The sequence below is a fragment of the Ptychodera flava genome, chromosome 16, assembly GCF_041260155.1.
Source record: "Ptychodera flava strain L36383 chromosome 16, AS_Pfla_20210202, whole genome shotgun sequence".
In the NCBI taxonomy this organism is placed as follows: domain Eukaryota; kingdom Metazoa; phylum Hemichordata; class Enteropneusta; family Ptychoderidae; genus Ptychodera; species Ptychodera flava.
Genome location: NC_091943.1, coordinates 14,067,283 through 14,308,320, shown reverse-complemented (window position 1 = coordinate 14,308,320; position 241,038 = coordinate 14,067,283). Strand labels below are relative to the sequence as shown.

Here is a 241,038-nt window from a genome sequence, read left to right as displayed (position 1 = left end):
AATAGAATTATGTTTACTCAAGCTTTGTTATATGAGTAAAATGAAAACTTCAATAATGCTATAAGACAGTGACCATGAAAACAATACACTCAGTGCCGGGAAATGTCACGAGTTGGAACAAGACTATATAAAAAAGGATCATCATTTAGGAATACATGTGTTTCTAAAATGAGAGGGTAAATCAATAGTACACAGTAGATTTCCCATAATTCATAATGCTTTGTATCCTTGGAGATTCCTCAGAGAAGTCTACCAGGTCTCCTATGTGTAGACAAATTCATAGACTCAGCTGTAACAATTCTGAAAACGTGCTTTTATCATTTTAAATGATTTGAAAAATTATGCAAGATTGAGATTGAGAGAGGAGATGGCATTTTTGTAAAATTTTTCACTGATTGTGTCTTCAGCCATACAGAATAATGTGATGGAAAGAAAGGAGACTAAATTGCACCTGTTTTTGAACAAAAAGATATTGATTTCTTCCAATGGAAATAACACAAGAAATTTGCATTTTAAGTTTTCTCAGAGAATGACCCCTTCAGTTCATCACAACTTGCTGCCTAAAAAGTATGACATTTGTAGTACCTACAGAATGTGACTTTTGTGGTTGTTTAATGGTTATTTGGAAACTTTCACCTAAGTATCTAAACATACTGTTACTACGGGTAGATATAATTTAAAAATTATTATGATGCTGCACATTATTGCTTATATGCAGAACTGAAAAAGTTAGAAGAAAAATAACGTTCAAGGATACAAACCAAAGAGAATTGTGGGTAATTTATTGTACTGTGTAGTCCCTGATAACGCTATGTGTCATTAATAGAACATTGTGATTGTGCCTTTCAGACTGGTCATGACAATGGAGCAATGTCTATAAAAGAACTTGGTAAGCAGTTCTTATATCAGCCTTAACCCATTTAGCATCAATTGTAGTGTATTTGATATTGCATATAGAAGGCATTGATAGACCCTATGAGATCTTAGTTGATGATTATTACTATGTACTGTATGCAGAAGATTCAGAGTTTTCAAAAGCAGAAATGACAATGTGTTATGTATTTGTGATTTCTTATTGGAATCATGTTCCCCTTCATGAAACCTTACATGCTGAAGTTAGCTGTATTAATGCTTGCTATTTATTTTGCTATTTTTTTGTTTTGTATATCAACTGTCTTGTTCTACTTCACAAAGTATTGTTAAAACATCTAATGTGTAGTTTGCCAACACAGCATGGTCTACTTTTATTGTTTACATAAGAATTCTAATCCAGACCAGAATTTACTTGTCAACAATAACACTGCAGTCTACAGACTGATTTGACAGGTTGACAAGCTGAAAACAATATATCTTGCATGCTCTGGGGAGTAGAACAAGACAGTGCAGTTGACATTGAAAAAAAATATAGAAAAAATCTTCAAACTTGATATTACTGGTCTTTTTATGATCATTTACCTGGCATTCAAACTGATTTTGTTCCTCTGTCGCAAATGTGCCAATATCATACGTGCCGCCCAATGGGGTGGGTATTTCAGCAACTTGGTCTAAAATGGGGGTATCAATTCACAGTACACCAGGGTATAAAATTGGTTCGATTTTTGAGTGCCACACAAGAACAAATTCCAACTGTCAGTTCCCGTCTTCCTAGCAGGGTTTTGAGCTGCACTCAATAAGCATCGATATCTTTTTGTGTGGCAGGGGAACCATTAAAGAGACCCCCTGGCTTTAGCCAAAGTAAATATAGACTTTGTTTTAAAACACTGTCACTAATTGGTCAGAACTCCATATATGGAAGAATTTTACCTAATAGAAATATAGAAACAAAGTGGCTCTACTACTACTATCATAACAGGTCGACCATGGGAAAACTAGCAGTGCCTTATGGACGAACGGCGAGGCTTCTTGTAGTTTGGAATTTTAAAAATCACCAGTCAGACTGTAACTGCAGATAACTGATAATTTCAGAAGCTGGACAAAACTTTGGTGAGGGTGAAAGATAGTTTCTTTCACTCAATTTTTTTAGTATTTCCAAAAACGTTTTTCGGAAATCATGGCTTGGCCAGCAACAATTAACATAGCCGTAAATGCAGTATAGTGTTAGGCTCTGCCGATAACTCGGTCATGCAAATGCTCGCTTTTTGCTCGATTACGTTTTTGCAAATTTTGACACTATGACTTTTGACCTTGGTCAAAGGTCATAAGGTCTAAAATGGGGTCCTAAAATAACGAGATTTTAGGTCTAAAATGGGCCCCGGGTTTTTTACGTGCGGCCGCACACCCCTACCACTTCTCAGAGCAAGTACCCCCCCCCCCCTGGTAAATCGGGAGGTTTGTATCCGTAGAAATTGTTATTTTTTCAGTTTGTTAACTCACATACTTTACATGTGTAGATGGGCCTCGCGACACCTAAGCTTGCAGGTCTGGGGAGAACACTGCATAAATGTAGGGGAAGTTGAGCAGTACTGACTTTTGGTAGATTTTTAACATCTCTTTCGCCATTTTCAGTTTGGCCTTTTAATTTCATGTCATCGCAGCACACTCACTATCCTTTGGCATATGCTTTGCATAAAAGCATTTAACTTGTATGCATACGGCACTTTCCTACTACACTTGCTGTGCCAGAAATTTACAGATAAAAAAAAAACGGCACAAGGCACTGTAGTTTAGCTGTCAGGTGTATGCAGACAATATATTTTTATTATATTTGAAATTATATACCTATGTGTTACTGAGCTGTAATCATATTTCCATATTTTTATAGTTTTAGTTGCACAACAGGTAAATGATTTCATGAAAACAGACACAGTGCAAGTCGTGTTGGACATGGGTTACAGCGACAACATGGTAAAACTGGCTATCAGAAAACATTTGAAACAAACTGGCAGATGTTTCAGAAGTGCTGAAGATTTATTAGAGGCAGTCTTTGATCTGGAGGAAGGGCACAGTGATGATAAGGATGAAGAGTTGCTTGGTGCTGTTGGGGGAGGTGCATCAGTAGGTCTGTACAAAAGTTCGTCTTGCGAATTAAATATTAACTTCTCCCTTACTCAAAATGCGGATTTCTAATGACGTATACCTTCAGAAAATTCAATGCAGGATTTCTAGAGTGAATGAGATGTAGAACATACATGTAATTTATACTACATACATGTAGGTTGATTTTTGTACAGCAACTTTTCAACATCAAAAAAATCAGAAAATCAGAGTTCCTTCACCTTGTTCAGTAGCATGACCCAGTCCTTACCTCTAAAGAGTAAAAATAGCTGTCACCATGACTTAAAGCCTAGACTCCCTAGGCTGTAATTAATAAATGATACTATAGGACAGGTTTTTAGTCACTACAGACAAAGTCCGTGCGGATATCTCAGACATGCCTGAGCAAATTCCATTCAAACTTAGTACAAGGATAATATGCTATGGCATACATAAGCACATCCATTCTTTTTGGTGTGGCATGCATAATTAGTGCTAATGCACATAATTAGTGATTTTTGAAAAGTTCTGCTTCCAGAAAGACTGCATAAAATTTGATGAAACTTTGTACAGGTAATGGTCACATAGAAGTCTAATAGTGCACAAAGACATATGACTGTTTTGTGTCAACTGATTGCTAGTTTGCATATTTAAGGGGGCGCTGCACCTAACACAGCATATTTTGCTCAAAAATCACTTTTTTGCAAATATTTATTCAATTTTAATTAATTTGTTAACCCCAAATTAAAATATTGGTTGGGTTCACCTTTTAGCTTGTCAAGCAGTCGAAAGTTGCGTGATAAAGAAGTGTTAATTTATGCAAATGTATGCAAATCACCCGATTTCCTGGCTTCTTTTTCCTCCCAATTTTGAAATTTCCAAAGAATTTAACTCCACTCTAGCAGGGTCAAATTTTCTGTGGTCAAATTTTCTGAATTTTCACATTCTCACTGTTTTTTTAAATGCTGTGTAACATTCAACTATTTGTTTGGCAATAAAATTCTTACATTTTGAATAAGAGGCATTTTAATTTTGCTTATCATGATTTTAATCAATTTTTTTGAGTGTCAGTCTTTAAACCCTTGCCATTTTAGAATGAGGATAGATAATGCCAAATAAAATAGTCATTTTTTTTCTACATATACTCTTCTTTCAAGTGAAATATTACATTTCAGAAAATAGCATCAAGTTTTTGACTTAAATTATTTTTTATCATTAATACCAAAATTGAGGTTTTTTACCCCAAATATACACCCACTTCATCCTTTGAGTAAACTAATGCTACCATACTAAACTTTAGAGTCTCTGCTTTTTGAAAATATATATAGTATGAGGGGGTTTCCTTGTCATCTTTGATGAGAAATATTGCTTTGAAAAAAACTGTGTTGGCAACGTTAAGCTCCATCTTAATGACTGTTTATAATTCGAGTATTAAACAGTCAAGAAATACTAACTCAAATAAGTCTCTCCTGTAATGAACATTGAAGCATTTTGGTTCATATCTGATGTTCTGATTTTTTTCATGTCAAGAGCCACTATACTTAGATATACCTGCCGGACCAGTTTCGTGCAGTTGAATTTTGACATTTTGAGAGCCAGTACCGGGTCATGACATACGTAATTTGGTCCAACTTGGTAAAAGGACATAACCCAATTCCATTCGTACTAATGATGTATTGCTTGCCTAAACTTTGAATTTTATTTTATTTTAGAGCAATTAAGAAACTTGCAAGTTGAACTTCAGCAGTTGAAACAGAAGAAGATGTGTAAGGTTTGCTTGGACAGTGACGCCTGCATGCTGTTTCAACCATGTAGACACTTGGTGACTTGTGCTGTGTGTTCTTCCCAGCTAACACAGTGTCCTGTATGCCGTATGAGGATAAAGAGTGCTGTCGAGGTTTACCTGTCATGAGCACCAAGTGGAAGAAAAGAACTAGTCCCAGCCAGACATTGTTGTCTCAGTAATCTAATTTTTGCACAAGGAAGTGCTTATGAGAGGGAAAGATTGGACAATTATTGCTGCATGCACTCAGGATTATGGACAGATGCTTAGTCACAGATCTTGGCTCGTACTGTACAACTTTTTGGACACCTATGTTATTGACATATGCCATCAAACCAAATATTATTTCTCCATGGCTACAGTCCTGTCTGTTACTGATTTTTCTCATCCTGAAATGATTCCTAAGTAGCAGTCAGATTGACTTTGACATAGAGAATGCACTGACAACAAATACCATATGTTCGACAGCAAGGGGTTACATATTTTGCATTTGAACATTTGTAGTCTACTTGTACTAGGCAAGATAGACCAACTGCGAGTGATTGGGTTGAAATCCAAAGCGGCAGTGATTGGAATAACAGAAAGTGGCTCGATGGTTCGGTGCCAGAAATTGCTCTTTCTAATTACCAGGTTGCTCGGAAAGACAGAAATCGGAAAGGCGTTGGTGTTTGTATGTGTATTAGGAGTGACTTGACTCAATGAGAGATCAGATTTACTATAAACCACAAAGATATAGAAGCAATCTTGGTTGACATTCTATTGCCAAAATCAAAGCCAATCATTATCGGAACTTGTTATTGTCCACGTAAGCAATTGAATTTTTATGATTTACTACACCAGTGCTGTCACAATGTCAATTTATCCAGAATAAATCATTATAGGGGATTTCAACAGCAACGTTGCTAATGCTGGTAACTCTACTGGTCTACTCAGAGCTTTGAAAGACTTTTGTGGTATGTTAAATGTCTTTGAGTTAATGAAGGACTATACAAGCGCTACTGATAGTAGTAAATCAATAATAGATCTTATTTTTTCATCAGACCCTGACAAAATCAGCCAGTCTGGGGTGATCGATATTGGTATCAGTGATCATTGCCTTATCTATTGTACGAGAAAAATAAAAATCACTCACTTTAAATCATTTTGTCACAATACAGTCAAATTACAGTCCACAAGGAGTTATACAAAGCAGGATTTTTAAACTAAATTGCGGGATGTTGATTGGTCAAAAGTTGTTGACTGTGACGATGTTGATTGATCTTTTCATTGGGGTCCTTTGTACCTCTTTTGGAAAAAGTTCATCTGAAGCAAAATTCTCAGCCGTGGATAAATGCTGATATTTTAAATAGTATCAGGAAAACAGATAAGTTGTTTGCTAAGTTTAAAAAGTCCAGTGATTTGAGTGTTTTCAACAATTTCAAAAAAGCAAGAAATTCAACTCGTTAACTGATGGAAAAGACAAAAAATTTGTATTTCAGCTTGAAGTCTCTTGAGGAAAAGAATTGTCCTAGAAAACTCTGGAAAACAGTGAAAGACTTGGGTTCATCAATGAAGTAAAAAGCGGCTACCAACTTCATTGGACTTTATGATGGCGTTTCCATCATTTTCGATAAATCTAGAGCAGCTACAAAATTCAACAATTATTTCACGACAATTGCTTCAAGCCTTGTTTAGAAACTCCCCATTGGCATGGGTTGTTTTAATTTAGGTAGCATTTGCAGATTTTATTCCATCAAGGTGTTCTGATGGGTTCTTCTCAGTTTTCTGTTGTTGGTGTGGACTACATTTATAAAGTACTTCAAAACATTAATTCATCAAAGGTTACTGGTTTAGATGGTATCCCAGCTAAGTTTGTGAAAGATGTGGTTGATGTCCACTCTCGCATATTATTAATATTATTATTACTATTATCTATTATTATATAATCTGCCACTCAAATTTTGGAAATTTCCCAAAGATTGGAAGAAAGCAAGAGTAGTCCCATTACACAAGAATAAATGTAAAAACAGATGTCAGCAACTATCAACCAGTGTAACATTTTAACCTTTACCTGAGTTCTGTATTTTTCCCACCAAAATTTCAGTGTAACATTTTACCATTTTTTTATGAACTTTTCAGAGAGTTTTCTGATAATTTTGGACCAATAAACACAACATTTCATTGGCCACAGGTTTTTATCAAAATTTTGACAAAAATCTGACAAAAATTGACGGAGGTATATTTTATAAGGGTGGCAAAAATTGACTTTGGCGCTCAAAGGGTTGATTTGACAGCCAACTACCATACGTATAATACTAGATCAAGCTCATATTCTGTTTGTTTAACAGCCTTTGGTTCTCATAGTCAACATGATTACAGGGGCTAAATTATGGAATGACATTCCTTTTAGTATTCACAACTCCAGCCATTGTTCTCAAGTTTTTAGAAAGAAAGTCAAATACTATTTGTACTCAAAATTGGAGGGCTAGGGTATTTATGCCCTGCTCATGGACAGAGGATTTTAACTTTTTTGTGCAATCCTCAGCAAGTAATTTTCAGTTGTGTTTCTTTACTGTAACAGTGTTGTTGTGCTTGGTGTAATTTCATCTAGTATTCTGTATTTTAACATTTCCTGAATATTTGCCAAAGAAATCAAATCAAATCAAAACTAATCAGATTCTCAACAGTAATGTAGTGAAAAGAACGTCTGCAAGACACTCGAACTTGTCAGTGTACACCATACTTAGTCTGCAAGTCAGAATTTACATGACCAACTAGATTATAAGGCAGGTGGTGTGCCTAGTTTTAAATCCAAATTTTTACCGCAGCATAGGGTTACAGAATGTCAGTGAAACATGTGACAGAAGAGTATTATTTACAAAAGCTTCCTATAAAAATGATAAAAACTTTATTTGTGTACTATAAAAATGATCTTAACTTTATTTGTGTACTATAAAAATGATGATACCTTTATTTGCGTACGTGTGTCTTCTTAAAACAATAAAAACAATTTAAGACGGAACTCTTGTTGTTATGTTCATGAATTTCAAAGTAGACCTACTGACTATATGAAATATTTTATCAATGTCTTGCTGTCTTTCACTGAGAAGGAAAAAAACATCAAGGCGATCCATCAATTTGTTTTAGCTCATCCTTAGGCAAGAAGCATCCCAGGCTAGGGTGCCTAAACTCAGTGGATTGCATTGGTGACCTTTTACAACACTGTCTAAAGTTGAATGGATAGCATTTGCTGCCACTGTTCTCAGAAGAAGATAAATAAGAATCTGTGGATGAAAGATAGCAATTAAGTGGACAACAATGAATCAGGTACACGGTTAACCCTCACCATGATGGAAATTCATGCGATGAGATCTGCCTCGCTTTATGGTGTATGACAACACTTGTTTTGAATCATTCTCCCCACCCACAATGCATTGCAATACTCTATTAATTTTACTGCTTAAAAAGTCCACATTTGTGGGTCAACTTTTTATTTTATGCAATAACTTTTATTGCCGAGGAGATATGAAGTGAACTGGTCAAAATCGAGTGGTATACTATCGCTTGGTGTGATTTATTGCTATTATATCATAACAGTATATTGAAATTCTGCCGTGAAACGTCATATTATGACAAAACGGATTTTTGCTCAAGCTGATAGCTCACGTGCATGCCAGCCGTGGTATATCGCCAATATACCACGGTTTTTTCGCATCTCGACCAATCAGTTCGCTGTATTTTGGCCATCAGTATACTGGTATGATATAATAATAGATATATTATAGATTATAGATATATCACAATGCTGTGTCAGGAGTATCCCTTCACTCACTCTGGTATGGCTTTGTCCCTGACATGACCCTTACAGTTCTGTTTTCTTCCTCTTGCTCGTGATACCATAAGATATGATCCCCCCCCCTCAGGACCCCGGTTTTAGACACGATACATGAAACCATGGCGAAATGAATAATGGTCATGACCATTAATTCATTTTCGCCATGGTTTCATTTAATTTGTCTAAAATCGGGGTCGAATATATGCATGGTCACCCATTCATTCCGTATCTTTCAACATGTCAAACAATATAAGTAGTATCTCGTAGCAAACAAAATTCATGATTATAATGGGCGACTTTGTCACTTTAATACTAATATTCTGTACCAGTACATTTGAATTTCATGGAATTATTATTGATTTTATTTTATTTATTTATTTATTTCAGAAAGAGAACAAAATTCATATCAAACTCTGCTTTCATTTATGAGTCCTTACAGACTGTTTTTACAGTAAACGTTAGTCAACCAACACTACACGGTCGGGATCCCCCAGTTGACGTTGTTTATTCAGTATCTAAAATAGAATAAACTTCAGGCAAAACGGACACTGGCAGGGGTAGGATCAAAGTTTAAAAAAAGCACACTCGTATGCGGCGAAAGGGATTAGTTATGAGGGAGGGGGTTCAATGGAACGACGCTCAAACGAAGGTCATAGGGGACCCTAGCTGCAATAATTATAGCCTAGGTTGGCCGTGGGGATTGGGCTTCTGTCGTGCGGCTCGCGCCTTGCCCCAACTAAGGGCAAGGCGCGAGCCGCACGACAGAAGCCCAATCCCCACGGCCAACCAACGCTACAATTCTTGCAGTAAGATCAATGAAAACACTGTATCCAAGGTACATCGGTGATTGATGTTCATCGTTATGTAGATCATGAAATTTAAACGTTACAGCTATATTGACGTGATCATCTTGATATCGTGCCTGGAATACATCGTTTGCAAACAAGAAAGTCGCATGGGCGAAGCATGTGATGTGTTGAGGATTTCCAGAGCTTGAGGACAGGTTGGGTTTTATTTTGGGGACAATACTAATAGCTCCAGGTAAACTTTTCCCAGCAACAGTAACCATAAGGCATATGCATTGAAAACACACCACCAACACTTAAAATATTTAACAATATTCAATATTTATATCATTTAAGTTCGAATTGGCTGAAAAGCAGACCTTATAGAAAAACTCAAAGGTCTATTGATCAGGCCAACGGGTGCTTCATACTTGTCGGTGATTGCGCACGTACATGAGTTCATTGGGTTCTTGCAATACTTGTTCTGGCTCAGTTTTTTTCCTTCAGTGAGTTCAGAAGTTCTTGCATTTCCTCCCTGGTGAGAATGCCTAAGGCGTTGAGCTTCTTAAACTTGATAAGTTTGCCATCCAGAACACGATTGGAACTAATTTTGGAAAATTGGATGGTGAAGAAATGCCGATTTAATCTGTACAAATGTAATCTCATTTGCTTTTCTTTTTACATTACACACTTGTTTTATGAGTAATTTGTAATACAAATATAGCAAAATTCAGCTATACGGCACCTAACGCTTTTGAGAAATTTGAAAAATATGAAAATCCAATGATCCCAAATTAGTTCTAATCGTGTTCCAGGTCTTTTCCTTTATGCACCAATTTCTCCACTTTGACGTCCGTATACAAACTTTTCCTTCCCGATGGTACCAACTTTCTTCAGCGTGTTTTAACTCATATTTTACTTCGCAAAGGTCACGTGACATTTCGTTCCATTTCGATGTCAACACAGCTCGTATACGTGTAGAGTGCAGTGTTATTGTTGACAATCAGTCCAGACCAGAATTCACTTGTCACAAATACCCAATGCAGTTCACACATGTAACAGGCCGAGTTGTCAAGTTGAATTACGGTGTACCTCACCATGCTGTGAGGAGTAGAACAAGAAACCGTACAGAAATGATTAAAAGTTAAAAATGATTATAAAGTACCTTTAAGTAAAGTTCCTTGATTGCTCAGTTTCGATCTTGAATATTGACTAGGCGTAGTGAAATTGGAAGATATTGAGGGGAAATAGTGAATGATAGAGTCTGTGTATTGCGTGATCAAAGGACTGCGGAAAGTGAAATCCATCTTCTTTTACATTGCAATCTTTATGATGATATCAGGAATATGTATTTTACTTTAGAAGATAATATTCAAGACAATGATATGTTGGAAAACAGCAAGTTAAAATATCTACTCACAAATCGGGCAATTATTCGAGATGCGGCAAATAAAATGACTTTCCTTAAGAGAGAAATACATTTTTACAGAAACAATTAAATGTCTTTTGTGTCTCCAAGTATTCTTGAAATGTACGTGCAATGGACGCTTTTTGAGGTGACATATGACATTATGAGTCTGTTAGGCTGGGGGAGGGGGCAACTGTCCTCATATCACTATGATAAAACATTTTAACTATGGAAGAGAATAATTAAAGGTTCCTCCAGGAAATTTGAGAAGTTTGAATAAATCTAGCGAAAGAGCAAGCCTTTATTGCTGATATCCTAAACATGTACAGTACAAGTACGGCCCCTCTACAGAGTACAAGTTATCACAGATAATGGTAAATTCTAGCACGAATGCGAATTCAAAAGACAGACTTTCATGACAGACAGATTAGGACAACTACAACCTACCTTCAGAATACTGTACACTCTGTAACAATAGACGCAACTGCTGGTGGGTACTTGAAGAAGAATGGTCCTATTCTACATCAGCACTAACAAGACGGTTGAAATTACGTCAAACAAAGCTTGAATATAAGCTCTGTGATGTATCTCAAGACACTTAGGAGAAACAGGCGGGAGAATGTCTCAGTCTCGTCCCTTCTCGATTAGGTCTAAATCAAACACAGGCAAGACAAATACCATGATGATTAGTATCAAATTGTGGTCTCTGCATTAAAGAGGCAGCATTTTAGTCAAAATTCATCTGAAATGAAACTGTCCTTTCAGAAACTTAGAATAATGACGGAAGTACTGTTGTCAGGCAATGTACTCTGAAGATTGATCGATAATACGAGAGAGTCAACCGGTGGCACTGAAATGTCCGCTTTAATATACGTCTTTGTTTGTTTTTTCCCTGGCTGGCTGGTAGGTTTTTCAAATATCCAAGGACCGTAAACAAATAATTTTCTTAACTTGCCTTTTGAGGTTTTCATGCACAAAAATCGGCCGTATTTTATACATGCAGTTCCAGCCTATTGTTTGATCAATTTATTTACACATCCTCCAGTGAGCACATTTATTACCTTAACAATATTCAGTTTGAAATTAGAATCATAGAAATAGCGCTCAAGTTGCAGTAAATGGACGTTTAAAAACGGTGGCGAAGGACTTCCAGTGAATACGTAAGGCACTGCTCAACCAGCCTTTCAAAGAAAACAGGTGAAATCTTCAGAAAATTATTTTGTGTACAGCTTGAAAAATTGAGTCTACTTCATCAGACCAACCTCTTGGAACATTTTATTCTGTCTAACAGTGCATTGAAAACTGGTACCTATTCAACGCTCCAACCAATCTGATTAAAATCAGATGTAGAGTACGGCGACGTCTGTACCTGCGCGGTATTCTCTTGCTGTAGAGGCGACAGCAAAAGAATACCGCGTACGCGAAAGTAGACGTCGCCGTACTCTACATCTGATTTTAATCAGATTGCCCTCCAACATTCCTCCCGTCATCTCCACCCTTCTACATCCGTCATCTCACATCACTACAATGTCATGTCAATCGGGCCTCGAGTAATACGGCGTCTGAGGAAATATCGCTTCAAACGCGGGTTTTATTGCTTTACAGTAAACTTCTTGGAGAAATATTAGCCTGCTTTGTCGAAATTTATATACGACATAGGCTAATTATATTTTCATCGCTTCTATAAGAAGGCAATATAGCCTAAATATTTTTATTTTTATGCATATTTGACATGCGATATATTAGTATCAGGCATGATAGTATTAATTGTATGCACAATTTATCATTTTATCGTAGTCATTTTTTTGCGATTTCCGCTGTTACTATGCCAACGCTTGTTCATGGCCGATTGTATCACCTTGACATTTCTGTGCGTTACGTACATTTTTATATTTTTGATTTCAACTGCTTTTGTTTTATCTTGAGCAGGAAACAAGCATCATGTTTATGATATGGCCCTCAGCAAGACAGATGTTATAATGCTTCTAAAAATGTCATGATCATGAAACGACACGCTTGCGACTGAGCGAACAGTATGCTTTGAGAATGTATAATTTCCCCCAGTCCTTGGTGGAAAGCGTTTGTTTGGCGACACGTCACTTCCTCATCTGCGTTCTAATTTCCTTTTAATAGATTATTTAGAGCAAGCTAGCGGAAAAGTCAGCATGCATAAAGCGCTCGGGTGTAGTCAAACCACTGGGTTGTTGTGCAGTCCTACTTAAGTTCCAAGGGACTTGTGCACCTCGGTACAGTGAACCGCCTGGACGTCATATTTAACCTTTCACCTCAGGGTCATCAGGTCATAAAATACATCCAAAGGTCCGTAATCTGTTTGGCGTCAATCTGTCAAAGGGTTCGTTGTAGGAGTTCCCATGTACAATATTACTCATCGACGAGGATTTAATGAAAATATCGATTGTGGTGAATTATGATCACCGTTTGGTGAGAAAGGGAGAGAAAAGGACTTCATAGGATAGTTTGCACAGGAGAAAGAAGATCTCGGGGATACTTTCTGGAGGAGGAGAAGTCCGTATACCTCTTGGGAGGTGAGCAGGATACGCAGCTACTAGTTGAGACAGTTATCTCGGAATTGTCGTGTGTGTGAATTGAAGCTGTGGCTATCAACTGAAAAACCAGCACATCACTTACTTTCGTCAGCTCGACAAATCTCGTAAACTTTGCCACTAAATTTACCAGCGGCACCTGGGCTTCTGTTCAGGTGGAAGGATAGTACAGCTGTCGACGAGAGGAGAAAACTTTTCTTGTATCTTTGAGTTCAGGAGAGCAACCATGGGGACAGTTTTGGGAAAAAGCAGGGCGGAGAAAGTATCACGGGAGGTATCTTTAATGGCGAGGTAAGACGCTTTTCTGACTGTAGTTTGCTCTATCAAATGTCCCTTCAACTTGTGTAGTGACTTTCGTTTTAAAAATGTCTTCCCGATCGATATTGCGCTAGCACTTCTCAACATACCATGTTGTTGTTAGACATATTATGTTGTTGTCAGTATCGCCATTTCCATTTATGTTACTTTTGTTGTTTGCTGGTGTCATTACGTCTAATGTTGGTATGACAATATCGAAAATGTTTGGTACCCTCACACACTAATGTAACGTCGATCGTTGGGGAGGAATATACCTGCATTCAATCATGAACTCTTCGGTTGAATTGAAACTTCCGGAATACTCAAACACTTGGAGTGACATGTATGTGTCTTCTGAGCACTAATCTCCGGTACAATACTTCCCAATGACAAAGGCAACAAATCCTACTTCTTTATACTTTTAAATGGAATAGGTCCCAACTCAAAGTGTGTTTTAAGCTATAATGCTTGAACCCTTCCCAGATCACTACTTTTAATGGGGTAGCTGTTATAGTTCTTTGCACTTCCTCTTTACACTCGTCCACGTTTCCATTCACAGCGCCGCCAGTGCCTTCAAGAGTGCTCCACAGCAAAACAAGAACGGGGAAGGGAATACCGTACCAGGTAAGGGGAGAGACGCTGACATTATTTGAAGAATTTGAAGTCTTGTCAACTTTCATGTTATCAAACTGTTTTACCATGCATGACAAAACATCCGACGCACACACTGTGCTCAATCAAAATCGATGGCATGTAGCCGATCATCTATCACACATTACGTCACCTCGCGTCCACTGTTGTTGTCTTCCATTCACCATGCTTGCGGATGTGGTCATGGCAACTATTAATCAATTTTTGGGATTAGCAAATCTTCCTCCATTGAAATGTGATTCGTGTGACCGTCTCTTTTGTTGTGTAGGAGTGACATGAAAGCGAGGGACTTTAAGTTGACGTTTGTTCCGGAGAGGTTAAAGCTGGGCAATTGAACGATTGGATTACACCTGCAAAGGTCAAATTAATGGTATTAGTATCGTGTAACCACAACATGCCTCAAGCGCCCCACTTTTCTCAGTTTATCGTTTCTTGGAAAAAAAACACGAATTCAAGTGTATCCCTGTAACCGAGAGCTACTCGTTCTTGCCAACATAAAGATCGTGTTTATTCATGTATATATTGTGTGTTTATGTAAAATTTTTTGAATATGAAGAACTCATCCATCAGAGATCTTCAGGAGATCTTTACCCTCGTGATTTTTATCTACCGCTTTCAGCATGCAAACAAAAGCATGCATCCTATCCATTAGTATGGGTTTTTTTGCAATCGCCCTTATTTGAAAATAATAGCTAAATAGAACGAAGTCAAAGAATACGGTTTAAAAATAGAAACAGGTGAATTCAAGCGAATAGCTAGAATGAGAGCTTACTATTGTTTTTTCTGTCGTTTCAGTAAGAGTAGTAGGTTTAGGTGTTGTTCGATTTTCACATTGGCATCTTTTTTATTTCTTTTACACGCAGTAATCCACTAACTGATATTTCGTTTTTTCTGAAACGTAATGACTTGCGCAGATGTGTGTAAACAATAGTTTGAGAACAATGCGTATTTGGATCTCGTCATAATAAATACAGATCCGACTTTAAATCATTTGAAAGAACAACGCACTTACAAAAGAACAATGCTGAGTATATTATAGAGGTCGTTTAATGAAGTGGAAACTATGCTGAAGATGCGTTCGTGGGGATGGTGAACTATTTGTTGATACGCGATACATAAATCTACTGAAAAATCTTACAAAGATCTTAAGTTTGAGATCAGCTAGTGTGCCATTCTTAGAAATGCAATTTGGGACTTCGTTTGTTCGCAGATTACTGATACACATTAGGCCGATTGATGTACGGATGGCAGTATAAATATTCTTCTCATTTGTCTCATTTAAAGTCATAAAAAGTAAACTGTTAGACTTCATAGAACAACATCGCGAAGTTACAAGGTCTCCAGGAGATCTCTGATGTCACATAGTATGAGTCCTTCATATTCAAGCAGTTTTATCGAAACACACACGTTTTATAAATTTTTTTGCTCAGAGAGTGGACAAGGTGACGATGGAGCTGCTTCAAAGACCGAGAATAAGGAAAACGCCGCTCGATCTAATATTCAAAATGGTTCCACGACACCTCGAAAGTCACCTCGGAAATCCGTCACCAACGATACAGAGGTCAAAGCTGTAACTAAAATACAAAGGTAAGGGTCAACGATATTTAGAGACAGAATCTCTGCTTCCATTTCGTGTTCAAAACCGTGAATTCTCAGAGTTGCATCAATTTCAAAAATGATTACTATAGGATGATTGTGATGATGATGGTGATGAAGAAGAAGAAGATGTAGAAGAAGAAGATGATGATAATGATAATAATGAAGATGATGATGATGATGATGATGATGATGATGATGATGATATTGGATGATGATGATAATGATAATCGTAGATGATGGTGACGATGATGATGATGGTGATGATGATGATGATGATGATCATAGATGATGATGGTACATGATGATGAGGATGATGATGATGATGTCGACTACGACGACGGTGGTGGAGATGCTCCTTTGTAACCATCATACAAGGTAACTTGGTGAATTGGAACTGAAGTTCTATTCTCTCTCGATGACGTCATTTTGTTCCTTTTCAGTATGGTCAGAGGTCACCAGGCACGACAACAGCGACAGAAAGAAAATGAAATGGCGACGAAGATACAAAAGTACGGTTCACTATTAATATTCTTGGTATAGTATTTTTAGTTGCGAATTCTATAATGAAACTGGGCTTGTGTTGCCGATGTTTGCCAACAGACAAGCAGCAAAATTTTGCTAGTTGTCGGAGGTTGATTGATTCAATCTCTGCACTGTGCTTTAGCGTTTGTTGAACATCGCTTGAAAAGAGATAATATAATCTTGCTGTGAAATGAAAGTGAAAATTTTACAGCATCTTGTTAATACATAATATAGGCATATACACCACAAGGTTATAATGGCGGTAATTAAACAGGGCACTAAAATATTCAGAATCTACAGGATAAAGTCGTAAAATAAATCACGTGAATTTTATCTAAGTGCTAATGAGTTTATTAATTAACGCAAAATACCTCTTTTTACATCATTTCATCACAGACAGTTTCGCAAGAAGCAGCAGAAAGAAAAGATTGAGCCACAAAGAAGAAAAAGCATAAAACCGGAGGTCAAAGGTAAGTATGCCCTCTATCAATCAAATTCTTCGTGACTTTTGTTTTTAATAACGTGTTTCTATTGAAAGAAGTAGTCATCGCATTGTCCCTACCCCCTCTCTCCATCACAATTCATTTCACGTGATCGCAATACTTTATTTTTGTTTTGTTTTTCCACAGACTCTGATGAAGCTGAATCAGAAGGTAAGAATGTCATTTCAACATAATTATCATGTGAGGACGCATAATGAAGTTTTCTTGCTCGAGAGGAGCCAGAAATTTCTCTTACTTGCACATTTCAGATTAAATTACATAACAATCTGGAACGCAGACGGATTTATGTGTATAATGTGAAAAGACTGAGCATTTTGATATTGTCAGGTTAATTGGCCCTTTCTTCAAGATTCCCTCTCAAAGAAAGGCTAATCAAAAGAAATATAACTAGCACAGCACAGAAAATAACGGAAAATGATCCTGACTTTCAATTTCGTTTTTAAAATTCAAGAAATGAATATTATATTTGATCGAGAATTCGAACTTAAAAGATTTCTATACTTATTAACTTGAGGTGTCTACTTCAAAGTCGCCTAGCAATAATATCATTCAATTGTACGGAGCTGTGTCATACCACGTGTCATAAAATTACGTTCGATGGGATTGTTAAAGCACAGTCCCTTCGGTGGAAGGACTTGCAAATGTGCTTCTATTGGCGTAGGGTAAGATCCCACTCTTTATCGAGCTTGTCGCTAATTACAAGGAAAGACGAAGTTACCAATGAGGATGAGTGAACCTGACCTGTAGATTGGAGCTGGTTTCCCGGGCCTAAAGCAATGTATTATATCGCTTTAACTTTACCGACTCCCTAGGTTTCAAGTGACTGGTGCAAAACACATAAAATATGAATAATAAAGTAACTAGTGAAATAGATAAACATTACCGCCAAAACTTTTATATTGTTACGGGAAAAGATCTTGAATTGTTGTTTCCTTCTTTCAGATTTTTTTTATAATTCTTGATCCTGACACTGTCTCAAAGAAGCATGATATGTGAATACGGGAATTAAATATCCTTGACAATGGTTGTAACCACTCATTGCACAATATTTTGCACAAACGTAGGCCAGCCTTTCCTAAATCAGAGGAAGTGTGTTTCCGAGAGAGTAGGTTCACAGATCTTATGCAACCGTCTCATCTTTGTTGCATCTTCTTAACCTCACGTTTAGCTCTAAAGAAACGGCACGAGGAGCGAATTTTGCGACCAAGACCATGGAGAGAGGACATTCCAGGAATGGAAGAGAACTACGAACAGCTGAGTAAGCAAGACATTATACACAACTCTTCCCGACAAGCTTTGGTCAGGACAACCTGTCAAATAACTCCTGCAGTTTGGTCTTGTACTGAGTACATTATAATTAGCTGACAAATTTCGGAAAAATTAATGTTTATCTGATATACACAGTATCAGCTTATGAAGAGGTGATACACAACGCCTTACTTTAGAACAGTATGAATTCTAAGGCGGTTGTATTCACTGATTTTGATCATAGACTGTAGTTTCTCTAGTTTCCATGTTTTGATTTGACATTAATGATTTGAAATGCACAAGAGGCATAAGAACTTTTAATTTTCGGAGCGGTAAAGTCTGTAAAGATTGATGCATAAAATTGATGTATTTCTTACGTCGGCTTTGGTGATTTGTTGAATATGTTGGAGAATTCAATACTAAAACACTCAAGTGTACATACAACACACAAACAGCTCGATGGTTAATTGCCACTGAGGTGCATGCACATGAAAGATTATCTGAAGAATATCTGCTCTACCCTGACATTCAGACAGACGATTCCACTTTCTTGTTGAACTTGAAAGGTTTGTGTAATTTCTTCCGAGTTTCACACCAATAATTGATTTGGCAAACAGGCAAAGAGTTGCAAGAAAATTTCCATGCTTACCAAAACGAGATCGACATCGTCAAATGGCAGTCTGAGCAGTACATAGAGCAAGGTGTTATGAGCGGCACACCTCTGCCTCGAGTGCTGGTAAGTTATCTGAAATTTATTTATGCGACCGTAACAGAAGAGGCTCCACCATAGTTGAGAAATTCTAATTTCAAACGTGACAGCAATACCATCAAGCTTTCATGTAAATATGCTTTTCTAAATGATGTATTGTAAATATGCGTTTATATGTGTAAATATGCTATTCTAAAAAGATCCTCTAACGTTTATAAGACTTCCCCTCTCCCTTCTTCCGACGAGGAAATTTTCCTCTTCCTACTCGCCACTATACAACCTCCCCTACTGCGCTCTGCCCTCAACATTGTGTTGAATTTCTGTTTGTAATGAGTAACAAATTACATTGTTCATAACCCGTCCGCTGAAGCACAAAACTTTGACCGGGCCGGCAAAGGAATCCATCGCGAACAGCTTTATTTACCAACGTATCTATTGGCTGACACTGTTTTGGTCTAGAACTATCCAAAACGTTTCTGAATGCGATAAATTATCCGGTCACTTTCCAGCCCAGGGATGTTTCAGATAAGATTTTGTGATCCAGGCAGCAAGTTCTTTGATTCTCACCTCGTCTTTTTGTCTTTCAACAGTTAATATCATCGAACGTACCGAAGGGAAACTATTTACTTCAAGTAGCCAAAGAGAATCCAAATATAATAGTTATACAATACGTAAGTAAATGTGTATGTCGAATGAGATGTCTGTCTGTCTGTCTGTCTGTCTGTCTGTCTGTCTGTATGTATGTATGTATGTATGTATGTCCATGTACGTACAATTTTATATTATGGCCCAAATAAGGGACTATGTGCCCGAGGGTAGGTGACCAATTGCCCAATGTCAAGAGGACAAATGGTCTCCTGCCTTGAGGATGCATAGTCCCTTTTATGGGCTTCATTGTTTTTTATTACATGTCTTTTATACAGTTTTCACTCCAAATGTTTGGGTTTATTTGCAAATGGCATTAATATGCTTTTCATGTTAGACGAAAATCCTTCAAAAATGAAAGTTTTCATCATCAAATCGCGCATTGATATATTTAAATCACTACTATGCGGTTTATCCATTTTTCATGCATAATTTTCCAAAATCCCGGATTTCCTGTGTAAAACATGTATTTTGAACATTTTCATTTCCTAAAGCTGTCAAGTTGAAAATAGCTCCGATTCACTTTCAGTCAAATGATGATTATGCGGCCCGAGACGTCATCGGCGAGTTGCCATTGAATCCTATTGAGCTCGCGATGTTCGATAAACAAGACATGTAATAAAATAGTTATTTGTAATCATTATGTCCAATTGTTACGTACGGGCACAATGTGTTTTCCCCATAGTTTTAGTCTATCCTTGCTTCATGATGAGATTATCGTTATGCTTAGGCACAATCGTCAGAGACTATGTACCTCTGTTCGTGGGCATCACGTGATCAATTTATCAGCTTTATTTATGATGACACCATTCTGTAGGCTATGTTTTAAATTGCCCGGCCGCAAAGAAAACACCTCAAATTGCCTCGAAGCAGTTATCAACATTGAGATGCGGCCGCGCCTGCGGCCAAGCAACTTGTCTTCATCGATCATGGCTTTGTGGAGGTACTGTGCATTGAGGTACAAAATGTCAGCTGCTCGGTGATCGCCTAAAAAGATAGATAAACAGCTAAATCAGTCGAAGACTTTCAGACTGCGTCAAGTATACTCATATCGTTCATAATCAGTCTGAACGTAAGCATGTCGACACGCACAGTATCAAACAATCAATCGTCACTGAACCCGGGTGACCGATCCAGATAGTTTGTCAAAGGTGAGGAAATCTCAGCAGCTTAAATGGATATCCAAGCACAAACACGGAGTGTCACTAATATCAAACAATGAGCAAATTTGGGTCGCGTTGTGCTCATTGATGTAGCATTTGATTTACAAGCTTGTTTGCTTCTGTGTTTGTACAAAGTGCATAGCCGAGAAAAACAAATAAGATTATCATGAATATCTCCAATGATGTATGGTGACATTAATCTGAAGACACTTTTGTCATTACTTATCTTTTGCGAGGCTGTCATATCTTTTAAATGTGACAGTTCGTTTGAAAGGCAATAACTAACAAATCTAGGCAATTTATATCATGAACTTCAGACAGATTGTGTGACATACAAAATGTACCTTGATTTATACAATACCTGACACCTAGTAGAAATCTTCCGACTCAGCTCAGCGTCTCAGGGAGTTGAAATTAGAAAACCCAGAGAACGTAAGTTAGGGAAATGTCTGCTTCTTAACGTAACACGGCCCACCTTCCTGAAATTTTCCACTTCACTGATTTCAGACATTCATGACAGTTTTTTTTCCTTAAAGGATCAAATTGTTTTCTTTCTGCTTCAACCCTCTACCCCCCCATCAAATAGTTCTCCCCTATAGAACAGAAGCAAAACATGATACTTGTAGCATCTCTCCGTTCGAATCTAGCAGGCTAGTACTTACCTGGCCAATAGTGGTCTGTAATTGCACGTATACTATGTCAGTAATGGATATGTTAACACGTAACAATCGTTCAATCAACAGACATGGTGTGCAGCCATCTTTCTGACTTCACTGTCAGAAGTACCTCATGAGTTTCGTCCAATGATATGGCAGAACCCCCATGGAGAGGGAGCGCATCTACGAGCATCAACCTTGCATCCTTTCGCCCTGGGTTTCCGTAATAAATTCCTGGGGTTCCGTCGGTAAATTCTCGATCGGATTCGAACTCACTATGTACGGCACGCAGTCACCTAGCGAAGACATCACAGTCAAAACCACTCGGCCAAATACCTTTATTGCTGTCCTAGCAATGCCATAGTGCAGATAGATGGATAGATCAATCGATAAATACACAAGATAGATATACGCCTAACAATAACTCTAACAATTGTATTCGTTATGGTTAAATTCGTTTGTCTTCTGAGGATAGATTCTAATACTTTATTTTTTCTCTATGCTTATTTCATCTCTAAATATAGAATTTTCAGAATGGCAGCTATGATGACATCATCGGTAAGTTAATGTAATTGCCTTTAGTGTTAAATATTAAGTGCACAGCAAACAAACTCGGAACCAATACATTTACTTTTTTCTTAATACCTTACATACGCAAGCTTGAATATTATTTCGAAATCGAAATGTGTAAGCCCGTTTCTTACGAAATACGACTTACAACTAGTAAAGGAGGTAATAAGTCACCCTCCAAATTGCTGAGATAACTGATGTATGTATGTATGTATGTATGTATGTATGTATGTATGTATGTATGTATGTATGTATGTATGTATGTATGTATGTATGTATGTATGTATGTATGTATGTATGTATGTATGTATGTATGTATGTATGTATGTATGTATGTATGTATGTATGTATGTATGTATGTATGTATGTATGTATGTATGTATGTGAAAGGCTTGGAAGAAATAAATATATATCATATCAGGGTGTTCTGTAACATTATCGTTACTAATGAAACATAACGTCCATGACTTTCAGAAACAGTAAAGCAGAGACTAACAGAGTACAAACCAGAATGCAAAGCGAGGTCAATTTGTATATACTGCATGGTAAGTAAATGGTCATATGACGGGAGTAAATACGGTCATAACTGGCATTATTATCAGAGTATCGACAGCAGCAAATAAAGAAAAATGCGTACACATAGATAGAAACATAGATACATAGATACTTACATAGACACATAGATATAGATACATAGATACATAGATAGATACATAGATAGATAGATAGATAGATACATACATACATACATACATACATACATACATACATACATACATACATACATACATACATACATACATACATACATACATACATACATACATACATACATACATACATACATACATACATACATACATACATACATACATACATACTTCTCTTACGGTCAGTATAGCTGATACATATTATAAATGAATTGAAGCAACATTACCATGTCGCCCTGTTCCCATAATTGCTTGTTATAAATTCTTTCAGGGCACACCTGGTTGCCTGTACCTGCTATACAAGCGTTGCTGCTCGTCCGCCAAACTCAAGAAGGGTGACGAACAAGATATGGTCAAGTAAGCAACAAAGTTCTTGACGCACCCTTGAACGACTGGTCGACTAACCATTCTTTGAGTTCCGCTTCCATTTATGGAAAATGACGAATAGATAAAACGGTTACATAATTCATGTGTTTGGGTTAGGCCTATGTAGGTTATGAGCTGTCGGCTTGACGTTTTTTATATAAATGTGGACCTTAGCGCGATGTTTATGTGCTCAAAACTGATTCTACCATGTAGGGGCATTATTTGTGATACGTGTGTTCTAACATGCACCCAGAAGCATCGACTCTGTCCCTTTATAATAATGAATTGATTTCAAAACATTTATATGACGGGTAGTGTATACTTTCCTCTCCCTATTTCTTACCGTCAGACTCGTTTTCTGTCACCTTTCGAAGTCTGATCGAGCAGGAGGTATGCTGACAATGAGGAGCAAAGTGTATTGTTTGTTTATTTTAATAAGGCTTAATTTTGAAAAGGAAAGCCCTGCAATATGACAGAAATACAATACATTATATTCAATATTGAAAACAACTTATGCAATTGCAGAAAAACTTGAATAATTAGCTGCAAATGAGTATTTGTAATCAAAATTACTGAAGCCAAGCTGAATCATTACATATGCAGTTATGCATAAATATGCAAATTAGGGCTGACCTGACCCTAAAAACTTGATCAAATGAAAATTTAAGCGTCATAGTATAATATTATGATAAAAACTCAAAAAGTGATTCTTTAGCCAAGAGGGCCCTTTTCTCATTCCTGTTATGTTTTGCACTAGTACTGTTCTTTCTACTGGTTTTACAACCCTTTTCAGAATTAGAGCGCGAAGCCACTGCAGTGAACTGCAATAAAACAGCTTACACTAATTAGTTTCAGCTGTAGCCGTGGCCACTTTGGTGTTGAACAAGGCTACTTGATAAAGACCAAAAAGTCTGCTTGTACAAAGGCAAAACTAGCTCTGTCTGACGCTCGAGTTGTAAATGAGAGTTTACGATTGGCACCCTGTGTTCAAGATTAAGATACAATGTAACATTACCATGCACTGGTCCATGTACAAATCTTTTTTATTTCAACTTCCCCAGACAAACTGTCTGCATGGGACATACAATGTTGTCGACTTTGCCAGCTGGCTACAGCTGAAACTAATTAGTGTGAGCAGTTTTATTGCAGTTCACTGCAGTGGCTTCGCGCTCTAATTCTGAAAAGGGTTGTATTTCCCTCTGGTGGGTCATCACTCGGCGCGGTTATAGATATCTGCTTCTGTTGACTTTGAGAAACGTGTATTCGCACCTTCTGTACTTCGGACAGTGTTTCCGCAAACATGACGAATATTTAGACATGTCTTAGGTAGCTCTCGATAGCAATGATAAGTTGCTGTGAAAATGGACGGATGAGGATTTCAATCTGTCCAGACAGTGCCTTTCTCAGGAAAGGTATCCTTATCCTATCCTCTTGTTCTTCTCCCCATGGTCAATTTCTGTCGGTATATTTGTTTTGCAGATTTTGGAAAGATATGGGCACTCTGATGAGTAAAATCCCGCCGATATCGGAGACAATTATCCACGTAATGGGATGTAATATACTGGGACAACCAACAGGGGAAATGGTATGTTACAAATGAAGGAGTTTTGTCGATAAATTTTAAATATAAACAGAAAATACTTCAAATAGCATCTCCGAAAAGAACTTTTTGAGGACCACAATTAAAATAAGTTTTTAAATTTTTGCGTCATCCTCGTCAAGTGATTTTCAGTGATTGTTTTTTTAATTTCAGTGTTTTAATTTTTGTAATTTCACGTTTATTTTTGTTCTGAATAATTTGCTCAATAGATCAAATCAGAAAAATCAAAAACGCTAGATTTAAATGACAAATGACGATGTTCGCAATGCATTAAACTTGCTATGGTCTAATGATCACCTTAATGTATGAAACTTAGTCAAGGACTCTCCAGCTACATGAGTTTTTATGTTGTATCGCATCGTTGCATCGAGCACTTTGCTCGCCGTACAAGATATTTGCAAGTCTGGCTTGTGTACAGCAGTGAATCCTGTCTGTTGAATGTATGACGTCACCGATATTTTCATGCTGACCCTCTCTACCTTTGCGCAAATTGCAGCTTTTCCAGGAAATTGAAGAGCTCGTCAAACCAAATATTGTAAGACTCCAGGCACCTCTGGAACTTTCACCTTCAGGTAGGTTTGTGTATTCTATATCCGTGGTTTTTGCAAATATTGCAAATATATATTTGCAAAATATTAAACAGGTGTCATAATTTGTGTGCGTATATTATTTTTGCTTCATTTCATCTGATACGTGATTATACCATCATGATTTGTATCTTTTCCATACATAAGGACACTGTTGTGGAAAACCATGACTGACTTAAGTGGTCTAACATGTTATCTCTCTGATTTGTTTCCTTATGAACGACCTTAGCTGTGTAAAAAGATGGAAACGCTACACACCGGCATTACAAGAATCTCAGAATAAAAAATTAATCGACACAAACGCCTTGTCAGGCAATTCGTTGGATCGCAAAACTAGTATGCTAACCCATTGCCGTCTCGTTTCTTTTGTACAGGTAAAATAATGATAGAAACTTACTTTGATTTTAAGAAGTACAAGACTTGGAAGACGAAAAGGAACACGCTGACCAGTGTCATAGATTTAGAAAGCTGAACGATTCGTCAAGCCTTTTGTGCATACATTTTTCATTGACGTGTATTTCATCACGCGCATGGCTCACAGGAGTCTTTTTCCACTTGAAGCAAAAAATTCGTACACGCATGATAACCCTGATATTAATTATTAACTTGTATTTTTAATTGTTTACTTTAATGATACCAATAAATATTATTCACGAAATTCTGAAAATATCGTACGTAACTATTTATTTCTCTCGAACGTGCCAGTTTCATGACCCATACACGACCTTACATTCTGGTAATTTTTGTCAATATGAATCTAGAAATTCTGTACTCAATTATTCAAAAATATTGAACTTATCACGACATACATCGCCAAAAATGACATTGTAATGACAAATAAAGATAACGAACAAGAGAAGGGAAGTTAGAACAATGGTGTCCAGTATTACAGAAGCTCTGAGGCTAAAACAAATAAAAACGACATAAGCTTATCCATGACAACTGCGCATCTGAGCCCATCACCACTCGTTTTGCTATTCAAGAATTACTTTCACTCGGTGATTGTGCTTGTCTTAGCTATAATAAATGATGCAAGTATGTTGATATTGGTTTTGATTGAACCGCGGAAACATGCAGGTACATGTACCTGTTCATGAAAATAAAGATGGCTATGGCCCTATTTTTTACGTATGTAAGCTGCAGTGTATTGATCCGCTGCCAAACAATCATTTTAAATCCATCTTTTAAAACAGCACACGCATAGTTTATATACTGTGTGCATTGTTATCATCGGGCACGGCGGGCGATTTAAGGATGTAAAATCTTTTACAACAAAAAACGAGTCTGCGCAATAGTTCTATTTTTCTGCTATGACAGCAATTTATGATTCTGCAGAGTCGATACCATATAGAATATTTCATGAAACATTTTTTTCCTGTGAAGCCGAATGATTCACATGCTATCTGCCCATACACACGCTGCTGTTCCGAAAGGTACATCAAGCGACCTCGGAAGACGACACTCAGTATCGCACAAAATTCATTAAGTCAACGCGATTGCGATCCATTCATTTCCTCACGCATCGTCGATGTGATAGAGAACAATCTCATTAGATAATCGAGATCAGGTACTGCACAGGTTGGTATGTTAAAGGTACCTTCCGCATTTCTACCCGCCGTACTAGCTGGCACTGGTTGAATACTATAATTAGTTGAACAATGTAGTCTTCTGGCTGAGCGGTCGAATTAGGTCAATAAGGTCAACACGGGGGCTTTAGTGAAATACCGTAGTATCTATACGAATGCACAAATTGTGGGTTTTTCTGCGAAATTGTTCTTATTTTTCGAAGTTATTTAATCATACAGGTTTTTTGGCTAACCAAGTTGTTATGTTGTGAAAATTGTAACTTTAAAATGTGTGGCAAATAGTAATAGGTCTAATAATGGACGCGGTATACCAATACTTTAATACATTATGATTACGGTGAGAGAAACTTCGAATAGTTTGGTTTTCCAATCGGGAATAAAAACTTGTGTTCTCAATCCACACAAAACATTTACCAAAATGTTCAAATCCAAATCGGCAGTCTAGGTAGACATTTTCCCTCATTATAAGATGAGCATTCAGTATTTTGTAAACTGCTAAGTAAAATTCAAAAGCTTGGAAACATTGAAAAGGGTCTCAACGTTCAGGAAATTAACCCAATGTTATATTCTATTTTTGATTATTTTCATCATCGGTCAAAGAATTCGCTAGGGAAGTTGCAGTTAAATAGCTGGAACTAGGATAATGTGAAAACAACAAGTTCCGCAATCGTGCAATGCCATATTTGAAAGGTCACACTCAGATCTGTAACAGCAAAAAATCTTCCAGCAAAAGGTCATGATGTCTGGCAAAAATATGTATGTACCAAATGCACGATAACATAATGTCTTAGAAAATGTGGTTTCGCAAAACCACCGTCTTTCAATTTCGATAAAATGCAGAGTGAATTAAGGCTCGGAAGATTTCCGTGGAAATGTGTCGATTTTGCATTTTCCACATTTTGTAAGCTCTACTGAGTATATACATCTCTTTTCAGTCTTTTACCTTCGATTTGCAATTTCCGATTTTAAGGTAGAACGCGCCTCGAACGTGAAGACTTAAACTTTGTTCAAACTTTCTACAATGAAACTTTCAACCATACTCTAGCAAATTGAGAATGAATACCAGGGGTCGCCATGCAAAGTTTGGTTCTGGAGAAACAAACTAAATTTCATGAAAGATATTTTTTCTTTCAAACCGAATGAATCACATGCACTCTGCCCATACACACGCTGCAGTCCCGAAAGGCACATCAAGTGACCTCCGAAGTTGACATTTAGTATCGCACAAATTCATTAAGCCAACGCGATAGCGATCCATTCATTTCCCCTAACACCCTCGATGTGATAGAGAGCAATCTCATAAGATAATCGAGAAAGGGTACTGCACAGGTTTGTAGGTCAGAGGTACCTTCCGCATTTCTACCCGCCGTACTAGCTGGCACTGGTTGAATACTATAATTAGCTGAACAATGTAGTCTTCTGGCTGAGCGGTCGAATTAGGTCAATAAGGTCAACACGAGGGCGTTAGTTATCACTCGAATTTTAGTGAAATGCTGTAGTATCTATACGAATGCACAAAAATTGCTTTTTTTTTGCGAAATCGCTCTTCTGTTTCGATGTTATTTAATCATACAATTTGTTTTGCTACTCAAGCTGTGATGTTGTGAAAATTGTAACTTTAAAATGTGTGGCAAATAATAATAGGTCTAAAAGTGGTATACCAATACTTTACTTTCTAATGATAACGGTGAGAGAAACTTCGAATAGTTTGGTTTTCCAATTGAGAATAAAAAAACCGTGTAAACTACAAAGTACAACTCAAACGTTCTGGAAACATTAAAAAGGATCTCAACCTTCATGAAATTAACCCATTGTTATATTCTATTTTTGATTATTTTCATCATCGGTCAAAGAATTTACTAGGGAAGTTGCAGTTCAATCGCAGGAACTAGGATAATGTGAAAACAACAAGTTCCGCAATCATACAATGCTACATTGTTATTCCGTCCCCCGTAGTTGAGGATCGAGAAAAAACATTGTGCTGCCGTAGGTCAAAGCACTACGAGGTCAATGGCGACCTAACATGCAGAGTTAAGGAGAGTAAAACCATGACAAGACATGACATGACACATGCAATGTTGTATCCGTTATCATGTTATACATGTATATCTCTTTTACCTCCGATTTGTGCTTTCCGATTTTAAGGTAGAACGCGACTCGAAAGTGAAAGGCTTAAATTTTTGTTGAAATTTTCCTCAATGAAACTTTAAACCATACTCTTCCTGAATCCCGAATAAAGATCCGGGATCACCGTGTTTTTAATGGAGTTATCAAAAAGATTTTAATACATGTCTTATTAAATCTGAGAAAAAATTATTTTACATAAAAGAAGCCAATAAAGTATTGAAGTATTGAACATTCATCATACATTATCATTATCATGGTCTGGTGTGCGTGACCCTGGGTCTCGGTGGATATTAAAACTGTAAATTCCCCACCTCTTATTATGCGCAGACTTTTTCTCTTTTCTAAAGGCAATGTGAAACTCGTTTTTTTACAGAGTTAACAAATCTTTGATATTAAGTTGGGTAGTTCCTTTTTACTACGGCAAATATAAATGTACTTTTACCAATAAGAAGTAGGAATTTCACAGTAACAGAAAGTTTTGGGGTCACCTGTTATGACCTGCCATATTGTTGATCTTTTTCTCACTTTTAATTTTTGCCCCATAACATAAAAATGATTCCCCAAATAATTGAACATGTTGACATTCATGTAAAATATGAAGTACAGTTTCCTCCTTGTTTTTGCAGGAAGAACAGCATTATCAACCGTGGGCAGATTCATTTTACTCAGTCTACCATTTGTATAAAGGATATTGTACAATATTTCAAACTGAAACTCTCTGACTTTAGAGTCTATAGTTATTTTGAATGGAAGTTGATAAATTTGGTTCCAGTTGTCAATATTGATTTAAATTCATGTTCAAAGTACAGTTGTGATTTTGGTTGTATAAAATTAGTGTCATTAATTATCTGTGTAATTACTTTTTTATTTCAAAGTTCCACACTGATTGACCTGCTATTTTCCAATACATTTTTTTACTTCATCATCAGCTGTACTGTGCTGATTTACCTGTATATAGGCTGGGATAACACTTTTTAGTCCAAACCATATCAATATGGGTGATTGAGGGGTACCTTTACTATGTACAGAATCCCAGTCCAGTTTTTTACCATTTTCATTGTACAATTGTTCTAAATATAGAATTTCTGCTTCCACAAATTCCTGGTAAAACAAAGAACGTTTGCCAATCAAAATGTCCTTATTGTTCCATCGAAGAGTTTTTCTGAATTCAAATTATTTTCACTGTGTGGTATTTTCAAAATCAACTCTACCCATGCTTTCAACATGGTGTAAAGGAAATCTGTAATTTTTAACGGTAGTAAATTAACTTTAAAATAACATTTCAATACTAACTTTAAACCTCCAACTGGCTTCAGTAATCTAGTAAAAACCAGTTTCCATGGGTGGTTATTTTGTTCACTAAAATACCTTCTGATGCATTCAACCCTGGTAGCATTATATAGTGCAAAACTATTTGGCATACTCAACCCACCATTTTATATTTTTCTGCAATGTGTACCTGGCATCCTATCTGGACCTTTCAAAAGAAAATGAAATAGCATTTAGTCATTTTTTTCAGATTATTTTTAGGAATATCAGTTATAATATACTGAATTGTGGACAGTCCTAATGATTTAATTATCTGAATTTTACCAAGTAGGGGTGAGATCTCTAGTTTTCCACATATTTAAGGTAGCTTGTAATTTCTCTATGGGTCCAACAGTATTCAGATTGCCAGCCACTTCCCAGGTCATGTGATACATAAGTACCAACAATTTTTATAGGGCATTTAGGCCATTTTACCGGAGGGGATTCTTCTTCGTTTTTTTTTCAGAGTATCCGGGATCACCGTTGAAAGTTTGGTTCTAAAGAAACAAATTACTTACCATTTACCACTATTTGAAATTCAAAATGGCCGCCATCCCTGTGTTAACTCCATGGACAAAAAATTAAAATTACGATTTTTGAAAAACTAACCAGTGAAAATATTTCTGCCAAGAGCTTTAAAATGCCCCCCCACCTCCCCAACAAGTGGTAGATCAGAAAAGAACTTTACAAGTTTGAGAGTCAGAATATCTGTCTCCGATGCGCATTTATTTCAGTTTGAATCTTTACACTGTAACTTTGGTCTCTGGTTACATAGCAAGGGCGACAGACACGGGACCTCTGGAGAACCCAAGGGACCGCTGCCTCAGATTTGTCATTGCGTTCACAAAGCGATGAGTAACATATGACTCAAATGAAAGACTCTCCAGAAAATGAAATTACAGACCCGATACAATTTTTTTCTTTCGCAGATAGCAAGCCTCTTTTGATAGTTCATCAAAGTTTACAAGTTATGCATACTGCAGTCCATCACACAAAATTGTCCGTTTGCTGAAACTTTTGGCCATCGCCGCGCCTTGAAACCTTGACAACAGAGCAAGCATCTAAATATGCAGATATTCAATATTTAGAATGCACCTCATTTCGTCACTAGGTGTGGTGTGTGGAAATTTGATACCAATATTAACTTGCTCTACGTGCGTTTTTATGAACTACTGACCGGTTCGTTGATGTTGTCGCGACAAATTCTTTCAACAAATCCGATGAGCTAAAACGTAAAAGTAAAAATTCCAAGTTCCGATGAGGTGGAGGGGAGGGGGATTTGTGTATTGTATGGGAACGTCGCGCTGATCTATGATGGCACAACTGGTGCAAGTAAAACATACTGTCATCGTGTTAAAACATGCTTCAAAGGTCAGAATTGGTTCAGGCTAGTGGTGTCACCGTTCCAACATATTTAATCACATGTACAATGTTGGTACGGACCGCATCGGTGGCAGGCATTTCCCGTTTTTATAAACCATCACTTTATTTGCGCTTTGTTCATGGCGCACTGCTCAAGGTATGTGCAGTGAGTGGGCGTCATCAGCTTCTCAGAGGCTTGCCATTGAGACATCGAACTACACAGTGCGAACTAGGGGTGAGGGTTGAGATATCCGCAGCTATGTCCACAAGTCCTCGGCATAAGCAACGCCGAGAATTCTGAAATAGTTGGTCCTTATAAAAGTCGATGTCATAAAAAAACCTCTACAAAACAGTGCCTTCCTCTTCAACGGTGCCTTCCACTCTTTTTTCAACATCGGCCTAAGCTTCATCAAGTCAATATAGTGTATATTATCACGCGCAGGTCGAAAAGGTTATCCTAGCAGTGTCTGTATGGCCGTCACTTGGCATTTTTTCAAGCATATGTTGGCCATACACGCCGTGAAACGGAACAGATGTTCTGTGTATCATGCGCTCTGTTGTTGAGTGATTTTCGATGTTCGATAATGATGCATATGGAAGTTGTTAAACTTCGCTATTGTACAATTAAATTTTGCTGAAATCTGGCTTCGGGATATCACACGTGAATGTTGGAATGTATTTAAGGTACGTCACACTTCTGTCACTATAGATGAGCAAACACCTCGTGATATTAGTTGATAAACCGTTTTAAAAAGGACCGAGCATCCGGAGCAAGTTACTGTGATGTGAGTCATTTGCCATCCAGCTTGATACCGAGGTGATAAATGGTTGGGAGTAACCATCAATGTGCCTGGTCAAATAACTTGAAATACAATTAATCGATGACTCTCCCCTGCAAATGCTCCTGAAGAGGGTCAATTGATGAAGATATCGAAGTCAGTCATCAAAAAATGGCCGTTAATGAACAAATAGGACGTTTCTTATCATATCACTGTCTGATGGCGAGACGAAAGATGAGTCTCCAACAGCTGGCTGGGCCGTACTCTGCGTAGATTAACGAATACGATGATGACACTGTTAAAGATAAATCAAAATGAAATTTGTGGAATAATCAATAAGCCGATTTTAATTTCAAAGAATCTTCCTATAGGTGGTCCCTAATGATTACGTAAAGAACATGAATGTTAGGTCTTTGGAACATAAATGGGTCGAGAAATACATGTACATCATATGCGATTGCTCACATTTGGTCCTGAAGGTAGTAACGGGGCTATGTGCATTATTTGATTTACAATGCTCACCTTTCTCAAGATGACCTGTGAAAGGTCACTCGTTAAACATAAACAGCCGACTACACTTATTAAACCGATAATGGACAGTCCACGCGGGTATTTAAAGCTTGCCTGGGTGATATTCCTTCATTTGCACCTGGGCACGCAGCTGCACGCTGTCGACATCACCTCCAAGATGACTCGCATATGCCTGTTCTTCTTTCTACTTTGCAATTTCTCCTACTACCGGCCGGGGACAGCCGAGCTGGACTGGTGGCAGACGTCCGTGATTTACCAGATTTACCCGAGGTCGTTCAAAGATTCCGACGGGGATGGCGTTGGGGACTTGAAAGGTATTTTTATTCCTAACACATCAGCCCATGTGTGCGGTTCACAGTTAGCTGTCTTGCAATGCAAGTAGTCGAGGCCGCCAAGGTGCATACCGCCTAAATTCTGGTCAAAATATCGCCAATTGTGATGTCTTTATAGTCAGGGCAAGGTAATGCCTGACCTATGGACGTCAAATTGTACAAACATGATCCGACAGAGTTCAGAAGGCAAACCTTTTGCAGCGGTTTTTAAAAGTCACTACCAAGTGCACTGATGGAGGAATTGACTTCGTCTCATACCTTAGTGGTGCTCACAACTTGAGCTCCGCCAAAGTAGGCCAGCGAAGCCAATTTCTAACCCTGCTGTTAATCAATCTATGATATATATCGTTTAATTGATCAGTGACAAACCAACTGCTTACTTCGCCGGGCGTTGAGTGGTAAGAGTTGACAACCAAACCCTAACGGTACTGCGTTAACTTATGTAACTGTACGGCCAAACAACCCACTCGTAAATTGCTATGAAAAACCCGCCATGATGAAACATGAGCGACAGGCCTAATATCGAACACTGATAAAGGTCTGCAGGTACTAAGACATTGTTCTTGGTTTATGAAATTTGAAAAAAGTGAGGAGATTTTAATTTCATGTTTTCCTTTCTCATTCCTTTTTTCATCCGAACATGGACAAGACTTCCTTTAGGCCCCTCATACCTGGAAATCACTTTAATCACGGACTTTCCTTGGAAGAAGCACATCAAATACAACTTTTGGAGGGGTTTAGAATAAGTGTTAGGTTAGTTTTAGGATTAGCATACTAAAAAGTGTTATATATTCTACCTAAGAAAAAAAGAAGGCCATGAAGGGGCCTACGGAACTCTTTCCCGAACATGTTGGTTCGACAATATTGCCGCAACAATTAATGTTTGATTGCTTCTAGACTGACTGCAAGACGCTGCTTCTTGCTCGTCTTCAAAGAGGACATAGCTTCACAAATTCGGTCTTTTGATTGTCTCTATCCGCTATCGTGAATCGCTAAGGTTGAGTCAACCGTTGGTTTGATAACTCTACCGTGACAGGGGTTTGTCGCGAGGGAACTAGACGTGGCGCGCAGATCTTAAGCCCCATTAGCTTTATCTTTTCGCATTTTTATGATGTGACGGTTTGAAATCAAATGTAACTTATTTAAAAGTGCTTACCAAAGTGTGACCAAAGAACGGTCCCCAAACATTTTCGATGAACACACAAGTTAAATTTACTAAAGGAAGCGCACGATGTCTGATAACGCTTAAAAACTTGCCTGTTTTTCTCTACTTGCAACCCATAAACAGGAACAGACGTGTGCTCTTCGAATATTCAATCACATGGTAGCGGATGACGAGTCGAAAGACAGAGAGATCCCCAGCAGTTCGCAACTCAAAAATGAAAGACTTATTAACCTTTAGCCCAAACTTTTCTGAAGCAAAGTTTCAACCATTCTCTTTCTAGATCAAACATGAAAGTCAGGGGTCACTGTCCGGTGCAAATGTTGGTACTAGAGAAACAAATAACCAAACATTTAGGCCTACCGATATTTGAAATTCAAAATGGCCGCTGTCCTAGTGTTATCTCTTTTGGATAAAATATAATGGCCGACTTTCACGAAACTAAGCCGGTAAAAACTTAATTTACTCGATAAGCTTCAAATATATCCTCCACAAGTGAAAGATCAAAAGGATATGTGTGAGATTCCAAACATCTGTCCCGAGGGGTATTCTACCTTAAATAAATTGATAAAGTCTGAATAAGATAAGGATGACAAATACTAAGTAGAACGTGATGACCCAAGCGGACCACACCTTTTTTCTCGGCTGCATCCTAGGTTGGTCACTTGCGTCACAATCCTATAACAACCCAAGGACCAGACAGTAACGCAAGGCCAGGGAAGGCGTCGATTTTCCGAGTTAGATCTTGTACGATTTGCAAGAGCAAATAACCATAAAGATTTTTTGTGAGGCGCTGAACACACGAGATCAAGTGAAACGCGTGTCTGACTTCATTTGGAGGGGACACTTTAACTTGTGGGGAAAAAGAGTGTATAAGTGAAGAAACATGGTGATTTCTTAGCGTTAGAGGTTACGTTAGCTTAGGTGGAATGCGACTCGGGAACGGCTTTTAGCTTACCGATCTTTTTACCGATGCTTTGCTAGTCCGCTACTTTAACTCACTTGTTGGAAAAAAAACTAGGTTTTCCAATGTCTTTAGTTTTGTTAGAAATCAAAATTAGAATGAAAAAGATGGTGTAGTGGTCAATTTGAATTTCCAGTATCGGTAAATTTAAGGAAATCGTATGGTGTGACCTTTGATTTCTTATTCTTGATCCTGAAATAGAATGGTTTGATTTTTCCCTTATCATGAGGGATGGCCAGCTGGCAAAAGTTTTTAAATCTCGTGCCTTTAACGAAGGGTTATGGAGAGGTGGCGTGCCGAGTCTCTTTCCTAACTTTAAAAGTTGAAAACTAAACACAATTCTCGTTCATCCATGGGAGAATACATGTCACGGCTTGAAAATAAGAACCATTTGGAATTCCTGCGCGCTCGTTGCTCCGTAAGGCACGAGGAGATAAGGAACCCTTACCGAGATAATACTTTGGGTCGCGAAAAAAACATATTGCGCAATAATTTGGAGACAGTCCAAATTTACACAGACAACTCATTTTAAGGTAGAACGCGCTTCGGGGACAGCTAGTCAGACTTTCACATTTCTACAATTCTTTTCTGATCTACCACTTGTGGGGAGGGGGGCCTCATTTTAAAGCTCTTGGAGAAAGAAAAACTTTCACGGTCTTAGTTTTTCAAAAATCCAAGATGTACTTTCCCCCATAGAGTTAACACACAGGAATGGCGGCCATTTTGAATTTTAAATAAAATGTTGGTAAGTTGTTTCGCTAGTTCCAAATTTTGCACGGTGATCCCGATTTTTATTGTTGATTTGGTAAGAGAATGGTTGAAAGTTTCACTGAGGAAAGTTTGAGCAAAAGTTTAAGTCATTCACTTTCAAGGCGCATACTACCTTAACGTCAGTATAGATGCCAGTCTAGCATCATGCATGCTGCAGTTACCAAAGTTTGTGAAAGAATGCGTTAAAGCCGAGAATTGCAGGAATATTTCGATGTCCGGTGCACAGAAGTGCTTTGTTATCTGTTGATACTCATCTTAGTTCCCATAATATGCATGACTCATCTGTACACACTTTACAGGAAGCCCTGCCGGAATACCTACAAGTGTTTTGCCCAGTTCGTGAGTTCGGTCACCTTTGTCATTTATGTTTTAACTTCGCGTAGAGATAAACAGGTTAATATTAAATTCTACATTTGTCAACTCCTATCAACTGCAATGATCAGAAGTGCTGGCCCCTCAAGTGATGATGCTCTTAGTGTCGCCCGTTGCCATGCTACCAAGCAAGAGAGGAATGTTTTACTGGTAGAATAAAGGTCGTGGAGCGGTCAAACGTACTGCCAAGCTGCATCTGAATGGCGACACGAGGCTATCAATACTTGGTGTATGGAGTTATATGTATTTGATGGATGGAACACGTATATGCACGCAAACTCGACATGTCCTGCACAATACAATAGCTGCTTTACACGACCGGGGGGGGGGGGGGGGAGCGAGAGCGACTACTTAATAGATTACGTAAAGTATGCCTTTCATTATTACTAATGATTTGCCTATGCAATATCGATCATAGGGAGACGCCAATTACAGGATGTACAAAAATTCAACATCAAATAAGATGCAAAAATGTACGACGAACTGGTGCAAATGCTGCCAGATATTAAGAGTAGACACTGTTAAATGCAGATTTTTGAAAGAGAAATCGGCCTAAATTTACAGTCGTTTGCATTCGCTTTCATGCGTTGCATTTTGTGACATGGCACATATCGTCCGACGTCCCTGTACGTATTTATCTATCCTCCTTGGAAATAGGTAAAGAGGACGTGATGTGATGGCCTTCATTATCACTATCATTGAAACTCAACAACTTATAAACCACTGTCTGTCTGTGATAGACAATCATGAACAAGCGTGGTTTTCACAGCCAGTTGTACCAATAGCGTCTCTACAGTATCACTAGCCAATGAAGAAGCGCAATTCATTTCACTTCAAGCTTTCAACCAATCACATCGATGATTACTGACAAACATTGACCACTTCCATATCTCGCAAGATAATGAATTGCTGCCATAAACTTATGTCGTTTTGGCTCATCTGCACTTTTCCTCTAGGTCAACAGTCGGTACTGTCAAGACCTTGCCTACAAACTCACATGGCGTAGGCTTGCATGGAGACACTAGGCTTAGACGCAGTTTGATAAATGTGGGATAAAAATTGTCTACCCTAAATACAAAGCAAGTGGGATTAGGCAGCCATTATACTTGCCAAATTTAACAATTTATAGCATTTTTCAATATCAAAAAGTTACTTATAAACAAAACGTACATCATACATAGGCAAGATAAAAAGCTTGGCGTCTCCTAATGCTTAATGGGGTGCGGCATGTCAAGTTAATTGTGTAATGGCTAAAATATTATGGAATTTAATGACATATTTATTCAGCTAGGCACTGTTTGGAGAACTTTTTAAACCGGTTTGTAATGTAAAGTATGACCGTGTAGATATACTTACTCGCGGAAGCTTTGACCAATAAGTGTCTCGTTAAAGGGAAGGGGGTCGTCGGAACTCTGCTCAAAGGTTGCCAGGGACCCCTACGACCGATTTAAACTGTGTATCTAGGCTATGTTGGCGATTAAGGAAAGTTAAAACATGTTTCTAGAGTAACAATGAATATCGTAAAATTTAAATGTTGTAGCTCTGTTGACTTGACGCATCTAGATATCATGCATGAAATACATTGTTTGTAAACAAGAAAGTCGCACACGCGCTCTGCAGTTCCGACGACACCCTTTAGGGTGTCTTGCGAGACGAAAACGGAAGACTTAAACTGTTACTATTCTTAAGCAAACCTTCAACTATTCTCTCTTAAAATCAAGAATAAAATAGGAAGGTTACCGTGACAATTTTGGTACTAGAGAAACAAATTACCAGAATGATGTTTACCGATATTTGAAATCCAAAATGGTCGCCATCCGTGTGTCATCCCTATGGAGGAAAATGAATTTTTCCGAATTGTAAAAGCTATGATGGTGGAAATATTGAACACCTATTGCCTGGTCATGAGGGCTATAGCGCCCGTCTATTATCCCGAGGGGCCGTGTGTTACCAGAAACACATCGCTATTCCCCGAGGCCGTAGGCCGAGGGGTATAGCGATGTGTTTCTGGTAACACACGGCCACGAGGGGTAATAGACGAGCGCTATAGCCCGAATAAAGACCAGGCTATAGGTGTTTTATAACACACCACATGCTCATGTTGTATTGGTATAGTTTTTAATGTGTTTTGATATTTTGCACCGCAACAATCCATTGTGACAAGTTTACCGGGCGATGTTTCCACAGCGGTTTCAGTTGTACGTACATGGTACCACTATCTTTCAAAAATTATTCTAAGCATACCTAGCGACATCCTTAGTTGCACTTTAATCTTTTCCGTCGATGAGCTGTTCAAGTTCCTACGCTGTTGGAATGTTGGAAAATGTTGGAAAATCTGTTTCAGAGAATGTGTCGTCACCTATCCCGGACGCACATCACGTTCTAGTCACCCGCCATTGTTGCAAAGCTGCAGACGACACTACGGTCACGTGACCGGGCACTTTTCCAAATTTGGCCAGAACTATTTCCCTAGGGAAATAGCTTTTCAAAAAATACCCTCTGACGTCACTTTTGTCGATCCGATGGGGACTAGACGTATCTATTTTCTCGTCACGTGACGTATTCTGGCGAATCGCGACACGGAATGAGCATGTGGTGTGTTATAATTCTTGTTACACGAGCTTTAAAATGAGCACCCACGTGCCTCAAGCGGTGGCCAAAAGAACACTGTTAAAGTTAAAGAGTCCGAACATCTTCCCCCGAGGCGCACTTTACCTTAAAGTTCCACTATCTGTAATTGACGATGAAGTGTTGTGCTTGGAAAATATTTCTTCATGTTCTGCTCCCCAAATCATGGCTAAATAACAAGTGTGCAACCTGCAGACCGAGGGCGCGTGTGTATAGTGTTCAGTGTTATTGTTTACGACTGAAACGTTTGGTCCGGAATAGAATTCCTTTGTCAACATATTCGTCATACTGGACATCAGGCGGTGTTTTATTAGGGTTCACATTTTTCATTCAACATACCCCTCATATTCTGAGGAGAACATAAAAATAAAAAAAGAACAAAAAAAATCTAAAAAGGAAATGAATATTGCCCCATTAAACAGTGTATAGCTAGGACACAGTTCAACATTACTTTACGAAAAATTAACGACAAACATGTCTCCGCAGTCGCTTCTTCAGTTCAGATACGCTAAATAGAATGTCAAATCTTCGCAATCATTTCAATATTTTCAACCTCTTTTACCCGGCGTTTTCTACTTCAGGTATAACGTCCATGCTGGACCACTTTGCAGACATACACGTGCAGGCCATATGGTTGAGTCCCATCTACGAGTCGCCGATGGCAGACTTCGGATACGACATCTCAAATTTCACGGCCATAGACCCTATATTCGGGACCATGGAAGACTTCGATGAAATGATAGAAGCAATGCACGAAAGAGGTGAGAATTGAGAAGTCGATTTCGTAGACCGGGTGGATTGATCGGTAGGGCACGTGATCAGTCCAAAGAATGATGTGGTTGGTTACCTGCTGTGAATAACGGATACTTGGCACACGACATGTATGAGTACTTTTTGTCGTTCAGTCAGTCTAGTTATGTGATTGACATTTATATCCGATTCATGAATATTTCACGATTTTTAAGGGAGCTGTCATTATTTACGGTCTGGGAGGGGGCTGGGTGAATTTCGTCGAATGTCGAGTAACCCCCTTGCCAACCATTAGGAATTTTAGTAACCCCCCCCCTCTCTAACTCAGAAATTTTTACTGACCCAATGGGGAGAGCACGAGAGGGGGTTGTTCCCCTCTCGCATCGAAAAGTTTGAGAAATCTATGTGTGCAATTGTGCAATCTGAGAGGTGTTTAAATTTATTTTGCACCAAAAATACCCCCTTTCTCTCCACATTTTGAGCGCTCTGTCGCTTTCATATTTTTGGGTGACTCCCTCAGATTCCTCCGACCCCTAGGCCGTAAATAATGACGGCTTCCTAACAACTACAATAGTTGCTCTAGCAATTAAAACCCCACCCATTGGTGTGCAGTAGCTTTGCGTTTCAAGTGTGGAAAATCTCAATTTACATTGTCTTGATAGCAAATGGCTTCGAACAAGGGCGACCGCGCCACGGACAAATTCAAACTTGTGCCTGACTTCGGAAATTGGCAGTTTTGATATGCGAATATGATCAGCACTTTATAGTTTAAAAAGATGCAGATACGCTATTTTTCAACTGTGAAGTGTATAAAACATCATGGGCTTTTTTAGTCTACATGAGTGACTTACTATAGAAAGTGTAGCACTGCTCGGAAAAATGTGCTGACATCACATGGCGTTTCGTTCAATCAGGAATTCGCTTGATCATGGACTTTATTCCGAATCACTCCAGCGATCAACACGAATGGTTCCTAGAAAGTCGACAAAATAGAACGAATGATTACGCCAACTACTACATGTGGTACGATCCGAATCCAGAATGTGTAGACGAAGGAAACGAACCAGAGGAATGCCCGCCAAATAACTGGGTAAGATTTATCGTAAATATACATTGCACAAATTTTTAGCACTGTTATATATACATGAAAAAGCAATTAACGCTGTGGTTGTTCAGTTGCTGGACAACACCGGGCCAAAATAATGGCCACAATACAAATTTTTGTGACCGACCAATTTATAAATGTGAACTTATCCACAAACAAATTAACATTTCTGCCTTCAAAGTATACTCACGTAAATAGCTGAGGATAATGGAATCGCAAATGATATTAAGATCCGATCTCTACAGTGATCAAATTTGACGTATTGCTCACTACATCTTGAACCGCCAATATTAACACTCATCAAATAATCGTTGTTTCGCTGTTTTGGCCTGCAAGAAAGTGTTAACGAGAAATTCTGTGCATGTACAACCGGTGATTGAAACGCTGTAAAGCGGGTCGATGGCTTCGGTCAAAGATTGTCACAGGTAGACAAAATACACCTGCACTCAGCATCTGCCCAAGTGTACCACGCCCAGGATAAAATTAAAGTCTTCTGGACAAAGTGTTTTCACGGCATGTCTAATATCAATGAAAAACGGTGTTGATAAATGCGTACATTTCATCAATCCTGCACATCTTCTCTAATTTTCATAATATCCGTGATTTTTTACCGTTCCCTCAAGGTAAGCGTTTTCAGTGGCTCAGCGTGGGAATGGGAACCAATGCGAGAGCAGTTCTATCTCCACCAATTCTTGAAAGAACAACCTGACTTAAACTTCCGAAACCAAACCGTTTACCAAGAAATGGCCGTAAGTACACTCAATGTGCAAGGTCTGTTCCGTAAGGGGTCGACCATTTGATACCGACGGGGAGGGGAAAAATTTCGAAGATATATTGTAGTGAAGTATGTTTTCTCCCTACTTCAACCAGAATTAGTTTTTCAACTTCGCGAATTCTGGCAAGTCTTTTCCACTAACCAGAGCAGGGGACTTTTGTTCGCACTTGTAAGTACGTGCTCAAAAGTCATGATTCTCACTTCTTTTTGTCAAGATGTTTTTCTTTATATGACATGGCAAACCTGAATTTGGAAAAAAATGCTAGGCAACAAAAAAGTTGACAAGGAACTAAAGACATACAGTATTTGCACCAGGAAGTTTGAAAGTTTGAAAGAATACAAACTGTAAAACAGTAAGATTACAGACGGGAGAAAAAGAAGTCATTGTGGACTCAATCTGTAAAAAAACCCCCAATACCATTGTTAGTGATTGAGTTTGTCATAGGTGGTTTGCTGAATTCATTTGGCACAAACCCACTAAGGATTTAAAAGACAACACAATGCATGTAGGAAGTGGAATTAAATCTGAAGTGTACTCCAGTTACTCAGATGTGTTACACAGTACAGCCTCGATTCTGCAGAAAAAAGTAATATGAATAACCTTGTTGTTTAATTTTCAGGATGCCATGGAATTCTGGCTCAAGAAAGGTGTAGATGGTTTTCGCGTCGACGCCATCAAACACCTTTACGAAGTAGAGGATGTGTACCAAGACGAGGCTCCAAATCCAGATTATGAACCACGAGAGGGCGAACAGCAGGTGCGTGTGCGCTCGTTCGTATGTGTCGAAAAATGGCTGGTATTCTACCTGAAATAAATTGCTTCCCATTCGCAGTGTATTTTCTCGTGTTTAACGAGCTAATCCTTTCTTTCATCATGGCATATAAAATGTCACAGGTTGATACATTACTTTCTCAGTGCAGCCCAACGCACCTAAATTCTGCCACGAGCAGAGTGGCATATACAAGCATACTCCGCCGGAGTGATGTGACATTCATACCGACAAGAACCGCTCTGTTGCATTTTTCAAAATAGGATGATCGAGATTTCTGTTTTTGTTACCTAATCTATTATTTGCACAGTGTTGGGACTATCAGTATGCGAAAATAAACATTTCGGGGTATATGTAAATCAAAGGCGGTTATCATCAAATTACGTCGTTTATCTCGATGTCACAAACAGTGAACTTTACACAGGAAGAGCGATATAACTTTTGTTCAACATTATTGACCTTACTTAATAAAATACTTGCTCATCCAGGCCCAGTATGATAGTCTTTATCACAACTTGACGACCGATTTTGAGGAAATACACATAGTACTGAGGAAATTTAGACAAGAGTTATTGGACCCATATAGCCAGGATGGGCGATACAGGTTGGTGTAATATTTATTCCTTTCGATTCTAAATTCTCTGGACATCATCTTTTCGACGAGTACAAGAAGACCACATGCCTGTTACCACGGCGCTATTTTACATGTAGATGCGGCGTCGGCATACAGGCATTATACTTTGTGTTCACATACCTGAAAGTGTTTGTATGTTCTCAGTGGTTCTTTCACAAAATATAGATGACCCCAAAATGTGTTTGCTTCCTGTGAGCCGACCTACTCTATTTTAAACCCTTTGATCTTAAACTCTTCACACATTTTAAAAGTCACTATCTAACCAATTTAAATTTGCTGGCTTGGTCGGCCGCATCCCATATAAAATAAAAATAAAAGTTCCCGATTGACCTAGCCTATCCTTTAAGCATATTAACGGTACACACATACGTTTTTGGCCTAATTAAATCTTGTTTTCATGCGTAGAAGCTAAATCCGCTGGGGATGACAGAACGTTTTTAAAAGTTTGATAGACTTCTAAGCCTTTGCAATAAATGGTCATATGTTCAAACTCTTTAATGTTTTAAAAACAATTTTCAAATCGAGAGAATCTGCTTTCGACTGTCTTTGGAACTAATGAATTGTTATAAAGTCTCCTTTCTTTCAATTTTGTGTTATTTCAGCATTAGCATAACCTTACAACATATATCAGTATCAAAAATATCAACCCGAATTTGCATCATATTGGGATCTGTTACCACTTCTATTATAACCCTCTTTGTCGATGTACTGTTAATTTAATACAAATTTAAAAAGGCGTGCCTAGTCATTCCTTTTAAAAACCAACAAATGACAAAGACGACGTAATTCGAAAAGTTTTAACCCTACTGCTATGGTCGTATTAATTTCTTAGATTCATGGTCACTGAGGCGTACAGCGATATAGACATCCTTATCAGATACTACGGCACTGATGATGAACCCGAGGCTGATTTTCCTTACAACTTCGAACTCATACCTCTCAACGCGGAGATTTTATCGGGTACTCAGATACACGAGATGGTAGACCTTTGGTTACAGAGTGTGCCGGAGGGAAGATGGCCAAATTTTGTGGTAAGTAGCGCAGTTTATACACTGCAGCAAAGTTAGAGTTTGATTACAAATATGGTATTGCTGAGACCTGTGGATTTACGCTAGGATAAATGAACCACTGGCCGCTGTACATTTAAATAAGGTTTGTTGCACGGTTCGGATGAAAGTATGCTAATGACAAGCTCCAGGCACTTGGACAGGAAAAAATCGACACGTCGACATATCGGCATACACCTGCCTAACCAACTACCTACATAGTACAAATTATCTTACATACAAAAGAACGCATAGTAACTGACGGACAAAGGCACGGTATGAAAGAAACACACTGACGAAAGAATGGGAAAAAATGGGTAATATTTATAACATTCATTTCACACAATCACTATCTCATAGCTTGGAAACCATGACAACTCACGCATCGCCAGTCGAATCGGGGTTGAATATCTGCGTGCTATGAACGTGATGCTGTTGACTTTGCCGGGAACACCAACGACGTATTATGGAGAGGAGATTGGAATGGAAAACATCTGGGTCTCTTACAATGACACACAGGATCCATACGCCAAGAATAATCCAGTGAGTTCAGTGTACATGAATACGCCGATTTATCTATTTGTGAAGAAATAGCCACACGAACACAGATATAAGCTTATGGGCATATAAAGAATGCAACACATGCATAGATACTCAAGAGATACATCAGACACATTTATGTATGTATGTATGTATGTATGTATGTATTTATATATATATATATATATATATATATATATATATATATATATATATATATATATATATATAATATATATATATATATATATATATTCACCACTGTATTTCATATAAAAAAATCGTATGGTGAGTCATTTCAAATTTACCCTTCTCTGGCTTTGCATCATTCATAAGATTGATCCTCATTACCAATAACTGATTCCTAAGTTGGTGAATTGTGTGCGAGGCCCTGTAGAATCCCGCGGGATCCTTAGGTTGAAAGGTTAGGTGATGAGTTTAGCCGCCTTACTCACCATCAACGCACAACGAATGAAAAGCCCCATCTAAGGGTCAGGACCGCCCACATTGGACCGACTGATCCACTAGCTCAGTTGGTAGAGCATCCGTAATGTCTACGGGGGGTGTGGGTTCGAGTCCCGCATGGGTCACTTTTCATTCACCACTGTATTTTATATATATATATATATATATATATATATATATATATATATATATATATATATATATATATATATATATATATATATATATATATTTGTAACTTGTAACTTGACTTGCTTGAAACTCTGATATATATATATATATATATATATATATATATATATATATATATATATATTATATATATATATATATATCAGGGTTTCAAGAAAGTCAAGTTACAAATTTTATTATTTTGCACTTGAAGTATTTATTTGTTCGTATCTCTCTACTTTTGCATCGAGAACTTTAATGCCTTCGGAAGACGCCTGCAAACCCTCGTACTATGATAAATCAAAGTTTAACCTGTGGATATTAATAAACAGACATTCTCAACACCCTTAAAGTAGCCTTGTTCTTCTTTCTTCTCAGTGCTGTTGGGAGGAATACACTCGAGACCCTGAGCGTTCACCGATGCAATGGACTCCAGACCCTCCGAGTGCGGGCTTCAGCGAGACCAACGAAACATGGCTGCCTGTTAATGAAAACTACCAAGAAGGGATCAACGTCGAGGTAATATAATTATGCATTTGTGTTGAGGTAGTGTGCGCCTTTGAAAACCTCAACCTTTACTTAGCTTTCCTAAACTTTCAACCGTTTTATTTCACACAGACAAGAATAAAATCCGGGGTCATAGTGCAGATTTTGGTAGGCCTACAAGAGAAACAAATGACCATAAATTTACCGATACAAAAATTCGATAAAGCTGCTTTAATTCTATGGGGCAAAAGGAAATATTTCGATGTTCACCAAAATATGACGTTCAACTTTGCATCATTACGAGATCTTCATAATAATAATAAACCCACATAATTGGTCGGCCAGAAAAGTATTGCGAGTCCGAATATCTGTCCCCGAGGGGCATTCTACCTTTGGAAAACTACACAGGGACGAGCAAGGCCAGATCTGCTTTGGCCGGTGAATTACCATTCCGCTTGCGAATAAATGAGTATCAGTGCACTTGTGTGATAATAGACAGACTATTAGATCTTTTGAAGGGGTTTGAAATAATCGAAATAAATCGCAGAGTATGCCAATTCAAAAATCACATGAAGGTTAGCAAATAACAAAGTTAGAGTCAATACGTAGTCGGTCGAGGGTAGTGGAAACTATGGAAGTTTATGAAATTATTAGTACATTTGACCGGTAATTGGCTTGGTAATTGATCGACTGGTGATTGTACGTGTCTCTGAAGCTGACCAGCGTATCATTGCGACGAAAATGGTATTTTGACGAATGTCTGGCTGTTAATCCAACAGTGGGTGTAAGTAACTGGTTATTAAAGGTACTATTTGTTAGATCAAAATGAAACTTTGAAATTAAAATCAAATGACAATCCTTGTGAGATGTGTACGAGTCGACCGCACGCCCACAATACATGCTTATGATGTTCAGTAAAAGTTGATTTGACACGGGAGAAAACTTGACAAGCGATCCCGATTTCTGATTTTTCAGGATCAAAAGCCAGAGAGAGACCCAAGCTCGACCATGGCCCTGTACAAACTTTTGGCAGAAGAGCGTCAGAAACACAAGGCCATTCAACAAGGTACGAATCGTTACGGCATCGTTGACGAGTAGATCTTTTCATTCATACGGGAATATGAGGGTCACGATAGCTTCTTGATAACCATCAACGTCGGGAAAGACAGCTCTCTAGAAAACTATCACGAAAAAGTTACTGATCTGCCTGAAGAAGGTGAAATTCTGATCAGCAGCAGCATGGAGCACAATGGAAAGCGAGTAAGACTTGACGCCCTCAACGTTGCTGCCGGCGAAGCTTTCGTTATCAAACTTGATGACATACCGGAAGAAGTTATTAGTTATGCTCCAATAATGGCGCCAAAAGTTTGGCTTCTCTTCACTGCATTTTTAACTATCCTAAAAGTGACTTTGCTGTGAGCATAGAACATGAACTAAACAACTGTTTAAAATGTAATTCCAGTAATTCTTAACTTAACGGGATCTGTGATGTCCATCAATTTCCAATTTCCAAATATTCAAACCTCAAAAACCCTATGTTTAACCCGTGTGATGATAAGCAGAACAGATGCTCTTGGTATAGTTTCCTGTTGTCTTACATTTTCTACGTTGCAATGTTGACTGTTTATCCATTTATACATCGATTCTGAATAGTGGACCACTCTTCTCTAAGGCCGACGGAAACGTGCATATATAAACTATATATCAGTTGTGAATTAAAATGCCAAAGGTAACGCCAGACCCATTTGCTGGGAGATGACGGTGTTCGCTCTATGCTACGCCGCTTGAACATTTCTGCTTACAGTGGTGTGCTTGCCGTTATCCGCAGAAGAATCAATATGTTCGCTTCTGTGATGTTGTATTGCTGTGTTATTTTGAGGTTGGAAGTACCAACAATAACCATAAAGTCAGCGAAATTTCAACCTACCGTTTTCAGGTGGGCTTATCCACAGTAAAGTAATTGTACACCCACTGTACAAGAGCTCAACTTAGGGTGGGGGATTGCGCAGAGGTAAAACTATTGTCATTTTCTTTATTATTGTATATGTTTCGGATAACAAAAAGTAGGGGAGATGTAATGGATGCTCTCATTTCACTTTTTGAGATACACCTTGCAGAAGAAAGACATCGGGGTTTTGTGCAACGAACATCATGTTACTTTATGAAGCCTTCAAATTGTTCATAGTTGGTCGAAACTGAAGCATTGTCATTTCCAAGTGTAGATTAGTAATGCGTTCCTGTACAGGTGATTTTCGTTTGTAGAAAGAAACAACTGGGTTGCTGACCAAGCAATGAAGATATGTAACGATGTATTTATCAAAAGCAACCCAAAAAAATTCCGAGTCAAAATTTTTTCATAATTCTTCTGTACAGAAACAAAACAAATGAATTTTACGATCGTCCACAAATGGTACACTTTTCGCTATTTTTCGGTAACGAGTCTTTTGTAAATATTTCAAGAAAATGACAATATACGATGGTATGTTTGACGTGTATTTCTACATGCAAGTCAACAGTATTGGCGTACACTGCTCTACCCACTGGTAGTTATCTGTCTCAACATTTTTCGAAGGTGAAGTTACACTTGGTTTAGCGGTGGCGCTTCAAGAAAGCTTAACCCTTACACCACTACCACAACATTTTTTCATTTTCGTATATTAAAGACGGCTGGGAAGGTATTACAATTTAAAGGGAAGCGGTCGTCGGAACTGCGCAAGTGCAACTTTTTTGTTTACAAACAATTTATTTCATGCACTATATATAGATGCATCATGTCAACATAGCTGCAACATTTAAATTTTACGATGTGCATTATGTTTTAACTTTCATCAATCGCCAACGTACCTTGGATACAGTGTTTACATCGGTCGTAGGGGTCCCTAGCGACCTTTGAGCGCAGTTCCGACGACCGCCTCTCTTTAAAGCCATTTTATTCGAAAGAGTATGTTTGACAATGGGGGAATGAAGGTGGAAACCAACATGGTCAGGTTCAACCGTGTCATATTTCGGTAATGATGCTTGACCCATATGTACGGAAATGAAGGCATGTTATGCACTTTGATGATGTTGTGGTTCAGCATCCGTTGTGTTCAGTGATAATGCTCGATCCATGCAAACGGGAATGAAGGCACATTACCAGCTCCCAGAAGGCCATGAGCTGCAACTTTTTGCATTGTTTTCATTATTTTACTTTCAATCGAAACTCAATGAATTTGAATGTACTTATTGAAGCTGATGTATATAAGTATTACAAACCACGAAATGGAACTTAATGTACACGTTCGAAAAATATTAAAGGTAAAGGGAGGGCCCATTTCCAATAGGTCGCCTTCCTGCAAATGTGTAGAGAAAACGAGGGACACAATGTAGATGAGCATCCTAACAGACTAACAACATATCGTCATCTGTTGAAACACGTGGCATTGACTGAATGCCTTCCATATCTGCCTACATTTTGTATTTCTGGATTACTAGTACTTGTTATATGGCATGTTTTGGCAAATGTTGGCGATTTTAAAATAAAATGAAAAAATATTACAGTTCCTTCTCAGTCTATTTTGTCACGAATTGATGCTTTTGTCATGCCAGGAGATTTCATTGACATAGTAGCAGTCAGAGAACATCTTAGATGCTTTGGGAGGTATCATATACTGAACCTGCCAAAGTAGAAGCTGCGGCCTACGGGTGTGAGAGGTATACGCACAAACTAGAAAAAAAATGAAGCACAAGTTTAGGGAATCTCGGCGAAAATGGGGAGTTGTATCGATCGTATGCTGACCGGTTCCAAAGCCGTGGAATGCCTCCTAAAAAGACCTGGCTTGGCCCAATGTGGTCCAAACAGATTCCCGACGTCTTCAAGCGTCTCCCTCCCGACTCTTCCATAACTTAGCACCAAACACGTGCTTCTATTCATGATGACCTCGGGATATTCTGGGTTGAAAAGCTTGCCAAATGAGCCATTTACACAACAAACTGCTTCTCTTGTTTGCAAACACTGTATTTCATGCACGATATCTTGATGCATTACCTTAACATTGCTGCAACATTTAAATTTTAAGATGTACACTGTGACAAACATATTTTAACTTTCACCCATCGCCAGCAAACGTTAAAAGTACACGGTCACCGTAAATTTGCATATTCCATATATGGTACAGGGAGCTGGGCTTAGGGTACTACCCTGTAACACCTGTAGATGTGGGTCCTCGTGTTTGATACGTCAAAGAACATGCAGACGGCGCTGCTAAGTGTGCCATGGCTGGTCGTATGGAGGCGCCATTTTTAAAAAGCCGCCACCCGCGTAAAATCTGTAATTGGCTATTAAAAAACAGGTGACCGAATACCTTTAATGTACAGTGTTTAAGTTGTACGGGTCCAATGCAACCCGTGAGCGCAGTTCTGACGACCCCCATTGTCATTGTCTCTTAGTAAGAGTATTGCCATAAGTGTGCAAGTTCATTAGAATAGTTATGATCAACATGACGATCAATATTAATCGTGTACACCTTATAGTTTCACCACTATCATATAACTGTATCAACATAGGCACTTTCACTAACTATCTTAAAGTCATTCCAGTTAAATATCACTACTTTGGAAAGTTCATTTGAATATGCAAATTACTTAATAGCTTACAAAGAATGTCAGATTCACTACTGTTATATTTAAGCAATAAAGCACAACCAGCGACAGTATATTTTGACCAGTTCACGACATATATGCACGAGCAATAGCGAATGCATATATGAAGTTGTACTGGTCAAAATCGAGTGGTATACCGTTGCTGGGTGTGATTTATTGCTGTTATATCAAAACAGTATATTGAAATTCTGGCATGGAACGTCAAAAACGGGTTTTTACTGAAGCTGAGAGCTCGCGCGTATGCCACCTGTGGTATATCGCCAATATACCACTGTTATTTTCGCGTCTCGACCAATCAGATTCGCGCAATCAATATACTGGTATGATATAAATTGTACAATCAATGTACCTAGCAAGTATTATCAACTTTGGCCAAGTCCTTCCAGTATGGTGTCCGTAATTGGGGTTCATTAATATGTAAATCACAAATTTACTCACCGTAAAATGCAAAATGTCTTTAACCACTACTATATCATAGTCTCATCGTTGTCAATATGCGTGAAAACTTTCATCAACATTGGTTCGGTCCTTCCACTTAAATATGCCCAAAGTGGCGAAGTTCCTTAAATGTGCATATCAGTAACTGGCTGATGGGAAATGCTAAATTTGTTGAGCCAATCTCTCTCTCTCTCTCTCTCTCTCTCTCTCTCTCTCTCTTTCTCTCTCTCTCTCTGTCTCTCTCTGTCTCTCTCTCTCTCTCATTAGCAAAGTTCACATAATATGCAAATGAGTAGTGCCATTGTATTAAAATGTCGATTTGACCATGGAATCTGAATCCACCAGATGGTTATTATCACCAACATCACAGTGGAACACTGAAAGGGGAATCTAAGTTGGTCTTAATGTTATTGGAAGTTTTCACAAAGACAGGAACAATTTTCACATATTTACTCCTGTGAAAATAAGTGTTTGCCCCGAGCGGATGTAGCGTAAATAATGAGGTTACTCCAATTCCTGAAATGATTCGCTCGTTAATAGTGCGGTTCTACTCAGCGAACCTATTTCACTGGCTGTTTATTTTCTTCAAGTTGCTATTTTTGATTTTTGGATTTTTTTATATGCCTAACAATAAAAAGACACTACAGAGAACTGGGTGCATGAAACAGGAGTAAACTACCTAAACAAAGCCAGTCACTCGAAAGGATATGGAATATATATGAGTAAAAAAGAAAAAGTGACATTAAAATACATACATATAAGCAAAATTTTATTCCCTATGTACAATGTTTCATTTACCTGTGTTGGCAGAGATTGCGTTACCATGATATTTTCCCGAGACCTCACCCTACTATTTTTTGAAGGGAAGGATAGGGTTAGTTTTACCCGTTTGTCTATAATTTCAAAGGGAGATCATGTTCGAATTCACTGACTTCAAATTTAGGCGTCATATTATTCCTTCTTTTGCAGTGGACAAAAATTTCTACAGATTTTTCTTTCATGCGATGGACATCACTTGCATGGCTTTGTATTTCAAAGTGTGTAAAAATATTGCAAGAGTATCTCGTAAAAGGAATATAGAGGGCGCTGTCGTCGGGCCATTTAATCACAGTAACAGAAAAACCTGTTGAACCATAACCAATGATGAAGATAAAACTTGGTTTCAATTTCACCTTGTACATGGTTTACATTTTTAATCTCAGTGATCGCAGAGATGAACAGTTTGTATATTTCTTCATTTCCGTATGTCCATCCATCATCTTGCAAGTTTGACACTCGGATATTTCATGGGCAGTCAAAGTTGAATGTCAAATGTTACATATTTAATGAACATGCCTTAGAATTACTGAAAAAGACAACTTTAATACAAGCAGTAAACGAACCAAAGAATGGTTCGTCAGAGGATATGCAACATTCATCATCATCATCACAGTAGAAAAATGAAAGGGGAATCTTAGTAGGTCATTTAGAATTAATGTCGTCGTAAAATCTCAAAAAAGACAGCAACAACTTTCATAATTACTTCTGCATAGATAAGTGTTTGCCTTGTTCGGAATTAGCGTAAATAGCTCACTACAATTCCTGGAGCTTGAAATGAAGAGCCTCGAAGGCGAAAATGTCGAGAAAATCTTGTTGATAAGATAATAAAAACCTATTTCAATGTTTATCAGGAATGTTACCGCAAAGGAACTTAAGAACCAAGCATCTCCCATCTGTTTTAACTCCGTCTTTCCTGATAGGAACATAAAACTCTGTTGAGCCATGACCAATGATGAAGATGAAACTTGGCTTCCATTTTGTATTGTACATAGTTTACATTAGTTGCAGTGATCGCAGAGATGAATACTATGCATGTTCCTTGATTCCTGTATGTCTATACATCATCTGCCAGGTTTTGACACTTGGGTTTTTCATGCGCAGTCAAAGTTGAATGTTGAAAGTTACCTTTTTAAGGAACAAGTCTTTTAATTATTGAGAAAGACAACTTTAAGTATTCCGTCTTGCATCAGCACTGTTTTCTCTGAGGAACTTAAGAACCGGGCTTCTCCTATCTGTTTAAACTCGGTATTTTATTACAGTAACAGAAAAGTCTAATGCTGAAGATAAAACTTGGTTTCCATTTCGTCTTGTACACAGTTTACATTTTAATCGCAGTGATCGCAGGGATGAACAATTCACATGTTTCTTCATTCCTGTTTGTCTGTACATCATCTTGCAAGCTTGACACTCGGATATTTCATGGGCAGTCAAAGTTGAATGTCAAATGTTACATATTTAATGAACATGTCTTAAAATTATTGAAAAAGACAACTTTAATACAAGCAGTAAACGAACCAAAGAATGGTTCGTCAGAGGATATGCAATATTCATCATCATCATCACAGTAGAAAACTGAAAGAGGAATCTTAGTAGGTCATTTAGAATTAATGGCGTCGTAAAATCTCAAAAGACAGCAACAACTGTCACAATTACTTCTGCATAAATAAGTGTTTGCCTTGGGCGGATTTAGCGTAAATAGCACAGTCACTTTAATTGCTGAGATGATTCGTTCGTTCATAGCAAATAAATAAATAAATAAATAAATAAATAAATAAATAAATAAATAAATAAATAAATAAATAAATAAATTAATAAATTAATTAATTAATTAATTAATAAAATAAAAATGTTGGTTTCTTCAAGTTGAGTTTTACTCATATTTGTATTTTCAGTTGTATCCAAGAGTGATCAATAAAAGAGACTACAGAGAATTGGGTACCTGAATCAGGTGCAAGCTAACTATACCTATGAGGAGTCACTCTTTCACTAGGATATTGAATATATCATGAGTAAAAAAGAAAATATACATTAAAATTTATACATGTACTAAGCAAACTTTTATTCCTGTATGTTAAATGTACATTTATCTGTGTTGGCAGAGATTGCGTTACCTTGATATTTTTCCGAGACCTGCACTCCTCATGCTCCTTGTGTTTTGAAGGAAAGGATGAGGTTAGTTTAGTCCGATGTTGTTTTTCATCTATAGGGAGGTTCACCTTTGAATTCGCTGAGTTGAATTGTTGGTGTCAGATTCTTGCATCTTTTGCAGTGAACAGAAATTTCTGTGGATCTTCCTTTCATGCGAAGGTATTGAATGACTTGCATGACATTGTACTTCAAAGTGGTTTTAAAAAAGATTACCACAGTATCTCGTAGCAGGAATATAGAGGGCGTTGTGGTCGGGTCAGGTTCTGATCTCTTCTCTTTCAAATACATATACTTTGGAAATGGGGATTAATATCGGATCCGGGGATAATTTAGATCTTTTTTCAATAACACTTGATTAACGTCTTTCGATAAAACGTGAGTCCAGAGAAGAGTGAAGTAGGCGTTTGCAACCAGACCCATCTTCGTTGGAAAAATGGTGTATAATATTTGGGCAGAGCCTACATCACGCTTACCTTAGTCGTGTGAACTGTACGATGCGTAAGGTGCCTGTCTGACCTTTGCTAACTCAACCTAGAGCTCAAATAAAGAGGCTCGGAGGAGAAAATGTCGAGAAAATCTTGTTGATAACATAATAAAAACCTATTCCAATTGTTATCAGCACTGTTACATCTGAGCACAGATAAATATAGAAACAGACTAGCAACGGGTATTGTTCAAGGCGTGAAGCGGTAACGTAACCTACACTGTAAAAATAGCGGACGCTAGACGCGTCTTTACGCGTTCAAAATGTACATGTCGGTGTTCAAATTTGAACGGCTAGTGTTCATATTGTTAACACTAGTGTTCATAATATTAACAATGATGTTCTAAACCTGAACACTATGTGTTAACAACGATCTCCTTCAAGTGTTCAAAAACTCAGCATCACAGATATTTTACAATACTGTGAAACAATTAACAGTCTTTTGTGTTTTTTACTTTACAATGGCTATATTAAATTTACTATCGCTTCACTGTCGGGTAAACGTACACGGATTTTGGTGTAACGAATTTCACACTAAGTGAAAAATATTTCCGGCCTACAATTGCTGAAAGCATGTTTTTTCTTAAAAAGGAAGTATACAAAATAATTTTACACGTTTATTACGGGTTGAAAGTTTAAAGATTAGAAAAGAAAATCAGAAAACCACCATGAACGTTTTAATTTTAACATCGGCGTGCAAGAGGCGTTCTACTTCTAAACACTTGGTGTTCAATTTTGGTGCCTTTTCCTATCCCATGATGCATCTAAACGGAAGTTGCGACATTTTTCTTGTAAGCGCACCCTGAAGTCGTGATCGTGCGGAAGCAAGACCAGAAAGGGTAAGTTTCCTCTCCAATATAGTAAAAGGTATTAGATTTTTGAAGCATCTACATTATCGTCCTTTGAAATTAATTGTATTGTACCTTGGAATAGCTTAACTATGAAGAAACCTTTAATTCTGTCAGTAGCTGCTATACCAGCAACTAGCTGTGACTACGCAGTGGTACTTTTGGCCATAGCCTATCGATCGATCTCACTCGGGTCAAGGGTCATCGGAACACAACTGTAGCGATAACCCTTGACCTGACCGCGATCGATACGCCTTGCATAGTACCGCTGCGTAATCACAGCTAACACATGTCTTTTAGTAAACGCAATAGCATGTAAAACATCAGTTAAACATCGTGGAGTATACAATGTATTGTTTCAGCATATGAGAGTTTGGCTTTTTTATTTTAATCAGTTGATGACAATTAGAAGCAGAAAATATTTGTAAACAGTATTGAAGAGAGGCACTGTATATGAAAGTCTCCCCTTTTCCTTAACCTAATCAGCCCCTTGTCTTTCATTTAAAGTTTCATCTCGCCATATTACCTATTGTTGCATTTTTTTCAGGATGTAAAAAGTTGGATATAACTGAAAATCGAAGAGTTGTTACAGAAGCTGGTGGTACAGATAACGAAGAAGAGTCTACAGGTAGCTGTCTGGAAACAAGCTTGAGAACCTCAGTTCATCTCTAATGTAGATTTAAACTTCCAAGGGTCAGTAACTGAATTTTGATAAATTTCTGTATTTGTGTTCTGAATTAATCTAAGCTTTGGTAGCATGCTATGATCAACTACTACCCTTTCAGAATTAGAGCGCGAAGCCACTGCAGTGAACTGCAATAAAACTGCTCACACTAATTAGTTTCAGCTGTAGGCAGCTGGCAAAGTCGACAACATTGTATGTCCCATGCAGACAGTTTGTCTGGAGAAGTTGAAATAAAAAGATTTTTACATGGACCAGTGCATGGTAATGTTACATTGTATCTTAATCTTGAACACAGGGTGCCAATCGTAAACTCTCATTTACAACTCGAGCCTCAGACAGAGCTAGTTTTGCCTTTGTACAAGCAGACTTTTGGTCTTTACCAAGTAGCCTTGTTCAACACCAAAGTGGCCACGGTTACAGCTGAAACTAATTAGTGTACGCAGTTTTATTGCAGTTCACTGCAGTGGCTTCGCGCTCTAATTCTGAAAAGGGTTGTAAATGTTGCCGGAGAATAAGTTTTCACAGACGTGTAGTCTCCCTTATTTAAATTAAGCTGAAAGTGACAGACCATTCAGAGTAAAAATGTCCACTCTGAATTACTGATTTTTCTGAAATTTTCACTCTAAATTTTCTGTCACTTTCAGCTTCAATTTTTCAACCTCCCTTGCATCTGATGAAGGAGACTTCACGTCTTTGAAAGCTTATGCCCTTGTAATATTTAGTTGATCACACAGGTGCTACCAAACCGTAGATTATTTTGTATTGTACCTCAACACGTCTCTTGTACCTAGCAACTGGTTTTTAGCTTTGCTGTCAGCTAAATAGATGGATGTGTAGCATTGTCCTCAAATTTGTACATCCAAAGGTTTTTCTTCAAAACAGCCTGTACGAATCCTTTAATATTTGGATAATAGGTCCCAAGGGATTACCCTAATCAGATATGCTCAAATTATGATGAAATATGCAAATTTATATTTTCGAGGTTAATTTTGCTTTTTTTTGGCAAAAATCTTCTCTTCTTTTACAGCCGTCTTCAATATTTGCTAAACATGTCTCTAAAAATGACCTTAGTCAAATTTGTGCTAGTTGTGATGAAATATTCAAATTTTTATATTTCATGCCAATTTTTGTCATTTTTGGTCAAAAAGTCTTTAAAAATCTTGTTCAAAACTGCTTATCGAACTACTTTGATATTTAGGACATAGATCGCTACTGATAGTCTTTTTCAGATTGTTCAAATTATGCAGAAATTTGCAACTTTGTATTTTTAGGACATTAAAGACATTTCAGACATTTTTAAGACATTAGGGATTACCAGAATGTGATATATTCAAGTTAGGATGAAATGTACATTTTTTCATTTTAAGGGTGATTTTTACCATTTTGGTAAAAAAAATTGTATAAAAATTAATAGCAGGGTACACCAGAATTTGAAAGGTCTTTACAAATATGTTTTAAATTTCTGAGAAGTATATTTTGAAATGTCACCCATTTATTTCAGGGTTTTTATTTAAAGATATTACAAACAATTAAACAAACAAACCTTTTTGTTTATGAAGGATTTTGTTGGACAAGGAAATAGGTTTTACCCTGCCAAGGACCCAATTTCCCCACTTTCTGCATGTTGTGCCTTACTGTGACATTTTGACAACTTGACATGTTGTGTTTACTTTAGTGTGGACAACTATTTACCATGTGCACCAGAGAAGCCTTGACTAACTTCTTTTTTCTTCAAAATTTACAATTGTCTATACAAGAGGAAATGTCTTTAAGAAACCATCTTACAAAAATGGAGTATGCATTTCATACATATACGTCTTGTCAACACAATAAGTATGCCAAATTTTGAGCTTTTTCAGATGATTTTTGTACATTTTAAACAAGTATGGACATGAAACGTTATCCACAATATGGTGATTTTTATTGCTATGTTTTTGATAGGAAGGTGTTAACACTGTTGGTTTTTTCCTCTGACAAACTTTACATACAAAGTTGCAATGTTTATTTGCCCATTTTACAGTAAATTATTGTATTTTACTCTAGAAATGTTTCGTGTACTTTTAGAATAAAATAATTTTACTGGATATCAATGGTCTGTAATGTTATTTCAAGGCTTGAAACACCCAATGAACGCCCAAAATTAAAGGTGTTCAACAAGCGCGCATCGTGTGTTTCTGGCCTTTAACACACTTATCGTTGAACGGCGTCCATGCGTTCAAAAAGTGTTACAGCCCTTTGAACGCGTTAAAAGCGTTCAATTTTTTGAACACATTTCCTGTGCAACGTGTGTTCAGATATGGAACACCATGGTGTTCAATATAATGTCTGATGAACACGTAGCGTTCAAAATCTGCACACGTGTGTTCAAGAATTGAACGTTGGTTGAACACGTAGTGTTAAATTTCTGAACGTCTAGAGGCGTTCAAAAAGTGTTACAAAAAGGCGTTTAATTGGTGTTCTATCCTTGAACACTTAACTTTACAGTGTATCCATGTTCGCCTCGCCTCATCAGGTTGCTCTCGCCTCTCTTTTCCGAAGAGTGCCGACCATGCATCCTTCGGTAATTTTCGGACTTTCGCCATTGTTAAGCGAAAGTATGTTCGGTAAAGTTTGTGTTGTTGTTGTCGTGTGGTGCTGAGCGGAATTGGCGTGCTGGCGAAAACGGGAGTGTTTTGAGCTTCAGGAAAGTGAGTTTTACCGTTTTAAAAATTCCTTTCATATTTTTATGAATATATAATGAGTGTGTTTGAACCAATTTGAAAGTCTTTTATCGATACTGTCTGGTTTTACTCAATGGTTTACGGTCAGTCATACCGTCTTTTACACGTGCGTCAAGGAAGGACATGTTTATGAAACTGCTGGCGTGTTATGTTTTGATTGGCGTGAAGCAGTGTTTCTGCCCTGAGAGCTCACAAAGTAACTATGGTTGCTACGCGACTGGCAGCACGATGCCATCTCGTCGTATTTTTCGCATAATCTCGTGCAATTATCAACCACAAACAAAGTCTCCAAAAAGTTTAACACCTTTGAAGCTCATTTTAATATGAAAAGGCAATAGTCTACGACCATGGAACAAAAGGCATGCCGCGTTGCTAGTCTGTTTCTATATTTGTCTGTGATCTGAGGAACTTAAGAACCGGGCATCTCCCATCTGTTTGAACTCAGTATTTGATCACAATAACAGAAAAGTCAGTTGAGCCATACCCAATGATGAAGATAAAACTTGCTTTCCATTTCCTCTTGTACATAGTTTACATTTTTAATTACTGCGATCGTAGAGATGAACAATTGGCTTGTTTCTTCATTTCCGTATGTCTATCCATCATCTTGCAAGTTTTGACACCTGGATTTTTCATGGGCAGTCTAATGTGGAATGTTAAAAATTAATGAACAAGTGTTAGAATTGCTGAAAAGGACAACTTTAAGTACAAGCAGCGAGCGAAACCGAAGAATGATTTGTCACGGGACATGCAACATTTATCACGATAATAACAATAGGAAACTGAAAGGGGAATCTTCGTAGGTTGTTTAAAATTCCTGTCATTGCAAACTCTCAAAAGACAGACAAAGGGCACACATTACTCCTGTAAAAATAAGAGTTTTCCCGGTGGATTTAACGCAAGTAATGATGTCACGTCAATTCCCTATTTGATATATTCGTTTATACCGTGGTTCTACTCAGTGAACTTGATAGCTATTTCATTTTATTCAGTTTGTTCATGTTTTATTAATTACTATTCATCAAAACGTAACAATAAAACGAGTCTAGGGTCTACAGAGGATCGGGCGACAGAAACAGGTGCGAAATCACCCATACAAAGTCAGTCCCTAGGATATAAATATAGACAAAAAGGGAAAATGTAACATTACATGAAAATGTATGTATGTATGTAATATTTTATTCCCGTATATATATGTTCGTTTGCCTGTGTTTGTGGATTACCTTGATATTTTCCACATACCTACATACCTTATTTTTAAAGAAGGATGCGGTTAGTACACCAGACGTGGTCTAGCATTTCAAAGGCAATGTTTGTTCGAATTCACTGAGTTGAAATTTAGGCTTCATAGACTTGCTTTGCAAAATCATTAATCATTCATGCGATATTACTATATGGATTTGCAAAACTTTGTATTTTAAGTGGTTCAAACATATTCCAAAAGATGTCTTGTTAAGAAATATATGGGATGACGTCGGTGCGTCAAGTTCTGGACTCCTTTCTTTCGAATAGTTTTTAGAAATGCTGAATTGTGTTGGCTGATACACATGATTAACGTCAGCAAGGGATGTCTATTCGGGACAAAGGTCCTCCACACGATGTCGTGTGTTCATTGCTATGCGAAGGGTCATTGAGGTTGCAGGCAGCGACAAGCTCCCTGTAGATCGACAATTAATCGTACAATTAATCATTACCTCGGATACATGTGGTACAAACAGCATAATGTACCTTTTTGCACTTCGAAACAGTCAATTATAAAATTTGGTAGTAATGTATTAATACAGATTATGAAGTGATAAAGGTATTTTATTATCAAGAGGAATTGCCTTCAGGTAGTATACGCCTCGAAAGTCAAAGACTTAAACTTTTACTCAAACTTTCCTCAAGGAATCTTTCAACTATTCTCTTTCAAAATCAAAAATGAAAATCGGGGTCACCATGCGAAATTCGGTACTCAAGAAACACATTACCCAAGATTTACCGATATTTAAAATTCAAAATGGCTGCCATTCCTGTGCTAACTCTATGGAGAAAAAAATCGATTATCGAAAAACTAAGACGGTTAAAATTTTTCTTACATGTATACCTTTAAAGGTATACATTTTAATGTAACGTTACATTTTTCCTTATTGTCTATATTCATATCCAATGGACTGACCTTGTATGGGTGATTTCGCACCTGTTTCTGTCGCCCGATCCTCTGTAGACCCTAGACTCGTTTATTGTTACCGTTTGATAAATAGTAATTAATAAAACATGAACAACTGAATAAAATGAAATAGCTATCAAGTTTCACTGAGTAGAACCACGGTATAAACGAATACATCAAATAAGGAATTGACGTGACATCATTACTTGCGTTAAATCCACCGGGGAAAACTCTTATTTTTACAGGAGTAAATGTGTGCCCTTTGTCTGTCTTTTGAGAGTTTGCAATGACAGGAATTTTAAACAACCTACGAAGATTCCCCTTTCAGTTTCCTATTGTTATGATGGTGATAAGTGTTGCATGTCCCTTGACAAATCATTCTTCGGTTCGCTCGCTGCTTGTACTCAAAGTTGTCCTTTTCAGCAATTCTAACACTTGTTCATTAAATTTTTAACATTCCACATTAGACTGCCCGTGAAAAAATCCGAGTGTCAAAACTTGCAAGATGATGGATTGACCTACGGAAATGAAGAAACTTGCAAACTGTTCACCTCTGCGATCACTGCGATTAAATTGTAAACTATGTACAAGGTGAAATGGAAACCAAGTTTTATCTTCATCATTGGGTATGGATCAACTGACTTTTCTGTTACTGTGATCAAATACTGAGTCCAAACAGATGGGGGATGTCCGGTTCTTAAGTTCCTCAGATCACAGACAAATATAGAAACAGACTAGCAACGCGGCATGCCTTTTGTTCCATGGTCGTCTCAGTAGACTATTGCCTTTTCATATTAAAATGAGCTTCAAAGGTGTTAAACTTTTTGGAGACTTTGTTTGTGGTTGATAATTGCACGAGATTATGCGAAAAATACGACGAGATGGCATCGTGCTGCCAGTCGCGTAGCAACCATAGTTACTTTGTGAGCTCTCAGGGCAGAAACACTGCTTCACGCCAATCAAAACATAACACGCCAGCAGTTTCATAACATGTCCTTCCTTGACGCACGTGTAAAAGACGGTATGACTGACCGTAAACCATTGAGTAAAACCAGACAGTATCGATAAAAGACTTTCAAATTTGGTTCAAACACACTCATTATATATTCATAAAAATATGAAAGGAATTTTTAAAACGGTAAAACTCACTTTCCTGAAGCTCTAAACACTCCCGTTTTCGCCAGCACGCCATTCCGCTCAGCACCACACGACAACAACAACAACACAAACTTTACCGAACATACTTTCGCTTAACAATTGGCGAAAGTCTGAAAATTACCGAAGGATGCATGGTCGGCACTCTTCGGAAAAGAGAGGCGAGAGCAACCTGAGGCGAGGCAAACATGGTGGGTTACGTAACCGCTTCACGCCTTGAACAATACCCTTGCTAGTCTGTTTCTATATTTATCTGTGCTCAGATGTAACAGTGCTGATAACAATTGGAATAGGTTTTTATTATGTTATCAACGAGATTGTCTCGACATTTTCTCCTCCGAGCCTCTTTATTTTGAGCTCTAGGTTGAGTTACAAAGGTCGGACAGGCACCTTACGCATCGTACAGTTCACACGACTAAGGTAAGCGTGATGTAGGCTCTGCCCAAATATTATACACCATTTTTCTAACGAAGATGGGTATGGTTGCAAACGCTTACTTCTCTAGACTCACGTTTTATCGAAAGACGTTAATCAAGTGTTATTGAAAAAAGATCTAAATTATCCCTAGATCCGATATTAATCCCCATTTCAAAACTACATGTATTTGAAAGAAAAGAGATCAGAACATGACCCGACCACAACGCCCTCTATATTCCTGTTACGAGATACTGTGGTAATTTTGTAAAACCACTTTGAAGTACAATGTCATGCAAGTCATTTAATACCGTCGCATGAAAGGGAGATCCATCGAAATTTCTGTTCACTGCAAAAGACGCAAGAATCTGACACCAACAATTCAACTCAGCGAATCCAAATACGATCCTCCGTAGAGATGAAAAACAATCGGATTAAACTAACCTCATCCTTCTCTTCAAAACATAAGGAGCATGAGGAGTGCAGGTCTCGGAAAAATATCAAGGTAACGCAATATCTGCCAACACAGATAAATGTACATTTTACATACGGGAATAAAAGTTTGCTTAGTACATGTATAAATTTTAATGTAGATTTTTCTTTTTTACTCATGATATATTCAATATCCTAGTGAAAGAGTGACTCCTCATAGGTATTGTTAGCTCGCACCTGATTCAGGGACCCAATTCTCTGTAGTTTTTTATGGATCAATCTTGGATAGAACTGAACATACAAATATGAGTAACACTCTACTTGAAAAAGCAACATTTTTATTTTTTATTTTATTTATTTATTTATTTATTTATTTATTTATTTTTTGCTATGAACGAACGAATCATCTCAGCAATTAAAGTGACTATGCTATTTACGCTTAATCCGCCCAAGGCAAACAATGATTTATGCAGAAGTAATTGTGAAGGTTAATGCTGTCTTTTGAGATTTTGCAACGCCATTAATTTTAAATGACCTACTAAGATTCCTCTTTCTACTGTGATGATGATGATGATGAATATTGCATATCCTCTGACGAACCATTCTTTGGTTCGTTTACTGCTTGTATTAAAGTTGTCTTTTTCAATAATTATAAGACATGTTCATTTATAAATAAATAACTTTAATTTCGACATTCGACGTGACTGCCCATGAAAAATCCGAGTGACGAAACACGCAAGATGATGTACAGACAAACAGGAATGAAGAAACATGTAAATTGTTCATCTCTGCGATCACTGCGATTAAAATGTAAACTGTGTACAAGACGAAAATGGAAACCAAGTTTTATCTTCATCATTACACTTTTCTGTTACTGTAATAAAATACTTAGCTCAAACAGATGGGAGATGCCCGATTCTTAAGTTCCTCAGAGAAAACAGTGCTGATGCAAGACGGAATACTTTTTATGCTATGAACAAGATTTTCCTCGACATTTTCTTCTAGGAGGTTGTTTATTTTGAGCTCCCGATTTAGTCAGGAAAGGTCAGGGAAGGGCCTCATCCATCGCCTGGTACGCCCGGCTTATCAAAGGTCTGCGTAATTAAGCTTCTGCCTGAATAAACATAATTTTCTAACGCTGTTGGGTTTGATTACAAAAGCTACTTTGCTCTTCTCTTGACTCATATTTTATCAAAATATTTTAATCAAGTGTTCTTGAAAACAGATAAAATTAGCCAGGGAGCCGATATTTATCCCCATTTCAAAAGCTATTTAAAAGTTAAGAGTTCAGAGCTTGACCCGACGACATCGCCCTCTGTATTCCGTTTACGAGATACTATTGCAATATTTTTAAACACTTTGAAATAAAAAGCCACGCGAGTAATAAAATATCATCGCAGAAAAGGAAACGCTCTAGAAATTGTTGTCCATTGCAAAAGAAGCAAGAATACGACACCTAAATTAGAAGTCGGTGAATTTGAACAAGAACTTCCTTTCAAATGATAGACCAACGGGTTAAACCATGGAGGTCTCTACTACCTCCATGGTTAAACTAACCCCTTCCTTGAAAAATAAGGAGAATGTGGCGTGTGGGTCTTGGGAAAATATCAAGATAACGCGATGTCTTCCATCACTGGTAAATGTACATTTTACATACCGGAATAAAAGTTTGCTTACATGTTTACCTCTCTGTCTCTCTCTCTGTCTCTCTCTCTGTCTCTGTCTCTCTCTCTGTCTGTCTCTCTCTCTCTCTCTCTGTCTCTCTCTCTCTCTGTCTCTCTCTGTCTCTCTCTCTCTCTCTCTCTCTCTCTCTCTCTCTCTCTCTCTCTCTCTCTCTCTCTCTCTCTCTCTCTCTCTCTCTCTCTCTCTCTCTCTCTCTCTCTCTCTCTCTCTCTCCATGTAGTCCATATTAAGGTGGAAACCTGATTTTTTATACATAGTTTGCATCTGTTTCAGAAACCCTATTCTCTGAAGTCTCTTTTTATTGTTAACTCTTGACTCGATCTGAACATATAAAAAACGAACAAAAGTCAACAAAATAAACAGGTTTAATTTGTTTCGCAATTAACGAAAATATTGTTTCAGGAATGGAAGTAACCTAATTAGTTAAGTCCGCCCGGGTTAACACTTAATTTTACAAGAATAAAAGTGTGAAACTTGTTGTTGTCATTTAAGATTTTGCAATTACATAAATTTGAAACAACCTACTAAGATTCCCCTTTCCGTTTTCTACGGTCATGATTGGATAAATATTGAATGCCATTTTGCAAATTATTCTTCAGCTCATTCACTAATCGTACTTACAGTCGTCTTTCTCAATAATTAAAAGACTTGTTCCTTAAAAAGGTAACTTTCGACATTCAACTTTGATTGGGCATGAAAAAACCCAAGTGTCAAAACCTGGCAGATGATGTATAAACATACAGGAATCAAGGAACATGCATAGTATTCATCTCTGCGATCGCTGCGACTAATGCAAACTATGTACAATACGAAATGGAAGCCAAGTTTCATCTTCATCATTGGTCATGGCTCAACAGATTTTTATGTTACTATCAGGAAATACGGAGTTAAAACAGATGGGAGATGCTTGGTTCTTAAGTTCCTTTGTGGTAACAGTCCTGATAAAAATTGAAATAGTTTTTTATTATCTTATCAACAAGATTTTCTCGACATTTTCGCCTTCGAGGCTCTTTATTTCAAGCTCCAGGAATTGTAGTGAGCTATTTACGCTAAATCCGCACAAGGCAAACACTTATCTATGCAGAAGTAATTGTGAAAGTTGTTGCTGTCTTTTTTTGAGACTTTACGACGACATTAATTTTAAATGACCTACTGTAAGATTCCCATTTCCTGAACGTATTTTCACATCCGAAATTTTACGATCGTTTCTGATTTTGACCCGAAATCCCCCGAAGGTTTGTTGTTGTGCTGATTGACGATATTCTAGGGAGTCCATAATAAGTTCGAGCGACGCAATTAATTTACTTCCCACTGCAAAGACTTTATATTCAGCATTATGCCATTACCTCAGGTAAGTTTTGAAAAAACTTCTTCTTAGTTTTTGTCGTTTTTATTGTTCTAAATCAGTTGTACTATATTTTTAACCATACCACATAAACATCAGTTTTTCACGTCAAATATAAGCCACCTCTGATGACTACATTTGGTCGTCTGCCACACAGTGGTATGCGTCTATGCACACCACTCGGCGGCCGCTAAGTATCAACCGCACGTAACTGTGCTAGTCAGCTATGCGAATTCTGGTGGAATCAAACTTTGTTTTCCGTTTTTCTCAGAGTTAGTAAGACTCGGCTTTCCCCGGGGAGCATGACCGATCACCGACGCGAGTGGTACTGTGGCGTACAGCAGCGTCCGCGTTAGCGTAGACTCGTACTCCATAGCTTAGTTGACAATGGCCCCAGTACCGAACGTTCGATGTTCGGAAGCTGAATTTAGGTGGGCCACCGGAATTCAAACTTTTACTTTTTTGAGGACATGTTTTTATCGATATCTCGTGATCCGCGCGCAGTCGCCACGTCAAATATCGACCGTTGGCATTAAAAATGTGTTTTTAAAATGTTACCAAGTGGGAGTGCCTCTTTAAGAATATAAGTGCTTTCTAGACTTACATATCCTGGCATAACATTGAAGGAAGGCCATTGCTGTCTGACATCCTGAGAATTGATGGAAACCTTGAGTCCCCCACGACCTTAGTACATTTAATTTAGCTAAGCAGATCTGTTACGATGTCTGTTGTCGTGAACAAGTGGATGCCTACGTGCTTGAACAACGTCCTGTTTTTATGAGTTTGAACTCTCTGATTTATCTTTTTGTGTTGTAATAAAATATTTCAAACAAGATCAGCATGCGGCTGTGGTATGTTCACTGTCCATTAATTTTATTGACTGCACACACTAGCAGAGTGAACGCTCATTATATGAACGTTAAAGTCTTCTCACATTTAGTGTTTGTATATGAGTAGCTTTCTTATAAGTAGCTTTCTAATAAGTAGCTGTCAAAGTTTGAGGGCGAGAACGGTTTTTACAAAATTACGTTCGATTTTTATCCTTTTTATTTAATTCCGCTTTATATATTGCAATATACAGGGGCATGTAAAAAGTATTTTCTTGCGACAATTGGTATGACCTCAGATGACCGATTTTTTGAGTTGAATGTCAAACTAACTTTGCGTCTCTTCGAACGTTTACATGTTCAGTCTTGTCTGCTTCATTAAAGTGTATGATTGTTAAAGGGTCAGTTTTTATCACAACTGATACAAAGAATTAATAAAATTAATCACGTGTACAATGATAATGTCGGAGCAATGGACTAGGCCAAGGAAAGATAATCCTGACCGGATTACATATCGGAACGGCGGCAATGTGCCATCGTGGTGATCGTTTTCGAGGTGTTGTATATTTACACAAACCACTTCCATCCAGGTGCGTATGGGCCTCGTTCACACCCTCCCTACTTATCTCCCTCCTTCACTTCATTGGGGCATTTCGATCTCCTCTACGGAACGACTATCCCTTCAATGTGGGCAGAGTACAAGTCCTGCCCCCGTTTCGCTCATTTTCGTCCCCGAGGGACGGGCATACTTCTCTTCCTGCACTTCGGTCAAAGACGCAAGCCGGACCGCAAGCCTGCCCTTATCCGAATATATATCTTTTGTATTTTTACTGTGCAAATTGTTATATTATTCATTGAATCGAACTGCAAACGACCTACGAAGATCTTATAGAGTTGCTCTTAGGTCACCTGCATCGAAAAGGCATATTTTAGATAAAACAACAGCTTCCCTGTCCTTTTCCTTACAAAATATTAAAAAAGTTTGGACAACACTACGTACATTATTAGGTGGTAACTTAGCAAATGAAGCTAACACACCCATTGTAACCAACAGTGTTTATACGTAAATGCGATATTTTAGTGTACATTGATGTTGAACAAATATTCGGCGAGGGAAAGTAATATCTTTCAGCAACAACTGCATTCGCTTCAACATTATTCGAAGTTTTTAGAGCCCCAAGTGTTTGCAGGAAAAATTTGCAGGCTCGCAATGTACAACATTTTAATCGACAATATACCCAACTTATTCATGAGCGTCAGTTGGCATGATGTGTGTCTATCTAAGGGAGCCGCTACTATTTACGGCCAGGGGGTGAGAAGAAGAGCAGGGGTACCTAAAAACTGATGAACAGGTATAGGCGGTATGCAAAAATCAACAAAAGGATGGTGGTCAGGAGAAAATAATCATGTGTGACAGTTAATCTAAGTTTCACCGAATCAGAAAAATAAGAAAAGATAAAAATAAGAAAAATACACTCTCGTGAGTATTATGTGTGTGTCTTTTTTTTAAATCATCAAAACATGAGAAAAGGCTGCTTATGATAGAAAAGGCCTAGGTAGCGTATTATAGGACTGTCTAGCCTAAAAAGGAAAATGGGAACACCTTTTTGTTTATTCTGTCGTAATACTTGATCAAAACATAGAATATGCAAAAAGCAGAAAAATGACAATACCTCTTATTTTGAGTAGATCCCTCCTTGAAGTAACCCCACCATTCTGTAGCTGTCACTAAAAAGTGGGATCTCTTGCAGTCATAGAATATAAGGCACAAATGTTTCAGTTTGCGATAATGTGATTTTGGAATAATACAACGAAAATCCGATAAAATTATAATGTTAAAAATTGCTCAGGCTTAGAGCCACACTGATATGTATCATTTTTAGGCCTACTAGCCCCTTGTCCATCCATCCATCCATCTATCCATCCATCCATCCATCCATCCATCCATTCATCCATCTATCCATCTTTCCTTTCGGTCTAACCATCCATCCTTTATTAATTGCAGAGAGTAGAAAACTGAAAGGGGAATCGTAGTAGGTCATTTAAAATTAATGTCGTCGCTAAATCTCAAAAAGACAGCAACAACTTTCACAATTACTTCTGCATAGATAAGTGTTTGCCTTGTGCGGATTTAGCGTAAATAGCTCACTACAATTCCTGGAGCTTGAAATAAAGAGCCTCGACGGCGAAAATGTCGAGAAAATCTTGTTGATAAGATAATAAAAAACTATTTCAATTTTTATCAGGAATGTTACCGCAAAGGAACTTAAGAACCAAGCATCTCCATCTGTTTTAACTCCGTATTTCCTGATAGTAACATAAAAATGATGACCAATGATGAAGATGAAATTTGGCTTCCATTTTGTATTGTACATAGTTTACATTAGTTGCAGTGATCGCAGAGATGAATACTATGCATGTTCCTTGATTCCTGTATGTCTATACATCATCTGCCAGGTTTTGACACTTGGGTTTTTCATGCGCAGTCAAAGTTGAATGTTGAAAGTTACCTTTTTAAGGAACAAGTCTTTTAATTATTGAGAAAGACGACTGTAAGTACGATTAGTGAATGAGCTGAAGAATAATTTGCAAAATGGCATTCAATATTTATCACAATCATGACCGTAGAAAACGGAAAGGGGAATCTTAGTAGGTTGTTTCAAATTTATGTAATTGCAAAATCTTAAATGACAACAACAAGTTTCACACTTTTATTCTTGTAAAAATAAGTGTTAACCCCCGGCGGACTTAATTAATTAGGTTACTTCCATTCCTGAAACGATTTTTTCGTTAATTGCGAAACAAAGTAAACCTGTTTATTTTGTTGATTTTTGTTCGTTTTTACATGTTCAGATCGAGTCAAGAGTTAACAATAAAAAGAGACTATAGAGAATAGGGTTCTTGAAACAGGTGCAAACTATGTGTAAAAAATCAGGTCCCCATGTTAATATGGACTACATGGGGGGGAGAGAGAGAGAGAGAGAGAGAGAGAGAGAGAGAGAGAGAGAGAGAGAGAGAGAGAGAGAGAGAGAGAGATGATACATTAAAATGTAAACATGTAAACTTTTATTCCGGTATGTAAAATGTACATTTACCAGTGATGGAAGACATCGCGTTATTTTGATATTTTCCCAAGACCTTATTTTTCAAGGAAGGGGTTAGTTTAACCCGTTGGTCTATCATTTGAAAGGAAGTTCTTGTTACAAATTCACCGACTTCTAATTTAGGTGACGTATTCTTGCTTCTTTTGCAATGGACAACAATTTCTAGAGCGTTTTTCTTTTTTGCAATGATATTGTATGACTCGCATGGCTTTTTATTTCAAAGTGTTCAAAAATATTGCAATAGTATCTCGTAAACGGAATACAGAGGGCGATGTCGTCGGGTCAAGCTCTGAATTCTTAACTTTTAAATAGCTTTTGAAATGGGGATAAATATCGGCTCCCTGGCTATTTTTATCTGTTTTCAATAACACTTGATTAAAATATTTTGATAAAATATGAGTCAAGAGAAGAGCAAAGTAGCTTTTGTAATCAGACCCAACAGCGTTAGAAAATTATGTTTATTCAGGCAGAAGCTAAATTACGCAGACCTTTGATAAGCCGGGTGTACCGGACGATGCATGAGGCCCTTCCCTGACCTTTCCTGACTAAATCGGGAGCTCAAAATAAACAACCTCCTAGAAGAAAATTTCGAGGAAAATCTTGTTCATAGCATAGAAAAGTATTCCGTCTTGCATCAGCACTGTTTTCTCTGAGGAACTTAAGAACCGGGCTTCTCCTATCTGTTTAAACTCGGTATTTTATTACAGTAACAGAAAAGTCTAATGCTGAAGATAAAACTTGGTTTCCATTTCGTCTTGTACACAGTTTACATTTTAATCGCAGTGATCGCAGGGATGAACAATTTACATGTTTCTTCATTCCTGTTTGTCTGTACATCATCTTGCAAGCTTGACACTCGGATATTACATGGGCAGTCAAAGTTGAATGTCAAATGTTACATATATAATGAACATGTCTTAGAATTATTGAAAATGACAACTTTAATACAGGCAGTAAACGAACCAAAGAATGGTTCGTCATGCAATATTCATCATCATAATCACAGTATAGAAAGAGGAATCTTAGTAGGTCATTTAGAATTAATGTCGTCGTAAAATCTCAAAAGACAGCAACAACTGTCACAATTACTTCTGCATAAATAAGTGTTTGCCTTGGGCGGATTTAGCGTAAATAGCACAGTCACTTTAATTGCTGAGATTATTCGTTCATTCATAGCAAATAAATAAATAAATAAAAAATAATAAATAAATAAATAAATAAATAAATAAATAAATAAATAAATAAATAAATAAATAAATAAATAAATAAATAAATAAATAAATAAATAAAATAAAAAAAATAAAAATGTTCCTTTTTTCAAGTTGAGTTTTACTCATATTTGTATGTTCAGTTCTATCAAAGAGTGAACAATAAAAAGAAATACCTAGTATACCTATGAGGAGTCACTCTTTTACTAGGATATTGAATATATCATGAGTAATTAAAGAAAAATCTACATTAAAATTTATACATGTATTAAGCAAACTTTTATTCCCGTATGTAAAATATACATTTATCTGTGTTGGCAGATATTGCGTTACCTTGATATTTTTCCGAGACCTGCACTCCTCATGCTCCTTATGTTTTGAAGAGAAGGATGAGGTTAGTTTAATCCGATGTTGTTTTTCATCTACAGGGAGGTTCATATTTGAATTCGCTGAGTTGAATTGTTGGTGTCAGATTCTTGCTTCTTTTGCAGTGAACAGAAATTTGGATGGATCTACCTTTCATGCGAAGGTATTAAATGACTTGCTTGACATTGTACTTCAAAGTGGTTTAAAAAAAAATTACCACAGTATCTCGTAGCAGGAATATAGAGGGCGTTGTGGTCGGGTCAGGTTCTGATCTCTTCTCTTTCAAATACATATACTTTGGAAATGGGGATTAATATCGGATCCGGGCCGGGGATAATTTAGATCTTTTTTCAATAACACTTGATTAACGTCTTTCGATAAAACGTGAGTCCAGAGAAGAGTGAAGTAGGCGTTTGCAACCAGACCCATCTTCGTTGGACCTTTTTTTAATAACATTTGATTAACGTCTTTCGATAAAACGTGAGTCCAGAGAAGAGTGAAGTAGGCGTTTGCAACCAGACCCATCTTCGTTGGAAAAATGGTGTATAATATTTGGGCAGAGCCTACATCACGCTTACCTTAGTCGTGTGGACTGTACGATGCGTAAGGTGCCTGTCTGACCTTTGCTAACTCAACCTAGAGCTCAAATAAAGAGGCTCGGAGGAGAAAATGTCGAGAAAATCTCGTTGATAACAAAAATAAAAACCTATTCCAATTGTTGTCAGCACTGTTACATCTGAGCACAGACAAATATAGAAACAGACTAGCAACGGGTATTGTTCAAGGCGTGAAGCGGTTACGTAACCCATCCATGTTCGCCTCGCCTCAGGTTGCTCTCGCCTCTCTTTTCCGAAGAGTGCCGACCATGCATCCTTCGGTAATTTTCGGATTTTCGCCAATTGTTAAGCGAAAGTATGTTCGGCAAAGTTTGTGTTGTTGTTGTCGTGTGGTGCTGAGCGGAATTGGCGTGCTGGCGAAAACGGGAGTGTTTTGAGCTTCAGGAAAGTGAGTTTTACCGTTTTAAAAATTCCTGTCATATTTTTATGAATATATAATGAGTGTGTTTGAACCAAATTTGAAAGTCTTTTATCGATATTGTCTGGTTTTACTCAATGGTTTACGGTCAGTTATACCGTCTTTTACACGTTCGTCAAGGAAGGACATGTTTATGAAACTGCTGGCGTGTTATATTTTGATTGGCGTGAAGCAGTGTTTCTGCCCTGAGAGCTCACAAAGTAACTATGGTTGCTACGCGACTGGCAGCACGATGCCATCTCGTCATATTTTTCGCATAATCTCGTGCAATTATCAACCACAAACAAAGTCTCCAAAAGGTTTAACACCTTTGAAGCTCATTTTAATATAAAAAGGCAATAGTCTACCGAGACGACCATGGAACAAAAGGCATGCCGCGTTGCTAGTCTGTTTCTATATTTGTCTGTGATGTGAGGAACTTAAGAACCGGACATCCCCCATCTGTTTGAACTCAGTATTTGATCACAATAACAGAAAAGTCAGTTGAGCCATACCCAATGATGAAGATAAAACTTGCTTTCCATTTCAACTTGTACATAGTTTACAATTTAATCGCAGTGATTGCAGAGATGAACAATTGGCTTGTTTCTTCATTTCCGTATGTCTATCCATCATCTTGCAAGTTTTGACACCTGGATTTTTCATGGGCAGTCAAAGTTGAATGTCGAATGTTACATATTTAATGAACAAGGATTTTATGAATTATTAAAAAAGACAACTTTAAGTACAAGCAGCGAGCGAAACCGAAGAATGATTTGTCACGGGACATGCAACATTTATCACGATAATAACAATAGGAAACTGAAAGGGGAATCTTCGTAGGTTGTTTAAAATTCCTGTCATTGCAAACTCTCAAAAGACAGACAAACGACACACAGTTACTCCTGTACAAATAAGAGTTTGTCCTGGTGGATTTAGCGCAAGTAATGAGGTCACATCAATTCCCTATTTGATATATTCGTTTATACCGTGGTTCTACTCAGTGAACGTGATGCCTATTTCATTTTATTCAGTTCGTTCATGTTTTATTGATTACTATTTATCAAACGGTAACAATAAAACGAGTCTAGGGTCTACAGAGGATTGGGCGACAGAAACAGGTGCGAACGAAATCACCCATACAAGGTCAGTCCCTAGGATATATGGAATATAGACAAAAGGGAAGATGTAACATTACATGAAAATGTATATATGTATGTAATATTTTATTCCCGTATATATATGTTCGTTTGCCTGTGTTTGTGGATTACCTTGATATTTTCCCCAGACCTACATATCTTATTTTTGAAAGGAAGGATGCTGTTAGTTAACCAAACGTAGTCTCTCATTTCAAAGGAAATGTATGTTCGAATTCACTGAGTTGAAACTTAGGCTTCATAGACTTGCTTGTTTTGCAATGGACAACCTTTGCAAACTCATTAGTCATTCATGCGATATTACTATATGGATTTGCAAAACTTTGTATTTTAAGTGGTTCAAACATATTCCAAAAGATGTCTTGTTAAGAAATATATGGGATGACGTCGGTGCGTCAAGTTCTGGACTCCTTTCTTTCGAATAGTTTTTAGAAATGCTGAATTGTGTTGGCTGATACACATGATTAACGTCAGCAAGGGATGTCTATTCGGGACAAAGGTCCTCCACACGATGTCGTGTGTTCATTGCTATGCGAAGGGTCATTGAGGTTATAGGCAGGGACATGCTCCCTGTAGACCCACAATTAATCGTACAATTAATCATTACCTCGGATACATGTGGTACAAACAGCATAATGTACCTTTTTGCACTTCGAAACAGTCAATTATAAAATTTGGTAGTAATGTATTAATACAGATTATGAAGTGTTAAAGGTATTTTATTATCAAGAGGAATTGCCTTCAGGTAGTATACGCCTCGAAAGTCAAAGACTTAAACTTTTACTCAAACTTTCCTCAAGGAATCTTTCAACTATTCTCTTTCAAAATCAAAAATGAAAATCGGGGTCACCATGCGAAATTCGGTACTCAAGAAACACATTACCCAAGATTTACCGATATTTAAAATTCAAAATGGCTGCCATTCCTGTGCTAACTCTAGGGAGAAAAAAAATCGATTATCGAACAATTAAGACGGCTGAAATTTTTCTTACATGAGCAGCTTTAAAATGACCCCAAAAGTGGTAGACCAGAAAGGAATTGTAAAAGTTTGAGTCCAAATATCTGTCCCCGAGGTGCATTCTACCTCACACTTCTATATTTCGTATAATGTAAAATGTAATCATATAAGAATATAAGTGCTTTCTAGACTCACATATCCTGGCGTAACATTGAAGGAAGGCCATTGCTGTCTGAAATCCTGAGAATTGATGGAAACCTTGAGTTCCCCACGACCTCAGTACATTTAATTGTAGCAAGGCAGATCTGTTACGATGTCTGTTGTCGTGAACAAGTGGATTCCTACGTGCTTGAACAACGTCCTGTTTTTATGAGTTTGAACTCTCTGATTTATCTTTTTGTGTTGTAATAAAATATTTCAAACAAGATCAGCATGCGGCTGTGGTATGTTCACTGTCCATTAATTTTATTGACTGCACACACTAGCAGAGTGAACGCTCATTATATGAACGTTCAGTGACTTTGCAAGTCTTCTCACTGTCGTTCTTTTAAGTAGCTTTCAAAGTTTGAGGGCGAGAACGGTTTTTACAAAATTACGTTCGATTTTTATCCTTTTTATTTAATTCCGCTTTATATATTGCAATATATTGAGGCATGTGAAAAATAATTTCTTGCAACAATACTATTGGTATGACCTTAGATAGACCGATTTGTTTAGTTGAACGTCTACTAGCTTGGCGTCTCTTCGAGCGTTTACATTTTCAGTCTTGTCTGCTTCATTAAAGTGTATGATTGATAAAGGGTCAGGTTTTATCACAACTGATACAATAATTAATAAATTAATCACATGTACAATGATGATATTGGAGCGATAGATTAGGCCAAGGAAAGACAATCCTGACCAGATTACATATCGGGACGGCGGCCATGTTCCATCGTGGTGATCGTTTTTGAGATGTTGTGTATTTACACAAACTACTTCCATCCAGACTTGTTCACACCCTCTCTATTTATCTCCCTCCTTTACTTCATGAGGGCATTTCTGTCTCGTCTGCGGCATGACTATCCCTTCAATTTGGGCAGACGGCAAGTCCTACCCGCCTTTCGCTCATTCTCTTCCTGCCCTTTCTTTCAAAGTCGCAAGCCGGACCGCAAGCCTGCTCTTATCCAATTATATATCTTTTGTATTTTTACTGTCCAAATTGCTATCGACGACATTATTCATTGAATCGAACTGCAAACGACCTACGAAGATCTTATAGAGTTGCTCTTAGGTCACCTGCATCGAAAAGGCATATTTTAGATAAAACAACAGCTTCCCTGTCCTTTTCCTTACAAAATGTTAAAAAAGTTTGGACAACACTACGTACATTATTAGGTGGTAACTTAGCAAATGAAGCTAACACACCCATTGTAACCAACAGTGTTTATACGTAAATGCGATATTTTAGTGTACATTGATGTTGAACAAATATTCGGCGAGGGAAAGTAATATCTTTCAGCAACAACTGCATTCGCTTCAACATTATTCGAAGTTTTTAGAGCCCCAAGTGTTTGCAGGAAAAATTTGCAGGCTCGCAATGTACAACATTTTAATCGACAATATACCCAACTTATTCATGAGCGTCAGTTGGCATGATGTGTGTCTATCTAAGGGAGCCGCTACTATTTACGGCCAGGGGGTGGGAAAAAGAGCAGGGGTCTGTCAAAAACTGATGAACAGATAAGCAATATGCAAAAATGATTAACAAAAGGATGGTGGTCAGGAAAAAATAATCATGTGTGACAGTTGTTGTAAGTTTCACCGAATCAGAAAAATAGAAAATTGCTTTACATTCTCGTTAGCATTATGTGTGTGCCTTTTCTTAAATCTTCAAAAAATGAGAAAAACCTGTTTATAATAGAAAAGACTTGTGTAGCGTATTACAGGACTGTCTAGCTTAAAGGGAAAATGGGAACCCCTTTTGTTTATTTTGTCGTAATAATTGATCAAAAAATAGCATATGCAAAATAGCAGAAAAAATGGCAATACCTCTAATTTTGAGTAGATCGCTCCTCGAAGTGTTCGCCCAGTTAAAGCGATGAAATTCGTTTCTTCGCTTCGATAAAGTGTGTATGTGCGATGTATGATATTAAGCATGCGTGCGTGAGTGCTTCATGAACTCTACAACGTGTTGAGCGGTCTCAGTCAGAAAAAAATGTAACAACTTAGCCGGCTATTGAACCACACTTTTTGGGAGTGGAGATTTAGCCGAGTGGTTCTGTCTGTGGCCTCTCAGCTAGGCGACTGATGCCGTATGTTGTGGGTTCGAATCCGATTGAAAACTAGCCGTATTACCCCACCATTCTGTAGCTGTCATTAAATATAAAAAAAGTGGAATCTCTAGCAGTCATAGCAATAATGTGATTTTGGAATGATACAACGAAAATTCGATATAATTATAAGCTTAACAATTGCTCAGGCTTAGAGCCACACTGATATGTATCATTTTTAGGCCTACTAGCCCCTTGTCCATCCATCCATCCATCTATCCATCCATCCATCCATCCATCCATCCATCCATACATCCATACATCTTTCCTTTCGGTCTAACCATCCATCCTTTATTAATTGCAGAGAGTATAATGTCGGAGGCCCCTGTACTCGTCTCTGGGATTTCGAAGGCTGGTGAAACACCCAGTTCTTTTTCATGCGTTCTACCCCTCCCATTTCCTCTTCTGGCCCCTGCCCATTTGCTGAGAAACCGATAGTGACCTCATACAACAGACATCGAAACTTTGCAACTTTCGAGAAAAATACTGCCGATTGTACCATGATTTATTACATTAAACATTTGATTGCGGAAACTACCATATGGCGAAACACGGTTCGAATTCGGCGAGACTGCAATTTAATTACATTAACCCAGACCTCGTAAATACCAGAAACTGCAGAACATTAGGGGTCAATAGCCACTGCAGACGACTGCTTGCTCTTTATTAGGTCACTATGCCCATACGCTGTCTTAGCCCTGCGTACGATGCTGTGTGTTCCGCTACAGCTAATAGCCCCGCTCACCACAGCCCTGCAAAGACCCGTACGTAGAGTTGGTGACTTCAAATCCATTTTGGACTTGACGTAAAAAGCCAAATTACTGCCGAAATTCAGCGTTCTTGGGCCAAAGTCGTATCCCTGCCTACCTCAGCTACTCGATCGCTTCCAAAAATGCCAGTCTTTTATTCTTTTTTTCGTAAATAACCGTCGATGTCGGCTACTCTCTCGCTAGCCCTGCGTACGTACGCAGTGTACGCTGTGTGTTAGGAACGCACACAGGGAATGCACAGCGTACACTGCGTACGTACGCAGGGCTAGCGAGAGAGTTGCCGACATCGACGGTTATTTACGAAAAGTGAATAAAAGACTGGCATTTTTGGAAGCGATCGAGTAGCTGAGGTAGGCAGGGATACGACTTGGGCCCAAGAACGCTGAATTTCGGCAGTAATTTGGCTTTTTACGTCAAGTCCAAAAATGGATTTGAAGTCACCAACTCTACGTACGGGTCTTTGCAGGGCTGTGGTGAGCGGGGCTATTAGCTGTAGCGGAACACACAGCATCGTACGCAGGGCTAACGCTGTCTAAGCGATGTCTGAAATACCAAAGACAGCTTTACTGTACCTGCAAACGTGGCCACTTTACTTTTGATTAAGCATTAAAGCTTCTTTATGCAGTCAGAAATTCTGCTTGTACATAGACAAAACCCGGGGACAAAACAGACCCTCGAAGGGTTGTAAATAAAAGCTAACAAATGGTATCGTGTGTTAGAAATTGAGACACAAGATACCACTTCTATTCATCAAATCATCTACGCGATAATATACTTTATTGAGGCAACTCGTTTATGAGATCACTGCTATAGCATCAAGCAAAATTGTGTGTCCTATGCAGACAGTGTGTCTGAGGAAATTGAAATAAACAAGACCTCTAGACAGACTGTCACATTGTATCTCAATCTTTAACACAAAGTGCCAATCGTAAACTCTCATTTACAACCTCAGATAGAGCTAGTTTTGCCTTTTGTACAAACAGAATTTCTAACGGCATCAAGTGGGCTTAATCAACAGTAAAGTGGCCACGGGTGTACTTCTCAAACATATGCTAATGAAAACATATATTTTTATTTTTATTTTCGCTTTATTGTTTGATTTTCATAACTTATCAATGAGAATTATAAAGTTTGTGTATGTTTTCATCGAGTTGTATACTCATCAGTGAGTTTGGCTTTACTTTAATATTTTGAAATAAAATTTACTTTTTTTACCATAACTAGTCTGCCCGTTTTCCTTTGTGTAAGGTGTTCCTTTCTACCCCGGGAACCCCTTTTACTGCAACAAGTAATTACTTGAATAGTGTCTTCATTCAGTATTTATGCTATCGTCATACCATCGACATTAAAAGGGGTGTTATCATCTGCTCGAAGTGCTACTTTTTTCGAATTTGTTGTATCTGCTATCCAAACTTTAGCTTTCTCGAACTATCGAACCAAAAGCTATCCACATCTGCAGCCCGTGTACTTACGTGGGAAAGCTTCCAATGTTTACTACTTAAGATGAAAGGCTTCTATGTCTGTGTACATAATATATCACCAGTGCATACTTGCGTCTGTTGAAAATTACCCTATCACTGAAAGATTGATAGTATGACATAGTACATGCACCTCGTTACAAGTAATGGACACTGCTCCCTTCCGCTTCCTCTGCTATTTAAGAATAAGGCACAGTCCGCGTAAACATAAAGACAAAACAAAGCTGCTTCTCATAAGCTGTTTGTCTATTTGAGTGTTTGTCTGATTTTCACATCTTATAGCAACATGATCACTTAACAAAAAAGAACGATGTTCGTAAACCAGAGCGTGAAGAAAACCAGCCTGCATGGAAACTAAACAGTTGGCTCTGACTGTCTAGGATAGTAACGGATGTAGCATTTGATATTCGGGGGGAGGGGAGGATTGAAGATTGATTCCAGGGCATTATGTTTCAACTGTGCCAATTCTGGCATCTTTCACTTACTCTCTCAGGGGATTTTTTTTTGTGCGCACACACGTGCTGAATTGCCAATAATGCTGTTGTTTTTGTCGAAATACTTTTCTTCATGTGACATGACAAAGTTTACAAGGAACTGTAGGCAAACAACATCTGCTTCAGAATACTGGAAAGAAAGTTGGAAAGAAAATAGGAGCATCCATTACTACAGCAACATTGCTGATGGAGACAAATAAGAAATCATGGAGGTCTCAATCGGTAAGAAGACAGCTGCCACTGTCAGTGATTAGGCTTGTTTTGGATAGTAAGCTAAAAGCATGTGACACAAACCGATTGAGGGTTGAAAGACTGCGATTGCGTGGGGGTAGTTGAAAATTGAAGTTACACAATTAATTCTGTCACTTGGGGTGATTAGGGGGTTTTCTCTTCCTGATACAGAAAGTTTTGAATTTTGTAAATTGAAATGAAGTCATTTGGTGGCCACTTTGAGTGTTTTTAATATAGCTTTGTGAAGACTCAAAATGTATTAGACATGAAATGATTTCCCATTATTACCATGTCAACAGAGACCAGTGAATATTCCAATAAGAAAATTTCTATTTTTTTCAATTACTTAATGCAAAGAAATACAATGCAAAAAAATCAAAGTGCAGCTTCTCCATATGTATATGCTAAAGAAGTGCTTGGGATTTATAATGTTTAAAAAGATTGTCATATATTGTTACAAATTCAGGGCATAGCCATTGAATTTGGAATGCAGCTTCTATTTGGATATTAACAGGTGTATCCTATAACATGCTTTGAAAAACAAAATAAATCATGAATTAAGGGTATCATTAAGAAATTTATAAGTAGGTCAATTTTACGGCAAATTCTGGCACTCTGTCCAACCCTTGCCACATTGCACTGTAAAAGCTGCACTTTCAATTGTTAGAAATTGTAGTTCCAGAAACATTAATATTGGGGTCAGTGCGGGAAGCACATTATAAACAACAAATTTCCTTTGTTGACAAGTCATGATAAGCTTGGCAAATCAAAAGTAACTGTTACTGCATAACTGCTGGAAATATTTTTAATGTTTTTTTTCAGCTATCCTTGGCTGGATATTTTTCAAAGGCAACCCCTTCCAATTTTCCCCCTGAAATCTTCCAAGCCCCCCCCTGAGGATATCAAATAGCCCTAATGGTGAGGTTGGGAAGGATGGCCACCGGTTGTATCCTTATCCCGCATGCGAGACCTATGGCAGAGTTTTTTATAGCCCAAAGTGTTGGCCAGGAAAATTTGAAGGCTTGTAATATAAAACATTTTAATGGTCGACATGCGACAACTATTCTATAAGCGTCAACTGGTATGATGTGAATAAGTACCTTATCAAAATCTATTTTATTTCCTATGACTATGTCTTTCATTAAATAAGACCTGATTTGATCCACTGGGAAAAATATAGTTTTGGTTTTGAAATGAATGAAATTATTTGACCATAACACTTCCTTGAGTAGAGACTCTGCCGCATTTTGCGCTTTCACCTGCCTTTAAAGGCATTCGAGCATAAATAAAATCATTTCTTTGTAAAAAGAAGAAAGAGCAGTGGTTTCAGGACAATCTTGAGGTTTTGTAAAATTGCTATAAAAACAAATGTGGTCAATGTAATTTCTTTCTTAATACAAGTTTGGAATAAGCATCCAACTGGGCTTTCCTCCTCCATCTATATGTGAGTCATTATTATTCAAGGCCAAGGGGTCAGAGGAATAGGAAGGGGTCACTAAAAACTAATGAACAGGAAGGGGTAATGAAAAAAAAGATAAACAAAAAGAGGGGGCTCATGTAAAATATTCATCCATTAGGTGATGGGTTATGGGTACCTCATACTGTAATTGGGCCTTCGCCCGTTGGATAATGGATCAAAGTGGTAGTTTTTTTTCAAAATGTTTTCAAAATCTGTTGTTACTATCCCAAATTGAGGTTACTGGCCACATATACTCTTCCAAATGCTGACTCCTCATGAAATACTTTAACGCTTTGATTGGCAAAGTCAGTGTCCCTTCAGAAAATATCCAGACGTTTTTGAAATTTTCCCAAAAATTTAGATCAAAAAGTGTAGCCTATGAAAAGCGCTCTCCATTTGGTCCATAAATTATCAAACGAATTAAAGGTTAACTGTTGCACTTAAGGTTCCAAGACAAGAAATTGACCTTTTTAAGCTAACAATTCTCTAGTGGTTAATAAGCTCAGACCCCCGTAAATTATATATTTTCGGAAAGCCTAGATATAGGGGAACATTTTTGTTACCATAGTGTCACCATTATTTACATAACTATCATGTGACAGGTAATTTGCATAACCTTTCAAAAATCTGTTTTCCCTATGTTTTGTTTCAATGCTTTGAGATGTGTGGCTGAAATTTGTGAGTGCAAGCTGTCATAAGGATCTTCCAAAGTGTGTCTCAGAATTTTTTAAACCTTCTTGAACAATTTTTATGCCAGAAAAACTTCCAGAGCGGTGAATTTAATCCTAGTTAATTTCTTAAAAATTGTGCTCAAAAAAACTAAGCAAGATATAAAAAATCTGAGACACACTTTTGAAGAGCGTTGTGACAGCTTGCATTCCAGCAAGTTTGAGTCAGATATTTTAGTATTGAGACAAAACATAGGGAAAACCGATTTTTGAAAGGTTATGCAAATTACCTGTCACATGATAGTTATGTAAACAATGGTGACACTGTGGTTACCAAAATGTTCCCCTATATCTAGGCTTTCAGAAAATGTATAATTTACGGGGGTTCTGAGCTTATTAACTACCAGAGAATTGTTAGATTAAAAAGGTCAATTTCTTGTCTTGGAACCTTAAAATGTGGAAAAAATTACAGTACTTAAATAGTCAAGCTGAAAACATCTGACTAAAAGTATGACCTAAGGCTAAGGCTTGGTTCACAAGTAACACTTAGCGGGACAGAAGGAATCACGATGAAAATGTTATTTTTTTTAAATCCCCCCTTATTTAAATCTCCCAACCTCAAAAATTTTCAAAACTCCCCGTCTATATGATCAACAATTATTAAGTCCCTCCCAATTAGAATAGAGCCGTACATTTATTAGGGATGTATTACATAGTTCTGCTCGCAGATGTCCAACACTACGTGTTATTAGCAGTTTTTAAAGCCATACGTCTAAGGCAAGTTCTTAAATTGATTCGGTTTTAAACACATCAGTGGACCCTTTGGATTTATCAGTCAAAGCCGTACTTGAGTTTATCCAACTCTGGCCAGGTCAATGGCTCCTCCTGAAGAGCACAAAAAATGACGATCATGATAGAGTATGCAAATTGTGAATTTCTGGCTACATTAGATTCTTCGTGTAAGTTTTACAAAATTGACAATACTGGAAGGTTAAAATATTCTCATATATTTTTCATTCAAATTAAAGTCTTTACTGTACAAAGTTTTACGTAAGTGTTACTTTATGATGAGAATGAGAAAATTTAAAAAATCAAGCATGGTCACCCCATCTTTTTTCTTGAATATTTAATTATTCTTAGATGCCATAATTCAAACATCCCTGATAACTTTCAAGTCTCCGGGTCTTTAATGTATTGCTTTATGGCCTAGTCTTGTGTACAATAATCACAATCATACCAATCCATAATCCAATAACACTAGGTCAAAATTTGTAAGACAATAGTTGTAAACATAGACACAAAACAGCACAGAACAGACAGTAGATAGACGGTACACAAACAAAGTCAAATTCATGAAAGACAGATATATGGACCTCTGGCCAAAAGACCAAGAAGTGATGTCAGGTGTTTCGAAAATAGTAAGCACATCCTTCCCCGTATGTGGCATCCGCCATATATCAATCTGTAAGTCAGATAGGTAGTGGTCACTAACCAAGGCCCCATGTCACTGATGCCATCAGTGATAATTTGTCGAAGAGAGATATTGTGTTTAACTACCAGCTTGCGATACCTGCCAAAAAAGCGTTTGAATTTGGGAGACAAGTCTTGCTCTGGTGTAACCTTACAGTTTGTGAGAGAGATGGCCATGTCTCTCTACAAAATCATCATATGAACTGCATGCTCTTGCATATCGAATAAGCTGGGAAATGTATACCCCATAAGCAGGTGAGAGTGGAATATTACTGATGAGGTGTGGAAAATTGATTATACTAAAGTTGAAATCATCTCTCTTGTCATATAGCCTAGTAGAAAGGTGACCATTAGAGTCAAATTCAAGTAAAATGTCCAGATATGAAGCAGAAGAGGCCGTTTCTTTAATCTCCAATACTGGAGGATAAATCATAGCGAGATATTTACTGAATTCAGAGTTATTCAATGAAATAACATCGTCTATGTATCTAAATGTAAGGTTGAAAGTACGAGCTACAGAGACCTTTTTCTGCTTGATAAGGTTCTGGATAAATTCTGCCTCGTATGAGAACAGAAATAAGTCGGGCAAGTAAGGGAGCACAGTTAGTGTCCATGGGAATTCTTATACACTGTTGGTAAAGTCTGTTTCACTGTAATTAGCGTCACATGACCCGAACTCTTCTTCAGGTACTTCATCAACTTTGATAATTTGACAATAATTTAGGTCAGCTTATACAACTGCACTCTTATTCTACTTCCTACAGCGTGTTGAACTTTCCAGTATTCAGCTTGTCAACACAGCCTGTGAATATGCACCCCGCATTTGTATCATTTACAAATGATTTTCAGTCTGGACTCCAATTTAATTATCACCCAATATTCATATATGCAGGCTATTGTCAACGAACTCTATATTGTGAGTTTCAGAATGCTATAGGGAGACAGAAAGAAACAGTATTTGAGATATTGCAAAGAATATTGAAAAAATTATCGACAGTTGCAGAATCTGCCCCAATACTAGGCCTACTTGTTTGTATTTTTACAAAAATTCATACATTTTTAGATTTTTCGAGACAAAAATATAATGCGACAAAACGGTTCTAGAGTTTAAATATTACTAATATTATACCAATTGGACGCCATTAAAACGTTGTTAAATTTTCATTGAATTACCCACCAAACCTTGGAATCGTAAAAAAAGGGAACCAAAAATTTTCAGGTCTCCCTTATAGGCAGAGCAAAACTTTCATACACCCCCTCTACTACCCCAAAAATTTTCGAATCCTCCCGAATTCCTCCACCCCCTCTAACTGTTTTTGTGAACGCAGTATAAGGAACGCTGTTCAACGCTGGCCCTCGTTAAAACATTTTCAGCTGAAAACATGTAACAAAACGCTGGCCACAGAAAGATTCGTTAAAAGCTAATCGAAAACATCTATTACTTAAAGGCATTAGGTCACCATATGTTGGCAAGATTTATTTGACTCTTCTCAAGATCTTTTAGTTGGTTTGAGACGACTACAATGACGGAAACAACAGCAAAAAGACATTAAACCAGGAGATAATTTCAATCCTAACCGATATAGTATTTTTACAACTGTTTCGAATTAAGGGAGCTTTCAGTTAGCATGTGGAGTCGGGGGGGGGGGGGTAGCCGAGGATTTGGAGAAGGGTCATGTTCCTTGCAAGCCTTCCCCGGCGGAGGGTCACAGTTTGCACACAGAAAAAAAATTGTTAAAATGACAGCCCCCTACTCAAATGTTTTCAACCGAAAACATCTATTACTTAAAGGCACCAGCACACCATATGTTAGCAAGATTTATTTGGCTGTTCTCAAGATCTAGCAAGCTGGCGTGACACGACTACAATGACGAAAACCACAGCCAAAAGACATTAAACCAGGCGATAATTTCAATCCTACTTTTGTAACTGTTTTGACTGAAGGGAGCTTTCAGTTAGCATGTAGAGTCTATGGGTTAGCCGGAGGAAATTCGGGAAAGGTCATTCACTACAAGCCTGCCCCGGGGAGGGTAACATTTTGCGAACGTGTCCAGGGGAGGATCATATTTTACATGTGCAAATTTTCACAAGTGTTGAAAGGGCTGGAGGAATCACGATTAAGTCTTGATATCAACTTATCAAGATAACTATCAATATATATTTTGTACACTACCGTTGCTGGCAGTGGCATTTCAGTCCAGACATAAATTGAAATGTCCATATTAGAATAACTCAGATGCGTATTTATACTTAGGGTGTGTCAATAAGTTTACAGCATTACAGCATGATTTTTAATAATTGTCAGGACAAGAAAATGTTGATACACTGCATAAAATGAGAAAAAAATTCAAGTATAATATAGCTGCTGATCATGCAAATCTTGGCAACTCTCAGTGGACAATGTTATCGTTACAAAATAACAAGTAAATTGTTCCTGAGGTGTGAATATATGGTAGGTTCTTGGAATTGTACAGCTCTCAAATTTAATAGTACATGTTGTACATGCCTATACACAGAACTTTAAATACATGACAGTTGTCTGGAAATTTTGCTTAGCCTGTGATATATTATAGCGAGCGCAGCGAGAGCGCCGAAGGCCGCTTGCGAAGCGAGCATTCAGACTAACACGTATGCATGAATGTATTTAGAATGGAATCTCTATATACCTACCAGTTTGAAAAGAGTGCACTTCCGGCTGTTTACATGGAGGCAGCCATTTTGACAACTTCATCACGAATTGTGTGAAATTAAAGATGTCAACTACCACAAATCCTGCTCGACAACGTGTTTTTCAGATAAAGAAATCTCTCTGTTTTAAAGAAAGTGAGAATGTAGTTTAAAACGATTATTTTCAATCACTTTTGAAAGCCGGATTCGGTCACCGCTGTGCGCCGCCATTTTGAAACAAGCCAACTCGTGCGCGAACGAACGGCCAACTCACTCCGGTATTAATGTGAGAGCCATCAACGGGAATAACAAGTATTTGTTTTGAATCAGATGTTCTCTGTTCCTGGCCCCGAATATATACAACAAACTGATCTGAATCATGTAATTTACCTGTTTTATTGATTTTCGTTGGTGAACTTGGCATTTCAAAGTTAAATTGCTATAGGTATTATTCTACAAAATGATAGACAGCCATTCAACCTTTATGGCAAAAATATGCAGCGAACATAAAATTTAGCTTGGTATATTGCATGATAACTTTAATGATGATTTACCTTACGCTCCGCTCGCTCTCAGGTCAGACCTTATGCATATTAATATGCACTGAGCTGAAATATAGCCATCTGATTGGCTGGAGCCAGTGTTTATATTCTCAACAAGAAGACCTGCGCACTACGTAACATTCTGAAGCTCGGGCATATATCGAACTCAAGCTGCAGCTCAAACATAGACCCTCGAGAAATTAAACCCGAGGGTCTATGGCTCAACACGCTACAATGTCGGAAAGGTCTGCGGCTTGAGTTTAATTTTGAGTCGGATGCAGCTCAATGACCTCACAAAAATGAAGAATTTGTACAAACAGCGTCGGCGATGAAACAACAATTTTTTTTTTCATTTATTTTTGAGTGTTTTTCAAGTAAAATTCTACAATCTACGGAAGCGTATTCGTGCCATTTTTGTAAGAAAAAAAATAAAAAAATCTCGTAATTACGAGTTTTGATTCTCGTAATTACGAGTTTTTGATTCTCGTAATTACGAGTTTTTGATTCTCGTAATTACGAGTTTTTAAATCTCGTAATTACGAATTTTAAAATCTCGTAATTACGAGTTTTTAATTCTCGTAATTACGAGTTTTTGATTCTCGTAATTACGAGTTTTTGATTCTCGTAATTACGAGTTTTTAAATCTCGTAATTACGAGAATCAAAAACTCGTAATTACGAGTTTTTGATTCTCGTAATTACGAGTTTTTGGTTCTCCTAATTATGAGATTTTAATTCTCGACATCACCTTTCTTGTGATATTTCTGCTCAGCAAATAATATTTGCGTGGGCTTCTTGGGGTTTTGTTTTATTTAACACTTCTGTTAGCGTCTATTTGTAGCCGACTTCTATCTCGTTTTGATGACACGTGATGAAAGAGAATGCAACACGCTTCAAAGGGACTTGTCCTACCATGCCGGCCATTTGATCACAACAACAGTGCGACATGTTCGAAGTCAGTCAACAATTACAAACATTTTAAGAAGAAGAAACTTCATTGAGCAGTTGCTTGAGTGTTACCAAACCGAAAGGTAAGATCTGCAATAGAACGGAATTACATGAGCATACTACATCGTCGACTGTTTTCACTGCCGCCATTATCAGTGAATGTGGTGTTGTCAAGGTCACTCACAGCCACAGCTAAGCTAAGCTCGGATGGGAAGTTCTTGTCGGAAACACGGTGTAGTTGGCCTGAATTTTCACTGAAATGTTTCTTTCTAGATTGGTCAGTTTCCTGTTATGGATAAGAGATGCATGCCATCCAATGATCACCGATGTGCTTGCCACGAATGCGCGGCATAAGAGTGATTGACCTGTATGACCCCTAATTCAACAACAACCCACCATGCTGTATGAACAGCTCCATGTTTGCAGTGCGCTCATATCTAAGTTGATGCAGGGCGATCTTTTTGTCCCTATCATTTGATAAGAAATAGCAGGAATTAATTAAAAGAAGTCAAGTCAATTCCTGTTAAAGACCATTGTACATATTACCTACTAATTCTGCTTAATGTAGTTGCAAAATATTTTCATTGTACAGCTTGTCTTGCATTGTGCGTTCATGCGTGCAGTGTGCGTTGTATCACAGAGTAACATAAACAGAGTGGCAACACCTATTGTTTAAGGCGTGAAGCGGTTACGTAAGCAATCCATGTTTGCCTCGCCTCACGAAGCTCTTGGCTCTCTTTTCCGAAGAGTGCCGACCATGCACCCTTCGGTAATTTTCGGATTTTCACCAATTGTTAAGCGAAAGTATGTTCGACAAAGTTTGTGTTGTTGTTGTCGTGTGGTGCTGATCGGAATTGATGTGCTGGCAAAAACGGGAGTGTTTTGAGCTTCAGGAAAGTGGGTTTTACCGTTTTAAAAATTCCTCTCATATTTTTATGAATATATAATGAGTGTGTTTGAACAAAATTTGAAAGTCTTTTATCGATACTGTCTGGTTTTACTCAATGGTTTACGGTCAGTCATACCGTCTTTTACACGTGCGTCAAGAAAGGACATGTTTATGAAACTGCTGGCGTGTTATGTTTTGATTGGCGTGAAGCAGTGTTTCTGGCCTTAGAGCTCACAAAGTAACTATGGTTGCTACGCGACTGGCAGTACGATGCCATCTCGTCGTATGTTTCGCATAATCTCGTGTAATTATCAACCACAAACAAAGCCTCCAAAAAGTTTAACACCTTTGAAGCTCATTTTAATATGAAAAGCCAATAGTCTACCGAGACGACCATGGAACAAAGGCATGCAAGTGTTGCCACTCTGTTTATGCCACTCTGTTTATGTTACTCTGTGGTTGTATCGATGGGTTTGTTAATACATCATGTTGTGATGGAATTATGTTCTAAAATATCTTATTTTCCCATCAGTTTCAGATTGACCGGATAGTGATCCAAAATATGGATGGTGAACTTTGAGTAAATCACACATGGAAACGTATTGCGATAGGCTAGACACCATTTAACAACGCACGTGTTTGAGAATGCCAATGCCATTTGCAATCAATATTTGACAGTTTTCTTCTTGTAAGTTTGTAAGTCGTCAATTGTAGTTCAGTTTAATTTTATTTATTACATTTATGCTGTGAATAAATGCATTTTTTCAAATATGGTTGCGATGTATCAAACTTTTTGACATTCGGTGCAAGTGAGAACTGTGAATTTAATTTTGATTTGCTGATCCACTAAGTACAGAGTTTACAGATTACAAGTTGCCCTTAAATTGGCAAACTAAGCAACATGGCTGAAGTGTTTTGTTTCTATACAGGCACAGACTTCCTTAACACTATTGCAACGTTCTCATGTTAATGGCTATGCTATATCATGCCCCCAGACTGACCAAAGTCGTGTAATAATGTAGATAGAGGTAATAATGTAGCTGGAGGAAAACTACAATGTGTAGAGGCCATGTCAGTATGCCATTTGAGTAGATAACGAGAATGAAGACACGATTACGAGAATTAAAACCAGTAATTACGAGATTCAAAAATTCATAGTTACGAGAATTAAACTCGTAATTACGAGAATTAAAAACTCGTAATTACGAGATTTTAAAACTCGTAATTACGAGATTTAAAAACTCGTAATTACGAGAATCAAAAACTCGTAATTACGAGATTTAAAAACTCGTAATTACGAGATTTTAAAACTCGTAATTACGAGATTTTAAAACTCGTAATTACGAGAATTAAAACTCGTAATTACGAGAATCAAAAACTCGTAATTACGAGAATTAAAAACTCGTAATTACGAGAATCAAAAACTCGTAATTACGAGATTTTAAAACTCGTAATTACGAGAATTAAAACTCGTAATTACGAGAATTAAAAACTCGTAATTACGAAAATTAAAAACTCGTAATTACGAGAATCAAAAACTCGTAATTACGAGATTAAAAACTCGTAATTACGAGATTTTAAAACTCGTAATTACGAGATTTTAAAACTCGTAATTACGAGAATTAAAACTCGTAATTACGAGAATCAAAAACTCGTAATTACGAGAATCAAAAACTCGTAATTACGAGAATCAAAAACTCGTAATTACGAGATTTTAAAACTCGTAATACGAGATTTTAAAACTCGTAATTACGAGAATCAAAACTCGTAATTACGAGAATTAAAAACTCGTAATTACGAGAATCAAAAACTCGTAATTACGAGAATCAAAAACTCGTAATTACGAGATTTTAAAACTCGTAATAACGAGAATCAAAACTCGTAATTACGAGAATCAAAAACTCGTAATTACGAGAATTAAAAACTCGTAATTACGAGAATCAAAAACTCGTAATTACGAGATTTAAAACTCGTAATTACGAGAATCAAAAACTCGTAATTACGAGAATCAAAAACTCGTAATTACGAGATTTAAAAACTCGTAATTACGAGAATCAAAAACTCGTAATTACGAGATTTAAAAACTCGTAATTACGAGAATTAAAAACTCGTAATTACGAGAATTATCTTGTCATGAGAATCTATAGTCCGTCATTGTCATTGTGAATAAATGAATACATGGTCAAAAACTACAGTCAAGTAATCGCAAATTTCTAAAAACTCAAAATTATGGGGTTTTCAAATTGCCAGAATGTTTGCATAATGATGATTTTGTAATTTCAATGTTTATGGAAGCATATGAAAATTTAACTATCAGAGCGTTATTTCAACTCATCGTCTATTTTAAGATTTCCTTTTCACTTCTACTTGATAACACCTGTGATAAAAATAAACATATTTTCGCTTTTATTTGCCATTTTCAATCATTTCTTGGGTTCTTGAAATGAATTGCACTTCAATTCGGTCATTCATCTTGATCATAATCAATGTTTGTGTACTATTCTTTTACATTAGGAAGAAGCAATGCAAAGACACGGATTGTTAAACTTTCTTTACTTTATCTGTATCCATACAAACTTTGATTGTGTAAATCTTTGTTAGCAAATAATACTAATCTGAAAGTTTGGAAATCTGTCCGATTTCCTCATTCACTGCTGTTTTGGATAATGTCTTTTTCACACATGAAGGGGTGTCAGAAGATGTCAGTTGTTTGTCATAATTTCTAGTGCAAACCCAACATGATGGCAACTGCCAATCTATGCTGGATGTAAAAAAAATAACATCACATCGGCAGGTATTCGGAGTTCGGGATTATATCCTGAGGCGGGGAGGGGGTGTTTATCAGGTTGTGAGACTCTAATAAAGGTGTTGACAGATGTGAAATATTTGCATAATGTCACACTATTGATATTTCACCCTAAAAAGAATGTTTATCCAGCCAGACAAAATCTACACGCCATTATGCTTGACTTTTGATCTAATGGACAACATACTGAATATCTACAATTGTAGCCATGTAACAGTCCAAACTTCATTCATTTATTTATTCATCTACGAGTGTATTATAATTGCTTACTACACCTTATAAATCAAGATAATACCATATTGAAAACACCATATTGAAAACACCATATTCTCGTTGAACAATAACCAACAATATGTATGAGAAATAAAAGCTCAAAACTATATAAAGGACTGAGCTATTAAGGATTGTCTGATAACTAAGAGAATCAGGGCTTATAGTGTCGAGAATCAAAAACTCGTAATTACGAGAATAAAAACTCGTAATTACGAGATTTTAATTCTCGTAATTACGAGAATTGAAAACTCGTAATTACGAGAATAAAAACTCGTAATTACGAGATTTTAATTCTCGTAATTACGAGAATTGAAAACTCGTAATTACGAGAATCAAAAACTCGTAATTACGAGAATCAAAAACTCGTAATTACGAGAATCAAAAACTCGTAATTACGAGATTTTTAATTTTTTTTTCTTACAAAAAGTGGCACGAATACGCTTCCGTAGTAATCGATGCGTTGCATTACCGTATTGTATGGAATCAACTCTGCACACGTTCATTTTAGAGTTTGTGTCGAGGCTAGGCTCTTGATCGCTCGTCGCAACTTCGCGTCGTAACTACCGACATTTACACTTTTATTTAACTTTATTATATTATAAGGAGGTTATAAATGGTGCGCTCGGGTATTTGGTTTCGGATATAAGACCTCTGGGGTGAAAATTAGCATATTCAGGCGAAATAATCACCGAGAGAAGCTGAGTCTGAGGACTTTACATATATTTGGAAAATTGGCGTTAAAATTATCATTTACTAATTAACATGTTACATACTGTCTCATGAAAGTAAATTCTCGATTGAATTCTAGCTCAAAGCCCGTGGTAGCTAGTCAGCTTATGAATTCATCACATACAACACTGCTCGGCTAAATCCTCACCATTGAAACAGAGCGATTCAATAACAAAGATAAATTATTACTATATTTCTGACCGCAAGAAGCTCTCACACATGCATAATTGGTGTGGCAAATAGTAAGGAGGTTGAAACTGACACTGAGAATTTACAAATATGTGGAAAATTAGCATGAAAATATGTAATGGGCGTTGTCACTCTTTGTCGTCCGTGTCACTTCCATATGCCATAACCAAGTACGTGTTATTTGTAAAATTCTTAACATGGGTTATAGTTAATCATTTATTTCTCAAAATGACCTGTTCTTTCGAGTGTATGAACGAGGCTAAATGTAACTATGCGGTGGTACAAATGACGTTATATAATATATGACACTCGCCTCTGCCTATTTACTATAACTTAAATTGTGCAAGCCCTGTCTACTGAGGAGTCAGATCTGTTCAATTTTTCATTCCTCTCATTCCTAGGGGGCTTTCTATCATTTGACGTTGTTCACCGTCTGCCCGAGTACATCCACTATACTGTTTCAATAGAGTGCATTCTCCGTCATAAAGGTAAGAGACCATCCAATGAGCTGCTTCGTCAGAATTCTCTCTTTACATGTCATGACCCTAACTTTACTGTTGGAATACATTCGAACATGTGCATTGTTGGGTGTAGATAAATGTGAAAATCAATTTACCCATTCTCAGTTTAACTGTTGTCAGAACGGCGTTCTGTCAATTCCTGAATCTGTATTACATCTTGATAGAATAACTGTCCACAGACCGGCCGGTTGCAGCATTACGTCTCCAAGTTATATCCTCTCCATGTCGAGCTCCCTCAGTTAGCCTACGTATCGGTTTGAAGTTCGGTTCTAAAAAGGAGGCTGGTTCAGTCACTCTATAGGAGTGCTATTAATACGATTGCAACACAAGCTGAACTACTGATTGTAACTGAAATAGGGTTAACTGGTGTAGAAAGATTTATTTTTCGTCCACCAACGGACGCCAAAACATTCAACTTTCCTACAACCTACTTATTAACTTAAAGCCGCAAATCACTCAAATGATGCTGCTTTAAGAACGCATCAAAACTTGTAATCTAGGCTTGAGCATTAAGCTGTGTTAAATGTAAGTGACGAGAACAATTAACGGCAGGGGGCTAGAAGAGAAAATATGTCCATGACTTTATTTTCGCGGACACCTATGACATTAGCCAAAATTTTAAGAGCCCACACTGTTGCCAAGAAAATGTTTCTTAGCCATCCCATTACATAAAAATGTAGAGGCAATTAGCACCGACCCATATTATTCTTAATGTATATATATATATATATATATATATATATATATATATATATATATATATATATATATATATATATATATATATATATATATATATCTTTCTCATAATACTATATCGGGCACTTAACCCCTCTGAGAGGATGCAAGCAAATTAATTATATGTATATCTATCAATCTATCTATCTATCTATCTATCTATCTATCTATCTATCTATCTATCTATCTATCTATCTATCTATCTATCTACACACACACACACCCACACACACACATATATATATATATATATATATATATATATATATATATATATATATATATATATATATATATATATATATATATATATATATATTTGCTTGCATCCTCTCAGAGGGGTTAAGTGCTCCATGTAGTATTATGAGAAAGATGACAACACATCAAGTATGCTTGGTGCCTATTACTCGGTTTAGAATGATTGATCGGTATGACTTGCATTGAGTGAAAATACGGAGCCCCATATATAACTATGGGATTTTCAACGCAGCCCCTCTAACATCCAGTTTTTTTTCCGTGCCACTCACCCATTTTTTTCTGCTCCTGATGTTAATAATACTTTTTCACCAAGCGCATGTTTCCCCTCATTTGGCATCTATAGAAATATCAGTGTTTGACTTCCCATAGCAAGAAATTATTATGCTATGTTAAATATACACGTACATTTAGGAATGTCACATCAGTAGAGGTGTGTTATCGGAATTCTTGCAAACAGGCGTGTAAAAGAAAATTAAGCTGATAGCAATAAGGTGAGGATTTATGACACAACTGGTTGTGAATTGTGGTTCAATTACGGACAATGTTATTTTCAACTCAGTCACGTTTACACTTACCTAAACACTTCAGTATCGTTCGAGTGCATAATTCTCTCTGGAATATATGATGAATGGTTAGAATGTATCGATAACAACGGCCCCATTAGGAACCGGATGCCTCAGATACCGATAAGCTAGTAATTATTGAATTGAAGCCAGCTTACAATATCTGTTTACGACGAAGAGTTCGAAGCAGTCCGTCATATTTCCACCTCAAAGGACGTGGAAAGGGTTGGTCATTTGATATCACGATAACACACACAAGAGTGTGCTCAAAGGATTTGCCATCTGGTGTCAAAACTATCCAGATGCGTGGTGCGGTGTCCCGCGAAACTTCCTATGCAGATAAGAAATGCCATTATAGTGTTTGCTGTCTGGTATCAAAATTAGACAGTAATTGGTGAATTTCCCTTGAACGAAATTACCTCAAAAGGTATTAAATCTTGTTGACTTGCATCAAACACAAACTTGATAGAGTATCATCACTGTTGCATACACTGATGATTTGAATGTCGGTCATATATCATGTGTGATCAGACTATGGAAAGAACATGAAATGGTGTATGACATGCTTAATTCACTGTTTAGGCCATCGGTAAGCTAGATAATATCGACCTCAAGCATAAAAAAGTAAAAGGTCATGTCTATCTCAAGCTTGTAAAGATTTGAATGTGAAATTGGGTCTCATGACCTCGTCGGTTTTGATATAGAGATTGTTTCACAGATCAGAGTAGAGTTACAGGCGATCCGAGTTTATTTCTGTAAGCCAGTATTTCATCAACCATAAACGAAGTTAACATATCAGATCATTACTTGATACTCAGCGCTTCCCATGCATTACCAACTTCACTAGCGAAAGATGTTTTTTTCGGGCAGATTTAAGCAAGCCGTGCGGAGCAGATGATGATGCATTACTAGCAGATTAACTTTAAGTATCCCTTGTGGAGGACACAACAGAGAAATATAAGAAAATAAGTCAGTTACCATGCCAAACCATTAAATATACCGCTGCAAAGGGTTAGGCAATCTCTGCTTGGTGACATTGAAAACAACAGAGCAAGATGGAAGACGTGCCAACTTTCATGATTCAGTTTATATAATGACTTTTTGCTCTGGCAAAAGCAGTGGCTGCCAGAAAATTAAATTTATTCCTTGCAAAGAATGTCAAAAAGGAAAATACATAGTAATATACTATTCATATCACAGACACAATCAGAATTCCCAGTTAGAGAGTTTTCAGTAACTATACTTTTGCTTGCACATCAGGAAATTCCACTGGCCAAATTCATAGATTCCGTTTCTGCCACAAGATAAAAATCAACTATTTTCAAAGAGCTTTGACCTTGAAAATGGATGTAAGAGAGACCCTTTTACAATCTCCTGCACTGTCAAAGAGCCTATGGACCAAAACAGTTGTTTAATTTGTTTATGACAAGGGTGGAGTGTTTGACAACTTGTATGATACTACGTATACAAGATTATAGACTCACTGGAATTGGTAATGCTGCGCGCGCACTCGTGAATGTAAGCATACTGCTTTTAATTTTCAGACGAAGTTTCTGTGCAGTGATAATTGCATAATTGATGAATAACCAGCAAGATGCCTTGAGCAACTTCGAGATGAAGAATTACAATGCTGTTGATGGTTTTATATGGTGACTCAGTCCGGGGGTGGGTAGATAGGGCCACAAATGATGAATGCTGTTCCCTGTATTGTAAGAAACCGGACGGGGAACATACATGAAAAGAAAGCGAAAGCATTTTCTTGAAAAGTTAATGCGACAGGAAATATCTTCATTGTTATAGTAAGAAAGTTTACTACACCTTCTGAAACGTGACCTGTCTATTACTATTAATATCGAACAGTGAAGCCCCTGACAGCTGACGTGAGGTGAATGGAAGGGAATTGAAACGGAAGAAGTACTAGCAGTTCTCAATCTAATACCTTGTTGTGGTACACAAGTCTATATTATTAGACCGAAAGAGAGAGAGAGAGTGGGCCATCCCCATCTCTCTTGTACTTGGCTGATTTTAATATTATGGAGGGACTGATTTAAAAAGTGTAGGATATGTAATACCTTGATGTAGGAGAACAACTTACCATGTACAGATGATGATATGATGAGTTTACATTTTACTTGCATGTAAATAACCACTGTAAATAAAACACAGACAAACATAGAAACAGACTCGCAACGGGTATTGTTTAAGGCGTGAAGCGGTTACGTAACCCATCCATGTTCGCCTCGCCTCAGGTAGCTCTCGCCTCTCTTTTCCGAAGAGTGCCGACCATGCATCCTTCTGTAATTTTCGGACTTTCGCCAATTGTTAAGCGAAAGTATGTTCGGCAAAGTTTGTGTTGTTGTTGTTGTCGTGTGGTGCTGAGCGGAATCGACGTGCTGGCGAAAACGGGAGTTTTGAGCTTCAGGAAAGTGAGTTTTACCGTTTTAAAAATTCCTCTCATATTTTTATGAATATATAATGAGTGTGTTTGAACCAAATTTGAAAGTCTTTTATCGATACTGTCTGGTTTTACTCAATGGTTAACGGTCAGTCATACCGTCTTTTACACGTTTGTCAAGGAAGGACATGTTTATGAAACTGCTGGCGTGTTATGTTTTGATTAACGTGAAGCAGTCTTTCTGGCCTGAGAGCTCAGAAAGAAACTATGGTTGCTACGCGACTGGCAGTACGATGCCATCTCGTCGTATTTTTCGCATAATCTCGTGTAATTATCAAACACAAACAAAGCCTCTGAAAAGTTTAACACCTTTGAAGCTCATTTTAATATGAAAAGGCAATAGTCTACCTAGACGACCATGGAACAAAAGGCATGCCGCGTTTCCAGTCTGTGTATATTTGTCTGTGATAAAAGCTATGTTTAAGAATACCGCGGAGTCTATCTATATTTGTCTGTGATAAAAGGTATGTTTAAGAATACCGCGGAAGAGAGACAACACTTGGAAATATGTAACGTCCACGTTGAAGAAATAACGGGGTTGTCTTAGAAGACTTTTCTGTATCCCAATCCCGACGGCCTCTCGCTAGCCATTCCCCGACGGCAGAGGGTTTGCAGTAATATCCGTGGAGAATCCGGGACGCTGTTAAGAATTGTTTTCTACAGTGTTATGTAGGTCATTTACCCCACACTCATCATGACCAGAGTTCAATTAGTCTAGAACATTCTCAAGGTCACTGCCCTTAATGACCTCACAACCTTGAATTCAATTAGTCATGTTTGGAATGTTCTGGAAAGTTGATTAGTTGTGTAAGAGAGATAATTTTAGAACAGTAATTAGCATGTCAATAAAAGTTCTAGATTGTTCTTATATGCCTTTATAAAAGGGACGTGCTCAGCTTCCAGTCAGACTTTTGGGATCGTGTCTCTTGTGTGTTACTAAACTCCAGCAGTAGTCATTCTCAAGACTTTTCAAGACCTTCACTGCCAACGCTGGATTTATACTGTGGACTTTGTGCAGCTGCAAGCCTGCAAGGACTGTTCATTCATCCAACTGACTGTTACAACTCTGAGACTGGAGCTTTGCCGTCCCTGCTGAGATAAGTAGTCTGTACACTTTTAAAGCTTGTACTCTATCCCTGACTTAGCAATTAGTTTTTTTTCGTAATAAATTTTGTTTAAACGGTAACTGCTGAGTTCACCCTTTTGTTCGTTTTCTCTGCACGTAACAAATTGGGGGCTCGTCCGGGAGACGAATATTTTGAGCCGTTTGACAACATTTTGACAGCCTTTTCAAAACTACTGTATACTGTAACTCAGCGAAATTCAATCATGGCGGAATTCAAGCCAGACGAATTTAGGATGACCTTGATCAGGACACATTTAATTCCCTCAGAAAAGACAACCTCATAGCACTGGCAAATTTCCTTAAAGTAGATGTCAAAAGATCTATGCGCAAGCGAGAAATACAGTTCAAGATTGCAAAACATTTAGTTAATTCTGGCCATTTTGAGGAGTCTGCCTTAAAAGATTATGAGCCTGAGTCTTCCTCTGAACTCAGAAAATTAGAATTAGAATTGCAGACAAATTTGGAGATTAAGAAACTAGAATTACAAATGGAAGAAAGACAGAAAGAAAAGAATTACAAATGGAAAAAGAGAGACAGGCATTAGAAAAAGAAAAAATACGAATGCAGTTAGAAATGGAAGAAAGACAGAAAGAAAAAGAAAGGCAGGAAAGATTAGAAATGGAAGAAAGACAGAGAGAAAAAGAATTGCGATTAGAAGAACAGCGATTACAGGTAGAAATAAAACGTTTAGAGCTTGGACAGTCAGGAAAATTCTTCCTTCAGACAAGTTTGACATCACTAAGCATTTCAGGTTAGTTCCCCCTTTCCAAGAAAAGGATGTTGATAAATATTTCCTTCATTTTGAGAAAATTGCTCAGAGTCTGAATTGGCCTAAGGAGTCCTGGTCTATGCTTTTGCAGAGTGCTTTGGTGGGTAAAGCCAGAGAAATTTACATTCAGTTGTCAGTAGAGCAGGCTTCAGATTATGATTCTGTGAAGGAATTAATTCTCAAGGGCTATGAGTTGGTGCCTGAAGCTTACCGTCAGAAATTTAGGGATTGTGAGAAGGTGAAGGATCAACTTATGTTGAATTTGCTCGAACAAAAGAACAACTGTTTGATCGTTGGTGCTCTTCTGAAAAGGTCAGTCAGAATTATGACAAATTACGACAGCTTGTTTTGATTGAAGAATTTAAGAGGTGCATTCGGAGTGACATCAAGACGTTTATCAATGAACAAAAGGCAGATACATTGGAGGTTGCTGCACGTTTGGCCGATGATTATTCATTGACCCACAAATCTTCATTTCTCAGCAAACCATCCCAGTCCTTTTCATACAGAAACAATGCAGGTAAATTTAACTCCTCCTTTTCATCCAAGAATTTCTCAAGGAGAGTAGGAAATCAAATGACAGCAGTTCACACAATTCAAGTAACACTTCCACATCATCAGATCCCAGTCTCAATCTCCTTCTGACAAACAGTTTGGTACACTTTCTTGTAATTATTGTAAGAAAGACGGCCATTTAATGTCAGATTGTTTCAAATTGAAAAGAAAACGTGAAGGTCAAAGTGGTCAAAGTGGATCTAAGCCAACCGGCTTTATTTCTTCATCAACTCAATTAGAGTCTAATAATGTGTGCAACACATTTTCTGAGGTTAAACCCCTCTTATCCCCAATTAATGAGGTCAAGGTCAATTCTTCTCAAGATAGCATTATGGGTATTTTCGAGCCATTTATTCATAATGGTTTTATATCACTTTCTAGTGATTTCTCTTCCGCTACCCCTGTCAAAATTTTAAGAGATACCGGGGCTTCCCAGTCTCTTTTGTTGGCAGATACCCTGCCGTTTTCTGAAAAGTCATTTTCAGGTTCTAAAGTTCTTATTAAGGGGGTAGATTGTAATGACTACATTCCTGTTCCTCTCCATAATGTCTATTTGTCTTCGGACTTTGTTTCTGGACCTGTGGCTTTAGGTATTAGGCCTTTTTTGCCTTTTGAAGGGATTCACCTTCTTCTTGGAAACGACCTTGCTGGGGACAAGGTCATTACTAATCCACTTGTGACTGATAATCCTAGTTTAGATCAGGATCCAGAGCCAATTGAACAAGAGATACCCGATTTATTTCCTTCATGTGCCATTACTCGAGCCATGTCAAAGAAAACTTCCGAGAATCAAAATACTCTCAAAATAATGTCACAGATGTTGACTTAAATGACACCTTTCTCAGTCAGGTGTTTGACACGGATCATTCCGTTATCCCTCGTGGATTTGAAACTTCCAGTAAAACTTCTGCTGACCAAAGTCAGACATTTTCTAGATCAAATCTCATTGCAGAACAACACAAAGACCCAGATATTTTGTCTTTGTTTGACAGGTAGATGATGAAGGTAAAACTTCAGATAGCTCTGTTTCCTATTATACAAAATCTGGTATTCTCATGCGTAAATGGAGACCTCCAGATGTCTTGGTTGATGACGACTGGGCTATAAAACATCAAATTGTGGTTCCAAAGCCCTATCGTGCTGAAATATTGCGCCTGGCCCATGAAACGCCCTGGGCTGGTCATTTGGGAGTAAGGAAAACTTATCATAAAATTCTCAGTCACTTTTATTGGCCTAATCTCAGGCAGGATGTAACACATTTCTGTAAAACTTGTCACACATGTCAGATGGTAGGAAAGCCGAATCAGACCATTCCAAAGGCCCCTTTACAGCCAATTCCTGCATTTCAAGAACCATTTAGTAGGATACTAATAGACTGTGTTGGGGGGGGGGGGGGGGGGGGGGGGGGGGGGGGGGGGGGGGGGGGGGGGGGGGGGGGGGGGGGGGGGGGGGGGGGGGGGGGGGGGGGGGGGGGGGGGGGGGGGGGGGGGGGGGGGGGGGGGGGGGGGGGGGGGGGGGCCCCTACACCAAAAACAAGATCAGGAAATGAGTACATGTTGACAATTATGTGTACATCAACTCGGTTCCCCGAAGCCATACCACTGAGAAATATAAAGACAAAGACTATAGTGAAAGCTTTAGTCAAATTTTTCACTTTATTTGGCCTCCCTAAATGTGTCCAGTCCGATCAAGGCTCCAACTTTATGTCTGGTATTTTTCAACAAGTAATGGATCAGCTAGGCATTAAACAGTATAGGTCATCCGCCTATCATCCAGAAAGTCAGGGTGCTCTTGAGCGATTTCATCAAACTTTGAAAAACATGATTAGGACCTACTGTTTTGACACAGAGAAGCAGTGGGATGAAGGAATTCATTTTTTGCTCTTTGCTGTTAGAGAGTCAATTCAGGAGTCTCTTGGTTTTAGCCCATTTGAGCTTGTATTTGGACATACAGTCCGTGGCCCACTTAAGCTCGTTAAAGAGAATTCCTATCAGACGATGATGATTGTCTGAATATTTTGCAATATGTGTCAGATTTTCGTACAAAACTCTCTAAAGCATGTGAATTAGCCAGAGAAAATCTTGAGTCATCTCAGCAGTCAATGAAAACCAAATATGATAAAAGCACCTCAAAACGGAAGTTTGAACCAGGTCAAAAAGTTCTTGTTCTACTTCCAATTCCTGGCAAACCACTCCATGCTCGTTACTTTGGGCCATACCTAATTGATAAGAAATTGAGTGATTTAAATTACATCATAATAACACCTGACAGGCGAAAACAAAAACAGCTATGTCACATAAATATGCTTAAGCCATATTTGGATAGGGATAATCCTACTAAAACAAAGCCTGTCAGTACAGTCAGTTCTGGCCATTATGAAGATAGTGATACTGAAACTGACTTGAGTGAAAATACTCTAAACTCAAAGCTGGGCTCGGTCAAGCTTCAGAACTCAGAAATCCTGGAGAAGCTGGAGTCTACAAAGTTGGCACACCTCCAGCCAGAACAACAACAACAGGTGAAAGAACTGCTCCATGAATATAAACACCTGTTTCAAGATGTTCCAACGAGGACAAACGTCATCTATCACGACGTTGATGTTGGGGACAGTAAGCCTGTAAAACAACATCCATACAGACTGAATCCAACAAAAGCGAAATATCTCCAGGAAGAAGTCAAATACCTGCTGGACAATGACTTTATTGAACCCAGTAAAAGTAACTGGAGTTCGCCGTGCATACTTGTTCCCAAATCAGATCACAGTTATCGTATGTGCACGGACTTTAGGAAGGTCAACACTTTAACAAAGACAGACACTTTCCCAATCCCGAGGATTGATGACTGCATCGACCGAGTGGGAAAAGCCAAGTATGTGACGAAATTTGACCTACTGAAGGGATTTTGGCAAGTCCCTCTGACGGATCGTGCTCGTGAAATATCCGCCTTTGTTACACCAGACGGATTGTTCCAGTACAAGGTGATGCCATTCGGAATGAAGAACTCTCTCCGGCAACGTTCCAACGGATGATCAACGACGTCATATCCGGGCTAGACGGGTGTGCAGCCTACGTTGACGACGTCGTCCTGTATAGTGACACCTGGGAGGAACACATCAAGCTCATGCGGAAGTTCTTTGAGAGACTGAGTAAAGCAATGTTGACTGTCAACCTTGCCAAATCTGAGTTTGGTTGGGCGAGGGTAACTTACCTCGGACATACTGTAGGACAGGGTGAGGTAAAACCTGTTGATGCCAAAATCAGTGCCATTTCAAGTTTTCCCATACCAAACTGCAAACGACAACTGATGCGCTTTCTCGGTATGGCTGGTTACTACAGAAAATTCTGTCCAAATTTCTCCACAATTACTGAGCCTTTGACTAACTTACTTAAAAGAAAGTAAAGTTTGTTTGGTCAGAGCAATGCCAACAGGCATTTGATACACTTAAAGCCATACTGCAAAGTGCCCCAGTGTTGTCTGCACCAGATTTCACTTTGCCATTCAAATTAGCTGTGGATGCTAGTGATACGGCTGCTGGTGCTGTTTTATTGCAAGAGGATAGTCATGGTATAGATCATCCTGTTTGCTATTTTTCACGCAAATTTAACAAATCCCAGAGAAACTACTCTACAATTGAAAAAGAGTGTTTATCTTTGATATTAGCTTTACAGCATTTTGAAGTTTATGTTACTTCTTCAAATCAGCCAATAGTGGTTTATATTGATCACAACCCTCTTGTTTTTCTGCAGAAATTTAAAGGCAAAAATCAGAGATTGCTAAGATGGAGTTTAATGTTACAGGAGTTTAATCTTGACATTAGACATATCAAAGGCAGAGACAATTTAATTGCAGACTGTCTCTCTCGTATTTAGAGTTTATTGTTGTTCACTTTCAAGAAATTTTACTTTAGAGTAAAACAAAATTTGAGTACTTAAATCCTCTTTAAGATTACATTTGTAAAAGAAAGATTTTTCTTTGAAAAATTTTCTTTTTTTGAAGAGGGGGTGTGTTATGTAGGTCATTTCCCCACACTCATCATGACCTGAGTTCAATTAGTCTAGAACATTCTCAAGGTCACTGCCCTTAATGACCTCACAACCTTGAATTCAATTAGTCATGTTTGGAATGTTCTGGAAAGTTGATTAGTTGGTAAGGAGATAATTTTAGAACAGTAATTAGCATGTCAATAAAAGTTCTAGATTGTTCTTATATGCCTTTATAAAAGGGACGTGCTCAGCTTCCAGTCAGACTTTTGGGATCGTGTCTCTTGTGTGTTACTAAACTCCAGCAGTAGTCATTCTCAAGACTTTTCAAGACCTTCACTGCCAACGCTGGATTTATACTGTGGACTTTGTGCAGCTGCAAGCCTGCAAGGACTGTTCATTCATCCAACTGACTGTTACAACTCTGAGACTGGAGCTTTGCCGTCCCTGCTGAGATAAGTAGTCTGTACACTTTTAAAGCTTGTACTCTGTCCCTAACTTAGCAATTAGTTTTTTGTTTCGTAATAAATTTTGTTTAAACGGAAACTGCTGAGTTCACCCTTTTGTTCGTTTTCTCTGCACGTAACAACAGTGACATTTAATTATGATGACATCAGCGCATTTCCCAAATTACGCTTTCGCACAAGGGAAGAGCAACCAAATGTTATTAAATGATAATTAAAAGTGACACTCTACGATTGCATATTTGTGGTCATAAAACCTATTTGGAAATTGGTGTTGCTGATTGAGATTCAATTAAAAGAGAATTGCTCCAACGCTTCATTACTGGGACATGTTTGATTCACGAAGACCTGACATAGCCATGACACAACGCAAATATGGATATATAGACAGTTCTTACGAGTTAGCTAATAGCATTTCAATATTGGGTAATATATCTCATGAAGATTGTTCGTACCGGAAGAGGCACTGCTACAGCTACTGACATTGTTAAGGTGAGAAAAGAACCAAAGAATACTTATACAAAACCAAAAATACACGAGTGTCTTCGAAAGTTACTCGTTTTTCCTGTACATTTATTGTTTAATGTTGTTGAGTGAATAAATAACAATAGCGATTTACAAGAGCTAAACATTGCCCATGCGAGTTGAAATACAATCTCGGCCTTATTTAAACGAGTAGTGGTTTGTACCAGACGTAGTCATGTTTACATATTTTTCTTTTCACAGCTAACTCGGTGCTCGTCTGGATGGTCTCAATGGCAAAACCAGAAAGGGAGACTGTCCCCAGGGCCGCCGGTAGAACCGGAACGAGAGCAGTCAGTGTGCTGCCCTTTGCAATGTCCAGGCCAATATTGTTTCGGCCCATCAACTTATGACTGTAACAGTAAGCAGTGACTCTTCTTTCAACATAAGCAGTCAGCTTGGAGGCGTCTACGAAGACTGAGACATGCACCATGGTTCTATAATTGTACATGAATATCTCCGTGCCATTGAAATATACATATTTTTTGTGTCATGGATCAGCTTCGGTATCCAATATTCACTAAGCTAACGTTGCTCTTTATTGTCTTCTGGATCTAGGATTACACATGTGAAGTCCATTTTCGTTAAAAAGTTGGCCTTTTCACACTCCAGCATGAAAAGAGAATGTTGTCGTATACGTTCTCGCTTGTTAGCCGTTTGCTTGGGTTTGCCTTGAGGACACATCTGTTTGCTCTTCGCAGGCAGCAGCATTCTAGATCAATTAGAAATAAATGTAATTATACCGTATTGGTTCATATATACATAATCCCATGAAACTTTGGCAGCGTCAACAAACACCCCGTGAGGGGGTAGAATCTCGGCAATGTTCTCTGATTTTTAAAGGAATCCCCTAAGAATGTCATTTCAGAACCCCTTTTAAACTCATAATAATTTGAAGTAGCCGCACCCTCCCCTTCAAACAAAAATTATGTAATCAATCAGCAGAGGCGGCACCTTTGAAATTGTTCGCATGGCAGGATGGCTGCATTTCTGACGTGGATCACCGGATTCTGCAAAGTTATCAATAGATTTTTTCAGGCGGAGAAATATACATGCAATGAAAATGTGGTGCAAAGGCCCGCCGGGGGCAACGTATTAACTATTATGAAAGATATAATGAATTTTGATGGCCTTCGGCAATATGAGAAAGCCAGTGGCTGAAATATGTTCGCTTTAAAAAAGTTGAGTGCCCATTGAGGAAAGTGCGCAACTTTGAACAAGTTTAGGCCATTCTTATGTCCTGACGAGCAATTTGGGAATTTTTAAGGCCAATTTTTTTTGACAGTATTTTTCGTTTAAAAAAAAAACATGAGAATTTTATAGATAGCTCATTAAAAAGTATTTTAATGCCCCTTTGTGCATTCTGAGGAAGACATTACTGGCAAAAAACGTTATGTTTTCGCTTACATAATAAGGATGCTTAAAGTAGACTTGGGTTTATCGTCCGCTCGCACGAGTCTGTTACTACGACTACAGTCTCCACTACATCCCCACATCCAGCTGCCCGGACAAAAGGCCATGGCAAGCAAATATGGCTTAGATTTGGCCGAAAAAGATTTTGGCTCACAATTGTACGACCGTAAATCTTCGGTAAATTTTTCTCATTAAGTGCTTCATCATCGAGCAAGTACAGTATTGTGTTGAAACATTCATCAAATATTACTTGCGCCAAATATATCAGCTTTGCATTGTGAAATCAAGAGTATGGTACCTCGTTGTATCTATTCTCTGAAGCCTGACTTGAAGATTTGATAATTTTTATTGTTATTTACGTTGTGTGATTTTATGGTGGCCGCGCTAATTTTTTTATGCGCGACAGTGCCTTTCCCGATCTTTCTCCTATTCGTCTCTTATTTATCACCATCTGTCTATTACGTTTCATAGCCGTCATCTTTGGTTAGGATAAAATACGTATTACGTCAAACCTGAAGGGATACTTTCCTAAAACGGTTACTAGAATTATTACAGCGTATCTGACTGTTATTGATAGTCCTTCTTAGGTCTAACTGTCGTCTATCTTACCCTACTATTGACATAGGAGAAGGCTGTCAGGTATTATTAACGTTGAATCATAAATGTGAAAGCTTAACCCTTTCACCCCAGTTCCCTGTATGCAGGTCCACTTTGCCATAGAAAACAATGGATTTGGGATAAACCATGGTGGTGAAAGGGTTAAATAAAGGACTTCGAGGGAAGCGAACCGAATCACATCTACCAAGATTTCCTTTGCGTATTGTGTACCCTGTTTTTTATCATGTGTTTCTATTTGGGTAGAAAACGAGACAACTGTCTCTGTTACTCTGGTAACTGAGCTTAAATTTGTTTATATGGACCGGGACAAATAGTTCTAGTGCAATTTACATGTAATTTCGATTTAAATGTCATATTAATTTCAACAGTTGCTACATATTAGTGGACCAGAACACTTTACTGATATTTAAGCTTGTCGCTAATTCGTCATTTTTGAGAGCTGTCATAAACACTTGGGACCTCTAATTTTTTATTAAAAGCGGACTTTCCGAAAAAATTACCAGTACATGTTACATGTCTTCTTCTCTCCCGTATTCACAATTGAGAGCAATTGCAATGACTTTTACATTGTATTGTTTTTGTTACAATGCCCATCGTATCGGGTGAACAAATGATACTACAGGCAAAATTTACAACTCCTTTTCAGAATTAGAGCGCGAAGCCACTGCAGTGAACTGCAATAAAACTGCTTACACTAATTAGTTTCAGCTGTAGCCGTGGCCACTTTGGTGTTGAACAAGGCTACTTGATAAAGACCAAAAAGTCTGCTTGTACAAAGGCAAAACTAGCTCTGTCTGAGGCTCGAGTTGTAAATGAGAGTTTACGATTGGCACCCTGTGTTCAAGATTAAGATACAATGTAACATTACCATGCACTGGTCCATGTACAAATCTTTTTTATTTCAACTTCCCCAGACAATCTGTCTGCATGGGACATACAGTGTTGTCGACTTTGCCATCTGGCTACAGCTGAAACTAATTAGTGTGAGCAGTTTTATTGCAGTTCACTGCAGTGGCTTCGCGCTCTAATTCTGAAAAGGGTTGTATTTACAACTCCTAAATATGACCGACTCACTGTGTTCTACCATCTACTTTGTGAATTTCTCCTGTTGTAAATATTAGCTCTTTCTCGCTCTGAAGTATCTCAAAAATTACATTCTGCCTTGAAAATGACGAAAGATTGTGATCTTCCTGACGCTCTTGTACCCTATGTCGGTGGAAAGTCCCCATGATATTGTTTCTAGTCACGTCTGACTGCAAAGTGACTTATACTTTACTTTGTTTTCGATGATGTAAGAAAAATCAGTATGAAAAGATTTTCAAAACAAAGCCACTGCGTTGTCTTTGCTGTATGTCACCATTGAAACATTTAAAGTAAAAGTATAATGTGGTAACTCTGATATGTTGACTTAACCACGTTAAGTGTATGTCAAACCGGGAAACAACATTGAATCCGACTGTTTGTAGTACGCTTTTTTTCCACACGGACTGTAAATAGTGATTTAATCCTAGAGTACTGTTTGAAAGTTAATAAAACCTGCTACATATAATGATCTGACAGATATGTGGTTATTCTTTGAAGCGTACTGCTATGCAATGATACTGATGTAAACCATATGAGCACATTTAGATCACATCTGGTTTTAATATGCAGACGCCTGTGTTAAGCTCATCATTCCACTCGAGAACTCGGGTCGTACATTTGCATATGTTAATGAGATTTTCTTTCAAATGAGCGTCAGTGCCACTACGCAGACGGAGACCATACGCTGCTTTTCCCGAGATCATAACTTCACAGGATTAGCTGTAAGACGGTAAGATTGTCAATCAAAATTAACTTGCAAGATTTTCCTTCCATGAAAGCTATGCTGTTTGGGCATTTTTATGCACTATTTAGCTTGCTATTTCGAGAAATCGGAAAAATTGTAGTCGTTGATCGACCCGTACAACGTAATTTTAGGATAAATTTAACACTGCGTCATTTTCGATCACGACTGCAAGTTCCCGAAATAAAGACATTTTTGAACAATTTGTCGCGTTTACAATTCGGTCAAAATATTTTTTGTCATCTCAAGACTTATTAATTGTCTCTTTTGCCGTTTCAAAGTTGGTTGTGATTCCATGATCGCGCTAAAATCCAAGACGGCGTCACACTGATTTGTTTACAACTTACGTAGCGTTACGTCGTAGCGTGTAAACAAGAAAGACTGATTTATTGACTCTAGTGAGGATTTCACTTTGATAGCTTTGCCTGGGTTAAAGGCGGGCCTTCCTTTAAAAAGGACGGGAAGTTATGGCCGCGTTCATTGTGTAAGTGGACACCAAACAGGCAACACATGGGCACACGCTCCAGAAAATGCCACTTTTTAGTTTTCCACGGCCGCAAAAATGCAGGCAGACTGCCAAGCGGTCAGCGCGAAGTTGCTGCCGATCGAACTCTGTGGTTATATTCGAAGTCTAACGCGACTGGAAGACAATTTTGTAGGAAATTCGAGTGTTGGTGGTGGGGAATCAATGACCGTTGGCGATTTGAACCGACCGTCAATCAAACGCTTGTATAAACTCTGTTTGCAGGATTAGCAAAAGGTGACAAAAGGTTGAGATCAGTTTGTGTAATTAATGTTATAGAAATCAAACATCGTACAGGCCATGTGTTTGACTGAGAGGAGACTCAATTAATGCGAGAACCTGGGATTGAAAAGTGCAGCTTTAAGTTTTTTAATAACCGTTTGTAAAATTTTAGTTGTTTATGTTTCGTTATTTTGTGTTTGTGTGAGTATTCGTACTCGCTGGCAATGATCTCGAAATTGCTCAATCTTCAACTCGGAAGTAACTCATGTCCCATTGCTACCGATCGTACGTCAAATATTCAGGTATTTTCAGTGGAGCTGTTCTTGGACAAGTCATTTGTCGTATTTTTCTGAAGAAGTTGCCTTGATAATACTATAACTATCCAGCCTTTCTGAAATGTTACAGAATGTAATTACATTGCATTTTATGTTATTTTTCCTTCAGGTGCTGCATGGTTAAGGCATTGAGCTAAGCTCCATGGTCAAGGGCATCGTATTGAGTACTGGCTTGTTTCAGATTTATACAACTTTCAAATACAGTTGAATTGTCAGAAACAAGATCATCAATTTCCAGGCGCTGTTTTCTACCACTATACAGGTTTGAAAATAAAGTATAATTTATTTAATCAAATACAAGTCGCATGCATAGATCACTATGCCTACCCAGACAAATCGAAAGCATTGGCTTAAAGGGTTTTCAGTACCCACATACTAAACAGTGCCAGTAAACAACAATTGTTGACAAACCAACTGTTGACAAACTGTGCAAAACAGCTTCTTAATCTGAAGAAAGTTTGCCCATATTGCTTTTCAAATAACAGATAAGTACAATAGTAAAGAACAGACTGAAAAAGTCAATGCTCCAAGTATACCCCAACACTGTCAGCCCTACCATAGAGAAACATAGATGGGTGGCAACGGGTATTGTTTAAGGCGTGAAGCGGTTACGTAACCCATCCCTGATCGCCTCGCCTCAGGTTGCTCTCGCCTCTCTTTAACGAAGAGTGCCGACCGTGAATCCTTCGGTAATTTTCGGACTTTCGCCAATGGTTCTACTCCGGAATAAAAAGGACGCGATGTGTTCTACAGACTCAGTACGCCCAAATAATCACGTGATGCCGGTACAAACAAGCCCACATGTGTACTAACGCGTATGGAAATACACGCACGTCTATGCGCGTTTGCGCACATGGCTTTGTTTGTACCGTGGTCGATTCGAATTCCGGGTTTGGCCTATTGTTAAGCGAAAGTATGTTCGGCAAAGTTTGTGTTGTTGTTGTCGTGTGGTGCTGAGTAGAATTGACGTGCTGGCGAAAACGGGAGTGTTTTGAGCTTCAGGAAAATGAGTTTCACCGTTTCAAAAATACCTCTCATATTTTTATGAATATATAATGGTGTGTTTGAACCAAGTTTGAAAGTCTTTTATCGATACTGTCTGGTTTTACTCAATGGTTTACGGTCAGTCATACCATCTTTTACACGTGCGTCAAGGAAGGACATGTTTATAAAACTGCTGGCGTGTTATGTTTTGATTAACGTGAAGCAGTCTTTCTGGCCTGAGAGCTCAGAAAGTAACTGTGGTTGCTACGCGACTGGCATACGATGGCATCTCGTCGTATTTTTCGCATAATCTCGTGTAATTATCAACCACAAACAAAGCCTCCAAAAAGTTTAACACCCTTGAAGCTCACTTTAATATGAAAAGCCAATAGTCTACCGAGACGACCATGGAACAAAAGGCATGCAAGTGTTGCCACTCTATGCTTCTCTGTGGCCCTACAAAAGACATGTCATACATTTTTCTAGTCTTGCCAAAGGCAGATATAAATTCTTTGTCAAGCAAGTGCAAAGTAAGCAAAATGAGTCTTTTGTACCCAACATTCCCAACATCTTATCCAGTCACTATCACATGTGATGTGCATAAAACATCACAAGAAAAAAAAATCACAGTTTGGAAAAATTGATTGTCAAACATATCTTCTTGTTGTTGGGGAAAAACTTGATGGAGAGTCAGAAAATATAACTATTATCTGACTTGCAAATAAGGCTTGACAGAATGGACATGTATCTGACACGGCAAAAACAAAGACGTGTCATTTTGTCCAGAGGCATCAGTGTTACTGTCCACTTTGACTGCCATGAATATAACTTGGTAACAAATACAAACTGCAGCCAAGAATTACAGAAAAATATATCTGACATGCTTTAGCTTCCAATAGATAGCTTTAAGCTATTTTATCAAGGCAGACCCTTATACCGTGAGATACCATTTTCAAAGATGGTTCATGTTCACGTCCCCATTAGTGGTCATGGTGGAGTGTTACCATTAAGTAAACAAGCCCATACAGACAGAACTATCTGTGGACCCTGTCAGAAATGTGGTGTAGCTGACACATCAAAATGGTATCACATAATATCTCAATCAGTAGATTTTAAATCATGGGCTGATAGTAAACACGGTATACCATTGTCAAGTTGCCTTTGCAACACTTGTAGAATCGGTGTGGACAGAGATTTTACAACTCGAGTACGTTAAGACGAGGCTCGAGAAATTTCTAACGAATATGCAAATTGGTACTCATAAATATTCATGTTTCCACGAGCGCGCGCCACTCAGCATGATTGAACTGGATTGCGGACCCTGTATGTATGTGGTGTGCGAGTGTAGCCTTCGAGGCTTCAGCTCACGTGGGCAAAAGACCCAAACGGGAGATTTGGAACGGCTATTTATGCCAACCAACTTCACCGTTTCGGTCTTTAGCATATCCAGAGCCAACGAAGACTTATACATATCGAAATGAACGCAGTTAGACGAAGGATATTGTGGCTACGCCATCATGGTTGCCGCCATCAGCACATGTTGATCCCTGATGTGGCCCGCCACTTGTTTTCGCCATCATTCATCAAGGACAGACTGAGGTGTTTTTGCAACAACTGGTTGTCACTACTCACGACATGTACAAAAAACCGTCGGAGACAAAAGCAAGGTTAAATATTTTCTCGATCTCCAGAACTGCTCTCGCACCGACGCGATTGCTGAATGCGTGCTGAAATGGACGCGACTGCCTCGTTACTAGGATAAAGTCAGCTGTCTCATAAAGCATTGCATGTGGTCCCTGGATGGACGTCCCCAGCGGTCTGCATAGGGAGTACCCGGGCCGGCTAGAGTCCCAATTTACGAAAACAAAAATGCCAAAATCAAGCCGCTAAACATGTAATTTTTTTAAAATCGCTGATTTGAATATTATATTGACATGTTTGTCAATATCATGCTGACAATTCTTTATCCCAGAAGGCAAGTGCAGGCACAGTTTGACCCCGTTACGCTCGTTTTGGAGGTCGTCCGTCAAGGGTCAGCTGATATTGTGTGGCGAGTCATAAATACGGGGGAGGGGGCGGAAATTTATTACAGTATAGGTCGCACTAGTGATGGAAAGTGAGGTCAACGCGGACAATGTGGTTGTTTACAGGATATGGGGGAGTCTACCAGCTGGATTCTGTGCTCGAACTGAAAATACCATTTTCGAACCAAAAACCTGCAAAAATGAAAAAACACTGTGGACGACTTTGTGAGGGGATCAGCTAGACAAAGAGAGTACATGTATAGCGATTTCCAAGAACTTATTTCAGGCAAAGATGAGCACAGTCTTTTTCGATGTGTTGCTCTACATGGATTTGCACTGGTCAGAAATTCATATGAAAATAAAGATGGCAGTCCTCAGAATAGTGTGAAAGAATTAGAAACTAAACTGGTTCTTGAAATTACAGCAACACTTGGACAACAACTCATGTCTTCAGAGTGTGTCAATTACTTTGAGTACACAATTCCTGAGAGAGAACAGGAAAGTCTGATCAGAATGGAGGATAATCAGTTTGATATAGAGTCACGTGCACTGCAGATTAAAACTGGAAAAACAGCAGGTGACTCTGCTGAGATTGTCTGCCTGTCCTTTGTACTTAAGTGCCCTGTTCTTGTTTATGACAAGGAAAACAATTTAATTCACACTTTCGGGTCAAAATACAAGGCAGTTCAGCCTTTTTGTGTCAAAAGACATACTTATGGTGTGTATAGTCTGTGAAAGAAATTTTGATGACTTTAACCTCATAAATATCAACACATCAGATGATATATTCCAGCCTTGGTACACAACAAACATCAGAATACATGGCCCTGACTGTTTGAATTGGAAAATGAAAGATGTGTTTGGTGTAAAACTGTTTCCAGCTGCAGAGTCGGATTCAGAGGCAACCAAACCAAAAAGAAGGAAAACAACATATTCTGATATTCAGTCTGTCAGTCCCCAGTCTGAGACTGATGGTCTCCTTCCGAGGTCTCCATGTCCTCTGGTTTCCCAGTTCATACTGGTGTAAAATTGGAGGACTTTCAATTTAATTCAGTGGAAATTTAAGCATTGGAACACATTAAGAAAGACAGTTTTCTGTACTTAAAAAAAATTCTATTAAGGAATTTGATAGTGACCTGTTGCTGCCAAACTTTAGGGGATACCTTTCAAAACAAGGCAGCGAATTGCCAGAGAAATCAAATGTTGTATATTTAGGAGTTCTGAACGAGCAATGTTACAAGTTGGATACAGTCAAACATGTGGTTGAAAAATTACACACTGTTTTTTCAAATAGGAAAACAGCTTAAGTATCTTGTTGTTGTTTGGAATTGCAAAACGTTTGAGTACCTTAATAAGGTGAAATATGAGTATAAAGACGAGTTACATTGGCTGTTATCTTTTCCAGGTGACTTGCACATCCTAAAAAACACAACCTGTGTTGTTTAAATTATATCTTGAGGCTTGGTTGAAGGAGGTTGCCAAAGCTTCTCACACTGAGGGTGTTGTAAATTCTCCGATACAATGTCAAAATTTTAAGAGATGTCACCAATTTATATTGAACACATGGGAAGCATTTATCGCTATCAAATAGATGCCTTTATGAAATGTAAAGAATCAGCATCTGACAGTACACTCGATTGTAAAAAGATCATGGAAGTTGTATGGGAAACAACAGAAAATTGGAGAAACTACATACGGAAAACAGTGATATAGAAAGCATACAATCATTAATAAAATCCATGCACAATACTGTATCTAATTTTCATGGGGAATTCATGCAACTAATACACAATAGAAGTCAAGTAGATGCAACTTTCAAATTCTGGTCTGATTCTGTTCACCAACATGGCATGTATATATCTGCATGTATTTAGGAGTCAGAAGTTCAGACTGGATTTGAGAATGGCAGCACTGAAATCCCTGGCTCCATTGTTTCATGCCTATGATCGCCCAACTTATCTTAGACTAATTCCCAAACATCTACTTGACTTACTAACCATGCCAACCAGTGTACTTTCACACTTGAAATCAGGGGGTTTCACTGCTAGCATAACTGGCTCGTCATGGAGGGAGATAGCTCCAGATAAAGCTCATGAGCAAATGATTAACCTGAGTGTTAAATCTACAGTCCACAAGCCTTCCCCTGAATTTCTTGACACTATGGCAGTTTACCTCCCCCACAGGGCACCTTGTCTACAAAATCTACAAAAAGAGTTACTGCCACCCAGTTTTGAATACAATCCTGTAAGGTACAGTGATGACCAGAAAAGTGTGAAGGAAAATAATGATGCCCTTTGTCGAAAATATTTGGCAAAAATTGTGACCAGCAGAGCATTTCATTTATCATGTGATTCAAGGGGCTGTTAAAACTATTCAGTGATGACTTGGCCACTGGTGCAACATTTGAGGACCTCACAACATTTTATCAAGTAGGAGAGTAGTCTTTAAAAGACTACATACACACATGTCTCCTGGGTGTGCCCAGTACAGACCCTCAAGTGAGAAAAAGGAGACAACGGACATTCACAACAAAGTCACAAGAGAAAAGTTCGTTCTAATGATGCTGACAAAAAATTAATAAATACATGTATAAGAAGTCAAATTGCACATTCCATCAAGCAAGGCAAACCAATATCTGAATTTTTACAATTTATTGCATTACCAAGAGCAATATGTGAAGCTGATGGGTCTATGCACCACCAAGGCACAAAATCAAATGCCACAAAAATATACATGAAAAGATATGAGAAATCAAACATCATTGTACCATGCCTTGAATCAAACTGGAAGCCTGACCTTGTTTAGCTTGAGGGCATGTTTATGATTCAGTGGGCACCAATAAGGATCCATCACCTGAAATTAAAACACTATGCCATGTATCTTATAAGAAGGTGGATTATTCCACACCTTGAAAAGGGATGTACATCAGTGCATATTTGGTTTGATGAGCCCCATGCAATGAGTGGCCCCCTACCAAGGGATGGCAGCAAAAAAAGTGCAAAATTTATGATAACTTAACAATGGAATCAGATATTCCAAAGAAAGTTGGATGGCATTCCTGGCTGAGAGGACCGATAAAAAGGCTCTTATTAAACTACTTAACATTCATATACCAGTTTTGATTAAACCATTTCTTGGTTTAACCCAGAATGTAGTTACAGTTAGTGGCTTAGAAGGTGAGATGCGAGGAAAGGCTTTGTGTGTAACAGCCAGTGAAGATCCAAACGAAGTACCACGTTACGATTGGAACCACGAGGAAACTGCTACAAGGCTATGGCACCATGCTGTTGTTTCAGGTGCTAAAACATGCTGATTTACACACCCGGCACTTATACATACCATATTCGATTGCCTTACAAGCTATCTGAATTATCACCAAGCCAGATTTTTATCAGCTACGTGCACATGCCAATGAAAATTCCTCCCTTGACTTAAATACACTGTCTAATAGTTTATTTCATGATGCGGATTTAGTGCAAGTAGACTCGAGCAACCGGGCAAAAATAATATAGATTGTGTTCATAACAACTAGTTTTGATATCATTTCATATTTTGTTGGCTATGGCAAAGCCTATTTCCTTAAAGTACTATTCCATGTATGCAGAATTCATAACTGTTGGGAAGTTGCCCACGGAACCTTTGCTCATGTTGACAGTTCTAACATGGACAAAGGGTTACTAGCTTTCTGCAGACTAATTGGTACACTATACTTCAAAAACACTACAGTCAATTTTCATCTGAGTATTGCACACCTTTTAATTTTTACAAAACAATCAAAGCAGATTATCCATCAGATGAGTTACTTCAGGTGCACAAGACTTGGCTTGATAAAATCAGAAATACAATAACATAGGGCCAAAGTACCTGAAGCTACTATAGACATGGTTACAAAATTAAGTATTTCCTGACTGTATGAAATTATCTCACTAAGGTCATCCTAGGGACTTGTAAACCAAATATTAAAGCTATCTGACCAGCAGTTTTGAAAAAAACAAGCGACCCAAAAGTTGACAGAGCTCTGCTGTGTTATGTAGAGAATAACTTTTTGTGACACATGTATGGATGAAGAAGGTGGATATCTTTGATAGCTCATTTCAGGATGACCTGACCGAAAATGGCAAAATTAGCTGCAAAAATACAAAATTGACGATTTCATCATACAGTGTTCGCGCTAGCGTTCGCCACACTCGCAAAAATGCGAATAAAACTTCCATTTGGCGAAATTGTTTTTGAAAGTCATTAGCCACGTTTGCGAATCGAATTTTTCGCCCCAAAATTGTTAGGACACATCGTCGGATCAATCACTCGACGTACGATCGCTTCTGCACTATTACTTCCGGGTGCTGGAAGCGACCCACAGACAGGCTTGCATTTATGCAAGATTAAAAACATGAACTTCCTGCCTAGACTTCCTGTGACGTAGGTCACTGGACTCCTCAGTTATACTCTGCAAGCGACTGTACAGTCCACGCTCGTTAGAGTACAGCAGTTAGGTAGTGACAATTTCCCAAAACTACTCAAAGAACCGCCAGGTGCAAAAAACAACCAGAAAAAACGGTTAACCAAGTATTGAAGGGGAACAATACACCCATTAACCACAAAATCAGTGTAACACACTTCCCCAGGTTATAAAAAACACCAAGTGGGGAGGCGGGCGGGGTTGCTGGGTTAGTATTTCTACATAGCAGAGATTAGTTTAGGTATAAACTGAAACAGGCTGGACTAACAATTTTTTGCCTTCTAGAACGGGGACTAGTGAGTTAGTGATTCAAAAATGATTTGCTCGGAATGGGAACCTTTTTACATTAAAGTGTGTTTAGAAATGTTCCAGTGACGTCCAAAAATTGCTTTGAATAACAGTCACATCAGTTGCACATCTTTGTGTTTTGAGTAAAAAATTTGCGTGGCTAATCAATTTTTGCTGGCAGTGGCTAATGATTTTTGCATGAATTAGCCACACCAGCAGGCTGTGGCTAATTAAAAAAAATCCTAGCACGAACACTGATATATTACATTAAGATAAAGCCTAGGAACCTGTATACCAAATATCAAAGCTATCAGATGAGTAACGTTTGAGAAACAAATATTTTGACCAAAAATGGCAAAAATTGACCCAAAAATACAAAAATTGAAGATTTAATCAAATTTCAATATATCACATACATACGTACGTACATACATACGTACGTACGTACGTACGTACATACATACATACATACATACATACATACATACATACATACATACATACATACATACATACATACATACATACATACATACATACATACATACATACATACATACATACATACATACATACATACATACATACTGACGACGGACGCCGGACGACGGATATCACTCAAAATAGCTTCTATAGACTATAGTCTATACTAGCTAACAAGTGCGAGCACAGTATGAAGATGAATTACTGCCAAATAGTACTGCCCTTCAATTTCACTGGAAGCGTACATGCTTCATTTCGGAAGATAAGCAGAAATAATTAATTGGAACACATAAAATAAATTCGGCATGACTACACAAAATTAATTCAAGCATATAAAAATTAATTAAAAGAAACATACAATTAATTCGAGGAGCTAGTAAATTAATTCCAATCTACATGCTAAAATTAATAAAACATAATTTTGACTGAAACGGGCCCCCATAGTACATGCTTCATTTCAAAATATGGTCACAGGCCCATAAAAGTAACATAACACCCCCCCCACACACAATGATTCTGTGCACAACATTGAACATGGTAGGATTTTCCCTATATGGGATTCCCAAGAAAACATGTCATTGGTGGAAGAGCGTGTGTATTTCTTCACGAAGGGGTGCAGGTGCAAAAGTGGATGTAAAACCAAAATATGCAAATGTAAAAAGGTCAGCAAATTGTTTGGACCAGGCTGTTTATGCATGAACTGTGAAAACTGTCATACAACTGTCTTAGCAAGCCAGATAAATGCAAATCAGAATGAAGACACTGATGTTATGATCTTTGAGGAAAGCAGTATTCATGAAACAAATATTGAAATTGAGGTAGAAGATGAGGTAGAAGTGAATATGATATAGCTGAACAAAGTCTACAAGAAATAGCAGATGATTACTCAGAAGAAAATGAAGATGAAATTGTCATTGGTGGATTGGAAGAATACTTGTAGGGAAGACTGGACAACTGTGTTGAGAATATTTTATTTCAAAGCCAAACAATTGATATAATTTTGTTAATAGATAGAAGAAGTAAAATTGGATAAATTGAGACATTATAATAAACTTTCATCGTCATTACCTTATTATGAAATCATCGTCCGGACGGTGATGAAATAGACAGCAAGTTATACACGAATCGGAATAATAGACATCAAATCAGGTCCAATAATCGTTATCATTCAAGGTAACTAAGAAAGTTACCAGGTCCAAGGAACATATTGAAAATGACAAAGGCAATGGGGTCATCTTGAACCACAAAATAGTGGTGGTACCAGGTGTCCGGAATGGGTAAGCGTACCCTGCCAGCTAGCCGCACCCGTCAAGATTGATGTTATGAGCGAGGCCGACCGGCGTGTACGCAAAACAAGCAACTGTGGTAAATCACACGTACTCATTAAAAGCATATAAGCTGGCAGAAATTCAAATTTAACTAGCGGTTAGGTAAACTTACTCATCTACTGCGAAAATATCGAAATGCGACGCGAGACCTGTGAGCCAGAGCATCTGCATCGCATGTGAAAGACTCTAAGACCATGTAAACAGAAGTTGACCTTGGCGGTCACATGATCTTCAACACTGCGTCATTTGCGTTCAGTATAAGGTAGGCCTACCTTATTTGGCACAGATAAACGTTGAACCTTAGTGATCATGTGTTCTCAGTATTGTTGTATCTCAAGGCCTCTATGACCTCTCCCAAAAGGTCAGAAGATACTAAACAATGACGTCATTTTGCTAAAAATAAAGTACAAAGCGATCGTTCGGAAAGTCGCCTTAAAATGCATAAATAGCACGGCAGCAGTATTCTATTTGATAAAGGGATACATAGTTTCAAGTTTTGTGATATATTTTTTCCTTCTAAACCACAAAACAATATTCTAAATCAGGCTTTTCAAACACGTTCACGGAGAGCAGAAAAGTACATCCGCCATGTTAAGTTCAGTTTGGTTGTTCCAGCTGTTGTATGTCGGCTCTATAAAAGAATTAACGAGACACATACAAAACATAAATCCAAACATGTTGACATTTCCCGGGAGATTGAAAACGAGGCTCTACAGCATAATTACGTATGCAATTTTACGACCCAGGTTCTCGAGTGATTTCGCTCGATGAACACGTAAGGAGACATCCTATGATTTACATCGTCAACGTCCAATATAAACCGACGTATTCTGTTTCAACACGGAGTATTCTAAGTCTTGAAGGTAAGAGAACGTCTTCAGAAGGGTATTGATATGTTAAAGACCCAACACTACTTGTATGTTCAGATGTCGATGAATGTCTATTCCGAAATTGGAACTACTGTCAGCATTTTCACAGGGATGGGATTTACAAAGTAACGTGGCGGGTTGAAGCTTTGCGTCTTCAAGATTGGCCTTCTTCTCGACAACCACCCTCGAGTGTCGGCGTTAGTTTCTGATTCTCTTTCAAGCCACCACATGGATCACAGCAAGCGTCGAGTACCTGCGAATTAAATGAACTTTTTCATGATTTTATTTTTTAAACCAACGTTGGTTCGTGTTAATGTGCTGACTGAAGGTCATTTATAGACGTATCACTGCTGCCTAATTTGGTCCACGACTACATATTTTAACCAGTTAAATAATAAACGGGTGCCGCAGCCGTAAAATGGCGCACCATAGAAAAGTACAAAAAATCAGTATTCCTTGCACATATGCATTGTAATCATCAAAGAAACAAGCATATTGCCATTACTTTAATGCACCCACACGATGGTCGACAGTAAGTTGTCGCAATCTTTATTTTCTCTGTGACATGATTTATTTTAATTGCGGAAACATCTTAAATAATGGTAGAAAGTTTGGATTAACATGCCACTTTCGACACTTATGACAGTGTTATACACTTTTTCAGTCTTCAATGGTCTTATTCAAAGAAACTCTTTGAAAACTGAGAATATTTTGAGATCAGTTTATTAACATTTGCAGCTATTGGGTCTTTAAGGAGCGTTAAGTTACAAAAGCCCGCGAGTGGACCGGCAATTTTTTCTTACGCCTCCATCAAAATAATACGACTTCCTACCCTCTCAGACCACAAAGTTTTGATAGACAATGATAATGCGAAAGCTTGTATTCGACAGACGAACAGAAGTCAAATATCAAGTCTGTGAGCCGGAGCCATGAGTATAGACACAAATCATGCGAAATTTTGAACAATGTTTGCTATATTACAGCTTCAAACTTAAGCTAATTTAACATCGATATGTAAGTGAAAGCGCTCTTTTCCCCCTTGTGTGTTTTCTATGAAAGTATCAAAATATGGCATGATGAATTCATGATGTATTGATCATACAAAGGCGTAATAGAAGACAGCTACTTAAATTTAACATATAGGCTCACGCAAAATCTTCTTAATTAGACGATTGCATGATTTTCTCGGGGAATGGCTGATGAATGAGTAGTATTTTACAACAACAGTGGCCTCATTAAGTGTCATCGATGTGGATGCATAGTTATTCAAATTCCAATGTCGATGAATAATAATGTCAAATTCTTTTCTAAGTTTAATTTGATCTTCGTTCGTGACAGATTTGATGTATGAGTAAACTGGATCGTAATTTGAGTAGGCGGTTGAATGCATCACGCCAAAGGGCGAGGAAAGGGCTTGCCGCTTAATATCAAGCCAAAGCTCACAAAATTGTGTTTACTTTTAAACTGGCCATGCCGATAAACAACGTGGCAGTTCAACCATTATATAATCTTCAAAAGATTTTCATTAATATTAAGTGAAGGCTGCTGCCAGAATAATCACTCTCTCAAGGAAATTCACACATATTTCACCAATCCTTCAGGGTCTACATTGGTTGCCAGTCCGCTTCAGGATAAATTACAAGATTCTTCTACTTACATACAAAGCTCTGCATAATAAAACCCCCGGATATATTTGTGATTTAATTAAGTCATACAATCCTCAACGTTCTCTCCGGTCGGCGAACAAGGGCTTGTTGGCCACAACAACATACAACATCAAGACATATGGCAGTAGCGCTTTCTCTAATTGTGCTCCAAAACTGTTGAATGACTTACCACGAGAAACATCTTTTCAAACTAGCTTCCTGTGAGGACCAATTCTTCTAAGAACCATTGAACAGATGTTTTTTCTTGGATTCTGACGCTATATAAATTGTGTTTGAGTGATTGATTGATTGACACCGGTTGAACCGGATTTTGGCGTGTCCCCGCTCCTTCTCTCTCTCTCTCTCTCTCTCTCTCTCTCTCTCTCTCTCTCTCTCTCTCTCTCTCTGACTTCAATAGTTGTTGCAGTAGTTGGACTGACTATCTTTTAAACGTTTCTTTATCAAAATTAGGCAAATCCTTCGAAACATTTATGCTGACAAGAATTTTCAAAGAAGACTTTGCCGTCTAGTAAAAAAAAGAAGACAGACAATGGGTGACTTCCCGTTTAGTCTTGCAATGCTTCTGTGAAATGTTCTCTGAGGCTTTAAAGGTATACTGTCACCTGTTCCAATTTTGCCACAGTTACCATGGAAAGAGAAAATCTAACCAATCAAAGATTTTAAGCGGGTGGCCGCTTTTTAAAAACAGCTCCCTCACATGGGCATTTTGAATACCAAGGAACGCCCCTTTGACCATATATGGCCATACTTAGATTACAGGTGACTGTACACATTTAAAATTTTGTAACCATCGCATCAAACATCACCTTGACGGGGAGTCGTCACTGTTGCGTGCAACGTGATTTGGAAAGGTCTGTCATATTTCGGTGTTTGATATTTCACAAAGGAAAGAAGTTGATAGAGCTACAGTGGGTTTACGTCCGAAGCTCTTAATTAAAATCCTGTATTCGAATATTCATGATAGCAAACACGAACATCAGAGAAAAATCAAACCAAGAATGAACAGTACATTTATATTGACTTCATTATATAAAATATACTGCATTAACCGTACATTGAAGAATTAGCGGTGTACGCGCTGACCATAAACAATTATTTAATAGACGAGTATGAGACGAAATTTAAAAACTATTAAGCTCATCTTTGGCTTTCCTCTTACCAAAGTCCATAAAAAACGTTATTGGTAAGTGGAGCGCTCTGTTTCTTTTGTAACAACGAGTACAGAAACCCCATTTGTGCGAGCTAATTGTTTTCAAGACACCGGCTGGCCCTAGAGCTTGGACATTCTAACGTAAATGTGAAGTATACCAGATCAATGACGGACGCATGCGTAGACGAGGATAGGTCACGCTCGTATATATCCGCTAAAATAGTTTCAAATTTCATATAAGTGCAGCAATTTTTTCTGTAGCAAATTTCACAGTTTCTCTCTCTCTCTCTCTCTCTCTCTCTCTCTCTCTCTCTCTCTCTCTCTCTCTCTCTCTCTCTCTCTCTCTCTCTCTCAGCAATGACGAGTCCTGTTCCAACAATGATACATCTAACGCAAAGTCCGTCAAAAGAACCAGATGATGCACGTTACGTACTCGATACAATAGATGACAGTGTGGTCAAAATATTGGCAGCAATATTCACTGTTGGTGTTGCGCTGTCTGTAGTGGAGAACATCGTGGTCGTTTTCGTTTTAACACATGCTAAGAAGTGCAAAACGTCTTTTAACCCGTTGATCTTTAACCTTGCTGTTTCTGATTGGACTCTTAGTCTTGTGTGCCTGCCTTTTCTGTTTACGAGCACTGTCATGGGTGAGTGGGTATTTGGTTTCGCCATGTGTAAACTGGTCTCCTACTTGCATACGGTAAGTGTACGTCTATTTTAAAGCCCTTGATGTAGAAACGGGTTTTTGATAATTGATAAGTTTATGTTTTGTTTTGTATGTATTTTTTCTTTTTAATATCTTATATTATAAATTTTTATTAAATTGACATTTTTTATTGAATTAATTGGTACTTGGGTTTGTCTCATCGTTTTTAGCTCACGTGTGTAAACACGTGGGCTAATGTCATAGCGATGTCTGTCTGTCTGTCCGTGTGTGTATGTTAGTATGTGTGTGTGTGAGTGTGAGTGTGAATGTGAGTGTGTGTGTGTGTGTGTCTGTCTGTCTGTTCACACGATAACTCAAAAACGCCTGAACAGATTCAAGTCAGATTTGGTACACAGGTAACATATGCTACTTGCAAGAACTGATTAGATTTTGGTTAGTGTGGCTTGCATATTAATGAAGTTATGCAATATCGTTTTTTTCCGTACAATGGTTCCCTATGGAGACGGTAATAACAGTGTAGACATATATCAACAAATTTCATGAAACTTTTCACAGATGACAATCTCAGAACATTATGATGATACTGTGAGTGTCATGTCAATGATCTTCTCATTTGCATATTTAATGAACTTTTGTTATTAGTGAGATAACTCTAAAATTCCTGCACCAACTTGATGATGCTTGCAATAAATATTGATCTGATATATATCTTATTATACTGAGAAGCATTGGGCAGTGTCTAGTTAATAAAAAGCTCATTTGCATATTTTATGAAGTTTGTAATTAGTCATATAACTCCGATATAACTTTACCAAATGTGATGAAACCTGCTGCAGATACTGATCCGACAGATATCTAACTGTAGTGTAAAGCATTTAGTAGTGTGAAATTAATTAATGGTTTATTTGCATATTTAATGAACCTATCTCGGTTGACAGAACCGCTATTTAGAAAGTTTCCTGTAGACGAGTTTAAGTATCTGAGTGGTGAATTACATCGTTTAATGCCATAAATGAGCCACAAAAATCCAACCGCACTGAAAATACTCGCGACAGACGATGTGCACATATTATATTTTCCAAATTGTACAGATTCACGGGTCATGATTTTGCCCGGTGACACCTGTGTGGGTTTCGAAGACAATGTAAGACACTAGGGAAAGTAAAACTTTCGTTTGCGTTTGTTGTGAAAGAAGTTTAGTTCTTTTTAGGCAAGCCAGTAAGGAGAAAATGTACGAGCAGACGATGAAAATACCTTTGCAATGTTTATTCGTAAAGCAACATATCACGAACGCGTTACGACGCTACAGCTACTGCAGTGTACTCACTTCACGTTTTCCCTAATCCGCTCACAAATTCCTTTCTAAGATGGTAAATTCGGCATATTTGACGACTGAGAATATGTATAATTCTTGGATATAAACTGACTGGTACGGCTATTATATCCACTGTATGTCGCAGAACTGCTTGCTGATCAGTTGCTCGATCGAGTTTGAAATCGAACGTTGGCGCGCCGCGAGTATTTTGACGCAATTAAGGGATGAGGGTGTGTTTCAAAACACGAAAACACACTTATTTTACACACTCCAGCCTATTGTTTACTTCCACCGGCATTTCAAACTAAAAATACATCTTCTTCAAAGTATAAAAACCTGTGTCGACATCTTAATATTTAAATTGTTCGCTTTAAAAGTGTGCCATAAACCCTCCTTTAAAGTGGAATGGCCCAACAGCGGAATAATATCAAGAAGTGATACGGTTGTCATCACTCCTTAGCAACCAACTTTTTATCAGTACAGCGATGAGCAAGCAAGGTCGATTTCAGTTGATTTCGTCGCTAATTTCGGAACGTCCGTAGGAAAACAGCCATAACCAAAGCATGCATGTATGATAAAGGGGTTATTACACGAAGTTTGGGCGATACCGCGTCGTATTCTCGTGATGTGTCCGCATTTTGACTCGTTGCTTCGCAACTCGTCAAAATACGGACACATCACTCAAATACGACGCGGTATCGCCCAAACTTCGTGTAATAACCCCTAATTAGCGCACGCAAAATTCTATTGTTCTCGATGATAGATGTATAAAAATTAATCTTCATATAGGCCTAATCTTAATATTATTTGATCCTCCTTACAGGCATCCGAGATTGCCAGCATCTTCACATTGGTAGCCATATGCGTAGAGCGATATCGAGCAATAATGTATCCTTTGCCAACAGAGGCGAAGAAAAGGCACAGGATTATTGCTATCATCCTCATTTGGATTGCAGCCCTGGTCATCTGCTGCCCCTACCCTATCTTAAACCAACTGTATTATTACCCCCTTGTTGAGAACAGAACCGCTGCTTTGTGTAGAATTAGTTGGCCAATGGTTGGTGCTGTTGACGGTAGAAAAGTGTACATGTGGATCGTCTTTCTTCTAATGTACATCGGACCCCTTCTCATACTCGGAATTTGTTACTTGCGCACTGTTGCCAAGCTGTGGTTGGACAGGTTACCCGGGTCTGCTGACGATAGAATGGAAGCACGATCCAAGCGAAAGGTATATTCTAAACACCATGCCATGATAACTTATCTCTTTAGTAGAATCTCCTACCTTGTGAGTTACACCGAAGCCGACATTTTCTAATCAACATGGAAAATATATATATATATTGCACAAAGATTGTAGTTATGCCTCTGAAACTGGTCATACAAATCAGTGTTACCATGAAAAAAAATTAAAAAGCGCTTCAAACCAATAAAAAATGCATTCTTCCTTTTAGTAAAGATATCCCCTTCCGGCATTGCTGACTTATCAAAACTAGACACAATTTTACAATTTTGAGTAAGTATTAAAATGATTTCTTGAGCCTCCTCGGTTGCCGTACTCTTTGGATTGCCACATCGTTTGTAATCGTTGTTTTTGATCAATATTTGTGCCTTCATCAACGTCATTGCTGTCAGCTTTGCTTGTGTTTGCTGCCTTGGCTATGGGATTAGAGAAAACGGAAACATTACTCAACTCGTGTTATCCAGAATGCCTCAACACTTTGTTCAATATTTCGGTACTACTCATAACCCAAAAAAGGTATTTATCCACATTTCTCCAAAATATAAATACTCAGAAATCCGGGAACCCAGATGAAGATGTATGCCTCAGCTGAATTAACTCCTATCTGGTAAATATCGGATGTTTTCCAAAGGGAACTAGCACCTTCTTCCCCCCTCCATTAATTACATGATTGTAGAAGGCTTCAAAATAAACATCATTTCAAACATTTGTACCTATCTATTCCTATGGCCAGCCGACAGTGATGTAACTATGACTACAATGCTTACACTTCGATGTCAATATGATGGCCTTCCTTCTGATTCTTCGACACGAAGGGTTTCACTTCTAATGTTTCAGTAAGACCACTGTACAAAAGATAGAAAAAAATATTTCAGTATTCCTCGCATTTTTATCGTTATAATCGACATCTCAAAATCTCTCAAACCTTAAAGTGTCACGTATTTAACTGCCTAAAGTGTATCAGACCATTCCTTGTACACTAGATGCTCCAACGTTCCACCATTGCCCATACTCTCACCTTAATCAACATTCCAGGTCTTTCAAACCATCTAGTGCTATGTCTTGAATATCCTTGAGTTAAAGTGTCACTACGCCCATGGTACATCAGATTGTAAGATTTTCAATATTATTCTTCTTACGTTTATCAACATACTTGCATTCTTGAAAATCATACATATGTATACGGAGCTGGGTTAAACTTGTCAGCTATCCAAGCTTGAAATAAGTCCCTCTAATCTTCTATAAAGCCAAGTGCAATCGTTCCTGAGCTCAAGCAGACAAAGAGAGGGAAGTTATATTTGAATGTCTAAAACACATTAATTCATTCGTTCACATTCTAATTATAGCACTGTTAAGTGTGTTACCATTATGTAATATTATGCCTGCGTAGATTTAAATTGTTTAAAGTATTGTGACGTAGCCACTAGATATTTAATATTTCATCTCTCGAATTGAGCTTTTACCAATGACAATGACTGTGACCTATAGTAACCCCTTCTGCACGTGGGGCATCGTGAGAACGATTCCCTTGTTTATCTTTGAGACTCTTTTGATGTAACCGTTCATCCGCTCTTAGTGAACGTATTGTTTTGACAACAGCTTAAGTCATTAACACCGACCGGACACTTAAGCTGGACCTCCTGCGTTATGTTGACAGATGTACTGATGGGAGCGACCTTCCTGTCTTTCACGTGTGCCGACTGCCGTTAGTTAATTCTTTAGATAATGATAGACGCATACCAAAGTCATGACAAAGCCAGATATTCACCCAATATAAACTCTGCATTTTAGTGTGTTAAAGTAGAACCTGTTGCGACGCCCGATGACGACGTTGACTGTGACCGACGCCTATTATTAGACTAGTGTGAGACATAGAAGTTTTACCGTGTAACTTATGTTACTCAGCTGAATAAAGTGCTACGACTTAGAGTATATTTGTGTACCTGTTGCCGTCTCTTCTGCCTGACGTTCCACGCCACAGAGTGTACGTACCCGACAATAGCCACATCACAACCACGCTACGTGGTTCCTTCTGGTGGAAGGAAGTTCACTGCCTTACAACTGTGGCCAAAATTCATTCAGATCAGCAAAATTAAGATAGAAAAGATAGAATGTGTGCAAAGGAAGATTGCCTTTTATATAATCACCAATCATTATTATCATAGCCTTACACACTTTCTTGATTTTTTTAGGCAATAACCAGCATCCTGTTTGCTGTGACGATGTTCGCCATTGCTTGGCTTCCTGTACACCTCTTCAGAATGGTGGCACTCACCCACAGCACGGAATTCTTAGCCACTCATCCATGGAAGTTAACATAATAAAAGCGTGCGGATACATTTGGTTGATCGTCTCAGATGCCGTGTTCAATCCAATCATATATGCTTTCATCAGTAAGAGTTTCAGGGTAAATATTGCATGAATAATTGGTGAAATAATTAAGAATAATATATTTAAAATATCTGAAAACCATTTTGAAAGCTTGTAAATAACCAGATGTAGTAATATCAATGGGTCATACACCTGGCAATTCAATTTTGTTTAGCAAATAATGTGTATATACGTAAAGACTGTAATCATTGTTATTGATGACAAATGAATTCTAGTCCGGACTTGAATTAAATTTTAAGCAATAAAAATGCTAACTGCACACTTATGAATGTGTTGGTAAGTTTAAAACTAGAGTTTTCAGGGAGTTGAACAAGACACTGCTTTCACGAAACGAAACCACACAAAAATTGGCCAAACGTAACAGCACACATTTCATATAAATAAGAGAAAGTTTGTTTCGAGTCCCCTTTTAGTCCTGAAATCTTTTCAAATGCCTCCAACAAACTATTGATTTATTGAAATCCCCAGTCAATTCCTCCTCAAGAGGTGTTTGTGAATGCAGCCTTAGATGCCAAACCACTCTGTGTCCTAAGAGGACCTCAAAATGTGATGATCACATTTTACTACATAAGACATTTTATCTCTAGTAGAATTGTACTTACCTGACACTCTCTAATGCCTGCTTTCTGATTCTCATCCGTTCCCAGAGTGACTTCTATCGCTTATGCTTACCTTGTCGACGACTTCTGAAGCTACAGGACAGGAAACCGACCGTTGACAGCCGAAATCGTGAGAAACTTCGTCGGTCCAACTAAATTACACCACTCTCAATCGGAAACCTTGATTCCGGAGACGAAAGTAGTGACCATGTCTCTCTGAAACAATTTATGTCATTTCTAGGACAAACAAAATCCATGATTCAATGATTTACTACTGTAACTCGACCCGCTTGGAAATGCTGTGTAGATGACATTTTGTGTAACTAACTGTGAGTGATTTGTCACTGTGTTTCTTACATCGGTCGTCGAGAGTATTTTTCACTTATAATCTTCATAAGTTGAACTGTAAGGGGCAAATTGCCACCTTATAAGATTTAATATGATTTTTGAAAGCATTGCTGTGTCATTTAGCCTTGTTTTTTGTGGATAATAACTTCATTATAGTATTGATAACGTCTATACGTCCCCTTAAACATGGCTAAGCTAAATTTATTAGAAATTAGCACAACGCCAATTTACTTTGGGTATCTATGTAAAATGAAGATACCATTCAATGTATAGACATTTCGTGATGGAAGTTTTGATTCCCAATACTCACGCTCACGTCAGCTTATTTTGCTCAAACATGGCTATAATTACAAAGCAAAATAATATGAGATTTGTATGTGTCTAGCAGCTATATTTTCAAGAAGGTCGCCCAAACTATTGTTTCCATATCTAGAGTCACCACATGGAAAATCTGAACGACTTTATTCAAACTTGGCAAACGGACAAAATTGTATGTGATAAATATTGATGTCAATTTATTCAACTAAAAAAATGATTATAAACTGAATGTGCTCATGTGTTTTAAAACAGATCCATTAATAGTCAGTAAACAGACTATAAAATTTTAGCATTTACTCATCTTGACCTACTAATTTGACCGCTGAATGGATGACTTTGAGTTTGACAAAATTACAAAATTAGTTATCAGGCATTGAAATTGACTGCTGATGACTTGACATGTATTGACATTTATCAGACACTACTGGACGCATGAAATAATACAGTATGACATGAATTACTGCATACTTTTTGACTGTTATGACGTTGTGTAAAACAATTGTACCTTTGACCTGTTTCATATTAAAGGGTACAAATCAACGAGCAAGGACATGTTACGCAACATAAGTTGCAGACCTCCTCAGGATAATCACTAACCAAGCAAACGACACCGAGTGGAAGACAGACTTCTGATAAGACCAGACGTGTATACGGTCTACTGCCAGAGTAACTATCTCTGACGAGGATTTATTGTATTATGTTTTTTCAATATTCCTGTAAATAAACCAAATTCATACCAATATAATCGACACCTGTGTGAGGCGTGTAATAAGAACGATCAGATATCTGTTATATAATTATATGTAGCAGGTTTCGTCAACTTTTGCACAGTACTCTCACTTACTTAATAATATGTAAATGAGCTACTTGACAAGCCCAATGCTTCTCAGTACACTTAAATATTTATCAGATCAATATCTGTAGCAAGTTTCATCAAATGTAATGCTGAAATTTTGGAGTAATATCAATAATTACAAAGTTCATTAAATATGCAAATGAACCCTTACTTAACTCCACACAACTAAATGATTTACACCACAATTAGCTATCTGTCAGATTAGTATCTGCAGCCGATTTCATCGCATTTGGTCCGGTTATTTTGGAGTTATATGACTAATTACAAAACTTCATAAAATATGCAAATGAGCTATTTGTTAACTTGACACTGCCAAAAGCTTGTAAGTACAATTAGATATTTATCAGATCAATATCTGTACCAGATTTCACAGACTTGGGTGCCGTAATTTCAGAATTATATACCTTATTACAAAGTTCATTAAATATGCAAATGAACCCTTAATTAACTTGACACTACTAAGTGCTTTACACTACAGTTAGATATCAGTCAGATCAGTATCTGCAGCAGAATTCATCACATTTGGTGCAGTTATATCGGAGTTATATGACTAATTACAAAACTTCATAAAATATGCAAATGAGCTATTTATTAACTTGACACTGCCCAATGCTTCTAAGTATAATTAGATATATATCAGATAAATATTTGTTGCCAGTATCATCAAGTTTGGTGCAGGAATTTCAGAGTTGTCACTAATAACAAAAGTTCATTAAATATGCAAATGAGCAGACAATTGACATGACATCACAGTATCATCATAATGTTGTAAGATTGCCATCTGTGAAAAGTTTCATGAAATTTCGTGAAGTGTTTCTTGATATATGTCTACAGTGTCATTACCGTCTCCATAGGGAAACCATTATACGGAAAAAAAACATATTATATAACTTCATTAATATGCAAGCCACACTAACCAAACTCTAATCAGTCATTGCAAGTAGCATATGGTACCTGTGTTCCGAATCTGACCTGAATCTGTTTAGGCGTTTTTGAGTAATCGAGTAAACAGACAGACAGACAGACACACACACACACACACACACACACACACGCACAGACAGACAGACATCGCTATGACATTAGCCCACGTTTTTACACACTTGAGCTATAAATGATTATGTCTCTCTTATAGTGTCTTTGTCACCAGATTTGCATAAGCGGTACCTACAATTAGACATTTCTGAACTGATTTGCCAGGGCATATCACATAACATGTCCTTTTTTATTAGAAAGTATAATATGGTTGCAGACGGCTAACAAAGTTCTCGTGTCAAGGACTATCACAAACATGTTCATTTTTTCAAATCGTGTACGCGCTCGACGACATCTGTATTAGTTTTACGATACCGTGCAATAGGTCGAAATATTCTCATTTGCTCGGGATTTTTGCATATTTGCAGAACAATTACTCAATTTTTGCTTGTAGTATTTACTTTCACTTTGGAGAATGCATCTTCAGGACAGGTATCCGAACCCTCAAATATTTACCATTATTTCTGTTCTACAGCTTGTATGAATTCATTTTGAAGCTTCTGGGGTAAGTGTAGTTTCCACCTTCTTAGTTTTGTTAAAGCACAAAATATTTCCTTAGAGTTAACAAGAGATGGCGACCATTTTGAATTTCAGATACTATTTGCGGTAAATGTTGAATAATTTTTATCTGCTACCAAACTTGCACGGTGATTACTGATTCTTATTCTTGTTCTGTTATGAGAATGGTCGAAAGTTAAGGGAGGTTTGTGTAAAGGTTACATTTTTTTAATTTTAGGCGCGTAATACCTGAAACATGGTGTTATTAGTTTCTACTGTGTACATGTACTACTTGCTATTTTGTTTTCTTGTACTGTAATGACTTAGAATTGGCGAATTATCTGTCATTTTTTTATTTTGTACATACTGCAAAATGAGTGGCCACTATAGTGTTAACGACTATGCAAATATTTACAATATGCTCAAAAATGTTGATTTCTTTTGTACAGTATTTACTCCCCATTTCAAGTATTTATATTTGATGTACTCGAATATTAATTCTAAAAATTGTAAAATCTATCACTGGCATTTCTTGGATACTTATTACTAGGGTATAATTAGTCATCGTATTTTCATTTTTCATAGTATGTCCGATGAATCATACCATTCTGTACAATCGAACTAATAAAATTCTATATAATCGAACTAATCAAATTAAAATCAAATTTATTTGTCTGTATAAGTGAGTATGATTATTCGGATAGAAAGGAAGACTTGTGAACTTGTAATGGATACCTTCGCTTTAAGTACCGACGCGCTCGCATTGAATCAATAATAACTTGAGTGTATTTTTCCCATTCTTGGTACTATGGCAAGGCTAAATAATAGCACTGGTTGCATAGTTGTACCCCGACACAACTAGAAAACAGAGATACTCCCGTCTGCCGATTATAACATTGATAGCGACCATCTGCCTGCCAGTAACGATCAGGTTCGAAAAAAATTGAACAACAGGTCAAGTCTATCTGCTAAAGATATAACGGTACTTTTCAATTTCTTGATCTTGTTGGATGTAATACAGCAATTGTTCTGCAGAGTAAAGCAGGTCCGGATGGGCAAACTTTATCACTGTTAGCCAGTATGTCATTCAACTGGATGCAGCGGATAGATCAGACAATTATTGCTCTTGGGCGGGCACTCCGTCTCTGGGTGTTAAGCAAGCGGATTTCATTAAAGTACTGTCAGTGAAGGTCATAGAATAGATGTGCTTATCTTTGACACTCACAGGTAATTCAGCAATGTCATTGAAAAGGCTTGATAACACTAGCCGAGTGAAATGTTGGATAACAGATAAAGAAGTAAAGAACGATAAGTGTAATGAATAACCGTTGAGTTTTATGTCATTGAACTGCTGCCTTAATATAAACCAATTAAAAGAAATGCCTTGGGTATGAAGAGATATTAAGCAATTCTGGTGTACCATCCCTGTGGGAAAACTTGCACCAGATATTGATTTTTAGCTCACGTGTGTAAACACGTGGGCTATTGTCATAGCGATGTCTGTCTGTCTGTCCGTGTGTGTGTGTGTGTGTGTGTGTTTGTGTGTGTGTTAGTGTGTGTGTCTGTCTGTCTGTCTGTTTACACGATAACTCAAAAACGCCTGAATAGATTCAAGTCAGATTTGGTACACAGGTACCATATGCTACTTGCAAGAACTGATTAGAGTTTGGTTAGTGTGGCTTGCATATTAATGAAGTTATGCAATATCATTTTTTTCCGTACAATGGTTTCCCTATGGAGACGGTAATGACAGTGTAGACATATATCAAGAAATACTGCACAAAATTTCATGAAACTTTTCACAGATGACAATCTTAAAACATTATGATGATATTGTGAGTGTCATGTCAATTGCCTTCTCATTTGCATATTGAATGAACTTTTGTTATTAGTGAGATAACTCTGAAATTCCTGCACCAAACTTGATGATACTTGCAACAAATATTGATCTGATATATATCTATTATACTTAGAAGCATTTGGCAGTGTCAAGTTAACAAATAGGTCATTTGCATATTTTTTGAAGTTTAGTAATTAGTGATATAACTCCAAAATAACTGCACCAAATGTGATGAAATCTGCTGCAGATACTGATCCGACAGATATCTAATTATGGTGCAGAGCATTTAGTTGTGTGAAGTTAATTAAGGGTTCATTTCCATATATAATGCACTTGGTAATTAGTGATATTACTCCAAAATTACAGCATTGAATTTGATGAAACATGCTACAGATGTTGATCTGATAAATATCCAATTCTACTGAGAAGCATTGAGCAGTGTCAAGTTAATTATTAGCTCATTTGCATATTCCGTGAAGTCTTATAATTAGTCATATAACTCCGAAATAACTGCATCAAATGTGATGAAAACTGCTGCACATACTGAGACGACAGATATCTTACTGTGTTGTAAAGCATTTAGTAGTATAAAGTTAATTAAGGGTTCATTTGCATATTTAATAAACTTTGTAATTAGGTATATAACTCTGAAATTTCGGCACTAACATTTTGTAAAACGTGCTACAGATATTGATTTGATAAATATTTAATTGTGCTATGAATCATTCAACAGTGTCAAGTTAATTTAGGGTTTCTTTGCATTTTTAATGAACTTTGTAATTAGGGACATTACTCTAAAATTACAGCATTAAATTAAATAAAACGTGCTACAAATGATGATCTGATGGATATCTAATTGTCCCATAAAGCATTGAGCAGTGTCAAGTTAATTAACAGCTCATTTGCATATTAAATAAAGTTTTGTAATTAGTGATTAAACTCTGAGAGTAATGTGCGAAGTTTAAAAAAATCCTGCTACATATAGTGATATAACAGATATCTTATTGTTCTGTGAAGCGTACTACTAGTAATGAACCTGTTGTAAAACACGTACGTTAGCATATTCAGTTCATATCTGGTTCAATTATGCAGCAAAGAGATACTCCAGCTACGTTGGAAAAAGTTTGGAAAAATGTGAGATATAGTGCACAGTCCCTGATGCCAGTCGATGACGAAGAGGACCTCGAGAGATTTCTTATACATAACTGAAATTCTTGTGAATCCTAGTCAGAAAGCAGTTCAACTCTTCATTAGCTAGATATTCATCTCGGGACATAACTCTCAACGTAGTCCACATTCTGCTCTAGTTAAATCGACAGATACTGTTGCAACTGAGTGCATTCTCAAAAGTAAAGGTAAGATAATGCGGTGCCTGTGTTCGTAAAGGAAGGGATACCAAATTGTGATGGAATTACGTCTAGGGGAATGAACAGCAGGCTTTTAGTAGGTGGGGTGGCAGTTCAATGGAAGCATTCCTTCTTCCAGCTATCGCCCTCCTTATGAAGTTCCATGCAGTAAGTTGCCGATGTTTGAGTTTGATTCCCATTGAAGTCCTGTTTATATCAGTAAGTAGCAAACATCGGTCCACATAGGACCACAGTCACTTGTGGTTATGTACACGGCAAAGGCCCCTGTAACCCACTTTTCTGATGTCTGTGGGTCTTTGCCGTGTATTCGACAAGCTCAGCTGAACGTCAGTATCGTCAGTAAGATTCAAAAGCAATTGGACAAGGGCCAAAATATCTGATGCACTTGCTATTTGCGAATCTCAGCTTGAACGAGAATCTATTGATGTTTCGTAGAATGCTATGTAGTGAGGCTTCGTCTGCTGGGACGTATTATCGGTCCATAGTTGCACCACAAAATGTTAGCAAGGGATCAACAATTTGGTGGAACATGTTCACAAAGTTAAAATCCATTGAGTGACCTCTCCTTGCTACCTTCGTGTTTTATTGTATCGTAACAACTCATCATATTGAGCTGTTCTATATCATTCATGGCGTGGGTTTGAAACTATATATTTTGTAGCATGCCGTGCGTGGACAAGTAATTCTTTGTATTTTTGTATCTTTTCTAATGGACGTAGAAATCAGAGTTTTGTATCATGTGATCTTATTGTGCTTTTATGGCGTCGGTATCCGACATGGCCACGGTGGAGTATAAATGGACAATCACAGACTCTGACCAAGATAACCAGAGACTCAGACAGAATCAGAAACAGACTCGCAGCACAGACTCACGGACCCACTCCCTCATTGAGGGATGTTCTGATGTATCAGCCGCTAGGCCGTGAGGCCTAGCCATGATTCCGTATTCAATAAACAAGTTCCCGTTCTCCATCATCACTTATCAGTCCAAGGGTTGCGTCTTCCTTATGTATTTGTAATCGAAATGTGACACTAATTAACATGGCTTGAACGCCCGGCTGATTTATATCAGTGTTCATTTTTCAAGATGTTTTTCCCATAAGTTCTACATGTGACACACCATGAGTTTGCCACTGTCACATAAATTATGATGAAAACATTAAGGAATGCCAAGTGAATTAAAATGTAGCTTTCTGTGATGTTGCATTAAGAAGCTTACAAGAAAAACTATTAGCCTGCATGGAATGGTCTTTGACATAATTGGTGATAACTTTACGTTAAGAGCAATGCTACTGTTATCTAAGGGCGCGTATAGTTATTATATCCTTGGGTGGGCTAGCGAAGTCTTCTCACTCCTCATCCAAAATAACATGACCCCTCAGCTCCTTAAAGCCGCACTTTTCAATCCCAGGTTCTCGCATTCGTGGAGTGATCCTCCCAGTCAAACGCTTGGCCAGTACGATGTTTGATTTCTATAACATTGATTACAGAAACTGATCTCAACCTTTTGTCACATTTTGCTAATCCTGCAAACAGAGTTTATGCAAGCTTTTGATTGACGGTCGGTTCAAATCACCAATGGTCATTGATTCCCAACCACAAACGCTTGAATTTCCTAAAAATTTGTCTTCCAGTCGCGTTAGACCTTGAATATAACCACAGAGTTCGATCGGCAGCAACTTTGCGCTGACCGCTTGGCGGTCTGTCTTTGTTTTTGCGGCTGGCATAAACTAAAAAGTGGCATTTTCTGGAGCGTGTGCCTATGTGTTGCCTGTTTGTTGTCCACTTACTCAATGAACGCAGCCATAACTTGGCGTCCTTTGAAAGTGAGGCTCCGCCTTTAAAGGATTATTTAATTTGATGACCCCTATTTCTAGAGTAAATGTTGATATTTTGATATTTAAGTATTTTTTGTACTTTATAAATACTAGCTGTACAACAACTCTAATTTCTGACATTTTTCAGGCATTTTGTTGTACTTATCACCTGTAGTTTCTTAGTCTACTTCCTTTAGCATTTTGAAAAACCCAGTATTTAGTTCGTCGATGCAGCTTGTAAGTGTGTCACCCGCATGGTCATTGTCATTGTTACAGCCTATGTCAACAAGGTGAGTACTGGCTATTTCAATACCCTGTGGTGGAGTTCACCTAAAAACTGTTGCTGACACATGTGAACATAATTAGCAATGAGCATTTTTCCGTGTGGAATACACATAGGCATGCAGAGATGTTTTAAACTGGTCATCTATCAAAGACCAGAAGATATCCCCAAACTCGTCTATCAAGTCCTGTGCAGTCTGTTTTTAGCCCGAACAGACTGAGAGAGGTACTGGATTTATGAAATAGGTTTCATTTGTTCGTATTTTCAATACAGCAGATGACGACCACAAGTTGAGATATCATTAAGTCTGCTTGCGTGACTTTTTAACTGTTTAAATTATACTATGTATATCGATGAAAATGATACGGTTTAATAGAATGAACCGCACGTTCTTGAAGCTGTAAAGAACATAACTTGCGATAAGAACCAGATGTTAACTGAAAATGCTCACGTGTTTCAGTATATAGCAGCAGTTGTCTGTGAATTTAAACGTTTGCCACATGTTTGCAACTTTATTTAAAGTGTTATGATTAACATCATGAACAAAATTCACCACAAATTAATTCCGAAGGTCATTAAGTACATAAATATGTAATAAGCTGAAATAAAAGTACTAAATTTCTTTGACTACTGTCATTGTGTCACCACTTCATATAGCAACTGTAATTGCCTTTGGTCAGACTGTGAAAGCTCATTATATATAGACAAATTATAAATAAACTGAAATGAAAATGCAAAATATGTTTCACTTATACAACAAATCAATACACATAGCAAGATTTAAAGTCCTTCAATTCTTATATCTATAATTGGGAAAGTTAGTTCAATACTCAAATTATCAATTTGCTATGATGCCAGTCAATTTGAAAAAATGCCAAACAACTTTCATTAATATTTTATCAGAAATTCTTCAATGTACATAGCATGTTTCATTGAATTTGATGAAGTCAATCAAGATATATCCGTAAATAGAAAATTTGTTAAATATGCAAATTAGCAATAAGATGATTTACAAAATCAAAACTAACTTTCGGTAATATTATATCATAGAAGCTACACTATACAAAGCAAGCTGCGTCGACTTTGGTCAAGTCAATCCAGATATACATCCCTAATTAGGAAAGTTTGTTAAATACGCAAATTAGTTATTAGCTTAAATAAAAATGCTAAATGACTTCAATTATGTTATATTCTAGTATCTTCAAAGTACATCGCACGTTTTGTCGACTTTGATTGACAGCCATTCCCGGTCGGCATGATCCGGAATTGAGGTGGGTGGGTGGGCGATGGTTAAAGGTATACTGTCACCTATTCCAATTTTGCCACAGTTAGCATGGAAAGAGAAAATCTAACCAATCACAGATTTTAAGCGGGTGGCCGCTTTTTAAAAACAGCGGCCTCACATGGGCATTTTGAATACTAAGGAACACCCCTTTGACCATATATGGGCATATTTAGATTACAGGTGACTGTATACCTTTAAAACATGCAAATTTCAGATGGGTAGAATTTGAAATAGCATATTAATTAATATACATCAACCCATGCACCTAATGCATCGTCAACAAAAATAAAACAAAAATGTTCTCTGATTATTAAAATAATTCCCAACAACATCTCTGTTCCCCTTATAAACTCACAATAGTTTGAAGCAGCCGCACCTCCCCCCTTCTAACGTAGATTATGTAATCGGCCACCAGAGGCTGCACGTTTGAATTTTTGACGGACGGCTTAACAGCTTAATATTCTGACTTCAGTGAAATATTTCAGGCTGAGAAATATACAGTACATGCGATGAAAAATGTGTGTTGCAAAGGTCCGAAGGGGAAGCGTATGAAAAGTTTGAAAAAAAATATTTAATTTTGATGCCCATTGGCAATGTGAGAAAGACAATCGCTGAAATACGTTCTTTTTTTTAAATAAAGTTTGAGTACCTGTTTAAGAAAGTTTGCAATTTTGAACAAATTTAATCATTTTTATGTTTTTATGATCAATCTATGAACTTCCATTGTTGATAGTATTTTCAGTTTCACAAACAAAAACATAAGAATTTTATATATGAGAAGAGGACAGTAGGGGCCATTCTCTCGTCAATCACACACTTGTATAAACTCTGTTCACATGCAGGATTAGCAAAAGGTGCCAAATGGTCGAGATCAGTTTGTGTAATTAATATTATAGAATCAAACATCGTACTGGCCAAGTGTTTGACTGGGAGGAGAACTCCACTAATGCGAGAATCTGGGATTGAAAATTGCGACTTGAAAGCCTAATGAACAGACTCTTTCCTAAAACAGTAATTATAATAATTACAGCGTACTTGACTTCTGTGATAGCTCTACTTAAGACTTACAGTCGTCTATCTTACCTTACTATAGAGACGACAATGTAAGTGGTCTAGGTATGATTTACGTTAAATCGTCAACGGGAAATCTTAAGTAGAGGACTTTGAGAGAAGTGAACCGTGTCATCTTTGTTGCATATTTTGTACCCTGTTTTTTTTTATCGTGCGTTTATATTTAGGTAGAAAACGAAACATATGTCTCTGTTACTCACTGAGCTTAAATTTGTTTCATATGGACAGGGAAAAATAATTCCGGTGCAATATATGTTGATTCTTGTTAAATATCATTTTAATGTCATGGGTTACTACGTATTACAGGAATAGAGCTATTTGAAGATAAGTTAGCTGGTCGCTAATATGCCATTTGTGTGTTCTGTCTTACACCGTAAACACATTGGATCCCCTGTTTGTTTATTTATCAAACTCAAACATTATTAAAACTACTAGTACAGGCTACATTTCCTTATCTTTCTCGTATTCACTATTGAAAGCAAATACCATCACATTTTTACATTAGTATTGAAATAACTTAAAGTGTACAGTGTTTATTACATTGTCCATCGTATCAGGTAAACAAATGACGCTACAGGTAGAATTTCCAACTTCTAAATATGACCGACTCGCTGTACTTTCTACTATCGATTACATTCTGTCGTGAAAATGCTATAGAAGTCAACATTCCCGATGCTTTGCTCAACCCTGTGTCCACAGTTCTCGGCGCATCTCAACATAGCTGGCTACTCGCTATCTTTTTGTCCTCTTATATTATAGTAACATACGCGTGCTAAAATCTTATTTTAATTCACACCGAGTCAGGCAACATATACACCATGGTATCGTCGCTCACGAAATACAGGCTTCTCTCGAGATGTCATCCATGATGTAAACGGATATACATAGGGCTCGAGGATTACACTGAAATCAGATGGAGCAACATTGTCGAAACCGAAGGAAATATTGCCGTTATGTCGCGCCCAAACATAAGACGTTTACGTTGAATCACTTGTGATAATTTGTGAAGACACATTTCGGTTCTGTTCGATAACATTTCTTTACAATCCACAGCCGGCGAAAATGCCATTACGGCCGTCCAATTTCGCCGGCTACTGGCTCCCAATGACTACATCGATCACTTTATGTAATTTTCATATACGAATTTGTTTTATAATTTTTCCAATTTCGTAGGAACACGAGGAATGTTTGTAAAACACACAAAGGTTTTTGAATTCAAGTTGTCAACGGGTTCAGAAGAATCTCAGCAAATTTTTAAAATGGCATCTATGTTTGCCGTTTAATAAGCTCATATTACAGAATGACAGCTGAAAGGACACAATAGCGTCTTAGTCGCCGTCTGCCGATCACAATAAGTCATACAGACTGTAAGCATAAATTCCAGAATTTTCTCTTGATATCAAATCAGAGAATTCTTTTTGTTGACTAAGGCCTGAGGGAAAGTAATTATTCAACTGATACCTTATGTCCGGCCATTGTGTGAGTACTATTCATCTCGAAGTTACTCTGTCGTCGAGTGTGGGTGTAAAGAAAATTACTGGGGTTGCTCAGGGTCAGTCAGAACCAAAAGACGCCACCTGACAACTTAACACGCATGTTTGGTATCAAGTTCTATGCTGGAGAATAACCCAGATAACTGTGTGTAGACTGTAAGCATAAATTCCAAAACGTTCGTCGGGAGGGTCAGTGTAGTCTAGATCAATATGTTTACATGGCTCTTTACAAGTCCTATTTTTGTTGACACAACAAAGTGGCCGGAGCAGTTTCATGTGATTTGTGCTTACTTTTATGGATGCGATAAAGTACCTGTTTGTTTTTTGTAATCAACCATTGCGAACGTTTTTGTGACTTTTGGTTAATATTTATCCATTACGATATTCAAAATCAGCAGCATGTTTTCAAGACTTAGTCCCCGTTTCAATTAAACAGTATTTTCAAATCCCCTATGTACACTAAATATTTTCAAATCAACCCTCCGTTCTGTCGCCCCAGAGGCATTTATTGACGCTGCCTTTGGTGTTCCAAGAGATGTGGAGAAATTGGCACGCATGATGTATTACACTGCTGTGTAAACGTATGTCATAAAATTCATCTACAAAGCCTGTTAACTGAATTATTACCGTATATTTATGCGCGTTGTGGAATAAAAGTAGTTCTTAAAATTCTATGTTTCAGCTTGTTTCTTGTAAAATACTGCATATGGTCCATGATTAATTGGTTTTTACCCAATATGAACTGTTCACCAACATAAACTGCTTTTGCGCTGTAAAAAAATCAGACTAAGTCGAAATTCTGACGCAGCTCAAAAGATATAGATATTTGATGACATCCTCTTAACTAAAATTAACGCAACTACTGTCCTACTGAGCAGACACGTGTGTTGAGCTGATCATTCCGCTCGATGCACACGTGGGAAGACATCATAATCATTTTACGTAGTCCACGCTCTGCCCAAATTAAACGGACTTAGGCTCTTTCAACACGGAGCATTCTGGTGCTTGAAGGTAAGGGAACGTCCAATGTAGTGATCTTTATAATATTATTTCATATGTTGTAGACCCAACACTCGTTAAAAGAATACGTATATACCAAGGATTGCATTTTGAGACGTCTATGAAGATTAATCTTGTCTTTCTCTGTTAACTATTGTTAGAACGGCAAATGTCGATTCCGAATTATGCATTACATCTAATTAGTACAGCTGCTGTCGAAATGTTCGTAGGGATGGGATTGGCAAAGTTACGTGGCGGGTTGGAGCTTTGCGCCTTCAAGATGGTCCTTCTTCTCGACAAACTATCCAAATTAATTATCGATGTTGGTGTTTGATTCTCTTTCGTGTTAATATTTAATTTATTGGTCACAGTAAGCGTCGGTTCTCATGGAGACTTAGGGAGTGTTAAGTTACTTTAGCCTGGGTGACACAGCATTTTTGTACGTATCCATCACAATAATATGACCCCTCCCCACTCAGACAAAGAGTTTCGATGACAAACCCCACTTAGAAAATGATAAAAGCTGATGACCTACGCACGCCATTACTAAAGGAAATGTTGACATTTTGATGTTTCATTATTTTTGTTCTTTTCGTAATAGCTACCTAGACAGTAAATCTAACATTTGACAATTTACTGTGTATCAAGGGCAGTCTTGGTGTACTTCATATGGCTTAGTGAAAGACCCGGTATTTCTCTTCATAAAATCAGCTTGTCAGTGTGTCATGTGCATTGTCATTGCACCTGGACTTGACTATCAACTATAAAAATAAAGGGCGCAGATATATAGCTAATATCAAGTACAGAAGTGCACCTAGAAACTGTTGCTGACACATTTCGCATCCCATCCCCTCTCCCGCCTTTGTAGTTTTCCAATTTCGGATGACCCCATGCATTTTGCCAGCCCGTCTCGGTCATAAAACGTCACCTTACATCCCAAGCGAACATCGGTTGCATGAGACTGAATGTACAGACAATTTGACGGGCGGATTTTACTTTAAATGGGGACAATAATGCCGTGTAAAGTCTCTTATTATTCGATAGACCAACAGAAGCCAAATACCTAGTCAATAACCCGGGTCCATGAGTACGGACGCAAGTCACGCGAAATTGCGAACAATCCTATGCTATAATATAGTTTCAACCTTGCATTGATGTAGTTTGTACATCAAGATATGTTGAGTGAAAACACTGTTTGTTCCTTGTGTGTTTTGTATGAAAATATCAACACATGACATGCCCTAGTGAACAATTTGTGCCTGTTGTGAAATACGTAAATGCATTCAGGAATACCTCTCGAATAAAGTTTCGGCATTTTATTAATATTCAAATGAACATGTATTCAACAAAAGCTACTGGCCATATGGTGATGATTTCATGATGTATTGATCGTACAGATGCGTAACGGACACAGCTACTTTATTTTAGCGTATAGGTTCACGCCTTCTTTATCGTCCATTACATGATTTCCTCAGAGAATAGCTGTTGAATGAGTAGAATTATAAGAGAATAGTGGCCTAATAAGGTGTCAGCTGTCATCGATGTTGGTTATTACTAATTCTTTTGCGAATTTAATTGGGATTCCGCTCGTGACAGTCTCGATGTGTGGGTGTTCAAATTGGATCGTCTATTGAATAGGCAGGCGGTCGAATTCATCACGACATTACGTCGAAAGGGCGTGGAAACGGCTGACTGCTTGATATCACGACAGAGCACACCGCATTGTGTTTCCTTTATTCCTATATATTGGCAGTTAATCGGTCTCAAACCTTTCATAACGGTAGTAAGTAGTAGTAGTAGTAGTAGTAGTAGTAGTAGTAGTAGTAGTAGTAGTAGTATGTAGTAGTAGTAGTAGTAGTAGTAGTAGTAGTAATCAGTTATGGTAGTACTAGTAGTCAGTTAGGAAATTAAGGCTCTGAAGTAAGATATTATAGTTGTAACATGTGCTCAATAAAGGGTTAAATGAGAACAACTTTAGCCATCGTTAGGCTCAAAAGGCGATCATTGTTGTTTTGAAATTTCTGAACTCCTGTAGTCTAATTGATCAGAAGCTCAAATGGCTCTTTGATTTCGTATGAAGAGAGGCATCATTGTAAGCAATTTGCTTAGTTCGTTTTCGATTTTGGTTCAAAGTTTAATTTAAAGTTTATGCACCACTCTAAGGCCCACTGATTTGAAAACTCAAGTAGCTTTGTGCTTTCCAGTGATGATGCTATGTCGGTTTCGCAACTCTTAGACTTTTACTGTATATTTGAATAACTTGTGTACAGATTGTCACGTAAGAAGTATTCGTATACTGTGAGTGTTCGGAGTTAAGTTTTGTTATAATTCAGACGTTGCTCTGTTGACTCAGGAAAACGATCGAGATGCAAAGAAAGCGACAACAACGCGGAATGGGGAATGGGTGCAATTTAGAGATGTTGATCGGCCAACTCTTCTTTCACAATGGTTTGGCCGAATAGCACTGTTAATAATGATGTTTGAAGACTTGTTAACGAGGTATTGGATCGACAGTTTAATCGATGTTGCACTGCCGTGCAGTGAGGATACTTTTGACGCTCAAATATTGTGTATCAAATTTCATTTCAGTGCAGCAACTTTTTGTGCGTAGCAAATTTCATCTCTCTCTCTCTCTCTCTCTCTCTCTCTCCCTCTCTCTCTCTCTCTCTCTCTCTCTCTCTCTCTCTCTCTCTCTCTCTCTCTCTCAGGCATGACGAGTCCTGTTCCGACAATGATACATTTGACGGAAAGTCCGTCAACAGAACAGATGATTACTTTGATAATGGACGTTACGAACTCGATACAATAGATGACAGTGTGGTCAAAATATTGACAGCAATATTCACTATTGGTGTTGCACTGTCTGTAGTGGAGAACATCGTTGTAGTTTTCGTTTTAACACATGCTAAGAAGGGCAAAACGTCTTTTAACCCGTTGATCTTTAACCTCGCTGTTTCTGATTGGACTCTGAGCCTTGTGTGCCTGCCATTTCTGTTTACGAGCACTGTCATGGGAGAGTGGGTATTTGGTTTCGCCATGTGTAAACTGGTCTCTTACTTACATACGGTAAGTGTACATCTATTTTTCCAAACCCCTTGATGTAGAAACGATTTTTGTTTTATTGATGGTAATTTATATTTTGTTTATATGTATTTTTTCTTTCAATATGTACACTCTTTAGAATCTCATTTGGTTTTGTTTTGATTAAATTAATAGGTACTTAGGTTTGTCTTATTCGTTTTCTTCTCCTCGTTTCATCTAGTGTCATTTACTCTGTCTCGTCCTGTCACAGAAACACAGATAATGAACAAAAAAGACATGAACAAAATACAAACTCATCAAATAATAAATGTTAATATAGCTTTAAGGTGATCATGCGAAGTACACTTTACTTTGTTAAGAAGTTTTTTTTCAATATATTTATGATATATATCTATAAATATTGAGTTATTAATGACAGCAAAAACATTAATGTTGCTTGGATTGTTTGAATATGCGTTGCCTTGTCTTGCATTGCAAAGCTTAAATATACTATCGCCTTTGTTTGAATTGCTACAATGTAGCTGTGATGTTGTCTGATAAAAGTTCGAGAGAGAGACGAGAAAGAGTTTAGCAATTTCATGTTATTTCAAAGAAATTAATACGACCATCATTCATTGCGATGAAAGTACACGCGGTTTAGTCAATGGACGAATGAGTACATGTTTAAAATCTGATGAAACACAATTAACTATGCTAGATACTTCATTACATACTTCATGCTAATGCTAATATTTAATTCTCCTTACAGGCATCCGAAATTGTCAGCATCTTCACTTTGGTAGCCATATGCATAGAGCGATATCGAGCAATAATGTATCCTTTGCTAACACAGGCGAAGAAAAGGCACAGGATTATTGCTATCATCCTCATCTGGATTGCAGCCCTTGTCATCTGCTGCCCCTACCCTATCTTAAACAAACTGTATTATTACCCCCTTGTTGAGAACAGAACCGCTGCTTTGTGTAGCAATAGTTGGCCAATGGTTGGTGCGGTTGACGGTAGAAAAGTGTACATGTGGATCGTCTTTCTGCTGATGTACATCGGACCCCTTCTATACTCGGAATTTGTTACTTGCGCGTTGTTGCCAGGCTGTGGTTGTACAAATTACCTGGGTCTGCTGACAATAGAATGGAAGTACGATCCAAGCAAAAGGTATTGTCTAAACACCATGCCATGATTACTTATTTCTCTTGTAGAATCTCCTACCTAGTAAGTTAAACTGAAGCCGACACCTTCTAACCAGCAAGGAGACACATAGATTGTGGTTGTGCTTCTGCAACTGATCATAAAATTCAGTATTACAATAAAAGAAAAACTAAAAAAGCGCTTTCAAGTCAATAACAACAAAGGCACCTCGTACCTTGCATTGGGAAGTACTATTCTTCTCAGTATGGGGATGTCCCTTTCCAGCATTGCTGACTTATTTACAGTGGTTTGCTTTGAAGCATTGGCATTAGACGAACGAGACATATCGTCTAAGTCGAGGTGTTGCCAACGCAGTCGCGTGCAATTAACAGCTAAGCGGTAACATGACTCGATCATAAAAAATCAACTCTGCAAAAGTTGAAACATTGTCTAGGAGACGGTCAGATGTAGTCTAAACAACACCACCACATATGTCCAAGCACTGTCCAAGTCTTTTCACTTGCTTTCAGGTGTAGTTGTTTTGACTACATCTGACCTGATGCAGGACAATGTTTCAACTTTGGCAGAGTTGATTTCTCTGTGGTCGACTGGAATTACTGCTGAGCTGATAATTACACCTGACAGTGTTGGCAACACCTCAATTTAGACAATATCTCCACTTCGCGTAATGCCAATGCTTCAAAGCAAACCACTGTCAATTTGGTCCTCAGGTACAATTGTATATCACAGTGTGCGAAAGCTAATTTAGCATTCCAGCTCACTGTCAGCAGTAGCTGACATGTTCTGCCACATGAACTGACAGCCTCCCTGCGATTGAAAGAAGCTTATGCATCAACAAAGGGTGTGCATACAACATGATTTGCAAGCGCTTTGCTCCATAAGGGTAAAATTTTAACGTGACTATTTGTGTCAACAAATAGTCTTGCCAATTATGAACATTTTGCCCATCCTGTGTCTTCTGTAAACGCAAATAAAATTCAGCCTTTTAAAAATATTGATTTTCGACACTTTTAATAAAACTAGAATATGGCGGTATAAGTTTAATCACTTTATTATCATATTTAATTTGCCTTGAGGGCATGGTTGCTTACCCTTCTAAACATGCACTCCTCTACTTTAAATTGAAAGCTAAAAAAGTCGCTCTGCCCTCTTAGAAATTGTGATTAATTCTTTTACACAAACTTTGACTTCGCTTACATAACCAAATGGCAATGTTTCAAATGCACACGAAGTAGATTTGCCAATCATTTGATAGCTAGCATGATTGAAGTAGCCCTAACACCAGTTCAAATATGTAGCAAAAATGTAGCAGCCAGGGCTGAGTCTACACTAGTTATAGTAGTTAAGTAGTTACAGCAACTCCGTATGGCCAATTCCGTGAGCGGCTTATCTGTGCTAGTGATACCCACTGGGCTCATATCTTACTGTGACAAATATTACTGAACGTCATAAAGTTAAAAAGAGATCAACACTGCAGCTGAAAATTATAACCTTCATAGCACTAATGAAGACAAGTAAGCAGATGGCAAGCTTGCTAAACACTGTAAATGGTATTGTACTGATAGTGTCCAGTGCATTCGCAGCTCCTCGCCGGGGTCTAAGAGCTGACTGTGCAGTTGTTGAACTTGTCTTGACAATATTCAACCTCTACAATGACACGATTCTTGCAAATAATATTAGAACGCTCATTGGTTTTACCCATGTACCAAGTTAAGAACGTAGAGGGAGTGTGCTCTGATGATTGAGTGTATTTATATCAGGGCAGATACTGCTGGGACATTAACATCGATGAGGGCAAGGGAGGCATATTTTTGGAAGGTTTGCCTATGGTTGTCTTCTTTGTCGCTGGTCTTATTACGACCAAACATGTTAAATAGGGAGGAATATATATTTGCACACGAATATAGAAGATGACTATAATGGTGGTGCCCTCGATGAGCAAAGTGAAGAAACGACTTGGGTAGTTCAACCATGGCCTAACAAGTTGATAGGGATAACTACTTTACCGAAGCTTGTGAAACAGTGCGGTTATGGCTAGGAAGGCATTGGCATAGCACAATAGCCCTGAGAAATTTTCAGATCAGAGTGAAAGGCTGACAAAAGATACAGAAAGGCATCACCGAGCATTGAAAAAAATAACAAAATATACTAAGGCGTCTGATGAAAAGCAGCAAAGGCTTCATGATTGGAGAAAACAGAGGCTTTGTACCCTAGGGGCGACTGGGAGTAACTTAGTGTGACAGATGACAACTTTCAGCCTTGTGTGGAAGCCAATGAAATCGACAAATGGCAAGCCAAAATTTGCAGTGTATTATGCCCAATCTTCTATCAGAAACACAACGGTATTTACATAATTGATGGATTTGCTATAGACAAGATTTATACTGATGAATATTATACCTACATTGATGTAAGGACAACAGAATGTTTAGTGAGAAGAATCCATCAAGGCGTGTACGAATGGTGTAGATGTTATTTTTTTTTAATCAAACTATAGTGTTTCAGGCTAAAAAGGGTAGACTGGAATGTTAAATTCCTTATGGGAAATCAAGATCAATGGTTGCCTGATTATGAGTTGTACACCAATCTTCTGTATATTGTCAAAGAATGACAGAAGAGGAACCTTTTCAGATGAATGGAATTCATTATCTTGTCAGAATAAGGGTGATGAACTCTTCATCTCTTGTAAGGATATTGAGTGCTTCAATTAGTTCACGATATGGGAAATAGGTTTATATTCCAGGCATATGGTTATCTGTATGTTGAAACATGAGCCTCTCTGGCTAAGAAGTAAATGTTGCTCAGTGTAATAGAAGTGGCGTAACGAGAGTGGCCCTACAACTTTATGAGCATAAGTAGCATAACTAGAGCCTAACAAATGTTGTTCAGCCATGGGAGGCACACTTTGTTGAGTTCACTGACATCAAACCGAATAGAACAGGGTCAAACTGGTCAGCTTTTATCAGAGCAGGACATGCCATTCTAATTCTAGGAAGAGGTATGATATATTTAAACATTAGGCTTCGCCGTAAACAGGAAAACTTTCCCATGGCCTTTTAGACTTCCGCTTAAGGCTGAAGGTATTCATCTCATCTGTCTGATTTATTTTTAAATCAGCTGTAAAATGACCGTCGAGTTTTCTTTGCAATTTTTCAAATGATACTTCCTCCGCTGTTGTTAATGATACCTCGAAATATCTTTGTTAAACAGTTTTTCAGAATAACATTTGTCCGCTCTAAAACGTTCTCTGTTGCAATGGCTCCAGTAGCTGTAGCTGCTTATTGAAAAATCCTCTTTTGAGACATGATTTTCTAAGGTGTCTCATTTCTGTCTTGAGCTATATCATTGACAATAGTCAATAGAGCTGGAACGGCTCCATCATAAAGTGGATACAATAACAATGTTTTTATGTCTTAAGCTGTCTTTTTTATTATGGAAAGAAAATTAAGTTATCTAAAGTTTATTCACACCGTTAATCGCATTTTAGGAGGCTTTGTACATTGTTAGTCTGTGTCGCTGCGAGAAGTTCATGTCAATGGGCCTGTGCAATGGATACGCTAGCTGTGTCTGTAACAACTCTTTTACCTGCCAACAGGTCACCTAAAGACCCCCTCGTTCACGTTTCTATACACAATTTAAGCTCCATGGCAAACCTCTAGATTGCAAAATAGCTTGTAATCGTAGCTTTTGGTTAACGTTTATGTCTTCTTCAACTTCAATACTCTCAACTTTGTTGGTTGTGTTTGTGTTTTCTTGACCGGTAAGTCAAGAAGAAGGGAGAACAGTCCTCAGCTCGTGTAATCAATAATGTCTTAACACTTTATTCAATATTTCGGTACTAATCGTCATAAGCCAAAAAAGTATTTCTCCACATTAGTTCAAATACATGTCTTCAGAAACCTGAGAACCTAAATGAAGGTGTATGTCTCAGTTGAATTTACTCTTATTTGGTAAATATGCAGTGTCTTTCGAAGGGAACTAGTCACGCCTTCCCCATCCAGCAATTACATGATTGTAGTAGGCCTAAAAATAAATATCATTGTCATAATTTGCATATCCTTCCGTGTGCAACTATACTTTAATCCAAAAACTAAAATTCACTGCATCATGAACTCTCTTCCAATTAACAAAGTAATCAGACATGCGGTACAGTTTTATGGAAATTCTTGTCCATTGTGTTTTGCTAGATATGGCCAGCCAATTTGATAAAACTGCCACTGCGATGCTTACACTTTGATGTCAATATCATAGCTTTCCTTTTGCTTCTGTGGCACAAAGGGTTTCAGTTCTTATTTTCAGTATGACCGATTGTACAAAAGCATTTCTCCTATTCGTATCGTTGTTATCGAAATCTAAAACCTCTGCAATCTTGAAGTATCATATTACAAACCGCCTTCATTTCTACTGTGTCAGACCATTGTTGGTATACAAGGTGGTCAGATGCTCCACAATTGCTCATGCTGTCAGCTTTATCAACACTCCACAGGTCTTTCAAACCACACAGTGCCATCCAACTAGTCACCCCTTCCCCTTAGAGCAATTACATTGTAGAAGGCCTCAACGTTAATATCATGGTAAACATTTGTACCTATCCCTTCATCTGTGCAACTGAACTTCATGAAAAACCTAAATTTATTTTATCACCTCATAAGGGAGCCGTCATTATTTACCGCCTGGGGGTCACTCAAAAAATTGAAAACTTCAAGGGGGTTGCTCAAAATGTGGAGAGGAAGGTGGTTTACTCAATTTTTGGTGCAAAATAAATTGAAATACCTCTCAGATTGCACTATTGCACAGGTCAATTTTTTCAACATTATCGATGCACTCTCCCCCTTGGTTGTTGAGCGTTGTGACTCAAACTCTATCATGCACAAAATGTAATAAAAATATTAGTATTCAATGTCGTTTTCAAACAGTTTTGCAGAGTGTAAAACAAATCGGAACACCTCTCAGACTGCACCATTGCACGCAACAATTTCTCAAAATTTTCCTCGAAAGATAAGGGACGCCCGTCTGACACTTTCCCCCTGAGCCTCTCGCGTGTTCTCACCCTGTACTTTCAAATTCTGCCCAGAAAGATATCATAGTGAAAGCCCTGTCATGATGCCCATCCAAATTGAACAATACTATATGGTTGAATACTTGTTGTCACTTTGTATTGTTAGTTTTTTCCTTTTTCAATTGTCATGAGCTAACCAATTATAATCTAGCAGGGTACATCAGGATTTGAAAGGTCTATATTAGTATTGCTGTATTTTTGTAAATTTTACAAATACATGTATTGGTATTTAACTTTTCTAAGTGGGGGTCAGTCACAATTTCTAAGTTAAAGAGGGGGTACTCAAATTCATAATGGTTTGTAGGGGGGGGGGTACTCAAAATTTCGGAGTTTCCGACGGAATTCTTCCGACCTCCCCCACCGGCTGTAAGTAATGACAGCTCCCTAAGCTCTCAATCTCCACTAATCATGAATGTAGTACAATTTTCTAACCTTTCGTAATGGGAAAATTTGGCATATTGTGTTTTGTTAGGTATGGCCAGCTGACATTGATGAAACAATGACTGCGATGCTTACATTTCGATGTCAATATGGTGGCCTTCCTTCTGATTCTTTGTCACGAAGGATTTCAGTTCTAATGTTCAGTATGACGATTGTGCAAAAGATCGAAAAAAATAAACATTCCTTCTGAAATCTTGAAGTGTCATCACTGTGTCATTTCATCAACCTGTTTCTTTCTAGTGTATCAGACCATTATTGGCACACCAGATGGTCAGATGTTCCACCTTTGCCCATGCTCTCAGCTCTATCAACATTCCACAGGTCTTTCAAACCATCTAGTGCTATGTCTCGAACCTCCTTGAGTTAAAGTGTATCGTAACGTATATGATACATCAGATTGTAAGAATTTCGATCATTGTTCTTTTTCTTACATTTATAAACATCTCCAAGTTCTTGAAAACCATACAGATATGCATGTGGGACTGGCGTAAACTTGTCGGCTGTCAACTTCCATGTGGTCAAGTGCAATTGTCCCTGAGCTCAAACAGATAAAGAGAGGGGTGGTCATATTTAAATGCTTATACCACTAATAATAGTTTCCATTTGATCACATGCTCAATATGGCATTTGACTACTATTAAGTGTTATCATTAAATATGCTTGCGTAGATTTAAACTGTTAAACGTATGACGTATGTATCGATTAAATTGAGGTGTTTTTAGTAAAAGGAAGTAGAAACTGTAAAATGCACTTTGATCAGAAAAATTGAAATACAAAATTACTGTCCAGAACGTGCACGACTGAAGATTGCCTTTTATATTTTTTACCAAGGAGACACACTTTACACTTACATTATTTTTTTTCTATTTCAGGCAATAACCAGCATCCTGTTCGCTGTGATCATGTTCGCCATTTGCTGGCTTCCTATACACCTCTTCAGAATGGTGGTACTCACCCACAACACAGAATTCTTGGAAACTCATCCAATGGCAGTCAATATAATAAAAGCTTGCGGATATATTTGGTTGATCATATCAGATGCCGTGTTCAATCCAATCATATATGCTTTCATCAGTAAGAGTTTCAGGGTAAATATTGCATGCATCATTGGATATTCCAGTATATTTGAAATATCTGAAAACCATTTTGAAAGTTTGTAAATAACTAGATGTAGTATTATCGATGGGTCATGCACCTTGCAATTTTCCCTAGATGTATTGGTTTATGTCAAAACCGGGTGAAGCAAAACATAGAAGTAACAATTTAATGAGCTTCTTCGAATCAATTTTGAAATTTCACTTTAGGATAGAAAATGTGGACTAATTCAATGAAAATGTCGAAAGCAAAGCTGCTGTTTAATTTTATCAGAAATTAGTGCACTGGCATTACATTTCAGTGACTATGAGAGAATTTGAGAAGCCCGTGTTTACCTCGTCCTAAGACCTCCATCTTAGGGAGAGAAATGACAACCCAACGCTTCCTTTCCATAGTCAATTATGACCTGCAATAAGACAGGTGTACAGAAAATGTTTATATGAGTTTAAAGACGGGTGTAGCAAATTTTGAAACTGCACCCACTCTTATGTAAGCATGTAAAATATCACGTTTATCCTAAAATTATGATGATCTTCTCCAGGAATTTCCCTCTGTGTTACCTCCCAGATAGATTTTTGTCCTGACTGAACTGCAAACTGTGATCATCTTTCACTACATAAGACATTTTATCGAGAATACTTTACCTGACAATCATTAATGCCAGCATTTTTATCCTCTTCTTTTCCAGCGTGACTTCTATCGCACATGCTTATCTTGTCGACGATTACTAAAGCGACAGGACAGGGAACCAACCATGGACAGACGAAGTCGTGAGGAACGTCGTCGTGTCACCGAGAGCCTATCCACCGACAAAACTAAATTACATCACTCTCAATTGGAAACCTTGGTTCCAGAGACGGAAGCAACGACCATGTAACAATCTATGTCACCTGAAAGACAAACAAAATCCATGATTCGATGATTGTAACTCGATCCACTTGGAAATGTCGTGTAGATGACGTATATGTAACTTAGTTTGGATGATTCATTACCAATTGTGTTTTGGTCATTGAGAGAGTTTTTCTCTGATAACCTAGTTCGTAAATTAACTTGCAACAGGCAAATTGTCCGGCTCTACAAGACTTATATGAGTTTTGAAAGTATTACTGTGTCATCGAGCCCTGTTTTATGTAGTTAACGAACTTCAGTATGGTATGATAACGTTTAAATGTCCCCTCAAACATGGTTACAAAACACACCAATTTACTGTGGGTGTCAACGTACAATTTTCGAGGGATAAAATTAAATTTAGCAATTTTGTCACGATCGATATGTGTCCTGACAGGGCAACAAACTGTGTCAACGTCAATTTTTGAGGGATTCAATTCAATATAGCAATTTTGTCACGAAATTTTTGATTCCCATTACACAGACTTAATACGTCTGCTGGTTGTGCTCAATTTTGGCTATAATTGCAATGCAAAATAAAATGTTTATTATATGTATGCCCAGCAGCCATTTCTTTCAAGAAAGTCCTTTAAACAATTGATTCACTGTCTAGAGTCATCACATGAAAAAATCTGAACACTTTATTCAATGTTAGCAAATAGACAATGATGTGGTCAATATGGATATCAATTTATTCAATTATTAAATGTATATGTCTATGTTATAGTGATTTTGTTACGAGATTTTCACTATCATTACCTTCAGTTAGACATTTCTGAATCGATTTGGTTCTAATTAGGGTAAGGCAATTTGCCAGGGCACATCATATAGCATGCTAATTTGTATGATAAATATGGTTACCGACGGGTAACCTTACTTCAAAGTTTTCGTTTCCAGGGCAATCAAATATTATGCATATTTTTGAAACGTGTACGAGAATAGCGCATGACGAAACATGTATTCGTTCTACGATGCCGTACTATCTGTCGGAGTATTCTCATTCCCTAGTGTTTCTTTTCCATTTTTTGCAGAGCAATTACGCACTTTTTACTTTTTTTTCTGTTCTCAGCTTGTAATGTAAGAGTTTATTTAAAAAGTTCTGGAGTAAGTGTAGTTATTATTTTTCACCTTCTTAGTTTTGTTAAAGTAAAAGAAAAATATTTTTCAACAGAATTAAAAATAAATTTTTAATTTTTAATTTTTAACACTCACAAGTATCTACTACCAAAACCCTGGTTTTTATTATTATTTTGTTATGAAAATAGTTGAAAGTAAATAAAAGTTTGCGTAAAGATTAAATCCTTTCAATCTGAGGCACTTGCAAACATTGTGTTACAATGTGCTTCTATGTATAAGAACGTACTAATTTGTTTTGTATTACTATGACTTAGAATTAGCAAGGTACGTGTCATTTTTTATTATATCATATACTCAACCAGAACTGAATGTGCTCGCGTGTTTAACAACAGGTTCTAGTGGTGCACTTCACAGAACAATCAGTTACATCATTATATGTAACAGGTTTCATCAACTTTCGCACAGTACTCTCAGAGTTAAATCACTCATTACAAAACTTTTTTTAATATGCAAATGAGCTGTTTATCAACTTGACACTGCTCAAGACGATGGATAGACAATACCTCCGCTGCATGATGTACCCGGACATAAATCCCGGTATTCTGTGAATAAACTTATATTTACATCTTTCGATAAAACATGAGTCTAGAGAATAGCAAAGTAGGCGTTTGCAAGCAGACCATACTTCGTCAGACAATAATGTTCATCACGTTGACGTTTGATAAGCCGGATGTACCGGACGATGTATTAGACCCTTCCCTGACCTTTCCTGACTAAACCCGGAGCTCGAAATAAAGGAGAAAATGTGGAGGCTCATAACAAACCCATTCAATTTCGTATCAGGACTGTTACCTCTGAGAAACTTACGAACCGGGCATCTTCCATCTGTTTGAACTCAGTATTTATCACATGTAATCACAGCAACAGGAAAAACCTGTTAAGCCATAATCAATAATGGAGATAAAACTTGATATCCATTTTATGTTTTACGTATGTTAAGACCTCAAAATGGTCCCTGACCTCAAAGTGGTACCCATCCTAAATGTCCGGTAAGCTAGAGGGTTAAACTCAAGTCTGACAACACCTACCGCATAATGGACGCTTTTGTAGCCTCAGGGACAGTTTTGATGCAATATTAGCTGCTATTTAATACCTAAATTTGAAAAAAAATCATACAAAATCAGGGCTGAGCACAGAATTGACAATGGGGAGGGCTAGTGTCCATAGAAATCATGACTTATCTTTAAAATGACGCATTGAAGTCATATCGACCTTTGGAAGTCGTTCTGACCTCGTTCGCTCTTAAATGCATTTTGGATATGAAATACACTGTGCCGCAGTACTGTGGCGTATTGATCGCGCTCGCTGGTCAAATGTTCATCACCACAGAACTGCTGCAAATCAAGACATAGATGTTTTGGTAGTTTACTTAGACATCTTTACAACAGCTCCCTATCGTCAGGTATAGTTCCTAGCCATTTCAAGACAGCTATTATCCGACCACTGTTGAAAAAACCCAATCTCGATAATAACATACTGAAAAATTATAGACCTGTGTCTAACCTTCCCTTCATATCAAAAATTCTGGAAAGAATTGTAGCCCTGCAATTACGCGATCACCTCACCAAGTTTCGTCTCTTCCCACGTCATCAGAGTGCGTATCGTCCTATCACAGCACGGAGACAGCCCTGCTTCGTGTACATAACGACATCATGTGTGCGCTAAACAAGAAAATGGACGTTGTTCTCATCATGTTGGATCTGTCGGCTGCATTTGACACCATAGACCACGAAATCCTACTTCAAAGGCTTGAATCTTGTTTTGGCATTACGGGAACGGCTTTATCTTGGTCTGCTCTTACCTTGAAAATCGGACACAATCTGTAACAGCTGGGACTGCGTCATCCCCTAGCTCTCATGTGAAATATGGTGTTCCTCAGGGATCGGTGTTGGGACCACTTCTTTTTACGCTCTACATAACACCTTTAGAGGACATTATCGCGGAACACGGCCTTGAATGCATGATGTACGTGGATGACAGTCAAGTTTATGTCATTTGCAACACGCCGGCTGATGTGCGCTCTTGTCTCGAACATTGCATTGGCAACATTCGGATCTGGATGAAATCAAACATGCTGATATTAAATGACGACAAGACAGAGGTTATCCATTTCTCATCAAGGCTCAAGTCGGACGTGTCGGTGATGGCCAATCTCAGGATTGGCGACTTTGACATCACACCCTCCACCTCTGTGCGGAATCTTGGCGTTAGGCTGAACAGTGACAGCTTCATGTCGGACCAAATCAACCAAATATGCAGGAACGGATATTATTCTCTATACCGTATCAGCAAGATCCGCAAATTACTTGACAGAAGTACCACCGAGACATTGATCCATGCCTTCGTCACATCCCAATTGGACTACTGCAATAGTCTCTTGTACGGAGTATCAAAAGAACAGCTTTCTCGATTGCAGTCAGTTCAAAATGCTGCTGCACGTCTCGTCACTCAATCACGCAAATTTGACCATATTACACCCGTGGTTGATCGACCTGCATTGGCTTCCAATCGAAGCTCGAATAAGATTCAAGGTTCTGTTAATTACTTATAAAATTATTAATGGTATTGCACCCATGTACTTGAGCGACTTAATTGAGTTGTATGTTCCGGCAAGAAATCTCCGGTCCATGGAAAAGCTACGTTTAGTCCCGCCAAAAGGGAAGTATAATAAGTCCTATGGCCATGGGGCCTTTTCTGTTCATGCTCCTTTCCTTTGGAATTCATTGCCATCAGAGATTCGCTCTGCAAAAAATGTTGAATGTTTTAAACGTGCTTTGAAGACTTACCTTTTACTGAGTTTTATCAACTGTGATTTTTAGCCATTTTGCTCATTTTACGCTTTTTTTACTTTCTTTCCAAATTTCTTTGCGATATTTGTGACTTTTTTATTTTAAAAAACTACCTTTGCTCTCATTTTAGTCATGTATTTTGTTTTCTTCAGTCATGTACAGCGCGCTGAGACGTATGTGTAGTGCGCTTTAAAGAAGTTTTTAATAATAATAATATTAATACATCAACGATACTGTGATATAACATTATTGAAAGTCAAAAGCCATTTTTACTTCAGCCAGTTCCTAATTTGCATATTAAATGAATTTTCATAATTATGGATATATATCAGGATTGACTTGATCAAAATTCATAAAATTTGCTATGTACATTAAATACACTATAACACAATATTATTGGAAGTCATTAAGTATTTTCTCTTCAGCCAATTCTTAAGTTGCATATTTAATGAAATATATATCTAAATTGACTTGACCAAAGTTGACAAAACTTGCTATATATATTGAAGATACTATGAACATTATTGAAAATCATCAAGCATTTTTACTTCAGTCAATTTCTTATTTACATATTTAATGAAATTTGCTTTTCAAAGTTGGCAGAACATGCTACGTACATTGATGATTATACCAGGTTAAAACAATATCGAAAGTCATTTCACATTTTCATGCCAGCTTATTTATAATTTGCATATCTAATGAGCTTTCACAGTTCGGCATATAGAGCTTGAAGGACTTGACCAAAGGTGATTACACTTGCTTTATAAAGTGGTGATACAATGACAGCATTCAAAGAACTTTGATATTTTTAGCTCACGTATTCACACACGTGAGCTTATGTCACAGCGATGTCTGTCTGTCTGTCTGTCCGTGTGTCTATGTGTCTGTCTGTCTGTCGGTCCGATATCTCAAAAACGGCTGATCAGATCAGAATCAAATCTGGTACATAGATTCAGTTAGCAAATGACAAGAACTGATTAGTTCTTGGAGGATGTGGCTTGCACACTTTTTGCTCATTTGCATAATTAATGATTTTTGAAAAAAAAGGATGTACATTGAGAAAGACTGCACACAATTTGATGAGATTTGCTACAAATGTTGATCACATCAACATATATCAGCTGTGAAAGGTATAAAGGGATGACATTAAATGTTATTCCTAATTTGCATATTGAATGAACTTTCCTAATTAGGGATATTGATCTGAATTGATTCAACCAAAGTTGACGAAACTCGCTATGTACATTAAAGATACTATGATATGACTTTATTGGAAGTTATTAAGCATTTTAACTCTTGGCAATTCCTAATTTGCATATTTAATGAACTTTTCTAATTAGAGATATATATCTCGATTGACTCAACCAAAGTTGACTTAACTTGCCACGTACATTGAAGATACTATGATACAACCATATTCAAAGTCATTAAGCGTTTTTACTTCGGCATTTCGATTTTGTATATTTAATGAATTTCTCTAATTAGGGATATTTTTCTGAATTTACTGGACCAAAGTTAATGAAACTTGCTATGTACATTGATGATAATATGATGTAACATTATTGAAAGTCGTTACACATTTTTTATGTCAGCAAATGTCTAATTTGCATATTTAATGAAATTTCCTATTTAAGGATATTTATCTGGATTGACTCGACCAAAGTTGACGAAACTTGCTATGTACATTGAAGACACTGTGATTTCATTATTACAAGTCATTTAGCATTGTTTTCAGCCAATTCCTAATTTGTATATTTAATGAACTTTCCTAATTAGGGATATATACCGGGATTTACTTGATCAAAGTTGGTGAAACATGCTATGTACATTGTTGATACCAGATAAAACAATATTGAAAGTCATTTCGAATTTCCATGCCAGATAATTTATAAATTTGCATATCTGATGACGATGCGGTGAACATTATTCATGATATTGATCATGAACACTTTCAATGAAGTTGCAAACATGTGGAAAAAGTTTAAAGTACACAAAACTGCACATGTAATGAAACACGTGAGCATTTTCAGTTCATATCTGGTCCCATGAGCCGACGTCCACGGACTCTGAAACATGTGCCCCCCTCGCTTAAAAGAGTCTATGGACTGATTCCCAGCGGTTCTGAGGTGATGACACTTGACACAAGCGTGATCGATACACCACAGCATCTCTGCGAACTCACGATATGAAATACACATGACTAGAGCGCGAGGCCGAATTTGTTTTGGGTCACTATATAAATTTTTTCCCCAGAAATATCAAATACCATAGAAAGTGACGCTATGAAGTCATGCATAGTTTTGAAGTCATACTTGATGATGCTATTTAATTCTTCAAGTTAGATGTACACATACAAGATTAGATCTCTAAACAGTTGTAAGAGGGAAGCTAGTGTTTTGAAAAACATATCGTAAAATTGAGGGAAAGATTCGAAGCCATTGCTGTATTAAAATTGTTCTGATTTATTTTTTATATAATACTTCAGGTCTGATATGAGTACTAGAATGGAAGAGTTTTAATAAGGACGGGGCTAGTGTTTTTAAAGAATGTACCTTCAACACATAAGGACGAATTTGAAGTCTTGGTATTTGCTGATGTATTTAACACTTCAAATGCACAAAATCATAGTTTGGAACAGAACTAAAACAATGTCAATGGATTGTGATTTTATCCAAACATACATTGCTTATGGAAGGATGCTTGTTAGTTGAAAAGTGCAGCTTCAAATTCAAAACTATAGCTGCATGTTCAAGACAGATATTAAATACAATATTAAGGTTACTTGAACGATAAAATAATTTGCTTCAATTAGACAAAATTAATTGGATAAAGCAGTGAAGCATAATCGTCAGAATTATCTAGAATAATTTTGACGTCATAGGGACACTTTTGTAGTCAAAGATATTTTGCAATTCAAGTTATATATGTTGTACAAACCCGTGGCTATGTACAATAATTTGTAACATGCTTTTCAGGTCACCTACCACTTATTTAAAGTCAAAACATTCCCTCATTTATGTAAAAGTAGTTTAATATAGCAGAGACAGCGTTTAATCATCCTTTGAGATCAAATGGACACTTTTGGAGTCATATGCATCTTTTCGATATGATACCAAATGTTGGACAAATCAGAGGAAGTGTACAATGATTCTACAGGTAACTCAAACTAAATAGGTCACCAGCCACATTTTTGAAGTCAACACATTCTTTCAATTGCACAAAAGAAGTTCAATATAGCAGATAGGGCGTATAATCATCTGGGACATCTTTGAGGTCAATAGGACACTTTTGGAGTCATGTACTTTTCAATAGAACACCAAATGCTGGATTAATCGGTGGAAAAATAATCGCAATTATACCTATCCGTAATCCAAAACACTGGGTCCAAATTAGTAATACATAAGTTATAAACATAGACACAAAACAGCAAAGAACAGACAGTAAAGCACCGGTACACACAACAAGGTCAAATTCATTAAAGAAAGATACACGGATCTCTGGGCAAAAGGCCAAGAAGTGATTTCAGGTGTTTCAGAAATTGTAAGCGCATCCTGCCCCACATGTGGCACCTGCAATATATCAATCTGTAAGTCAAATAGGTAGTGGTCACCAATTAAGGTCCAGTGTCACTGATGCCATCTGCGATCATTTGCCGAAGAGAGATGCTGTATTTATCTACCAGTTTGCGATACTTGCCATAAAAGCGCTTGAATGTAGAGACAAGTCTTTCTCTGGTGTAAACTTGATTACACAGTTTGTAAGAGAGATAGCTATGTCTCTCTACAAAATCACCATATGAACTGAATTCTCTTACATATCGAATAAGCTGGAAATGTATACCCCATAATCTGGTAGCAAAATACTTGGTTGATGATGTTTTGCAAGCTTTCTTTCAATTTATCATGTGGTATTGTGGTATACAGTGTGGAAAAATCGGAAGTTTTAATAGATGTTATATTTGAAACAGATCTTCATTTCAAAATTATCCAAGAGTTCCTTCCAATTTTTTTAAAAATACAACGTTACATTAAAATGTTTATATATTATATATATATATATATATATATATATAATATATATATATATTATATATATATATATTATATATATATATATATATATATATATATATATATATATAAATGTAAAAATTTTGTTAAAGAGGTTGTATGATTGTATGCTTAATGTGCTAATATTCGTATGATCTTGTCCCCGTCTTACTGCTATTCGTCTCTCTTTACTTTATCACCACCTGGAGGAAATGTCTATTGCGTTTTGTAGCCGTATTGTCCAAGACGTTAGGCTCATTACAAGTCTATGTCTCTCTACAAAATCACCATATGAACTGCATTCTCTTACATATCGAATAAGCTGGGAAATGTATACCCCATAAGCTGGTAAGAGCGGAATATTACTGATGAGGTGTGGGAAATTGATAATACTAAAGTCGAATTCCTCTCGCTTGTCATATAGCCTAGTAAAAAAGGTGACCATTAGAGTCAAGTTCAATGAAAATTTCCATATATGAAGCAGAAGAGGCCGTTTCTGTAGTTTCTTTCATCTCCAATTCTGTAGGATAAATCTGGCGATATAGTCACTGAATTTGAAGTTATTCATTGAAATGACATCGTCTATGTATCTAAATGTAAAGTTTAAAGTTCTAGCTAGAGAGACCTTTTTCTGTTTGATTAAGTTCTGGATAAATTCTGCTTCGTAAGAGTACAGAAATAAGTCAGCAAGCAAGGGAGCACAGTCAGTACCCATAGGAATTCCTCTACACTGTTGGAAATAGACATCAAATCAGGTCCAATAATCGTTATCGTTCAAGGTAACTATGAAATTTACCAGGTCAAAGGAACATATAGATGATGACAGCGGCAATGGGGTCATCTTGAACCACGAAATAGTGGTGGCACCAGGTGTCCGGAATGGGTAAGCGTACCCTGCCAGCTAGCCGCACCCGTCAAGATTGACTCAAAGCGACAAATCCATTGTTCTTTGGTAAAATTCACCAAATTACTTTTGTGAGTCAAAATTTTGGTATGCTGTCACTCATCATTCGAAAACAGACAAATCATATTTTGATACAACATCTCCGTATCTACCGTAGAACTTCTTAAATGATTTCACTAATCTACTTTCTGAGACTCCTTGCCTCACTAACTTTTGAGCTAATAGGCTGTGTCTAACTCGAAAGTCTTCATATGAATGGCATGCTCTACTGTATCTAAGGAGTTGTGAAATATACACACCATAAGCTGGAGATGATGGTATATTGCTTGACAAAAAAGGGAAAGGTTATGATTTCAAAATTGAAATCGTCTCTTTTGTGATACAGCTTAGTATATAGTGTATTTATGTCTACTTTCAAATAATACGTCTAGGTATGATGCCGAGTCCTCACTTTCAGTGTTTCTTTTATTTCTAAATCATCTGGGTAGATGTGGTGTAGATAATTGGACATACCAGAATTGTTTAAACTGATGTGATCATCAATATATCTGTTGGTGTTGTTAAATCACTTGGCAATCCTTTTACACCATTTCTGAAGTGATTGCATGAACTCTGCTTCATACGAATACAAAAATAAGTCTGCAAGAAGTGGGGCGCAGTGTGTGCCCATGGCAATGCCTATGGTTTGCCTGAATGTCATGCAAGCAAACCTGATAAATATGTTGTCAATTAGGAAATATAGCATTTGAATCATCTCAACATCACTATATTTGAGTTTGGCATCGCTGTTGTTGGTGAAATAGCCTAAGTTGCGCTTGATGGCAATGTATTCATACCTACGACTACCATTCTTGTAAAAGAAGGCTTTCTTCAAGAGAGCTGATAGCCTGTTATGTGGGATAGTTGTGTATATTATATAAAATATGTAACAATTGTTTGGAGTTCTTTAATATCCACATTTGATTGACCCCACTAGTTTCATATACTTTGTCACAATACCGTACCAAACCAGATTTAATGGTTGTAAAATAATGGTTAAAAGTTGTGACAAGCGTTTTGTTGTACACTTACTTGAAACAGCTATGAAACGTTGTTTATAGGGATTCTTATGGATCCTCCAAATTCAACAAATTTGTTGTCGATGAGGAAATTAAGCAAACTGATAATGTCTTTCTCGGTAGAAAAAACTTTAGCAATAGTAGTATTTTTTACAAAATATTTAGAATTATACCCTAATACCACACATTTGTAACGGCGTGAACCATTTTTGTAGAAACATGCTTGGTTGATGATGTTTTGCAAGCTTTCTTTCAATTTATCATGTGGTATTGTGGTATGCAATGTAGAAAAATCAAAAGTTTTAATAGATGTTATTTTTGAAACAAATCTTGATTTCAAATTATCCAAGAGTTCCTTCGAATTTTTTAAAATACAACGTTACATTAAAATGTTTATATATATATATATATATATATATATATATATATATATATATATAATGTAAAAAATTCTGTTGAAGAGGTTGTATGATTGTATGCTGGATGTGCTAATATTCGTATGTGCCTGTCCCCGTCTTACTACTATTCGTTTCTCTTTACTTTATCACCACCTGAAGGAAATGTCTATTGCGTTTTCTAGCCGTACTGTCCAAGACGTTAGGCTCATTACAAGTGAAGATATCTGATTAGGATAAAATACATTTACGCCAAATCTGTTATAGCCACTTTCTTAAAACGGTAACTAGAATTACTACAATGTAATTGACTTTGTGATAGCTAAGCTCTACTTAAGTCTTACAGTCGTCTATTTAACCCTACTATAGAGACGACAATGTAGGAAGGTGAGGTATGATTTAAATTAAATGGTAATCGTTAATAAAGGACTTCATGACAAGCGAACCGGATAATATATACAAAAATCTCCCCCTTGCGTATTTTGTAACCAGTTTTTATTATTGTGTTTCTATTTGGGTAGAAAACGAGACAACTGCCTCTGTTATTCTGGTAACTGAGCTTAAATTTGTTTCATATGGACTGGGGCAATCAATTATACTGCAATTTACATGTAGTTTCGTTTTAAATGTCAACGGTTACTAAAATATTACTGAAATAGCACTATTTAAGCAATAATGCACCCCCTCCCGGCCCATAATGGACGAAAGCAAACTTTGCACGACATAATGTACGAGGCGAAGCCGAGTACATTATGGAGTGCAAAGTTTGCTTGAGTCCATTATGGGCCGGGAGGGGGTGCATTATTGCTATTATTTTATAGTTTTGGCAATGCCAGTGAATTTGTAGTTGTAGAAAACAAATAAAAAGGAAATTTAAACTGAGTTTGAAGCCAGTGAGCGTCCTGACTCTGCACACATCACATGCACTCCACACTGCACTGCACTGAACACGCACGTTCAGCACAAAAAATGACCGACACTTTCACGGTTCAATTTTGAATTGAAAAACGATTTATTTTCGAAGGAAAGAAAAGGAACTGCATCCCTACCGTCTATATCAAACTTGAAACATCACCTTTAAATATCATGCCATTCAAAAAGCCGACACGGTGAAATGCCAGAGATGAAGAAAACTGAATGTTCATGCATCGACATCAGCATGATCAGCGAGCTGCATGCCGTGGTATCAGCTGATCAATACGATCATTATTATGTCGCTAGTAGTACAGCATTCATTGCAAACGATATCAACAGAGTTCAACATTGTTATTCTAATGTTTATATTTCAATAATAATAGTGTCTATAAATTTAATTTTCGATGGCTTCTTGAGAAGAGCTATTTTATTTCGGCGAACGAGAAAACTTGACGTAAACGGGTGCTTGAAAGGTACAGTTGACAAACATACTGGAGGGTTTCCGTATCGTCGTGATATCGAGAACAAGGCAAGGTAATTAAAACCACAGACAAGGATAAAAGAACGATGAATGAAAGTTGTCTCCGATTACAGTCAGTGCATCAGAATTAGGTGCCCGAGATGTTAGATCAACGGAGAGTCCACGATGGTCATGATTGTTGGTAGTAGCTGACCTTGGACCGAGACTTTGAATGGCTCCGTAGTAATTTCCGTAGACACTTCCGGTCAAGGTTGATGACAGCAAGCTGCCGTTGTTGGCCCGTTTACGGCTGGTTCGAGTAGCCTTTCACGCTTGCATAGTTTACATGGCCACTGACATACATAATATGTCATGTGTCAAACCCAGTATCGTCTAGGAGTTTGCAAACGTACAGAGTTCTGTTTCACCTATACGGCAACGAAGCGAACCATGTTGTAATGTAAACAAACGTAGTAGTACACAACCAGCGTATCGGACGGGGACTGCATGCTGAGCGCCAGCCAGACAGACGGCAAGTGCGTGCATGAGGACTCAAAAAAATGTGATAAATCGTACAGTAAGACATTATTAGCAATATTGTGCACCATTATCACGATTTATAGTTTGTGTATTACATGGTTTATCCGATACTTTCCCTCCTTTGAAATGCGCAGTCCTTTTTCGTTTTCCAAAAAAAAACTTGCTCGCTGTGGGGCCGCAATGCTGAATAATGGAATACTTTATCAGTAATAATGTATGGATATGACGTCACAAAATTCACTGGTATTGACAAAGCTATAATATAATAGCTGATATTTAAGTTTGTCGCTAAAGTGTCATTTGTATGTAATGTAATCATGCGACCCCTGTTTTTTTATTTTAAGTTCCGGTTGTAGTTCCGGTTATGTGTACGTTGTGGGTTCGAACCCGATCAAAAACACCGTATATTCTTCATCTATCAAGTATTCAGAATTGAGAGCAATACCATGACATTTTACATTTGCATTGTGTGTTTGTTACACTGTCCACGGTTTCAGGTAACACGACAGGCTTTTTAATATGACTGAACGTTCTACCATCAACTTTGTAAATTTCTCTGCTGGTAAATTTAAGCTTTTTCTCGCTCTGAAGCATCTCAAAATAACATCCAGCTGTGAAGCATGTGATCTTTCGGAAACTTTGCCCTACCCTATGTCAAAACAAAACGTCTGAAAACATTGATGATATCGTCACAATACACGGCATTCGTCCATCCACTGATGTAACGCACTGACTTGTAATAGACTAGAGGACGACACTGAACTCCGATGGATTCACATTGTCGACAAACAAAGAAAATGTTGCCGTTTTGTCGCGTCAAACCATCAGACTTTTGCGTATAACCACTTGTGACGTTTTTTGGGACATCACTTTCGGTGCTGTTTAATAACATGTCTTTTATGATCCACAGCCGGCGAAAATGCTGTTACATTCGTTCACTATCGTCGGCTGCCTGTTTCTAATTGACCATTCTATGAAATTTTCATCGATGAATCTGTATAATGAATCAATTTTATAGGATCACAAAGGATGTTTGTAATAATACAAATGTATACAGAGGTTTTTGAACAATCATCAACGAATTCGGAAGAATTAACACGAGCAATATTTTTAAAATAGTGTCAATACTTGCAGTTGAAACTAATAAACAGAGTTACAGCAAAAACGACACTATGATGCTGTAATGGCTATTTGCCTGTCACAACAAGCCTTACCAAATATTGTTTTCTTTTGATACAAAATCAGAAAACTGTTCTTGGTGACAAGGGCTCAAAAAGAAACTATGTTTAACAAATATCATATGGCCGGCCAATGTGTGCATACTATTCCTCTCGAAGTTATTCTGTTGCCTTCTGCGTGTGTAAAGAAAATTACAGAGGTTGCACATGGTCAACCAACGGGTGCCAACTGGCAACACGCACGCTTTGTTTCAAAGTATCTGCTTGCAGAATAACCCAATTAATTGTTTATAACTGTAAGTATAAATTCCAAAACGTTCTGCACTTGTCGGAAGGGTCACTGTAGTCTAGGTCACTATGTTTACTACATTTTTCATAACAAGCCGTCTTTTTCTTGACACAACAAATTGGCCGGCGTAGTTTCATGTGATCCGTGCTTACTTTTATGGGTGTGAGAAAGACCCTGTATGGGGTTTGTATTCCACAACAGTTACTGCAAGCGTTGTTGTGAGGTTTTTGTCTCATATCAAATGTCCATGTTTTAGTTCAACAGTATTTTCGAGTCCCCAGTGTAATCTTATTATTTTCAGGTCATCCTTCAATTCTCTCCCACCATCACTTGTTTATTAACGCCGGCGATGTGGCGAAATTGTTACTGCTGATATGTAACACTGCAACAGAAACGTACGTGGTCAGAGTCCACCAACGAAGCCAATTTACTGAATTATTGCCATATAAATATATGCGCTTGGCGGAATAAATCTAAATCCTTAAAATTCAAGTGTGTTTGCTCGTTAATTTATTTTTTTATTTAAATGTATATTTATTTCGTCTTTCATAAGTTTTGACATTTCATAATGACAAAATTACATTCTTTGAAAAATACTAAGTAGAATATCAAGTTTTTGAGCTAACGCTCTCAGATACAGCTCATTTGTTAATATCATTATTGAAGAAAAAGTTCTGTGAATATTACTGACATGATACTTATAAATAGACCATTTTGCAACCAAAATAATAAGATTTACAATTTTTTTAATTTTCTTTGTTTTCAAAGTTATTCCTCCTATAACAGTTTCAAACTTTAGAGTAACCCTACTTTCTACAACATCACTTACTATATTTTCTGTCATCTCCCAAATATTTCTGGCCGCAATACCATCCCAAAATCTGTGTCTTAGTGTATCTACTTTATTTCCATTGAAATAATCTGAGATTTGTTGGTACTCGTCGTATGGTAATTTCCAGTGAAAGCTATGTAATTTTGTCTCTGGTGTGACTTTTTTCGCTAATAACCATACATTTCTTTCATTAAATACACATTTACACTCTCTGTTCCACATTTGAATTGCATTTGTATTCGTTAAGAAGTCTTCTAACAACAATTTATAGACAATTTTTGTTGAAAGTTTTGAAATGTCGATTTCTTCACTTCCCTTACTAAAAATAAAAGTATGCAATATGTGATATACTACTGGTACAAAAAGTCTGTACAAGGAATTCCACAACAATGTCTTTTTGTTATCTCTTTTGCTTTTCGATCTCATGTTAAACCATACTTTCAGACAATCGGTATAAAACCCAAACAACATGTTAGTGATCTCGTTAATTTATAATACCATAGCCATTATTCAATGCCACGGTGTGAAGAGACCAGACGAGGTCGAAGTTCGCGCGCAGCACAAATGATACCGATTTATGATAGCACCCTCTTATTACATATTAAAATCCACGACTAAAATTAGCGCAAGTCCTTCTACTAAGCATTGAACTGATCATTCCGTTCGATGAACACCAAGAGAGACATCATATAATTTCACGTAGTCCACGTTCTGTGCAAAATAAAGCGACTTTACTGTTTCAACACGGAACACTCGAAGTCTTGAAGGTAAGACAACATCTGATCTAGTGCACCTTGATATTTTTATGTGTTTTAGACCCAACACTCGTTAAGGGAATACGTACTACGGGTTGCATTTTTAGCGTCGATGAAGGTTATCAAGTTACTCTTTCTCAATTAACCATTGTTAAAACTGTATTTTATCTTTTAACGAAATGTGTAGTACATCTTATTAGCACTATTGTCGACATGTTCACTTGGATGGTTTGCAAAGTAATGCAGCGTCGAGAGGGGACGTCTTCTCGAATAGTTCACTCACTTAATTATCGGCGTTGATTTCTGATTCTCTTTAAAGTCACCATACAAGTCGGTTCTCAGACTCAGGGAGCGTTGAGTTACTAGAGCGCGGGGGTGGACCGGCACATTTTCTTGCGCCCTATCAAAATAATATGACCCTCTACCCGAACAAAAGAAAACTTTTGATGACACCCAACTTAGAAATTGATGATAAAAACCTGATGACCCCCGCTCGCCATTTGTAGAGGAAGCGTTGATTTGATGTTTCGTTATAATTTTTGTTACCTTTCGTAAAATTTAACCGTACAGTAACTCTAACTTTTGACAAAATTTCCAATATTTTTGTTACATGTGTCAACCGCAGTCTTCGTCTATTTCCTACAGCATTATGAAAAATCCAGTATTTAGTTCATCAATGCAGCTTGTCAGTATGTCATATGCATTGTTATCGTGGAAAATTAAATTAAAGCATGCAATTGAATTTGATCATCAACACAAACAAAGGCCATACATATAAAGTCAGTGTCAACGGGGTAAGCTTAATTCAAACGCCACTGGCCGCGTGCCACATGCCGCTATTCACGATTCATGTTCTGCAGTTGAAGCTAGAAACAGATGCATTTTCGATCCTATTTACTTTATCGACCTACATCTAGACACTGATAAATCACCATTCGGGCTTCAACGGCGCCTTCTATACACATGAAGTGGCGAACTGCGATATGTATGTCCCACATTTTGAGGCACAGGTTATTGCACTAAGGGACCGAATCTAAATTACTGGAAGGGAGGTCGGGGTTTTCAAAATGACGTAAAATAGTGTCCCTACAAAATATAATTTTTTTACTATAACCCAAACGGGATTCGATCAAAGCGTTTGCAAGGAAACAGTGACCCTCCAAAATTTCCATGTGCAACAAACAGTGACCCTCCATCTATGTGTCACAATCCCAGTCCATGTGAATAATACTTAGACCTTTTCTCTTGCGGCCATCTCGGATTTGAATACGAACATTGATCTCACTTGCATAATATTATATGGGGCTCAGCCCTTGGTGTCGCGCCAGACGTTGAGATTAAAAAAGTTATTTGTATTGATTCATGATTAGTTATCGTAAAGGATAAAATATAATTAGGGCCAAATTGTTACTTTCTCTTTACGTTTGTACCACTATGACCGGTTCACCCTCTGATGAAAACAGTTCATGTACACGATTTCAGACCCTGTAGGTATAGATTTTCTGTAATTTGTAAAAAATTCGACATAAATTGGCAATTTTTACTATGATACCTACTAGTGTGTTTATCACTAACGTTGCATCACTACTACTAGTGTGTTTATCACTAAACGTTGCAATAGTAGCTGTACCGCCTAACTTCCGATATTGTAAGCTAAAAACCAGCGTTAAGTCTAAAAACGGGCAAATTTTGCACCAAGTTGTTGACACATAGGGCATCTTTGCGATTGTTCCCGTTCATATGCACGACAGCTTTCTCTTTCTTCTATTTTTAGGCGTGATAGTAACGATATTTTTATCAGCGACAGGGTGGATAATAATAATTACTCGCTAAAAAAAATATATTTAATTAATGGCATGTTAATAAATAATGGCGAGCACGTTTCGTATTTGTTTATTTACGAGCACTCAAAAAACATGGCGGCGCCAACGAAAGTCGGGTACACTTCCGGTTACTCGCATAGTATATTATGAATATGCACATGCGTAGTCAATAAGCCGCTGGCGCGACTATAATGTATCAAAAATTTGTTCTCTGACTTTGAAGATCATATGGCCAGGTTGCTACATTGCACACGTCAAAGTCTTGAGCCATGTCAATTTTGAGAAAATGATTTTTATAGTATTATTTTTCAGAGTTTTCTATGACTTTTTACCTGACAGCTCTGCAACTAGGTATGACTATATCTTATCCTATATAAGATATCATTGAGGTCGGGTATCGATTTACGATTGTTTGTACATGGGACCAAAATACACACCTAAATTTCAGGGTTTCTGTTAAACTTTGCCCCTCATATCATCCTGTAACTCATTAAATATGCGCATATCTAATCACGGGCTACCAAATAAAGCTTCAGGTCTGATTTTAGGTGGATAGTTGTTGTTATGGAAGGAAAATTTGCTGCCAAAATATCACGTGACCAAGATGACTTTTGACCTCGACTCACAAATATGCATATGTAAATCAGTAACTACGAATGCTTCATCATTCATAAGATGAATGATTTTGTGGGATGAAACCCCTTTTCGCACCTTTTAGCACTCTATCGATATACGTCATTGGCTATGAGGATGTCCAATTCTAGGCTTGCCCACCTGCACTTAGATATCTATAAACTCGGCCATTGCTTCTATGAGGCTATATTCTTGAAATTATACAGGAAAGAGCATGGACCGTGCTAAATCCAGACATTATCCCCCTGAGCATATTAAACTGTGACGGGTATGTGTACTTCTCCTACAGAAACGCCGGCCCTCCCTCCCTGGAATTTCTGTATAGTTCCTTACTGTAGAATTCGTAAACACACATATCGCAGGTCATCACTTCACGCGCAGAGAAAGGGTCATGTTATGCTATTTGTTTCTAAGTAAACTGTCAGATTTATCTTTTTTGCGTTCTGATTTTATTTTTTTTATTTTGCGAACTCGTCTGAAAAGTTTTGTCCCTAAATATTTTTGCTTTGGGAATGTTTTCCTGTTTGTGACCACCCCTCCCGTGATCTAATGGTCCATCCCTAATTGGCACTGTTTTTCTATATAACATGGTGTTTACCTCAACAAGTCTGTTGTATTGTCTTTAGACTGATAAGAAATCCAGCAAACGCAGCATGCAGCTCCTCCACTGAGTAAACTGATATCCATATTGGAAAGCTTTCAAAAAGAAAGAATGCAATATTGTGGAGTGTAAAACATGATATTTTGTAGTCATTTTGTTCTTGTCTCACCCTTGGTATTTGAATTATAACTTCAACAAATTGTGTTTATTTCCCAATGAACTGGTTATTAGTCGCAATGGTTTGTTCTAGTAAAGGTATGAGTTTACACAGTGGAGAAGCTGCCTGCTGAGTTTGATGGATTCCTTATAAAACAGACTCTTGTTCAGGTAAACGCAGGTCACAGAGCAAACTGTTCAGCCAAGTTGCTGGGTAATTACCTAATTTTGTGTGTCAATTACCCAGACTTCAACTGTAAATGGGGACAGGTGCATTTATAATAATCGATACACCAACAGAAGCCAAATATCTAGTCCAAGAGCTGGAGCCATTAGCGCAGAAATTTTGAACAGTTGTACTAACGTATAGCTTCAAACTTGCTTTAATGTGGCTTAGGCATCAGACGCTCTTTTCTCCTTATGTTTTCTATGAAAGAATTAACATAAGACATGCCTTAGCGATATACTATAGTGCGTTTTGTGAAATATGTAAATGCATTTAGGAATACTCTTGAATTAAGGTCTGGCATTTGATGGATATTCGAACGAAACGCGTTTAACAAAAGTTACTGGCTTTATGGTGATGATTTCGTGATGAATTGATCATACAGATGCGTAACGGAAACAACTACTTTATTTAAGGTAGAGACACACGTTAGATGATACTTATTTTAAACTCACTTTTTCTCAATAAATTTCACTTTTAGACCCCACACATTAATTTTCTGTTAGCCCTATATCTCAACATTATGAAAAATATGTTTATTTTCCGAAATCACAGTGTTTGTGACCATTTCTCTCAAAAATATGTGTTTTTGAGTTTTTTTACCTAAAAAAAATTAGGTGTTACGGACTATGGCGACTTGAGATCTTTTAACAGAAATCAACAATGGAGTAGTCTGGGGAAAAAACGGTGTCCCAGATTTTCGGTAAAATTGATAGAACAAGAGAAATTCTTGCTGAAGTGAACGAAACCCGGTAATTTATTCAAAAACCCAGAGTTGTTACTTTCACACCTTATTGTGCTAAAACAAAAGGGAATAGAAAAAATCTGGGACACGGTTTTTTCCCCAGACTACTCTATTGTTGATTTCTGTTAAAAGATCTCAAGTCGCCCTAGTCCTGTAACACCTAATTTTTTTTAGGTAAAAAAACTCAAAAACGCATATTTTTGAGAGAAATGGTCACAAACACTGTGATTTCGGAAATAAACATATTTTCATAATGTTGAGATATAGGGCTAACAGAAATATATAATGTGCGGGGTCTAAAAGTGAAATTTATTGAGAAAAAGTGAGTTTAAAATAAGTATCATCTAACGTGTGTCTCTACCTTAAGGTAGTATGCACCTCGAAAGTGAAAGACTTAAACTTTTGCTCTAATTTTCCTCAAGGAATCTTTCAATCATTCTCTTTCAAATCAAGAATAAAAATAGGGGTCACCGTGCAAATTTTGGTACTAGAGAAACAAATTACACAAGATTTACCGATATTAGAAATTCAAATGGCCGCCATCCCTGTGTTAACTCTATGGAGAAAAATCAAAATTTTCGAATTTCGAAAAACTTAGCCGGTGAAAAGTTTTATTTCACCAACAGCTGTGAAATGGGCCCCAACATGTGGTATATCAGAAGAGAATTGTGAAAGTTTGAGAGTCCGAATGTCTGTCCCCGAGGTGCGTTCTACCTTAACCATATAGGTTCACGAGAAGTCTTCTTTATCGTCACTTGCAATATTTCCTTGAGGGAAAACCTGATGAATGATCAGAATGCCACGTAAGAGATGTGCCATTAAGTGTCAAGACTGACCCAAAGCTGTCACCTCGATGTATAATTAAGTGTAATTTTTTTGCTAATTTAATTAGATTTCCTTTCGTGACAGTCTCGATATGTGAGTTTAAAATTGGATTGTAATTTGAATTGGCGGTTGAATGCATCAGATCATTACCAGGAAAAGGTGCGGAAAAGGCTGACCGCTTGATATCACGACAGAACGCACCACGTTGTGTTTCCTTTATATGCTGATAAACAAGTGACAGTTCAACCGGTCTCCAAGTTTCAAATGATATCAATATCACTTGAAAATTGGAGACCGAGTGAATAGCCATTACACGGTCTTGCTATGGTTTTGGGCGTGTTCCGCTCTCCCTTTAGGAGTTCAATAGCTGTAGTTGGATATTCTATCTGTGAAACAGTGCTTTATTACAATTATCTAGACAAATAGCGCAGTGTTTTCGAAACATGTTATGCTGACAAAATATTTCACAGAAGGCTTTGCCGTCTGGTATCAAAACGATAATGGCAATGGGTGACTTTCCTTTAAGTTTTGCAATGCTTGAAATAAATTCTCTCGAAGGCTTTGTAATCGTATAAACATCGCATCAAACAGACACCTTTGACGGTGAATCGTCACTATTGCGTGCACTGTCGATTTGAAATGGCATTGTGTGATATGTTAAGAAAGGAAAAGAAGTTGACATAAAGTGCCATAAGTGTCATGAAGTCCGAAGCCCTTAATTCTGCATTCCAATATTCAAGATAGCAAACACGAACATCTGACTAAATGAATTTAAAACATGAGAGAAAAAATCAAACCGAGAATGAATGGTACATTTTGTTTTTATTTATGGTCATAAAATATACTGTATCCACCGTACAGTGAATGAATAAGGGTGGACGCGCTGACCGTGAACATTTATGTAATAGGGTAGTGTGAGACGAAATTAAAACATTTACTGAGCTCGCTTTCCGTTTCCTCTCACAAAAGTCTATAAACAAACGTTATTGGTAAATATGGAGAGCAGTGTGCCTTTTGTAACAACAACAGGTAAATACACCCCATTTTGCGAGCACATTGCTTTCAAGACACAGCAAATATGGCAACGCTTTCAGTTCAAAATTCAAGATGTTGATTGGAAAGTGTATCAAACGTGTTGTCGAGAATGAATTGATGTGTATACAAATTATAAGAAATGCGAATACGCAGGAAACATGACACAACATGGTGGGATACGTTTGTGAATGTGGTATTTTCTGCAAACGTCAATGATTCGTTTCCTTTTTTGTTGTGTCCTTTTTTTCTTAAAAAATTGATTTGTGAAACAGACAATTTTCAAGAAAAAAGTAAAATAGAATAATTTGCTTTGAAGTGATGAAGTGCAGAATTATGAAAGACTACATGACAATTTGGGGAAAATATATGTGTTAGTCGTTTAGCTCTTAACGTAGTTCGCGCCTCGAAAGTGAAAGACTTAAACTTTTGCTCAAACTTTCATTTAGGAATCTTTCAACCATTCTCATTCAAAATCAAGAATAAAAATTGGCGGTCACCGTGCAAATTTTGACACTAGGGAAACAAATAACTCAAGATTTTCCGATATTTAAAATTCAAAAAGGCCGCCATCGCTGCTTTAACTGTATGGAGAAAAATAAAATTTTCGAATTTCGATAAACTAAACCGGTGAAACGTTTTCTTACACCAAGAGCTTTAAAATGAACCCCCTACTAGAATTATATCAGAAACGAAATGTAAAAGTATGAGAGTCCAAAATTGTGTCCTCGGGGCGCGTTCTACCTTAAATATTGGAGAGACTAATTGATCAGGATTTGAATGTCTTACTTCAAAATGAGTAATTATCATTGTGAGTGATGTTTGATATTCGAACTCATGAAGAAAAGATAAGTTGATCACGGTTAATTGTATTCGTAGGTGGTTTTCACTGATTAGCTGCACGAAACGATATTTTTAAGGATAAAAGGCAGAACAGGAAAAGGGAAATGATGCCATGTATTTTAAACGGGAAGTTACTGGACCGTGGGCGCACAATAGGAGGATTACTGCTGATGCAGCCATTTGAATACACTGGGAGGAATTTTTGAATCCCTTTGGCCGTATGATAAATTTGAACAATCACGATGAGCACTTTCGTGACATATGCCAAAAAACGTCAAATGGTGGTACTGGGAACACATTTTGAAACATTTTCGTTCTTCGACAAAAGAGGAACATTTTTTCAGTTTATGTTAGACTCAAGTTTAGTTGCTACACATTCAAAGACATCATATGCAAGATTCAATGACAATGAACGCCTGAAACATGCATTTCAGGACCAAATACGGCAAGTCCGATTAGTAACGTGGCATTTTAATTGCATAGATTTACGATAATCCGACTTTTATAGGGGAAGTTCGTGTTTAACTCATAGAGTTTTTGATTTCTCAAAATCAGTGAGATGGTGTAATTATTATTATTATTATTCTTTGACTCACTATTGATGATAATAGTTTCCAATTAAAAAATAAAGCGGAAAGTAAATAGCAACTTTCTATTATCAAAGAGGGTTCAATTCCTTTTTGTGAAAGATGAACTATAGAAAATATGTACGTGTAAACTACAGAATCAAATCTTATTATCTCGAGTTTGCAACCGCTCAAAGTATGTGTCCCATGATTTCTATTAAATTTATTTATTTATTATTTATTGATTATTTATTTATTGTTTATTATTTATTTATTTATTTGTTTGTTTGTTTGTTTCCGTGTGTTTGTTTCTTTGTTTGTTTTGTTAATCAATAATTGTTTTTCATGAATGGATTTGTTGAAAAGATGAAGACCTTGATTTTAATTTAATTGAATTGAAGCTGAAAGAAGCATTGCAGGAGCCGTTATTTTGTAATTTTCGAAAACAACAATTACAAATAATAATCGTTTACAAACCGACATGTCATAATTGCCACATCTCTAGCAAGCCCACGTGCTGTAGAAGTCGATATGTGTATAAATATTGAGATGAACAAAAACGGGGTCATCCAATTTTAACTAGATTATTCGTTATGTATTTTGACTGTTCATAAAGCTACACCTTGCTAAGGACATCCCTTGAGCATTGATAAAAAGTGGCCTTAAATTAATTATTTGAATAATTAATGGTGTTTCTGGTAATTCATATTGCGCAGTTATAAAATATTCTGTTTCAACTCTTCGTAGTACCCAACCACCCAATGCTTCAGGTAAAGTGCAATTCATAAAACGCCATGCTGTTTCTCTGAAAAAAGAATTGGATAGGTTTTGCACAGTATCAGATGGTAGTATTCCGACCGAAATGTTATAAACAAACTTTGAAGACTTTTGGTTTGATAGTATGAAAATTCCATATCATGCAGTTTTGAATCTAGGATTGTAGAACCAAGGGACCTTTGGCCCCTCGCCATTAGAATTATTAAATTACTTTCATTATAGTACAAGTTAGCAGGATGTTTACATTGAATAAAAAAGATAAAAAAGAGCAATTCGAAGCAAAAACATTGAAAGTATCATTAATTTTTTTCTTTCAAGTCACCAAATCCAGAAACAGACTGATCGATCTTTTTAAAACTTATTGTTTATTTTCACAGCAGATAATGAAACGGGCATTTTCATTCCGTATTTCCAAAGTTCGCCATCTTGGATCCGTTGATCTTCACTCTGTAACAAAAAAGGATTGTAGTTAATATTTTATAAATATGCGTTCCTTTTGGCATCTAATGTTATCATATTTAAAACGGTACGAATATTTCCATGGCCTCGCTCAAGTATGGATTAATCAGTCAATGTTGTGTCGACTCGGTCCCATAATATATACATATCCCTTTAAGTTAAACTTTGGCTCAAAGGTACAAGTAACCTGCAGCCTGGGTATCGTTTACGCACACAGAGTTAAAGTTAAATTTAACAATCATTCCAATCAACGGCATTGACAAGACAACAAACTTTCTGCTGGTCTAATACTGAGGTTGATCGTTACGTGCGCCATGGGTATCCACAGCAATGAGGTCATGCATGGACTCGACACACAGACACTTGAATTTTGTGACTGTGACATGACAGACTTTAGGTGTCCGTTTTAACAGGAACAGAAAATGTCTCACCTCAAAATGAAATAAAATCTAGTCAATAGCAAAACGAAAAGGCAAGTATGTTCCTCTACACTAACGAATGTCTATAGCTTTGCTGGTGTCATTCCAACCTTCCTTCGTGTACACGGTTTTGATGTCTGTGCAATGCTTTGTTAGGGAGGGTACCAAGTGTCCAATGGGCACAACGTGTCCAATTGGCAAAAAAGTATCCAAATTCGGCTAACAATAAACATTTACCTATCAATCACTTTACCAATAGAAACAGTATTGTACCAACGTTTGTAATATCAACTTGTTTAAATGGTCCTTTAAAACAACATGTGTGCATGAAGTCACGTCGCCAAGTCTTTTATACCTTCACACTTTTCATAAGCGCCAGCATGCCGCCTCGACAATTTGTTTGCGAGTCCTTTGAAGATATTGCGCGTCAATAATGTAAGGCCACGTCCTAAATTCAACACTGCTCATGTGGTATATTAGTTCTTAAGAGGGAACTTTTAACATACTTTATGGCATTCACTTTGAGAGTTAGGAGTTTATTGGTGTTATACCTCTGGTGTTGTTCTGTTGACCCAAGGAAACTGACGAAACGCCGAGAAGGCGACTACAGCGAGGAACAGGAAAGCAGTGCAATAAAGAAGTTGATCAGTCAACTCTTACTTTAATGGTTGGCCAATATCACTGTTAATAATGATATTTGAAGACTTGTTAATGAGGCAGATTAATCGACAGTTACTTTGCCGTGCAATGAGAATACTCTTGACGCTACAAATACTGTACATCCATTTTATAACAATTATTGTGTTGCAAAGTTCACGCAGATGTGCTCTCTCTCTCTCTCTCTCTCTCTCTCTCTCTCTCTCTCTCTCTCTCTCTCTCAGAAATGACGAGTAATATTCCAACGATAACACAGTTAACGCCAACTCCGTCAACAGAGATAGATGATTACACCGATGACGCCAATATACGTTACGTACTCCCTACAATAGATGACAGTGTGGTCAAAATATTGACAGTAATATTCAGTGTCGGTGTTGCATTGTCTGTGGTGGAGAATATCGTGGTCGTTTTGGTTTTAACACATGCGAAGAAGAAGGGGAAAAAATCTTTTAATCCGTTGATCTTCAACCTCGCGATTTCTGATTGGACTCTGAGCCTTGTGTGCTTACCATTTCTGTTTAAGAGCACTGTCATGGGAGAGTGGATATTTGGTTTCGTCATGTGTAAACTGGTCTCCTACTTACATACGGTAAGTGTACATCTATTTTACTTCAAGCCGTTGATGTAGAAACGATTTATGTATTATCGTTGTTAAGTTATATTTTGTGTTATATGCATTTTTGTTTTGTTTTTAATTTTGTTTATTCTTAAAAATTGGAGGTGAGACTTTTTTATGCCATTAATAGGTACTGTGGTTTTTATCACATTTTCATTTCGCGTCGTTTCATCTCGTCTCGTTTCATCTCATTTCATCTGGTCTTATGTGCACACAGCTCGTTCCATGTCTTGGTGCGATTGGTGTTAATATTAGCGAGTGTTATATTTGCCTGAGGATCCTTGTGTGTTGTTTATGCAAAAAGGAGTTTTTCAACAGTAGCGTAAAAGCGTTGTTTCCATGATACAATAGATATGAACAAACGATAACATAAACTCATTAAATAATTAGTGTTAATATAGCTACGAGGTGATTATGCGTGGTATATTTAGTATTTTACAAGAGAGATCAAACATCTCCGTCAAGAATCACAGTCTTCGTGTTATTCAGCCTTCATTGCATTGGATCAGGATGTCTGAAAATTCATTATTTTTAACTGACACACAGTAAAACCACTCAGAATCGTCATGTCACCTCTGTGTATTATAACAAGGTTTTTGTGTCCAAAGTTACTGACTTTCTCCTCGGTGGTGTAACTCTTCTATTTGCATAAAGCCCAGTATTACAACTGCCGTTTGCCGCATCATCTGATACTTGAAGTGCGAAATTTGGCATGCCATTGTGCATATTGTATTAAGAAACATTTACACAGTATGTAGATCCAGAAATGTTTAGTCATTAACTGCGAAGAATATCAATGTTGCTCGGATTGCACTCCATCGTTACGATGCTTTACCTTATTCTGCATTGCATTGCAAAGCTTTAAAGTGTCCTTCCCTTTGTTTGAATTGCGCTTTTGATTTTGCCGGACAACTACGTCTTCCTAAGACAGACAGCAAATGTCATCTTTTTTGCTACGCCATGTACAAATGCAATGTGACTGTGATTTTGTCTGATAAGTTTGAGAGCTTGCCTTTAGGAACGAGAATGCGTTCAGCAATTTCATGTTATTTCAGAGAAATTTGTATGACCATCATTCATTGCAATGAAACTACGTGCGGTTGTAGTCTGAGAATGAATGTGGCCATGTTCAAAATCTGATGAGACAATTAACCATACTAAATATTTAATAACATTTAATGCTTATATTTAATTCTCCTTACAGGCATCCGAGATTGTCAGCATCTTCACATTGGTAGCCATATGCATAGAGCGATATCGAGCAATAATGTATCCTTTGCTAACAAAAGCGAAGGCTAAGAAAATGCGCAGGATTATTGCTATCATCCTCATCTGGGTTGCAGCCCTTGTCATCTGCTGCCCCTACCCTATCTCAAACCAACTGAATTATTACCCCCTTGTTGAGAACAGAACCATTGCTTTGTGTACCAATAGTTGGCAAATGGTTGGTGGTGTTGACGGTAGAAAAGTATACATGTGGATCGTCTTTCTGCTGATGTACATTGGACCCCTTGTCACACTCGGAATTTGTTACTTGCGCGCTGTTGCCAGGCTGTGGTTGCACAAGTTACCTGGGTCCGCTGACGAGAAAATGAAAGCACGATCCAATCGAAAGGCACGTTCTAAATACCATGCCATGATTACTTATTTCTCTTGTAGAATCTCCTACCTTGTCAGTTAAACTGAAGCCGACACTTTCTAATCAGGAAGGAGACACATACATTGTAGTTGTGCTTCAATCTGCAACTGATCATACAAACCAGTATTACAATGAAACTAAAACTAAAAAAGCGCTTTCAAGCTAATAAAAATAAAAACAAAAGCATCTGTGCATTGGGACGCTCTCTTCTTCCCAGTATGGGGATGTTTCTATCCGCATTGCTGACTTATTTAAACTGGATCCACATGTACATGTGTATGTCGTAGTGTGGAAAAGCTAATCTGGGATTCCAGCAGTAGATGACAGGTTCTAACAGATGTCCTGAAAGCCTCCATGCAATTGAGTTGAAGCTTCTGTATTACCACAGAGTATGCCTAAAAATGATTTGCAAGCACTTCTCTCCATTATTGCCGTAAGGAGTAATTTTTAACGTAAATATCCCATCAGCCAGATAAATCAGCCTTTTACATGCGTCAGCAAATATTCTTGCAAATTATGAACATTTTTGACATCTTGCGTATTCTGAAAATGCAATTAAAATTTATTCTTTTAAAAATATTGATTTTTTTAACACTTTGATAAAACCAAGAATATGGCAGAATAAGTAATAGTGAAATTGTCCAATATTTGATAGCTAGCATGATTGAAGTAGCCCTTACACTGGTTCAACTATGTAGCAAAAAATGTAGCAGCCAGGGCTGAGTCTACACTAGTTACAGTAGTTAAGCAGTTACAACAGCTCCGTATGGACAATTCCGTGAGCGGCCTATCTGTGCCAGTGATACCCATTGGGCTAATATTTTACAGTGACAAATATTACTGAACGTCATTAAGTTAAAAAGAGATCAACACTGCAGCTGAAAATTATACCCTTCATAGCACTAATAAAGACAAGTAAGCAGGTGGCAAGATTGCTGAACAGTGGTAAATGGCAATGTACTAACAGTGCCCGTCTTGGCCTTTTTTGGCAATAATCTCATACCAATACCCGGGTCGAAGAGCTGACTGTGCACTGGTTGAACTTGATTAACAATATTCAACCTCTACGATGGCAGGATTCTTGCAAAATTGTATCACAAGCTTCATTTGGTTATTTCCATGTACAAAGTTAAGAACATAGAGGGAGTTTGATCTGATGGTTAATTGTATTGCCATCAGGACACACACAGCTGAGATAGACACTATAATCATTGACATAAATGAGGGCAAGGAAGACATATTGTTCTTTTGGGTTTCCCTATGGTTGCCTTCCCTGCCGCTGGTCTTATTACTACCAAAAATGTTAAATAGGGAGGAATATATATTTTGCACACTAATATAGAAGATAGAAGATGGTGGTTCCCAGATTAGCAAAGTGAACGAACGACTGGGGAAGTTCAACCATGGCCTAACAGGCTGATATGTAATAGTACTTGACAATTTACAGTACAACTTAGCCCGCTCATTGACCCACTCTTTTTAAGGGTAGGGATTTGGCCGGGCGGTTTTGACTGTGATTTCTTCGCTAGGTGACTCGATGCCGTACGTTGTTAGTTCGAATCCGATCGAAAACCTATTGATTTACCAAAACATGTAAAACAAGTCAGGTTGTGGCCTGGAAGGTATTTGCATAGCACATGGACCTTGAAAAATTATCAGATCAGAGTGAAAAGGCCTTCAAATGATACAGAAAGGCGTCCCACGTACCAGGTTACCTTTAAAGTGTACCGTTAACAACAATATAAATACTGAGGCGTCTCATGAAAGCAGCAGATGCTTTATGATTGAAGACAGCGAAGTCGTAGCTCCGATCCCTACAGACGACTGGGAGGAACTTAGTTTGACAGATGACAACCGTCGACCATGTGTGGAAGCCAATGAAACAGGTTAATGCCAAAGCCAAATTTTGCAGTTTATTATACCCCATCTTCTATTCTAAAGAAACAGATGGTTATTTTTATAAAGTGATGGACTTGCTATAGACAAGGTTTACACTGACGGAATATTATAACTACATCGATATGAAGACAACATGTTTAGTGACAAGAATCCATCAAAGCTTGTAAGAAGTTGAACAAATATTATTGGTTTTTGCATCGAACTAGAGTATTGTAGGCTATGAAGGGTAAACTGGAATGTTAAGTTCCCTGTGGCAAATTAAGATGATTGGGTGATTATAGGTTGTACACCAGTCTTCTTAATTTTGTCAAAGAATGTCAGAAGATGAACTTTTTTCAAACGAGTGGAATTTATTTATGTTTTTCAGAATAAACATGACGAACTTTTGTTAGGGCATTGAGTGCTTCAATTAATCCGTGATATTGGAAATAGGTTTATATTCCAGGTATATGGTAATTATATGTCGAAACATGAGCTTCTCTGGCTAGTTTAGCTTAGTGTTAGACAAGTGACATCACGAGAGTGGCCCTACTACTTTATCGGCATAAGTAGCGTAACTAGAGCCTTACAAATGGTGTTCAGCCATGGGAGGCACACTTTTTTGAGTTAATTGACATTCAATTGGTCAGAACAGGTTTTGGTCAGCTATTCAGGAGCAGGACACATCCTTCTATTCTGAGAAGAAGTACGATAATTTTCAAAATTAGACTTCACCGTAAGCAAGAAAACTTAGAGCCTTGAGAACCTCCGCATAAAATTGAAGCTATTTATCTGCCGGGTGTATTTCTAACTCAGCTGCGATGTGACCGTCGAGTTTCCTTTTGCGATTTTTTCCAATGATACTTCCTACGTTGTCATTAATGATACCTTGAAATATCTTTGTTAAACTTCTTTTCGGGATAATGTTTATCTCCTGAAAAACGTTCCCTGTAACAATGGCTCAAATAAGTGCAGCTAGCTGCCAGTTGAAGAATCCTGTTTTAGATATAGTTTTCGTAAGTGTCCCACTTCTGTCTTTAGCAATATCATCGACAATAGTCAATGAAGTTTAGTCGACTTCATTATAAAGTAAGCTAACATTTCCTTTAATGTCTTAAACTGTGTTTTTCTTCATTAAAAAAATAAATTAAGTTCAAAAAAATAAATTAAGCTTTATTCACCGTAATAAATCGCATTTTAGGCATAGTGATTCTTGGTCTGTGGTGCCTCCATTGTCAATTTGCACGTCTACCTTTGAGAAAACCCCTAATGCGAGAAGTTAATGTTAATGGGCCTGTGCGATGTATATGTTAGATATGCCTGTTACCAATCTTTTACCTGCCAACAGGTCACTTAAAGTCCGTGTTGTTCAGTTACGTTTTTATACAGCCTTTCAGCTCTATGAAACACCTTCTCTAGATTGCAGAATAGCTTGTAATCGTAGTTTTGTTCAACATTCATCAACTTCACTGCTGGCAGCTTTGCTTGTTGTGTTTCCTGCCTTGGCGATTAAATTAGGGGGGGAGTGAAAACAGTACTTTAAAGGTAGTGTCATCCAGAATTTCTTAGCACCTTGTTCAATATTTCGGTACTAGTTGTCACAACCCAAGAAGTATTTCTCCCCATTGCTTCAAAATACATGTATTGAGAACATGGGAACCTAAATGAAGATTTATGCCACAGTTGAATTAACTCGTAGTTGGTAAATTTGCAGTGTCTTCCAGGAGAAGTAGTCACCCCTCCCCCCTCCAGAAATTACATGATTGTAGATGGCCTCAAAATTAATATCACTGTCAAACATTTGTACCTATCCCCTCCTTTGTGAAACTATATTTTAATAAAAAAATATAATTTATTCTTACCACCTCATAAACTCTTGCAATCACCAAAGTAATCGTAAATGCGGTAAAATCATATATATATATATATATATATATATATATATATATATATATATATATATATATATATATATATATATATCCTTATTTCGTTGGAAAATCTTATGTTGTGCTACATATGACCATCCGATAATGATGACACTGTCACTGCAATGCTTACTCTTTGATGTCAATATCATCGCTTTTCTTCGGCTTCTGTCGCACTAAGAGTTTCAGTTATAATGTTCCAGTATGGCTACTGTACAACAAATTGAAAAACAATTTAAGCAAACCTCCTATTCTTATCGTTTTTATCGTCATCTCAAAATCTCTGAAATCTTGAAGTGCCATTTGATGAACCGCCTCAGTTCCAGTGTATAAGACCATTGCTGGTACACAAGATGGTCAGGTGGTCCATCATTGCTCATTCTCTCAGCTTTATCAACACTAAACAGGTCTTTCAAATCATCTAGTGCTATGTCTCGAACCCAGTTGAGTTTATATGTATCAGAACGTCCACGGTATATGAGATTGTAAGATTTTCCAGCATATTTTTTTTTACACTTATCAACGTCTCCAAAATCTTAAAAATCATACAGATATGCATGTTGGACTGGTTTAAACTGGCCGGCTGTCCAAGACTTGAACATTGTCCCCCTGATCTTCTACCAAGTCAATTGCAATAGTCCCTGAGCTCAAGCAGACAGATAGAGGGGAGGTTATATTTTAATAGTTATGACACAAATAACGGTTTCCATCTGTTAACATATACCACTTGACTACTGTTAAGTGTGTTGTCATTAAATATGTTTGCGTAGATTTATACTGTTAAAAGTATGACGTATGTATAGCTGAAAATGTGGTTTATCTAGTTGAAGGAAGTTCACTTCCTCAATCTATTGCTAAATTGCATTTAGATCAGAAAAAAAAATGAATAAAAAAATTTATCTCCAGAATATGCACAACTGATTGCCTTTTATAATTACCAACGATTAACACAGCCTTACTCACTGATATTACTTTTTCTATTTCAGGCAATAACCAGCATCCTGTTTGCTGTGATCATGTTCGCCATTTGTTGGCTTCCTATACACCTTTTCAGAATGGTGGCACTCATTCACAGAACAGATTTCTTAGGCACTCACCCAATGGCAATCAATATAATAAGAGCCTGCGGATACATTTGGTTGATTATATCAGATGCCGTGTTCAATCCTATCATATATGTTTTCATCAGTAAGAATTTCCGGGTAAATAATACATGCATCATTGTATATTCAAGTATACATTTCTGATATAGCTCAAATGATATCTATTTGGCATATCTAAGAATCATGTTGAATGTTTGTTAAAAACTAGATAAAGTAATTAATATCAATTGGCTGTGCACCTTGCAATTCTCTCTACACATATTGGTTTATATCAAAACCGGTTGAGGCAAATATATACTGTTACATATTAATTAGCTTCTTTCAATCATTTTGAAATACCACTTGCAGATAAATCCTCAAAACAAATTCATTGACGATGCCGAAAGCAAAGCTTAAATGCTGTTGTGTTTTATTAGAAATTAGTGTATTGAGATAACATCTCAGTGACGATGGGAGGATGTAGGGAAGCCCAGGATTACCTTGTCCTAAGGCCTCAATTTCATTTGAGAGAAATGACAATCCAATGATTCCTTTCCATGTTCAATTCCAACCTGCAATAAGACCGGTGTACAAAAATATTTGTATTAATTTAATGGTACAGGCAATTCCACTTTTGAGACTTTGCCCACGAAAGAGTGTAAAATATGACATTATGTCCTATAATTATCGTCTGATGCTCTTCTCTCAAATTTCTTTCCATGTTACTTGCACAATCGATCTGTGTCCTGACAGGACCGGAAAATGTCATCACGTTCACTAACATAGGAAGTTTTATTTAGAATACTTCACCTGACACCCTCTTATGTCAGCATGTTTATTCTCTTCCTTTCCCAGAGTGACTTCTATCGCATATGCTTCTCTTGTCGACGATTACTAAAGCGACAGGACAGGCAACCAAACATGGACAGCCGAAATCGTGAGGAACGTCGTCGTGTCACCGTCGTCGTGTCACGTCTATCCACCAACAAAACTAAATTACATCACTCTCAATTGGAAACCTTGGTCCCAAAGACAGAAGCAACGACCATGTAACAATCTATAAGTCCCCTCAAACATTGCTATAAAAATTTTGTTAGAACTTGGCACAACATTAATTTACTGTGGGTATCAATGTTCAATTTTTGTGTGATACAATTCAATATAGAAATTTTGACGAGTATTTTTTTTATTCCCATTACACAGACTTACGTATGCCGATTTTGCTAAATTTTGGCTTTAACTTAATGCGAAATAAATAATATGTTTATTATATTATAGATGCAACTATATTCTTAAGAAAGCCGTCTAAGTAATTGTTTCCCTGTCTAGCGTCACCATGAAAATATCTGAACGGTTTTATGTATAAATTATAGAAAAATTATCAGTATCGTACATTTTTGGCAATTATTATAATTTTAGTTAACATCTTATTCTTAGACACCACTGTCGTAATTGGAAAACGAGTTGGAAATTAATATCTAACACCAGTGGACTGTTAAAATGTGTTTCACAGAGATTTACATGCTTCGTTCATTTTTCCCTTTTTTAAAAGTAGTTAAAATTTTCATTTCAAATATTTGTAAAATTGTTTTAGTGTAACACAGTTAATTGTTCATTTATTCTTTGATACTTTTCTTTACGAAGGATTTAAACCAAGGTAAAAAATTTCATGTGGTAAATATAGATGTCAATTTATTCAACGATTAAACGTATATGTCTATCTTATGGTGATTTGTTACGCTATTTTCATTAGCAGTACCTTCAGTTAGACATTTCTGAACTGATTTTGTTCCAATTAGGGTAAGGTAATTTGCAAGGGCATATCACTTTGCATGTTAATATTTATGATAAAGTATATTATGGTTACCTACGGGTAACTTTACTTCACAGTTTTTGTGTCCAGGGCAACAATCATGTATTCGTTTTACGATGCTGGTCAATCTGTCGAAGTGTTCTCCTTTCCTTGGGAGTTTTTCGCATTTTTGCAGAAGACTCAGACGGAAAATGCACCTTCGGAAAAAAGATATTCAAACTTTTACAATTCTTTTCTACAGCTTGTTAAGGTTCCAAGACAAGAAATTGACCATTTTAAACCAACAATTCTCTAGTGTTTAATTAGCTCAAAACCCCCGTAAATTGTATATTTTCGGAAAGCCTAGATATAGGGGAACAGTTTGGTTACCATAGTGTCACCATTGTTTACATAACTATCACGTGACAGGTAATTTGCATAACCTTTCAAAAATCGGTTTTCCCTATGTTTTGTTTCAATGCTTTGAGATATGTGGCTGAAATTTGTGTGAGTGCAAGCTTTCTGAAGGGTCTTCCAAAGTGTGTCTCAGAATTTTTTTAAACCTTTTACAACAGTTTTTATGCCAGAAAAACTTCTAAAGCAGTGAATTTAAGCATAGTTGATTTCTTTAAAATTGTGCTCCAAAAAAACTAAGCAAGATATAAAAAGTCTGAGACACACTTTGGAAGAGCGTTGTGACAGCTTGCATTCCAGCAAGTTTGAGTCAGATATTTTGAAGTATTGAGACAAAACATAGGGAAAACCGTTTTTTGAAAGGTTATGCAAATTAACCATGTCACGTGATAGTTATGTAAATAATGGAGACACTGTGGTTACCAAAATGTTCCCGTATATCTAGGCTTTCGGAAAATGTATACTTTACAGGGGTTCGGAGCTTATTAACCGTTAGAGAATTGTTAGATTAAAAAGGTCAAATTTCTTGTCTTGGAACCTTAAGTTTCGTTTTGAAGGTTCTGGAGTAGATGTAGTTTTCACCTTATTAGTTTTGTTACAGTAAAAAAAAATTTCCAATGAAGTTAACAGATGGCGATCGATTTCAATTTTAAATACTAGTATCTGTAAATGCTCATCTACTACCAAAACTTTAACGATGACCACCGATTTATGTTATTTTTGTTAAGAGAATGGTCGAAAGTTAAGAAAGGTTTTCGTAATGATTAAATCCTTTCAATTTTAGGAACGTGATACATTAAAGGTGTTGTTACTATGTGCTATTATGTGCATGTTCTCACTATAATTGTATTTATATTACTGTTGTGACTTAGAATTGGCGAGGAGTGTGCCATTTTTATTACATTATAAACTGAACAAGATATGAACTGAATATGCTCACGTGTTTTACAACAGATTCATTGATAGTAGTACGCTTCACAGAACAATGAGATATATGTTATCACTATATGTAGCAGGTTTTTTCAACTTCGCACAGTACTCTTAGAGTGTAATCACTAATTAAAAAACTGTATTTAATATGCAAATGAGCTGTTAATTAACTTGGCACTGCTCAATGCTTTATGGGACAATTAGATATCCATCAGATCAACATTTGTAGCACGTTTTATTTAATTTAATGCTGTAATTTTAGAGTAATGTCACTAATTACAAAGTTCATTAAATATGCAAATAAACCCTAGATTAACTAAACACTGTTCAATGATTCATAGCACAATTAAATATTTATCAATCAATATCTGTAGCACGTTTCATAAAATTTTGGTGCCGAAATTTCAGAGTTATATACCTAATAACAAAAGTTTATTAAATATGCAAATGAACCCTTAATCAACTTTACACTACTAAATGCTTTACAATACAGTTAGATATCTGTCGTATCAGTATGTGAAGCAGTTTTCATCACATTTGATGCAGTTATTTCGGAGTTATATGACTAATTATAAGACTTCATGAAATATGCAAAAGAGCTAATTATAAACTTGACAATGCTCGATGTTTCTCAGTACAATTTTATATTTATCACATCAACATCTGTAGCAAGTTTCATCAAATTTAACGCTGTAATTTTGGAGTAATATCATTAGTTACAAATTTCATTAAATATGCAAATGAACCCTTAATTACCTTCCCCACAAAACTAAATGCTCTACACCACAATTAGATGTCTGTCGGATCAGTATCTGCAGCAGATTTCATCACATTTGGTGCAGTTATTTTTGAGTTATATCACTAATTACAAAACTTCATAAAATATGCAAATGACCTATTTGTTAACTTGACACTGCCAAATGTTTCTCAGTACAATTAGATATTTATCAAAACAATATCTGTACCCAATTTCAAAGACTTAGGTGCCGTAATTTCAGAGTTATATACCTAATTACAAAGTTCATTAAATATGCAAACGAACCCTTAATTAATTTCACACTACTAAATGCTTTACACTACAGTTAGATATCAGTCGGATCAGTATCTGCAGCAGATTTCATCACATTTGGTGAAGTTATATCGGAGTTATATGACTAATTACAAACCTTCATAAAATATGCAAATGAGCTAATTATTAACTTGACACTGCTCAATGCTTCTAAGTATAATTGGTGCAGGAATTTCAGAGTTATCTCACTATTAACAAAAGTTCATTAAATATGCAAATGAGAAGATAATTGACATGACACTCACAGTATCATCATAATGTTCTTAGATTGTCATCTGTGAAAAGTTTCATGAATTTTGTGCAGTATTTCTTGATATATGTCTACACTGTCATTACCGTCTCCATAGGGAAACCATTGTACGGAAAAAAAGATATTGCATAACTTCATTAATATGCAAGCCACACTAACCAAAATCTAATCAGTTCTTGCAAGTAGCATATGGTACCTGTGTAACAAATCTGACTTGAATCCGTTCAGGCGTTTTTGAGTTATCGTGTAAACAGACAGACAGACAGACAGACAGACACACACACACACATACACACACACACACGGACAGACAGACAGACAGACATCGCTATGACATTAGCCCACGTGTTTACACACGTGAGCTAAAAATGATTATGTCTATCTTACAGTGTTTTTGTCACCAGATTTGCATAAGCAGTACCTACAATTAGACGTTTCTGAACTGATTTGCCAGGGCATATCACATAGCATGTACTTTTTTATGAGAAAGTATAATATGGTTGCAGACGGCTAACAAAGTTCTCGTGTCAAGGACTATCACAAACATGTTCATTTTTTCAAATCGTGTACGCGCTCGACGACATCTGTATTAGTTTTACGATACCGTGCAATAGGTCGAAATATTCTCATTTGCTCGGGATTTTTTGCATATTTGCAGAACAATTACTCAATTTTTGCTTGTGGTATTTACTTTCACTTTGGAGAATGCACCTTCAGGACAGGTATCCGAACCCTCAAATTTTTACCATTTTTATGAATTCATTTTGAAGCTTCTGGGGTAAGTGTAGTTTCCACCTTCTTAGTTTTGTTAAAGCACAAAATATTTCCTTAGAGTTAACAAGAGATGGCGACCATTTTGAATTTCAGATACTATTTGCGGTAAATGTTGAATAATTTTTATCTGCTACCAAACTTGCACGGTGATTACTGATTCTTATTCTTGTTCTGTTATGAGAATGGTTGAAAGTTAAGGGAGGTTTGTGTAAAGGTTACATTTTTTGAATTTGAGGCGCGTAATACCTGAAACATGGTGCCATTAGTTTCTATTGAGTACATGTACTCGCTATTTTGTTTTATTATACTGTAATGACTTAGAATTGGCGAATTATGTTTCATTTTTTTTTTTTGTACATACTGCAAAATGAGTGGCCACTATAGTGTTAACAACTATGCAAATATTTACAATATGCTCAAAAATGTTGATTTCTTTTGTACAGTATTTACTCCCCATTTCAAGTATTTTATATTTGATGTAATCGAATATTAATTCTAAAAATTGTAAAATCTATCATTGGCATTTCTTGGATACTTATTACTAGGGTATAATTAGTCATCGTATTTTCATTTTTCATAGTATGTCCGATAATCATACCATTCTGTACAATCGAACTAATAAAATTCTATATAATCGAACTAATAAAATTAAAATCAAAATTATTTGTCTGTATAAATGAGTATGATTATTTGGATAGAAAGAAAGACTTGTGAACTTGAAATGGATACCTTCGCTTTAAGTACCGACGCGCTTGCATTGAATCAATAATAACTTGAATGTATTTTTCCAATTCTTGGTGCTATATGGTACGGGTAAATAATAGCACTGGTTGCAAAGTTGTACCCCGACACAACTGGAAAACGGAGATACTCCCGTATGCCGATTATAACATTGAAAGTCTAACAGCGGCCATCTGCCTGCCAGTAACGATCAGATTCGAAAAAATTGAACAACAGGTCAAGTCTATCTGCTAAAGATATAACGGTACTTTTCAATTTCTTGATCTTGTTGGATGTAATACAGCAATTGTTCTGCAGAGTAAAGCAGGTCCGGATGGGCAAACTTTATCACTGTTAGCCAGTATTTCATTCAACTGGATGCAGCGGATAGATCAGACAATTATTGCTCTTGGGCGGGCACTCCGTCTCTGGGTGTTAAGCAAGCGGATTTCATTAAAGTACTGTCAGTGAAGGTCATAGAATAGATGTTTGAAAGGCTTATCTTTGACATCCACAGGCAATTAGCTATTTTATTGAAAAGGCTTGATAGCACTAGCTGAGTGAAATGTTGGATAACAGATAAAGAAGTAAAGAATGTTGAGTTTAATGAATAACCATTGAGTTTTATGGCATTGAACTGCTGCCTTAATATAAACCAATTAAACGAAATGCCTTGGGTATGAAGAAATATTAAGCAATTCTGGTGTACCATTCCTGTGGGAAAACTTGCACCTGATATCGATTTTTAGCTCACGTGTGTAAACACGTGGGCTATTGTCATAGCGATGTCTGTCTGTCTGTCCGTGTGTGTGTGTGTGTGTGTGTGTGTGTCTGTCTGTTTACACGATAACTCAAAACGCCTGAATAGATTCAAGTCAGATTTGGTACACAGGTACCATATGCTACTTGCAAGAACTGATTAGAGTTTGGTTAGTGTGGCTTGCATATTAATGAAGTTATGCAATATCGTTTTTTTCCGTACAATGGTTTCCCTATAGAGACGGTAATGACAGTGTAGACATATATCAAGAAATACTGCACAAAATTTCATGAAACTTTTCACAGATGACAATCTTAAAACATTATGATGATATTGTGAGTGTCATGTCAATTGCCTTCTCATTGCATATTGAATGAACTTTTGTTATTAGTGAGATAACTCTGAAATTCCTGCACCAAACTTGATGATACTTGCAACAAATATTGATCTGATATATATCTAATTATACTTAGAAGCATTTGGCAGTGTCAAGTTAACAAATAGGTCATTTGCATATTTTATGAAGTTTAGTAATTAGTGATATAACTCCAAAATAACTGCACCAAATGTGATGAAATCTGCTGCAGATACTGATCCGACAGATATCTAATTATGGTGCAGAGCATTTAGTTGTGTGAAGTTAATTAAGGGTTCATTTCCATATTTAATGCACTTGGTAATTAGTGATATTACTCCAAAATTACAGCATTGAATTTGATGAAACTTGCTACAGATGTTGATCTGATAAATATCCAATTCTACTGAGAAGCATTGAGCAGTGTCAAGTTAATTATTAGCTCATTTGCATATTTCATGAAGTCTTATAATTAGTCATATAACTCCAAATTAACTGCATCAAATGTGATGAAAACTGCTGCACATACTGAGACGACAGATATCTAACTGTGTTGTAAAGCATTTAGTAGTATAAAGTTAATTAAGGGTTCATTTGCATATTTAATAAACTTTGTAATTAGGTATATAACTCTGAAATTTCGGCACTAACATTTTGTAAAACGTGCTACAGATATTGATTTGATAAATATTTAATTGTGCTATGAATCATTCAACAGTGTAAAGTTAATTTAGGGTTTCTTTGCATATTTATTGAACTTTGTAATTAGGGACATTACTCTAAAATTACAGCATTAAATTAAATAAAACGTGCTACAAATGTTGATCTGATGGATATCTAATTGTCCCATTGAGCAGTGTCAAGTTAATTAACATCTCATTTGCATATTGAATAAAGTTTTGTAATTAGTGATTAAACTCTGAGAGTAATGTGCGAAGTTTAAAAAAATCCTGCTACATATAGTGATATAACAGATATCTTATTGTTCTGTGAAGCGTACTACTAAGTGATGAACCTGTTGTAAAACACGTACGTTAGCATATTCAGTTCATATCTGGTTCAATTATGCAGCAAAGAGATACTCCAGCTATGTTGGAAAAAAGTTTTGAAAAAATGTGAGATATAGTGTACAGTCCCTGATGCCAGTCGATGACGGAGAGGACCTCGAGAGTTTTCTTATCCTACATAACTGAAATTCTTGTGAATCCTAGTCAGAAAGCAGTTCAACTCTTCATTAGCTAGAATTTCATCTCGGGACATAACTCTCAACGTAGTCCACATTCTGCTCTAGTTAAATCGACAGATACTGTTGCAACTGAGTGCATTCTCAAAAGTAAAGGTAAGATAATGCGGTGCCTGTGTTCGTAAAGGAAGGGATACCAAATTGTGATGGAATTACGTCTAGGGGAATGAACAGCAGGCTTTTAGTAGGTGAAGTGGCAGTTTCAATGGAAGCATTCCTTCTTCCAGCTATCGTCGCCCTCCTTATGAAGTTCCATGCAGTAAGTTGCCGATGTTTGAGTTTGATTCCCATTGAAGTCCTGTTTATATCAGTAAGTAGCAAACATCGGTCCACATAGGACCACAGTCACTTGTGGTTATGTACACGGCAAAGGCCCCTGTAACCCACTTTTCTGATGTCTGTGGGTCTTTGCCGTGTATTCGACAAGCTCAGCTGAACGTCAGTATCGTCAGTAAGATTCAAAAGCAATTGGACAAGGGCCAAAATATCTGATGCACTTGCTATTTGCGAATCTCATCTAGAACGCGAAGCTCTTGATGTTTCGTAGAATGCTATGCAGTAAGGCTTCGTCCGACGGAGACTTATTATCGTCCATAGTTGCACCACAAAATGTGAGCAAGGGATCAACAACTTGGTGGGACATGTTCACAAAGTTAAAATCCATCGAGTGACTTCTCCTTGCTACCTTCGTGTTTTATTGTATCGTAACAACTCATCATATTGAGCTGTTCAATATCGTTTTAATTCATTTATGGCGAGGGTTTGAAACAATATATTTTGTAGCAAGCCGTGCGTGGACAAGTAATACTTTGTACTTTTGTATCTTTTCTAATGGACGTAGAAATCAGAGTTTTGTATCATGTGATCTTATTGTGCTTTTATGGCGTCGGTATCCGACATGGCCACGGTGGAGTATAAATGGACAATCACAGACTCTGACCAAGATAACCAGAGACTCAGACAGAATCAGAAACAGACTCGCAGCACAGACTCACGGACCCACTCCCTCATTGAGGGATGTTCTGATGTATCAGCCGCTAGGCCGTGAGGCCTAGCCATGATTCCGTATTCAATAAACAAGTTCCCCTTGTCCATCAGCACTTATCAGTCCAAGGGTTGCGTCTTCCTTATGTATTTGTAATCGAAATATGACACTTTTATTAACATGGCTTGAACACCCGGCTGAAATATATAAGTGTTCATTTTTCAAGATGTTTTTCCCATAAGTTCTACATGTGACACACCATGAGTTTGCCACTGTCACATAAATTATGATGAAAACATTAAGGAATGCCAAGTGAATTAAAATGTAGCTTTCTGTGATGTTGCATTAAGAAGCTTACAAGAAAAACTATTAGCCTGCATGGAATGGTCTTTGACATAATTGGTGATAACTTTACGTTAAGAGCAATGCTACTGTTATCTAAGGGCGCGTATAGTTATTATATCCGGGGGTGGGCTAGCGAAGTCTTCTCACTCCTCATCTAAAATAACATGACCCCCTCAGCTCCTTAAAGCCGCACTTTTCAATCCCAGGTTCTCGCATTCGTGGAGTTCTCCTCCTAGTCAAACGCTTGACCAGTACGATGTTTGATTTCTATAACATTGATTACAGAAACTGATCTCAACCTTTTGTCACATTTTGCTAATCCTGCAAACAGAGTTTATGCAAACTTTTGATTGACGGTCGGTTCAAATCACCAATGGTCATTGATTCCCAACCACAAACGCTTGAATTTCCTAAAATATTGTCTTCCAGTCGCGTTAGACCTTGATATAACCACAGAGTTCGATCGGCAGCAACTTTGCGCTGACCGCTTTGCAGTCTGTCTTTGTTTTTGCGGCTGGCATAAACTAAAAAGTGGCATTTTCTGGAGCGTGTGCCTGTATGTTGCCTGTTTGTTGTCCACTTAATCAATGAACACAGCCATAACTTGGCGTCCTTTGAAAGTGAGGCTCCGCCTTTAAAGGATTATTTAATTTGATGACCCCTTCCTGTATGCTATTTCTAGAGTAAATGTTGATATTTTGATATTTAGGTATTTTTTGTACTTTGTATAAATACTAGCTGTACAACAACTCTAATTTCTGACATTTTTCAGGCATTTTGTTGTACTTATCACCTGTAGTTTCTTAGTCTACTTCCTATAGCATTTTGAAAAACCCAGTATTTTGTTCGTCGATGCAGCTTGTAAGTGTGTCACCCGCGTGGTCATTGTCATTGTTACAGCCTATGTCAACTAGCTGAGTACTGGGCTACTGGCTATTTCAATACCCTGTGGTGGAGTTCACCTAAAAACTGTTGCTGACACATGTGAACATAATTAGCAATGAGCATTTTTCCGTGTGGAATACACATAGGCATGCAGAGATGTTTTAAACTGGTCATCTATCAAAGACCAGAAGATATCCCCAAACTCGTCTATCAAGTCCTGTGCAATCTGTTTTTAGCCCGAACAGACTGAGAGAGGTACTGGATTTATGAAATAGGTTTCATTTGTTCGTATTTTCAATACAGCAGATGACGACCACAAGTTGCGATATCATTAAGTCTGCTTGCGTGACTTTTTAACTGTTTAAATTATAATATGTATATCGATGAAAATGATACGGTTTAATAGAATGAACTGCACGTTCTTGAAGCTGTAAAGAACATAACTTGCGATAAGAACCAGATGTGAACTGAAATGCTCACGTGTTTCAGTATATAGCAGCAGTTGTCTGTGAATTTAAACGTTTGCCACATGTTTGCAACTTACATCATGAACAAAATTCACCACAGAATAATTCCGAAGGTCATTAAGTATGTAAATATGTAATAAGCTGAAATAAAAGTACTAAATTTCTTTGACTGCTGTCATTGTGTCACCACTTCATATAGCAACTGTAATTGCCTTTGGTCAGACTGTGAAAGCTCATTATATATACAAATTATCAATAAACTGACATGGAAATGCAAAATATCTTTCACTTAAACAACATAATTGTCTCATCAATACACATAGCAAGATTTACTAATTTTTTCAAAGTCCTTTAATTCTTATATCTACAATTGGGAAAGTTAGTTAAATACTCAAATTATCAATTTGCTATGATGCCAGTCAATTTGAAAAAATGCCAAACAACTTTCATTAATATTTTATCAGAAATTCTTCAATGTACATAGCATGTTTCATTGAATTTGATGAAGTCAATCAAGATATATCCGTAAATAGAAAATTTGTTAAATATGCAAATTAGCAATAAGATGATTTACAAAATCAAAACTAACTTTCGGTAATATTATATCATAGAAGCTACACTATACAAAGCAAGCTGCGTCGACTTTGGTCAAGTCAATCCAGATATACATCCCTAATTAGGAAAGTTTGTTAAATACGCAAATTAGTTATTAGCTTAAATAAAAATGCTAAATGACTTCAATTATGTTATATTCTAGTATCTTCAAAGTACATAGCACGTTTTGTCGACTTTGATTGACAGCCATTCCCGGTCGGCATGATGATCCGGAATTGAGGTGGGTGGTGGGTGATGGTTTAAGGTATACTGTCACATATTCCAATTTTGCCACAGTTACCATGGAAAGAGAAAATCTAACCAATCACAGATTTTAAGCGGGTGGCCGCTTTTTAAAAACAGCGGCCTCACATGGGCATTTGAATACTAAGGAACATCCCTTTTACCAGATATGGGCATATTTAGATTACAGGTGACTGTATACCTTTAAAACATGCAAGTTTCAGATGGGTAGTATTTGAAATAGCATATTGTTCATATATACATCAACCCATTAATCTAAGACATCGTCAACAAAAACAAAACACAAATGTTCTCTGATTTTTAAAGTAATTCCCATTCCCATTTCCCAACAACATTTCTGTACCCCTTTTAAACTCAAAATAATTTGAAGTAGCCGCACCTCCCCCCTTCTAACTGAGATTATGTAATCGGCCACCAGAGGTTGCACGTTTGAAGTTTTGACGGACGGCTGAACAGCTTTATTCTGACTTCAGTGAAATATTTCAGGCTGAGAAATATACAGTACATGCGATGAAAAATGTGTGTTGCAAAGGCTCGAAGGGGAAGCGTATGAAAAGTTTGAAAAAAAAAAATTTTGATGCCCATTGGCAATGTGAGAAAGACAATCGCTGAAATACGTTCTTTTTTTAATAAAGTTTGAGTACCTGTTTAAGAAAGTTTCAATTTGAACAAATTTAATCATTTTTATGTCCTTATGAGCAGTCTATGAACTTCCATTGTTGATAGTATTTTCAGTTTCACAAACAAAAACATAAGAATTTTATATGTGAGAAGAGGACAGTAGGGCCATTCTCTCGTCAATCACATACTTGACATGTACAAACGCTGTTTACATGCAGGATTAGCAAAAGGTGTCAAATGGTCGAGATCAGTTTGTGTAATTAATGTTATAGAATCAAACATCGTACTGGCCAAGTGTTTGACTGGGAGGAGAACTCCACTAATCTGGGATTGAAAATTGCGACTGGAAAGCCTTATGAACAGACTCTTTCCTAAAACAGTAACTAGAATAATTGCAACGTACTTGACTTCTGTGATAGCTCTACTTAAGACTTATAGTCGTCTATCTGACCTCACTATAGAGACGACAATGTAAGTAGAGTAGGTATGATTTACGTTAAATCTTTAATAGGAAATCATAAGTAGAGGACTTCGAGAGAAGTGAACCGTATCATCTTTTTTGCATATTCTATACCCCTTTTTTATCATGTGTTTATATTTAGGTAGAAAACGAAACATATGTCTCTGTTACTCACTGAGCTTAAATTTGTTTCATATGGACAGGGAAAAATAATTCCGGTGCAATATATGTTGATTCTTGTTAAATATCATTTTAATGTCATGGGTTACTACGTATTACAGGAATAGAGCTATTTGAAGATAAGTTAGCTGGTCGCTAATATGCCATTTGTGTGTTCTGTCTTACACCGTAAACACATTGGATCCCCTGTTTGTTTATTTATCAAACTCAAACATTATAAAAACTACTAGTACAGGCTACATTTCCTTATCTACCTGGTATTCACTATTGAGAGCAAATACCATCACATTTTTACATTTGTATTGAAATAACTTTCAATGTACAGTGTTTACTACATTGTCCATCGTATCAGGTAAACAAATGACGCTACAGGCAGAATTTCCATCTTCTAAATATGACCGACTCGCTGTACTTTCTACTATCGATTACATTCTGTCGTGAAAATGTTAAAGAAGTCTACATTCCGATGCTTTCGCTCAACCCTGTGTCAACATCGCTGGCTACTCGCGATCTTTTTGTCCTCTTATATTATAGTGACATACGCGTGCTAAAATTGTATTTTAATTCACAGCGATTCAGGCAACATATTCACTATGATATCGTCGCTCACAAAATACAGGCTTCTCTCGAGATATCATCCATGATGTAAACGGATATACATAGGGCTCGAGGATTACACTGAAATTAAATGGAGCGACATAGTCGAAAACCGAAGGAAATATTGCCGTTTTGTCGCGCCCAAACATAAGACTTGTACGTTTAATCACTTGTGATAATTTGTGAAGACATACATTTCGGTTCTGTTCGATAACATTTCTTTACAATCCACAGCCGGCGAAAATGCCATTACGGCCGTCCAATTTCGCCGGCTACTGGCTTCTAATGACTACATCGATCACTTTATGAAATTTTCATATATGAATTTGTTTTATAATTTTTCCAATTTTGTAGGAACACAAGGAATGTTTGTAAAACACACAAAGGTTTTTGAATTCAAGTTGTCAACGGGTTCAGAAGAATCTCAGCAAATTTTAAAATGGCATCTATGCTTGCCGTTTAATAAGCTCATATTACAGAATGACAGCTGAAAGGACACAATAGCGTCTTAGTCGCCGTCTGCCGATCACAATAAGTCATACAGACTGTAAGCATAAATTCCAGAATGTTCTCTTGATATCAAATCAGAGAATTATTTTTGTTGACTAAGGCCTGAGGGAAAGTAATTATTCAACTGATACCTTATGTCCGGCCATTGTGTGAGTACTATTCCTCTCGAAGTTACTCTGTCGTCGAGTGTGGGTGTAAAGAAAATTACTGGGGTTGCTCAGGGTCAGTCAGAACCAAAAAGCGCCACCTGACAACTTAATACGCATGTTTGGTATCAAGTTCTCTGCTGGAGAATAACCCAGATAACTGTGTGTAAATTGTAAGCATAAATTCCAAAACGTTCGTCGGGAGGGCCAGTGTAGTCTAGATCAATATGTTTACATGGCTCATAACATGTCATATTTTTGTTGACACAACAAAGTAGCAGTTTCATGTGATTTGTACTTACTTTTATGGATGTGAGAAAGTACCTGTTTGTTTTTTGTAATCAACCATTGCGAACGTTTTTGTGACTTTTGGTTAATATTTATCCATTACGATATTCAAAATCAGCAGCATGTTTTCAAGACTTAGTTCCCGTTTCAATTAAACAGTATTTTCAAATCCCCTATGTACACTTAATATTTTCAAATCAACCCTCCGTTCTGTCGCCCCTCCAGAGGCATTTATGGACGCTGCCTTTTGGTGTTCCAAGAGGTGTGGAGAAATTGGCACGCATGATGTATTACACTGCTGTGTACACGTATATCATAAAATTCATCTACAAAGCCTGTTATCTGAATTATTACCGTATATTTATGCGCGTTGTGGAATAAAAGTAGTTCTTAAAATTTTATGTTTTAGCTTGTTTCTTGTCAAATACTGCATATGGTCCATGATTAATTTGTTTTTACCCAATGTGAACTGTTCACCAACATAAACTGCTTTTGCGCTGTAAAGAAATCAGACGAAGTCGAAATTCTGACGCAGCTCAAATGATATAGATATTTGATGACATCCTCTTAACTAAAATTAACGCAACTACTGTCCTACTGAGCAGACACGTGTGTTGAGCTGATCATTCCGCTAGATGCACACGTTGGAAGACATAATCATTTTACGTAGTCCAGGCTGAGCCCAAATTAAACCGACTTAGACTCTTTCAACACGGAGCATTCTGGTGCTTGAAGGTAAGGGAACGTCCAATGTAGTGATCTTTATAATATTATTTCATATGTTGTAGACCCAACACTCGTTAAAAGAATACGTATATACCAAGGATTGCATTTTGAGACGTCGATGAAGCTTAATCTTGTCTTTCTCTGTTAACTATTGTTAGAACGGCAAATGTCGATTCCGAATTATGCATTACATCTAATTAGTAGAGCTGCTGTCGAAATGTTCGCAGGGATGGGATTGGCAAAGTTACGTGGCGGGTTGTAGCTTTGCGCCTTCAAGATGGTCCTTCTTCTCGACAAACTATCCAAATTAATTATCGATGTTGGTGTTTGATTCTCTTTCGTGTTAATATTTAATTTATTGGTCACAGTAAGCGTCGGTTCTCATGGAGACTTAGGGAGTGTTAAGTTACTTTAGCCTGGGTGACACAGCATTTTTTTGTACGTATCCATCACAATAATATGACCCCTCCCCACTCAGACAAAGAGTTTCGATGACAAACCCCACTTAGAAAATGATAAAAGCTGATGACCTACGCACGCCATTGCTAAAGGAAATGTTGACATTTTGATGTTTCATTATTTTTGTTCTTTTCGTAATAGCTACCTAGACAGTAAATCTAACATTTGACAATTTACTGTGTATCAAGGGCAGTCTTGGTGTACTTCATATGGCATTATCATAGTGAAAGACCCGGTATTTCTCTTCATAAAATCAGCTTGTCAGTGTGTCATGTGCATTGTCATTGCACCTGGACTTGACTATCAACTATAACAATAAAGGGCACAGATATATAGCTAATATCAAGTACAGAAGTGCACCTAGAAACTGTTGCTGACACATTTCGCATCCCATCCCCTCTCCCGCCTTTGTAGTTTTCCAATTTCGGATGACCCCATGCATTTTGCCAGCCCGTCTCGGTCATAAAACGTCACCTTACATCCCAAGCGAACATCGGTTGCATGAGACTGAATGTACAGACAATTTGACGGGCGGATTTTACTTTAAATGGGGACAATAATGCCGTGTAAAGTCTCTTATTATTCGATAGACCAACAGAAGCCAAATACCTAGTCAATAACCCGGGTCCATGAGTACGGTCGCAAGTCACGCGACATTGCGAACAATCCTATGCTATAATATAGTTTCAACCTTGCATTGATGTAGTTTGTACATCAAGATATGTTGAGTGAAAACACTGTTTGTTCCTTGTGTGTTTTGTATGAAAATATCAACACATGACATGCCCTAGTGAACCATTAGTGTGTTTTGTGAAATACGTAAATGCATTCAGGAATACCTCTCGAATAAAGGTTCGGAATTTTATCAATATTCGAATGAGCATATATTCAGCAAAAGCTGCTAGCCATATGGTGATGATTTCATGATGTATTGATCGTACAGATGCGTAACGGACACAGCTACTTTATTTTAGCGTATAGGTTCACGCCTTCTTTATCGTCCATTACATGATTTCCTCGGAGAATAGCTGTTGAATGAGTAGAATTATAAGAGAATAGTGGCCTAATAAGGTGTCAGGGTCAGCTGTCATCGATGTCGAGGAATGGTTATTACTAATTCTTTTGCGAATTTAATTAGATTCCGCTCGTGACAGTCTCGATGTGTGGGTGTTCAAATTGGATCGTCTATTGAATAGGCAGGCGGTCGAATTCATCACGACATTACGTGGAAAGGGTGCGGAAACGGCCGACTGCTTGATATCACGACAGAGCACACCGCATTGTGTTTCCTTTATTCCTTTATATTGGCAGTTTAATCGGTCTCAAACCTTTCATAACGGTAGTAGTAGTAGTAGTAGTAGTAGTAGTAGTAGTAGTAGTAGTAGTAGTAGTAGTAGTAGTAGTAGTAGTAGTAGTAGTAGTAGTCAGTTATAGTAGTACTAGTAGTCAGTTAGGAAATTAAGGCTCTGAAGTAAGATATTATAGTTGTAACATGTGCTCAATAAAGGGTTAAATGTGAACAACTTAGCCATCGTTAGGCTCAAAAGGCGATCATTGTTGTTTTGAAATTTCTGAACTCCTGTAGTCTTATTGATCAGAAGCTCAAATGGCTCTTTGATTTCGTGTGAAGAGAGGCATCATTGTAAGCACTTTGCATAGTTCGTTTTCGATTTTGGTTCAAAGTTTAATTTAAAGTTTATGCACCACTCTAAGGCCCACTGATTTGAAAACTCAAGTAGCTTTGTGCTTTCCGGTGATGATGCTGTGACGGTTTCGCAACTCTTAGACTTTTATATTTGAATAACTTGTGTACAGATTGTCACGTAAAAAGTACTCATACTGTGAATGTTTGAAGTTAACTGTTGTTATAATTCAGACGTTGTTCTGTTGACTCATGAAAACGATCGAGATGCAAAGGAAGCGACACAACGCGGAATGGGGAATGGGTGCAATTAAGAGAGGTTGATCGGTCAACTCTTCTTTCACGATGGTTCGGCCGAATAGCACTGTTAATAATGATGTTTGAAGACTTAACGAGGTATTGGATCGACAGTTTAATCGATGTTGCTCTGCCGTGCAGTGACGATACTTTTGACGCTCAAATATTGTGTATCAAATTTCATCTCACTGTAGCAACTTTTTGTTTGTAGCAAATTTCGTAACTCTCTCTCTCTCTCTCTCTCCTCTCTCTCTCTCTCTCTCTCTCTCTCTCTCTCTCTCTCTCTCTCTCTCTCTCTCTCTCTCTCTCTCTCTCTCTCTCTCTCTCTCTCTCTCTCTCTCTCTCTCTCTCTCTCTCTCTCTCTCTCTCTCTCTCTCTCTCTCTCTCTCTCTCTCAGGCATGACGAGTCCTGTTCCGACAATGATACATTTGACAGAAAGTCCGTCAACAGAACTAGATGATTACTTTCATAATGTACGTTACGTACTCGATACAATAAATGACAGTGTGGTCAAAATATTGACAGCAATATTCACTATTGGTGTTGCACTGTCTGTAGTGGAGAACATCGTGGTCGTTTTCGTTTTAACACATGCTAAGAAGGGCAAAACGTCTTTTAACCCGTTGATCTTTAATCTTGCTGTTTCTGATTGGACTCTGAGCCTTGTGTGCCTGCCGTTTCTGTTTACGAGCACTGTCATGGGAGAGTGGGTATTTGGTTTCGCCATGTGTAAACTGGTCTCCTACTTGCATACGGTAAGTGTACGTCTATTTTTTTAAACCCTAGGTTTAGAAACGATTTTTGTTTTATTGATGGTAAGTTATATTTTGTTTAAATGTATTTTTTCTTTCAATATTGTACACTCTTTAGAATCTCTTTATTTGGTTTTGTTTTGATTAAATTAATAGGTACTTAGGTTTGTCTTATCCGTTTTCTTCTCCTCTTTTCATCTAGTGTCATTTACTCTTGTATCGTCCTTTCACAGGAACACGGATAATGAACAAAAAAGACATGAACAAAATACAAACTCATCAAATAATAAATGTTAATATAGCTTAAAGGTGATCATGCGAAGTACACTTTAATTTGTTAGAAGCTTTATTTCAATATATTTATGATTTATATATCCAGAAATATTGAGTTATTAATGACACCAAAAACATAAATGTTGCTCGGATTGTTCTCCATGAATATTCATTGTCATGCCTTGCCTTGTCTTGCATTGCAAAGCTGAAAAAGACTTTTGCCTTTGTTTGAATTTCTACAATGTTACTGTGATGTTGTCTTATAAGTTTGAGAGAGACGAGAAAGAGTTCAGCAATTTCATGTCATTTCAAAGAATTTATATGACCATCATTCATTGCGATGAAACTACACATGGTTTAGTCAATGGTCTAATGAGTCCATGTTTAAAATCTGATGAGACACAATTAACTATGCTAGATACTTCATTACATACTTCATTGCTAATGCTATATTTAATTCTCCTTACAGGCATCCGAAATTGTCAGCATCTTCACATTGGTAGCCATATGCATAGAGCGATATCGAGCAATAATGTATCCTTTGCTAACACAGGCGAAGAAAAGGCACAGGATTATTGCTATCATCCTCATCTGGATTGCAGCCCTTGTCATCTGCTGCCCCTACCCTATCTTAAACGAACTATATTATTACCCCCTTGTTGAGAACAGAACCGCTGCTTTGTGTAGCAATAGTTGGCCAATGGTTGGTGCGGTTGACGGTAGAAAAGTGTACATGTGGATCGTCTTTCTGCTGATGTACATCGGACCCCTTCTCATACTCGGAATTTGTTACTTGCGCGTTGTTGCCAGGCTGTGGTTGTACAAGTTACCTGGATGTGCTGACAATAGAATGGAAGTACGATCCAAACAAAAGGTATTGTTCTAAACACCATGCCATGATTACTTATTTCTCGTGTAGAATCTCCTACCTTCTCAGTTAAACTGAAGCCGACACTTTCTAATCAGCAAGGAGACACATAGATTGTAGTTGTGCTTCTGCAACTGATTATAAAAACCAGTATTACAATAAGAGAAAAACTAAAAAAGTGCTTTCGAACCTAGTACCTTGCATTGGGAAGTACTATTCTTCTAAGTATGGGGATGGATGTCCCTGTCCAGCATTGCTGACTTATTTACAGTGGTTTGCTTTGAAGCATTGGCATTAGACGAACGAGACATATCGTCTAAGTCGAGGTGTTGCCAACGCAGTCGCGTGCAATTAACAGCTAAGCGGTAACATGACTCGATCATAAAAAATCAACTCTGCAAAAGTTGAAACATTGTCTAGGAGACGGTCAGATGTAGTCTAAACAACACCACCACATATGTCCAAGCACTGTCCAAGTCTTTTCACTTGCTTTCAGGTGTAGTTGTTTTGACTACATCTGACCTGATGCAGGACAATGTTTCAACTTTGGCAGAGTTGATTTCTCTGTGGTCGACTGGAATTACTGCTGAGCTGATAATTACACCTGACAGTGTTGGCAACACCTCAATTTAGACAATATCTCCACTTCGCGTAATGCCAATGCTTCAAAGCAAACCACTGTCAATTTGGTCCTCGGGTACAATTGTATATCACGGTGTGCGAAAGCTAATTTAGCATTCCAGCTCACCGTCAGCAGTAGCTGACATGTTCTGCCACATGAACTGACAGCCTCCCTGCGATTGAAAGAAGCTTATGCATCACCAAAGGGTGTGCATACAACATGATTTGCAAGCGCTTTGCTCCATAAGGGTAAAATTTTAACGTGACTATTTGTGTCAACAAATAGTCTTGCCAATTATGAACATTTTGCCCATCCTGTGTCTTCTGTAAACGCAAATAAAATTCAGCCTTTTAAAATATTGATTTTCGACACTTTTAAATAAAACTAGAATATGGCGGTATAAGTTTTAATCACTTTATTATCATATTTAATTTGCCTTGAGGACATGGTTGCTTACCCTTCTAAACATGCACTCCTCTACTTTAAATTGATAGGAAAGCTAAAAAAATCGCTCTGCCCTCTTAGAAATTTTGATTAATTCTTTTACACGAACTTTGACTTCACCTACATAACCAAATGGCAATATTTCAAATGCACACAAAGTAGATTTGCCAATCATTTGATAGCTAGCATGATTGCAGTAGCCCTAACACCAGTTTAAATATGTAGCAAAAAATGTAGCAGCCAGGACTGAGTCTACACCAGTTACAGTAGTTAAGTAGTTACAGCAACTCCGTATGGCCAATTCCGTGAGCGGCTTATCTGTGCTAGTGATACCCACTGGGCTCATATCTTACTGTGACAAATATTACTGAACGTCATAAAGTTAAAAGAGATCAACACTGCAGCTGAAAATTATAACCTTCATAGCACTAATGAAGACAAGTAAGCAGATGGCAAGCTTGCTAAACACTGTAAATGGTATTGTACTGATAGTGTCCAGTGCATTCGCAGCTCCTCGCCGGGGTCTAAGAGCTGACTGTGCAGTTGTTGAACTTGTCTTGACAATATTCAACCTCTACAATGACACGATTCTTGCAAATAATATTAGAACGCTCATTGGTTTTACCCATGTACCAAGTTAAGAACGTAGAGGGAGTGTGCTCTGAAGATTGAGTGTATTTATATCAGGGCAGACACTGCTGGGACATTAACATCGATGAGGGCAAGGGAGGCATATTTTGGAAGGTTTACCTATGGTTGTCTTCTTTGTCGCTGGTCTTATTACGACCAAAAATGTTAAATAGGGAGGAATATATATTTGCACACGAATATAGAAGATGACTATAATGGTGGTGCCCTCGATGAGCAAAGTGAAGAAACGACTTGGATAGTTCAACCATGGCCTAACAAGTTGATAGGGATAACTACTTTACCGAAGCTTGTGAAACAGTGCGGTTATGGCTAGGAAGGCATTGGCATAGCACAATAGCCCTGAGAAATTTTCAGATCAGAGTGAAAGGCTGACAAAAGATACAGAAAGGCATCACCGAGCATTGAAAAAAATAACAAAATATACTAAGGCGTCTGATGAAAAGCAGCAAAGGCTTCATGATTGGAGAAAACAGAGGCTTTGTACCCTAGGGGCGACTGGGAGTAACTTAGTGTGACAGATGACAACTTTCAGCCTTGTGTGGAAGCCAATGAAATCGACAAATGGCAAGCCAAAATTTGCAGTGTATTATGCCCAATCTTCTATTCAGAAACACAACCGTATTTACATAATTGATGGATTTGCTATAGACAAGATTTATACTGATTGAATATTATACCTACATTGATGTAAGGACAACAGAATGTTTAGTGAGAAGAATCCATCAAGGCGTGTACGAAATGGTGTAAATGTTATTTTTTTGAATCAAACTATAGTGTTTCAGGCTAAGAAGGGTAGACTGGAATGTTAAATTCCTTATGGGAAATCAAGATCAATGGTTGCCTGATTATAAGTTGTACACCAATCTTCTGTATGTTGTCAAAGAATGACAGAAGAGGAACCTTTTCAGATGAATGGAATTCATTATCTTGTCAGAATAAGGTGATGAACTCTTCATCTCTTGTAAGGATATTGAGTGCTTCAATTAGTTCACGATATGGGAAATAGGTTTATATTCCAGGCATATGGTTATCTGTATGTTGAAACATGAGCCTCTCTGGCTAAGAAGTAAATGTTGCTCAGTGTAATAGAAGTGGCGTAACGAGAGTGGCCCTACAACTTTATGAGCATAAGTAGCATAACTAGAGCCTAACAAATGTTGTTCAGCCATGGGAGGCACACTTTGTTGAGTTCACTGACATCAAACCGAATAGAACAGGGTCAAACTGGTCAGCTTTTATCAGAGCAGGACATGCCATTCTAATTCTAGGAAGAGGTATGATATATTTAAACATTAGGCTTCGCCGTAAACAGGAAAACTTTCCCATGGCCTTTTAGACTTCCGCTTAAGGCTGAAGGTATTCATCTCATCTGTCTGATTTATTTTTAAATCAGCTGTAATATGACCGTCGAGTTTTCTTTGCAATTTTTCAAATGATACTTCCTCCGCTGTTGTTAATGATACCTCGAAATATCTTTGTTAAACAGTTTTTCAGAATAACATTTGTCCGCTCTAAAACGTTCTCTGTTGCAATGGCTCCAGTAGCTGTAGCTGCTTATTGAAAAATCCTCTTTTGAGACATGATTTCCAAGGTGTCTCATTTCTGTCTTGAGCTATATCATTGACAATAGTCAATAGAGCTGGAACGGCTCCATCATAAAGTGGATTAACAACTGTTTTTATGTCTTAAGCTGTCTTTTTTATTATGGAAAGAAAATTAAGTTAATCTAAAGTTTATTCACACCGTTAATCGAATTTTAGGAGGCTTAGTACATGTTAGTCTGTGTCGCTGCGAGAAGTTCATGTCAATGGGCCTGTGCAATGGATACGTTAGCTGTGTCTGTAACAACTCTTTTACCTGCCAACAGGTCACCTAAAGACCCCCTCGTTCACGTTTCTATACACAATTTCAGCTCAATGGCAAACCTCTAGATTGCAAAATAGCTTGTAATCGTAGCTTTTGGTTAACGTTTATGTCTTCTTCAACTTCAATACTCTCAACTTTGTTGGTTGTGTTTGTGTTTTCTTGACCGGTAAGTCAAGAAGAAGGGAGAACAGTCCTCAGCTCGTGTAATCAATAATGTCTTAACACTTTATTCAATATTTCGGTACTAATCGTCATAAGCCAAAAAAGTATTTCTCCACATTAGTTCAAATACATGTCTTCAGAAACCTGAGAACCTAAATGAAGGTGTATGTCTCAGTTGAATTTACTCTTATTTGGTAAATATGCAGTGTCTTTCGAAGGGAACTAGTCACGCCTTCCCCATCCAGCAATTACATGATTGTAGTAGGCCTAAAAATAAATATCATTGTCATCATTTGCATATCCTTCTGTGTGCAACTATACTTTAATCCAAAAACTAAAATTTATCACATCATGAACTCTCTTCCAATTTACAAAGTAATCATACATGCGGTAAAGTTTTATGGCAATTCTTGTCCATTGTGTTTTGCTAGATATGGCCAGCCAATTTGATAAAACTGCCACTGCGATGCTTACACTTTGATGTCAATATCATAGCTTTCCTTTTGCTTCTGTGGCACAAAGGGTTTCAGTTCTTATTTTCAGTATGACCGATTGTACAAAAGCATTTCTCCTATTCGTATCGTTGTTATCGAAATCTAAAACCTCTGCAATCTTGAAGTATCATATTACAAACCGCCTTCATTTCTACTGTGTCAGACCATTGTTGGTATACAAGGTGGTCAGATGCTCCACAATTGCTCATGCTGTCAGCTTTATCAACACTCCACAGGTCTTTCAAACCACACAGTGCCATCCAACTAGTCACCCCTTCCCCTTAGAGCAATTACATTGTAGAAGGCCTCAACGTTAACATCATTGTAAACATTTGTACCTATCCCTTCATGTGTGCAACTGAACTTTCATGAAAAACCTAAATTTATTCTATCACCTCATAAGAGAGCCGTCATTATTTACGGCCTGGGGGTCACTCAAAAAATTGAAAACTTCAAGGGGGTTGCTCAAAATGTGGAGAGGAAGGTGGGTTACTCAATTTTTGGTGCGAAATAAATTGAAACACCTCTCAGATTGCACTATTGCACAGGTCAATTTCTCAAAATTATCGACGCGCTCCCCCCCTCGGTTGTTGAGCGTTGTGACTCAAACTGTATCATGCACAAAATGTAATAAAAATATCAGTATTCAATGTCGTTTTCAAACAGTTTTGCAATGTGTAAAACAAATCGAAACACCTCTCAGACTGCACCATTGCACGCAACAATTTCTCAAAATTTTCCTTGAAAGATAAGGGACGCTCGTCTAACACTTTCCCCCTGAGCCTCTCGCGTGTTCTCACCCTGTACTTTCAAATTCTGCCCAGAAAGATATCGTAGTGAAAGCCCTGTCATGATGCCCATCCAAATTGAACAATACTATATGGTTGAATACTTGTTGTCACTTTGTATTGTTAGTTTTTTCCTTTTTCAATTGTCATGAGATAACCAATGATAATCTAACAGGGTACATCAGGATTTGAAAGGTCTTTATTAGTATTGCTGTATTTTTGTAAATTTTACAAATACATGTATTGGTATTTAACTTTTCTAAGTGGGGGTCAGTCACAATTTCTAAGTTAAAGAGGGGGTACTCAAATTCATAATGGTTTGTAGGGGGGTACTCAAAATTTCGGAGTTTCCGACGGAATTCTTCCGACCTCCCCCACCGGCTGTAAGTAATGACAGCTCCCTAAGCTCTCAATCTCCACTAATCATGAATGTAGTACAATTTTCTAACCTTTCGTAATGGGAAAATTTGGCATATTGTGTTTTGTTAGGTATGGCCAGCTGACATTGATGAAACAATGACTGCGATGCTTACATTTCGATGTCAATATGGTGGCCTTCCTTCTGATTCTTTGTCACGAAGGATTTCAGTTCTAATGTTCAGTATGACGATTGTGCAAAAGATCGAAAAAAATAAACATTCCTCCTATTCTCATCGTTCTAGTAATCGAAATCTATATTTCTGAAATCTTGAAGTGCCATCACTGTGTCATTTCATCAACCTGCTTTCTTTCTAGTGTATCAGACCATTGTTGGCACACCAGATGGTCAGATGTTCCACCTTTGCCCATGCTCTCAGCTCTATCAACATTCCACAGGTCTTTCAAACCATCTAGTGCTATGTCTCGAACCTCCTTGAGTTAAAGTGTATCGTAACTCATATGATACCTCAGATTGTAAGAATTTCGATCATGTGTTCTTTTTCTTACATTTATCAACATCTCCAAGTTCTTGAAAACCATACGGATATGCATGTGGGACTGGCGTAAACTTGTCGGCTGTCAACTTCCATGTGGTCAAGTGCAATTGTCCCTGAGCTCAAACAGATAAAGAGAGGGGTGGTCATATTTGAATGCTTATAACACTAATAATAGTTTCCATTTGATCACATGCTCAATATGGCATTTGACTACTATTTAAGTGTGTTATCATTAAATATGCTTGCGTAGATTTAAACTGTTAAACGTATGACGTATGTATCCATTAAATTGAGGTGTTTTTAGTAAAAGGAAGTAGAAACTATAAAATGCACTTTGATCAGAAAAATTGAAATACAAAATTACTTTCCAGAATGTGCACGACTGAAGATTGCCGTTTATATTTTTTACCAAGGAGACACACTTTACACTTACATTATTTTTTTTCTATTTCAGGCAATAACCAGCATCCTGTTCGCTGTGATCATGTTCGCCATTTGCTGGCTTCCTATACACCTCTTCAGAATGGTGGTACTCACCCACAACACAGAATTCTTGGAAACTCATCCAATGGCAGTCAATATAATAAAAGCTTGCGGATATATTTGGTTGATCATATCAGATGCCGTGTTCAATCCAATCATATATGCTTTCATCAGTAAGAGTTTCAGGGTAAATATTGCATGCATCATTGTATATTCCAGTATACATTTGGTGATATAACTAAAATGATATCTATTTGAAATATCTGAAAACCATTTTGAAAGTTTGTAAATAACTAGATGTAGTATTATCGATGGGTCATGCACCTTGCAATTTTCCCTAGATGTATTGGTTTATGTCAAAACCGGGTGAAGCAAAACATAGAAGTAACAATTTAATGAGCTTCTTCGAATCAATTTTGAAATTTCACTTTAGGATAGAAAATGTGGACTAATTCAATGAAAATGTCGAAAGCAAAGCTGCTGTTTATTTTTATCAGAAATTAGTGCACTGGCATTACATTTCAGTGACTATGAGAGAATTTGAGAAGCCCGTGTTTACCTCGTCCTAAGACCTCCATCTTAGGGAGATAAATGACAACCCAACGCTTCCTTCCATAGTCAATTATGACCTGCGATAAGACAGGTGTACAGAAAATGTTTATATGAGTTTGAAGACGGATGCAGCAAATTTTGAAACTGCACCCACTCACATGTAAGCATGTAAAATATCACGTTTATCCTAAAATTATGATGATCTTCTCCAGGAATTTCCTTCTGTGTTACCTCCCAGATAGATTTTTGTCCTGACTGAACTGCAAACTGTGATCATCTTTCACTACATAAGACATTTTATCGAGAATACCTGACAATCATTTATTCCAGCATTTTGATTCTCTTCTTTTCCCAGCGTGACTTCTATCGCACATGCTTATCTTGTCGACGATTACTAAAGCGACAGGACAGGGAACCAACCATGGACAGACGAAGTCGTGAGGAACGTCGTCGTGTTACCGAGAGCCTATCCACCGACAAAACTAAATTACATCACTCTCAATTGGAAACCTTGGTTCCAGAGACGGAAGCAACGACCATGTAAGAATCTATGTCACCTGAAAGACAAACAAATCCACGATTCGATGATTGTAACTCGATCCACTTGGAAATGTCGTGTAGATGACGTATATGTAACTTAGTTTGGATGATTCATTACCAATTGTGTTTTCGGTCATTGAGAGAGTTTTTCTCTGATAACCTAGTTCGTAAATTAACTTGCAACAGGCAAATTGTCCGAGTTTTGAAAGTATTACTGTGTCATCGAGCCCTGTTTTATGTGGTTAACGAACTTCAGTATTGTATGATAACGTTTAAATGTCCCCTCAAACATGGTTACAAAACACACCAATTTACTGTGGGTGTCAACGTACAATTTTCGAGGGATAAAATTAAATTTAGCAATTTTGTCACGATCGATATGTGTCCTGACAGGGCAACAAACTGTGTCAACGTCAATTTTTGAGGGATTCAATTCAATATAGCAATTTTGTCACGAAATTTTTGATTCCCATTACACAGACTTAATACGTCTGCTGGTTGTGCTCAATTTTGGCTATAATTGCAATGCAAAATAAAATAAGATGTTTATTATATGTATGCCCAGCAGCCATTTCTTTCAAGAAAGTCCTTTAAAACGATTGATTCACTGTCTAGAGTCATCACATGAAAAAATCTGAACACTTTATTCAATGTTAGCAATAGACAATGATGTGGTCAATATTGGTGTCAATTTATTCAATTATTAAATGTATATGTCTATGTTATAGTGATTTTGTTACGAGATTTTCACTATCATTACCTTCAGTTAGACATTTCTGAATCGATTTGGTTCTTATTAGGGTAAGGCAATTTGCCAGGGCACATAATATAGCATGCTAATTTGTATGATAAATATGGTTACCGACGGGTAACTTTACTTCAAAGTTTCGTTTCCAGGGCAATCAAATATTATGCATTTTTTTAAACGTGTACGAGAATAGCGCATGACGAAACATGTATTCGTTCTACGATGCCGTACTATCTTTTCCATTTTTTTGCAGAGCAATTACGCACTTTTTACTTAGACAATGTCCCTTCACTTAGGGAAAATGAATCTTCGGGAGATATATCCGAACTTAGAGTTTTACGATTTTTTTCTGTTCTCAGCTTGTAATGTAAGAGTTTATTTAAAAAGTTCTGGAGTAAGTGTAGTTATTATTTTTCACCTTCTTAGTTTTGTTAAAGTAAAAGAAAAATATTTTTCAATAGAATTAAAAATATATTTTTAATTTTAATTTTTAACACTCACAAGTATCCACTACCAAAACCCTGGTTTTATTCTTATTTTGTTATGAAAATAGTTGAAAGTAAATAAAAGTTTGCGCAAAGATTAAATCCTTTCAATCTGAGGCACTTGCAAACATTGTGTTACAATGTGCTTCTATGTATAAGAGCGTACCAATTTGTTTTGTATGACTATGACTTAGAATTAGCAAGGTATGTGGCATTTTTTATTATATCATATACTCAACCAGAACTGAATGTGCTCGCGTGTTTAACAACAGGTTCTAGTGGTGCACTTCACAGAACAATCAGTTACATCATTATATGTAACAGGTTTCATCAACTTTCGCACAGTACTCTCAGAGTTAAATCACTCATTACAAAACTTTTTTTAATATGCAAATGAGCTGTTTATCAACTTGACACTGCTCAAGACGATGGATAGACAATACCTCCGCTGCATGATGTACCCGGACATAAATCCCGGTATTCTGTGAATAAACTTATATTTACATCTTCCGGTAAAACATGAGTCTAAGAATAGCAAAGTAGGCGTTTGCAAGCAGACCATACTTCGTCAGACAATAATGTTCATCACGTTGACGTTTGATAAGCCGGATGTACCGGACGATGTATTAGACCCTTCCCTGACCTTTCCTGACTAAACCGGAGCTCGAAATAAAGGAGAAAATGTGGAGGCTCATAACAAACCCATTCAATTTCGTATCAGGACTGTTACCTCTGAGAAACTTACGAACCGGGCATCTTCCATCTGTTTGAACTCAGTATTTATCACATGTAATCACAGCAACAGGAAAAACCTGTTAAGCCATAATCAATAATGGAGATAAAACTTGATATCCATTTTATGTTTTACGTATGTTAAGACCTCAAAATGGTCCCTGACCTCAAAGTGGTACCCATCCTAAATGTCCGGTAAGCTAGAGGGTTAAACTCAAGTCTGACAACACCTACCGCATAATGGACGCTTTTGTAGCCTCAGGGACAGTTTTGATGCAATATTAGCTGCTATTTAATACCTAAATTTGAAAAAAAATCATACAAAATCAGGGCTGAGCACAGAATTGACAATGGGGAGGGCTAGTGTCCATAGAAATCATGACTTATCTTTAAAATGACGCATTTGAAGTCATATCGACATTTGGAAGTCGTTCTGATCGCTGCTCTTAAATGCATTTTGGATATGAAATACAATTTGCCGCAGTACTGTGGCGTATTGATCGCGCTCGCTGGTCAAATGTTCATCCCCACAGAACTGCTGCAAACCAGGACATAGATGTTTTGGTAGTTTACTTAGACATCTTTACAACAGCTCCCTATCGTCAGGTATAGTTCCTAGCCATTTCAAGACAGCTATTATCCGACCACTGTTGAAAAAACCCAATCTCGATAATAACATACTGAAAAATTATAGACCTGTGTCTAACCTTCCCTTCATATCAAAAATTCTGGAAAGAATTGTAGCCCTGCAATTACGCGATCACCTCACCAAGTTTCGTCTCTTCCCACGTCATCAGAGTGCGTATCGTCCTTATCACAGCACGGAGACAGCCCTGCTTCGTGTACATAACGACATCATGTGTGCGCTAAACAAGAAAATGGACGTTGTTCTCATCATGTTGGATCTGTCGGCTGCATTTGACACCATAGACCACGAAATCCTACTTCAAAGGCTTGAATCTTGTTTTGGCATTACGGGAACGGCTTTATCTTGGTTCTGCTCTTACCTTGAAAATCGGACACAATCTGTAACAGCTGGGACTGCGTCATCCCCTAGCTCTCATGTGAAATATGGTGTTCCTCAGGGATCGGTGTTGGGACCACTTCTTTTTACGCTCTACATAACACCTTTAGAGGACATTATCGCGGAACACGGCCTTGAATGCATGATGTACGTGGATGACAGTCAAGTTTATGTCATTTGCAACACGCCGGCTGATGTGCGCTCTTGTCTCGAACATTGCATTGGCAACATTCGGATCTGGATGAAGTCAAACATGCTGATATTAAATGACGACAAGACAGAGGTTATCCATTTCTCATCAAGGCTCAAGTCGGACGTGTCGGTGATGGCCAATCTCAGGATTGGCGACTTTGACATCACACCCTCCACCTCTGTGCGGAATCATTGTGTTAGGCTGAACAGTGACGGTTTCATGTCAGACCAAATCAACCAAATATGCAGGAACGGGTACCGTATCAGCAAGATCCGCAAATTACTTGACAGAAGTACCACCGAGACATTGATCCATGCCTTCGTCACATCCCAATTGGACTACTGCAATAGTCTCTTGTACGGAGTATCAAAAGAACAGCTTTCTCGATTGCAGTCAGTTCAAAATGCTGCTGCACGTCTCGTCACTCAATCACGCAAATTTGACCATATTACACCCGTGTTGATCGACCTGCATTGGCTTCCAATCGAAGCTCGAATAAGATTCAAGGTTCTGTTAATTACTTATAAAATTATTAATGGTATTGCACCCATGTACTTGAGCGACTTAATTGAGTTGTATGTTCCGGCAAGAAATCTCCGGTCCATGGAAAAGCTACGTTTAGTCCCGCCTAAAGGGAAGTATAATAAGTCCTATGGCCATGGGGCCTTTTCTGTTCATGCTCCTTTCCTTGGAATTCATTGCCATCAGAGATTCGCTCTGCAAAAAATGTTGAATGTTTTAAACGTGCTTTGAAGACTTACCTTTTTACTGAGTTTTATCAACTGTGATTTTTAGCCATTTTGCTCATTTTACGCTTTTTTTACTTTCTTTCCAAATTTCTTTGCGATATTTGTGACTTTTTTATTTTAAAAAACTACCTTTGCTCTCATTTTAGTCATGTATTTTGTTTTCTTCAGTCATGTACAGCGCGCTGAGACGTATGTGTAGTGCGCTTTAAAGAAGTTTTTAATAATAATAATATTAATACATCAACGATACTGTGATATAACATTATTGAAAGTCAAAAGCCATTTTTACTTCAGCCAGTTCCTAATTTGCATATTAAATGAATTTTCATAATTATGGATATATCAGGATTGACTTGATCAAAATTGATGAAATTTGCTATGTACATTAAATACACTATAACACAATATTATTGGAAGTCATTAAGCATTTTCTCTTCAGCCAATTCTTAAGTTGCATATTTAATGAAAGATATATCTAGATTGACTTGACCAAAGTTGACAAAACTTGCTATATATATTGAAGATACTATGAACATTATTGAAAATCATCAAGCATTTTTACTTCAGTCAATTTCTTATTTACATATTTAATGAAATTTGCTTTTCAAAGTTGGCAGAACATGCTACGTACATTGATGATTATACCAGGTTAAAACAATATCGAAAGTCATTTCACATTTTCATGCCAGCTTATTTATAATTTGCATATCTATTAAATGAGCTTTCACAGTTCGGCATATAGAGCTTGAAGGACTTGACCAAAGGTGATTACACTTGCTATATAAAGTGGTAATACAATGACAGCATTCAAAGAACTTTGATATTTTAGCTCACGTATTCACACACGTGAGCTTATGTTACAGCGATGTCTGTCTGTCTGTCTGTCCGTGTGTCTGTGTGTCTGTCTGTCTGTCTGTCTGTAGGTCCAATATCTCAAAAACGGCTGATCAGATCAGAATCAAATCTGGTACATAGATTCAGTTAGCAAATGAGAAGAACTGATTTTGATTAGTTCTTGGAGGATGTGGCTTGCATACTTTTTGCTCATGTGCATAATTAATGATTTTTGAAAAAAAACCCGGATGTACATTGAGAAAGACTGCATACAATTTGATGAGATTTGCTGCAAATGTTGATCACATCAACATATATCAGCTGTGAAAGGTATAAAGGGATGACATTAAATGTTATTCCTAATTTGCATATTGAATGAACTTTCCTAATTAGGGATATTGATCTGAATTGATTCAACCAAAGTTGACGAAACTCGCTATGTACATTAAAGATACTATGATATGACTTTATTGGAAGTTATTAAGCATTTTAACTCTTGGCAATTCCTAATTTGCATATTTAATGAACTTTTCTAATTAGAGATATATATCTCGATTGACTCAACCAAAGTTGACTTAACTTGCCACGTACATTGAAGATACTATGATACAACCATATTCAAAGTCATTAAGCGTTTTTACTTCGGCATTTCGAATTTGTGTATTGAATGAATTTCTCTAATTAGGGATATTTCTCTGAATTTACTGGACCAAAGTTAATGAAACTTGCTATGTACATTGATGATAATTTGATGTAACATTATTGAAAGTCGTTACACATTTTTTATGTCAGCAAATTCCTAATTTGCATATTTAATGAAATTTCCTATTTAAGGATATATATCTTGATTGACTCGACCAAAGTTGACGAAACTTGCTATGTACATTGAAGACACTGTGATTTCATTATTACAATTCATTTAGCATTGTTTTCAGCCAATTCCTAATTTGCATATTTAATGAACTTTCCTAATTAGGGATATATACCTGGATTTACTTGATCAAAGTTGGTGAAACATGCTATGTACATTGGTGATACCAGATAAAACAATATTGAAAGTCATTTCGAATTTCCATGCCAGATAATTTATAAATTTGCATATCTGATGACGATGCGGTGAACATTATTCATGATGTTGATCATGAACACTTTCAATGAAGTTGCAAACATGTGGAAAAAGTTTAAATGTAGACAAAACTGCACATGTAATAAAACACGTGAGCATTTTCAGTTCATATCTGGTCCCATGAGCCGACGTCCACGGACTCTGAAACGTGTGCCCCCCTCGCTTAAAAGAGTCTATGGACTGATTCCCAGCGGTTCTCAGGTGATGACACTTGACACAAGCGTGATCGATACACCACAGCATCGCTGCGAACTCACGATATGAAATACACATGACTATAGCGCGAGGCTGAATTTGTTTTGGGTCACTATATAAATTTGTTTTCCCAGAAATATCAAATACTACCATAGAAAGTGACGCAATTGAAGTCAAGCATAGGGTACTTTTTTGAAGTCAAACTTGATGACGCTATTTAATTCTTCAAGTTAGGTATAAAAATATAAGAATAGATCTCTAAACAGTTGTAAGAGGGAAGCTAGTGTTTTGAAAAACATATCGTAAAATTGAGGGAAAGATTCGAAGCCATTGCTGTATTGAAATTATTCTGATTTATTTTTATATAATTCTTCAAGTCGGATATGTGTACATGAACGGAAGAGTTTTAATAAGGGCGGGGCTAGTGTTTTTAAAGAATATACCTTCAATACATAAGGACGAATTTGAAGTCTTGGTATTTGCTGATGTATTTAACACTTCAATTGCACAAAATCATAGTTTGGAACAAAACTAAAACAATGTCAATGGATTGTGATTTTATCCAAACATACATTGCTTTGGAAGGATGCTTGTTAGTTGAAAAGTGCAGCTTCAAATTCAAAACTATAGCTGCGTGTTCAAGACAGATATTAAATACAATATTAAGGTTACTTGAACGATAAAATAATTTGCTTGAATTAGACAAAATTAATTGATAAAGCAGTGAAGCATAATCGTCAGAATTATCTAGAATAATTTTGACGTCATAGGGACACTTTTGTAGTCAAAGATATTTTGCAATTCAAGTTATATATGTTGTACAAACCCGTGGCTAGGTACAATAATTTGTAACATGCTTTTCAGGTCATCTACCACGTATTTAAGTCAAAACATTCCCTCAGTAATGTAAAAGTAGTTTAATATAGCAGAGACAGCGTTTAATCATCGGAATTTTCCGGGGACACCTTTGAGGTCAAAAGGACACTTTTGGAGTCATATGCATCTTTTCGATAGGATACCAAATGTTGGACAAATCAGTGGAAGTGTACAATGATTCTACAAGTAACTCAAACTAAATAGGTCACCAGCCACATTTTTGAAGTCAACACATTCTTTCAATTGCACAAAAGAAGTTCAATATAGCAGACAGGGCGTATAATCATCTGGGACATCTTTGAGGTCAATAGGACACTTTTGGAGTCATGTACTTTTTCAATAGAACACCAAATACTGGATTAATCGGTGGAAAAATAATCGCAATTATACCTATCCGTAATCCAAAACACTGGGTCCAAATTAGTAATACATTAGTTATAAACATAGACACAAAACAGCAAAGAACAGACAGTAAAGCACCGGTACACACAACAAAGTCAAATTCATTAAAGAAAGATATATGGACCTCTGGGCAAAAGGCCAAGAAGTGATTTCAGGTGTTTCGGAAATTGTAAGCGTATCCTGCCCCACATGTGGCACCTGCAATATATCAATCTGTAAGTCAAATAGGTAGTGGTCACCAACTAAGGTCCAATGTCACTGATGCCATCTGCGATCATTTGCCAAAGAGAGATGCTGTATTTATCTACCAGTTTGCGATACTTGCCATAAAAGCGCTTGAATGTAGAGACAAGTCTTCTCTGGTGTAACCTTGATTAAACAGTTTGTAAGAGAGATAGCTATGTCTCTCTACAAAATCACCATATGAACTGAATTCTCTTACATATCGAATAAGCTGGGAAATGTATACCCCATAATCTGGTAGAAAAATACTTGGTTGATGATGTTTTGCAAGCTTTCTTTCAATTTATCATGTGGTATTGTGGTATACAGTGTGGAAAAATCGGAAGTTTTAATAGATGTTATATTTGAAACAGATCTTCATTTCAAATTATCCAAGAGTTCCTTCCAATTTTTTAAAAATACAACGTTACATTAAAATGTTTACATATATATATATATATATATATATATATATATATATATATATATATACATATATATACATATATATAATGTAACAATTTTTGTTAAAGAGGTTGTATGATTGTATGCTTAATGTGCTAATATTCGTATGATCCTGTCCAAGAGTTCCTTCCAATTTTTTAAAAATACAACGTTACATTAAAATGTTAACATATATATATATATATATATATATATATATATATATATATATATAATATATATATTATATATATATATATATAATGTAACAATTTTTGTTAAAGAGGTTGTATGATTGTATGCTTAATGTGCTAATATTCGTATGATCCTGTCCCCGTCTTACTGCTATTCGTCTCTCTTTACTTTATCACCACCTGGAGGAAATGTCTATTGCGTTTTGTAGCCGTATTGTCAAAGACGTTAGGCTCATTACAAGTCTATGTCTCTCTCCAAAATCACCATATGAACTGCATTCTCTTACATATCGAATAAGCTGGGAAATGTATACCCCATAAGCTGGTAAGAGCGGAATATTACTGATGAGGTGTGGGAAATTGATAATACTAAAGTCGAATTCCTCTCGCTTGTCATATAGCCTAGTAGAAAGGTGACCATTAGAGTCAAGTTCAATGAAAATATCCATATATGAAGCAGAAGAGGCCGTTTCTGTAGTTTCTTTCATCTCCAATTCTGTAGGATAAATCATGGCGATATAGACACTGAATTTGAAGTTATTCATTGAAATGACATCGTCTATGTATCTAAATATAAAGTTTAAAGTTCTAGCTAGAGAGACCTTTTTCTGTTTGATTAAGTTTAGGATAAATTCTGCTTCGTAAGAGTACAGAAATAAGTCAGCAAGCAAGGGAGCACAGTCAGTACCCATAGGAATTCCTCTACACTGTTGGAAATAGACATCAAATCAGGTCCAATAATCGTTATCGTTCAAGGTAACTATGAAATTTACCAGGTCAAAGGAACATATAGATGATGACAACGGCAATGGGGTCATCTTGAACCACGAAATAGTGGTGGCACCAGGTGTCCGGAATGGGTAAGCGTACCCTGCCAGCTAGCCGCACCCGTCAAGATTGACCCAAAGCGACAAATCCATTGTTCTTTGGTAAAAATCACCAAATTACTTTTGTGAGTCACAATTTTGGTATGCTGTCACTCATCATTCGAAAACAGACAAATCATATTTTGATACAACATCTCCGTATCTACCGTAGAACTTCTTAAATGATTTCACTAATCTACTTTCTGAGACTCCTTGCCTCACTTACTTTTGAGCTAATAGGCTGTGTCTAACTCGAAAGTCTTCATATGAATGGCATGCTCTACTGTATCTAAGGAGTTGTGAAATATACACACCATAAGCTGGAGATGATGGTATATTGCTTGACAAAAAGGGAAAGGTTATGATTTCAAATTGAAATCGTCTCTTTTGTGATACAGCTTAGTATATAGTGTATTATGTCTACTTTCAAATAATACGTCTAGGTATGATGCCGAGTCCTCACTTTCAGTTGTTTCTTTTATTTCTAAATCATCTGGGTAGATGTGGTGTAGATAATTGGATATACCAGAATTTTTTAAACTGATGTGATCATCAATATATCTGTTGGTGTTGTTAAATCGCTTGGCAATCCTTTTACACCATTTCTGAAGTGATTGCATGAACTCTGCTTCATACGAATACAAAAATAAGTCTGCAAGAAGTGGGGCGCAGTTTGTGCCCATGGCAATGCCTATGGTTGCCTGAATGTCATGCAAGCAAACCTGATAAATATGTTGTCAATTAGGAAATATAGCATTTGAATCATCTCAACATCACTGTATTTGAGTTTGGCATCGCTGTTGTGTGGTGAAATAGCCTAAGTTGCGCTTGATGGCAATGTATTCATACCTACGACTACCATTCTTGTAAAAGAAGGCTTTCTTCAAGAGAGATGATAGCCTGTTATGTGGGATAGTTGTGTATATTATATAAAATATGTAACAATTGTTTGGAGTTCTTTAATATCCACATTTGATTGACACCACTAGTTTCATATACTTTGTCACAATACCGTACCAAACCAGATTTAATGGTTAAAAAATAATGGTTAAAAGTTGTGACAAGCGTTTTGTTGTACACTTACTTGAAGCAGCTTTGAAACGTTGTTTATAGGGATTCTTATGAATCCTCCAAATTCAACAAATTTGGTGTCGATGAGGAAATCAAGCAAACTGATGTCTTTCTAATGTAAAAATCTTTAGCACTTGTAGTATTTTTTACAAAATATGTAGAATTATACCCTAATACCACACATTTGTAACGGCGTGAACCGTTTTTGTAGAAAATTGCTTGGTTGATGTTTTGCAAGCTTTCTTTTTATTTATCATGTGGTTTTGTGGTATACAATGTGGAAAAATCGAAAGTTTTAATAGATGTTATTTTTGAAACAGATCTTGATTTCAAATTATCCAAGAGTTCCTCGAATTTTTTAAAAATACGTTACATTAAAATGTATATATATATATAATATATATATATATATATATATATATATATATATATATATATATATATATATATATATATATAATGTAAACATTCTGTTAAGAGGTTGTATGATTGTATGCTGGATGTTCTAATATTCGTATGTACCTGTCCCCGCCTTACTGCTATTCGTCTCTCTTTACTTTATCACCACCTCGAGGAAATGTCTATTGCGTTTTGTAGGTATTGTCCAAGACGTTAGGCTCATTACAAATGAAGATATTTGATAGGATAAATATATTTACGCCAAATCTGTTATAGCCACTTTCTTAAAACGGTAACTAGAATTACTACAATGTAATTGACTTTTGTGATAGCTCTACTTAAGTCTTACAGTCGTCTATTTAACCCTACTATAAAGTCGACAACGTAGGAAGGTGAGGTATGATTTAAATTAAACGGTAATCGTTAATAAAGGACTTCATGAGAAGCGAACCGGATAATATATACAAAAATCTCCCCCTTGCGTATTTTGTACCCTGTTTTTTATCATGTGTTTCTATTTGGCTAGAAAACGAGACAATTGCCTCTGTAACCGAGCTTAAAATTGTTTCATATGGACTGGGGCAATCAATTATACTGCAATTTACACGTAGTTTCGTTTTAAATGTCAACGGTAACTAAAATATTACTAAAATAGCACTATTAGCTGATATTTAAGTTTGTCGCTAAAGTGTCCTTTGTGTGTAATGTAATCATGCGACCCCTGTTTTTTTTATTTTAAGTTCCGGTTCTAGTTCCGGTTATGTGTACGTTGTGGGTTCGAATCCGATCAAAAACACCGTATATTCTTCATCTATCAAGTATTCAGAATTGAGAGCAATACCATGACATTTTACATTTGCATTGTATGTTTGTTACACTGTCTACGGTTTCAGGTAACACGACAGGCTTTTTAATATGACTGAACGTTCTACCATCAACATTGTAAATTTCTCTCCTGGTAAATTTAGGCTTTTTCTCGCTCTGAAGCATCTCAAAATTACATTCAGCTGTGAAGCATGTGATCTTTCGGAAACTTTGCCCTACCCTATATCCGTGAAAAGTTCCCATGAGGTTGTTTCTAGTCAAGCTTGACTGGAAAGTGATTTCAAGTTTACTCGGTTTTTGATGATGTGAGGAAAATCAGTATGAACAGATTTTCAAAACAAAACGTCTGAAATGAACATTGATAATATCGTCACAAAACACGGCATTCGTTCATCCACTGATGTAACGCACTTACTTGTAATAGACTAGAGGACGACACTGAACTCAGATAGATTCACATTGTCGACAAACAAAGGAAATATTGCCGTTTTGTCGCGCCAAAACATCAGACTTTTGCGTATAACCACTTGTGATGTTTTCTCGGACACCACTTTCGTTGCTGTTTGATAACATGTCTTTTACAATCCACAGCCGGCGAAAATACTGTTACATTCGTTCACTATCGTCGGCTGCCTGCTTCTAATTGACCATTCTATGAAATTTTCATCGATGAATCTGTATAATAATTTTTCCAATTTTATAGGATCACAAAGGATGTTTGTAATAATAAGTACAAATGTATACAGAGGTTTTTGAACAGTCGTCAACGAATTCGGAAGATTAATATGAGCAATATTTTTAAAATAGTGTCAATACTTGCAGTTGAAACTAATAACAGAGTTACAGCAAGAACGACACTATGATGCTGTAATGGCTATTTGCCTGTCACAACAAGCCTTACCAAATATTTTTTTCTTTTGATACAAAATCAGAAAACTGTCCTTGGTGACAAAGGCTCAAAAAGAAACTATGTTTAACAAATATCTTATGGCCGGCCAATGTGTGCATACTATTCCTCTCGCAGTTATTCTGTTGCCTTCTGCGTGTGTAAAGAAAATTACAGAGGTTGCACATGATCAACCAACGGGTGCCAACTGGCAACACGCACGCTGGTTTCAAATTATCTGCTTGCAGAATAACCCAATTAATTGTTCATAACTGTAAGTATAAATTCCAAAACGTTCTGCACTTGTCGGAAGGGTCACTGTAGTCTAGGTCACTATGATTACTACATTGTTCACAACAAGCCGTCTTTTTGTTGACACAACAAATTGGCCGGCGCAGTTTCATGTGATCCGTGCTTACTTTTATGAGTGTGAGAAAGACCCTGTATGGGGTTTGTATTCCACAACAGTTCCTGCAAGCGTTGTTGTGAGGTTTTTGTCTCATATCAAATTAGTCCATGTTTTAGTTCAACAGTATTTTCGAGTCCCCCAATGTAATCTTATTATTTTCAGGTCATCCTTCATTTCTCTCCCACCATCACTTGTTTATTAACGCCGGCGATGTGGCGAAATTGTTACTGCTGATATGTAACACTGCAACAGAAACGTACGTTGTCAGAGTCCACCAACGAAGCCATTTACTGAATTATTGCCATATAAATATATGCGCTTGGCGGAATAAATTTAAATCCTTAAAATTCAAGTGTGTTTGCTCGTTAATTTATTTTTTTATTTAAATGTATATTTATTTCGTCTTTCATAAGTTTGACATTTCATAATGACAAAATTACATTCTTTGAAAAATACTAAGTAGAATATCAAGTTTTTGAGCTTACGCTCTCAGATACAGCTCATTTGTTTACATCATTATTGAAGAAAAAGTTCTGTGAATATTATTGACATGATACTTATAAATAGACCGTTTTGCAACCAAAATAATAAAATTTACAATTTTTTCAGTTTTCTTTGTTTTCAAAGTTATTCCTCCTATAACAGTTTCAAACTCTAGAGTAACCCTACTTTCTACAACATCACTTATTATATTTTCTGTCATCTCCCAAATATTTCTGGTCACAGTACAATCCCAAAATCTGTGTCTTAGTGTATCTACTTTACGACAATACGTACACAATGGAGCTTCAATTTTTTCCATTGAAATAATCTGAGATTTGTTGGTACTCGTATGGTAAATTTCCAGTGAAAGCTATGTAACTTTGTCTCTGGTGTGACATTTATCGCTAATAGCCATAAATTTCTCTCATTAAATACACATTAACACTCTCTGTTCCACATTTGAATTGCATTTGTATTCGTTAAGAAGTCTTCTAACAACAATTTATAGACAATTTTTGTTGAAAGTTTTGAAATGTCGATTTCTTCACTTCCCTTACTTAAAATAAAAGTATGCAATATGTGATCTACCACTGGTACAAAAAGTCTGTACAAGGAATTCCACAACAATGTCTTTTTGTTATCTCTTTTGCTTTTCGATCTCATGTTAAACCATACTTTCAGACAATCGGTATAAAACCAAAACAGCATGTTAGTGATCTCGTTAATTTATAATACCATAGCCATTATTCAATGCCACGGTGTGAAGAGACCAGACGAGGTCGAAGTACGCGCGCAGCACAAATGATACCGATATTTGATAGCACACTCTTATTAAATATTAAAATCCACGACTAAAATTAGCGCAAGTCCTTCTACTAAGCATTGAACTGATCATTCCGTTCGATGAATACCAAGAGAGACAACATATAATTTCACGTAGTCCACGTTCTGTGCAAAATAAACCGACTTTACTGTTTCAACACGGTACACTCGAAGTCTTGAAGGTAAGATAACATCTGATCTAGAGCACCTTGATATTTTTATGTGTTTCAGACCCAACACTCGTTTAGGGAATACTTGTTACGGGTTGTATTTTTAGCGTCGATGAAGGTTATCAAGTTACTCTTTCTTAATTAACCATTATGTTGTTAGAACTGTATTTCATCTTTTAACGAAATATGTAGTACATCTTATTAGCACTATTGTCGACATGTTCACTTGGATGGGTTTGCAAAGTAACGCAGCGTCGAGAGGGGACGTATTCTCGAATAGTTCACTCAATTATCGGCGTTGATTTCTGATTCTCTTTAAAGTCACCATACAGTCAGGTCGTTCTCATGGAGACTCAGGGAGCGTTGAGTTACTAGAGCGCGGGGGTGGACCGGCACATTTTTCTTGCGCCCTATCAAAATAATATGACCCTCTACCCGAACAAACGAAAACTTTTGATGACACCCAACTTGAAATTGATGATAAAAACCTGATGACCCCCGCTCGCCATTTCTAGAGGAGGCGTTGATTTGATGTTTCGTTATAATTTGTGTACCTTTCGTAAAATCTAACCGTACAGTAACTCTTAACTTTTGACGATGTTTCCGATATTTTTGTTCCATGTGTCAACCGCAGTCTTCGTCTACTTCAAATAGCATTGTGAAAAATCCGGTATTTAGTTCATCAATGCAGCTTGTCAGTATGTCATATGCATTGTTATCGTGGAAAATTAAATTAAAGCATGCAATTAATTTGATCATCAACACATATAAAGGCCATACATATAAAGTCAGTGTCAACGGCGTAAGCCTAATTCAAGCGCCACTGGCCGCGTGCCACATGCAGCTATTCACGATTCATGTTCTGCAGCTGAAGCAAGAAACAGATGCATTTTCGATCCAATTTACTTTATCGATCTACATCTACACACTGGTAGATCACCATTCGGGCCTCAACGGCGCCTTCTATACGCATGAAGTGGCGAACTGCGATATGTATGTCCTACATTTAGAGGCACAGGTTACTGCACTAAGGGACCGAATCTAAATTACTGGAAGGGAGGCCGGGGTTTTCCAAATGACGTAAAATAGTGTCCCTTCAAAAGCGTTTGCAAGGAAAAACAGTGACCCTCCAAAATTTCCATGTGCAACAAACACTGACCCTCCATCTATGTGTCACAGTTCCAGTCCATGTGAATAATATTTAGACCCTTTTTCTTGCGGCCATCTCGGATTTGAATACGAACATTGATCTTACTTGCATAATATTATACTATGGGGCTCAGCCCTTAGTGTCGCGCCAGACGTTGAGATTAAAAACGTTTTTTGTATTGATTCATGATTAGTTATCGTAAAGGATAAAATAGAATTAATTGTTGCTTTGTCTTTACGCTTGTACCACTATGACCGGTTTACCCTCTGATGAAAACAGTTCACGTACACGATTTCAGACCCTGTAGGTATAGATTTTCTGTAATGTGTAAACAAATTCGACATAAATTGGCAATTTTTACTATGATACCTACTAGTGTGTTTATCACTAACGTTGCATCACTACTACTAGTGTGTTTATCACTAACGTTGCAATAGTAGCTGTACCGCCTAACTTCCGATATTGTAAGCTAAAAACCAGCGTTACGTCTAAAAACGGGCAAATTTTACACCAAGTTATTGACACAGAGGGCATCTTTGCGATTGTCCCGTTCATATGCACGACAGCTTTCTCTTTTCTTCTATTTTTAGGCGTGATAGTAACAATATTTTTATCAGCGACAGGATGGATAATAATAATTACTCGCTAATAAAAATATATTTAATTAATGGCATGTTAATAAAATAATAGCGAGCACGTTTCGTATTTGTTTATTTACGAGCACTCAAAAAACATGGCGGCGCCAACAAAAGTCGGGTACACTTCCGGTTACTCGCATAGTATATTATGAATGCACATGCGTAGTCAATAAGCCGTTGGCGCGACTATAAATCAATCAAAAATTTGTTCTCTGACTTTGAAGATCATATGGCCAGGTTGCTACATTGCACACGTCAAAGTCTTAAGCCATGTCAATTTTGAGAAAATGATTTTTAAGTATTATTTTCAGAGTTTTCTATGACTTTTTACCTGACCTACAGCTCTGCAACTAAGGTATGACTATATCTTATCATTGAGGTCGGGTATCGATTTAACGATTGTTTGTACATGGGACCAAAATACACACCTAAATTTCGGGGTTGCTGTTAAACTTTGCCCCTCATATTATCCTGTAACTCATCAAATATGCGCATATCTAATCACGGGCTACAAAATAAAGCTTCAGGTCTGATTTTAGGTGGATAGTTGTTGTTATGGAAGGAAAATTTGCTGCCAAAATATCACGTGACCAAGATGACTTTTGACCTCGACTCACAAATATGCATATGTAAATCAGTAACTACGAATGCTTCATCATTCATAAGATGAATGATTTTGTGGGATGAAACCCCTTTTCGCACCTTTTAGCACTCTATCGATATACGTCATTGGCTATGAGGATGTCCAATTCTAGGCTTGCCCACCTGCACACAGATATCTCGAAACCCAGCCATTGCTTCTATGAGGCTATATTCTTGAAATTATACAGGAAAGAGCATGAACCGTGCTAAATCCAGACATTATCCCCTGAGCATATTAAACTCTGACAGGCATGTGTACTTTCCTTACAGAAACGCCGGCCCTCCCTCCCTGGAATTTCTGTATAGTTCCTTACTGTAGAATTCGTAAACACACATATCGCAGGTCATCACTTCACGCGCAGAGAAAGGGTCATGTTATGCTATTTGTTTCTAAGTAAACTGTCAGATTTATCTTTTTTGCGTTCTGGTTTTTTTTTATTTTGCAAACTAGTCTGAAAAAGGTTTGTCCCTAAATTTTTGCTTTGGGAATTTTTTCCTGTTTGTGACCACCCTTCCCGTGATCTAATGGTCCATCCCTAATTGGCACTGTTTTTCTATATAACATGGTGTTTACCTCAACAAGTCTGTTGTATTGTCTTAGACTGATAAGAAATCCAGTAAACGCAGCATGCAGCTCCTCCACTGAGTAAACTGATATGCCAATATTGGAAAGCTTTCAAAAGAAAGAATGCAATATTGTGGAGTGTAAAACATGATATTTTGTAGTCATTTTGTTTCCTGTCCCACCCTTGGTATTTGAATTATAACTACAACAAATTGTGTTTATTTCCCAATGAACTGGTTAGTAGTCGCAATGGTTCTAGTAAAGGCATGAGTTTACACAGTGGAGAAGCTGCCTGCTGAGTTTGGTGGATTCCTTATAAACAGACTCTTGTTCAGATAAACGCCAGGTCACAGAGCAAACTGTTTAGCCAAGTTGCTGGGTAATTACCTAATTTCGTGTGTCAATTACTCAGACTTCAACTGTAATGGGGACAGGTGCATTCGTAATAATCGATACACCAACAGAAGCCAAATATCTAGTCCAAGAGCTGGAGCCATTAGCACAGAAATTTTGAACAGTTGTATTATAGTATAGCTTCAAACTTGCTTTAGTGTGGCTTATGCATCAAACGCTCTTTTTTTCTTATGTTCTCTATAAAAATATTAACATAAGACATGCCTTAGCGATATACTACAGTGCGTTTTGTGAAGTATGTAAATGCACTTAGGAATACCTCTTGAATTAAGGTCTGGCATTTGATGGATATTCGAACGAAACGCGTTTAACAAAAGCTACTGGCTATATGGTGATGATTTCAATTCGTGATGTATTGAGCATACAGATGCGTAACGGATACAGCTACTTTATTTAAGGTAGTATGCACATCGAAAGTGAAAGACTTAAACTTTTGCTCTAACTTTCCTCAAGGGATCTTTCAATCATTCTCTTTCAAAATCAAGAATAAAAATAGGGGATCACCGTGCAAATTTTTGTACTTGAGATAACAAATTACACAAGATTTACCGATATTAGAAATTCAAAATGGCCGCCATCCCTGTGTTAACTCTATGGAGAAAAATCAAAATTTTCGAATTTCGAAAAACTAAGCCGGTGAAAAGTTTTCTTTCACCAAGAGCTGTAAAATGAGCCCCACATGTGGTATATCAGAAGAGAATTGTTAAAGTTTGAGAGTCCGAATGTCTGTCTCCGAGGTGCGTTCTACCTTAACCATATAGGTTCACGAGAAGTCTTCTTTATCGTCACTTGCAATATTTCCTTGAGGGAAACCTGATGAATGATCAGAATGCCACGTAACAGATGTGCCATTAAGTGTCAAGACTGACCCAAAGCTGTCACCTCAATGTATAATTAAGTGTAATTTTGTTTGCTTATTTAATTAGATTTCCTTTCGTGACAGTCTCGATGTGTGAGCTTTAAAATTGGATTGTAATTTGAATTGGCGGTTGAATGCATCAGATAATTACCTGAAAAAGGAGCGGAAAAGGCTGGCCGCTTGATATCACGACAGAACGCACCACGTTGTGTTTCCTTTATATGCTGATAAACAAAGTGACGGTTCAACCGGTCTCCAAGTTTCAAATGATATCAATATCACTTGAAAATTGGAGACCGAGTGAATAGCCATTACACAGTCTTGCTATGGTTTTGGGCGTGTTCCCGCTCTCCATTTAGGACTTCAATAGCTGTAGTTGGATATTCTATCTGTGAAACATTGCTTTATTACAATTACCTAGACAAATAGCGCATTTTCTTCGAAACATGTTATGCTGACAAAAAATTTCACAGAAGGCTTTGTCGTCTGGTATCAAAACGATACTGGCAATGGGTGATTTTCCTTTAAGTTTTGCAATGCTTGAAATAAATGTTCTCGAAGGCTTTGTAATCGTATAAACATCGCATCAAACAGACCTTTGACGGTGAATCGTCACTATTGCCTGCACTATCGATTTGAAATGGCATTGTGTGATATGTTAAAAAAGAAAAAGAAGTTGACATAAAGTGCCATAAGTGTCATGAAGTCCGAAGCCCTTAATTTAATTCTGCATTCCAATATTCAAGATAGCAAACACGAACATCTGACTAAATGAATTTTAAACATGAGAGAAAAATCAAACCGAGAATGAATGGTACATTTTGTTTTTATTTCTGGTCATAAAATATACTGTATCCACCGTACAGTGAAGGAATAAGGGTGGACGCGCTGACTGACCGTGAACATTTATTTAATAGGCGAGTGTGAGACGAAATTAAAAAATTTACTGAGCTCGCCTTTCCGTTTCCTCTTACAAAAGTCTATAAACAAACGTTATTGGTAAATATGGAGAGCAGTGTGCCTTTTGTAACAACAACAGGTAAATACACCCCATTTTGCGAGCACATTGCTTTCAAGACACGGCAAATATGGCAACGCTTTCAGTTCAAAATTCAAGATGTTGATTGGAAAGTGTATCAAACGTGTTGTCGAGAATGAATTGATGTGTATACAAATTATAAAAAAATGCGAATACGCAGGAAACATGACACAACATGGTGGGATACGTTTGTGAATGTGGTATTTTCTGCAAACGTCAATGATTCGTTTCCTTTTTTGTTGTGTCCTTTTTTTCTTAAAAAACTTGATTTGTGAAACAGGCAATTCTCAAGAAAAAAGTAAAATAGAATAATTTGCTTTGAAGTGATGAAGTGCAGAATTATGAAAGACTACATGACAATTTGGGGAAAATATAATGTGTTAGTCGTTTAGCTCTTAACGTAGTTCGCGCCTCGAAAGTGAAAGACTTAAACTTTTGCTCAAACTTTCATTTAGGAATCTTTCAACCATTCTCCTTCAAAATCAAGAATAAAAATTGGCGGTCACCGTGCACATTTTGACACTAGGGAAACAAATAACTCAAGATTTTCCGATATTTAAAATTCAAAAAGGCCGCCATCGCTGCTTTAACTGTATGGAGAAAAATAAAATTTTCGAATTTCGATAATTAAACGGTGAAACGTTTTCTTACACCAACAAGAGCTTTAAAATGAATCCCCTACTAGAATTATATCAGAAACGAAATGTAAAAGTATGAGAGTCCAAAATTGTGTCCTCGAGGCGCGTTCTACCTTAAATATTGGAGAGACTAATTGATCAGGATTTGAATGTCTTACTTCAAAATGAGTAATTATTATTGTGAGTGATGTTTGATATTCGAACTCATGAAGAAAAGATAAGTTGATCAAGGTTAATTGTATTCGTAGGTGGTTTTAACTGATTAGCTGCACGAAACGACATTTTTAAGGATAAAAGGCAGAACAGGAAAAGGGAAATGATGCCATGTATTTCAAACGGGAAGTTACTGGACCGTGGGCGCACAATAGGGGGATTACTGCTGATGCAGCCATTTGAATACACTGGGAGGAATTTTTGAATCCCTTTGGCCGTATAATAAATTTGAATAATCACGATGGGCACTTTCGTGACATATGCCAAAAAGACGTCAAATGGTTGAAACATTTTCGTTCTTCGACAAAAGAGGAACATTTTTTCAGTTTATGTTAGACTCAAGTTTAGTTGCTACACATTCAAAGATATCATATGCAAGATTCAAGACAATGAACGCCTGAAACATGGCAAAATTATGGAATTTTAGGACCAAATACGGCATGTCCGATTAGTAACGTGGCATTTTAATTTTGCATAGATTTACGATAATCCGACTTTTATTGGGGAAGTTCGTGTTTAACTCACAGAGTTTTTAATTTCTGAAAATCAGTGAGATGGTGTAATTATTATTATTATTATTATACTTTGACTCACTATTGATGATAATAGTATCCAATTAAAAATAAAGCGGACAGTAAATAGCAACTTTCTATTATCAAAGAGGGTTCAATTCCTTTTTGTGAAAGATGAACTATAGAAAATATCTACGTGTAAACTACAGAATCAAATCTTATTATCTCGAGTTTGCAACCGCTCAAAGTATGTGTCCCATGATTTCTATTGAATTTATTTATTATTATTTATTTATTATTTATTTATTGTTTATCTATTTATTTGTGTGTTTGTTTCCGTGTGTTTGTTTCTTTGTTTGTTTTGTTAATCAATAATTTGTTTTTCATGAATGAATTTGTTGAAAAGATGAAGACCTTGATTTAATTTAATTGAATTGAAGCTGAAAGAAGCATAGCAGGAGCCGTTATTTTGTAATTTTCGAAAACAAGACTTAGAAATAATAATTGTTTACAAACCAACATGTCATAATTGTTACATCTCTAGCAAGCTCACGTTCTGTAGAAGTCGATATGTGCATAAATATTGAGATGAACAAAAACGGGGTCATCCAATACTAACCAGATTATTCGTTATGTATTTTGGCTCATAAACCTACACCTTGCTAAGGACATCCCTTGAGCATGAATAAAAAGAAGCCTTAAATTTATTTGAATAATTTATGATGTTTCCGGTAATTCATATTGCGCAGTTATAAAATATTCTGTTTCAATTCTTCGTAGTACCCAACCACCCAATGCTTCAGGTAAAGTACACTTCACAAAACGCCACTCTGTTTCTCTGAAAAAAAATGGATAGGTTTTGCACAGTATCAGATGGTAGTAATCCGACCGAAATGTTATAAAAAAACGTTTGAAGACTTTTTGTTGGATAGTATAAAATTTCCATATCATGCAGTTTTGAATCCAGGATTGTAGAACCAAGGGACCTTTGGCCCCTTGCCATTAGAATTATTACATTGGTTTCATTATTGTACAAGTTAGCAGGATGTTTTCATTGATTAAAAAGATAAAAAAGAGCAATTCGAAGCAAAAACATTGAAAGTATCATTAATTTTTTTCTTTCAAGTCACCAAATCCAGAAACAGACTGATCGATCTTTTTAAAACTTATTGTTTATTTTCACAGCAGATAAGGAAACGGGCATTTTCATTCCGTATTTCCAATGTTCGCCATCTTGGATCCGTTGATCTTCACTCTGTAACAAAAAAGGATTGTAGTTAATATTTTGTAAATATGCGTTCCTTTTGGCATCTAATGTTATCATATTTAAAACGGTACGAATATTTCCATGGCCTCGCTCAAGTATGGATTAATCAGTCAATGTCGTGTCGACTCGGTCCCATAATATATACATATCCCTTTAAGTTAAACTTTGGCTCAAAGGTACAAGTAACCTGCAGCCTGGGTATCGTTTACGCACTCAGAGTTAAAGTTAAATTTAACAATCATTCCAATCAACGGCATTGACAAGACAACAAACTTTCTGCTGGTCTAATACTGAGGTTGATCGTTACGTGCGCCATGGGTATCCACAGCAATGAGGTCATGCATTGACTCGACACACAGACACTTGAATTTTGTGACTGTGACATGACAGACTTTAGGTCTCCGTTTTAACAGTAACAGAAAATGTCTCACCTCAAATGAAATAAAATCTAGTCAATAGCAAAACGAAAAGGCAAGTATGTTCCTCTACACTAACGAATGTCTATAGCTTTGCTGGTGTCATTCCTACCTCCCTTCGTGTACACGGTTTTGATGGCTGTGCAATGCTTCTTAGGGAGGGTACCAAGTGTCCAATGGGCACAACGTGTCCAATTGGCAAAAAAGTATCCAAATTCGGCTAACAATAAACATTTACCTATCAATCACTTTACCAATAGAAACAGTATTGTACCAACGTTTGTAATATCAACTTGTTTAAATGGTCATTTAAAAACGATACGTGTGCATAAGGTCACGTCGCCAAGTCTTTTATACCTTCACGCTTTTCATAAGCGCCTACAGGCCGCCTCGACAATTTGTTTGCGAGTCCTTTGAAGATATTGCGCGTCAATAATGCAAGGCCACGTCCTAAATTCAACACTGCTCATGGGGTATATTGGTTCTTGAGAGGGAACTTTTAAAATACTTTATGGCATTCACTTTGAAAGTTAGGAGTTTATTGGTGTTATACCTCTGATGTTGTTCTGTTGACCTAAGAAAACTGAAGAAACGCCGAGAAGGCGACTACAGCGAGGAACAGCAAAGCAGTGCAATAAAAGAAGTTCATCGGTCAACTCTTACTTTAATGGTTGGCCAATATCACTGTTAATAATGATGTTTGAAGACTTGTTAACGAGGCAGATTAATCGACAGTTACTTTGCCGTGCAATGAGAATACTCTTGACGCTACAAATACTGTACATCCATTTTATAACAATTATTGTGTTGCAAAGTTTACGCAGACGTGTTTTCTCTCTCTCTCTCTCTCTCTCTCTCTCTCTCTCTCTCTCTCTCTCTCTCTCTCTCTCTCTCTCTCTCTCTCTCTCTCTCAGAAATGACGAGTTCTATTCCAACAATAACACAGTTAACGCCAACTCCGTCAACAGAGATAGATAATTACACCGATGATGCCAATGAACGTTACGTACTCGATACAATAGATGACAGTGTGGTCAAAATATTGACAGTAATATTCAGTGTCGGTGTTGGATTGTCTGTGGTGGAGAACATCGTGGTCGTTTTGGTTTTAACACATGCTAAGAAGAAGGGGAAAAAATCTTTTAATCCTTTGATCTTCAACCTCGCGATTTCTGATTGGACTCTGAGCCTTGTGTGCCTACCGTTTCTGTTTAGAGCACTGTCATGGGAGAGTGGATATTTGGTTTCGTCATGTGTAAACTGGTCTCCTACTTACATACGGTAAGTGTACATCTATTTTACTTCAAGCCGTTGATGTAGAAACGATTTATGTATTATCGTTGTTAAGTTATATTTTGTGTTATATGCATTTTTGTTTTGTTTTTAATTTTGTTTATTCTTAAAAATTGGAGGTGAGACTTTTTTATGCCATTAATGGGTACTGTGGTTTTTCTCAACATTTTCATTTCGCGTCGTTTCATCTCGTCTCGTTTCATCTCATTTCATCTGGTCTTATGTGCACACAGCTCGTTCCATGTCTTGGTGTCGATTGTGTTAATATTAGCGAGTGTTTATTATATCTGCCTGAGGATCCTTGTGTGTTGTTTTATGCAAAAAGGAGTTTTTCAACAGTACCGTAAAAGCGTTGTTTTTCCATGATACAATAGATATGAACAAACGATAACATAAACTCATTAAATAATTAGTGTTAATATAGCTTGGAGGTGATTATGCGTGGTATATTTAGTATTTTACAAGAGAGATCAAACATCTCCGTCAAGAATCACAGTCTTCGTGTTATTCAGCCTTCATTGCATTGGATCAGGATGTCTGAAATTCATTATTTTTAACTGACACACAGTAAAACCACTCAGAATCGTCATGTCACCTCTGTGTATTATAACAAGGTTTTTGCGTCCAAAGTTACTGACTTTCTCCTCGGTGGTGTTACTCTTCTATTTGCATAAAGCCCAGTATTACAACTGTCGTTTGCCGCATCATCTGATACTTGAAGTGCGAAAATTTGGCATGCCATTGTGCATATTGTATTAAGAATCATTTACACAGTATGTAGATCCAGAATTGTTTAGTCATTAACTGCGAAGAATATCAATGTTGCTCGGATTGCACTCCATAAATATTCGTTGCGATGCTTTACCTTATTCTGCATTGCATTGCAAAGCTTTAAAGTGTCCTTCCCTTTGTTTGAATTGCTCTTTTGATTTTGCCGGACAACTACGTCTTCCTAAGACAGACAGCAAATGTCATCTTTTGCTACGCCATGTACAAATGCAATGTGACTGTTTGTCTGATAAGTTTGAGAGCTTGCCTTTAGGAACGAGAATGCGTTCAGCAATTTCATGTTATTTCAGAGAAATTTGTATGACCATCATTCATTGCAATAAAACTACGTGCGGTTGTAGTCTGAGAATAAATGTGGCCATGTTCAAAATCTGATGAGACAATTAACCATACTAAATATTTAATAACATTTAATGCTTATATTTAATTCTCCTTACAGGCATCCGAGATTGTCAGCATCTTCACATTGGTAGCCATATGCATAGAGCGATATCGAGCAATAATGTATCCTTTGCTAACAAAAGCGAAGGCTAAGAAAATGCGCAGGATTATTGCTATCATCCTCATCTGGGTTGCAGCCCTTGTCATCTGCTGCCCCTACCCTATCTCAAACCAACTGAATTATTACCCCCTTGTTGAGAACAGAACCATTGCTTTGTGTACCAATAGTTGGCAAATGGTTGGTGGTGTTGACGGTAGAAAAGTATACATGTGGATCGTCTTTCTGCTGATGTACATTGGACCCCTTGTCACACTCGGAATTTGTTACTTGCGCGCTGTTGCCAGGCTGTGGTTGCACAAGTTACCTGGGTCCGGTGACGAGAAAATGAAAGCACGATCCAATCGAAAGGTATATTCTAAACACCATGCCATGATTACTTATTTCTCTTGTAGAATATCCTACCTTGTCAGTTAAACTGAAGCCGACACTTTCTAATCAGGAAGGAGACACATACATTGTAGATGTGCTTCAATCTGCACCTGATCATACAAACCAGTATTACAATGAAAGTAAAACTAAAAAGCGCTTTCAAGCTAATAAAAATAAAAACAAAAGCATCTTTGCATTTGGACGCTCTCTTCTTCCCAGTATGGGGATGTTTCTATCCGGCATTGCTGACTTATTTAAACTGGATCCACATGTACATGTGTATGTCACAGTGTGGAAAAGCTAATCTGGGATTCCAGCAGTAGATGACAGGTTCTAACAGATGTTCTGAAAGCCTCCATGCAATTGAGTTGAAGCTTCTGTATTACCACAGAGTATGCCTAAAAATGATTTGCAAGCACTTCTCTTCATTATTGCCGTAAGGAGTAAATTTTTAACGTAAATATCCCATCAGCCAGATAAATCAGCCTTTTACATGCGTCAGCAAATATTCTTGCAAATTATGAACATTTTTGACATCTTGCGTATTCTGAAAATGCAATTAAAATTTATCACTGCGGGACGAACGTATGCCTGAATGTTTCGTATTCCGCGAAGCATATATTCTACCTGAGAGCGCTTTCGGCCGGTTGCTAGTGACGACAGCGAACATTGTATCAATTTATTTTCAATAGAATATCGATCGACATCTGCTGGCGTACGGGCTCATGTGTCGAGGTCAAATCATTAATATGTCCACATAGCCCGTATATATTGACTTAGCTAGCATAAAATCAACTTATCCGTTGGTTTCTTGTACTTAGATTGAATCGTCGACACTTTTTTACAGTATTGGCGATGCGTTCACATTTTGGCGCTCTTTGCAAGTTTGGCGCCATTGTGAGCTGAATATGACCTGCGAGTGAGCACGACAACAATGTATCAATTTCCGATAAAAGGATATCGATCGATAACGTTCACTGCACGGTTACAGTGGAGAGCCTGCGCCCGTTCGCCTCCGTTCTGTCTTTTTTTTTCAAATTTACTGGAATTTTCATCGTTGATTTTCGCCAAAATTTGGTATAAATTACAACAACATGACATGCATTTGGTCTGTACATCTTACGAGACGCATACTGATAAAAATGCGTCAATTTAAGGCCCGTGTTCTGCATATGTACACGCCGTCAGCTCGCCAAATCATTGACGGCAACAGTATATTTCAGTGATCGGAATAAATAAAATTCAAATAAAACAATTTTCGTGAAGAAATTCAAAAATCTAAAACAATAGGAATTGTGTATATTAATCAAAGGATCACCATGTCAATTTTCATCAGTATTCGTTCAAAATTGAGGAATTTGAACCGACGAGAAGTGTGCAATCTGTTCGGTATATTACACGCTATTGTTTTCTACGGGAAATCAAGCTTATTCGCCGCGTCGTAAAATGAAAAATATATCTGAAAAAACCCATTGGTTTAACTTTTTCATTTCGCCGTAATTTCTTACGATATTTGAAATAGCACATCTCATGAAGGTTAACTAAAACTCTATCGTTTTACTTTTTTGATTTTCCCTCTTATTTTATGAAATGACGAGTTAACGATCGTTTGGCTGTTGACTGTGTTTTCACCTATTTTTGCATATGAATAATTATCACATATGTATTTTCATAATTCCTTCATGAAATTATTGCCAAAATATCATAATGGAAAGGTCAACATGTGAGGAAATTGAATCTGCAAATCTTCCATCAATATTAAGCTGTGCAGCGTGGAAATTTGCGAAATTTAATACATATCGTCAAAGGCGGATTTGACTCACTGTACGCGTACACGACGTATGTGCGGCGAAAAAGTGACACGCTAATATGAAACAAAATGGGGGGCCTTTGGCCCCGCAGTGTATTCTTTTAAAAATATTGATTTTTTTAACACTTTGATAAAACCAAGAATATGGCAGAATAAGTAATAGTGAAATTGTCCAATCATTTGATAGCTAGCATGATTGAGGTAGCCTTACACTAGTTCAACTATGTAGCAAAAAATGTAGCAGCCAGGGCTGAGTCTACACTAGTTACAGTAGTTAAGCAGTTACAACAGCTCCGTATGGCCAATTCCGTGAGCGGCCTATCTGTGCCAGTGATACCCACTGGGCTAATATTTTACAGTGACAAATATTACTGAACGTCATAAAGTTAAAAAGAGATCAACACTGCAGCTGAAAATTATACCCTTCATAGCACTAATAAAGACAAGTAAGCAGGTGGCAAGATTGCTGAACAGTGGTAAATGGCAATGTACTAACAGTGCCCGTCTTGGCCTTTTTTTGGCAATAATCTCATACCAATACCCGGGTCGAAGAGCTGACTGTGCACTGGTTGAACTTGATTAAACAATATTCAACCTCTACAATGACAGGATTCTTGACAAATTGTATCACAAGCTTCATTGGTTATTACCATGTACAAAGTTAAGAACATAGAGGGAGTTTGATCTAATGGTTAATTGTCTTGCCATCAGGACACACACAGCTGAGACAGATACTATAAACATTGACATTAATGAGGGCAAGGAAGACATATTGTTCTTTTGGGTTTGCCTATGGTTGCCT

The 241,038-nt window shown here is 37.3% G+C and overlaps 7 protein-coding genes across 11 annotated transcripts in view; all 7 read left to right on the top strand.

Annotated features, from left to right (window-relative positions):
* LOC139114987 (baculoviral IAP repeat-containing protein 7-like) overlaps positions 1-4,938 on the top strand; it is a 7,620-nt gene extending 2,682 nt beyond the window's left edge. The window contains exons 3-5 of the mRNA XM_070676896.1: positions 850-889; positions 2,762-2,998; positions 4,823-4,938. Of these exons, the coding sequence (XP_070532997.1) occupies positions 850-889; positions 2,762-2,998; positions 4,823-4,938 (393 nt within the window). The remainder of the gene's footprint in view (positions 1-849; positions 890-2,761; positions 2,999-4,822) is intronic.
* Positions 4,939-13,337: 8,399 nt separating this feature from the next.
* Positions 13,338-25,820, top strand: LOC139114079 (NMDA receptor synaptonuclear signaling and neuronal migration factor-like). The gene is made up of 15 exons (XM_070675588.1): positions 13,338-13,618; positions 14,184-14,248; positions 15,706-15,862; positions 16,315-16,383; positions 16,793-16,866; positions 17,026-17,049; positions 18,068-18,157; positions 18,765-18,883; positions 19,447-19,527; positions 21,845-21,878; positions 22,365-22,435; positions 22,872-22,957; positions 24,446-24,551; positions 25,063-25,138; positions 25,528-25,820. Exons 1-15 carry the CDS (start codon positions 13,554-13,556, stop codon positions 25,623-25,625), a joined length of 1,215 nt encoding a protein of 404 aa, XP_070531689.1. The 5' UTR covers positions 13,338-13,553; the 3' UTR covers positions 25,626-25,820.
* A 7,056-nt stretch (positions 25,821-32,876) lies between these two features.
* LOC139114078 (amino acid transporter heavy chain SLC3A1-like) lies at positions 32,877-48,330 on the top strand. Its single transcript, XM_070675587.1, has 10 exons — positions 32,877-33,160; positions 39,657-39,836; positions 40,740-40,915; positions 41,554-41,679; positions 42,326-42,463; positions 42,964-43,079; positions 43,942-44,140; positions 44,516-44,698; positions 45,710-45,850; positions 46,793-48,330. Exons 1-10 carry the CDS (start codon positions 32,908-32,910, stop codon positions 46,913-46,915), a joined length of 1,635 nt encoding a protein of 544 aa, XP_070531688.1. The 5' UTR covers positions 32,877-32,907; the 3' UTR covers positions 46,916-48,330.
* Positions 48,331-65,693: 17,363 nt separating this feature from the next.
* On the top strand, positions 65,694-132,395 carry LOC139114073 (substance-P receptor-like). 2 transcript variants are annotated; one of them, XM_070675582.1, is made up of 5 exons: positions 65,694-65,784; positions 122,831-123,177; positions 125,283-125,687; positions 127,892-128,106; positions 128,738-132,395. In XM_070675582.1, exons 2-4 carry the CDS (start codon positions 122,833-122,835, stop codon positions 128,018-128,020), a joined length of 879 nt encoding a protein of 292 aa, XP_070531683.1. In that variant the 5' UTR covers positions 65,694-65,784; positions 122,831-122,832; the 3' UTR covers positions 128,021-128,106; positions 128,738-132,395. The 2 variants fall into 2 exon arrangements, with proteins under 2 accessions (XP_070531683.1, XP_070531681.1); XM_070675580.1 differs by lacking the exon at positions 65,694-65,784 and adding an exon at positions 119,450-119,652 and having other exon boundaries at positions 128,738-132,387.
* Positions 132,396-134,815: 2,420 nt separating this feature from the next.
* On the top strand, positions 134,816-156,201 carry LOC139114069 (tachykinin-like peptides receptor 86C). Of its 2 annotated transcripts, none has more exons than XM_070675573.1 (5): positions 134,816-134,939; positions 144,608-144,965; positions 145,690-146,093; positions 152,460-152,675; positions 153,371-154,876. In XM_070675573.1, exons 3-5 carry the CDS (start codon positions 146,070-146,072, stop codon positions 153,557-153,559), a joined length of 429 nt encoding a protein of 142 aa, XP_070531674.1. In that variant the 5' UTR covers positions 134,816-134,939; positions 144,608-144,965; positions 145,690-146,069; the 3' UTR covers positions 153,560-154,876. The 2 variants fall into 2 exon arrangements, with proteins under 2 accessions (XP_070531674.1, XP_070531673.1); XM_070675572.1 differs by lacking the exon at positions 134,816-134,939 and adding an exon at positions 141,777-141,911 and having other exon boundaries at positions 153,371-156,201.
* Positions 156,202-168,772: 12,571 nt separating this feature from the next.
* Positions 168,773-189,276, top strand: LOC139114890 (galanin receptor 2b-like). Of its 2 annotated transcripts, XM_070676821.1 has the most exons (5): positions 168,773-168,883; positions 178,858-179,225; positions 180,457-180,867; positions 185,684-185,899; positions 186,635-189,276. In XM_070676821.1, exons 2-5 carry the CDS (start codon positions 178,860-178,862, stop codon positions 186,830-186,832), a joined length of 1,191 nt encoding a protein of 396 aa, XP_070532922.1. In that variant the 5' UTR covers positions 168,773-168,883; positions 178,858-178,859; the 3' UTR covers positions 186,833-189,276. The 2 variants fall into 2 exon arrangements, with proteins under 2 accessions (XP_070532922.1, XP_070532923.1); XM_070676822.1 differs by lacking the exon at positions 180,457-180,867 and having other exon boundaries at positions 186,635-189,241.
* Positions 189,277-194,091: 4,815 nt separating this feature from the next.
* Positions 194,092-215,238, top strand: LOC139114889 (G-protein coupled receptor 83-like). 2 transcript variants are annotated; one of them, XM_070676819.1, is made up of 5 exons: positions 194,092-194,182; positions 203,950-204,308; positions 205,048-205,452; positions 211,845-212,060; positions 212,781-214,322. In XM_070676819.1, the coding sequence occupies exons 2-5, from the start codon at positions 203,952-203,954 to the stop codon at positions 212,967-212,969; spliced, it is 1,167 nt and encodes a 388-aa protein (XP_070532920.1). In that variant the 5' UTR covers positions 194,092-194,182; positions 203,950-203,951; the 3' UTR covers positions 212,970-214,322. The 2 variants fall into 2 exon arrangements, with proteins under 2 accessions (XP_070532920.1, XP_070532921.1); XM_070676820.1 differs by lacking the exon at positions 194,092-194,182 and adding an exon at positions 201,051-201,163 and having other exon boundaries at positions 212,781-215,238.
* Positions 215,239-241,038: the final 25,800 nt, after the last annotated feature.

Coding starts and splice junctions, on each gene's coding strand:
- LOC139114889 (XM_070676820.1), top strand. CDS start 203,952: ATGACGAGTCCTGTTCCGACAATGATACATTTGACAGAAAGTCCGTCA. Junction 204,309..205,047: donor TGGTCTCCTACTTGCATACG/GTAAGTGTACGT, acceptor TTCTCCTTACAG/GCATCCGAAATTGTCAGCAT. Junction 212,061..212,780: donor TCATCAGTAAGAGTTTCAGG/GTAAATATTGCA, acceptor TTCTTTTCCCAG/CGTGACTTCTATCGCACATG.
- LOC139114078 (XM_070675587.1), top strand. CDS start 32,908: ATGGACAGTCCACGCGGGTATTTAAAGCTTGCCTGGGTGATATTCCTT. Junction 42,464..42,963: donor CACGAGAGGGCGAACAGCAG/GTGCGTGTGCGC, acceptor TTGCTCATCCAG/GCCCAGTATGATAGTCTTTA. Junction 44,699..45,709: donor CATACGCCAAGAATAATCCA/GTGAGTTCAGTG, acceptor CTTTCTTCTCAG/TGCTGTTGGGAGGAATACAC.
- LOC139114069 (XM_070675572.1), top strand. CDS start 146,070: ATGGAAGTACGATCCAAGCAAAAG. Junction 146,094..152,459: donor AAGTACGATCCAAGCAAAAG/GTATTGTCTAAA, acceptor TTTCTATTTCAG/GCAATAACCAGCATCCTGTT. Junction 152,676..153,370: donor TCATCAGTAAGAGTTTCAGG/GTAAATATTGCA, acceptor CTTCTTTTCCAG/CGTGACTTCTATCGCACATG.
- LOC139114073 (XM_070675580.1), top strand. CDS start 119,517: ATGCAATTTTACGACCCAGGTTCTCGAGTGATTTCGCTCGATGAACAC. Junction 123,178..125,282: donor TGGTCTCCTACTTGCATACG/GTAAGTGTACGT, acceptor TCCTCCTTACAG/GCATCCGAGATTGCCAGCAT. Junction 125,688..127,891: donor AAGCACGATCCAAGCGAAAG/GTATATTCTAAA, acceptor TGATTTTTTTAG/GCAATAACCAGCATCCTGTT.
- LOC139114079 (XM_070675588.1), top strand. CDS start 13,554: ATGGGGACAGTTTTGGGAAAAAGCAGGGCGGAGAAAGTATCACGGGAG. Junction 13,619..14,183: donor GAGGTATCTTTAATGGCGAG/GTAAGACGCTTT, acceptor TTCCATTCACAG/CGCCGCCAGTGCCTTCAAGA. Junction 22,958..24,445: donor GACGAACAAGATATGGTCAA/GTAAGCAACAAA, acceptor TTTGTTTTGCAG/ATTTTGGAAAGATATGGGCA.
- LOC139114890 (XM_070676821.1), top strand. CDS start 178,860: ATGACGAGTAATATTCCAACGATAACACAGTTAACGCCAACTCCGTCA. Junction 179,226..180,456: donor TGGTCTCCTACTTACATACG/GTAAGTGTACAT, acceptor TTCTCCTTACAG/GCATCCGAGATTGTCAGCAT. Junction 185,900..186,634: donor TCATCAGTAAGAATTTCCGG/GTAAATAATACA, acceptor TTCCTTTCCCAG/AGTGACTTCTATCGCATATG.